Genomic DNA, 271,397 nt, shown 5'->3' with positions numbered 1-271,397 from the left:
TCCATCGTGCAACGGAGTCTCGCGAGTGTCACATGGCGTGGTGGGCAAACGGGAGAAAAATAGACCTCGGTGGAACGCGGTTCGACGAACCCAACCGTCGTCAGCGTCAGAACGCAACTGACGACCGACGCTCGCGGACACGGAACGCGACACGCGACTCGCGCATGCGCACGCGTACGGGGTGCGACGCCGGACACGCAAACGGCTGACGAATCACTGGATAAAGCACGCCGCGCGTACGTATTGCGAATTGCGAATCGCGGTAAGTGTAAGTCACACCTTCGAATAGCCGATGCACCGCCGCGGGGACGGAAAAACGGACCAACTTCGCCTGGAAATCGCGGAAACTTTTGATACGGACGGGATGGAAGGTTCGGTTCGAGTTACTTCAACCCTTGAGTCGATTATTGGACCCTCCACAAGTTTATACTAATATTGTATGATATGTGTAAATATGAATTTGAAAATTAGTATTTTTTTTAATGCTTTGAAGGTAAACATTAAGTAAAATAATTCAATTGAGTTTCAGAGTCCACTTGAAAAGAAAATAATCAAGAATCGCTATCAGATCGTATTCCTTCGTACAAATTCGTATAAATTTTCGATCGTTCGAAATTTTAACGAAAGTCTGTGATTCGTTACTGGTGCAGGTTGAGAACTCTACCGCTAAAACGTACTGTTTTCCTTACACTCCGGCGACGTTCGCCACAAATGAAAGCCATTTAAACTTTCCACGCTTTCGCATAACGCATTTTGAAAGTTTGAATATTACAAAGTTACGCCCGGCGATACACAGCGAACTAATAATGGTATTTCTGGTAACTGAATGCGCTTAAACCGTCATTTTGATCACTGTAACTCTTTGATATTCGTACGGGACTTGAATTGTAAACTATCGAAGTTTCACCGGCTGAATTTAATTAACTACATCAGCGGAGGATCAAGGTTCTGGAAGTTAGCCATTGTCAGGAACCTTGAACGCGTCTATTTATAGCGTTTTAATACCTCACCCTCGATAGCAATTGACGTATCATAAACCTACGACACTCGTAGTTGATAGCCACACCGAATGTGGGACCTCGGTTTCCCCTCTACATTGTGGCTGAACCCGCCACAGTGGACTGGGGTGAACTTTCTTGGAAACTACCCTATAGTCTGAATTAATTTGCTAATCTGCCCGCCACCCGTATTTGACGGTTCTACGCTGTGCAAAATTAAAACGAACTCGGGTAGAACACGGATCAGCCGCTACTTGCACACGTTTCCGGTCCTCGTTTATTATTAGCGTTTGGCTGATCGTTGGCTGATCGAGAAGAAGATTAACGCGTGTTTAGATCCCCGCTTTAGTTTACAGGTTTCACGCGTTGCTATTAGGGATGATGACGAATATCAACATGGTAGGGGAACGAGTAAACTGTAAACTGTAACTCAAGGGCGGATAATACTAAACCTAGATTTACGTTTATGGTACAGCATCAAAGACTGAATGGTGAATTAAAGATATCAATCCTACTCCCATACCACCCTGTTATCATCTTTCCAGCACGATACACAGAGCAAGTCATCTAACTCGTAAACTGCCATCTGAAAAAATATTTAAAACAATTACTATGGTATAGAATATTATAAAATTTTTCAGTTTGTATGTTAGAAATATAAGAGTTCTTATTTCACATATCACTTAAATAATGCAAAACTAGTCATTTTGGTAGCCATAATGCTCTTAAAGCGACTTACAAATTTTTTCCAGTAGTAAGACTCGATATTAGTCGGACATCGTCGATAACTCTTGATTTAAAGCAGTTTGCAAGGTTATTACGATTGTTTTATATAGCAGAAATAGTAAGTAATTATCAGAGAAGGTTGTTTGTCGAAATTATTACACGTTCGCCGACTTAGAACCGCCCTTATCGATATTAAAGCCGCCACGAAATTGAAAGTTCATTTCCAATCGACTCTACGAGACACTCCTATCGAGTATTTGATTCTATGACGAATTCGCGGTAGTTTGAAAATGGTAAAATTTGATTAAAGTTTCATTAGAAGCGAATTTAAGATTTTTCCAGTAGTAAGACTCGATATTAGTCAGACATCGTCGATAACTCTTGATTCAAAGCAGTTTGCAACGTTATTACGATTGTTTTGTACAACAGAAACAGTAAGTAATCATCAGAGAAGGTTGTTTCTCGAAATTATTACACGTTCGCCGACTTAGAACCGCCCTTATCGATATTAAAGCCGCCACGAAATTGAAAGTTCATTTTCCAATCGACTCTACGAGACACTCCTATCGAGTCTTTGATTCTCCGTCGACGATCCGATGGAGAACGCGCGGCAGTTTGAAAATGGTAGAATTTAATTAAAGTCTTTTCTCTTTCTAGCCATTAAATCCTCTGCTCTCCGCCCCTCGCCCCGGTCAGTGTTTCCCTTTTCTACTCCCCTTTCAATTCGCGCGTATCCCTCGCTCTTTCGCGGCACGGCTGCGCGAACACCATGCACAGTTTGCAACTAGGATCCACGATTTGATCTTCGTCGGTTTAACTTTCATGGGGTAGTCGCGTTCTCCGTCCACGAAACGGGACTTTAATTATACCACGGGGTTAATTAATTCCGTCAAATCCTGCGAAACGAGCCTTCGGCGTTCTCTTCACTTTTTCTCCCCTGTCTGCCCGCCGGTGGCCGAGCTTCGAATGCAAAATTTATCCCCCCGATATACACCCCGACCCTCGACGCACCCCGTCGAAACCCAATGTTTGTTGTGTTTTAATCGGTTTTCAAGCGCGTTGTAAAATTTTAGCAAAATTTAGTGGGATTTGTTTTCTTCGAACAACAAGCTAAAAAAATTATTAAATCCCCGTTATAACTGAATTAGTGGCATATTAGAACGTATAGATAACTAGAAATAGGGCAATAATATCGAATAATGAAACTTAGCTGAACCTCGAATAGGTTAAACTTCTATTGAATCAGGAGGATTCGTAAATTGTAGATCACTGTTTAGTAAACTTTCAGTTTCCGTCGAATGTACAAATAAATTTATCGCGTGCAGCAATTTCGGACGTTAAATTGCTTTCGAATTCGGATATCTCCTTATTTATTCGAATTGAACGGAGTACGTGTGCAGCAGAACGGAAGTTTAATTATACGGGTGGAATTAATTAACTCCGTGAAATCTCGCGGAACACATCCGGGGTTGATCGGGATCGGACGGCAACTAATTAATGGTAAATCTACCTTTTTTTCGTCGAATTTTATAGCGCCGTGTGGCACACAATTTAGAAACGAAACAGCGACAGAAAGTTTCTTGGATTTCTAAAATTCTAGAAAAACTTTTACAATTTCTTTCGAGAAAATAACTATTTATTTTAGCTTGTTGCTAAAATTGTGGATATCAGAGTTACATTTCTTAGCAATATCGTCTGATGTATAGACGCGGTGTCGAGAAATTGTTTTACAGGATAATATCTCGGAATAATTCGCGTTTCGTGCCGCGTACCGGATCCGGCCATCTCGTGCGCCTGTAAAATGACATTATACGGCTCGGTTGTCAATTAACCAAGCGGAAAACTTTTATCGATATCCCCTGGCGTTCGCGCGATCGAGCTTTTCGCGACGAGAACGATATTGTTCGAACGAACGCCTGCGAAAGCCACCGTGTCGCGCATGCGCGTAGGCAGTTTGAATCGAGGCGACGCGCGCACACTGGAATCCCGCGAATATGTGCAAAGCCGTTAGAGTGGATGTAGTCAAATCCATTAAATATTTGAACGGAGGAAAGAAACGAGGGAAGGATGATCCCCGAAGGAAGTCTCCCCCGGGCTCTTAGGCACCATACAGTATATGTATACCCGGGTATCTCTATTAATATTTACATTTACATTTCTTCATCGCCGTTCCTCTTATTTCAACTTGATACCGCTGCAGCTTTTAGTACATTGACTTGAGTTATCGCTTCCTGCGCTCGCCGGGGCTCCCTTTTTTGACGTATTCCGGTGGCAAATATTCTTTGTCGGGGGCACACGCTGTCCCAGCTCGTCTAAATCGCGCGGCCAGGACAGAGGTAGCATCTAAATGAAAAAATTATTTAAATAAAGGGTCGTGTAAAATGTCGCGCGCTCGTACGACGCGCTAAAGAAACGTCCGCGAACAGCCTCGGATTAAGATTTCTCTCGTGGTCGTCGAACGAACTATTCGGACTTTTTTTTATGAGAAAAGCGACGACAATAACATTTTAATGTCAACCCTTTGCTCTACAAGAATTCATTTTAATAAAAGCAACTGTATTCGGCTACTCGAATACAATTTTTGCAACGCCATTTTGAGGAATATTAAAATTGTCCATAATTTGTACAGTTCTTCAATCGTGTTGTTAAACAATATACCATATCGTTGTGGTATTAATTATGTACGAATATTAAACAGTTTATTATACAGTTTATTATACAGTTTATTATACGAATATTATACAGAATATTATTCAGTTTATAACGTATTAAAATTCTTCAAAAGTGTCAAAGAAAGAGCGAGAAGGTTTGAAAAATTAATTTATCAGCGTATAATACGGTTCTGAGAAATAGTAAACACGCGATATTTGGAGAAAGATAATTCCTTCGAGTAACTACTCGATTTTATTTGTAGGTACGGTGTCTGGAAGAGCGAGATCGTCGAGGACGGCGTGGAAATGGTAAAACATTATCGTCGAGTGCAATTAATTAACCGTTCGGTAGTACGAAAATGCACGGGAGTGAAAATTTTTAACGTCTGGCGATAAAGACGGGGCCTGGAAGTGAGTGTCGTGCATTAGAAAGCCCGAGAGACGAGGGTTGTTCTCTGTCTCGCGTCTCTGCGGGGAACAGTAACGATCCGACACGTCGGTAATGAAAAGCCCGAATACAATTAGCGGTGAATTTATTTAATTAACGATCACGAGGACACCCGGGCGAAACTGACGCCGGCGGACAGAACGAATGAACAAATATCTATATCGAAGAAGCAGCCAGCGTGGGACTAACGAGGTCCTCGAGACACGGGCCTCCCTCCAATCAGCCAGATCATTAACTCTGATAATTAATAATGATTGGAAATCGATCGCTGGTAACTCGTCCTCGATTGTTTCGGGCTCGTTCGCGAATGATTGTACTTTTAGAAGTTTCCTCAAACGAAATCGGCATTAGAGTGCCATTTTCTCGTTCCTATTCGAAATATTATATCGCAAATCATTGAGAAAATTAATTAACCGTGCCAGAAAAACGAGAGCTTCTCAATTTTTCTAAGGAAATTTTTCTGTAATTATTTACGTTTTCGAATAATTTTAGTCGAGCGATCGAGACAACGCTTTTGTTATTGCATCGTAGCTAGAGTGCCATTTTCTCGATCTTATTCACAATATTATACTGTAAATGATCGAGAAAATAAATTCCCTGCGGCGAAAAAATTAGAGCTTCTCAATTTTTCCAGGGAAAAATTATGGAAGCAAATTCTGCAATTATTTACGTTTTCGAATAACTCGAGCGATCGAGACAACGCTTTTGTTATTGCATAGTAGCGTTTATATCGTAGCTAGAGTGCTATCTAGTTCCTATTCACAATATTATACAAAAAATTAGAGTTTCTCAATTTTTGCGTGAAACAAAATTTTCTATAATTATTTACGTTCGAGCAATTAAGATCACGCTTTTTTTATTGATTCATGTCATTTATATCGTAACGTTTGTATCGCGAAAACAAATTTTCGAATTATATTCGAGGCGGTACGGGCATTCGGAGCATGCAAACGACAAATTGCAAATGGTAATTGCTTCTGAGTAAATAAATAAATAAGCGAGCAATCGGCATCAACATGCCGGGCAAACAGGAAGAATAGAATCGATGGCCGACGCTGAAACACGCGAGCAATTCATTTAAATCATTCAAAGCACTTTCGAACGTTTTCTCCTGAAAACGTGATCTAACGCTGCCGAGCTCGCAAACGGAAAATTCTATTTGAGAATAATTCCGCGCCTCGATTGTCCGTCTGGCGCGTTAAAAGTAATTAAAAGGCACGAAAAAGCGCCTGGTCCGTGTTTCGTACAATTTGGCAACTTTTAAGGATCCTCCCTAATAACATTTAGATTTCTGCGTCGAAGCAAATGTTTCCCCGTCAAAGAAAATTCTTTCTACGTAGTTCTACGTAGCCTTTAACTGCGTACAAATAAAATATTTAACGAAAATTCATTTCGTTATCCCTCCAAGTATCACAGAATATATTCGTGCATTTGAAAAGTACGTTTAATGAAATCTGCTAATGTTGAAACATTGACTTCAAAGTTTTCCTGTTTTTTTCTAAGTATAGAGATTTTTGATAGTTGTATGATAGTGTTTGGAGTTTGAATAAATGGTGGGAGGTGTATAGAGATTTGTTATAGTTGTATGATAGTGTATATAGGAGTATAGAGATTTTTGACAGTTGTATGATAGTGTTTGGAGTTCGAATAAATGGTGGGAGGTGTATAGAGATATTTGATAGTTGTATGATAGTGTATATAAGAGTATAGAGATTTCTGATAGTTGTATGATAGTGTATATAGGAGTATAGAGATTTTTTATAGTTGTATGATAGTGTATATAAGAGTATAGAGATTTCTGATAGTTGTATGATAGTGTATATAGGAGTATAGAGATTTTTTATAGTTGTATGATAGTGTTTGGAGTTTGAATAAATGGTGAGAGGTGTATAGAGATTTTTGATAGTTGTATGATAGTGTATATAGGAGTATAGAGATTATTGATAGTTGTATGATAGTGTTTCGAGTTTGAATAAATAGTGGGAGGTGTATAAAGATTTGTTATAGTTGTATGAAAGTGTATATAGGAGTATAGAGATTTTTGACAGTTGTATGATAGTGTTTGGAGTTTGAATAAATGGTGGGAGGTGTGTAGAGATTTTTGATAGTTGTATGATAGTATATATAGGAGTATAGAGATTTTTGATAGTTGTATGATAGTATATATAGGAGTATAGAGATTTTTGATAGTTGTATGATAGTGTATATAGGAGTATAGAGATTTCTGACAGTTGTATGATAGTGTTTGGAGTTTGAATGAATGGTGGGAGGTGTCAGTGGGGTCAGTGGAGCGATCAGTGGGAGAAAATGAGCTTGAAGGAGAGTTTTGGAGATTTTTTGGCGAGCAGTGAGCCAGACCAGGGACTTCGTACTGTCGTATAAGCGGCTAGTTTTCGACGAGGATACGATGATGTTACCACGGTTCGATAGGGGAGCGTTGTACACTGACGTGTATCGACTCGATCGATATTTGCCGAGACATAACTCGATAGAATATCGAATGAACGCTTCAAGCCCCACAGGATTGCGAGTCTCCCCTTAGTAATGAGTCAACCTCACGGAATTGTCCCGCGAGCGACGACTATTTTTCACGGCAGAACTTATGGTTCCGAATACAGTGCCGTGCAAAACTTTACGGACGCTTAAGTTCCCCGTTACCTTTTCAACGATCGAGCCTCAAATATATTTTCTCTATTTTCAAATATTAAATTGTGGACCACAAAACATTGGACCCACGGAACTCGATTTCAAGGATTTTAAATTCAAAGTTATGGAACTCATAAATATTGTTAAGCTAATATTAACTTCTTTCGAGTTTTACTGATGTTGGTTAACACTTTCTTTATTGATACCTTTCATGTTGACGATTACCTTAAAATACGATTTTTCTTTTAATTAGAATACGTATTCATGCCATTACATCAATAAAATTCAATATAAGTTGTTAAAATGTAATATTTACGTGTTCTGCAATTTTAAATATGGAATTTTCGTCGTTCGAGAATTTTTAAATATTACAATTCTGAAACTAAGTATATTTGTTACAGAAGTACTGTGTTCTTTAAAGTAAGATTGAGCTGTTTGGAACTAGTATCGAAGGTCTCGTTGCAATCAGTATTCGCGGCTCGATTGAAACATTACTATGAATATAAAGTATCCATCACCATATAAATTAAAATTATACATCCAGAACGAAAATTGTTATTAAACGCCGCAATAAAAACTGTTATAAAGGGTGGGACGAGGTTTTTACATGCTCTCGTTCGAATAGAGGGAATTGGAAATATGGAAATCTTACTATAAAGGGAGCAGGAGGGGGCTGCCACTACGACTGGCAAATCGAACGCATTAAAAGTCCATTATCGGTCTCTCCACAGAGAGAACAAGGGTGCTCGGGGAAGGGGAGAAAGAGGCTGACAGAAAGGGGATGCAAAGGAGAATATAACGAGAGAATTAACACTCTTCTGCTTGTTGACCCTTGACTCCCCTTCTCCGACACGACACACGCGAATCCACGCGTCCACGTCAATGTTTACCTAAAATATTATTCCGCAATTGATATCTCCACGTTCGATACTTAAATTCTTCCAAAGAAATTTCGTTAATTCATTAGAAACAAAAGAATTCATTTTAAAAGTAAAATAAAATTTGCAATAGAGAATTTTCACACTTTATTCTTAAAATTCATAATTCTGACGGGCCAGGAAAGCGTCAGTTTTCGTTGGACGATTTTCCAAAGTTGAGAAAACGCGTCAAGGAAGCGAAAGACGAGTGCTCGTATCGATTATTATCGATATTATTCTGCAATTGATATCTCCACGTTCGATACTTAAATTCTTCGAAAGAAATTTCGTTAATTCATTACAAACAAAAGAATTCATTTTAAAAGTAAAATAAAATTTGCAATAGAGAATTTTCACACTTTATTCTTAAAATTCATAATTCTGACGGACGAGGAAAGCGTCAGTTTTCGTTGGACGATTTTCCAAAGTTGAGAAAACGCGTCAAGGAAGCGAAAGACGAGTGCTCGTATCGATTATTATCGATATTATTCTGCAATTGATATCTCCACGTTCGATACTTAAATTCTTCCAAAGAAATTTCGTTAATTCATTAGAAACAAAAGAATTCATTTTAAAAGTAAAATAAAATTTGCAATAGAGAATTTTCACACTTTATTCTTAAAATTCATAATTCTGACGGGCCAGGAAAGCGTCAGTTTTCGTTGGACGATTTTCCAAAGTTGAGAAAACGCGTCAAGGAAGCGAAAGACGAGTGCTCGTATCGATTATTATCGATATTATTCTGCAATTGATATCTCCATGTTCGATACTTAAATTCTTCCAAAGAAATTTCGTTAATTCATTAGAAACAAAAGAATTCATTTTAAAAGTAAAATAAAATTTGCAACAGAGAATTTTCACACTTTATTCTTAAAATTCATAATTCTGACGGACGAGGAAAGCGTCAGTTTTCGTTGGACGATTTTCCAAAGTTGAGAAAACGCGTCAAGGAAGCGAAAGACGAGTGCTCGTATCAATTATTATCGATATTATTCTGCAATTGATATCTCCACGTTCGATACTTAAATTCTTCGAAAGAAATTTCGTTAATTCATTACAAACAAAAGAATTCATTTTAAAAGTAAAATAAAATTTGCAATAGAGAATTTTCACACTTTATTCTTAAAATTCATAATTCTGACGGACGAGGAAAGCGTCAGTTTTCGTTGGACGATTTTCCAAAGTTGAGAAAACGCGTCAAGGAAGCGAAAGACGAGTGCTCGTATCAATTATTATCGATATTATTCTGCAATTGATATCTCCACGTTCGATACTTAAATTCTTCGAAAGAAATTTCGTTAATTCATTACAAACAAAAGAATTCATTTTAAAAGTAAAATAAAATTTGCAATAGAGAATTTTCACACTTTATTCTTAAAATTCATAATTCTGACGGACGAGGAAAGCGTCAGTTTTCGTTGGACGATTTTCCAAAGTTGAGAAAACGCGTCAAGGAAGCGAAAGACGAGTGCTCGTATCGATTATTATCGATATTATTCTGCAATTGATATCTCCACGTTCGATACTTAAATTCTTCCAAAGAAATTTCGTTAATTCATTAGAAACAAAAGAATTCATTTTAAAAGTAAAATAAAATTTGCAACAGAGAATTTTCACACTTTATTCTTAAAATTCATAATTCTGACGGACGAGGAAAGCGTCAGTTTTCGTTGGACGATTTTCCAAAGTTGAGAAAACGCGTCAAGGAAGCGAAGGACGAATGCTCGTATCGATTCTCGCGGGCAAACTATCAAACTTTCGAGGAAAATTTCAATTTTCGAGTTCGCCAAGTTTCCTCGTTAAACGATAAAGTAATCTTTGTATTGTCCCGATGAAAATGACGGTGTCGAAAGTTTGACGGGGAAGGTGTGGCCCGCGAAGGTGCGCGAGATATTGTCCAGCGAAATTTTTCCCTCGCCGAGAGACTTTCTGGCGAGGCATTCGACCCCGGCGGTGCACTTTGAAATATTAAATTCGAACCCTGGCGGTCTCCTGATTATGTATCCGTAACCTCGTCGATGGACTGCGATGTTGGCTTCGTATCAGAAAATTGAAAAGCCGCCTACGTGATTAATCACACCGGAGGACACAGGTTGCCACGGGTCGCGACTTAATAATCGAATTTAACAATCGTGATTAAACGTCGAACGTCATTCTCATCGACGATAAAAATTAGATCCCCCCAAACGCTGTTTCTACTTTGCCCTTTGACATATTCGAGAGAGAAGACGTGCAATTTTCTAAGATATCTTCTTCTAGAATTGCTCGATCGATCGTTCGAAGATTTCAAGGAGCATCCAACTCAATTATTTTGGAATTATCACCGAGCCACTCGAGCTACAAGCAACCATTAACAGACTGAATAATGTTATCGATATCATTTTCCAGTAAACAGCGTCTTACGGAAAAAGAAATTAACTCCATCAAGAGAATACACGGGCAATGGAAAACTGTTTTCCAGGCAATACATTACGGAGCATTATACGAGCTATAATATAACAGTATTTCTCCGAGGATAACGATTCGCATTAAACGAACATCGCTATTAGGGACAAACATGTTTCGTCTCTTTATCGACGTGTTCTCAACGCGTCATTATGCACGGAACTCGAAAGAGACAGGTTAAATATTTAAACGTGTACAGAGCGCTTACAACAAGTAAATAAATCTGTTTGAAAGGCAACCACCGTGTCTAATAAATATGATAATACCACGTGGAACGTAATGGAAGAATTATACGGCCAAGGAACGAGAAAGAATTATATTTTTCGTCCCCCCGGAATGTTTCACGCGAAGAGTAAAAATTGTCAAACGAATAATAACATATTTTAACCGGGTATTTAAGGAATATTAAATTATATTTTCGAAGCTTTCGAAATTCGAGCTCCGAAGACTTTTCACTCGACCTGTACCCCAGAGTGACGCATATTCGTTTTAATACAGAGATCTCCGGGTGCATTAATTAAGGGTCTGCTTTCTCGTAAATTATCGTAGATAACTGTACACGTGATAACTCGCAGTAAGCAGAACAGAGCTAATCCAGAAGCGTGGCGTTAAGTCATGCGGTGGCATTTCCTTTATACCCCTTCCAGATAAAATGCTACAAGTTTCTGTCGCGAGAACACGCGCAGGGCTTTTGACAATATACTCACAGTCCAGATATTATTAATGTTGGAACGCATTTTTATCCGGATAACGCGTGCAAAATAACGAGCAACGCCTGGGTCAGAAAACCTGCTTCAGAAAATATTTAAGAACCAACAACGAAACGAAATATATATATATATATATATATTAGAACCAATATAACTTTATTAACACAACGAAAATATATATATATATATATATACAGACCTAACCCAGACCTAACCCAGACCTAACCCAGACCTAACCAAGACCTAACCCAGACCTAACCCAGACCTAACTCAGACTTATTCCAGACCTAACCCAGACCTAACCCAGACCTAACCCAGACCTAACCCAGACCTAACCAAGACCTAACCCAGACCTAATCCAGACTTATTCCAGACCTAACCCAGACCTAACCCAGACCTAACCCAGACCTAACCAAGACCTAACCCAGACCTAACCAAGACCTAACCCAGACCTAACCCAGACTTATTCCAGACCTAACCCAGACCTAACCCAGACCTAACCCAGACCTAACCCAGACTTATTTCAGACCTAACCCAGACCTAACCCAGACCTAACCCAAACCTAACCCAGACCTAACCCCTGTTATCAGCGATGAATTGGTCTGGGTTAGGTCTGGAATATGTCTGAATTAAGTCTGGGTTAGGTCTGGGTTAGGTCTGGATTAAGTCTGAATTAAGTCTGGGTTAGGTCTGGGTTAGGTCTGGGTTAGGTCTGGGTTAGGTCTGGGTTAGGTCTGGAATAAGTCTGAATTAAGTCTGGGTTAGGTCTGGGTTAGGTCTGGATTAAGTCTGAATTAAGTCTGGGTTAGGTCTGGGTTAGGTCTGGGTTAGGTCTGGGTTAGGTCTGGGTTAGATCCTTTCAGAAAGAGAGGCGAAAAAGTTACGTCACCCTTGTGACGTTTTATAGCGACTGAATTACGGAGAAGAAAATATAAATCTCCAACATGTTCAACACTCACCATTAGTGCATGATGAATGTCAACATTTACCGGTGTAAGTCAGAAATAAGGGTGTTTAGCAAATATTTCGGACATACACTAAGCGACTATGTGAATGTTGACATTCACCGGTGAAAGTCGACATTCTCCAGATTTCGGTGTTTCACTGTAACATATATATATTTATGTGAAGCAACGTCTGTGACAAATGAGTAAATGTGGAACAAATGATTTGTGTGTAAAAGGTAAACAGCTAGATGAGTAATTAGATAAATAAGAAGGGTATGTAAAATAGCTGAGAGAGTCGATAATAACGTTAATGAAAGAAAGAGTGACCATTATTATAACACCCTTATATTTATTAGTATCGAGACTTGATGGAGTGAATGAATATCGGGACACTGGTAAAAGGTAAACAGCTAGATGAGTAATTAGATAAATAAAAAGAAAGAGTGAGCATTATTATAACGCCCTCATATTTATTAGTATCGAGACTCGATCGAGCGAATGAAGATCGAGAGACAGTGAAGATCGCGGCTATAAGAGCGGTAATAAAAATTGGTTGGATCGTCGATTAAGTGGAGCCAGCCGGTAAATTGTAATCGACGCGTTTTCGACGTGTTCGATCGGGGAGTCCCCTAGCGACGAAACAGAAGAAAATCGCCGGTCGAGCCCCAAATTCGTGCAACGCGTGGGTCATGGCAAGCTGTTCGCTCGGTTATAAGGACCAAAGTAGAGCACACGCTTCGATTGGAATGCTGTCTGTTAAAGATAAGGGTAGCCACCCCACCGACCGAAAGGATCCTACAATATGCTAGACACCGCACTGTCACGTACCGGGTGTACGTTTCCCAACAACTGCTTGAAATGTGCTCGTTAAACGCAACGACGGTATCGTTTCTACGAATATACTAATCCGACGCACCTGCGCCGCGCTTTGCCGCTGGCCTGCATCGATATCGTTAACGAAATCGGAAATAAATCGACGAAATTGCAGCTACGCGACTCCCACGAATCCTAGAAAACATTTTTTAGAAATTCAAAAACGCATCTAGTCGTGTAAAAAAATGTCCTCTTTACTTGGAAATACAATGGTTCGATTTTTGTTATTAAATCTGTACGATTCAAAAAATATTTACAACTGTATTAGCCAACGAAACAGAATATACAGAGAACAATATTGATCCTTTTATTTCGTTTCAAAAGCTACAACGTTTTTTATTTGAAATTTTCGGCTCTTGGAATGATATATTGTTTACTTTGTGTATCGAAATAATTCTCACGTTGTATATTGATTTAATAAAAAAGTATTCGTATGTATTTGTTACCGGAACAGTTTTTGTACGGATCAATGATTGTCAAGAGTTTTAGAAAAATAATATAGCATGGAAAACTGCATTGGATGATATTAAAGTATTTCGAAAATAATAATTAATTAAACCAGTTAATTGGAAGTTTCCGTTATTTCCGCGAACACGGTGCATCTTTGGCGACGATAGTTCGGAATATGCGTAACAATGTGCAGAGCAAACATTTAACGAGCCATCAATGCGTGTATTCTATAACTTTGAAGCTATTTACCTTCGTCGGTGTTTGCAGCGGAAGAATATTTGCATTGTTCATTTATCGATAGTGGTATAAACACAAACATGTATACGCGTAGCAAACAATATATCCAACGAACACCGACGATACACTCGTAACGGTGTGTTCTTATTAATGCAACATTGGCACATGTCGCGTGTGCGGAGCAATTAACAAAGCAATTTGCATATTCTCCGGAAAACATGGCGGAGATATTTCAGAGAATATTCCTACCACGGGAATCCGGGGAAACGCGAACCTGTTATAACTATTGCAAACAAGCAAAAGTAAATTCTTGATATACCCAACTGGAACCTCCGCCAATTAAAATTTGACGTTTCGATTTACACCATTGCATTCTGAACGTTTCAAAATTATTTTGAAAATTCTTGATCCGTAGAAACAGAGGCTGAAATGATTTTTTTTAAGTCGAGACGAGGGGTTGAAGGGCTGTAAGGGGGAATAAGGGCTGTTTCGGGGGGGGGGTGAATTCCGCGGTAGTTTTTGTTTCGTAGAAAGGGTGGCTGTCAAGGTTCGGAGGGCTTGTAAATCACCCTGTAGAGACGCGTACGCGTAGAGAGGAGGGCAGGTCGAAGGGCGGAGGCCTTATCACTTCGCGCCACGTTGACTGAACGACGAAATACGATTCCGCACTTTGTTTCCGCGCGCCGCGGCTGATAATTGCACGGAAGCGAGAGGTATTGCGTCGCCTAGATTACGTTCGGTCGGTGCCTTCTTTGAGACCGGGCACGAATAGCCCGCGGGGCTCACAGACGAGGAAATTTGAAGGCGATGAGCACGAATAATCACTTCGCCAAACCACCCCCAAACGAACGGACGCGACGCTTATACAGGCCGCTACGCCATTGGTGATTCGAAACCAACCAAATCACTCACCAATTACAAACTTTACACTTTTCCTGCCTCTTTGCAAATTCAACAACAACTGTCGACCATCACGACTATCTAGTACTCGATTTTTTGATAAGTTTCTCAATTTTTTTCCACGCAGTGTACTTTGGGTCGTTTCGTTGCAAAACTCTTCGTCAAGATCCATTTTTAATTTCAATTATTTCATCGATATTCAAGATTCTATTATTTGTATTGAAGATTGTTTCGAAAAATCCGAGAAAAATATATTTAGAATTCAAGTTCACCATGCAATGAATTTTTAGGTGAAATTCGGTCTTTTTTCAAGTTTGACAACAATATATCGACTATCAGAGCAATCCAGTATTTTCAATTTCAATGATTTCATCGATATTCAAGATTCTATTATTCTTATCAAGAAGATTGTTTTGAAAAATTCGGGAAAAATATATTTAGAATTCAAGTTTATCATACAATGAATTTTTAGTTGAAATCCTATCTCTTTTCGAATATGACAACAATATATCGACTATCAGAGCAATCCAGTATTTTCAATTTCAATGATTTCATCGATATTCAAGATTCTATTATTATTATCAAAGATTGTATGGAAAAATCCAGGAAAAATATATTTAGAATTCAAGTTCACAACTGTCGACCATCACGACTATTCAGTATTCAATTATTCAATAAGTTTGTCAATTTTTTTGCACGCAGTATACTTTGGGTCGTTTCATTGCAAAACTCTTCGTCAAAATCCATTTTTAATTGCAATAATTTCATCGATATTCGAGATTCTATTTATCAAAGATTGTCTTGAAAAATATATTTAGGATTCAAGTTCACCATGCAATGAATTTTTAGTTGAAATTTGGTCTCTTTTCGAATATGACAACAATATATCGACTATCACGGCAATCTAGTATTTTCAATTTCAATGATTTCATCGATATTCAAGATTCTATTATTCTTATCAAGAAGATTGTTTTGAAAAATTCGGGAAAAATATATTTAGAATTCAAGTTCACCATGCAATGAATTTTTAGTTGAAATTCGGTCTCTTTTCAAGTATGACAACAATATATCGACTATCACACAAATCCAATATTTTCAATTTCAATGATTTCATCGCCACACACGATTCTATTAATTCTTATCAAAAACCTTCTTGAAAAAATATATTTATTAGGTGTGTTTCCAAAAATCTAATCCTTCTTAAAAAATTACATATTGCACATTAATCTTCCAAATATTTTGTCCCATCTTGCACGACTAGAAAGAGTTGAGTCTATAAAAAGTCTAAAAAACCCTAAAATACTTTTTTCTATTTTACGAATTTATCGTTACAAACCGATCATGGAGTTAACATTTCAGATAGACGAGTCCCTAAATCATCGATTAAAAATAATTACCGTTGAAATGCACCGTTTCTGTCGATCTAAACATTGATTTACTTCCCAGCAGAGTTTAACCGTGGAATTATTGGTCGAAAGGACGATTAGTAAAAAGGCTACAGCGAGCGTTGGATCCCCTACGTGCCTGAAAACGCTCGAAGAGGATCCCCGAGTGTTTACGTGTCCACGTATGAACGCGAAAGGGTTTTTTTCCTGTGCGCGTTTTAAACTAATCTCGCCGCTCGGATTAACACAAACTTGGAATTGTGTATCGAACGTGTCAAACGTGCCTTGCGCGGTGGCTGCATCGTTACGTTCCCGCGTCGCGCCAAGTATCGTTTCCCCGGACGCTATAGCGTCGAAACTTTCGCCAAGTAACGCTCTCTATGTTCCTACGTTCGCCTACAACCGTTGCCCTCCCCCTCCCGCGACTCGCTATCCGACATTTACATTCTAGAAACATTTCCAGCGTCCCCGAGTCTGGAGAGGCCGACATCTTTCAAACTAAAAGCGACAGTTTTCTTTATTAACGGAGCACGGATCAGCCCCGAAAAGTTTCTGCTTGAATATCGTGTTCGAGAACTCAAAGTAATATTTCAAACGCGCCATTGAATTTCATGGAAAACCGTAATTCTCTTTTCGTTTTACCATCTCTCTTGGAAAACCGTTTATGAAACCCCTTCGATCTTTTACTGCAACTTTTAATATTAGTTTTTTGGTACTTTGATATTTTCAAACTTTATGTGGACTATGTATGGGCATTTCAAAATTTTTGGAACCAAATTCGTATGATTTTTTGGACCCTTTGTATATCATTTCAATTTTCTACAGTTATCGTGGTCATCGAAATTGGTTCTGTGTTAAACAATTACTGGAATCTTTTGTTCCGAGTAAGTACAATTACAGAGTAGTAAGCAATCATGTTCTTCAAATCTGATTGTTTCTGTCGCGTCAACGAGCGTACAGATGGCTTCGATGAGTGGAAAATGGGGGTGCATTATTTAACCCCGAGCCTCGACAAAAGCGATGTAGGATGAATGAACGGAACTGAAACGAAAAGAGTGAAATGACAGTGTGGATAGCCATTGGCTGGTGAAGTCACGCATACGTGACAGCCGCAGTCGAAAACGTTAAGAGACTTTTTATACTGTACAACCACTTTCAAAAGAGTTACATTAATATACATTGATCATAAGTTCTCCAACAATAATGAAGCTCCTTGTACAATATAGAAAACAACGTACAATAAATAATAATAATTGATTTCTTTTCAATAACTGTATATATAATATTAAATAACTTTTTTTTGTACTATAAGGCTATTTCATAAGTAGACTGCGGATACATTAATATACTTTTGGTCATAAGTTCTCCAACAATAGTAAAGCTCCTTGTACAATATAGAAAACAACGTACAATAAATAATAATAATTGATTTCTTTTCAATAACTGTCTATATAATATTAAATAACTTTTTTTTATACCATAAGGCTATTTCATAAGTAAACTGCGAATTTTCATGCAAATTCATATATTTATTAATAGAATTGATAAAATAAGAGCTTTGTAGAGGGTTTCAACTCCTAAATACAATAATTCTTATCTTACTTGAAGTATTTGTTATATTTTTACATATTAAATGCATTCTGTAGTTTTTTGACAATCTAAATTTCCCATAAATGCATAAATATCAGCAGTCTATTCATAAGAATTTCATTGTACTTCATTTCAATATTAAAGTATAAAATAAAATATTTCTATCAGACAGTAATATTACTATATCAACTTTGAAGTATTTGTTATATTTTTGCATATTAAATGCATTCCATAGTTTTTTGACAATCTAAATTTCCCACAAATGCATAAATATCAGCAGTCTATTCATAAGAATTTCATTGTACTTCATTTCAATATTAAAGTATAAAATAAAATATTTCTACCAGATAGTAATATTACTATATCAACTTTGAAGTATTTTGAAACCAAAGACGTATTATTATTATCAAAAGCCTAAAAAATAAATTAAAAAGTGTTATATTCGCATTTAAATCACACATCGCGATAGCAATTCCATCAGCCGAAACGGGACGTTCGAACGAATGATTCAACGAGAGAGAAATGGAACAAGGCGAATACGAATTTATTTAATTCCAGTTTGAAAAGAAAATCGATCCCTCTTCTCGATTTTCTTAAAGGCGCGATTGCGCGCTGAATGAAATTCCAGCCCGTAGTCGAACACCGTTGGCATGCAGTTTGTAAGCTGTCCCGATACAGTATTGTCTCTATAGAAGCGACGCTCTCGGGGCTCAACGCTCGGCTATATCGTGGACGAGAAACGATTCTTGATACTTTGTTGACGCCTACTGGAGGCGGCGAGTATAGAAAAGAACAGCGAGCATATGACAAAGAGGGACTGAGCGGCCGAGCATCGCCGAATTTGCTATCGCTTCCTTCGCTTCGGGTCGGCTGTAACGAAACACAGGCGATGTTTATGCGAGCCTATACGAAATCGGTGTTCTAATTCTGACTTCTACCTCTCTTGGTAGAGGTCGCAGAATGAAATACTGATTCTGTATAGGCTCGCGTAAACATCGCCTGTGTTTCGATACAGCCGACGTGGAGTCACTTGAGCGATGCATGCCTTTGATTTCTTATTGCGTTAGTAAATAGGACCTAAATTGTATATCGTATTTGGTGTCATTTTAATCAGAAAAGTGTCACGAATATGTTGATGAAGTTTGAAAAAAGGAAGAACAAAAATAAAGATGAATTTCGTTGTTGATTTAATATTGTATATGTACTAGTTAAATCGTGTCATAACTTCAGTACATATATGTATGTATCGATCGTTTACTGCAATAGTGATATAACCCGAAAAGATATACATAACTTGCGAATTTAAACTGTTTAACCAACTTATTTTACTCTGAGTTGTCTCACGATTTCGGCAAATAAATGATAGGTCAATTAAATTACAATTCCTTTTTTCAGATGAGGATACACTTTAAAGAAAGGTCAAATGTATATTATAATTTATGAAAAACAATAATAAAAATTATGTTGTACTTGATCTTAGTTAAATCAGAAAACTGTCACAGACATGTTAAAAGTTTCAAAACAAGAAAACGAAAAATAAAAAATTTGTCCGTATCGTATGACAATGTTCGACGACCGACTGTCAAACGCGCCGCTATCTTGGGGAACCGCCCATAGGAAGGCATACTCGCCGATACAGCGAGTGCTTAGTTCTAACGGTACGCAGTGGGGATAAGTAGAGGGGATATGATATTTGCCTATATCGTGGACGAGTTCCGAGCTTATATAGAGAAAATACTGTATTTTCCAGCCCCCCGATAACAGGTACCCACCGTCGTGCTGCATCATGAAGTTGTTTAGAGGGAAAACAAAGCGATTTCACGGTATTAAATTAATAGATCAGTCAGACGAGATGGCTGTTTGCGATTTAAGCCTCGCTACGTGACTCTCGTTAAGACACTCGGCTTATTTTCTTCTCCCGGCGATAACATTCAGCAAACAATCGTATTAAAATCTGTTTGAAATGGTCGCGAATCGATCCTCCCCACGGTTCACGGCGCGACAATTTGATGGCCGATCGATGCGTGTCAACATCATTGCTAACGTTCGCGGAGCAAAGTTTCTTCGTTAATATTTTTCATTGCTCGCGTTCACGGCGATAAAATATTTTATTTAACGTTTAGGTCTTGTCGTTGATCGATCGTACAACCTACGGGCATTAATTCCTCTCACTTCGCACGCGTTAATCTCGTAGCGTCCATAAAGGGAAGAATGTATCTCGTAAAACCGTATTATTGCAAAGGTTCGAACGAGTGATGTAATTTCTGTACGCGTCTACGCGCGCGGGCAGAAAAGTTTGCTCGAATTTCTACGTGTACATCGAATGCGTTTATCTTCCTGGATGTTTGTCCACGCGAGGGGGATCTCTTATTGTCGAGGAAGTCGCGACGGGGCCGGGATACGGGTTAAAAAAATATCGGAAGAAAGAGGGTGAATTTATAGTTTATTAGCTTCGAGCCAACTAGGAAGCACAGACTATTGGGTAAAGTCCATTGAAACTTGCCTGCCCCTAGGGATGATAAAAGAAAAGTAGGGAAAAGAGAGAGAGACGAGGAAGGAGAGACAGGGAGAAGAAATGAAAAGATGAAAGAAATGGCACGGCGGACGGAAAGAGCTAGGAAAGTTCGTACAAAAGCATTCCTCCCGTTTCGGGTCATCTGTGCATAAAGACTGACTATTTCAGAATCTTTTTTTCCTTCGTTAAAGAAATACAATGATTAAAATAATTCGTCTAGAATCGTAGATATTTTCTCCAGCAACTTTAACAACGATTTTTAAAAATTTGAAAGATTGACCTCGAGAAGATAGTGTTTTTATCATCGTACGTGCTCCTTGAAGGTAATTTCCCCCTAAGTAGATCCTTCATACGACCATAAATAACGCGCATATTTAAGTGTCCCTGCTGAATTGCCTCGTTTAATATTTACGGCGCAACTTGGCGTAGGAAACAGAAATTAAAAATACAGTTTCTAATAGACGCGTCCATTAATCAACATTTCCTCCGCCGAACGCGGAGGGATTAATCCCTGAGCCTGGACAAGTTTAATGCGTCGCGACGATCGCGAGCATTCTAATTGCAAAAAACATCGATGAAACAGCGAACCTATTCGACGGAGATTTCGTCCCTGTCGTGGTGTACGAAGGCGAAAATGGCGGTCGGCCAAATTTTATATATTCTGTCCGTTCGTTCGCGGACAGCAATTTGCAGCTCTTTACGACGTCCGCGGGGGTTGAAGCTCGCTATTTCGAAGCAGGTATAGGATTGGCCAAAACGCGTCGACGGACACCCCCGTTCCAACCACCCCCCTCGTGTCGTTGAAATACACGACGGATCACATTCAACCCCGATGGGCTTAGACGACGGGGGGCGCAGGGGGGTGGCTCGGATAGAAGGCTGAGCTTTTACGAGCTCTTGGCTCGCTTAAAATTTGTCTGGATGCCATCCCGAACGTCGGTTTCTCCTTGCCTCGAACCAAGGGCCAAATCAAGAGACAGCAAGTAATAAAACAGTCGATTCTATCCTCCTTTTACTCCCGCCTCTCTTCACGCTCTGTACACTTTACTTTCATCCATTCTCAGAGTCCCTAACTCCCCTTTTATTAAACCGGTGTACTCTGGCCAGAAATTAGGCCAGATTATTTCTCTACCCTCAAAATAAAATTCTAACGCTTTGAATAAATTTTAAAATAAAGATGGAAAATCTCTACGAGGTTAATCAATGCCTTATTAATCGAAACTCTGGCCAGAAATTAGGCCAGATTATTTCTCTGCCCTCAAAATAAAATTCTAACGCTTTGAATAAAGTTTAAATAAAGATGGAGAATCTCTACGAGGTTTATAAACGCCTTATGAATCGAAACTCTGGCCAGAAATTAGGCCAGATTATTTCTCTGCCTTCGAAATAAAATTCTGTTAACACTTTACCGACCGATAGCCTATTAATCGACTGTTTTACCGGCCAACACTTACCGACCGATAGCGTGTTAATCAACTTTTTTACCGACCAACGCTTACCGACCGATAGCCGATTAATCAACCGCTACCGGTCGGTAAAGTGTTAAGAAAAAGGACGAGATTATTTCTCAGGCACTGGATACATGTACATTCATTGCCTGCTGAGAATGTTCCAGTTACAAATAATTGTTTTCTGTCTGGAATGTTTCGTTGCGACGAGCGACCATCGCATTACATATTTTCATGCCCAACGGACCGTTTGTGTACAGCCATAGTTTTTGCTCTCATATAAATTCATATTTTGTTCGTTTGTGTCTAAGTTTGTTATTTTATATCCTGACCTCATCAACAAATTCTAACGCTTTGAATAAATTTTCAAATAAAGATGGAGAATCTCTACGAGGTTAATAAACGCCTTATGGCGAACAACGAACCGCGATAGTATTTCCACGTGTAACCGTGGAAGACAAAGGTACGTCCTTGCTCCGAATCGTGACTCCCCGACCCGAAAACGTTTTGTCATTGCGTCGACTTCTGAAACATTTATCACGGACCTCTTTCTTTCCTCCCTCGGTCCTACGCTCCTGAAACTTCTTCCTCGTTTCGCGTACGTAAAAAAGGGAAAAGAAGAGATCTACTTGAAATCCTTCCACCCGTGGCATCCGTTCTTTCTCTTACCCTTGGAACGAGTACCACGGCCCATTTCTTTCCGTTCCCAGCGACAAGAAGTAAACGAGAAAATGCAACTTGCACGCCCTTGAAATATGATGTCCAAAAACACATAAATCCATCGGTATATCGTTGGATACGCAATTCTTAGCGGCTCTTTCGATACGCCGGAAACCATATTCTAGGAAAACAGATAGGAAGGAAATAACCTCGAGTAATCGTGTCTTCTTGATTCCATTCTTGACCGTTTCAGACGTTAAAATAACTTAAATGTCCGACTGTTATATAATCTACTTGTATTTAACCCCTCAACGCTCATATTTTTCGGGTTAATCGAGAACGATCAGTTTTCTTTATTGAATTTGTTTCCAAGTTGTATAAAAATGCGATTTTTGTTAATTCCAATGTTGTATCAGAGGTGTAATTTGAAGAGAAACAAATATTGCCATCCCTTGAACAATTAGATTAAAGAAATATCGTTTTTCAAAGTAGTCAAACTCGAGCATGAGCGTTAACCCTTTGCACTGCTATGTCGAGTGTGATTCGACATCAATTTTTATCTCAGAAGCTCCTTCATTTTTTCAAGTCCAAACCAAAGAGATATACACTTGAAAATTACAAAATACAACAACAGTGTAAATAAAACAGATATTCCAACAGCTAAATTTCAAATAAAACACTTAAAAGCGTTGAGAGCTGTGCTGGTAACAAAATTTAAATATAATTCGGAGTGCAAAGGGTTAAGGGGTTAAGAAAAGCAGTTTTTCTATTAAACACGAATAAAATTATACGCAAAATAGTCTTCAACAATGACCAATAGTTTCTCAACAAAAAAGAACCACGACATATACGTCCTCGTTCTTGGAAATAATAAAACTCCGCGGTACCAAAATGGCTGCTCCAAGGGTGGTCGCGTAGCAGATTTTCTGCGATCATCGTAACAGGGGCGTGTAAATCATGGATCAATTACCACGAGGGATCGAATCGCGAGAACAACACAGCCGAAAGGAACGGGAAGCGATGAAAACCGACACCGGTATTCGCGCGGGAAAACGACGGTGAAATTGCCGGGTTATAACGTCGCGAGTTACGAGCAAGAGTTACGAGCGCGAGATTTGCGTTAATAACTATCCACGGGCTGGCGCGTTGGCTCCGGTTATCAATAAAATTAGGCGTAATTAACGCATCGATTAAATTATCGTTCGATTAAATTTTCATTGATTTACAGTCGGTTTGCTCGTGCACGCGAGCCACGGCACGAACCGGCCATTGTTCCCGGCGTAAATATCGCGCCGACGCGACAAAACACCGCGGATAATCGACGCGTCGCGACATTATCAAAATCCACGATAATGACTCGCGCGAGTGGGGTAATTCGACGTCGTATCCACGGGCCGATAAAATTAGCATGCAGCCAGGGAGGGAGGGGGGAGGGCTTTTGTACGCGTTCACACCTGCAGTTCGAGAGTAACGGGCCATGAACGAGTAGCACGAATGGAGACGTTCGAAAGCCTACTCGAGATTAGGACAATGCGCCATGGACGACAGAGCTTACAAAAATTCGCCGTTTTTAGAGTCGAATTCTATTTAAAATATCTTTGTTCGAAGCTTTATGCATCCTGAGGTATTGTTTTATTGCTTATAGTATGTTTTCGAATTATAAAACATACATAGGTCTGTACTAAATAATTGCCCAAACCAAGTGCACGTAATTTCATTGTAAATATTAATATATAATTTTGTATTTGATTTTATATACCATAGCGGTTGTGTTAAGAAGAGATAGCTGGAGGGACGAGTGTGTGATTGTCCCAGGAATAGGACAAACGAAAGAAAGTTACGTTATAACAGCGCACAGAGCCGACTAATCGTTCCCGAGGAACGAATTTTCCGTCCCAAGGTGGAGAGCGTCCTCGTTCGTGCAAACGACGCACTGGATGATTCGCTTAAACTTGTTCCGTGAACTACTTAGCACACACGATGGCTATGATCCCTTAATTCAGAGTGAAACGTGCCACAGGCAGCCGACGATGCGAATAATCGGATAGCGGACAGAAAATGTAGCTGATAGCGGCGCAAGCCAAAGAGGAAATAGAGAGGAGGGGTTGTCTCCGGTTTAATAAGACGCATCACCCCGCTGAACGGTTTCGAACTTTGGATCGACTTTGATTAGAGCATCCTGCTAATGACAGGGGATCGACCGGCGTTTAATCTAATATTCAAAACTGTCTGGGGTTAACTCATCAGGAACAGAATATTGGCCCGTCGATCCACGAGGGCGTCGGCAAACCTACGCTTGGTGGTTACATTCGACGATCCTTGATGCGATCCCGTCGTTTCGCCATCTTCAACGGCGCCGAACAGGATATTGGAAACGCTCGGTTCCGTTTACGCGAGAAAATTACGCCTTCAAACAGCTTATAAACGCGTATTAAAAATAGTCAAACTTTACACGCGTGCAGCTCCGAAACTACTCGCACTTTGTCAATAATTTAACGATTGTTAGAAGCGGTGAAGCTTCCTCTTTGAAGTGGTTTTTGGTTTTTGGCGATCCGACTTTCCGTTTCGGAGATATCGTAATTTATATGAAAGGGTAATTTTCTAAATTCCCACTGGTCACGCTCTCTCCGCCTTAGACATGTCGATTAACGCGTATTAAAAATAGTTAAACTTTACACGCGTGCAGCTCCGAAACTACTAGTGTTTTATTAATTATTAAGGCATTGTTAGAAGCGGTAAACCTTCCCCTTTAAAATGGTTTTTGGTTTTTGTCGATCCGACTTTCCGTTTTCGAGATATCGTAATTTATGTGAAAGGGTATTTTTCTTAATTCGACTATCTCTGTCTCCGTCTGACGCGTCGCGTTGGGCCTCTCTCTCGCGCGTGAGTCGAGACAGTCACGTGACGCGGAAGCGTAGTATTTCCAAGAATTTACTACGCACTATCTGCGCGCGCGAGTTCATTCACCTCGCGTCAATGAACGTAAACAAACGCTTCGAACCTCCGTATCTCCGGAACTAGCCACCGCGTCGACTTGAAACTAAAATCGCCATATCTCCGGAACTAATTACGCTATCGACTCGTACAAACGCTCATTTTAAAGGGCATTTCATCCTCTATTCAACGAACGTAACTAATTTTATAATTTATTTTGTCTTCCATGTTTATTTTGAAATTTACTTTGACTCTATATTCCTAAAGAAGTTTCAACAATTCCTATCGACTATAAAACCAGAAACTAAAATCGTCATATCTCCGGAACTAATAAAGCTATCGACATGTACAAACGCTCATTTTAAAGGGCATTTCATCCCCTATCCGATGCACATATCAACTATTATTATTTATCCTGTCTTCTATGTTTATTTTGAAATTTACTTTGACGTTTAACACTTCGACTGCCACGTCATCCATATATGGGTGACAGAACTTTTAACAGTGGAACTAAAACAATTAATTCTCAAGTTGAAATGTTAAAAATAAATTTGAATAGGCTTGATAAATTTTAGTGGGGTCACGAATGTAAGTACTACGAGAAGTTTTATGTAGTTTACAATTGTTTAAAATCAAAGTCTTAGTAATAGACTGGCAGTCAACGTGTTAAGTGAAAATGAATTAAAATTCATATACAGGATGCTTTCAAAATATCATGCCATTTTCTTAGTAAATACTGACTTTCTACGAAACTAGCCAGCAGGCCTCTCATGGTTTATCACTCGCCAAGATTCCAAGGCAGTGTTATTAGTTTCCACGGAGAAAACAGTACCCGGGTACTTTTCGTGGCGGGAACGCAGCTGCGTTTAATTCCAACGGGACGATACCCGCAATTTCCGTTTCCACGGGCTTGGACCTATCCACGTTTCCCGTAAACGTCGCGCGGCCCCCCGGTGGCGATCAGAATTTCCAGTAAATCCCAGCGCGTGCCGCGACAACGTGGCACTGGCGTATGTTTCAAAATAGAGCACGTTCGACTTTAATTTGATGAAAAGCGATAAAGGAGCCCGGGCATTCCGGGGCGTGTCTCACCGAGCGTTATTCCGAAAGCGTTTTCCCGACGCGTCGGGATCTTTGCAATTTTCCCCGAAGCTTTTCAGCCGCAAAAGCTCATCTCGTGTAAGTGCACTCGCGCGGCTTTGATGTTCATCCGTACGGCTGGCGTAGGTGTTCGCCGCAGGACGCGCTGAAAAGGACCGACCGACAGTTAGATTTTACGTTTATCTTTATCGGGTGGGGGGAACGCCGGACGTAGCGGGAGATACGCGGGGAATTGCGGACCACTTGATCGAAGACAAATCAAATTCGCCATCGTCGACCACGGATTTTCTCCGCGGACGTAATTACGGTAATCCTTTGGCGACGGGATCGATTCTCGTTTGGTACGTTCGTCTGCCAGCGTTTCGTTTCGTTTCTCTATTTTCCGTGGTTCGTGAACGCGTTTCGCACGGAAAATGCTCGGAGCAGAGCTTTCGCGGGAGATTTATAAAAAGGTAAACAGCAGAAACAACAGAGGAGATAGAAGATTCTTAGCATAGTGTTACTCTAACTATGTAATAGGATTGAGTTAAAAATAATCATTATTGTAATAATAAATTTGTTTTCGAGAATCCAGATTGATCCTCCACGATCGTGACAATATTTACTCGATTTCAAGTTGCATTTAATTTGTTGTACACCGTCATTTGCTCTCAGTGTCTACGTTGTAATACAATTGTAACCTTTTGTTGGAATAAACTAGAACGTATGTAATTCTGAAAGTTATTAGAGACGAACCCAAACAATTTATGAAAAAAATAATAATAGACGCTTGAGGGATTAAACCAGATATGGGAAAGTGAGTTTCTAACGTCTGTTCAATTTTCTAAATAAAACCTGTCGCCGAATTATTCACGAAACTTGAATTTTACAGTTCTTACGACCCTTTGAAGAAGCTCAGGGGTACGGATACCTGCGATCGTAAAGAGAATCAGTCTCAAAGGCCCCCGCGCGTGGATTCCTCCGCGTTCAGGACGAATGGATGAACACCCTCGGGCCGAGTGACGTGTCCTTTACACATCGACTTCTGGAAACGTAATTTCCCGGGGTCCGTTCGCGTTAATTGGTGTAAGATCCAAGGCGAATCGTACTCAAAGAGCCCCTCAACAGCGACACAAACTACAATTTATGCGCGCCCCAAACGCATTTTTCTATACGAACTTATCCGTAATTTAACCCTGGCCCCGGTTACTTTGATCAGAAAACGCTTCGAGGCCGCCTGGTCGCGAGAAAATTTCGCTAATTGCGATCTCCCTTCAACCCTGAGGGGAAAGCCACCATACGCCATTAATTAGTCGCCCCCTGATTTTTCAGGAAAATTAAAAATTTTCAAATCGTTCCGAAAAAATTATTTTTGCCTGCGGGGGTCGGTTACAATCATTTTTTATGAATAGACATACCCCCAAAATCCTACGCACTTTCGAGAAAAAAATTCGAATAGATAGACAAAGTTTTCGGGGATATTAAAATATTTCGAATGATTCTGAAAAAATTATTTTTAGTTAAGGGGGTCAATTACAATCATTTTTGGTCATTAGACATACACTTGAAATCCTACCCAGTTTCGAGAAAAAAATTCGAATAAGTAGACAAATTTTTCGGCGATATTAAAGTATTTCAAATCGTTCTGAAAAAATTATTTTTAGTTAAGGGAATCGATTACAATCATTTTTGGTGAATAGACATACCCCCAAAATCCTACACACTTTCGAAAAAAAAATTCGAATAGGTAGACAAATTTTTCGAGGATATTAAAATATTTCGAATGATTCTGAAAAAATTATTTTTAGTTAAGGGGGTCAATTACAATTAATTTTGGCTAATAGACTTACCCCCAAAATCCTACGCACTTTCGAGAAAAAAAATTCTAATAGGTAGACAAATTTTTCGGGGATATTAAAATATTTCGAATCGTTCTGAAAAAATTACTTTTGGCTGCGAGGGTCAATTACAATCATTTTTGGCCATTAGACATACACTTGAAATCCTACCCAGTTTTGAGATAAAAATTCTTTACCGAAAATATAATGTCTGCCCAATGAATGAATGATTCCCCTGAAGATTGACGCGTATGTTTAAGAAATTATATCTTCTAAACGAATCGGAGGATTTTAAAATTTCAACCTGCAAACAACGCGTATTTCAGTGAAGAATATTTCGTAATTTTAACAATGTTGGAGAAATTGTTCGACAACTCCATAAACCTCGTCTGTGACACTGTTGTCAAAGTGTTGTACCGATCGAGAGAAGTACACGGAATATCGTCGAGTGTTTAGACCGCGAACGCACTTGTTAGTCAAACCCGCCGAAACAGATTCAAACTAGAGACACTTGCACCGCGGAACATATTTATCGTTTCGACGGAAGTTTCGACGCGAGTCTCGCATCAAACTGATAAAGTTTGGCCGAACGTTTCGGGGCGTGCACGGCCCCGCGCGTTCGAACAATGGCAATATTTCCAACATAATAGATACACGATGAACTTTAATGCAATTTCGTGCCCGCGAAGCATTACCCAGAAGCCATCGTCTCGCGAATCTAATACGACGGTGTTATTCATCCGCCGGCCAACCGGGGGGGACTTTTCCAACTTCTGGCGAATCTCACCCGCCGCGCGTTAGAGTTTTCGAAGGGGCTGCACACAATTCCAGGGTCCGGTTTAAACGACGTCGGTGGCCAGATCGAGGAAAGAGAGTGTGTTCTCCACGAAAATTCAGATTCCCCGGCGATAATGCCTCCCCCCCCCCTCGCCTGGCCAGGGGTCGTTCGACTTAAAAAACCGACCGAGCATGGAATATTTAAATTCCTCTCGGAAATTGTCCTGCCCTCGCATACTGCCGCGCAGAACCCGCTTCGTTACCCCTCGCGATTATTGCGCCTAGGACAGAAAGCACCTCATATGCCCGCATACCGAGCCGTGCTTCCACTCTCACGACGATATTAATATTTCGCGTCGCGATGTTGCGTTAATATAGCTCGCGCGTTGAGCAGAACTCGCGCTGGATGCCCTGGAAAGGATATCGTAGATCGTGGTCTAACGACATTCTCTCTGGAAGGACCAAACGAATATCTAGGCCACTCCATAACTTCTGACATCCTAGAATATTGGATAGTCTTTTCTTATATTTTTTTTTTGATATTAGATCCTATAAACCTGCATTTAAAACGTTTGTTAGTATCGTGGTAACGTGTGATTGAGTGGAGTTTATTTCCTTATTTTCGTGTGTTGGTGCAGAGGGAAAACGACGAGTGCTTGCGAGAAAGACAAGAGCTTGGCCCTCTGGCGGCGAGTACGAGAGGTGTCGCCACAGTACTAGCAAATAAGGTCATCCACATGAAATCCTCGAATTTATTTGATCAAATTGAAGGATTATTCCACCGTAAAACAAGTATTTTTAATTTTGAATAATCTTTCCCCAAAGATCTATATAATAGATTTCCTCAGAAATGTTTTGAAAAGAGATTTCGATCACAGCAACGCTTCGAGGTCTGATTACAATATAATTGCACAATTGTCTCGACTGCAAGAAACGTGTACAATTATTATCGTGTTTATGCGTTTCCGCTCGACCCTCGGGCGTAAATATAAAAAGTCCGCGGCGTAGTTCCTCGCGGCACTCGTATATCTATACGTTCGCAGCTTTTTCGTTCGCGAAAGTTTAACCGAGGCACCGATTCCGCCGTAGTCCCTCCCCCGGCGGTATTCAAATGAATATTGCAGTTAGGCGAAACTGAGTTGGTACATAAAAGTGTGGGATTCTGTTTGCCGGCAGATAAATTATATCCGGCGCCGTGGGGAACTTTTATAAATACTAGGGCGACGAGACCAACCCTGGACCCTTATAATCAGCCAGAGTGTCGAAAGGAATCGCGCTGGGTGTTTTTCAGTCACTGATACAATTCGTTTTTTGACGATATTCGATATAAAAGTATCCTAGTTACTCGAGATTTTTTAATTTATTATTACGTCACATAATTAATTCGAACTTTTTCTGACCCTTTTTTGAAACCCTTATGGACGTCTCAAAGCACCTGTAACGGGAAAATAATCTATTATTATATTATAGTTTAAAGCATTCAAGGTCTATGCACTCTCAGATCTTACAGAACGTTGAACAGTATAATTTTCTCCCGTATCTTAAGAAATAATTTTTAATTCGCAGATTTTTATATTAAAAATATTTGTAAGGAGCTTTGGAAATGGTGTTTTATTCCGAACCCGCGTCCATGTAAATAAAAGCGACGCGCTGGGCGATAAAGTGTCGCGGACATCGGTATAAAATTGTATAAAACATCGACGTTCGTAGCTGCCTACCGCGTATATCTTGTGCAACGACACAACGAATGTCAGTTGTTAACTGTCGGCCATGCGATGAAAACTGTCCAACGGTATTGATGATATACCGGGGTGATTGATGTCGCTACGAGTAGAAACGAATGAGCTGATCCACCAACGAGATTCAACCTTGCAACGCGTAATTATCGTGCTATTTTAAAATTAACTCGGTTCGTACAGAGTTTCGATCGATCCATTTCTATATAATAATACAATCTGCCATGGGAATATAGATCGCGTTGACGGTGGTCTAACAGACGGTGTGACACGATAAATTAACGTCAGTAAAAAAAAATTTGTTTCGAATAATATTTCGACAGGATGTAACGATCTATCTATTTTTGCAAAATTATTTCACGCTGTTCGCGATTAATTTATAACTTCGTCGAACCTCTTTTGGGAATTTCAGCGATACTTTGGCTCCCCGTCGCAATGCCGTGCCAAAAGTTCTGCTCCTCCCAGAAGGATCGACCGATCGAAGATTCGGAATGGTTGGCACTGGCGGTGCAGATATTCTTAACGGCTCATCGTCTCTTAACAAATTTCACGGACTTCTTTAGGTCTGTTCAACGGTTCTTTAATTCGAGATAATTGCATCTCGAAGATTTTTATGTGTTGAAAGATTAGGTTCCGTATGGTTAAATGTTGCGACACGCACGATGATATCCCTTTGCACGGAGCTTTGGACGTCGTGATCGCGACAATGAAGATCCAACGACCTGGATTGTTTTGCAATATGTTCCTGTGTGTACGACATCGAGAACCAGAAGACGTGCTCCATAACATCGTTCACAAAGTAGCATTTATTCTCAATAGTTATAAATTCCAGCATTCGAGTAACAACTTTTAAAAGTTAATTGAAAATTTAATTGTTTATATTTATTGTACCCTCCTGAGAGTATCATCAATGGATTGGTGGGGTTCCCCCGATTAAAACGAGTACAAACATGCCCCTATTCTGGATACATATTTTTTTAACGTGGTCGAAAGATTTTTGGAAAATTCGGAAAACGTGTAATCGAAAGTGGTGCGAATATGGTCGAGTTTGTACTCATTTTCTTTGGGAAGAGCTCACCTATTCATCGATAATAGTCTCGTGAACATATATCAAACTTCTCGATTGATATAGACAATAAATATAAGGAAGAAAGTACATGTTGAATTGCTTCGAATTGTTAGGCTGTAATCCAGTTTCCGTTGAATGGGTATTTTATTTGTTACCTCGTACCTGTTACGAACAGGTAAATGCAATCTTGAAAAGTCGAGAAAAATGCTGCGCGATCGAGACCATCATGCGCGACCTGAAAGACGTTCTTTGCATCTTGGAAGAATTCCCCCCCAGTTCCACGACGGAGAGACTTCAAACGCTATCCTTACTCCTGAAAGAAATAGCGAAAAACCTCGTTTGCTGCGATCAAAGTTACGAAGGTAATATCTACATTACGCAACGATTAAAATGCAACGGAGTCTAGATAACCGAGCGTCGTTGCAACCATCCTCGACATAATATAACAATTAATTTATCTTTCCATTCGTTCAACGTGAATAAAAATTGTCAAAACAACGAACAAGACTACAATTTCGACGAGGCCAGAAATTAAATGAAGGATTGTTTAATAAGAGAGAAATCGCGGGAAATTTGTCGCGTTAAATAATTAGTTGTCATGGAATGTAGGGTAATCCCGCTCGTTCCACTCCGGAAAAGATTTTTCCCTGGCGCTAATGAGATTGCGAGGGTTGCTAACAAAGTGCACACGATGCATGCGAAATCCTCGAGTTTTGTAACGTTTGTACGACGTCGTAGAGCCGCTCCACTGTGCCCAGACGAAGCTGTTACTCTGTCTGGTCAACAAATTTATTCGTACATGGAGCGAAAAGAGATCCGCGACAGGAGTCTGCGTCAGGGTCTGCAGATTCTGCGATCGCGTTATCACCGAAACAACGCGACAATGGGCGAGTAATACTCAAAATATTATAACAAGATAGATTTAAATATTTAAAAATTCAATCTTAAATATTTAAACGGTGTTTTATATTTAATATCGTTGATTACAACACTCTGTTTTAATCTCTCTATAAACTGACGATCTAAAATATCAATTTTATTATGATTTTATCTCAAATAAATATGGATACTTCTGAAGATTAAACACGAGTTTCAGGGTTCCAAAAAATCCTGCACGCGGCTGATTATCGCAACGATTCATTTCCAGGGAGCCTTTTGCTGCAAGGACGCGCAATTGTACAACAATATCTGCGACAAGTGGGCTTTGCAACGATCGATATCGGTTAGTTTCGATGCCCCCCGACTGTCCGTATCGCGGGAAATAAATCCAGAGTCCACTGTCGTTAATAGGGTGCCGGCAAAGACGAGGAGATAAAATCGAAGCGCTCGGAACGCGAACCGTTTGCAGACAACGACGAAGATTACTCGAGTGTGTACACGACGACGGAGAAACGATCGCGAATACGCCCCGTGGATGACAGTTCGCGAAAACTTGACGACTACGGATCGACGATAAAACGTCCAAGTGCGACGCGTCGCGCGGGACCGGAAGTGCCCTCGAGAAGAACAGAGGAGGAGAGTCGAGCGGATAAATTCGACGCAGATTTAACGAAGACGGATCGCAGTGTCGAGGAAAAGATGAAAACTCGAAAGAAGAGTCCTCGCGACGTCGACAGGTAACGAGACCAATGTTTATTTAGTTATTAAATGGGTAAAAATTCATTAGAGTACGAGAGAAAAGAAAAAAGGTGAGGTAGAAAGCCGTGAATAAAGTAGAATTGATATTATACAATCTGCAGTAATACGAGTAACAATTTTTAAAGTTTAAAATTAAGAGTTAAATTTGTTATATATATTGTATCTTCCTAAGAGTGTTATCAATGAATTGGTGAGGTTCTCCCGATTAAAACGAGTACAAACACGACCCTATTCTGGACACATATTTTTTTAACGTGGTCGAAAGATTTTTGGAAATCGTGTGATTGAAAGTGGTTCGAATATGGTCGTGTTTGTACTCATTCTCTTCGGGATGAGCTCGCCAATCCATCGATGATGCTCTTGTAAGCATATATCAAACTTCTGAAATATAGAGAAAAAATCGAAGATAGATAGTTCGTAGTTTTCCTTTGCGAGAGTATCCAATGGCGTTGGATGGACTTTGAGTAACCATGCTCCGTGCAGAGACAGGTTGGAGAGGACACGGGACCCGGACGAAGAAAGAACGATCCGTAAAATGAAGAAAATTAAAAGGGTCGATAGGAAGGACTCTTACCGGAAGCGGCGCGAAATAGACGATGCCTGGAGGACGAACACGAACACGGACACGGAGGAAAGTGATGTTACTCGATCTCGACGAGATAGAAGAGATCCGTCTGCGGGGAAAAAATACGATCGCGAAGCTGAAGAAGGCGAGGACGTCGATTTCTCGCGTCGGAAGATGAGATCCGATCGAAGTCGAGCAAAAGAGGAGCCCAGGCGAGAGAGAAAGCTTTATAGGTGCCGATAGAGATTATCTCCGCGCGTAAAATCTATTTATAAATAGACTGGATGCTCCATGGATCGGTAGGAGCGTTGGTTGTTCGAAAGTTTCAGCGTGGTAACCTTGCAGGGACAGGTTCGCGGGGGGAGAAACGGAGAAACTTGTCGGGAAGATGGACGATACGGGCTACGAGGGTAAAACAAGCCACCGACGAGGCGGAAAGAAGCTGCGAAAGGTAAAGAACGACGAAACGGAAGAAACGGCGGATACAAGCGAGAGCAAAGGGACTCGCGGCCGAAGGAGGAAAAACGCAGATGCGTTTGACAGCGGAAGGAAGGGAGCGTCTTCTTACGGTCCTGATGAAGAAGGAGCTGCTCTTAAGCGTGATGGAAAGCGGAGAGATCGCTCGAGCAGAGAACGCGAAGGAACTGATTCTGACTTAACGAGGAAACGTAAAGGCGGTAGATACACTTTCCGAAACGTTTTTATCCACGGTCGTTATCTGAAAAAGTTAACTGTACCAGAAAATGCGGTATTGTTATCTCCTTGCAAAAAGATACTATTGCACTTGTAAACGATTAGTCAGAAGCTACGACAGAGTCTCGAACGCGTCTAATAATCTGTACAGTAGTCCCTCGCTCGTTGACTGAACTTCTCCTCGCCTTGATAGCGTGAAAACATCCCCCACTAGTATTATTTTTATTTTACGAATTTTTCTTAGACTGTTCTAGTATTTCGATCCTATCAGAAACACTCGTTAAGGAGAAATTAAAAAGTATGAAGCATGAAAGTTTGAAATGACCAAACAACACTCGTTTAAGAAAATTTGAATTTCACCCTGATTTCTTGCTTAGTAAAAGTAATGAGCATAACGTCGAAATGAAGTTTTCCATTGCACGCGAAGGTAAGGCACGCGATAGGAGCGCGAGAGATAAATCAACGATCGGTTCGGAGAGTCGGAGTAAGAAAGAGAGGAGCGTAACTGGTAGGAAGAAGGAACGTAGAGTGGCGGATTCGAATAGAACGGACGACGATTACAGCAAGATAAATGGACCTCCTTATCGCGGAAGAAAACCAAGAGCTATGGGACTTTACGACGTCGAAACCGGTAAGACGAAGTAATTCGAATTTCTGAAATTGGAAAACAATTTCTCTCTTCTGGCGCAGAAATTAGTCGCAGCTAGGAAAATGCTCGAGTTTGGGCGAGGCTTGATCCTAAGAATAAGCTGAATCCGATTTCTGCATCGAATAATGAGGTTCAAACTTGGGCAAATCTCGTCAAACCTTGTCAAATTAGACGAGACAGCAGAGTTTGTTTTAGTTTGTTGCCTCGTCTCGTTTGACAAAGTTTAGACTCGACTCATCCCGCGTTAACCAACGTTCTAAAATATGCGAGGCTGGTATCATAAATCTGTAAGGATGTATTCTCGAAATATTCGGACGAAGCTCAAGAAATTACAAAAGTTATGCAAGTTTAAACGCGGTGGTTTGAGCAGTCCCTCGCTTTGGGACGCGGCTGGCGCAGAGCAAATACCGCGGAAATTGAAGGAAAGCTTGAAAATTTTAAACGCTGTAAACTACCACTCGATGACAAAGTTTCGCTAACGATGCAAAAACTCGTTAACGGACGATTTATTTAAAAAATACGGGTAAAAGAACGCGGAAAATAATGATGAAAAATTGTTTAGCAAATTCACGTGTCGATTTCGCGATTTGATGCAACGAGACCTCGTTTTCGAAACGGCGATATCTAACTCGGCTTCATTATCGAGATTCCTGATTCAATGGAGATTGGCTGAAGTCCGATACCAAATCGTCAATTAATGGGGAACACTTTGGGTCTGCGAACGTTTGGTCATCATTATCGTATCGTATCCAAATAATGCGGTTTACGTATGTACGGTACGTCAAGTCCGCCGTACTCGTGAAATTCCTCCGTTGCAGACCATCGGAGCTCTATCGAGTACCAATTATCAGACCAGCACTTCGTGAAGCAGGGTTGGACCGTGCTACCGATTGCCAAAACCATGACGAAAATCGTCCAGTACCAAGCAAGGCTTGCGAAACCTCATCTGAACTGGTATGTATAGCAACGATTCGTGAATTGTGGCCTAACGGATAACACGGATTGCACGTCGAGTACCGAAACGCATCGTAACTTCGTCGATCTATCAATTATACCTCGATCGTTCTTTAATTTCTGCAAATACAATTTCGAAACGTTCCATTCTATGGGCAAGCATACTCGAGTTTAATATTTCTATAAAAATCGACTTTAAATAGCAAATATTCGTTGCACTAGAAAGTGCATTTATCTGAAAAGTAGTATCTTTAAAATTTCGTCTATTGGGTACGTTGCTGGGTTCGATTAGGGGACCACGTCATCCGTGGAACTCGATCGTGCGAAGTAGCTCGTTAAATGTTATGCGTCAACGAATCGACGACGTAATACTAACACGAGGGTTATCCCAGTAGATGATACACACGCTCCTCGATTCCCCGACCCATCCAACCATTACCAAATAAGTATACAGGGTGTAACGTGATGTATGGAAATCATTTCGAATATGATAAAAAAAGTTCCTGTCAAATTGTGTCAAATTGAACTTTGAATTCATCGATAATTGGTATTCTAAGAATAAAGAAAAACATTTTAATATTCAAAAATCAATTTTGGAGTAACGAATATTTTTTTGCAAATTTCGCAGAATTATTTAACCTTTTTTAACTAACTTCCATGAAACTAGAAGGCAAACAAAAAGATTTCTTAATTCGTATTGTACGAAACTCCGTGAAACTTCGGGATCAGTTGCTAACGAGCTATTAGGTCGAAGCGTGTAGCTAACACGATGATCTCGCGAACAGTGTCCTGTTCGAGTTTGTTTTAACAAACTAACTTCTCTAATTTGTTGAAATCATTAATCTCTCCCGCGACAGGTTCGAGAAGCACAAACTGGATGGAAAAATCTATTACGACGATGGATCTACTGTTTTCCTGAATTTTCGTATCGACGGATCGGGCCAAGTGTTCCATCCAAATGGAAAACTGGCCATCGAGGTCTGCAGACCGGAAAATCGAAAATGTAAGTGACAAATAGCTTAATTACAACTGCATTTATAAATGCTTGGCCAAATAATGCTATTATCCATGTAATTTGGAAAATTCTCAAACTGTCCAAGTCTTTTGTTATTCCGGAACTGAAAATGGCGGATATGCATATACGTTTGAGAGGAATACTGTTGCACGAGTTTTTAGGAAATGTGTCGTAACTCGTTGAAATGGTTTTCAAGACGATATGTGTACTGTGTTCAGCCCAGGGGGCAAGGATTGCGTGGGCGTGGAGAGGAAATCGGAAATTGTCGCGGTGTTCGACACGACGGGCAACGGTGCTGTCTTCGACGAGGACGGCGCGACGAGGTCCGTGACGGAAAAGAATTTCCCAGGAATTTTTAATTACTGTCGAGGGGTCGAGACACCTTCAATTCAAGTTTCCAATTATTTCTACAGGCTGTCCTACAATCAGATTGGAGGAATTTCGAGGGATAATCCTGCAGGACCGTCGCTGACATGGAAGTGGGACGCCGATGAGAAGAAGTCGATAGTCAAGACTGTATACGCGGTGGGTTGGCAATGTTCATATACAGGGTGTCATTCGGTCGAATGCTTGGATCCCTCCTAAGAAAATAATTTTAATTGCAAATGATATTACTTCGTGATTTATTTCAATTTTAGCTCAGCAGTTGGGTAAACATTTTAACGTTCGAAAGTGCAATATGGGTGGATTCCTTATAAAACAAAAATAAATTGAAAATTCTGTAGACTGCAAATGATATTACTTTGTGATTTATTCCAATTTTAGCTCAGCAGTTGGGTTAAAATTTTAACGTTCGAAAGTGCAATATGGGTGGATTCCTTATAAAAGAAAAATAAATTGAAAATGTAGAATAATGATTTTCTGTTTGCAGCTTTATTTTCGAGAAAATTGAGTGACAAACTGCTGAGCTAAAATTGGAATAAATCACGAAGTAATATCATTAGCAGTCTATATAATTTCCAATTTCCAAATTTGGTAATCCAGGAGAAGCCAGCAGCGCATTTGGAACGATTTTTGCATCCACGATTGCGACCAGCGTTAAAAAGGTAAGGATATTGGAGGAGATTGGTGAGATTTACGTGGATCTGAATGATCGATACGCGATGCGTTCAGTTCCGGAAGTGGGAAAGCAACGGCGTCTCCGGCGAGCTCGCGGAATAAGGAGAAGAAGGTCGCGGAACAGGAACACGTTGTCGCGGCGCACGACGAAGAAGAAGAGGTCGCGTCCAGGTACGTCGGGAGAAAAAAGTAGTACAATTGTACTCGAGAGATACTAATTACAACGGGACCCGCTCCAGTCCACGAAACGTTAATAATCGAGTTTTTCAATTAACGACCAACTACCTTCGATGCCAGCTGCGTCACAACATGGCTCGCTAAATGGGTTAAGGAACGCTGCATGCCGGGTAATTTGCCTGAATAAATTAATGCCGCGCTCGAGTTACGATTTCGCGCACGGAAATTGGCGGCAACGTTGAAACACACAGAATTCCAAACCGATAACAACACTTTGGAGTAGAAATATATGAGCTTGAAAAAGCTCCGAAATATTGTAATATTTACATAGGAAATCGTCGAACGTATTTTGCACGTTTCAGAGAAAACTTTCGCGAAGAAACTTGCCATCTGAAGGTGATCTGCATGAAATTAACCGATCATGTCAGTTTGAGGATTCTAAACAGAAGGAATATCAATCTCCAGTTTTTTGCTGTTGGAAAAAGCATTAGGTAAGAAGAGACCAGTTTGATGTTTCTTACGTATTAACGCCGCGATAAAATGATTGCAGAATAGAATTGGGGACGATTTTGAACCTCGACAAGGAAGTGAAATCCTATTTCGTGGACTCGAGTTCCAAACACGCCATGTTAAAGTAAGCTATCGAATCAGAAACAACTTTAAACGAAACATTAATTTTCTGTTCGTTCGCGACAGGTGTAAATTCGATAAACTATCGTCCGCCAAGTTAGAAGCGGACAGCAGTTTGCTGGTTCTGGCCAAGAACTTGCGAGAAGTCAAGAAATCGGCCGTACAACGTAAACTCATGGTCGCCAAGTATAGACCGTATTTGCGCGCGTGGGAACAATCAAAAACTCGATGTCGTCCGTGATTTTTCGATCGACATTTTTGTAACGGACGAACACTTTAATAGTAAAAAATGTTACCTTGTCTTCTTTCTTCGAAAACAGACCTGGAAATGGAAAAATGAAAATTTATTTGGTCTCGATCTGAACTCTGAAGGGACGAAGAATAGGAACGCAGGATTGTATAAATAAAAATGATTATGTAATTAAAATAATTATGAAATAATCAAATCTTGTCTTAATGTATACATTCCTCGTGCCAGTGTAACGATGTATACAATATGAGACACGCTGGTAAGCGTGTCCACATGTGTATGGTCCGATCAAATCTGCAACGTGAAGCGGCGAAACTCGAACATTTAGTTCCCGAAAGTCAGCCAACGAGTTATTATCCCGGCCTCCGGTGACGTCCGTGTGCGTTACAACCGTATGTTTATTAAATTAGACGCACTTTGACCAACGAGCGGTCCTCCCGCGAACTAAACGCGCAAGCTCCGCGCGCACGTTCTGTGTGTCAGTGTGTTTGTGTGCTTACGACACATACTTAAAACATATCCCCCGGGGTCGGGGAATATGTACTCTTGAAAATCATAAATACTAAGCGAAGAGGGGTCCGAGAGGGGGAGGGTGGAAAAATCTAAGAAAGAATGCAAGGCGAGGAACGTGTGTGGGGGTGGAGGGTGGAACGTCTTGGCAATAATTTCGATGAATAAATTAGGGTTAGATCGATCGAATGGGGAAGAGCGTGGAGTTAGAAACGATGCAATAGTTAAGGGATCAATAAATAAGCTCGCTTCGCGAGCGTACGAAGGGTCAGCCACGAGCTCCGTGAACGTCGACGTGTAACGTCCAGCGTCGCGGCGACCTTCCACCACGAAAGGTCGACGACGCGAAACCCATGGCGCGACGAGAACAATGAGGTAAAAAACGATGTTGGAAGAAAGAGGAATACCTTTCGACGTGCACGAATCGTGTATAAATAATCGTGCGTACGCGCGATGATTCGTAAAACGAACGTCGCTTAAACGCGGTTGGTATCGTTCGTCTTTCGTGCAGCGAAGTAAAAAAAACGTTGCTCGTGTCGCCTCTGCGTTCGTTTTAAGAATCATTACCGCATTCGAAGGAACCCGCGCGTCTCGTTGGGCCGTCTGACTACTCTCGACTTATTTACAATGCCCCTCGAGACGGCTCCGGCGATCGTCTGACGAGCCTTGCATCGCAGCACGCCGCGACTTACTCTTATACCGCGCGATTAGGCTAGTTTCGTTTCTACTGCGATCACAACGTGCCACCAAGTCCGGCTCGAAGAACACCGGGGAACGTTCCACCGTCGCCGCGACTCGAATTCCTCGACGTTCGGGGGTAGAGCAGCTTCGTTTCGAAGCTCTTTATTCTCGTAGACTGACGATGAAATACTGTTTTTCTCGACCGATGGAACGCGCCCCGACGTCGTCGTTCTTCGACTCCGTCCTCCTCGTTTCCTGTTCTCTCTCCTGCGGAGCACGTCGTTTCCTAGGGCACATATTTACACGGTACCCGAGCATATTCGGCTCGTTCTTTCATTCGAGCGGAACTTGATCGAACGGAAGAAACACACGCGGGCGTTTGATCTGATCGGTCGGCGAAGAGAGTCGTAGGAGAAAGAGATTTCAATTGGGAACGTAGCAGAACGAAAAGAATGTTCGAATTGAATAACATCCCCGAGCAACGCTCTGCTCCTCGAGATCGCCCGTCCTCGAGAGAGAGGGGTGGTCTCCCGTCGTCCTTCACTGAGTTCCTTTTTTCGTCTTGACGCGATCTCAGTTGGCGACCTTCACGAACTCCGGATTCGGCACGGCGCAGTTCTCCGTTGCGTACGCGGGATGGACGAAGCTGCTCCCGGCCATGCCCACGTTCTTCCGGTCCACGGCGCGCACCCTCACGAACAGGAACGCCGCGACCAGCGAGGCCACGACCACCACCAGTAGAAGCATCACCAGACCGCCGACGAAACCTGGCAAACTCATGCAGATCGTCTCGGGATCGGCGGACGCGCTCGCGTTCTGTATCACCACCGTGGTGTCGTTGCTCGAGTTCGTCGTACCGAGGGCAAAGTTCACGTCGCCCGGCGCCACCACCTGGATCGTCCTCGAGGTGTTCACGTCCGTCATTTCTTGGGCCGCTCGTTTGTACACGTGGGTCGACACCAAGGTGATCGTTCGGTAGATACTCTGCAAATTACACGGTGGAAACCAGCTAAGTATAGATCTGAATTATAGATCAGGGGCTGTGCAATGTAGGGGGCGTGGAGGATTCAATATTCAGTATATTACAAACGAGTGGACGTTCAAATGATAGTTGCAGATCTCTGGTATCTGGTGATATCGCTAGTATTCTATTTTCGATTGCTACCCGGAGAACTTGAAACTATATTTCTTATCAGATCTTTAGGCAAATTCATATTTTTATGAAAATTAAAATTTCCCATGATTGTGTAAACATCTACAGTCTACTCCCTCGAGTGCTTGCGAGAGAGACAAGAGCGTAGCCCTCTGGTGACGATTCTCAACATTAACCCCTTGATGTACGATTCAATTTCAAGTAATTTGTCCAAACGTATACTATTTAATTTTGTTTAAGATCGTAAAAGGAATATAAAAATGACGACGAGTAGCCTCACGACTGTGAAACTTGCCAGAGCTTCTAGCGAGTCTCACTCGTTGGGAGTTAATTTTCTAATAACGAAATATGGTCCGAGTACGAATTTACGAGGTACTTACGGAATCGTCGTCTTCCAGATGTTCGTGATCGTCGGACCTCCGCCTCCTAGCGCCCCTAAGCTCGGCTGGAAAACCTTCTACCGACCTCGGGCGACCTCCGAGGGTGGCCAGGTTGCCCTCGAGCTCCTCGGAACCGGCGGTTCCCTTTCTCTTCACGGTCTGGTAGGCCGCTGCCGGGTGACCAGGAAGAGGGGGTGGAGGTAGGTGAATGTTATCCTGTGGACTTTGTGGCGAGCTGCTGGCCGTCGCGTCACCCGGCGTCGAACTGGGCGAAGAGGATGAGGTTTGCGCCTGCGGCGCTGGCACCACGTCCGCGTTCGGTTCGCTGTTCAAAAACGACGGTCAGGGTGAAATTAAATTTCGAGCTACGCATGCGGGGAAACAACTATCCGACTTTGACTCCAACCTGCTTTCACGAAATGATAACAGAGTGATCCCTTTTGGTGCATGATTTTCAAGATATAAATAATTAAAATGAAGTTTAAATGTACTATTAGGTACATATTCTCTTTCAATGCAAAAATACACCAAAACTTATGATCTGAATTTTCTAATAATTATGTTAGTGTCGCTGGTGATGCTATAAAGTGAGAGTATCAGAGAACCATTAAATAGTACTGTTTTCCACAGTCAAATTTGAAAACAGTCAACGTGTTGATCTGATCTAGAGTGAACGTCACATCCTGTGAATAGATGGATGCTCATAATTATCCTACTCTGATTATTTACATCTCAAAAAGTGGCATGTATCTACAGAGATCACTCTACTATTGTTTTGCAGAAGTAAGATCGAAGTTGGACAATTTGTGTCTTGAATATATTGAATGTCTGTCTAACCTGTAAGCTCCAGCTGGACCACTGGGGTGTCTAGGGTCAGCAAACGCTGGTGGTACGCCGTATTCCGGGACCGGTGGTGCTCCGTATTCCGAGCCAAGGTTCTGGTGCACCGCTGCACCGTACTCTTGAGCCAAACCAGCAGCCGGGGCGCCATACTCCAGACCAGGGTGCCCGCACTTTGGCTCGGGACAGTTGTACCGACAGACCTGTATGACGCACTGGAAGTGAACGTTCATGCTGTCGGGGAACTTGAAGGCCTGGAAGTAGGCGAAGCTGACCACCGAGGCGCTGGGTCCGAAATTCTTTATCTTCTGGAACCTATAAAGAGGAAATGGAATTTAAAAAACGACAAAATCTCAAGAATGATCACTCAAAAATAGAGTATATTGAGGATTTACTTACCTGGACATGATCTTGGGCCTGACGACGCAACCGTATTGATCCACCAGCTGGATAGGAGCCCTCTTGCCATCATGGGCGACGCAGTTCCTCACCAGCATGTCGAACTTGTTCTCGTCGTCCTTGATCGCCAAGACCATCGTCATGGTTTGCCCGATCTTAACGATACCGGACACCTCGCTGGCCCACGGGCCCTTGCCCACCTGGATCTGCATCCAACACTGCAGATTGTCGCCGAGAAAGTTCGCGGTGACGGCGTGCAACATGTCCACTTGGAAGGGCCTGAAGGTCACCGCCTTCTCGTAGAAGTCGTACCAGGTGCAACGGAGCTTCCTCGCCTGGTCCCAGACCTCCTGCACGTACGGGTCGTACTGTACGATTATGGTGTTCTCCACGTAGCTGCCCGACGGCGTCGGGGCCCCGTACGCCGCCACGTTGTGATTGGCCGACGAACTCATACCGCAGGAATTTAAAAAGATCTCGAAGGTCGCGCTCAAGTGACCCGTGCCTGGTTTCAAATGAACGCAGTGGGAATCCGAGTAGAAGCCTTTGCTGAAGATCATCCCGTAAAACGGTCGATCGAACTCGATGTTGACACGCATGTGCGTTTTCTCGCACTGGACCTGAAGATGTTTTATCTGGGGCGTATCCGGGGACGCCAACGGCCAGTTCTCCTCGGCGCCATGCGTCACTGGGGGTCCATACTGTGCCGGGGGCCCGTAAACCGACCTGTGTTCCAAGGGCAGCGCGCTGCTGTCCACCAACGGAGCCTCGCATTTCACTCTCTGCAACAAACGATTCAACGTTTGGTTAGCTTCTTCTCTCTACAGGTATCGTAGTCTTCTCGACTCCTGACAGCTTGTACGCTGAGTTTTCCCTCGGAGTTTCTGGGAAAATTAATTATTGAATCTAGGGTTTTCAGCCAGATCGTCTACAGAAGTATACCATGTTTACTTTTGTATTGTTTTAGTTTGTATGTTTGAAATCTGTAAAGGTGGGGGAGACTGGGCCAGTTAGATCGAGGTTTGTGGTGTTTGGGGGCAATTATAGTGAATTATTAAAGATATATATTCTATACTAGATGTAGTGTCTATTTTGCTGTCCACCAACGGAGCTTCGCATTTCACTCTCTGCAACAAACGATTCAACGTTTGGTTAGCTTCTTCTCTCTACAGGTACTGTAGTCTTCTCGACTGGTGACAGCTTGTACGCTGAGTTTTCCCTCGGAGTTTCTGGGAAAATTAATGATTGAATCTAGGGTTTTCAGCCAGATCGTCTACAGAAGTATACCACGTTTGATTTTTTATTATTTTAGTTTGTACGTTTGAAATCTGTAAAGATGGGGAGACTGGGCTAGTTAGATCGAGGTTTGTGATGTTTGGGAATAATTATAGTGAATTATTAAAGATATATATTCTATACTAGATGTAGTGTCTCTTATTATTACAGTCTGAACCAATCGGTCCGTGAATTCTGTTTTCCTTCTGTATTTTATATAATTATATGAAGATATGTTAATTTTAGCAGAGTGCTTGAAGAGGAGTTGAACTACATTTTTGTTTAATCTTCATAGTTCATACTTGGTTGAGCATTTCGGTCGACTCACGAGGAATTTGCCTGTCGAGTTCTTTGACTCTCAGTCGATACCTAAGCCAAGTTCTACAGCATCTTCGATAACCGTGATATTCTCTAATTTAAGAAAACGAATCCCTCGCCAAAGTGAAAGTTACTATCTTTGATTTCATTGCCAATACGAAAAGGATCATTGCGAGCAATTAGTCTTTCCTTAAACGCGATCGTTATGAGTCTATCTTCGATCAAACGTTTCGTATATTTACGAGTTATATTGATACTGCAGCAGTATAAATATGAACATCTACCTAAATTCCTGACAGAGCTATAATGTAGACGTCTGAATCAATATTGACATAATTATGATGGCTACCCGAACGTTCAAATTGCTACCAAAGTTTAATGACTGAATGTGGCAATCAAACTTAATTGAAAATAATAATTTAATAGATATAGAATCACGCCAGGTCGTTCTTTTTATGATAAAACACAGAAACATCAGTTAAGTATTTTGGTTGTATTATAGAACGTTTATATATTAAAATAAATTTAATTCCGTCTTGTCCTGTTAATCAGCGAATTTAATCAACAATTTAAGCGGCTGTTTATTTAACTTCTTAAAGATATACACAGTAGTAAATTATTACGCGTTTACCGCGATGACCAACAATAATCGATCGTGGTTTAAGCTCAAAATAGCTGCGGTCGCTTATGCGGTATCGGACCGTTGAGAATGACCGAAAATGATTATAGCTGTGGTAATCATTTGCGAAATATTATACTAATTGCAGCATACTTCCGTAATGAAACCTGTTCACATTGTTTCGTAAAACTGAGCTTCGAGTGTGTTGTTGTTCCATGCACACGTATACATGAATGGCCTGAATTCACACGTGACAAGCTAAACAGACTATGACAACTACAAAGCATAGGATGAAAAACTGTAATCCTGCATTATACACAGTTTAAAACAGTTTTACTGCTTTCGTCAAACGAATGGTGCTTACACTTTTCAGAAACAAATACACCCAATTTATTGCAAAGCAGATTTATTCCTTGAAGCTTGTCGAAAGAGACTATTTGCATGTGTTCGATCGAACAGTGAACAAACTATTGATATTTTGTTAGTTGGTTGAGATCACAACATTTCAATTGTAGCTCGGTATACTTTCGTAGAAGGGGAATGATCAAATTATTGGGTTGTAACGCGGAAATATCCGTTTAAAAGCAGTCCATTAAATTCTGTAACAAAGGAACTTCGAACGGTTTAGGTACACGTCAAACTGTCGGGGAATTTGCAAGACAACTCGACGTAAGTGCTATAACAGTTTCCAGACACTTAAGGAAAATTGGCAAAGTCAGAAAGCTTGAAAAGTGGGTTCCCCATGAGCTCAATGAGAATCAGAAGCACCCGGCGATATGAAGCGTGCAGTTCGCCGCTTCGACGCCATTCTATCGAGCCACTCTTGGTGATCGGATACCGACTCAAGGACGTAAAACGAAGATCCTGCAATGATCAATATCCATCTGCTCGCAGATTCAACGTTCAAGAAGCCATCGATTTTCCATCCCAAGAACTCGCCTGTTGTTTTGCAAATTTCCAACTCAAATTCATTCTTGTTTCATGGTTTGATTAAATATTTAATATCTTAACTTCAACGTTAATGATGGTTAAGTGTTTAGTGCTCCGGATCTTCTACCAGGTTTTAATGTGTAATTCCAGCGATCCGCCATTGTTCATCAAGAACTTCGTCGAGCTTGATCGTTGATGTTGGGTCAAAGTCATCTTTCCAACTCGTCTCGCAGATATTGCGCGGGAGTCGAGATCAGGACTCTGTGCAGACTATTTAACGAAGTTTCTCAACTCCCATCTTAACAAACCACTCCTGCGCAGACCTAGCTTCCTGCGCGAGAACGTTGTCGCGCGGATAGTTAAAGAGTCCTTCTGCAAACTGTACTCCCAAACTTCCACGAACGTAATTGTTTAAAATTCCGCGGCGATCCTCGTTATCGAAGATCGTAAATTATATAATAATCGTACAAACATATTGATCTCGTTCCGTTTACGCGACAGATAATTTCGATAAATCGCGGATAATACGTTACAAGATGAGTATTTATTAGACCGTGCGGAACAGCTTAATTTCGACGATTTTAATTGTCCATCGACGCGTCGAAATCAATTTTTCGCCTCCTCTCGATATTCCGAACAAAATGGTGCTGATATTATTCCAAACAAAGGATCAGAAAATTGAGATGAACTCGAAATGAAAATTAGCTGAATTTTATGGTGATTACTTACGATTTGTTCCTTATGAGATCTTCTTTTACACGCGTTTATTCTTAATAATTTATGAATTGAGAATGTCTGACGTTACTACGATCGTTTGTAATTTTTTGGGCCGAGGAATTGTTACGTTAAGTGCGTCGAGACTTACGAAACGACCTAATATTTACGCGACGCGACGAGAAACCGGACGCGCGTGCGACGAGAGGAATTTCTTGAAAGACGACAAAACGACTCTTAACGGAAAATGAACGAACGCGTTCCACGACGAACTTCTCAAGGCCCTGCACGTATGCACAAAGGTAATTCAACCGGCTGTATTTCGAAACCCCTCCCGTAACGATCATAACGGCGAGTCGACCAAAAACACAGTCCCTCTTGCTACCAAAAAAATAAAAAATTCTCGTGACGTCGACATCCATCGGTTAAGAATTCTCTATGGAACTAACTGTAATAATATCTTGAGAAATAATTTAATTTTGTGAGATTGGAAAAAACGTTTCTGATGAATAACACTCGTGTATGATATTGAATATAAAAAATAAGCAATACTATTTTTTATCAAGGAGTAGCAGTGACGAAAGGGGTGGCGGGAATAAATAAAACTCGGAGGGAGGCCGCGTGTAAAAAAAGATTGAGAAACATTGGCGCGTCTCGTTTCCACCTCCCCCGCTGGTCCTTGTTCCTTGTTTTTATATTTTTTATTTTACGGGCGTCTACAAACGGCGTCGGGGCGCCGGCCTTTCTGGAATTACAATGAATGACGACGAGAGCAACGAGTCACCTCCGTTTCGTTTCACGAGCCACGGTACAGAAGCGCGTTGCATTAGGAATTCCGCGAACGTCATTCGCCGTTGCAACCTTTCGCGGAATGCCAATCGAACGCGAGGTTACGGTGCTCGAGATTCCACGGAATTCTGCTGCGGATCGTCGGACCGATTCGACCTTGAACATCGACGCCCCCAATTTTTTCCAATCGCCAATAACTCGTTAAACGTCAAATTACTTTTTTAAAAACATATTATGATAATATTATAATTTTTAAACCGTATAAATCTTCTTCAAGGATGAATGCATAAACAAGATTGCAGATTCAAATATTTTGTAATCCCTTTGCACAGAAAAAAAAAACTATCAATTACTTAATTTTCAATTTTTTAGATAGGAATTCTCTATTAGGAATTTTGACTAATATTTTATTAGAAACATAATAAGTATTTACAAGTACTTGTGTATTCGCTGATTTTCATTCGACAATAAATTGATATGAGTGAAAATTATTGAAGGACGTCGTCTGCGTTAAAATTATCATATAATATTTCTTGACACATTCAATTTCCTGTGTTCGTTAAAATCGAAATGAAATTGCAGCGAACGTTATCGAGTTCCTATTAGATTTAAATTACGAAGACAATGTACGTGGAAACGAAACGTATAAACGAACTGTCTCTAATTTTTATTTCCTTTTGGTCCGAACTATAAGCTCCGGCATATTAATATTTTTCTTTTTTCTTGCGAATGTCCACCGTCCATTATTTCCTCGTTGGTGGGATAGGATGATGGAGTTAACTCATACTTGGCAGTGAACGCGTTAAGCGACAGCCGCAGGTTTCGCGAATGCGAGTCACGAATCGAACACACGTCGGCGTCCATTACACGGAACAGAATTCGTATTAATACAAGCGGGTGACTCGATTAAAAACAACCGGAAACAAGGGTACTGTTACACAACAAACGTCACTCGACAAACTCTTCAAACGCATCGACACACCCTCATTAACTTTGTAAATTATTTCAAGAAGAAATAATTATAATTTTCCAAGTGACCATTCATTTTTCTCGACTAAAATTCTATATGCGTAAAGAAAATCGTAACGTTAAACAGAAATTCAGAAATACCTCGTAATTATTACACACTGTTTTTTACAAACTATTCAGAATATTAAATTACGTGTAACTGGCGATTCAAGATTTAATTTACGATCTGTAAATTAAGTTTCTGTATTGTAAATAAATAAATGTATAGCTTTTAAATAATTCCTTCCTACTCGCTATTAATAATTCATTTCTTATAACGTGGAGAAGCGTAATAACGTTTTCTACCCAGGTAAATAAAGAATGATATTCCTTTTTACTTAGTACAGTATGCATAACCGAAAAGAATCCCGAAAAAGCATCACGTATAGGCGGAAAGTAACTGTACAAATCAGGTTCCTAAAATTACACGAGTTCCAGTTAGAAAAGTTACGAAATTCGAGCGTTTTTCTCCGCCGTGCACTCCCGTGTCATCATCGTCTCGCCATAACGCTCTGTTATATACGCGATAAAACCATCGCGTGGTAACAGGCCACGCGATGTTCGGTTTAAAATCGCAGAACACGTATGTCGGTCTTTCCAGCCAGCATACTCGTCAATTACGTCTCATTAGAGAGACATCACGGGTCGAATTTATTTTTTTATTCTTGTCATTCTAAGGCCTGGCTAGAAATAACAACTAATTGTAAGTATCAGTCTTTAACGAGCCTTTTCCGCCTCAACTTTGCAAGAAACATAACTATATACTGCCTCATGTATATTTCTCTTACGTGTTTTTAATTTTAAATTTATATTTTGTGAATTCAAAATTCATTTTTATCAGCTTCGTAGTGTCTTGAAATAACAAAGAACAACTAGAAATAACAACCAAGTATCAGTCTTTAACGAGCCTTTTCCGCCTCAACTTTGTAACAAACATAACTATATACAGTCCCATTTATATTTCTCTCAGGTATTTTTAATTTTAAATTTATATTTTGTGGATTCAAAATTATTTTTATCAGCTTCGTAGTGTCTTGAAATAACAAAGAACAACTAGAAATAACAACCAAGTATCAGTCTTTAACGAGCCTTTTCCGCCTCAACTTTGTAACACACATAACTATATACAGTCCCATTTATATTTCTCTCAGGTATTTTTAATTTTAAATTTATATTTTGTGGATTCAAAATTCATTTTTATCAGCTTCGTAGTGTCTTGAAATAACAAAGAACAACTAGAAATAACAACCAAGTATCAGTCTTTAACGAGCCTTTTCCGCCTCAACTTTGTAACAAACATAACTATATACAGTCCCATTTATATTTCTCTCAGGTATTTTTAATTTTAAATTTATATTTTGTGGATTCAAAATCATTTTTATCAGCTTCGTAGTGTCTTGAAAACTGATAGGCAGTTTGGGAGGAAAATAATGGCTGTGAATAACGAATGGTTTGGATCTGACGAGAATTGACAGAAGCAACCGATTGAGGATCAACAGGAAATGCACGGTTCGCGCCTGACCGATAGGCAGGTCGACCGTACGAATACCTGTCCGCTTTCTTGTTCTACTTGCACCTGCACCCGATCTGGTCTAAGGACTTTCTGGACAGAAAAGTATCGCGGAACCGGTCGATGCATGAAACGAAATCGTAGAGCGACGCCGGCGATCGACGCGTGAAAAAGAAGAAAAAGAAAAAATGATCCCCAGCCGTGACTGGACGCGCCACGCTTCCACGGATTTCGAAAACCTCGGGGAACAATTTTCCGGGGGGAAAACGCGATTTCGTTCCTCCGTCGCGATCAGCGCGCCGAATTAATTGCCTCGCGCATTCGTTAAACCGCCGGGAAACCGTGACGTTCCAAATTGTTCAACAGTTTTCTGTGCTACGAACGTAAAGAGAAATTTGTTAAATAACAAGATCTTTTTTTTAGATATTATTATACGTATATTTTAAATATTGAGTGTTAAAGTGATTATTAAATGGATGAACTAAAAGTAATCGATAATTGAACGATACGAAATGGAAAATGTATTCCCAGATAAGAGACTGAAATGAATGACGCGTTGGCGGAAATCTCAGAGTAAAGTTTGGCGTGAAATTTCTCGGTAAGTTGCTTTCGATACTCCCCCGCACACCTGACACGTTTTGCCGACGCATAGCGATGGGATCGAACAAACAAGCAAGTTACGTTTTAGAATAATTTCCACGTTCTTCGATTTCTCTAAGTATCATGAGTATTTACAAATTTTTAAGGAACTTACAGATTGAATCATTCACAAACTGATAATTTTTGAATTTTTAGAACTTTCAGCTGTCAATTTTCTGTCATCAAGAATGATGAACATTTCAAGGAGATTTAAAACACAAGAAATTAAAAATCATCTATTTCAGATTAAATCGGGTAAGAAATAAGAGACTGAAATTTTGATCTAATATTAAAAACGAAGTGTAGGAGTACAGCTATCTTTCTTGTTAGATAAAAATGAATTGATTTAACGAATTTTCTTAGTTTTTGGGGTGACGATAATAATGTGAAATTAACTTTTGTCTCTGGTATTGGAATTGACTTGAATTCGCGTGATGTTGAACTCGATCCCATCCCTACCGATGGAAGAAGCCAGGTGCCAGAATCGACAGTGTCCGAAGGAAGCATAGCAGCCATAGAAAGGCTGGGACTGATTTCGTTTTCCATTGTCGTCCAGTGGGAAGTCCATCCGTTCGCATTGGACAGCACACTTTCTCTGATCAACGAGGACAAAGTGTGCACGGTAATTGACGTCGAGCAATCGACCCCTCGAATTTGGCTTCAAGTAGGTATTCTGTCTCAAAGCACCCACTGCTTCATAAAATTTCTAGAAACGCAAAACTTCGAAAATTTCCCTACCATAACAGAGGTTTTTAGACCCATTTTCACTCTCATTACAAACTCGATGTTTCAGTGATTTATTACTATTCGCTCTGGAGACAATAGCTAGGAAAATTATACTATTAACACTTTGACTGCCACGTGACCCATATATGGGTGACAGAACTTTTAACAGTAGAACTGTAACAATGAATTCTCAAATTGAAATGTTAAAGAAAATAAATTTTTAATAGGCTTTGTAAATTTTAATGAGGTTACGAAATCAACTACTACAACTTTTAAGTCGTGTAGTTTATAATTGTCTAAAATGAAAGTTTTGGTCCAACAATTTTAGGATTTTAGACTGGCAGTCAACGTGTTAATTTGACTACAGATAGAACGGAACCAATCCAATTTCACGAATTACTATCTTCTCCGCTCGTCAACATACAACGAGGGAGACTTTCGTGCAATAAACGAGGCACTATTGTACGCACCTCACACGATACTCGCTGGAAGAGTTTCTTTAACAAAGTCGAAACGTATCTCGAGTTTGCTATGTCAGGGAGTACCCGCGCCTTGGTGCATTTAAGTTTCCTAATTTAGTTTTGGAAAACAGAGGAGGCCACCGTGTAGCTCGGAAGTCCATTATCCCGGGCGGCCGATAAAAATGAGAAAAGCTGGAAGTGGTCGGTCGTGAGGAGGAACGGAAAACAGAACGATCCGCACGAGAAATAAAAGGCACGGAATCGAATCCGAGCCGGCGAGTTTCACCCGTTTAGAAAGCAACACGGTTCCCGTCGATTCTGCGGGTCCATGTGCTCCCGACAGACAGTATCGAAAATAAGATAGCAGATTTTACGAAGAGAAACCCCGACATCGTGCTACAACCGTTCTTTCTCCGCGATGGTAAAAATGTAGGTCGGGTCGGTTGGCTGGTACGCCTGAAATTCGTCAGCCATTGTAATTACGGTGTGGATTTACGACGATCCCAAAGAATACGTCTCTCGATACGATCAATTTAAATCTGACTCTTCACGACCGCTATTCTTTATTTGTTTCTATGTTCTTTGACCGTCTGACTGTTAGACTCGAGTTTAACAGAATAGTAAAAGAATTATTCGTTTTTTCCCGCCGAAATCACGATTTCCGGAATAGTAGAAGGGGCTGTTTAATCGTTACAGGAACGTAGGTGCAGAGATGCAGTCGTGAGAATCAGGCTAAGAACCACAGCGGTTACGCGCGTCTTTTGTTAAAGAAAACCAGCGGGGTGGGATTTTAATTAAGGGGGGACACGACTGGTACTGCTATGCGAAAAGACGGTGCATACGGTGCGTAAATGGCTGCCCTATGCTTCCACAAACTGTTGCTCGTGAGTGCCAAACCGGAGATAAACAATATTTTATATAAGTGGCGAATGAAATCGAAGTAGATCAGGCAGGGTGAGATTTCATTCTGCGATTCGTACGCTAGTTTTTGTAGTTGAAACGACAAATGACAAATTGTTAATATAGTCAATTGCCAAATCTTCTATCAGAACTATAAAATCGGAATTATCTTGCACGCTTGGGCGAGCATAGGGACAAAATTTGAATTTTAATTATTCGTCGATGCTAATGCGGACGTGGATTATCGTGTTACAAACTCGATATTGCAATTAAGTTATCTGGAATGGCGCAATCACGAGAATGATCTCGAGTTACGCGATCGAATGGCGGGTTATCGGAACAGGTATAGTGAAAAGCTCGCGGTCGTCCGCAAGATTGCACGTTTCGAGCAGCCGCAGGACGAAGGAGAGTGTTCTTTTCCTATCCGCTGGAATTTATCAATGGCGGTTCGGTAACGATCACGAGAACTATTTCAAATCGTGAGATTTCACTGTCTTTTACTTTTTCCTTCAAACCCATCCAGAATCGAAATAAATATTCTCTAATTCCTTTTTCCGTACTGAAAGATCGAATTCAATGTATCAAATATATTTCACGGTGCATTTACGAGAGTTTCAATTACGTAACTTGCTACAGTTTAATTCGAGTCAAATTTTTAAATTTTAGAACCAAGTAAACCTAAATAATAAATCTTTTCAAATAATAATGATATCATGTCAAGGAAAATTTCCACCAGTTTCAGTGAACGAGGGAATCTAATCGTTGCTTATGATGTATTAGTAGCACATATTCGTAGCTTTGTCAAACGGAACGGCAAAGAGAATTTGTCTATTTGCCATGACAGCAGCACTCATGGCCTCGAATGATAACAGGCGCCGCGAACAGCCTTTTCCGTTCTACACCGGGCTGTTTACATTAATCTTCCGTAACATATTTCAACCTAATCTAATTTCGTCCGCAACGCGTCTCGTCTTGCCAAGTGTCAGAGTTTGAGCGCGTTTCATTGCACAAAATTGCATCGGGGACGCGGAAGAAGCCGGTACAGCTGCAACAGTATTTTGCATTTTCGGATAATGGCGTGCATTTCTCATTGTTATTTACCCTGTCGGTGCCGCGCGAGCGCTTGATATTCGTGAAATTGGAAAAAGGCACGGAAAACTGGTTGAATCATTCTGGGAAATAATTGATATTTAAATGCACCCTTGCAACCCTATCCCCTCCCACCAGTGGGTCGTATTAACGAGTGTGAAAAATTAAATTAATAATATTTACTTTGCAAGTGTATTCAATGTTTGGTAATCTAATTTTAATGTAGCTTGACATTGTCACGTAGAATGTGAAAAAAAGTGTAAAAAAGTAATGTATTATGAGGCAAACGTAATGCATAATGATTGGACGCTCTTTCTTTATTGACACGAACGACAATGTATGCTCATAGCTTGCAAATTAAGAAGCTATTTTAAGCAATCATTGCTCAAATTTAAATTGCTCAAGTTTAAACTATTTTTAAGAATACTTAACTGGTTGTAATAGAGAATTGTAGTAAGCAATTTTGAAATTAATTGTGTAAACTATGTATATAAGTCTTAGACGTATCAATTCTGCAATATTACATTTATACGTGATCTCATTGAGACTGTATACCTCGACCACGACAAATTAAGTAAAAATCAAGTTATTAATACGAAATTACTGGACAATTATTTCCAGATAGAGATGACTGAGATAAAATTGTGTACGCATTAACCCTTTGCACTCCGAATTCTATTCCAATCTTGTTACCAGCTGCTCCCAATGCTTTTAAGTGTTTTATTTGAAATTTACGTTGTATTTTGTAATTTTCAAGTGTATATCTCTTTGATTTGCAGAGGGTTAACAGCCATTTCGTCGAGTCTAAGGATTAATACTGAATTTTGTTCGAAGGGTCCCGTTCGTCGGATATCCAAATCGCGAAACGGAAGTGGAGGACCGTGTGTAGCTCTAAATCGAGTGACACGGCAGTTCGACTGGCCGTGAGACGTAGACACGATCGGAAGCGAGACAAGACGACGGGTCGAGACGATCCGAGACAGAACAAGATGAAAACAGGGCGAGACGTTTCTCAGGAAAGAAAGCTGCCGATGGAAAAGAAGTCGATCCTTGGCTGGAACTCGACTAGAGTCTGACCCGCTATATATCGCATCGCGGCCCGTTCCCTTGACAGAGAAAGAGGGGAACCGGAGAGAGGGGTGGGAGGTAGAGACGCGGCGTACAACGAGCGAAAAAGAAAGAACATCGTCTAGAGAGTATAGTCGAAAGAGGGCAACGCGTCCGGCGCGATGACCTACTATCTTCGCTTCGCCTCCTCGGCCGTGTATAGTTAACGCCGAGTCTGGTGTCGTTTGCAACAACCTCCACGCGATCCTCTCCGCTACCAAACGTAACAGCCATATTTCATTCCGTTTGCTCCCTCCACGACTTGGGAAATTTATCAAAAACACGATCGAAATCAATTATAAAAATCGCGCCGTTCGTCTACGAAGAGATGCTAGTTCGAATAAAAAATCAAATTTCTGAACCTTTCGAATCTTAAGTTTAAATAATTATTTGGAGAAATACAACTATGAGAATAAGTTCAAAATAAAGAAATAAAAACAAAATATTTTAAATTTGACAAAATCTTCTCTACGGAAGACCAAAAACTCAGGTCGAGGTGTTTGAATATTCACGATTATTATTATTATTATTATATATATTATATTATTTTACGTTTAAGTTTGAATACGTCGGATGGCAACTATTTAAATTTGCAATTTCAATATTTGGAGAAATACAACTATGAAAATAAGTTCAAAATAAAGAAATAAAAAAAAAATATTTTAAATTTGACAAAATCTTCTCTATGGAAGACCAAAAACTCAGGGCGAGGTGTTTGAATATTCACGATTATTTTACGAGTTCTGGAAACATTCTCCAATTTTAGTTTATTTTATTTATTTCTGTAACGAAGGATCGAAGTTTTTTTGCGATATAAACATTGAAAAATCATATTGCAACGGATATTTCCGATTTTCCGGGGTAAAAATAATGTAACGCGTAACAAAATTATCGAATCGACGGGATGAATTTTGTTGCGAGGGCTGGCAAATCTCGTCGTTCGTCAAAATATCTGTGTCCATCGGGTAAAAATACGCGGCATTGTCGGGATTTAACGGCGCCGTGGCGAAATTTAATTACTCCGCGCTAAATAACGAAAACATCGCGTTTCATCAGTTTGAATTTATGATTCGTAAAAGTATCGCGCGCGCTACACGGGGAAATTAATTGCATTAATTCCGGCGTCTGTTTACACGAATATTGGAAAAACGCATTGATGCACGCGCTGCGGAATTACCCCCGTCTGCCGGGGTGGAATGCACACGCGGGACGGACGCGTCGTGTATTATCTTGCGTTTAATCTTTTCCAACGCGCAGCGTCGACGTCCCTGCAGACGGAGCTTTCCGTTACCAAAAAGAAACGACGCCAGACCATCGGGAGAACATGTCGACCGACGGGGGGACGGGGGGCCTCGGTCCGATTAAACAATAAAAGCCGGCGAAAAGCACGGCTGCAAATTTTTATTTTTAATACTACGATTCCATCGACTTCCGATCGAATAACCGCGGAAATCTGTTCGTTTGCCGGGGAATAATCCTCTGCTGGAAACGTCGCAGGAAGGTATTAACGAGCGTATTGACAACTCCGGGAGCACCGATCCAGTTGCAGGAAAAATACTTCATTTTCCGAGACGCAACATCTCCGTGCTCGACAGTCGCGGATAATTAACAGAATATTCCGATTCCTCGACGAGACTCTCGACGAGACTTTAATCCCCGGATAACTGATCGAATTTTACCCCTTTATTTGTAATTTCTCATCGAAGTCATTGAATAATTGTTATCTGCAAGTATAGTTTATATCGATTTGTAAATGGTGACCAAAAGTGAGAGCATAGTATATAAAATTATTACTGAAATTATAACTGTCCTTGCTGAGGAATCGTCTAATGTTTCGTGGAATTGGGATCCAGAATATAGGAGCTAAAAAATACAGAATTGACGAACCTTTAAGACTCTATTGTTTGTCCATATCAGATTTTCAATTTTGTTATTATCTATCAATAATGCTTGATACAAACATCAACAACTATAGTTGACAAAAACGACTTTAATGCAGGTGAAGCCTCCATATAGCTAGTCGAGTATGTAATTGCTGTTGTAATCGATGCTTTCGAACAAAGTATCATTATCGATACATTGAAAGATAATATTTGATTGTCTACTGTCCAGAGAATATAGTATCGTCCAGTATTTTATGGATAGGAAGAAATGGAGGAATGTTCTCGTTTCGGAATACATAGTTCGGGGTGATAACCGTTTCATTGAGGCTTTTACCTCGAACCGATCAGTGCCACAACAGACGACAATATGTGGCACAGAAAATGCCCGCGGCTACGGTGATTCCTCTTAAGTATTAACGTCGCGTTGGTATCAACCGACACGTGCGACTCGCGAATAGCGGTTTACCCAATAGGCGTTTAGGCGTCAATGAAACGCGCTCGTTCGTTTTCTTTTGGAACAAAATTTCTTTGGTCAATTCTCACTATATTTGAGACTGTCTATAAATGTCTGAACCTCCTTAGTTTTAACAAAAACACAAATTGTGGACCTCCGTAACCAATATCCGGAATAATGATTTGATAAAGAGAAATTTTTATACGAAAATATTTGCGTGGATAATCTGTCGGGTTTGATCGAGGTATTCGAGGACGAGGATTCGCATAAACTACCGACGATCGTGCACGCAGCGTGACAATGCGAGGGAAAGAACGCGGACAGACGCACCGATAGAGATTCACCTGTTTTACGCAGCGCGGTATAACGGTGACCGTACACGAGCTGTCTGTCACTTCGAATGAGGAGAACAAGCCACTAACCGCGGAGTAGTAATCTCCGTTCGTTCGACGGTAAATTGGTGCTCGTAGATGTAATAATACCGATCGCGGCAACGCACGATTCGATTATTCGCCAGGGCGCAACCTAAGCTCGAAGGAAACTAGGCGATGCTCGTCGCTGATGTGACAAGAATCCTTTTCTACCAGTAAAATTTAATTGGACGGGGCCCATCGAAACTCTAGACCACAAACTCCCGTGGGAAAACTCACGATTCTTCTAATTTTTACCCAACGATTGTCACAAACAACACTACGTACGAAAATACATCGAAAATTCTCATAATTACTAAATGATCGTTGTAACCGGGCATAGGGAGATTCTGTGGACAAAAATGGATCGAAAACGTGGAATACAATTTTTCGATAGTGGACTATGTTTCATAGAAAATTGAGTTTGAAAACTCGTGGGTCACGCGACTTACGCTTGGCGAACGTGTCTGACCATTATCGACTGTTTCTACTTGTAACGGTTCTTATAAACACGGTGTTACGATACTACTTGCATTGGGCTATTTAACTATTTGAGACTAATTAAAACAGACAGTGCCCTACGAGTTTTCTGAATCGATTTTTTCAAAAATGAAGTATGAAAAAATTGTATTCCACATTTTCGATATATACGAAAGTTTCAGACTTACACTGGAGAATAAAGACTCTAATAAACGTGGAATTCGAGGACATTTGTTTCACAGACGCAGCCACTGTAAATTACGGCATGACATGTGCGTGGAACTTCGAAATTGGCATAGGGAAGTAGTATGAATAAGCAGGAGCATTAGTGTTGCTCGAACGCGTAAGCTTCGAACATTTGTAGTGAAACTGTAGTTGTTCGACAAAATAAAAAAACAGAGAAATGACCTTTTTAAAAATGTTGAGCTTTTTAGCTTACGATACATCCAATTATGATTGGCAGCTCGTAGGAAGTGTGTCTTTAACCCTTTGCACTTCGAATTATATTTCAATTTTGTTACCAGCAGCCCCCAACGCTTTTAAGTGTTTTATTTGTTGTTGTATTTCGTAATTGTCAAGTGTACGATATCTCTTTGGTTTGGACTTGAAAAAATGTCGAATCACACTCGACATAGGAGTGCAAAGGGTTAATTCACGTTTCAGATCTTAATAACCGTCGTAACAACGCAGTACTGCGATCGAAGGGATTACTTATTTATGTAATGTATTTGTGCCAGTTCGTTGTTCCCTTGTCGAGCACCATGAAGAGAAGTCGATACGTTTAGCAAACAGTCGTTAAATTGTACTTACAGCCAGTAGCAATGGCAGCAATAAGATTAAAGCCGTCTTCCGTATACTCCGCCACGTCCACTCCATCATGCGTGCGTCCTCTCTGGAAATGAAAAAAAAAACGAAGCTCGCTATCAATGCGACCACACTGGGGATCACGCGATTCGACGAATCGATTTGCTCCAGGCGACGTATTAAGTTTTATGGAAATAATATACCGCGGGAACGAGTAACACCGAACGACTCTGCGCACGTTTCTTGACACACAAGAAAAACGTCACGTTCGAGAAAAGATGTTATTTACTTTCGAACGATTCGCGTTGGCCAGAGAGTTTCTCGATTCGAAATCGAGGAAATTTAATCCCGGGGACCATCGAAGCCCGTAAATTCAACGGAACCAGCGGCCATATGTCGAACGTAACGAGAATTCGTAGCGTTTATCGCCCAGTCGAGCGGTCAAGTAGCGCGCGGCTGGTCGTCGCACAAAGGACGTTGCGCAATGAGCATCCAAAACCGCATTCTGCGATGTCGAACTTCTTAATTAAAAACTCGCTCCGGGAGGACGCGACGCGCCGAAAGAAAAAGTTCGACCAGGCCCCCCCTCCCGTCCCGGCCGGGGAAATTCAATCTCGCGAGATTCAAAGTCTTCGGGCGGAGAGAGAGCTTCGTTTCTCCTGAAATTGGCTACGAAATAAAGTTTAACGGGGATAACGAAAAAAAAGAGAGAGAAAATAGACGAAAAATTAAATTTCGCGCACCGGCGCCGGGAACGGGGGAAAAGCGCCCGGTAAACTCGCAGTTTGAATAAAGTCGGACGTCAAAGCGACGGATTATTAAGGAGAGACTCGTAACGGTGGCGGAGGAAAGCGCGAGGACGCCGAGGGGGGCAACGATTTCCGTCTCGAAGAGGTAAACATCGAGCGGAGGACGAACGAGATCGATGCACCTTTGTCGAGTCCCACGTCGAAGCACTGTCACCTACAAGATCCTCTCCCGTGCGTGTGTGTGTGTTTTCGAAATCTTCGTTTCGTCGTGTCGTTCGGCCCCCGCCTCTGGTGCACTGCGCGGGTCACACGAAATCGCGAATCGCGGCGTCAGTTGGTCATCGTCGGGCCCGGGCGCGAGCGGTGCTTCCTTATTCCCGTGGAAGGAGAAAGGGGGAACTCTCTGGCTGTCTGCCGCGACTCGACGGGGCCCAGAGGTGGCTACCTTGGCCAACGGGGACTGACTGAAGGTGCAAGCCACGCTCGTCTCGGCCACGAGCCACGTCCCAGTGACCTACTCACGATCTCGATCGTTCCTGCTCTACGCTCACTCCTCCCCTTCCTCCTTCCGCCTTATGCGTCAAGTCCCAAACAGGCCCACCGTGCTCGCGCACCGTGCCCCCCACCCGTTTCCTTCGACCGCTCTCTGCCACCGTTTCCATTCCTTCTTTTTCCTATCGTCGCGTCACTCTCTTTCTCTCTCTCTCTCTCTCTCTCTCTCTGTACCGAGCACAGGTGAAAGACACTCCGGAGCTGAGGCGCGAGAGTCATTAAATGGGGAACAGAAAGCAGAGAGAGAAAGAGAGAGAGAGAAGCGTTTATTTCGGTGGTCGTTGTTCTTTCGGAAGGCGCGGTGAATTTTGATGGCTCGTCTCGCCCCCCCGGTGATTACCGCGGTGGATATCGTAAATTGGAGACAATTAGGCGCTCGTGTACTCGCTATTTTTATTCAAGGATCCTCAATTTTATTCGTTTAACGTACTTGTTAAATATTGTTTTTAATGCCAGGTACGATTTGTCCTCAAAGAATCGGGAAAATTGAGATATATCTTTTCAAACGAACTGAAATCTATGGACTCTATTTTAAGCTGGAGACACTACTTTTTTAGTTGAATAGATAATGTAACAAATTGTTGTGTGTGTAATTTACAATGAAAATAGACCAATTTGATGACGTAGTTTGAAAAGAATTAATATACTTATATCTCCTTCAACGTCACCTTTGTCCAAGTTCCTCATTAGAAAAGATTTCCAACTACCCTTGGATTATAATACACCATTACCGGGAAAGGGAGGCTGCATCCCCTATTTTGAAAGACACTTACATAGAGCTTAACGTCGAAACCAATAAGTCTGACAAATCTGTTGAATTTTACCCCCCTGAGTTAATAATAACTTCCAAGTACAATTTAGCTCAAATTACAGAGTTCTAATACCCAATAATAATAATGAATACGTGGCCATTTAAAAATCACGATACTCTGCTATACAGATATTAAAAAATTCAGAAAAATTATGTTTGCTCCGAGAATGGAAACGTTCTCGTATTCTAACGGGCAATAATTTAAAGAAACCCAATAATAATAATAATAATAATGAATACGTGGCCATTTAAATGGCACGATACTCTGCTATCCAGGTATTAAAAAATTCAGAAAAATTATGTTTGCTCTGCTATACAGATATTAAAAAAAATTGAGAAAAATTATGTTTGCTCCGAGAATGGAAACGTTCTCGTATTGGAACGGGCAATAATTTAAAGAAACGGTGTTAGATGGTAACGCGAGGCGTTTCTTTCCGCATCGAGTAACGTCGAACGGAGGAAGTTTCGTCCGTCTGACGGAAAGCTTCGAACTCGGGTGCAGTTATGGTGGGAAATGCGATTTCGCGAGGAAACTCATTTACGGGAGAGGCACGTAGGAAAACAACTGGCCCCGGTGCGTAACAATATCGCCGCGTCAGCTGGGCTCCACGGGCGCAAAACGCGAAGGAGAAACGCCCGGGAAATATATCAGTTGTCTGTCACACGCAGGTGAAACGAACACGGGGATCGTGACTCGAATAATGGCGCCTAAAACCGCTTGCGTCCGTGGTACGGGCTAAGGAGCCAGACAAACGAATCGACGATGGAATCGTTTCGTTCGGCTAGGTTCGATTTCAATAAATCGCGAGGAGCGGAGGAAACCAAAACGAGGGCGTGTGCTACTCTCCTATAAGTCGAATCGTCGACGTTCCTACATTTTTCTCCGGCGACCGGATAAACGCGTTGCCGCGAGTCTGAAGCGTAAAAAAAAAGAAAAGAAGGAAACGAAAATCTCGATCGTTTTCCGGTCGGTTCGTTGAAAAACTGTGAGGAGAAGTAATTTTTAGAGTATTTGGGAGGGAAAAATGATAAGAATGGAGAACAGAAATTGGCGACAAAGCGTTTGGAAATGTAAGAAATGTGTGTAATATGCGATTGTGGACACGGTTCGTTGAATCATTTAGTGGAAGATTGTAATGGGGCAATACTGAGATAAAATTGAATGAAGTTGGGTGGAAAGAATGAGGAAATAACGGAACGGTTGACAACAAGAGTAGCACGTAAAAGAAAAGGAAATGAAAAGTAGGAAGGTAAATAAAACCGAAGACAGATATTTAAGAAAGTAGGATACGCTGTAGGAAGCGAGATAGGATAAGTTGATGTTATTGTACGAGACTGGAGGTGTAAATATAGAGTAAAATATACATATCTGTTCGTTTCGCAGCCGGAAGGCAAAAATTACTAATAAACTACTGGTTGCGTACAGAAACGCTTTATATATGGCTGCATCAAAGCGGAACGAATCTCTTGAAACACCTTGTAACTATATCATCTGAGAACCAAAACAATCATTCGAATAGAATGTACTTGTTTAGGCAATCGAACATAAACATTTGTTTTTTGAAACTGTCCTCATCAAAAGAAAGGCTTTTACAATATTTAAACATATTATCCACGAAGAGGGATAACTAGGATAATTACCATATATTTTTATTCCAATTTGTCAAGGCAATAAAGAAGCAATTTTTAAGGAATAATATGCAAGACGAGTTCTTTTGTTTCCCCGAATAAGAAGGTTCTTTTTACTTTCCAATTAGAATTTGAAGACCAATTAGAAACTCTCGTCGACTAGTGAACACACGACTCTGCTCGAAACAGAGGCAAATAAACCTTATCCCAAACAACATTTAAAGCTATCATTTTTATTCGTCTCGCGGTCGTCGCGGCGAGAAGTGTATGATTAGCATAATTATCGTGCATCTATTAATTACAATATATCGGGGAATGTTAACGCCCAGTCGCACTTATTATAAAACGCTCCACTTTCGTAGATACGGGAGATCGTCGAGGTGATAAATACGGTGCTACGGTCCGCTGCACGCGGAATGCGAGACGCGTTTAATTGAAATCTCCAAGAATCTGGGCCCCGAGACCCTCGAAAGGGACAACGGAAGTGCCCTTCGCGACCTTTGCATAACTAGAAAATAAAGAAATTCAATTATCAGAAGTAAACATCTTATTAAACAAGAGAATTCAGAGAGATTTTGAAATTAAACAAAATTTCCCACAGTTGAATCGTTTCCTATTTTATTATTTGAAAGAATCCCATAATAATGAAATGGTAAAGGAACCACAACAAATTTTAAACGAAGAAGAGCGTATATTTAGTCACAACGACTCGGATCTCGATCCAGAGTAGGTTAGTTAATGCGCGACTTTCACAACACCTGTGGCAAAGCGTCTCCTCGATTTTAGGCAAAGCGATTCCTCCAGCAACCAAGAGAACCATTTGCAAAATGGCCGCGCGTCGAACACGCGGTGCAACTTAACCGTGCAATATTTGGCGAATGATACGCGTGCATTTCAAAATAGTAATATCATACACTCGATCTCTGCTATTTCAATTTTATACAAGAGTCTATCAACGTAGTTCTCTCTTAAATTATTTCAATTACAACCCTTTTGGTAGATCTCTATGTACGCTACCGCGACCTAATTCGACGCTGGTCGTTTTTCCTGTCCCCGTTCGACCGTGGAAGTGGGGCCTGCATATTAGGATACTCCCTCTATATTCGCGAAAGTCGTAAAAACGTCAACGAAGGAGAAACGTTCACTCGCACTTTCGCTTATTATCTACCGTTCGGCGTTATCCCTGCGTGCAACGACTACCATAAGCCACTTCCGGATGGACGGGTTAACGCCATGCGGGCGAGGAATCTGGGCCAGACCGCCGGTTCGCGTTTCTAGTTCTCGGTTCTTATCGGCCGCCGCGTTACGCAAATCCCCGTACGCGATTTCGAGATGCGAAAACGAAAGCTATAGCACGGAGACAAACATGAATTCCAGGTTTAAAATACTCTGATACCACGAGCAAATCAAATTTCGTCATGTCCTTCGACTTTTACAACTTGGTATGGCGGCCATTTTGTCGCTTAAACATATTCAAGAATCCATCAAATTCACGTGGAAAAATTTTATAAATTATATTGGTTTCATCCACATGTTCGTCGAGTCTTTCTGTTATTTTTTTTAATTTATTTAAGGTTAATTTATTATATCCTTCACAAGTTTGAGTCACGTCAATAACAGGGGTTATTAGCGACTATTATTGGCCCGATTTATCCCTTTATGGTAGTTATTTGTTTGGAAAATTAGTCTTCATAGATTGTCCAGAATTTCATTTTTTTTTATGTTATATTGTTACAAATGTTCCCTCGAGCGTTTGTGTTGGATCGTAGCAACTTTGAGTCACGTATTTCAAGTTTCTGCACTTTTGCACTGTTTTTAAACTGCGAGGAATACTCGATCGTAACCCTTTGCATGTAAATGGAGCGTAGAATCAAATTGCAAAACCAATAATAATCGTATTACGCCCCCGCGAGCGCGTCTACAATTTTGTTTCGTAAAAAAAATAGGAGAGTAGCTTCGTCGCGACCATTTCAATTTTAAAACGAACTCGACACACCGTAATAATCATTATAATAGCAACGACTACCGCTTCATCCTCACGGAGTCGCTATTAGACTGATTTATGTTCGGTTGTAAAATAGAAATTGCACGCGTCGAACAGTAATTTCTCAACAGTCGTAAATTAACAATATATTATTCGAGTGGAAAAAATGGTACGTGGAAAAAGTGGCACGGGACAGCGAACGACGTACGATAATTTCGAAATTTCTCGCGAGACGGGAATCGCATTTTCGATGGTATAGCGCGAACTCCGCTAGAATAGACACACAATTTTCTTCGATCGCGTTGAGTCTTCCCGGTTCGATTGCATTTCCCACGTCTTTCTCATCACGTTCTCTTTTTATCCGCTTCGCGAGAGGCGCGGAGTCTTCTTACATTCGCTACAGTTTCTAGAAAGCTCGATACTTGCACGCCTCGTTCGCTGCATTTATATTCTTACGACACGAATACACGTAAATTAACATGATCTCTCTGCTCGTTACGACCGTAATCTCGACTGTACCTGTGCCCGTTATGTTCGAGTTAGAAATTTCATTTCGTCGCCAAAGTAGGCCCCAAAAGCGTTCGTTTTCGGGGGGAAAAGAGACCCCGAACTTTCGAACAAACGTTACAGAATTGATCCATAGAGGAACGCGAAAAAAAGTGATATCGTCGAGGAGGCTCGAGCTAAAATATCAGATGCAGGCCTGGATCCGGTAGAAAGGTGGGCTATTAGGTGAAAGCTGGCCCCGAAAATTAATCTTTCGACGAGGCGCCGCGATAGCTCGTCGAAAATCGTGTACCTAGGGGCCCCCCGGGTTACCCTAGAATTTTGTTCCGGATACCCAAATCATCCTCTCGAAAGGCGACACCTGTTCGCCACGAGGACGGTCCCTGTGTGTATTTTACATTTACATATACGAAATCTTAACCCGTTTCGCGTTTTTACTTAAACGTACTCTACGACGTCAGAAAATACACTTCTGTTCGGGTTCGACTTAATAAGTATCTGCGAATTTGCGTTAAATCGTGGAACCTTTCAACGTCTTCAGAGGCACATACTCACACGCTGTCCTTAGAAAGCTACTTAACACATATGGGTGACACGACTTTTCACCAAGGAGTTAAAAAAATTAATTCTCAAGCTTAAATGTCAACGAAAATAAAGCTAGGTAGGGCCCTTGAATTTTAACGAGTCTGTGAACATAAATTCAATAACAAATGATGGGTATGCTAGTTTCCAGTTGTCTGTAAACAAAATTTAATTTCTCTTGTAATTTGAGGAGTTTAGCCTGGCAGTCAACGTGTTAATTGACCCATTTCAAACTCCACATTTTTCAACGATTTATGTCGAATTTAATTCGAAAAAAGAAATTTTATACAGAGTAAAGGGTTCAGGGTTCAGCAATAAGCTATTTTTAGATCTGACTATGGTTTTTAATGAGTTCTCAAGAAGAGAACATCGTGCCACACAGAAATATTTATTTTCTATTTTGACAATATTGACGTTTACTATCAACAGACAGTGATTATAAAATATTCTCAATTAAATAGAATTTAAGCTTCTCAAAACTGATTTACAGTGACAATTTGATCCAATGTTCCTAGTATCAAAATAACGTAGAAACATAGACTAATAATTTAACTCGTCTAAAAACGTAGTATAACGTTGAGTTAACAATTTTCGCGATTACAAAAACGCGGTAACTCTTGCATTATACTTTTTGCACCACCGTGTGCTCCATTAAAATAGTCCATTTCTCGAAAAACTGTGCGAACCATCCAGGAGCCGACAAAAACTTGTGGAAACGAACCTCTCGAATACAATGAATCGACTTTGTTTTTTGCGCCCATCTTTTCTCCAATTACCGCGCGGCAGTAATTCGCACACCTTTTATCCGACGAAACGATGGAAGAATGCATGCGTGTCGTGAATGTCTCGTTCGCGTCTCACGTCCTAAATACGACGCTTAGACGTCGAGGAAAATGACACCCGATGGGAATCGAGCTCACAAACGATCGTGAAATGGTTCGTAAAAGTTTACATGCAAAACGAAGGCTTCTATTTATTATTCCCCTCTCAAATATCATTTCTGAATAATCCATTAAAAGCTTGAAAAGACTCCACTAATTGGAGTCGTGGCGTACGCCAAGCATACTCCATTTTCTCCCCCAATAAATAGACACAGACGCCCCAAAAAAATTGCTTTCAAAACTTCGAGAAATGCTTTATACACGATCGATGGGTCACTTCGATCAGATGCACAGATTTCCAGTGAAAAATTTGTGAGCTCGTTCGGGGCGCGTCGAGGTGGTGCAACCCCCGTCGAGTTGGTTTAGAATATAATGAATAATTTGGCTAATAAAAATGCACGATAGTCGACGCGAGAGGTTTCGAGAGATGCGTAATCCGAGGCAATGAAGGCTCAGAGACAGGGCGTCGCCCTGGGCGTCGGATCGCTCCGAATACGTCGCAAACAAGAAGGCTCGAGTCCCAGTTTCCCCGTCACGGAAATCAGATATCGTATGGCAACGGTCGCTTCCTTCACGGGCCGTATTTTTCCCGCGTTGTTGTTATTATTATCCGGGAGGACCGGTGGTGCAACCCTTTGTCCCGGCGAACCGTGACAGGTGCAAGCGCGTGACGTAACGAGGTACCGTTATGGCGTCGAGCGAAACCCCATAAGAATGCCGGACGACGCGATGCGGAACAACCAACCGTGGGGGGAACGGAGCCGCGCGAAATTCTGTCCTGTTGTGAAAGTGACACGGAAGGAAAGGACGTCGAGGTGGAAAGAAAGAAAAAAAAGAAAAGAAAAGAACAGAAAAGATGGCTCGAGCATGCTAATGGTCGCGCTGTTCCACTTATCGATGGAAAGTTAATCGCACAATGGCATTTTAGAGGAATACTCGAAAGTGGATTGCTCGGGGAACGACGCGTGCGTTCTTTGAACACGAGTGGATAATTATTTTGTTGGAAAATATGGACGTCGTTTGTGGGAACCTCGATTCTCTTTCGACGTTCAAATTAAAAGTCTCGTTTTCTACCAAAGAATTTCTTAATTTATTCAAATTGTTTAAATTAAAAATAATTTTGTACATTGATGGAGAATTATTTCTAGCAGGTTTTCAGCCCCTCTGGAAATAGTATTTTTAAGCTACGTTTGAGGTGGACCTTCCCACGCCTTGTTTCTTTTCTTTTAGGCGTCTGTTAACCCAGCACACGCGTACGGGAGACGTTGAACGAATAAAATGGCGGTTTTCTGCCAGCACGGGGTAGAAAGCGAGAAATTAAGGCGACGTCGCGCCACGGAAAATTGATCTCACGTGGACGCGGTTGTCCAGGTACTTTCATGAATATTCGTCTCGGTTGTTAAAGGGACGGTAAAATGCAACGAGCGTTGGATCAGCGGCCATTTTTAAAAAAAATCAAGCTCTTCACGACTGAAGTGAAAATTTTAAGTATTTAAAATGATACACTGAAAATTCTCTCCTTTTCTGTTAGACCTATCGATCGCAAGATGAAAGCCCCAAAGTGACGTATCAAGAACAGAATAATTAATAGCTGTTATAGTAAAGTATCCAATCTGTACATTTGGCACTTCCAGTTTGCAAAAATAGAAGTAGGTTTAAACGATAACGAGAGTGACGGAAATAAATAACAAAGAAACGGGTAATTGCTGTGCACAAGAAGCCAGTTACGATCGAACGATTAGACTGCATGCATTTATAAACGACCCATTAAAGTTATATTTATATTACGATCGTCCCAGGAATCGAATCTGAATCCGTTTAGATTATAACGAGGCCGGTGGAAATAAATAATAAACGAGCGAATAATGGCTGAACGCAAGAGTCACGTATCATCGTGAATTCTCGTACGATTTCTTCGGATTAACGAAGACATTTTCTTGAACGGAGACGCGAAGCACAAAGTGAGTTTCGCGTTCTCTGAAAAGTCGACCAGTCTCGATCGCATCTTGAAATCGTGGACGGTTATCGCGTGGCTCATCTTGCATGCAGCTAGATCGAGTACGCTCGTGAGATTCAGAATGAATTCGTCTTCCTCTATCAAACGGAGGCTCTTTCTCTGTTCGTTGTCCGCGGCGAGGATCTTTCTCTCTGCCTACACGCGGCCTTATTCTCGACATAGACCCGGAGAAGGAAGAACGCCTCGAAGAGAGACGTGAGAACGCTGACATACTGACTCGCTACCCCACATACCCTTTTGCCTTTTCAACGCGCATTCAGACGACCGGCAGTGGGGGGGGCAAAGAACGAGGAAACGGAGAATGGAACAGCTTCGTTCCAATCAGTCTCCCAAAATGCCTCGCGCCACCGTCGCAAAAAATCCACGATCCCCTTTCCCGAAAACGAAGACGAAATCTGGACCACGCGTCGCAAGAAATATTCACGGAAGAATCGATCCTTTGCACTAACCAAACGAAACTGTCTTTGTATATAACTGGTCAGTTTTAAATTTACGATCAAAAGTTATGCGTGGGATCTTCCGTTCGAACTGGACGAATCGTCTTGCAGTGAAAGTTTCGTCACTCAAACTGGGTCTCCAAACGAATTTGAGGAAAAAGCGTAGGTATAATTGATCGCTAAATAAAATTTGCATTAATCTTTCGTGAATAAGAATAAAACTTCCCTGATCTCTCACTGGTCCTTATTTTGAGAAAAACAGTCAAATTTTAGATTCGTAATCTGACTTTCGTTTGCTCACGAAATTGTTCACAGATTTTTTTAAATTAAAATTCGTCTCCCGTGAACTTCGTGCGTTATAAATAATAAAACAAAATGAGGCATTCCCACGAGAAACGAGACGATTTCGGAGGCTCGAATCACCGAAACGAAGGCACAAGTAATTGCAGAAGCGTCCATTCCGTAACTTCGGATAAATGAATACCACTGATCACGAACGTTTAGTATCACAAACCTTTATCGTTCCAGTGGGCGGTGAAGGTGGCTGGATATAATCCTATTGGCACACACACTTGGCACTTGCGATTCTCGTTCTCGCAGCTTTTCGTTCCTTGTGATCGAGAGGGGGGTAATAAAAATGAACGAAAGGGAGTCCCGGGTACCGAGAGATCGATTAATAAACGTGACGGGCGTAAAAGACACCGACGTGTTCGCCGAGTGAGTTCGTTGTGAGCCCGCCAGAAACGAAACGCGGCCTATATACTCTCCCCTCTCGGGGTCGTCTGCTTTCACCAAAAACCCTCGTACGGAGACCACGGAGCCAGTCACCTGCCGGAAAAAAATCTAAATTCCGCGGTGCTTCCGGCCCGCGACGTTCGCGGAAAATCGACGTAAACACGCGTGAAGAGCGGTCGGGAAATCTCGAAGGATTACCCGGCCGATCGTCGTCGATCGTTTTCGAGGATACTTTTGCCCGTGGACGCGACTTTCTTTTTTTTCTTAATCATCGAGAGAGCCCACAATCGGCACGTAAACGGAGCGAGGTTGAATCACGACGCTCGTCGAGGAATGACGCGCGATCTCGGTCTACCTACCGCGAATACCGGAAATCTAGCGGGCTCCGGATGCCAGCGAAAGTTCTCCGCGCGTTTTCAGGGTCGCCGAAAAAATTACCGACGACGAAACCAATATTTTTCCATCTTCCTTTACATGCAACATACGTGGAACGATTCTGGTTTATTTATTTTTTTTGGGGAACGAAATAATGGAGGATGTTGCACGATCATTATTGGAACTCGAAACGAAGACGCTTGAATGAAAATATAAGTTTCTGACTTTTGTGTTGCTTGCAAAGAAGTTCCATTATTGGTATTAAAATTGGTGGACTGATAGTTTGATTGTTGATAGTTAAAATTGATTGGCTTGTTTTTGGTGATTTCACCACACATTTCGTGGAGATTTTAGTTCGATGCCTTCACCATTGTAGGCATTTCGTCATATCCGTTTGCCTTTCTTGGAACCAAACGTCACGAACTCTGACTCGCGTATTCTAATTTCACTTTCTCTGGTCGTGCATTTTGCAACTCCTTTAGTTTATTTTTTTTATCCACAGACTGTTCCCACAGTTAGAAAAATAAAGGGATACTTCTATGGCGATATAATTAATAATCAATAGATTGAGCTTAATAATGCAAACAATCGCTAAGAGTGTTTTTAAGCAAATAGAAAGTAGTTTTTGAACATAAGTCGCAAATGAGGCGCATACCTCTCCCTTCCCTTCTGGCTCCTTAGATACCGGATGTGGAGCACGGTCAGTATAACAGCGAAAGTCTTCGACCAGGCACGATCGCATAAACTTTTTAGACTACATCTGCAATCGCACACCTTTTTTGTAACACAGTGATTTACATAAAGAACACTAAGATCGGTATCAAATTTGACGACTAATTAAAAACTAGTCTTGAAAGCGAATGATAAAAAGTAGAAAATTTGGTGAAAACGAAAGCAAAGCTCGTGACGAAACACGCTGTTTCTTACGCCAACGACAACCGCTTTTTACACAATACTATATACTTAAAAATTTTCATGTTTCTCATTTTTCAAACCTACTTTTCTCCATACCAATTTTCTTATCAATATTTAAAATTTTTCCCCCTGAAATAAATTAAAGTTTTAAATTAATAAATCTTCAGATGCTATGAATGCATTTAAGAAGTAGTGTTTATAGTGTAAAATTTAGTAACGCGTAGGTACGTTCCAGCAATTTGTAAATAGAACATGTGTGTATCTCCTATCGAAAAGAAACTTGTCTAACCTAGAAAATGGGCAAAGCTTTCCCGTGTCGCGTTTCAGACAAACGCAAAGTCATCAGTTTCTTACGAATCCAATTACCCCTCATGCCTGAACGTAGAATCCATCTCCTACTGTGAAACAATTCAACGAACAAAGTGTTCAACGATATTAAAATCTATCTAGGAAGAAAACAATTGCGGTTTGTAACTCTGTGGATACAACTAGGATAGCGACTATTCATCAACTTGTTCATAAACACTTTAATACATCGAATAAAGCAAAAATCAGAGGTATAACTCTGAAATCTGTGGAATGAAGTGATTCGAGAGGATTCGAGGTGTCTGTTATGATAGTCAATGCGTGAACGTTTGTAGGAACGTAATGGCGGATCGAAATTTCTCTATAAAATCGGCCATTTCGCGTGCAACGGCCTGATATCGCCAGCGCCGTGATAACGATAGCGGAAGCGTAACCGTAACCGAAAGTAAGCGATAAATTTCGAAATATTGTCTCTGGGCGGTAGCGCGGCGCGTTCCCCGGGGAAATTACAGCGATTCGTGAATCGCAAGGCGAAATCCGATCCGTAATTAACGCGCATTCCGAAACGGTGACCCCGTTAATTTCCCCGGATTCTCTAGCGATCGTACGCCGCGCGCCGTGCTTCCGCGGAGTTCCGATTCCGGAAGAAAGCCAAGCGAACGAATTTCGCGCCCACAGGAACGGTGAAATTGCGCAATTTTTCCACGAGCATTGACGTCAGCGGCCATTCACGAGCGCCTCGCGCAGCTTTCACACGGATCTTGCTTTGTCGTCCGCGTACCTAGATTCACGGCAGTGTTTCGAGTACAGGTACGTTTCGGACGAAAGTCATCCTTTCGTATTCCATCCAAACCTCCTCTTTGTCTCTTTAAACCTCTCCACTTTATGCAGACGATATAAAAAAGTACACAAGAATATAATTTTTCAAAAAGAGGAACAAACGTTACTTGTCGCCACGACTACGATTATTTTATTTTTTATCAAAATCAACAAACTGGTGTTCTTGGTTTTCGTCTTATTTTGGCCATTAGAGAGCTGCGTGTAATTGTACACGTGTACGCAGAAATAGTGGCTTCTATTATCTATGGTCCATATGCTCGACCTCTCGCGTTATCGTTGGTCCCCCAACGACTGCTTTTTTCTCAAACGGAAAACTTTTACTCCCAACGTCGCTTGTTAGGCGACCAGTCGCATCGATGCGGTGCAAAAGTCACGTGTCGAGCTGGCGTATATCGATAGAAAAATATTTGTGTTACGAAGCTCCCAGGCTCTCGTAAATTTGCTTAAATTTGAATTTTTTTACAGTTTAATGTAAAATAAAGTATATTATGTGGACCCTTCGTAGCTAACTAACTTCTAGAAGACGAGGAATAGTTTTCCTGTGGAACGAAAAATGTTCAAGGACCGAGAAGGTAAAGAAAACTTGGCGATTTGGGTTAATAGAATGCGCGGGTAAAGTTAGACCGAGGAGTTTCGAGACACCTGGAAGGAACGCTGGGTATATCAGGCATTTTGAGACGGCTTGAAATTTCCGAGGCGCCGCGTTGCAGCGTACGTGGAAGAATCCGATCCAATCGCGCGTTTGACCGATTTCTCGCTACGAACCACCGAATCGTAGGAATTCGAGGAGCGTTCCGAGCGTCGATTCGCAGTCGATTTCGAGACGGCAGCATCGATCGCTCGTTTCGGGCTTAAGTCGAACGGAAGATTTAGTTCTGGCATACTTTCGACTGCCAAAACCGCGACCGACAGTCCCTACCGCACCCACGGAATTAACATTACAAATGGACGCGATGCAGCTGACGAACCGAACTCGAAAGACAACGTAATACCTCGACCGTGTAATCGTTCGTACGAGGAACGGCCAATTTGCAAGTTAAATAATATTAAGATCGCCAGTTATTTTGGGAAAGCCTCTGAATAATTGTTCATTCTTTATTCTCTAAGAATAAAGAATTATTCTACTTTCTGCAGAACATTTTAACTCTATCGAAATGTTGCGTAAAGTGATTGCAAAATTGAAAAATGTTCGCGAAGGAAGATTGAAAGAAATTGTCCTCGTACCGACGCGTATATCACAATTATTTTAGGTACTTTCTAATGACGAAACAAAATCTAACTTACACGGGCTCGATGGGTTTAATTCTTATTAACCTCTGGTCGTAAAACGACGAGTCTGACTAGTCGTAAATTCTTTATGACAAGTTACACAATGACAAGCTGAAATGTGCAAAATAGTATGTGAATTTCTCTGCGCAAGATTAGAAACGTACAATTTTAAATAAATAGATTTGGGTCGAACGAAAAATAATAAATATCGTTGAAATTTGAAAGGGATCTCGACATCCTTCAATCTTGTTAATCAAAGGTTCTTTTATCGAGCAATAATAATTTCTCTCAAGTAATATACAGGGTGTTCTAGAGGATTCTAGAGGTAAAAAAAAAAAAATTTCAAATCATTCTAAAAAAATTATTTTCCTTTGCGGGGGTCAATTACAATCATTTTTGGTGAATACACATACCCCCGAAATCCTATCCATTTTGTAGACAAAAATTCGAGAAGGTGTGAAAGTTTTCGACGAAAAGAAAAATTTCAAATCGTTCTGAAAAAATTGTTTTCGGTTACAGGGGCCAATTACAATCATTTTTGGTGGATAGACATACACTTGAAATCCTACCCAATTTCGAGAAAAAAATTCGAGAAGGTATGCAATTTTTCGACTAAATTAAAAAATTTCAAATCGTTCTAAAAAAATTATTTTCCTTTGCGGGGGTCCATTACAATCATTTTTTATCATTAGACATACGCTTGAAATCCTACCCAGTTTCGAGAAAAAAATTCGAGAAGGTGTGAAATTTTTCGACAAAAATAAAAAATTTCAAATCGTTCTGGAAAAATTATTTTCGGTTGCAGGGGTCAATTACAATCATTTTTGGTGAACAGACATACCCCCGAAATCCTACGCATTTTCGAGAAAAAAATTCTTTACAGAAAATAAACTGTGTGACCGGAAATGTTTCTATAACTCTTTAACAAAGCCTCAATGAACAAATTAGTATCCTTGATTTTCGTCTTATTTTGGCTTCCAGAATCTCCCATTGAAATTTTTCCCAGGTGTGGCCGAACACCCTGTATATCGAACGATAATTTGCGTTAATTACCGTTCACCGCGTGCAAACAGCCAGGTTCATCAGCGTTGATCGATAAACTTTGAGCTTTCGCTAATCTGTTCGCGCAGCGTTCGAGAGCCGGGATACTTTGCACGAATTACCTCCTACTAACGTGAAAACAGCCTTCACTTTGTGTCGAAGTTAAAAATCAACGGCGGACTTAACGAGAATTTAAAGTGGAAGCGATGACGTTATACAAAAACGGATTAACCCACATAGCGAGTCCATGTATCACCTTCAAGAAACGACGGAGGAAGCGGTGCGCCGACATTGTAATCAATAACGCGAATGTATGTTAACACTGTAAATTAATTTTAGTTTCATCCGTGCTCTCAACCATGTTTATCGAACGATAATCTATTCGTTAACACAATGATTCGGATAATAGAATCATCGATGAACAGAGTTCTACCGTGATTCGATTTTTCCAATTTTGCGGACTCGACGCGTTCCAAATCCCATGATCAGCCGTACCTGGCTGGTATTCCAACGAAAACAGTTAGGAAATGTTTGGGGACGAACCTCGTACGTTAGAATCGAGAGACACCCGATGGGGAAAAGAGCGTCGAAAAACAGGCACAGCGTCCGTGACGCGTTACAGGAGACAACACGCGCGACATCGTTTCGTTCTCGGGGCTCACCTTGAGCCAACTTTCACCCAACGTGTAAAATCCGAGCCTCCTCGCTCGCTGATTAAGATGCACGCTGCAAAGAGACGCGGAGGGGGAACATCAACGGGCTAATTGCGCGTGGCCAGTTTCGCGCCTTGCGATTCCGTCGCGATTCAAACGTGCATAGAAGGAAAAACCAACGGAGGAGACGGTTGCATCGAGGGCACACCTGGATGTGCCCGATTGCTCGTTCCTCCGATTGTGCATGGACAGGCGTCTCCCTCGTCGCGAAGACAATCGCGTTTCGTAGGTGTTCGTTCGTACGAAAACATCGCCTCGATGCCTCGTATCGTTTTAGGTCACCAAATCGTTGGCTCTCCTTTCGAATAATTTAACCCTTTGCGCTCAAACCTCGTCAAACCATTTATTTCATGATGTTTGCGAGTCTTACGAGATACCATTTTATTTGCATTTATTTGTTAGATTAAAATGCATCTTGTTGCTACGGTATAAAGTTCAGTATTAATTTTGTCCATCATGATTGTTTTAATGATGTTGTCATGATGTTTGAGAGTCTTACGAGATACCATTTTATTTACATTTATTTGTTGGATTAAAAATGCATCTCGTTGCTACGGTATAAAGTTCAGTATTAATTTTGTCCATCCAGATCGTTTTAATGATGTTGTCATGATGTTTGAGAGTCTTACGAGATACCATTTTATTCACATTTATTTGTTAGATTAAAATCTCGTTGCTACGGTATTAATTTTGTCCATCCAGATCGTTTTAATATGGCCGCCGTGGGGACGTCGATAAGTGGGGCACAAAAGCGTGTCTAGGCGTCCGTGGTTCGAAAACGCTAAAAAGTGATTCTTCGAATTGCTCGAGCGAAAAGCGTGACCGCATCAGTCACGTTAGTTTCACGTTTTTGGCCGTGCATGTATGCATTCGTCGGGTTCGTCGCCGACTTCGGGCGCGTTGGTAATTATTTCGAGTGGATATAAATCTTCGTTGGTCACCGTGGCCGACGTACGGATCCTGTTAAGACTTATCGCTTCTCCGATACCACGAACGTAGGACTGCACGAAGTATCGCGGCGCGGTGGATTTATTGCGACGACGACCGTAGCTTTTCAGTTTCTTGCGAGTCCAAGTTTAGTTACTCGCTTCCCCGACGATTCGTTTTTAACAATGTTTACTTTATGGGGACTTGGACAGTTCTGCTCGAGCACATATTTACCTGACAGCTACATTTATTATTAATTATTTTAACTTAGAAGCAGACCGCGGATCTTTATGCAAATTCACATTTTTATTAATAGAATTAATGAAATCAGAGCTTTATAGAACTCTGTCTCAAGCCCTAAATATAATAATTCGTATCTTACTTTAAGTATTTCTTATATTTTGTAGTTTTTTAAGGATTAAAATTTCCCATAAATGCATAAACATCCGCAGTCTACTTATAAGCAACGATTCTCCTTCGCTGAATCACTAATTCGAATTAATTAGAACCTCCGATATCAAATTTCATTCCTGCCGATCGAATACCAGATTCATTCATAAACAAACTTTCGCTGGTGCGTTTTGTTTGCGAGTTCATTGTAAATTAGAATCCATTAACGGATGTCTCAACGAACAAAAGCCAGCTAACGAATGTGAAACCCGTAATCGTTAGTCGTGAATAAAATTAACACGAAGGATCGAGACGCAAATTTTTCTTTCGTTTCGACGTCTTTGTTGCACAAACCGGAAGAAAGTGTACGTGTCATACTAGACAAATTACGTCGTTGCACAAGATCGATGGTCGGTCATTGTCTGCTTTCGAACCTAAGCTCGAATCGTGTCGGAGCGCGCGATGCATTACAATTACAAACGGACGAATCCCCGCGAGGCGTAATGTAATGTTTCGCGCGTGGAACTGAAAAATTCGGCTGGATCGATGCAATTGCGCGGGTGTGTCGTTAAAAAACGGAGCTTCGTGCTTTAGAATCCGTCGGGCAATAACAAAATTTCGCAAGGACGAGCACACACGGCGGTCTGGCATGCTCGTCCAAACGAAGTGAAAGTTGTGCCTGGGTTTGTCGCTCGCCTACGCCTTGAATCATTTCGCTGGAAGCAGATCATTCCCAGTAAAAAATTTACTGTATTCACCATACGTTACTACGAACGACACTTCAACTATAGGGTGGCCCGTATAAAAAGTGACCAAACCTCTTTTTGAGCTATTTGTCTGAATTTTATTTGTTGAATTGGACATTTACGCTAATTGAAGTGTGCAACAAAATTAAAGTATACCAATTGCTCTAAATATGATCAGTTCCACTAGGTAACCCAATTGTAGTCACTAATAACCAACAAGGTGCATGTAACCTAAAACATTCAAAAAAAAAAAAACACGGTTAAAGAACATTAAACTATTCGCAAACGTATTAAATTATCATACAATCAAAAATGGAAAAAACAAAGCTCTATGAATCCATTTCTAATAAGTCTAAAAAATTGGAGAGCAGATAACATTGTAAATACCAGCTCTTCGCCGTGTCAAGAAAATATAATTCATTTCAGAAGAATTACAAGCACTCTTATCGACGTATAAAAAGTGTGTTAATCATAGTAAATATTTGTGTTGTCGTTAATGGCTTCTGTAGTCAACGGGGAGTCCGAGGAGTCGACTAAAAACATTCCAATCTACGATAATAAATGCGGACGATAAACTCTAATCCGAAATTAAGCGTTTCACGGGAATCTTTCGTCATGAATCTAACTCGGGTCTAACCCAAATAACTTACGCGTTGGTTGGATAAAAATATTTTCTACTCCGCTCAGCCTTAATCTCTTCATTGATTATTCTCGTCCTCTTTATACCTTAGAAAATATTCCTTTGTTCGCAAAATTCTTTACAGGTATAATTTACAAACTCTACTATTTATTCGCGTCTGTTTGGAGATGTCTATACTCTGGTAATTGGTTCGAAGTCGCGGTAACCAATAGAAGGGAAACGTAGTAAAAAAAAACGACGACAGAAAAAAAGGAAAGCAGAGATAGATGATTTTTAGTGTGTCAGTGTGCCTATATGCTAATCGCGCGGAGAACAGTTTTAATCTGGACGTGTAAACGCCAGCGGCGATCGCGTACTCGAAGATGCTGCGCTTTTAACACTTTTAGCGCGCCCAATAAACGAATTACGAGGAAACTGCATGAATAATTACATTATCGGAATATAAAAGCTGCTTGCGTTACGTGTATTTGCAATCAGAACCGCTTTTAAGTCGCAAAGATCAAAGTCGAATCTTCCTTTCAAAATTTTTTATTATCATTCTCGTTAGGTTTGGTCGTCCATTCTAGTCGGCGTTCTTAGATAAACGAGTGTGCAAATTCATTAACGCGTGAGGGGGAGATAAGATCGCGATCGTTCGTCGGATAAAGCGCTGTTGCGGAAATTAACGATTGTCGTTTGTTGCTTGAAAAGTGGGAAGCTCGTCTAATGGCTCGTGACAAACGGCGAACGCTAATTTGTGTTTCCCTTTCCGAGTGGGGTTTTGTGTATTCACCTGGCCGCCTCTATTGCCTCTTCTAGCTCCGATATCATCGTCGTGACTAGGATATATCGGGTTTGAAACTCTCTCCTTGATTAAGCGGGGCAACGAAAAATTACTGCGACCAATATATCCCGATTTTAATGGATTCGAGGTGTTACTATAATTTTATTTAAGTATTTGGGATCTGTGAAAGGAGAGTAAAGCATCCTAGCAAACCCTGCCTTAACCCTTTGCACTCCTATGTCGAGTGTGATTCGACATCAATTTTTATATCAGGAACTTCTTTGTCGAGTTCCAGTCGACATTTTTTCAAGTCCAAACCAAAGAGATATCGTACACTTGAAAGTTACAAACAACAGTGTAAATAAAAGAGATATTTTAACAGGTAAATTTCAAATAAAACACTTAAAGGCTGCTGGTAACAAAATTTAAATATAATTCGGAGTGCAAAGGGTTAAACTTGGGAATATGGGGTAGTCGATCGAGCGCTTGCGAGAGGAACGGTCCCTCTAGCGGCGAGTACGGGAACCCACAGAGCCTAACTTGGACCTAAAAGTACATTAATGGTAAAAATTCAGCGAAATTCGATAAAATTCGAAGGTTTTCCAATGGTTGACCGATGTTTCGTTTCTTTCGGGGAGTTTGAGTCCCGGAGGTCGTTGAAATTCGCTCTGTTTTCGCCTGGCGAGCATCCGTTGGACGACCACGGTCTCGTTAAGTCGACCGTCCACTCACTTTCACCACCTACACGTGAATTTTCTGTTCCAACGCCCGTTAACGATTCGCGTGACAATGAGTCACCCGTTCGGACCTCCGGGCTCCTTACTTTCTCGCGGCGGTGCAATTTCAAAATTGTCCCCAACGATACGGGACACGCGGGGATCGACTTACTCCCCGTGTTTCACTTTTCTCGGTCACCGTCTTGCATGCCAACGTCGGTTGGTTCCGGTACTCCTAATACGGGGAGAGATTAATATCGATCGAATGGGCCACGGCACTCTCGCTCTTCCTACGCCGCCATTTTTTTCCAAACCTCTTCTATTCTTCGCGCCCCCGCTCGTTCTCGACAACTTTCGATGAATATCGCGGACATTTATGCAAATGCATACTTTGAACAGGTTTATTCGCGTACTTTTCATTCGTGGAGAAACTTTGTGGTAATCTTTGGTCCCGTATGAGTGCGCCATTTTTTAGAAACGGTAACTATCGCGTTATGCGGGAGGCCACTGTACTACGCGTGTTTTCAAATCGATATTCCGGGATGTTGGAGTTTTATTTAACGACAAGTGAATAGTTTTGTATGGAACAATGTATGGAATTAAAACATTCCGTGGAACCAGTTTGCGAGCTTAAATTACATCGAGGCTCTCGCGAAAGTCGCCGGCGGCAGTAATCTTTGCGGCCGTCAAAGTGTTAAGTAAGTGCACAAACGAAATGGGAACCGTGTCATCGAAAACCCGATCGAAAACATTATCGCGCGCTTTCCTTTCACGCCACGGGCCCCCCCGTCTTTGTCCTCTACGAGTGGGCGATCCTTTAATATTTCGACGCGAGGCTACGCCCCTGAACTCACTTTCACCGGCCAACCATACTGTGCATCCGGAATCGTCGAGATTCCAAGCGTAAATAGAATAATGCTAACCGAACGTCTCGACCAACATACCGCGCGTCCATGCAAACCTCTGCAAATGTGCAAAAAATATAAAACGAAACGATTATCAAACTTATTAGGCTCTCTCAAAGTGGATCTTCTACGATAAAAATTCTCGCGTTGTAAGTCTCGGTTTGAATACAATTTTTTAAGAAATTCATTTTTCATTTTTTAAGGATTCAGAAAAGTACTCGTAATCTCCGTTAGACAACAATCCGTTAGAAATCGTTAATACTAATTTTCGAATTTTGTAATATTTTTCGTCAGTCTGTTTAATTTCATTGACAAATTGTCGAGGAATTAGTTACATTTACTTTGTTCAACGTATTGAACATTTGTTTAATAATGTCCGTACGAATATCGACGAATTTTCGAACTATTATTGAAAAGCAACATAACCTCTCTCAAGAGACATGCGCGCGAAATATGGCAAACCTTTGCAAATGTATAAAAAATATCCAACGAAACGGTTATCAAACTTAGTATGTATATTAAAAATTCTCGCGTTGTAAGTCTCGGTTTGAATGCAATTTTTTAAGAAATAAAAATGAAAGATATAGAAAAAGTCTCGAGTGTTTTTAAAATTAATTTAATAACGACGATCGTCGATTATTAGGCACGCGCGTTATCCCGTTTCTTCGTCGGCATCCGCTTTTAAATAACGAATATAAGAATGCCACGCTCGCCGAGTTTTGCGTTAACGTTTAATTATTTATTCGCTGTAACGCACTTAAGGAGGTAGACCGGACACTTGGTAATTATTCATCGACCGTTCGAAACGTTTCTCTGGCGTTAAAGGATTTCTTAACTATCGAGTTCCCGACAATTTTTCACTTTTTTCGCTGGTGCTCTTTTTTCCCAACATCATCGATCTTGGTATCGTCCATTTACGAGATTGAATTTGAAACGCGGAATTGGACGCGATCGACGATATTTCGTACTCGAAAAATCGATTTTGAAAAAATGAGATTGAACAATTTGTTACCTGAAAAGAACTATTCAATTGAAAATGCTCTGAAATAGTGAACGTATTAGCGAATAATATTAAATATTTCCTGAATAAAAGAACAAGAAATATGATTCTTCTTATAACTAGTTGAATAAAAATAATACAGTTTGAAAGTAAATCTTTCTAAATCTAAATCTTTCTAACTAAAAGACCCCTTTGTTTCTCTTAATTGTCAGTAATTCTCCGTTCTTCGTTCCAAGAACCACACGATAGAAGCCATCGTCTGCAAATAGCGTGATAGCAAATGTATGTTTCACATTCCTTGGTAAATTTTCTAATCGTTGCTTTCTCGCAGACTTTTTATAAATACCGACGCAACTATTGCTTTCTTAACCCATCGACGGACACGTCGTACACATTTATGTACGACATCGAAATTTTAATTAGCGCGAAGAATCGGGTTCAACTGTTAGAAATTCGTGGCTGAGACTCGAAGAGATTATACAAAATCCTGGATAGTGCCATAAGGATTGTTTGTATAATTGGTTTGACAGCCGTCGAGTTAATATTTTATGCAAAAGCTCGTGGTACAGGGTGAAAATAAAAAATATTCAGAAACCACAACGCTAAGCTGATTGCGAGTAAAAGGATTAAGAAAGTACAAAGCTCGTTTACCTAATTGCTTCAACTGTAAGTTGATACTTTTGTGTTGTAGTGTTCTAAGCCTTCTAATTGAATATTTTCTTTTAAATTTTAATCTTTCGTTACGTTACTCGAATCCTAACATTTATTATAAAATAGAATTTATCTTCTTTAAAACTATCCAAGTTAACTTTCTCATGATACCCATCTATTACGCTAACGGAGCTCTTAAACCTGTTACTATTTAAATTTAGTTTGAAATTCAAGATCAACCTCGATGTCAGTCCAATTTAATTAAAATTCCAAATCAATAATATCAGCGTAGGTTACATATTTCATACATAAATTTTAAAGATTGGACCATCGATAACTGGATAGAAACTGAAAGCTATAATAAAATCGATGACCCAAAGATCTTACCCTCTCGTTGTCGAGGAATTCCGCCATTTCTTGATCCATGGACCCTCGAATCCTGTTCAATGCGTCACATCGGGTCAGGATTCTGAATGCCTGTGGAAAACAATTGACTCGATTAATTTTGAAGAACGTTGCTACGAAAAGGGGTTCGTGAAGTTTATGAAAAGTGGGGTTTATGCATAAAAAATAAGATTAAGAACGACTGGGGCGTGTATTATTGGACCACCCTATATCCTCTATCGGAATTTCTCGGTTCTTGTGGTTGTAAAACAACCATGATTTCACCGACGTCCGGCTGAGTGGTCGTATTGGCCAACAATAGACAGCGATGCGCTTTTCTCCGCGTGGAATTCGAGCTGCGTCGTCGCCGCCTCTCGAAGAGAATCGCATCCACTCCTCGGCTGCTTTCGCGTGCCGCATCCGGAGTCGATCAACGGGCTTGCAAGATACGTAAACAGGATACAATCACCGACTCACGCGGCGTGAACTCATCATCGGTCATTAGACCCGTTTTGCAGATTAACCGTCGGAGGCTCCGAGCGTTGGACGTTATTTTACGGGAAAAAATTCATGCACGATTAGGGAAACATCTTACTCGAGCAGTACAAAAGGGTACAAAAGCTGGACAAGACTAATAAGTTCCAATCGAAAACTCGAAATTTTTGTGATTTTTATGAGTCCAAACCAATGGATGTAAATAACAATTTAACGTAAATTTTAATTTCACAAATATTAATAAACTTACTACCTACCCTGACTTATTTAGAAATTCTTGTGATTTTTGTGATTCGAACGGATGTAAATAACAATTTACTATGAATTTTAATTTCACAAATATTAATAAACCTACTACCTATACTAATTTATTTAGAAATTTTTGTGATTTTTGTGATTTTTATGATTCGAACGGATGAAAATAACAATTTGCGACAAATTTTAAATTTTAATTTCATGAATATTAATAAACCTACTACCTACCCTAACTTATTTAGAAATTTTTGTGATTTTTGTGATTTTTATGATTCGAACGGATGTAAATAATAATTTACCATCAATTTTAATTTCACAAATATTAATAAACCTACTACCAATCCTAACTTATTTAGAAATTTTTGTGATTTTTGTGATTTTTATGATTAACGGATGTAAATAACAATTTACCATAAAATTAAAATTTTAATTTCAGAAATAGTAATAAACCTACTACCTACCCTAACTTATTTAGAAATTTTTGTGATTTTTGTGATTTTTATGATTCGAACGGATATAAATAACAATTTACCATAAATATGAATTTCACAAATATTAATAAACCTACTACCTACTACCTACTCTAATTTATTTAGAAATTTTTGTAATTTTTGTGATTTTCATGATTCGAACGGATATAAATAACAATTTACCATAAAATTAAAATTTTAATTTCACAAATATTAATAAACCTACTACCTATCCTAACTTATTTAGAAATTTTTGTGATTTTTGTGATTTTTATGATTCGAACGGATATAAATAACAATTTACCATAAATATGAATTTCACAAATATTAATAAACCTACTACCTACTACCTACCCTAACTTATTTAGAAATTTTTGTGATGTTTGTGATGTTTATGATTCAAACGGATATAAATAACAATTTACCATAAAATTAAAATTTTAATTTCACAAATATTAATAAACCTACTACCTATCCTAACTAATTTAGAAATTTTTGTGATTTTTGTGATTTTTATGATTCGAACAGATATAAATAACAATTTACCATAAATCTGAATTTCACAAATATTAACAAACCTACTACCTACTACCTACCCTAACTTATTTAGAAATTTTTGTGATGTTTGTGATTTTTATGATTCAAACGGATATAAACAACAATTTACCATAAAATTAAAATTTTAATTTCACAAATATTAATAAACCTACTACCATACCCTAACTTATTTAGAAATTTTTGTGATTTTTATGATTCGAGCAAATGTAAATAACAATTTACCAGAAAATTTTAATTTTAATTTCACAAATATTAATAAACCTACTACCTATACTAACTTATTTATTTCCAAGAATGAATCGATCAAAAAGCTTCAAAGATCGAAGAGAAAAATTTGTCGAATATTGGAATCTAAAAATGTGTAGAGTATTTGATAAGATTTAAATCGTATTTCTGGCTGCAAGATCGACGATCCTGTATAATCGGAGGCGTTGTTGGCTCCGTTTCTTTACCCGGTCGGAGAATACCGTGAGCCCATTCACCGGTGGCTAATTGCAAGAACATTGTGATGAAACGGTAGCTCGGCGATGGTAGTGACTTGCTAAAATTTAATCTACTGCGGCCAGCGAGGAAGACGCTCTGATTCCTCGGGTAATCAGAACATGGCGATCGGCGTGTTCTCGTCCCGAGATACGAAAATGAATCTCGAATGGACGGTCGAGAACGAGACATCGAGGGACGAAAAACTACGGAAACACGAAAACGCGTATCGCGAGCGAAATTAATCGGCGAATAATGGCAGATCGCATCGAGCATGGGAGAAAGTCGAACGAGCACGTTGAAACAAAGATGAAAGTAGATTTCGTCGAAAAAAAAAAAAATTTACAATCTCCGTTATAGACTTTCAACGACGCTCAGTATTTATTCCGACGTTTCGCGGGTAAATAGTTTAAATAACATGCGTGTGAGAATTTGTCTGGCGCCTGGGAGTGTTTAGACAAGAATTACTGCGAGGGACAATCTTCGTCGATCTACTGTTAGCAAAGAAATCGATCTCTACGTACGAAAAATCAACAGATATAAATAAACTTCTCGTACGTCGGTGTCGTGGAATATTTTAAAACGTAAATATTGCGTCCGGTGCACGGTTCGTATACAGAGTTTATGGATCGTGGCCCATACTCGGATGCGGTGGATACTCGGCCAACGGAACGTCCCAAATAATACTTTTAGTTGCGCATCCTACATGCACGAGGATTCAGAAAACTACTCGTAATCTCGTCGTTTCAGAAGTAAAGTGCCCGAAACTACGTTAGCAAAGTAGCCGGCGAACGAAATTCTAGCAACAACCCGTTAGAAATCGTTGATACTTCTAATTTTCGAATTTTGTAATATTTTTCGTCAGTCTGTTTAATTTCATTGATAAATTATCGAGGAATTAATTACATTTGCTTTATTCAACGTACTGAACATTTGTTTAATAATGTCGACACGAATATCGACGAAATTTCGAACTATTATTGAGACTCGCTTAAGAGATTTGCGCGAAATATGGCCGAGTTTTTAATTCCGCTTAATTATAACCAGTACAGTTCCTGCACGAGTCATAAATTATAGGAAAAAGAAATGTAGCAATGTTATAGCCTCCTAGCACTGCATTTTATCTTTATCATCTTTTTATAAGCGGAATAAATCCTAGCCTTACGCGTACCACGTTCGTGTTGCGATGGAGAAAAAGGAAATAATTCTTACAATACCAGGGTGCGCAGTAATGATAAGGCAAACCCATAAAACCGTTGTTTTCGCGATTGAAATACAAGCTGTAACGGCACCGACATTGTGAACGCCGAGAGAAGATGAAAGTGCCATTTTTGTAGTTTTCAGTTGGTAACGCCAGTTGGTACCGCGATCGCTAACGTTTCCTTTGAAAAACATACATTCATTTTGATGGTACCATTTGGCCACAATCGGAAAGGTAAAACGTGAATTAAACACGAAAATAAGAACTTACGAATCGTGTAAATAACGTATACGAAACGACTGCTAAACCATTTGCTTTTCAAGTAATTTGACCGAGTAATTACTGAAAAGAAGTTGACTGTTTCCTAAGAAGTTTCGAGTCACAAACACAGTTAAAAATATATACCGAATGACACATGCACTGTTGCCAGAAACCAGAAACCAGAAACATAACCCCAAATTAAGGAAACAGAGGCGTGCCTACAAATCGCGATACAAATAAATTCATTCGTACGGATCGTATATTCATAACGGTTAGAAGGCTCGTAAATCGTTCGACATATCGAAAAGAATAACTTTCACATATTCACGCACGAATGCATATCGGCTCGGCTTATCCTGCGATAAAGTTGCATCTCCGATATCGCCGAAAAAATATTCGTTCGAAACTAGAATCGGTTCAGAGGCACCCTTAGGCGACAGCGACTAGTGGTGCCCTCTTTCGTAAATAGATATATTTATTTTGTATTTATTTGCTCGCTGAAGCTCGATTATATACATCGAATCTATGAATTACATACAATTATATATATTTCTCGTGGGAACTTTCACTTCGAGTAAAATTAGCATCCAAAATCTCGAGTATTCAGTATACAGTAATATACAATTACATGCAATTTTGTTCCCACAAGGAAAAATCCTATCCCAATATACTTTGGCTAAATATATTCTAACATTCTTTCGAACATATTCCTTTATTCTATGGTGTACCTTTCTGAAAGTTTGAAAGCTGGAATCTACTTTATGGTAAAGTCAGCCACGTTTCGAGGTATTCGGACAACCATGGCAAATAATTCGTGTAACGCAAATTATCGGATTTGACGGCGGGGAACAAGGGATGCGGTTGCCGTAATTAAGGATTATAAGTGGCCATTACTTACACGCGAGCTAGCAACGCGATCATCCGAATTACCGCGAGGAACGATGATGAACGGGCCATGAAATGATTACGCGCGACGACACCTCGGTCGACGCAACGACAGAGGTTATGTACGGGTACATGGCGAGTAAGTACACGTCCGAGCAGTGGCGCACGAGTGTGGGAAGAAGAAGAAGAAGAACCGTGGCGCATGTAGCCGAGATCGAATCGAGAGAGGTCTCCTGAGCCGCGGGACTCGTGAACGCACGAACGACGCCACGAGGAGAAAGTTTCGAAGGCAGGAAGTGAAGTAGGCCACGACTTTGACCGCTCGCAAGGTCCACGTCCCTCCCAAGGCACGCCACTTTGAGGTGTTTTCCACTGTGTACAGCCCGATTCGACACCGTCTCGGCCGATACGGTCCGTCTCGTGGGAAGGAAAAATCAAACACACCGAGAACACCATCTATGTTTATGTGTACCACTGTTATCGATCGATTTATTTTTTAACCCTCCGCCGCTAACGTGTTTTTACAGGTTATCTTCGCCAGCATCGACGTCGGGCCACTACACTTTCGAAAATAGGACTCTGCTTTCAAAAGTATGATTTACTCGACTCTATCGCGAGACGTCGATGAAATACTTTTGTTTTTAACAGAGAAACGGTTCTTATTTTACGTTTTTCATCGATTCTAGGAAGTGAGTCGGGGCTCTCACGAAACCAACAAAATTTAGATTTTCGTTCAGGTGTCTAATCACACCGTAAATGATTGCAAAGACGATTTGGTTAAAGGAACTTGTTACGGCCGACAGAATTAGATAATTTATGAAAATATTGAAATTCTTGAGGAGGAGATTCTTATCGCGGATGACCAAGATTTTAAAATACGAACAATTTGTATACGATCTGCCAAATAATTTAAATATCAAAATAAAATGATGGAACTTATAGAGTGTTTTCTTCGAATTAACAAAAATATTTAAGTATCCTCTCGTGAATTATGTTCTAAGATAGATGAAAACCGCTAGGTTAAAAACTATGGATCTATCGAACATAAAGTCACGTTTTTAATCGGATATTAAATTAGAATGGGTTAAGAATATTATTTGCGAATGAAACGGACGACTAACGGCGCCGGGAAGTGCAGAATGCAATAATAGTGGATCGAATCCAGTATCCCTGACCACGGTGAAAAGGTGACTAAGTGCTGCTGGTTTAAACGGTCGTACGGCTGTCGGGGAACCATTACTTTCGTCAAAAACCCGTAAAATGCGGTTGAAGCGAGCAAAAAGTTTCAAAAATTGCACACCTGCGAACTGGAACGGAGCTCTCTGTATTGTTCGATTCGAGTACCAAGTATTTGGGTCGCGCTAAAAAAAAATTTGACCGCCGATCCGTAGAAGAATAATATCATCACTGTACTGCATTTTAGTTATGATATAATGTTACAACAAAATTATTCCTATCTTACATAATTACATTTCGACGATCTTTAAATTCAAACGTACAAATGTATACTAAAAAACATTTTTCAAAGGTTCTATAACTTTGAAAAAGAGCCTGTAATTCTAATTTACCGTAATTAAGAACAATAACAACGCCACGATGGCGGCTACGTGATTTCGTTCGCGCGACAGAAAGCGAAATGCGAAATGGCGAACAGAAAAGGGCGTAGCGACGACTGGAATTTATAATAAAGTCCGAGGAGTTACGTCACCGCACTCTCTACAGTTGCGTGGTACGAAAATGCGTCCCTATTGTGCCTAGAACGGATAAAACGCGTCGGGATGAATCCCCCCCCACCACGAGATGCTGTAAAATACCATTTCCTGACATCGCTGATCCGGCTCCACGTGGCCACTTCACTGGGTCAAGGTTGCTTTTCGACCTGGAAAACAGCCGCTAGGAAGTAGGCGCCATTCCCATCCACTCCGTTCAACATTAAACACGTCTGTTAATTAAACCGGACAGATCTTTAAGCAACCAACTAGGTACGCTCGACAACCTTTAAAAACATCCTGGGCAAAAGTTATCATCTGTACACGTTCTATATTCCTGTACCTTTAAATTGTCAGCGCTCCTGACCTTTGAACTCACGCACAGTTATCTCTATCAGTTCCTGGAATACTCGCAACGAGCTCTCTCGCTAGCTTGCACTCACTGTTTGTTGCTCTCATTCATCGTATACACTGTCAGCCAAAAGTTTTCAATCGTCGATTAAGACAAATGCAACAAGGTGAATTCATTTTCTTTATAAAAGATCTTTCTATTCTATTCTATTCATACTACAATCAATGGCGGATGTTATAAAAGCTTGACCAAAAGGACTATTATCTGAATTCGAATGGCTTCAACAATCTTTAAAACATCGATACCAATGATTGCAAACTTCTATTCTATTTGTGCTGCAATCAATTGCGGATGTAAGGACGAACTCATAAAAGCTTGACCAAAAAGATTATTATTTGAACTTGAATGGCTTCAACAATCTTTAAAACATCGATACCAATGATTGCAAATTTCTATTCTATTTGTGCTGCAATCAATGGCGGATGTAAAGAGGAACTTATAAAAGCTTGACCAAAAAGATTATTATTTAAATTCGAATGGCTTCAACAACCTTTAAAACATCGATACCAATGATTGCAAATTTCTATTCTATTCGTGCTGCAATCAATGGTGGATGTAAGGAGGAACTCATAAAAGCTTGACCAAAAGGACTATTATCTGAATTTGAATGGCTTCAACAATCTGTAAACCATCGATACCAATAATTACAAATTTCTATTCTACTTGTACTCCAATCAATGGCGGATGTAAAGCGGAACTCATAAAAGCTTGACCAAAAGGACTATTATTTAAATTCGAATGGCTTCAACAATCTTTAAAACATCGATACCAATGATTGCAATAAATTTTGTATTATGCTTTGAACTTTTTGTTTTATTTTGGCATCAGTCCACATCCTATTCCATTCGTCTTTTAAGTTCCGTTGCATCTGGGTTATGAGGTCTCGTTTATTAGTATTCTCGCTAAATCGAAACCGATGCTTCAACATCAATTTTAAATACATAACCGTCGATGAAAGACGCTTTTGGGAATATTTCGCGCCAGACAAGTGGGACCGTTTATTACGATTTTTCTGATCGATGAGCTCTCGAAAGACCCTCTTCTTTTTATCTACGTAAAATTCTTATCGTTCGTATTGGCTGCAAGATCGAACGGTCAAGTTCGTCGCGACCCCCGCGCGTGCCTAGGCTACTTTATCGCGACACATTGTGTAACGCGAAACGTTGCTCCGCGACTTGGCAACGGTAACTAGAAACGGAAGTAGTTTGCACGTACGAAGATGGACCTATTAATAGACCCAGTTATAATTGCCTCGCTTTATTTGGCGCCTGTTATTCCTCCGAATAATTATAGCCGAACGAGAAATCGAACCTACGAAACGAATTCGTTTTAAGCTAAACGGACGTTCACCTTATCGAATTGGATTATCGATAAAAATTATATCGGATCCAGCAACATCGATAATAAAGACCAGCTACGCGACTGACTCTTTACATCGTACCGTAGTAATGGAATTCTTCGTACATTCGTGATTTGAGAAACGTGCGCCGTGGCGCGTGATATTCTTTGCATGTCATATTAGTACGACAGGGTTGCATGCAATATGTTGCGTCTACGGTATGACATTACACGCGACACATGCTTCTTCGGTGATATTACCGCGCGTAGGAATATTACTATGCACCCGTACAACGGGCACAGGCTACGACGCGTATTTTTGGTCCGCCTCGAACCATTTAACCAAGATGGCGGCCACGCTGGAAACAAACAGGACCGTTTCACGATCTTGCCACCAAATAATTCACGCCTCGCGTCGTCGAGTTTTATATCGATCGAAGAATAAAAAATACCATATGTGAGCCGTTTATTTTGAAAGTGGCGTAAGTCCAGTTTCCAAAAATATCGAGTTGGCTACCTTAATAGTTACATTTTTACGTGATCTTTTGCAACTTGTTACTAATATATTTAAAATCGTTAAGATTTTGTAACACGAAAATTTGCTGGATAATGAAGCGATGAAAAAGTTTATTTTTCAAAGACATATTATTTCTTAAATAATGTTAATTACGCTGATTAGGATGATAAATTCGACACCCTTGGAAACCCAAAAACATTATTCTACTATTTTTAAATGTAATCCAACACAAACCCTTCGATATCTCGATTATGAACATAAATGGACTCACGCCGCTTTCAAAACAAACGGCTCACGTGTGTCTGTGTACGCGTGAAACCGATACACGGACAGATTCGACGTCGACGCTCGTTACTGTCGGCGAAAAATGTCACCGCCGAATTTCCAGCGGGTATTCGAATGGGACGGCTTTTTATTCGCTAGAAAGTCTTTCGTGCCCGCTGTCGTCTTCAACGGAAATGGAGTGAACCGTACGTGTCCGGAGGCGTGCGCCAGAAAAACACGGAGATCGTCGGTGTACGTCGGGGAGGAAAAAAAAGAAACTGATAGAACGTATCAAAGTGGCGTAAAGATCAAGAAAGAAAGCAACCGGTCTCCTTCGGAGCCGATACGTCGATCCGCCATACTTTTACGCGCGGTCGGTTACCGAAAATCGTCGACGAGGATTCCTTATTAACTGTTAATTTCCAAGCCGCGCGACCACGGGAGAAAGAAAGGAAAAGAAGACACCGGCTGCAATAAAACGAGCGAAAGAGGACTCGTTGTCTCCCGCTGGTAGCATATGTGTGTCGATACGTTACGCGCTCGCGTGCTCGAACACACACGCGTAAACGCACACATCGATATCGTTATTTGCTGATCGACGATTTGGTTCAATCAATCTCTGCCCCCTGCGCAATCGTTCTCTTCTATTTAACAGACCGTAAGGCGAAACGCGACGATACTTAGCTTATTAGATGTCGAATCAATGTTTATCAAGATTGACGTCTTTATTTTCTATACGTTTTATTCAATTTATTAACCCTCTTTGACTGAACTCTTTCTCTCGCTATACCTCGAGCCAGTTGAGATTTTAAAGAACATCGATAACCTTGGGGAAAACGTGCCCCTTCGAATCGAACATTTTCTTCCTATCTGTTCGACGCGATTGGAGACACGGAAGACGCTCAAGTTAAGTGGGATAGCCTGAATTTTCCATACCCAAGGTCACTCCGAAGGTTACGTAATCACACATGATTGTATTCGTCTTGACCTCGGCTATTGCGACTCCAAGATAAAAATATGTAATTCCGTTTACAGAGATTTCGACGACCTCGAGAAAATTTGTTTAATATAATATTTGTCACTTTTAAAGAACGATGTTTCCTGGTGTGATTCGATCAACTTTAAACGGAACGAATTTAGCACTAACACATGGAGTGAATTTACGTATTGTAGAAACAAACATTCGAACGAAATTGCTCGTAAAAATAATCGATCGAAGTTGAGCAATTTTAAATAAAAATATTAACGCTCGATCGACTGTTCGATTTGATGGAACTTGCTCTTTGACGTGTAACGTCGCTTCAAACGTTCGCTAAAAAGGAATAAAAACAAACGAGACGTCAACTTTCTAACGAAAAAGCAGGGCATAACTCTCAGCATTTACTACTACTGTACAGGACGATCCAAGACGCGTGGTACTTGGAAAAATAGTAATTATTTTCAAAAAATCGAGTGCTAAAGATGGAAAAGTCTTTGTTCCAAATTTCTATGAATTATTATTAAGTTTAGAACTTTTAAAGCTTCTGGACCGACAACAAATTGTCTTGTTTTCCCAAGTTACGAATTGGATCCTTGTCAATTTATATATTCATAGAAGCTAGTATAAAAAAAATTTATAATATCGAGATATTTCTGTATCGCTGACCATGGGTGCAGAATGGAGGACCCCCATAAACGCTCGTGGACCGACACCAAATTGTCTTGTTTTCCCAAGTTACGAATTCTATCCTCGTCAATTTATATATTGATAGAAGCTAGTATAAAAAAAATTTATAATATCGAGATATTTCTGTATCGCTGGCCATGGGTGCAGAATGGAGGACCCCCATAAACGCTCGTGGACCGACACCAAATTGTCTTGTTTTCCCAAGTTACGAATTCTATCCTCGTCAATTTATATATTGATAGAAGCTAGTATAAAAAAAATTTATAATATCGAGATATTTCTGTATCGCTGACCATGGGTCCAGAATGAAGGACCCCCATAAACGCTCGTGATCGAAGAGAGGCGCGACGCTAACTCGAACAAAACGACCGAAAACGTTTATTTGATTACGTCCCAGCGCCGCGTCCTCCTTTCCACGACGAGGTATAGTTGGCAACGCTAGTTAACGCACACGCACCTGCACCGGCGATCGGCTATAGTGAGTGATAATCGTAGAGTAGGTCACCGGAACAGCGCCTCTAGCAATCTGCGTTCTTCGGCTCCCTCGACTCCCCCCGTGTGTATGGCTGCCCGTGCCAAACACACATCCAAACTTCACCGAGCGCGTTCGTGTTCGTGTTCGTCTTCGTGTTCGTGTTCGTGTTCGCTCGTTCGTGAGCACGGATAAAGGTACGCCGACCGCGTGTGACAAGAAACGAGTCGAAGACCCGGTAACGTCGTCTGACCGAAACAGCCCGTCGTCTTCGACTCGCTTCATTCGATCATCCTGCAAATCCTCCAATAATCGCCCTTTTTATTATACTCCAGCAACACGGTGGCCACTTTGCCAACAATTTGCTTTTGGGGTTTGCATACTCCTTACCACAGTACTATAACGATATAAGAATAATAGAGTTAATGAAATGGGAGCTTCACAGAGGGTCATTTCAACCCCTAAATATAGTAATTCGTATCTTCGAGTGTTTCTTAAATTTTTGTAACCTTTTGAAAATGAACATTTTCGCCATCTAATTCTTTCTTATACATAGAACTATTCTTAAAAATAACGAACTGAATTCTCCAGATTGTTAAATGACTAAGTAAAATGGCCGATACCCGGACTTATTAGGCAACCAAATAATTCGATTCCGATCAAGGATCTCCGCGATCTAGATACAAGGTTGTTCGACATTCGTATCTTGGATTATTTCTTGAATTTTTGTAGCCTTTCGAAAATGAAAATTTTGCCATAAATACACAAACATCCGCAATCTAATTCTTTCTAGACTATTATACATAGAACTATTCTTAAAAGTGTCGAACTCACATCTCTAGATCGTTAAATGACTAAGTAAAATGGCCGATACCCGGACTTATTAGGCAACCTAATAATTCGATTCCGATCAAGGATCTCCGCGATCTAGATACAAGGTTGTTCGGCATTCGTATCTTCAAGTATCTCTTAAATTTTTGTAGCTTTTTGAAAATGAAAATTTTGCCATAAATACACAAACATCCGCAATCTAATTCTATCTAGACTATTATACATAGAACTATTCTTAAAAGTGTCGAACTCACATCTCTAGAACGTTAAATGACTAAGTAAAATGGCCGATACCCGGACTTATTAGGCAACCTAATAATTCGATTCCGATCAAGGATCTCCGCGATCTAGATACAAGGTTGTTCGGCATTCGTCTCGCTTTGTCGGAAAAAAACGTTCAACACGCCCGAAGAGAATTCCGTGATAAACGGGAGGGAAAAACCTCTTGGTCTCTACGTTCAATAAGGAAAGTTGACCGGGAGAAAAAAATTTGACCGAGCGCCGACCAGATTCTCCATCATCGTTCGACGCCGACGATCGATAAAAATTTTCCATCGTCGCGCGAAGAAAGTATCGGTGGCACTTACGTTTCAATAATCACTGTCATAGTTTCATCCAACGCATATACCAACGCAACGAAATTTATTTCTTCCTCTCTAAAGTGTTAGAAATCATGACACAAGCAATTTGTAACGAAGCGTGATAGATCCTCGTTCCTAGTTACTCGTAATTTTATAATTTTATATTACCGAAATTGTCAGAAATGAAAAAATTTAGCGAAGCCAAATATTGAAGCTTGTCTTAGTATTCATTCCTTTTTCAAAAATTGTAATTTACATATTTAGTGTTAACGGACATTGTTACTCTATTCACTTGTATTATTATTATATTCTCTTGTATTATTTCTGTATTCTATATTATTGTACCCATTTATGTTATTTCTGTAAAGCGAAATAAATCCAGAAGGGTTTCAATTGCTTAAAAAAAAATAAATAAATCGCGAAATAAAACAAAGGTGAAAAGCATCGACAACGAACTCGAAAGTACCTTTTTAATCAAACGCAGGTACTCCGGTTACCTCCCCAAATACATTCGTAAAATATCTCTATGCTCGCTGTGTGCAGCACGCTATTAATCAACGTTCGATGCAGAATGATTATCGTGTCTCATCCGTGTAATTTAAAACAGTATGAATAATGTTACTTTAGTTTTGACTAATTTATAAGTTCATTTTGCCTTTTATGCATGTTCGATTGCTCCATCGATCGTTTCGTTAATTGTGGCCGGGGAGGAGTGTGGAACCACGCGGTCGAGACGTAATCTTATCATCTGCTCGATGGGAATAACCATTCGATACGATCGGTGTTCGTTGATTGTGTCTAAACGATTATTAACACGAACGATACGCAAAAGTGGAATTTTTTAATTGAGCCGCGCGAAGAATTTGATGAATCTGGGCACGCGCGCCAAGCGTTTCACATTAAATATAATTGCGGTATTTTTTAGCGAAACAATCCGCACGGTCGACGAATATATTATAATGCCGCATCCTCGAACACTTATTACCTACTTTCTAGTATCATTAAGAATGAAAATAAATTACGCCGCGCTATGGTTAAACGCAAAGTGCCCACAATTCATCCCGAAAGTTGGTTAAATATTATTTCAGTTAGACGTAAACAAAATGGCCCAGTGTTTGGACGGATCTGAACGCAGATAGGATAATTCCATCGACTGGAAACCATCGCGACGAGTTGGACTAACGAGGACAAAACTGGACGAGTCCAATTTCCCCCCGGACGCGTTGGAGTGAATCTAAGAGCCAGAGTGGTCGGTAACTCTCCACAATAGGTCGTGAAAAAAACGTAAGAACCGATCGAGGATGATAATCGGCCGGAAGGGTGGAGTCCAGGTGAGAGGTGTGCAGAAGAGCATAGAAAGTCTGAATCATGAGATTGCATTCCATAAAGAATGGAAAGTCGGCGCGTATTCCTTTTCTTTTTTCTCCCTTTGCGAGACGGAATGTGTGAACGTGAAGCGGAGTCGCCGTGAAACACCGCGACGATTCCCGATCGAGCGGGTTATTTTTCGCTAGAGACGTCGCTCGAGACCGCGTACAACCCGATCGGAAACATTACGAAGAGTACGACGACCGACGGTTGGGCTAGATTAAGGCAACGAGGTCACGTGCCACTGGTTGCAATGCTGCGTGGTTACGTATGAGCCATTCCGCGTCAAATTCTCCAACCATCCAGACTACCGATCAACGATTCTCGATAGCCCCCCCAAAGTATCGCAATTCATAAAACAATACCCGGTTAAGTTCGTTCCACGATTGAAATTTTTCATTCTAACTGTTATCTGGAAATTGTTATCTGGATCAGTATTTTGCCCAAAAGTGAATTTTATAATTAAATTAGAACTTGTAAACGATTGGCTGGATTCGAGAAAGATCTCTATTATCTTCAATTGTCTCGTTATTAAGAAAGTGAATGAACAGTTTGCCGTTGAACGGTTCGGCTAACAGCTTTATCGGTAAAGTCATCTCATGGATCTGATAAGGCTAGAAAGGATCCCTGTTATTAATGGCCGGTAAGATGCACTTTCTAATTCTAATTTACGAAGAAAAAGTTTTCTATACCGTTCGTTGATTGTTTAATTTTATTCGGAGCGTCGTATAAATATTCAATTGTTCAATTTTTAATTGGCAAGATGATATCAGGCTAACCCGTTTCTTTGAAGCATTGAAACTCTATCACTAAAGACCACTTCGAATCGTTGAAAGCAATAAGTCAAACAATTGTTTCGCATAAAATACAAATTGCAATCAGCCGGAATTACGATAATCGATTGCAATTATAAGTAGCGTCAAAAGTAACCACACAGTTGTGTCCGCCATTTTTATAAACAGCGGCTTGGAATTCATCTTTTCCTTTCCAAATATCTTAAACTTTCATCGAATGACGAAGTGCGGGCATTCGTAAGCGCTAAATAGTTCATAAACGTGTCTCGAGATATATCGATAGAAACAGACAAATTGAAAACAGACTCCGATCGTATCAGAAATGAGAAAGTAAGATGGATGCGCGGTGGCTACTGCGCAGAATGTCTAGTGCCAAGCGCAACACGCGGAAGAACGTGAGAACGACCGTCAGAAGGACGCGGTCGATCATTAATCATGATATCGACACGGCTGTTTACGATCGTAACTATTTTACCAAAGGCTCGAATATCGAACCGAGACAGCTGGTATTCGTGTGCGTGCAAACTCGAGTTTCCAGCGATTAGAATCAGCCACGAAATACGGTGTTTAACATCGAAGAATATCGTCGATTTACGCGAGCATGTCCGACAAGTGGCTGGAACGCGTTGTTAACATGGTCCCTCCTGAGTGAAATGCACGCGACTCGGAGCAATTCGAGGTTGCCTCCTCGGATCCGAGCACTAATTAACCCATTTTCGAACAGATCCCCGATTCAGATTAACTCCCGAGACATAAATCGCGATTGTTCCAACGACGACGCTGAAGATACAAATCACGGGTGTGCGACAACCTCTTTTCTAATCTTGCGACATCGCTGTTTAGGAAACGGCGTACTGTAACATTGAACATGACACGGTTCTACGATATAATTTTACTTCGTAACCTTATTGTTATTTTTACTTATTCCGTAATATTTTTCTAATATTGGAATGCGAGGAGAACAGTAACGACCTTGCAATTACTGCGACACTGTGTAGACATATGTCAGCAATATTTACATTTGGTCTATTTATGCAAGTTGTGTTTACTATCTGGAGTTAGCAAAGGTAGCACAGGATACTTGTAGCACTTGTAGAAAAACGCCCTCTATTAAAAATGAATAAAAGCAAACTTTCCATTTTGAATAAAATTTACCAGAACATTATTCACAAAATAACTAATTTTTTCTACTCGCGGTTACTATGGCAAACGAGTTTGAATATCCGCCTTTTTAATCGGTCACGTAATATTGAATTATCTTGTAACGGGAAGGAACAGGAATTTTTTTTCATTGTGCAATCACGCAACGTGTTTCCCGCGAACCTAAATATTTATAAAGTCACCGTAACCGGTATTCATCGACACCACGATGCAAAATCAATAAAAAAACACAGTCAAACGTTTGTGCATAATTTCCCGACTGTTGACGCAGTTGCTTCACAACGATTCAGTGGAATTCTAACCTCCATCGAGGAAGACACGTTTGTTAATATACCACACGGCGCATACCAATCGTTCTAACAATAAGTTACAGTATAACTCACTCACTTTCTTCGTGTTTTCTTTATTCTATTGGTCTTATTACCTTCTTGCTATGCTGGGGTAGCGAAAAATAATTTTCAACGCTGTCAGGCATCTGTTAGGGCAGATTCAAATGAGAATTAGAGTGTTACATAAATAATATGATTGGTTACGTGCGTGTTACATAACCTATATGATAAACTAGACGCGCGGTAACGAACATGTTAAGCATGAACGGAATCGTAACATTTAAAAATTCTGATAACATTTCATAAAAATATCGATTTAATCTTTCCAACAAGTATACATAAACTAAATATTAGATGTTCTTCGATGGTCCCAATATCTATAAAAACGTAAACTGCGTTGTTACATCTTTCTAACCTACATAAATATGGTCAAAAATTGTAACGATCGTGTACATTTCTTATTATTATTCTTATTAATTATTTGATACATTCGCCGCTAGATTGTCCTTACATTTATTAATGATAATTAACATAATATTCTGGACGTAAACTTAACATTTGACGACGAACACAACACTACGAATGATTGCTTTCTTTGGACACTGTGCGTCTATTTTGGTCGTTCAGGTATCACTACTTTCCCCACTTACAACAGTTCGCTATCTATTATTCGACAACGACACCGCATGACCGAGCGGCATGATTGAAACGCGATCGTATGCGATCCCTTCAGTCCCTCACGACGAGGCGATGCGAAGACAAACAGTGATAGTCCGACGTACGAAACACGCGCCCGCGCATTTGTCGTTCCGCCAAGACGAGGTGATATTGCTCGAACGCTCGAACTTGGACGATTGCGAACAGAACGCGCTCAGATTATAAATAGCTAGTGGCAAAGAACAAGGGGATGCTCCTAGTAAGATAAGGAAACCGATAAACGGATACCTGATCGCAGTGTTATTGTCAGAGAGCTCGAAAGTCGTCACCGTTCGTTTACGTTCGCGGAATACTACCGAAAAACAACACGGTAACCGAGGTCGAACGCGAACGACTCATAACAGAAATCTGAACAGCCGATGGGAAAGAGATAACCCTGAATCGCGAACACGCGACAGAGAATTTTATAACGGAGAATTAACGACGATCGCTCGATACGAGTTAAAGAATTATTAACGATCAACGGCGGAGAGGACTGCTGGTGTAACGATTCGAATATACCGCCGCGCGAGGCGCCAATCGCCGAGCACCGTGATCGTAGGTGCTTACCCGCCAATCGTCCGTGATGCTGCACACGAGGACCGTCGCTGTCGCTGCAGCATCGCCTCTCGTCGTTGAAAATGTCTTACCATCGTGGCTGGTACGCGTTTCGGCCAGCCGTGTTGTGTCGACGCGATCCGCGAGCGACCGTTCCATCCACCGGGGCCAGATAACCCGCGAAGTCATGCTCAATAATTACCAGAAGGTGCTCGAAAAGTACAAGTGTGAGTATTAACACTGGCTGCGTCCATCTTACCGTGCGGTCTCCCTCTTACCCACGCCAATTGGTTCGCGTACCGTCTCGGTCGCGCATGCGCGTCGCTCGCCGTCGCTTCGATATTTCGAATCGATGCCGACCGACTCGGGACCTTGATATCGAATAGATCGCGTGCCCGCGCGGGAATTGTAATTGATATGTCAATGAATTCCCCCCCTTCCGGGAAGCGTTCGATTTACGCTCGATCTTAAAGGCAAAACGCGTTTTACACGCACGAACGTGCAGTATTTTCTCGCCACTCGAATTCCCACGATTTTGGCGAGTACCCAAAATCATCGTCGCAACACGTATCTATTAGAAGCCTGTTAGTACAAGTCATTGTCATGATTTATGTCGAAGAATACTGAGGTTAAGGAATACGAAATCTTGGAGTCTCGTGATCCCATGAATAACGGGATTCTCAAAATTTCGAATAACCTAAAAGAAACTAGGTTCTAAATCTCGATAGTTTTGTTACCCAAGCAAAGTATGTGCCTCGATAAGATGTTTAATAATTCAAGTAAAGCTCGTATAAAACATTTTCTATTCGAATTTATATCTAGAGTTGTAATTAGTAACAGAACGCGTTAGAGGGTCGGGAAGGACGGAATGGGCAGAAAAATCCGAACCGGTGAAAAGCATTTCGTATCAGGTATCTGTTTGAACAAAACGTGAACGCGGATTTATCATGAATCGAAGCCGGAGTAATAATGCTACGCGTTATCCTGTACTCGTATGGTTACAGAGTCCTGATACGGAGCCGCGTGTGTAGTCACGTGCATATGGATCGTATTCTGCAGCCCGCGTCCATCTTGATACGCGATATCTGAGGTTACGCGAAACATTAAACTGAGAGCAACGCCGGGCTGTTTTTAAATTATGCCGCGCCTGATGCATAAAATGATAAGAAAAGTAGAAACATTAACGACCGTGCAAATAATCATAATGGCAAGCTTTCGAAGCGTACAACGCTGATTATTATTGGTATTGGGTCTGTTAAAAAATTTATGCTATTTAAACGAGAATGTGAAACTCTAAAAATCGAATATTTCCCCATAGACTTACAGTTTTAAGTTTTGAAAATAACATAGGTCTGTCATGAAGGGGACTATCGAGCATGTTGTTTTGCAATTAAGAAATGATAATTTTTTTTTTCTTTTTTTTTTTGGTGTTGGGTAGCCTGTGGATGCAAACAAAGAAGTCTTTACTGCACTATAGCTTGCGGACTTTGCGGTGAACAGGAATGGTCAAATTGTCCACCCTGTGATTTTATAGACGCGGGAGATAAAATTGAAGATATACCAAAAGGTACAGAAGATACTTTGGACAGTTAATATTTAATATTTATATTGTACTTTTAAAGTAAAAGATTTGGATCTGTCAATATTTTGTATCGATCTTTATTTAAATAAAAGACATTTCTTCGAATGCCATTTTATCTCGCAATGTAAATGAATTGAATATCTACCATTTCCGTGTTTAAAGAAAGATGTGATATGAGGACTCAACGAAAACAGATTGACAAAAATATTTTGTCGCTTGAATCGTTATCTGCGATTCACTATGATACGCTATTTGCACCGTGCAATCGACACTGTCAATGCCAAATATTTGTTAATCCGAAACCGTGCTATGATTCTCATTGTTATTCGATAGCTCTGCTTGTTTACATTCCTTTATCGCATCCGAACATCAGGGAATAACCATCACGGTTTATTCGAATATCGAAACATTTTCAAAACAATTAATATAAGCTATGTATAGGTTTCTAGTTGTACAGCTGCCCACCACTTGTTCGAGCTGAAGAAACATCAACGATCTACCATTTGTGTAACATTTTTTTTCAATAAATTATTACGTAAAAGTATTTCTCGTTACTTTTTCCCGGGTCCATCCGAAGTTTCGTCTTTCGATAAATAATTTCATCGATAAACAAAAATTCCATCAGAAATCTAACAGACAAATAAAAGTCTCCCATTATTTAATAATCATATGTGTACTTGAGTCTGAACTACGTGGTTTGTTTCAGCCAAGAAGCTTCCACAAGACGTGGACACGAAAGGGGTGTTCGCCTGCAACGAGCTCGACTTGAAGGAAGTCCAGGTCTACGGATTCGATTACGATTACACGCTGGCCTGCTACAAGCAGTCCATGGACCATCTGCTTTACAATCTCGGACGCGATATGCTCATCCAGAAGTACAAGGTACCGCCTACTGTTCGTTATATGCGTCGACCGTGTAGAAAATTTGAACGAAATCGGTGACACTTGTTACGCAAAGTACCCTTGCGAAACAGAGAATCCTTACGCCTCTGTCGTCGACGAACGTCTGATGGAAAGTTTCGCGCCGACGAGACTAATTCGAACGAACGAACGAAACTTCCCCCTAACTCGTTTCTGCGCGCGGGTACGGGCCCCCCGTCGGTCGGCGTTTTCTCGAAAATCAAGCGACAATTACGCCCGGGACGAGAATTTCAATTGAAACTTGACGCGAAACCCGTTTAATCGGCTGTACAGTACCCCGAGGGAATCGCCAGCCTCAAGTACAAGGAGGATTTCGCCGTTCGTGGCCTCCATTACGACATCGAAAAGGGTCTGCTGCTGAAACTCGACAGCTTCTTGCAAATTCAATTTGGCACCGTTTACCGCGGTTTGCATCCGGTAGCCGACGACGAGGTCCTCAGGCTCTATAAAAACAGAATAATACCGATCGCCTACGTGGAGGCGCCTCATAAACACTCTCACGTAAGCACTCCGCAGGAAATCCTATTAAACCGATGCTATTAAGTCCGCACTTTCGGTAAGATCGTCTTTCACTGTGGCATTTTTTTTTGAATTAAAAATACACATGTACACGATTTAAAAAATATTTGAAATCGTTGAAGATACATTTGTGTCGGTGTAGAACCCCTTTACGAAAACTATACTCGGGTCAACGAGACCACACGAACGAATATTCACATACGTCCATTGACTCGTCTCTTTGGCCCGAGTATAGACACAATATTAATTCGAGATAATTCTTATCTCTTATTATGTTACGTCTCTACTTCGTAAATACGAAAACACGAAATCTGCGGTTAGTTTCCGGGCAGTTTAATAGTAATTAACCGAGAGCAGTATATCGTATACCGTATTTAGCGAGAATATGATGTGCAACCATGCGTGGAAAAGTTTGCTCGTCTGTGCAACGGCGTTAAAAGAAAATTGAAAAGCGAATAGGTTCGCTGTGTAGAACGGTCGATGATGCGTTCTCTGTTTTTGCCTCTTTGAAAAGTTTTCAAAGAGGTAACGCAGAAATGCAAATTAATAGGAACGTTTGTGATGTAACCGACTGCATGATTGTTTTGGTCTTTTTTTCAAGGTTACTTTGCATGTACACGCTAAGGCCGAAACTATTTGTCGAATCTTTCTGTATTCGAACGTAAGGAACGTTGCAGCATCTCGGATAAATCAGCAAATATTATTCTCCACTGATCCGAGGATATTTTATTTACGTTCGAATACTCAAATGTTCGAACGTTGTTCAAATAGTTCCGGTCCTGGTACACATACATATCCTTAGTTTTGCATTTCCAAACAGAAACTGGAAAAACTGGCAACAAATTAAACGTCTTCTGTTTGTTTGCATGCGTCGACACGTATGTTTTTCGTGATGGATTTTTTCAACCTAAAATATAGAAAGTGAGTACCTTCGTTTAGTATACTCGAACGCTTTAGGGTCTGTGGATAATATAAAATTTCGTTTCAGGAGGCGCTACACCGAACGAAAATGGTTCAGCTGGCCGATTTATTTTCGGTACCGGAAATGAGCCTTCTGTGCAACGTCACGGAATACTTTCTTCGAAACCATATCGACTATCACCCCGAAATACTCTTTAGAGATGTAAAGGTAAAAGCTTGTTATCAAAAATTCAATTATTTATTAAAATCGAAATAAATACGTCTGTTTTCCCTGTAGAACTCGGTACAAAGTTGCCACCCTATAATGCACGGAATGGTGGTGCAAAACGTATCGGAGTATCTGGAGCAGAATAAGGATCTAAAGCAATTCTTCGACCGGCTTAAGAACGCAGACAAGAAAATGTTTTTGGTGACCAACAGCCCTTTCCACTTTGTGTACGTGTCGAAAACGTCGCGAAAACATAACATTATTCGATCGATGAAATTTATTATTATTTTACAGCGACATCGGAATGAAATTTTTAGTCGGTAATAATTGGAAGGATTACTTCGACGTGGTAATAGTGCAAGCGAGGAAACCGAAATTTTTCACCGAAGAATCGAGGCCCCTGAGAATCTACGACGAAGTCAACAAAACTCAATTGTGGGATCGAGTGACGAAACTCGAGAAAGGCGCTATATACCTCGAAGTAAGATTTTATATTCTACGTATTCTTATCTTTTATGAATAATAATCATTGCAAACGCAGGGCACGGTTAAACAATTGCAAGACATGACCGGTTGGCAAGGGCATCAAGTATTATATTTCGGCGATCATCCCTACAGTGATTTAGCAGATGTTACTTTGGAACATGGTTGGCGAACTGGAGCAATCATTAAAGAATTAACGGTAAGTATACATCGCAGTTCAAATAAGAACGCTTCAAACAGTACATTTTTCGATATTCAACTTCGATTTCTAATTTTGTCTGATTTATTATCAGTAAACTACATATATATTCATTCTAAAATGTTTTACAACAGACGAAAAAATTAATTCGATACTCAAGTAGTCAAATAGTAGAAACTGCTAATTATAGAAAAAGTACAGACTTTATTTGATTCATTCAATAAGGAGAGGAATTTCAGAAACAAAGCACCTTCTATACCTCGACACCTTTGACCTTTAAAAAGTTGTCATGCTCCGCGCTGAGTTCGATTAAATTCAATTGGCCATTCAGGGCTACATCCCTGACTAAAAATAACTGCATTAAATAACCAATAAGGGGCATGTATACTATACATACAGAGGATATCTTTACGATATCAATGCATAAATTATTTGTTCGATACAGCACGAAATAGCGACACTGAACAACCCAAAATTCAAAGAGAACGCTAACTGGTTGCAAATGCTAACGGGATTGATAGAGGAGCACCAAGATTACGAAGGGCCAGACGTGCAAGGAGTACTGAATGAGTGGATCAGTGAAAGAGACCAGTTAAGGAACGAGATAAAACGTGTATTTAATCAGCAATTCGGCTCCGTGTTCAGAACATATCATAACCCCACGTATTTCTCAAGGAGACTGTTTAGGTTCGCCGATATTTACATGAGCACGATCACAAACCTATTGGAATATTCAACGAGTCACACGTTCTATCCAAGAAGAGGTGTAATGCCGCACGAGTATACAAGTTATTTTGTGTAATGTACAGATTCTATGTTTAGACCTGAAATTAGATGTATTACCGATTTTTTTTGAGGACCTGCCAGAAAGCTTATAGAGCTACCAATCAAAAATATGCCGGATAAAAAAATAGAATATATATATATATACTATATACAATTTTTGAAAGTTAGATATTTAAAACGCATTTTCGTTTTATGTAAATAAAAGAGAATGTCAGACTGCTTAAATCGATAACGGAATATAGCGAGCAAGTGATCACCGATTTATTAGATCGTTCAAATGTGTTTTATGCGATGCATAATTGTTTAGAGAAAATAATATACTCAAAAGTACCATTGTGCGTATCTTGTCGACATAATTTAATTCATTCTATCATAGTTGAACATTAATCAAGTAATCGATTACGCGATGCGATTTAACATTTCGATCGTATTTAGTATATATGTGATTAATCATCAGCCGTTTGCGGTCATGGTTGATTACGTTAATGGTTATTTTTAATCGTCGATAGTTTGATCAAATTTTGCCAAACATGGTATCTATTATTGTATATACAAACATTTCGCCAAAAAGTATAATAAATTTTAGTATAGAGGTCTTGACGATACCATAAACTATCGGGATAACGTTTATAGCGACCTCGTGCCGAAATTAATAAGGCAGTTAATAAAATAATGGAAATTTAGTTCTTATTGGACGCTTGAAGCAGTTGGTATTTTACATATTTTATTACTCGTGATGAAGAGATATATGTATTGTTAATCGGGTACAAAATTTGTCAATGTAAGTGTTAAAAATGACGGAAATCTATTATCGAAGCGTGTATGTATATACCATAGATTAGATATCGCATAGTGAATGTATAAAACTTATTCTATGATATCCTTATAGTACAATTTAGACTAAATAGGATACAAAAGTTTAAGTTAATAGGGTTGTTCCTAATAACTGTGATTATATTTCTATCGAGCATACTTTTTGATTTTAGGATGCGCGTTACGACACAAAACAAAGTATGTATGTACATTGAATGAAGTTAATACGAATCCAACATGCGCGTCAAAAATTCTATGTAATCTTTTTTTTTCTTATCGCAACAGCGCAATTTGTTTTACATTCTTTTGCAGTCTTTTGCGAATACAAATACAATGCTTACGTTAATGTGTTCGAAATGTACATAAGTAATCGTAATAACCGATAAAAAATAAATCTATACAACATTATTACGATGTACGGAATATATTCCTACTTACGCTAACCTCAAATTATTTTTCCTTTATCAAAAACTCCCCAAATAAATATTTGAATTAAGCTACGTTACCTAACGATTTATCCGATTTATTTTATATCAACGATCTCAATATTTCTTCAAAGCATTTTCCTGGGATAAATGAAAGTTAGCAAATATCAATAGGGTTACCAAGTACTGAAAACGTACGAAAAATAAGAAAAATACAAAAATTTATTTCTTTAAAATACCTACAACTGGAAATAAAATCGTAAACTATAGCACAATGAAATATGAAATAAATTAATTCCGAAAATGAATATCGAGCCTTAGAATAGTATATTTGTGTATCAAATAATTTTATATTTCTGTCTCCTAGCACAAATAAATTATAAATGTCCATGGCATTAATTAATTATAATTAATACAATGTCTGTAATCAATTCGTAACATCCTTCGTTATAATTTCATCACTCTAAATGATTACAGAAATAAATTTAAATTAACAAATACTGGAACAGAATTGCTATTTGGAAGAAAGCTTAAATATCTCTACAGCGATGTACGTTAAGAAATTCCTAAAGTATGACGAGTGTTGAAGAGCATTATGTACAACACGTTTCGTGTATTTCATATAAAAAATGCCCGCAGATTTTCTATACAAATGATACGAGTGTGTTTGTATGAATTATTCAAATATATTTAAACAAATATCAGAGATACAATATTTACATAAAATTCTCTCGCATTCATGCAAGCACAACACGCGCACAAACACTGTCCTACGCAATTTTTATGAATATCAAATACAGCCACTGCACAGTATACTACGCTATCCACACTTAAACAAGTGCCCTTCGATGACTGTATTACCGAAAATGACTTTCATAGTATTTATTTGACACAATCACCGCACAGTTTCAAAGCTAAACTCAAAAAAATGATCCACAGCCTGACATAACACTTACACGGTAGTGTCGCCACCGTACGTTCTATGGCTTTATCATTATGTTTCGACTTATGTTTCATCTAAGTCATTCATTATGAAAGTGATGTAATCATGTAAGTCGATTTGTGATCACGGAAAACATATTTTTGTTCGATCGATGTGTATACTCTTTAAATCCTTGATGAATTCATTTACCAACGACCATCAAAAACATGCTGGTCGATTAGTGCTTATCGATACTTTTCAGTCAATTGAAATGCAAAATTTTTTTATCTCCTTTTACGAAACAAAGATAAATGAACCTATGTTCCCCATATCGATGGTACGATATTTACGCGTAAAACATGTTCATGCCACTGAGAACTAATTCCATGTTTAATCTGTATTAACTACATCGATTCGTAATGGTTGCTCGGTAAAGCCAATTACATGGAATTATTATAATTTACTATAACAGTAGTACTAAATTATGCGTACAAGTTATTTACATATTAACTTTCAATAGCTATGTTAACAAATTACTGACTCAGGAATAACAGCAGGACCATTACAATTAGCAACGATTCTGGCAAACTTAGTCTTTACTGTAGTTACGGTATTTTATGCATTTTGGCTAATTATTGGTCAGCTATTTAACTTACTGAGTGATTGACATTTTCCGCATACAGTCTTCCGATTTGATGCAGATGCAAAACGTCTGACTACCGACGAGGTAGATTAGCGAAATTAAATTTCAGCTAAGGTAGCAAAAGTTATGTCGCATATAAAATGACAATATGATAAATTTAGAAACTTTTACTTGGGCTAGTATCGTGAGATTAAAAAGATGACTAATTAAAATGGAACTTAAATTGGAAGGGAGAACCATGGAAGTGATGGAATTCTTGGAAGGGATTGAAACCTTGTTGATGTTTCCCTGATTCTGGATCTAAAGGATCTTCTCCTTGATCGAATTTCGCTCTTTTCTCATCGTCAGTCAATACCTCTTTGGCAGCCGCAATATCGATAAACCTTTTTTCCGCCCGTTTCTTTTCCTCCCCCTCCTGAAAGTTGTCAGGGTGCCATTTTTGTGCAGCCTTTCTATACGCTTTAATAATATCCCGTTTCGATGCTGTTCTCGATACCCCCAAAATTTTGTAATAATCTCGCGACTCAGAAAGCTTTTGGCGTTGTTGAGCTTTATGAAGCCCTTGTTTTGCTCTCTGTAGACTCGGGTCAATTTCTAAAGCTTCCTTAAAATCTCTTATCGCTGTTTGAAAGAAAATTATTATATTACTAAATTGAGCCGTTCTTCCAAATCGGTACCCGCGGCCGAATCGACATGAAATTTGAAGAGGTTGGAGGGAAGGGTGAATAGATACCAAATATAAAATTTTAGCTTCACTAATTCGAGATACTAGGCGTCGAAGTAATAAAAGAAAATCGCGGAGAGTGAGGCGGAGGACGATCGTCTTTTGACCACGATCGGTTACTGTTTACTAACTGGCGAGAAGACTGGCCACGTTTCTTCTGTTAAATTATGGAACTGTTCGTGAAATGTGGACTAAACTAAATACTGTGTATGATATGAAATCGGATGAAAATCTTATGGTGGTACAAACGCAGTTGTTCGTGAAGGTGTTGAAGGTGTTGAGGTAAATGTTTGTTCATTCATCTAACGTGCCACGAAACTTTGTGAAGTCATACATACTGATGTATGTGGGCTGATGCAACAAGAGTCTTAACAACAAGATAATAGAATTACAGTTGAAACGACGCGATCCATGATTTATTCGAAACCAGACTTGCCATTATTTTTGTGGGCAGAAGCTATGAATTTCTATGAATTTTATTCCTACACATACGTAGGCTGGATTAGGATAGTATATTGCAAACTAACATTTTCCCATCAACAAAATAAAAAGTATGCATGAAAGGAGCGAACTGGTTTTTCGTGGGATACTTTATAGATTAGCTTCCTAGTAGAATTAAAGACCGAGAATCTGATCAACAATGACGCGAGAGCTACCACATGATAAGGAGATTTGTGTGCGTAATATCTTGAAAACGGCCGCAGGTGCAATTCAGAAGAATATCCCTAAATATAACAGTAATAAAAAGTTTATTTATCATATTAATGTAACTTACCATCGTCGAACATCTCAGCAGCAAGATAGGCTTCTGCACTGTCGCAATACACGCCAGGTTCTTTTCGCATTTTCAGCGCTTCTTGGCAATTATTAATTGCTTGGCTCGATTCCGAGTTACCAGTATAGCACTTACAAAGAAGTTGATGAGCGGTAAAACGTACATTAACCACGTTTGGTTCGAGCTTAAGTACAGATTGGGCAGAAGCTATACAATTATCGTAATTTCTTTCTTCTTCGGATGTTTCTGCATTTGTTAATAGCTTCGCTACCTCTTTCACTTTCTTATAAAACGAAAAACACTTTGAGTGTTCTGGATCCAGTTTCAGACATTCTCGAATTTCCCTAAACATTTACAATATTAATACTATATTCGACAATATGAGACACCATGCAAAGGTGTAATGACAATTATTACTCACTTCAATGATTCGGATACTTGTCCGAGCCGATAATGCAGCGTAGCTAATTTCAAAAAACCTTGCGTGTTATCGGACTGTAATTTAGTTGTAGACCGCACATCAGAAATGGCACTGATGTAATCTCCAAGAGCTTCGTGACATTCTGCTCTACGCTCTCTAAGTTCAACAGCCCATGGACATACTTCGATAACTTTAGAAATTTTATGCACAACGGCTGCGTAATCACCATTTTTCATTAAACTGTCTGCATCCTCGAGATCTTCTCGCGCAGCTTCCATTTTATATACAGCATTTAAAGCATCCGCATTGTGTGGCTGCACCGCCAACTATAATAAATGGACACAGAACAGTTTTAATATATTAAAATTATATAATCATAAATATTTATATTTCCATGGAATACAGAGGTATACCTACCACATCCCAAAAATCTGCTTTCGCTTTATCGAATTGTGCTTGTTTAAGTAACACATTACCTCGCTGCAATCTTGCGGATGTAAAATCTGGCTTCAATTCCAAAACTTTATCAAGATCAAGAAGTGCAAATTTAGCTTTACCTAATGCTAGGTACACAGTGCCTCTCTTATAGTATGTTAAATAATTATTTGGATCTCCCTCTGCAACAATAATACGTATCAAAATTCTAAACAAAGAAACTAATAAATACAGGAAAACTTCGTTTCTTGTTATCTCAAAAAGGAATGGTTACTTTTCCCAGTATATACTATTTTTAATGTATAAAAAAGCAATGAACATTTCGTTAAACTATTGTTCTAAATGGGAACAAAATTCAACAACAGTTCGTATTTCTTATAAGTCTGACACGGAAACGAATTAACGAAAGAAACATATTAAAGTAAATGATTACGAACGAAACTTACCGACAGCTGCATGGTAATGTGACAATGCATCTTGCAATTGACCCTTTGCTAAAAATTCTCTACCTAATTCTAAATGCCTGTCAATTTCTAATTGAGTAACACTCCCAACCACTGTAACACGAGCTTATTAAGTATTACACCGTAAAATAGTTATAATAAAGATACAACAGATTAAGATTATTTACCGTCTAAAGAAAGGTCCAATAACACAAGTAGTAAACCACAATGGTACATGACTGAATAGAAAATTGAGCCACGGTGATGCAGATATTTCTATAAATAAGAAAACAGATTCGCTGGCTTTACAAGCCTCTATTTAACTACCAGATAATACAAAACTGTTCAGCCACAGCGCCATTGCGATCGTGGTCTTACACGATTGGTCCAAGTTGATTCAACAGAAATGGGCCTCCCACCATTGGCACCTTACTATCTGACACAAACTTTTGGATATCTTTACCGTAATATACCTACTTGTATTTTACATTTGTTCAACATTGGATGCCCAGTCGACGGTGAATGTATATTTACTGTGTAAATTTTTTGTATACGTGTCATATGCCATGATAAACTAGCAGTCTTTTATTCAAAGGTTGAATGAAACACGTCACATACTGCAAAACATATTGTTACGAGTTACATCAATACAAATCAGCCAAGAGATTCATTACCCGTGTGAAATTTCATTTACCACCTAGTATTTACTCTTTCAATAGAAAGTAACGAAAAGAAAATTCGATAATGATATTTTATACAGAATCGAAGCTTTACTCGTAAAGGTTATTAAACGAATATGAAATTGTAAAAAGGATCCCGCGTAAGAAGGTTTGTTGAAAATTTATTTGCTTTTAAACATATTTCACGCCTTTTGATATGTATAAAATAATGAAAATACATACTTTGTGAAATTGTAAGTTTGCTGTTAAAAGTATTGACGATGCCTCGTGCTCGTACTTATTGGAAAACAGATTTGTAAATTATCTGTACGTATATAAATACCGATATGTGCGCTTTCATTGATTACGTCAAGTATTTGGTACAAAGTAATAATACTATTCTATGTTGGAGAAAAACATTGCATAATTTTTCATCTATTACCGGTGTCGTCAATGCGGAATCACGATAAGTGAAATGTATATTTTACGAAACTCTACGGATTAATAAATATTTCATGCAAAAGATTATGCAATTTTTGCAAAGATGATAACTACGGTCAATATATCGATGAATTGATTCTTCGCTGATTTTAATAAAGTTGAAATATGTAATTTATATGTTTGAAAAAAACTGTTGCTATTATTACGTTTAATTTTGCCTGCGTACGAGTCTTGCTGTTTATAGAAACACATCAAAGTAAACGGTAAATATGAACTTAAAGATCAAACCTAATCGATGAAGGTTAACAAAGTAGTTTTTATCGCTGACGCAAATGCATACGTGTACGAAAACTTTAATTATATGCAAAGGTAAAAGTGTTTTAAATGACGGCCTTTATAACATATTTAAAAATCATTGAAATTGGCGAGGAACCAGCTCTTCGTCAAGTTTGCGATTAACTACATTTCGATTCGACTACACAAAATATTTCGATATCAAAGCTTGTTCAATGTATAGTAAAACATTTCTGAATTTCGATGTGCGGGATAAAGAAGGCAAGTACATGTGAAAAGATTCTACATCGCATAATCTTTTTCCCTCGTTTATTAGATGGTTCATTTTATAGAATTCTCCTGTCATTTTGCATAATACTATAAATAAACGAATGAATCACCAAATGAATAAACATTTAAATAATATGCGTGATCCATTGTCTCTTATGAGGTATTTGTAACAATATTGACACTCTACATCATTCTTCACGGAACACACGTGTTGTTTTTATCTAAGCACAAGATGCACATGCTTTCCGCAATGCGACCGACACTTATTGCTAATGAACGACAAAAGTGTATACATGTTAATGCATATATATCATACACTTCGTAAGGTTAAGTTGACATTCCTCGTTAAATTTCAGACACTTTATTTTTATTAATTCATTCAATAGCCGTACGACGTACAGTTGTTAGCAGATTTTTCCTACTTCCCGTATTTTTCTCGGTTCACCTAATATAGCGTGTAAATGTGCAATTACTAATAAGAGACCGACAGAATGGTACGTTCACCGTTCCGATTCTTTATTCTTCCTTCATTTTTTTTTCTTCTTTTTTTTTCTCTTTTTGCCGCTTGCTCACCATATTTCAGTGAAACAGACATATAGCAGTATCATTAATGTTACATGCGAATGATACGATGAGCATCATTGGCTGTGGAAAAATGTAACACAGCCATTGAGACTCGCTGTCGGAAGCGCGACAATATATTGCTTTACTTCCTTTACAAATTTCTTTTTTTTTTACGCGCGTCTTGCTTGCCATCTTGATTCAACAAGCGACGCGCCTCGATTAAATAACATTCGTAAAAGTTAGAAGACATTTTTTTTTTTTCTTTTGCCATCCCACCTTGTGTTGCCTACGAATTTTGTTTCAATCTACGCGTGTGCTCTTTCTTTCTCTCTTTCTCTCTCTCTCTCTCTCTCGCTCTCTTTCTCTCGTGTCGACCTTTTTCCTTTCACTCGCAATATCTTACGCACACGATTACTCAACGCTTCACTCCCATTAAGATTTTTTTTTTCCATTTTCTTTTTTTTTTTCTTGAGTATTAGTTGTCCTTTTTAAACTTTTCACCGTGAACGGAAACCAGCTTGATGTAGACACACACAATAAGCGCACACAAATGTTTCTTCTTTCCTTCAGAAAGAGCAAACGAACGAACGCAATCCTCGAACGTAAGTGTCCGTTCAAATTTTTGAAAATGCGTAATGTGTATGAAACAAAGATAAAAAGTAAACTATTACCTATAGCACGCGACGACAACAATTGTATTCGGCGACACTTTCACGCGCTCCAATTTTCCCGACACTGTTTCCACGTGTTACGCGTACCGGATATGGCTTACAATATGTTCTCTACCTTGTGTGTATTGTGTGCTTTCGTAAATTGCGCATTCTTTTTCGTAGTAATGATTGCAGTCACAGTCAAACGCCATTTTTTGTTATTTTTTTTCTTTTTGCTTTTTTTTTTCTCATTTTTACACAATATGTAATACGATTTTTATTCGTAGCCCCTCTCCCGTTTTTTTTTCTCTCTCGCACTACAATTGATCTTTGTTTTATCGTTCCACTCTGCGTAGATCGGTAAATGTTTTCTAAGGCTGCTCGTCCGACATACTTTAGAGGACCAAACATAAACGTTTAAAGGTACTCGTACAGACAAGTATACGACTGTCCTTCTGAGCGAAGTAACAGGGAAAAAAAAAAAAAATAAATACTTAACACGTTAATAAATAGTCTCGTTTAATATACCATTCTCCTATTTCCTCTAAAGATGCTAATACGTTCTAAATCATAATGCCGTACTTGAATTTATACGTGTACCGGTTACGAAACGGTGGACATCTGACTATCGCACAAATATATTTTATCAATTACTTTTTTTTCTTCTCTTTTTATATGAAATATACGATAGCGGAATCGTTTGAATTCGGTCGGTAATATTTCGACTACCAAAACGATTCGTTCGTAATACGGGAAACGAAAAAAATACATGGAATTAATGATACCGTGACTGCTCGACGATCAACACTGTTACGTATAAAAATATCGTTACAACTAGGAGAGAAACAAGTATAAAAATATTTTTGCGTATAGCTGTCGTTACTTGCATGATCTCTGTCCACCATGTTACTCGTAAATGAACATATTTACTTCCAACTGCACAAGACTAATAACTTACATCGACGCGTCATATGTATTCGTTGCCTTGGCGGTCAATTGGACAGTAGAATCCAGAATCTCTTCAATTTCAAACACACAATCGTCAGTTTTTTTGAGAATCCGTGAATGATCAATTTTGCGAACAAAGAAGAAAATATATATATATTAAAATATTCCGGATAATAGTGTCCAAAAGTCACCTATACTCTTTCTTTCTTCTACAGCGATGTAAAATAACATAACGCAGTACAGCATAGCTGTTATACAAAAGCTCGCGCATACAGTGTCATCTACGAAATCGATGTAGACATCAAAAGGAGAAAAGAAAAATGAATAGTAATAGTAATATAGTAGTAAATAAGAGTAATAGCAATAGTGATACTAATATAGTAGTAGTATTACGGCAAGATCTACTATCTTCTTGGCAGACTAAGCGTCCAACTGAATAATTTATTGCCGTAAATGTTGTACTCTATAAACGGAAAAGTGATCGATTATCACTTTCTCATTGTGGGTTTCTTGTAATGTTCTTGGCAGGGCCTCCGAGTTGACAAACGAACTCGACAATTAAAATCATATTAGAATTTGAAAACCACTCGCACCATGGTCGGAAGCCAACAATATTTACTCGTAACACTATTTGAAAGTTCTAGTTGAAATAATTATCCCCCGGTTAGGGAGGCATTCACACCTTGGTCCACGGTCACACGGCATACGATTCACGCACGCGATTGCACTATAAATCTATTAATATAACAGGTATAAGTATGACATGTCTAAAAATCCTGTCAGTTGTCACGCAAATCGAATTTGTACTTTTCCTCACATAGATTAGGTAAGAATCCGACGTTTGCACAAAAGATATCGACATTCTATAAAGCCCTACCAACATCATCAACCAGTAATGACGCGTTTCGCCGTTATCGTCTATCATTTAATGCGCGTTACATTTTCTTCTTTTTTTTCTCTTTTTTTTTAAGTAGAAACAATGTCCCAAAAACAGCGTTTTCAGGACTGTAAGAGCTAGCGTTCAGCCCTCCCCGATCGGACAACAGCCACGTAAGTTCTTGATGTATTTACTTTAACGACTTAATATTTCCCACTCTCGGCTCAAATAACTGAGCTTTATGCTTTCCTGACATTCAATACCGTTTAATGAATACATTTAGCATTTGTATTTCGTTTAAATTGTTCATTTATCAATTCGCATGGAAATTGAATGTCACAAGATCGTTCGATATCACAGTCGTTTCTCAATTATTTTAATGTTTATGTATTTACGAATATTACTTAGTATGTATATATATGTATGTATGTATATATATATATATATATATATAGCGTACTGATAAATACAGTTATAAAATATGAGTGCGCCTTTTTGCCTTCTTGTCCCGAAGGGCTTTGCTTCTTTGTATATTTTTCATCATTTCTTCTTTTTTTCGTAAAGTTGAGCCAACTAACAGTGTATGTATTTTTTTACTCGTTTATTTTTTCCCTTTCGAAGTACCCCCCCTCACCCCCCTCTGTAACTGCAACCGTATTATTTTTTTTTTCTTTCTTTTTTTAACCCGTGTTTTTCTTTTTTAATTTCTTATAATGTTAGCTTTCGTTCTAGAGCACTCGCATCCAGTACTGCGATTTAAGATTCTTATAACGCACCATACCATTTTTACAGGACAACGTCTTCGTTACGTTTAGAAATTCTAATTAGAATACATTAAAAATTCAGGTACAACAAATATACCCCAATAGATTCGCTGAAACGTTTCAGCCTATTCTAGACACAGTGACCAATGTTTTAAATAAAAAATAAACTCCTCGAATTAAATTAAAGACAAGCAATAAGTTTACAGCGTCTGACGTTTAAACATACTTATTGTAAACGGAAACGAGACGGGAAATACGAAACGGGATTTCTAAAAGTAGCCTAAGACGCAGCCTGTGTGTCCTTTTCGTAGTATCAATGTTGTCGACTATTGAAAATTTTCAATCGCGATTTAGTCGATTACACCATATAATATTGCCGGCGCAACGTCGTCTGTGTCTGGGGACGGCAAAACAACAAAGTACCATTCGTCGCTGGACTATAGTAAATTTAAAACAGGAATCGTCACAAAATCTATGGCGATGGCGATATGGCGTATCCTAGGCGCCTAGTTACATATATGCATTACATCAAAGAAATGAAAAAGAAACAAACAAAACAAAAAAGAAGGAGAAATGGCGCCATTAGTTTAAACCAAACTACACAAGTTACTGGCCATTCAGGCAATAGTCATAAAGCACTTGTGCATTTAAAGCTATGTGGATTACTTGAATCTAGACGCCACAATTCTCGAAGATACGCCCATCACATCCTCCAAAAATTTAAATAATGAAGCCACAACGAGCCCCATAGTTTTCGACAGGAGTTCTAAAAAATTTCACTAAGTTTCTCCACCTACTATGTGTTGTATCGTAACGTCCTATCTAGACATTTACGATTTGATTCATTAGTGATTATACTACTTGTGTTCCTCAACACGCACGGCAACGAAACTTTGGATGGATCTCGTATGTATCTGTATATAGTACCAGACAAAATCCTGATGATTCTTAGAGTGCTTTGAAAAAAACGAGATCATTATCTTCCACGTTATTCCGATTCGTTTCCGTAGATATCGATGCTGGAATCGCACTCAAGATTTACCAACGTTTCGTCACACGCGAATAAAGGTATTTGTGGAATTGAATAAACACAATTTTCTTTTTTCGTTTGAAAAATTGTAGTGCTCAGGCAGTCAGCGAACGTGATGTGTTTATACGTGATACTGTCTGTCCTTTGTTGTGTATATGTAATACGCGCGCAGATACGTGCGTGTTGTATCCGATGTGTATGTCGTACGTGTCTTTCTTACATATATTTGAATTTACGTGTACAGTAGTAATAATGGTAAAAGTGGAAATTGAGATGATGGTGATTTACTTCTGCCATGTCTCCCACCAATCGGGGCCAATATTGCTGCCGTTGTTAGCAGAACTATTATACGATGAATTACTATAATTACCTCCGTAATTTCCGTAATTTCCTATAGAAATAAAAGCGATCCATATAATATGTAAGCTTTTACTTTGTTATCGGCGCTAAAGAATTTTAATTAAATTTAAAATAAACGAATGATTTAGTTAGTTACCAACTAACCTCCGTAACTGCCTGATCTGTTGGAGGGACCACTGTTACGTGTAGGTCCGGAACTAGGTTGCTGACGATAATCTCTTGCACCAAATCCGCTACTAAATCGGCCTTTAGTACTACCACCACCACCACCACCACCACCAGTACGTCGAGATCCACTTCCAGAATATCTTACTGAATCACCGAACATTTCGTCCAACCATGTTGGAAGTTCTTGGTTAGCCTCGATAAGCAGAGACACCAAATCGCGCACCAAATTATGATTTTTGTGATTGAAAAATGACGTTGCAAGACCTGTTCGGGGATAAAATTACAATTTCACATTTGTAAATTAGAATGAAAATGAAAAAAAAAAAAAGGAGAAAAAAAACGAAACTAACCTAAATTGCCCATGCGACCAGTACGACCGATCCGGTGGACATACTCTTCTACATCGCCTGGTAAATCGAAGTTTATCACATGTTTAACATGCGGAATATCAAGTCCACGAGCAGCAACGGCAGTTGCAACAAGTATTGGCGCTTTACCAGCACGGAAACGGCGTAAAGCATCTTCTCGTTCGCGCTGAGTACGATCACCATGAATGCTGGTAACCGGATATCCCATTTGATGCAAATATTCTTCTAACATATCGGCGCCCTTCTTCGTTTCCACAAATACCAAAGTCAATGACTCGGCTGCTAAAGTTTCGGCATAATATATTTTTCATAATACAGCTATTATTGCTAGTGTGTACAAAAATAAGTACACTATAAATTTTTTTAACTTACAAGCGTCTGAGAAAACGCTAGCTTGAAGAAGATCAAGCAAATAAGAACGCTTGTCGTGTTCTTCCACCCATACGATTTTCTGAGTAATATTTTCAGATGTAGAACCGACACGGCCCACGGCTAAAAAGATATAGTTACTAAGGAAATCCCTTGCCAATATCTGTATCTCTTTCGGGAACGTAGCTGAAAACATAAGTGTCTGCCTTTCCCCGGTTGGAGGCATTCTATCCTCTTGGACTATGCGTCTGATCTGTGGTTCGAAACCCATATCCAACATACGATCTGCTTCATCCAATACTAAATATCTGAAACATTACATTAAACATTTCGTTGAGAATGAAATAATTCGAGTTAATTATAGAACTCAATTCCGTGATAAATATAAAATCATCCACGTACCGGCAATTGTGTAAACCAATTTTGCCGCGACTCAGCATATCTACAAGGCGACCAGGTGTTGCTACAAGAAGATGGCAGCCACGATCTAATTCTCGCATTTGGTCTGAAATATTCGAACCACCATAAACAACAGCAGGACGCATACGCGATCTATACGCAAATTTCCTTGCTTCGTCATATATCTGAGTGGCGAGCTCTCTTGTGGGTGCTAGTACCAGACCCAGCGGATATTGTTTACGCTTGCCAGAGGAATTGACGTGTGGTGGTGGTGGAATTGGCCCACTTTCATAAATCTGATTTAATATTGGCACTAAAAAGGCCGCTGTTTTACCAGACCCAGTTTGGGCACAGGCCATAACATCGCGACGACCAATAATAATTGGTATCGCGTATTTTTGTACTGGTGTAGGCTTATCATAACCAGCCAAAGTGATGCTGTTCTTTATTATCTCTGTCAGCTTAACCTCGTCGAACTAGAAAATAAACAAGGTGTAAATGCGCATCACGCCACTAAAATAACTATTTTCATAATAATGTTACGGAACTTACAGATGAAATGTGTGTTGGTATGTTGTCTCCGGTAGCCTCAACCGGGATATCCTCATATTTACTAAAGTTAATACCAGTATTCCCAGTACCGAACAGCTCCACCTCCAGTCGCTCGTCTCTTCCAGTAGGAATTGTCCAATCATTCTCGGAGTTTCTTCTACCCCCCTCTCTATCGTTGTTCCATCCTCTGTTGCCGCCACTGCTGCCGCCCATTCTATGATCGTTTCTGTTCTCTTGCCAGCTGCCTGTGGCTCTAGGGTCTTTCCAACTGGAGCTAACCGGGCGATCGCGTTCTCGCTCACGTTCGGAATTCGAGTATCTATAGTCTCTTCCATTTTCTTGATTGGCACTACGTCTATTGCGTCCACCAAAATTTCCAAAGTTTCCAAAATCGACGTCGCGGGAATTACGTGGCTCTCTGAATCCTGAACCACCTCTATCCCCATCACGATCCCGTTCCCTTTCCCTTTCATGCACGCGATCACCTCCTCTCTCTCTTTCGGGAAATGATCTTGAGTTGGAAGAAGAATGTTGATCTCTGCCAGAAGGCGCGTTACCTACGAGTAATGAGTATAATTTTTTAATATCTTTTTCATCATCCTCTGCGTTTCTGGACAATAAAAATAGCATCGCCACGAGGTACCACTGACTCACAAAATTTTTCAGTAGCAAGAACCTCTATATTAAAAAATATTTAACTTTAAATTCAGATTAATCGAAACAATTCTTTTGTCTTATACGTGTATGTAAACAAAATTTAATCCAAATTTTTATAATTTAATTTTCCACTTCAATTTCAAGAATGAATACGTAACAATTCTTATGAAATAGCAAGTATTAAAAATGTTACACATTTTGATACTTACTTCCAGATTTATTTCGTAGGTGTGGTGGTACGTAGCGGTCCCTGCTTGGTTGGCGGGAGCCCGACAAGTCCAGACCAGCTAACTGAAATGCAAGACGTCTAATTTTAAAAATCATCATTATTTGTAATTAGTATCATTAACATGCTAGCCAATCTGGACCACTAATTGATCTGCTAAGGATATAATATACAAATACCACGTTAAAAATTCAATCGAACGATTTTAAAATATTATAATTATACGTACTGTTTATAAATACAAAATTATGCTAGTTAAATAAAAAAAAAAAATTCGAATATAGAATAAACTCTGAAATTTTGTTGTTACGATTAAACGGGCGATAAAAAAAAGAAAACTAAAAGGTATAGATATTACGTGTAATGCATCTAATCATGAGAATTTGAACATGGTAAAAAAGCAACGCGAGAGTGCGTCATGGCACAAGGCATGCTGTTCTCAGAATTGGTTGCGGCCATTACAAAGCTGTACGTCACAAACGAATCGACGACGATTCGAGTCTAGAAAATTTTTTATGTTGGAAAAAAACGCGGGATTGAATAGTTTGGAAAAATATAGGTTATGAAATTATGCGTACGGATGTAAGGTACAGGGACAGAAATTCAATGATATGGCAGAACAATGAAATAGTCAAACAGAAGGAAGAAAAGAGAGATGGTGGTTCGAAACAACGGTTGTCAGTAATACAAGACACTAAATCTTTTCCATATATTACCTGCTGCTCTAGACCTGATCCATTCTGGTTGGCTGCATTACTCATATTACTCCGCCTCGGTGCGTATTTTTCGTGGCTCTGCCGCAGAAGCTCTCTAGCTGTTTCTCGCCTAGGCAATCACCAAGCAAAAAATTTCAATTGTTCGTTCCTATTCTCTCTCCTTCCGTTCCCTGCTGATCTACGAACGAAACTTGTCGATTAAGTCGAGTAATTATAATTACAGTTTCTGCCTGTCTCTACTTCGATGCAAAGGAAATTCGAAGACTGGCTACTATGAAAGGCCTCTGGCCACACTTGACGTCGACGCAACAAAAATGGCCGAGCGCCGAAATACTGCTAGCAAGATGGCTGACAACTTATTTCCGGCGGATATTGTGAAACTGAAGGAGCACACTCTGCTGGATAATTTTCTAGGCGTTTATCGTTCCTATTATTCCCGTGTATTAAATTTCAAAATAAAGATTTATATCTGACCATGATATTGAAATGGAATCATGAACTCGGTTGTTACTCTCTTAATTTACTCTTCACGAGTACATATTCGAGATATCGATAATACACAAATTTCAAAGCGAATTATACAGCTACTAAATTCAGATTTTACCTAATACAAAATAACATTTTTAAAAACTAACTTCATTGTCTGGTAATTTTTTAGGTGGGATACAAATAATTTCATGCACAGAATAGTAATTTTTTTAGCATTTTTATTGTTTAAGTCTGAAAGTGAATCAATGTTTAATCTAATCGTCCTTCTTGGTATCTGTCTTTCCTCCTCTGATTCTTCCTGTACGACGTGCAGCAATAAGACCAATCTTACGACCAGCGCTAGTTCCACGTTTAACTGTCGATGCTTTACCAATGTGTTGATGGTTACCACCACCATGAGGATGTTCAACTGGATTCATAGCAACACCACGTACCTGTAAATATCAAAAGCGTTTCAAACACGGAAAACCAATGATACTAGTACCTGATAATTGTTAAATTTGCTCAGTAAAAAATTTTCAACAAATTATTCAGGTTTCAAATGTCAAAACATCATTGAGAAACATTTTGTTCGGTAAAACATTAAATATTCCATGTATTATTGAATATTGTACCTTAGGCCAGCAATTCCTCTTTGCCTTATATTTGTGATAAGCACGACCAGCTTTAAGAATCGGCTTATCGATACGTCCACCGCCAGCAACAATGCCAACCATTGCCCTGTTGTTCGATGGAATTACTTTTTTCGCACCAGATGGTAATTTTACTCTAGTTTTCTTTGTGTCAGGATTGTGAGCAATAACTGTAGCATAATTTCCTGATGCTCTGGCTAACCGGCCTCTATCGCCAGTTTTTTCTTCCAAGTTACAAACAATGGTACCTTCTGGCATTTGACCGACGGGCATTACATTTCCGATTTGAAGATTTGCTGTAACATACAGTTGATTTTTGAACGTTTCTGTTATTACAAGAAGCTCAACGTATGTTTCGCGCGATAAATTTTAAAGCTTGCAAAATTCATTTACCTTTTTTCCCACAGTAAAGGAACTGTCCAGTGTACATGCCTTCAGGTGCAATAAATAATTCTTTACGTGTTTTGAATTTGTAGGGGTCACGGAAATGCACAACAGCTAGAGGTGCTCCACGACCAGGGTCATGAATAACATCCTATAAAACAAAATAAATAACCATTTAAACAAATTATACGAAACAAATATTATTTTATGAAACGCATGAAGAATTTCAGAAAGAGCCTCTAGTGTTTACTCTTCAGTTGCTGTCAGAAGTAGGTGTACTAGAATTCATCACGGTTATATTTTGCGCTAAATTTACAGATAAAGGTTTTAATAAAAAAGATTATACAAACCTTAACAACACCCTTAATGTATCCATGCCTCTCAGAGAAATCCAGGGAACGAAGTTTAGGTGCTCCTTTCCTTCTTTTCGTATGTGATCTGAAGACAGACCCAGCGCCTTTACGCTGAGCACGAATAACTCGACCCATGGTTTAATACCTACACAAAGTTCACGTAAAATGTTTAATTATTTGATGATTATAACACTAAAAGTAATACAAAACGTGACACCATGTTAGTTGCACAATATAACCTTCAAATAAAATGATCAAAATGTAATACAATTTCCTCTTAATAAATTAAAATATTTATTAAAACGTTTAAAGAATGGATTAAACTTATCTAATCATCGTTTCTTTACAACGGATGCATCGTAATTTTACAAATTTTAGACGATTTTAAAAGGAAGAAAATCATATGCCACATACCAAGAGAACTCGATATCAAACAGAGACAGACGCAGCCGGAAGTTGGTCAATCGTGGAAAATTTAAGTTGGTTATACTGCGTACCCGCCAAAGTATTTGATTTAAAGCTACACACTTACATATTATAATCTAAAATATTTAACGTTAACTTTTAACGGTTAATAATTACTAATTTTTTTAAACAATTCACAGAAATATTTATATCTTGTTATATACGCATTGCTTTCATTTGTATATATTATGTACTATGCGTCGTATCGATAATTAATCGCCCCGAGTAATCGATTGACCGCGTAGTGTTGCATGGGTATTCGAAATGTACAGACGTATTTGAGTGAATTTGATTATATTATTTTTTACATTTTAAAAAGATAAAAAAGAATTGTTTGTTGGGTGATAATCCAGCTGCACAACCTCCAGTGGATGATTCAGTTGTTCATACAACAAACTATGTTCAACAAGTACGTAATTATGGTATAAGAGATCCAAATGAAGGATGTAACGTTTTTTCCTGACATTCGATTTGAACAGCCACCATATCAATATCGATTCCAAGTAAGCTATCTTTTTATGTATTACTTTAAATTCTCGCGTATTGAAACAATTTAGGTAATCGTGCAGTCTTAGTTATTAGTTAAATTAAATTATAAGAAATTATTGATGTTCAACTTGCAAATATTTTAAATACTGTGAAATTGGTTTGTGAACAGGCCTTACAGAACAACTACAGTCAATTCATGCAATCTTTTTAAAAGTATTTCAGAAATTGTTGATCATAGAGCTAAAACAGTTATAGATAATATTAAAAATCCTATTAGAAAATTAGACAAACCCCCAGGAAGTTTCTTACCAAATTCTACTACTCTAATGAACAAACCAAAAAATATTAGTGTCAAAGAATCTTTTATACTTCGCCCTTCGAACAAACTTTTTGGATAATAATTATAAAAAGTTGACAAGTCATTTATTTTGCGTTTAAAGTATACAAAATGAATTTAATTGCCAATTTTCGGTACATCTTGAAATAATTGCAGAATTTCTTCCACTTCTTCTGTTCTCTCTATTGGCAAATGCTCCTGATCAGTTTTAGGCGAACGACCATCGTTTTCCGGATTATGGTAAATTTCTTCCGACGTGTCCATGTTTTTGGTCTGATTGTCTTCATTTTCTTGAACAACATTCGGCAATAACGTTGATTGCGTTTCACTGTTTGTAATTTTTAATGTAGTATTTATATCTGGTGTCGATCTAGATTCATTCGACACTGTATCTTTATCTTGTACCGTGATTGTTACTTCTTTTTCTGTATTACTTAATTTATCTCCTACAGTTTCGTTTCTTTCGTGCGACGTAACTTCACTATTTTGTTCAGTACTCTGCATGCTAAAGATGTTTGTAATAGATTCAACAGAGTTATCCAAAACAGGATTTATTACTTTCATTTTTTTATTTAACGACGGAGCTGTATCCTCGTCTTCAGTATTTTCATCAAGTTCATTTCCTAATGTCTTAGCGCGTTCTATATCTTCGCTATCAATAACAAATTCCTTTTGTATTGATCTGAAAAATATTTAATTTATAATCTCCAATAAATTGGAACAAGATTTGTGATATTGATATTTTTATAGATCTATGTTTTTGTAACTTACTCCACTTGAGATATTTGTATAGATGGTGCCTGGGGATGCAGAATTTTTTCAAGTTCTGCTAATGCTATTTTAGCCTCTTGACTAATACATACATTACTATCGATCAAAGCCATTTCAAATATTTCTAGTGAATATTGTGTGGGCAAAGGCACCAAAGAATGTGGATTCATTTGAAAAGCTCTCAGAACTCTTAATAACAACAATCGGCATTCAGGTGTCTCTTTATAAAATTTCTGGTCAACAGAGCTCAAATAACAGTCATATAGAAGAGGTATTATAATATTTTGTACCGTCTGAAAATAAATATCATTACTGTATCAAATATTGAATTTAATAATTATATATAAATGCCTTACTCTGAAGAATGTTTGCTTTAAAAGAGTTCCACCGTTCAAAAATATGTTTTGCAATGTAATAAGGCTCTCTTTGCACGTATCTACATCTAGATAATTTTCTTTGCTAGAGCCTATTTCATTGTTTAAATATGTACCCTTTTCATATTGACTATCTCGAAGACGCTTTAACGCTCTTTTCGATAAATTATTGGTTTTCTGAATCTGTAACAAAAATGATAAAATATACTTACATTAGTGGTAGTTAAAATCGTATTTCGTTCAAGTAAAATAAGAACTTACAGTTAATAAAACACGATCTCTTTCTGGGACTATATCTCTTAGTATAGAAGGAAGGTATTCGTTCGCTACTGTTTCTATGCCTGATAGTAAATTAGTATTTACAAGCCAAGATGTAAGACATTTGTAAACAGATATTCTTACATTTCTGAATGGTTTAATACCACTAATAGTTATATGATTTTCGGAAACAATTTCTGTCCATTGTAACGTTTGAAGGAACAATTGTAATATTGTTGACCCGAATGGTATTAACTGCTCCTTAAATCTAAATATTTCAAGGCAATGAATTTAATTTTTAATAGTTTTTTACTGTTCGAATTTTATTCTGTTCTTACCCATCTATTAATCCATTCAAAACATTGAACAAAGCAATATGCAATTTCGGCAAGATAAGATATAACATCTGTTCTCTGATAGAATTTCGATTCTTCAAGTTTGAAGGCTGTATCGCCAATCCTCTGCATAAGACTTTCAAAATCTCATGAGGTAATACTGAGTTTTTGTTGCCAAATCCACTATAAAATAGAATTCGTACATATAATGGTACTTCTTCAATTACTATGCATATTTGGATAATATCCGCTTACCGCAGCATGCAAGATAAATAAGAACATAAATTCAAAAATCTTTGTTGTTGTTTAAAATAGAACTGAATAATATTCTCTTCCGATATATTTGGTAATTCTAGTTTATCCCAAATGTTTATATTTTCTAATTCTATCAAACTAGAAAATAACTCATCCATTATAGTATGTAAACTGTTACAAATAAGCGCATGATGATACAACCAGTTAGTGTAAGTGGGTTTTGAAACTGGTGGTTTGAAAGAGCGCTCTGTTGCCTTAGCTAGAAGCGCGTAACACTTTGCGCTAGCATGAACTAAATTCTCTTGGGTGGAATCAATTTGCAATAATATTGTTTTTCTAATGGATGTCTGAAAGCGTTCGCAAACTTCAGGATACTGATGCAATAACACAGCGATCAAATAATACACCGGACCAAATATTCTCTCCGTATCTAAATTTCCAAACGCGTTAACAAGTTGTTTTACATTCTGCATAGATACTTGTTTCTGTATTTCAGGAATGTCTTTGGTTCGTATAATTAAATGCCCAAGAATTTTACAGGAAATACTTAGTTCTTGCGGAACGCTATGAATGCTTTCTAATACTTGTGTAGCTTTTGACATCCATAATATACAATATTTTGAAAGTATATCTTTCGAACATTGCGACAAAATTTTGTCCAAAAGTAACAGACCGTTGCATCGCGTCTGTGATCGATTTAAATAATTATTTATAGTCGATATAATGACATTTTGTGCTTCATCAACCTGAAACCAGAAATTATGTTTGCAAGATACGGTATTAAAATAGTAAACGATGTATGGCTCTAAAATGTATGGTTAATTTGAGAAATTTCTTTTTACCTCTTCTATGTTAAATGGTATATCTCCGTTGGAGCATATTAAATCTTGCAAAAGTTTATCATATTCTTTCGAGCTATGATCGTGAAAATTAATTAATTCCATTATTGTTGCCATTGTTTTGGTTCTGTAATGCTACACGTGCTTTTGATAATATTTCTGAGGTTAGGTATGCAATTGTACGAGTGTCGGACGAGAAAATGCATCGGTGAACGGAGGAAAATTGTTAAATGTATTTTTTTTTATGCGGTGTAAATTTTTGTTTAAAGTACTATAATTGAAATGTAACTTTAAACAAATATTATCCTTCGAGTATAAAGGAAAATATTTCGTAGATACTTTATCCTACTATGGTATTCAGTGGAATACTGTTCAAAAATTTGAAACGCTATCTGCTTAAAAATACTATTTTATATGAACAATATAGAGTCAGCGACGATCGATATCACTGTCTATATCTATCTATGCACCTTTTTAAATATCTTTCAATGTAGCTTTATATCTGTGGCATAGATTTTGAATAAATTCTATACAGATCTGCATAAACCGCGGGCTTAGAGGTAGTTAAAGCATAGTAAACGTCGTGAATCTTTTACGCAACGCGATTGGCCTCAATCGCAAAAGGAATTATTATGTAATTTTGCGGTGCACTCAGTGGTGACGGTTTAGATATTTCTTCTCATTCCATGGATGCATACGATCACGCAAATGATCATTCCCATTGACATTCTTTACTGTATCGATCGTAATGATAGTCTCTTTCACGCTGCAATATAACAAACACTGTACGCAAGGGATGATTTATACATTTTTCGTTTTTTTCCAGCATTATAATTCCCTACATTTATCCAAACAGAAATTTAAAAGGAAGCACGAAGAAATTGAAAATTAAAGCAGGAATTGAAAGTAATGGAAGAGGGAAGGAAAAAATGTACAAAGTTGAATAGAATAAACAGGTATATTGTGTTACATTATTTTTTAATAGAACGCTTTTTACATCGAATAATAATCTGTATTTATTATTGTTGTGCTCCAATAATTAAAGCAGGAATTGAAAGTAATGGAAGAGGGAAGGAAAAAATGTACAAAGTTGAATAGAATAAACAGGTATATTGTGTTACATTATTTTTGAATAGAACGCTTTTTACATCGAATAATAATCTGTATTTATTATTGTTGTGCTCCAATAATTAAAGCAGGAATTGAAAGTAATGGAAGAGGGAAGGAAAAAATGTACAAAGTTGAATAGAATAAACAGGTATATTGTGTTACATTATTTTTGAATAGAACGCTTTTTCCATCGTATAATAATCTGTATTTATTATTGTTGTGCTCCAGCGCCTGTAGGCGCCGCTAGAAATCAAAGGGTTAAATCTCTGGTTCGCGGAAGTGTATGCTGACAGATGCGCGCTGCCGCGAGCGTTCGTTTGTCTCCTACAACATGTAGTCTACGAAGAAGATTAGAAGCGCGAACGTAGCGGTAGACTAAAACGCGATTTCAAGGGCATGGTTAAACGACGAATCGAAAAACGCAGTGTGGAACGAGCTTGTTTCGTTTCGAACGCCTGCGTAAACATGCTAGAAAAAGCGTTAAGTGTTTGCAAATAAACGCAAGAACTGTTTGGACACGGCAAGCGGCTAGACGTTCGCGTGTAAAACGAAAATGGAGTCAGGGGTATTCGCGATAACAGCGGTAAGAAAAAAAAAGGTGTACGAAAGAAAACAAGGATATTTCAATTACACTCGCGCGCGTATAGAAAGGCTCATGCACAGGCGCGAAACAGTGTTGAGCCCTAACGCCTACCGGCCATCTCCTTCCTGACCAGGACAGAGTAGTCTTCCCCCTCTACCCCGCTCGGTTGTCCCACCCTCTTCGCGTCAGGCACCCTGCGTCCTTCCCCTTGGTTTCAGGACCACGGTTCTACTCGTTCCTCCACGGATCAGTTCCCCTACCTACCGGTGTCCAGTTATGTTGTCGTGGCGAACATTGCTGGGGCGACAATTCGTTTGGACTTTTGTGTCGCGAGCGATCTCGTAGCATCGTTTATTTATTAACAACGATACGGACCGCGTCTCACGGCCGATCGTGCCCGAGCTACCGTTAAAACCGGAGCGAACCGATTCGCGACACTCGCCGATTTTTCGTTCTCGTTGTCAAGACCATTTACATTCCAGACCCACGCGTGGTCTCCAGCACGAAAGATCTGGGTGCTTGGTGAACACGTCCGCGGGAAAACGTTAAGGGCCCAACGTCGTGGATTGGGACCGCGGACCGGTAACCTGTGAATCGATCGACCAGGACGTATTCAGCGAATCGAGCTGGCATGGAGCGCGAATCGTTCGTGGAAAATGGACATTAGAGAGGTATGTAAGTGCAGAGAATAGCGGAACGGGATCTATGCTCACTGCCATATTGAAAACGGCCGTTTTACGAAGGCGGCCGACACGGGACGGTCAGGGAATAAACTTTTTCGTGGCGCGATTCGTTTTCTGCCGTTAGTGGCTTCTTTGCTTCCTTTACGGTCCGTGAGAGAGTGGACCCACCTTCTGACAGGTGGAATGCGGGGCCCAACATAGCCGTGGGGCCTGACAATCGCGATTGCAGCGACGCGAAGCGACTCGTTCGGGTACAGTGCCGGAACATACAGCGACGGACAAAAGTATTCGCTCTGCCAACAGTTTGTCATTAAATATGGCAAAACCGATGAACATTCTTACTCTATTTTCATTTTTTGCGTTCTTCCATTTTTAAACTTCGATATCTTTTTGGCATTGTTCCAATCTGGATTCAATCGGTACAATTTGATCGCGCGAATTACACGTTGGTAACTCTGTTTTTTAAAATAGGCACTAGCGTATGCGTTTCCAGTGCCATGTTCTGAGCCCCGTCATAATTATTTCGAACGTCGTGTTTGACAGCGAACACAATGCGCTCTGACACCATTTTTTTTTTCTTTTTTTTTTCGATAGATCGACAGACGAATGTCCTTCGTCGCGAGCCAAATACTTTGGAACTTGAGACTTCGTTCTAGTCGGCAGGTGTCCAATTTTTATGACTTTTTTGCGATCGTTTAACCAACTTTGTAATTTATTTCTATCGTTTCTGTTATTTCGCCACGGAATACGGATAGATCGTTCGAAAATTCCCTCGAGCGACCAGTTTCCCTATTAGATCGGGTAATGGTGGTTTAACAGAGTGATGAAACATACGATACACACGTATTCATAAGTTATCCGAGATTAGGCGCGTCGAACGCGCCAACTTGTTACTTGCCCAACGAAGGTGTTATTTATTTACTCCGGCTCGTTAATGATATTCGTATGGTATCGGAAGATTCTTGCGGCGATTATGGCAAATATGACCCTAATAGAGTAACATCCCAGTGGGTAGTTTTACGAGTTCTCGCGTGTTAGTGTACACGACAGTCCGTAATGCTAAATAATATCTAAATGCGCCATAACGTGCACCCGTTCTAACGTTCGAGTAATCTACACTTAAGTGTGAATTATCTTATCCACGGCGATTACTGCATGGTCAATAAAGAAAGCGAACGATTTTCCAAGTACACCGGGCGGTGGTTTCGAGGTCTCCGGAAGCTGTCGTTCGTTTTAAACGTTCCATTAAGCCGTTTGGTCCGTTTAATTAATCATCTCACTCGTAGCCTCCGCGGATCCTCGTCGCTATTAATTTGACTTTCACTCGATCGCACTACTTTCACCGAACCTCCGGGAACGGAAGACAATTTCGAAACGAAATATCACCAACGATAATCTTGGTTCTGCCTTTGTTTCGCGAAGCAACAGGGAAATGTTTCTATGTAGGCGTCGAAGCCATAGAAGTGTAGGGGGATAAAGGAGAAAAAGTATTCGCCCATCTTATTCTTTTTCCATCGTCGTTATACGAAATGACTCACCGAGGACTGCCAACGCGAACGAAATTACATTGATTTTGAGAAAAATCTGTGATCGTAAGTTACAGAATAACCTTTGTCCCGTTTTAGATCAATCTCTGTCTATAGAATAGCTCTCGATCTCGATCAGTGAACGATGACAATTCGAAGTAGGCTAATGACTATGGAAATCAGAGTACAGCCGTTTAAACATGACAAAGTTAGCAGAGGCCCGAAGGTCTGAACGTCTTGTTCATCGTATCGTGATAATGACAGACAAGCGACAAATTAGGAGTTAAAAACGATACGTAGGTCAGTATCTACTTAACCTATTTCGTCGATCGAGTAAAATGTATTTCTTACGACCGCACACGAGAATATCACGTTCCATTACGAGCGGCGATAATCTGTTTCCATCGCGGCGATCATAAAGCATATTTAAGTCCTGTTGTATGCGCAACGCGTTACTCGGTGTTTTAACCATTTAGAATACCTTAAGGTCGTTTGCATAAAGCAAGAATTTACAATGGGTTGCAGCCTCTGTAGTGTCCTTCGCGAAAAGATGAGGCAAGGCCGGGCGTAATGTAAATCTACGGATCGACTAGATAAAGAATTAACGCGGCCAGATAAAAAGTTACCTAATTTGTCAACGAAGACATTCGAAACAGTGAATTACCTCGAATCCCCGTGGAGTGCTATTTTTTAATAAAACAGAATGATTTAGACTGTTTTTGTCTCGAGATCAAAATTGCTACGTTATTTTCGAGCTATTCGAGACTCGAAACTTAATTGGAACTTAAGTGTGTCTCGTACGTCCGTGATTATTGGACCAAAACGAGGCGTTTAGCCGGAAAACTTATTTGTAGCGAATCCGATCGGACCATTTGGATCATTTCTCGTTTTGTTTCGCGTCGTCGTAGCTGCCACCGGGAACATAGATCCCGCGAAGTAGCACTTCGCGATAACGACCCACGCCTTGAGGCCCCGCGTATCTTGCCTTCCTTTATCGAGCATCGTTTTATCGTTCATAGCCATCTATTCTCATATCCAGTTCATAACGAGCGGCAATGCCAGTAATAACAGTTGGACGGAGATTTTCTCTGCCGGGAAACCGTCGACTTCTTACATTTATCTTCTCGTACTCGGATTTCCCCGAAATTCGCTGGAATCAAAGCGTCAAGGGATTTTGTCAAACAAAAGTCAGCCAATTTCTATCAAAGGGAACAAAACTTCGATTGTTTCGCGATTCATGAACGATGTCCTCGAACTTTTCGATCAGACCTTGTAGTTGACTGTTAGAGTATGTTCTCTGATCAATATCTGCGTAAAGATCATGTTCCTAGGCTTTGTGCCCAGGCTTATTGCCTTGTATGTCATCGTCGCGCATCACGCAATGCCAGTTCATATTCTGGTACGTATAATATGATACAATAGTGGGAGCCAAAGAAAAAATGTAGCACTAGTGTTATTTATCGTTTCCTTTCGAATTGAAAATAACATTAAGAGCAACCAAAATGACTTCATTGAATGCCACGTTGAACCAAATAGCAATTTAAAAAATATTTGTTGACATTAAAGGTCAATGAAGATTGACAAGTAACACTGTCACACTATTATGAATTTTCATGGCAACAAATGTCACGACATCGAGTGTCACGTGGAAGCGAATCTTCAGTTTTTTAAATAAGTGACACGACGTTCAATGTCAAGGTAGTAACGACTTTCTGTCATGACTTCAAAGTTACGACTTTACGTCACGTGAAAACGACCTTTGCGAATTTAATTTTAGCTTAATTAATTTTGATGCAAACTGAAGTTTTGCATTAACCAGGCCACTTTAAGGACGCTTCTTGCGGATCGATGGAATTATTTAAACGATGGGGGATGGAAATTGTCCTGGACGATCACAGATCATCCTCGTAACGTATCGATTTATTATCGATAGGTAGATCCCGCATCGATCATACATGCTCGTAAGGAATCATACGTTATCTTAGAAGCTGCACAGTTAGATCGTTTATGTGTTCCCTGATGAGTCTTTTATCGTAAATGCTATCTTCCACCATCCTTACCATTCATATCCTCCGGTTGGTGGAGAGGAACGACCGATAGCGTTCAAGAGTATTAATATAAATAAACAATAAACTTTTCTTTAATCAATTAATGATTACGTTCCAGTCAATTCGAGCAACGAGCCTCAGAATATGACTTTAAAACCGACGGTCAGTCGTTTATTTATATTGAACTTTCGATTTTGCTCTTTAGAAAATTAAAAATTATAATTCACCGAATAAAAACCATGTTTGCGTCGTTAATATTTAGTCGGGCTTGGACCACGCTTAGTCTACGAAGCGGTATTGAAACTTTTAGTTTGTTCCTTCTGCTTAAAGAATAAAAAAAGTCACACGAATTGTGTCACATCCGACAGGTGGTCGAAGAGCAACCTGGACGTTAAAAAACATGACACACATGCATTACACGCTATGTCACTCAAACCATATTTAACAGTGATATGGAAAATTATATTAATAACTATATTAGATGTACGCATCGTCTCTACAAGAAACACGTGTTATCGTGACTCGTGTATCATTTTATTTGTTTTAATTATTGGTAATAAACCATTAGAAACTTAGATTATTCGTGATATGCTGCTGAAAAATTTACTTTCTCGAATTTTTTTTTTTTTAAAGAAATAAATTAAAACGGATCAAAGTATCACGGATGTTAAGAAGCACGTTAATTGCTGCAAATGTCAATCCATTTGATGAAACAGGAATATTTATTTGTACATTATCCTATATATTAATTGTTTTTCGTGAGCAAGAAACTAGGTTCACCAATTGTGGATGTAGAGGACAGAAGATACGAAGGAATCGTATCTTGTTCGTCGGGCATTTTGAAACTCGACCGCCACTAGGAAGTACTATATTCCCAGTGCACGTAAAAACTCGAAGACAATCGCTTCCTGCTTCGCGATGTGACATTGCGGTCGATCCGGTAATCTTAGATAATTTTCGAAAGATACACGTTTATCTCGAGTACGTACTTTGGATTTTTAGATATGCATGGAGTATCGTTCATTTTTTAACAGTATTCTTTCAATTGTTCCGTACAGGTAGCTTGGAGAACTGACCTCGGTCGAAGGAGAGCGCATCGTCGGTGAATTAGTTTGTCCGATACCGAGCCACGTGCTGTCCGTTTCACGTGTCGCGACTGGTTATCGTACAGAATCTATTATGATCGATGACACTTTGTAACCGCGAACGTGTTTATGGAACCTCGTAAGCTGTTGCCACCGAGTCGACTCCGGAACCATTTACATTCCGTTGCAATTCAATGTTGTTAAATTACCAAACGATTTTAAAAAATACACGATTCAGGTAAAATAGAAAACAGTGGCAAAAACAGAGTCGAGACTTCCCGTGGAATTCTTTTGCATTCGATGTACCACGATCCAACCGCCATTGCGTGAATCACGTTCGTTAAAGTCTGCAAACCTGTTGGCCAGCTTCTTTTTTCTTTAAAGTTGCATAAATTTCGATCTACCACTGTATTTATCAAGCGTTGTCAGTGCACGAAACACCGGCAGTGCAACGATCGTGAACTTTAAGGAGAAGTCATGACTCACAGTCGTCCACGAGACCTTTCAATTTGGTTAATCGTCCCATGGGGTCAACTCGATTACGCGAGGTTACTCGTCTGACCGAGAATTTCTCGTGTTACTTTCCTTCGACCCCGTCTGTCCTTTCTGGTTCAAAAGTTGCTTTCCGTTTCTAATCAGGAAGAACGACGAGTCGGAACCAATCCTCTAGTTTTAAAAATAGTAAAATGATATTTGCACAAGGATTAGCTTGACTCTATGGCGCTCTAAACGTGTTATTTTGCTAACTGGTTGATCCAGTCCTGTTAATATAAAAGAGATACATTGTAACGGTAGCTCAAGTTCAAAAAGAACAAAGGTAGCGCAGTTGTCATTATCATCGGTTGCATGTATCTGGATAACACGCATAAACTCTCGATCGCCACGCAAGCAACCTGTTGGTAATTATGTATTTTCATGCCACCTGTTATTTGCGTATGTCGTAATGTTATTGGTATCGTCAAATCTCTTGTTTGCACGCGGTGTTTATAGGACGTTTGCGAGAGGAGCGTCGTCTAATCGGGCTAGATATCAATTATCGTATTTTGGTCGGGGCGTAAAAAACGCGAAACTGGTTCCTCGGGGCAATTTCACGTTAATTGCGACCATAAATTAGGCGACTCTCGATCGAATACAACACTGGCTCCAATAGAGAGTAATTTATTGGAAAATTAAAATTAATAGTTTATAGATTTTCACAGCCTAAAAATCTAATTTTAAAGCACGCTAACGGTCTCTTCAGCTTCTGTTTTGAGTTTTTAATTATTAATTTTTTTAAAATTCGACCCATGTCGAATCGGTGTTTTGCAAACAAGTGAAAATTGTCCTTTCTATTTTACGATTCAGCTCGTGGCCCCTTAACGTTTCTACGTGCAACGCGGCGTATCCTCGCGCGATATTCTGCACGCGGCGCTGTTTCGCGATTTCGTGGTTTTGCAATAATACGTGTGCTAACGGGACGAGCAGCGGGTGAACGCGCTCCTTACGCTCGGCGAGCATTAACGACAATCAGTCGGCAGCGATCAAACGTTACTCGATGAAAGATACATGAGAAAAATCACGGTTGACCGAATCTGTGAAAAAGAAATAAGAAGAAGAACAAGGGAGTTAGAATTGCGTAAAACTTTCGTTCCAACGGCGACGTTCGTGCACCTGCGTGCTTAATTAAATAGGACGATCCTCCTTAGGCGATAAACGCTAATAAACGTCTTCGAAATTGAACGAACTTCCGATGGAAGCGATGAACCGCGCGCTTTCTCCAAATTATAAATGACGGACGGCGAAAGTTGTTATCCTTTATGTCGTCGTGTAAAATTCTGTCGTGAATGACGTAACTGTTCACCGGGGGGCTTTCTTTCGTGGAATTCATTTCTTTATTTGCATACTTTGTACAGAAGCATACTTGAAACGAAGACGTAATGCACTGTCTGCCATAACTAGAAAAAACACTCTAAAATTTTCAGTTTTTATTGGAAACAAATTGAGAAGAAAAGCAACGAGTTTTTAGGTATAAATAAAATGTAAACAGATGAGCAAATAAAGTTCAATGACATTCATTTTGAAGTAGTGTTAATCGTTATGAAGGAATTTTCTTAAGTATACGTCTGTCTCAGTAAATATTAATAAAATGTCAATAAACCAATCTACAAAGCAAGAATTACGTAGACTCTGATATGGTAGGAAAAATTCATAAAAATTGCCCATTTTACAAATATCCCCTTAAAGTGGTCATTTGTACAAGACGTGTGAATTAAATTTAGCGTGTCTTTCTGCCCACTGTGGACACAATAGTTTAATTAGCGTACCCGCGATAACCAAATTCGATTGTATTCGAATTCTCACATATTCCAAGTAAATTCAAATATCCATACAATATTTAAATAGTAAATTGTTCGAACTCTAGTCCTAGTTCAGACGTTCTTGCAATTTCGAAAAGCATAGAGAACTTTCAAGTGTTCCGTTTTACTGTCACGGAGCGTGTCGAATCGCAGGCTGATACGTTACCTGCATTCAAACGCGTCGGCCACATTCCTACACAAATTCTGCTATTTCCTCGATGTGTCTACCGTGTACACTTCAAATTGAAAAAAACAAAATAAATAAAAGTACGAAGACGCAAGTACTTGTAAATTTAACAAAACCTGAACTTATTACTAAAGAAACATTTAGAAACTTTTTACATTATTTCAAAGAGAAGTTCAACGTTTATATTAATCTTTGGAGTGCACGGGGGTTACGTATGGATATGGTTTGAACGCGAGTCAAGCCGCGAACGAAGAGCGCATCTCATTCATCGGTCCCCGAAAAAAATGCGCTCGTATCGGTTCCACTCGTGTTGTTCCTGGTCGCGCAAACGCACACGAGCGAAACGCGCGCGATTCAACCAGGTGTACGGCGCGCGTATACGTGCAAGGTGGTCGGTCGTCGGCCAATAGCGTGGCGAGTAGTTAGGCGCCGTCCGTGGTCAGACGGTGACGTCGCTCGCGAGCGACACAGTTGCGTCAGTCGGTGTTCGACCGTTGCGCGTGTAGGAAACGCCGGTGAAGCCTTCCCTTATCGCGCGAACCGTACCTCCCGAAATCGACGAAAAAGTTTTGTGTTGCAAAGGTGGTGAGAGCCAATAGCCAGAATTCGCGCTACAACAGGTAGGCGATCGTTTACTTTACTATCGAATTACGGGAAAGGTGAATTTCTTTTACCTGTTACGCGGTGCAGGAGCACGCTCCGGAATTTAAATTCGGTACTGCGATTCATCTGCGAGACACTTGTTGATGTAGACGGTTTTCCGTAAACATTTTGCGCGTTATTGCTTCGTTTTTTATATTTATATATCTCGTGAAAGTTCAGACATTTTTGTAATTTTTTGAAGGCAATCGTATTCGTTCAATTTAACATAAGTACGTTATTCTATTCGTAAAGTTGTGTACTTCTTATTTGTAATTTGGAATAATACGAACGAAGCGCGTTATTTCGGAGTAACGAAGTGTAAATATTGAGTAAATGTTTGTCCATTGGGTGACTAATCCGATTGTTTACGAAATGTGTATCGAGGGACGAGGATATGCTGGAACTAGGGTAAAGGAATTCACGTTCGAGCGATAAGGAACAATTGATACGAGAGGACACTCGCGTAAATGGTCGAATTACATGGAGTACAATATGTTATTCGCCAATTGACATTCGTTTAGACAAACGTTATAAGAATAGAGCAGATGATAGCGCAAATGTCACGTATCAACGCGTGTTACTGTTATCGATCCAATAATAGATCCATGGCGAAAATTTGACAGATATCACGTTTTCGTTGTTACACTCTCTCTGTCCAATATTAAAAAATATTTATTTGTTCAACGATGGGATAGTGTATTCTTTCACATCTTTGTCACATTATTTTATAAAAAATATTCTTCCTGGATCAGGATTTCGTCAAGATTTATCATTCTTTTTTTACACGTTGGACTTTGTTATTCTTCTTGTCACTCTTTCAATCACTTGGGAAGTATAATTCGTGTAATTTATGTTTCTTTGTTCGATTCCCAGCAACCATCGTATTTTCATGTTTCGCGAAAAAATAGTTTAGAATTATTTGCGGCATACTGTAATCAGATTTTCTTGAATTAATTTGGATAATCGTGCCCGCGATTGTCGAGGAAAAAATCGTACCACTGTCGAGCAAATATTTTCCTTTCGTATCTATATTCAACTGATTAGCGTTATTAGATTTTGTCAGCCAGCTATCGCGCGAGCTCCGATTTTCTGGCTGGGTAAGTTTAAAAAAGATTTAGCGTAATGCTTGATAATACCATTCAAACACATGAGAATATTACTTTCGATGCAATTGATTATTGCATAATGTTGGATATAATTATTCTTTTCAAAATGATTTCTTCTCACGAAATTAAGTTCTTACACGATTTAGATTGAGAATATTTTTCAAGAAATTATTCACATTATTCCGAGTTGTTTTCTACGTTGCAAAAAAATATTTGAATGATTTTCTTTTCTACAAATAGTCTACGAGCATCAAAGATTCTCTGTTTGATCAGTTGTAGATCTTGCGATTAATAAATCAGATGTTCGCACACTGTTTCTAGAAAAAGATCTATTTGTACGTCGTCGGTACAAATTAGGAGAAAAAAAGCGCATAAATTGCAAGTTTAACGTAACTATAGTTCGAAGGTAGGCAATTACAAAACAAGATAATACGATGCTAGAAATAATATATCGAACAACATTAAAACCAGCGAATAACCATAAACGAGGGCAGTTTTTGTCGAACGGTGCGTCGTTAAATTATTAGCATCCTCATCCATGAAATAAACAATTTTACGAGTTTTTCATGGGGATGTAAACATTCGTATTTCGAATTTATGAATTTAACCTTTTCTGCCCGCGGTGCTGCGATCCTAAATTATAGCAGGCATTACGGTGAACAATTTTAAGCAGACATGGGAACTATTAGAACGAATGCCAAGAAACCGTATCAGCCAGCTCATCTGACCTTCTCTCGCCACAAATTCTTCAGGAATTGCAGAAACGCGTAGGCAATCTATGCAATGCAATTAGAAATCAACCGGAAGCGTTGAATACTATGAAGTAACGCAATAACTTAAACGATTGCATCCGAGAAACAAAAGGTTCGAACATTCGCGTTACATTTCACATTTTTCCCTCGTTTGGCAATTTTTTTAAAACGAAACACGTAGAATAGTTGAATATATATCCAACAGAATTTTACAGCTGCCCTTTAGCTGAACTGAAAAGTTAACCGGTCGGTGGTTCGTGATTCGTGATTCTCGTTGCTTCAACACCTTTCGATTAACATTGTCACGTGTACATCTGGTTCTGGGGAGGGCGAGAAATATCTGCGTTAGCAGGTGGGGTCTTTGATTACCCTAGTTTAATGCTGGTGATGGGCACGGAATCGTTTCTCGTTACACAACGTTCAAGTACAACGCGTGATGTATTCGCAAAAACTTTGCCAATATCATCGAAATAGTAATAGAAATGTTACATTACGAACTGTAAAAATGCCTAATTTAATTCGCGTTGCCCGAATATTTGTCGAGCATTCCCGTAGGAAACGATTCGAACAGATCCCAGCGTACGCGCTGATTGAAATACGTATTCGTAGATTCGAATTTCACGGCTGACCGGCGAGAGGCGAACGAAAGCGATCGCGCGTGCAACGTTCGAATTAAGGAAGGAATCAGCCGTGTCAGATTGCAATTAATAATCCCGGGGAAAGACGAACGATCGTTGGGAACCGCGCTCACGCGGAGATAGTCGGTATGGGAATGGATACGGGAGCGACGATTATTAAGCGTTTGATGCGTTAGATATGACTGAAATAGAATCTGATGGTGGTTTCGAGGCGCGTTCTTCCCGTCTAAACGCGTAATTTCACGACTAATCCGCGCATCGTCCAGAACTGTGTTTCGTATCGGTGATACAGGGAATGGTAACCGTACGATTTGCTATAATAAGACGCGCAACGATGACTGTTTTTCTCTAAAAAGTCCAAAGTGGGATTCGCCGGTCGCGGTTCGATCGCGACGTTGTTGGATGTTGTGCCGTTAGAACCGACGTTTCTACAGAAATACATTTCACGATATACGCGTACGTCGGTTAATAACGAGCCCTAAACGCGAAGATGGATCATCTAATTGTAACGGAGGAACGATCGTCGCATAATTTGTTACGCTGCGCAGCCTGGCGGAATCGGTACGCAGAGAATACTGCGAAAATATTCCAGGATAATTTCGCGCATACCGCGAGCTCCATGCAGATGATTCCTGCCTTACGTCACTGGCCGTGATGTAATTAACCGCGGAAGTTAACAAGCGACGGCGATCATCGAGCTGGAGCGTCGGGGAGCACCGTGGATCGAAAACTTCGCTCGGGGACTAGGGCCGCCATTTTTCAAAATATTTCACTGCCACCTTCGAACCAACCTGGAGAATTCGACTATTGGAATACTTAGAATGTTGCTCTATTATTTTTCGAGTGGAAGATTTAGGAAAAAACAAGGTCAACTTACTTACACAAGTGTGATTAAATTACAGTATATTTTATATGGTTATAGTCGATTCTAGATAGTACGCGATACGTCGAGGAAGAAGATTTAATTTCTGCAGTCGCTTTATTAATTTTGATCGTTGTTCCTCGAATAGGGGACATTGCCATAATATATGGTCAATGTCTTGAAGTTCATAGTCACGCTGACATCGTGGATCGCTTGTTAAGCCTATTCAAGCGAGCAGACAAAGTATTAGTGCCCCCGTATCTATTACTCTTCGTTACCATTTTCACATTGTAGGTTTTCGTTACTCTATCACACACATTTTCGAATTTAATAAAATCCCAATTTTGACCGATGTTGAACAGAATCGAATATCAAGCGTTAGAATTGATCGTTCGAGTTAGCCCGGGTTTCTATCGATCACTTAAACCGTACGTAACGGAAGCCTATTAGATAGGATATTGGCAGATTGTCTGCCTCGTAGGATCTCGTTCTAAAATCCGTGTAATAATAGGATTTTCTTAATTCGAACAGAGATAATGTACTTGTCTTTGTTTGACACTCGTGTGTGGCTCAAGCTTTCTAACACCGTGTAGGCTTCGCAAGAGAAAATTGTGTATTGGTTGGGTAACACGACCAATAATTCTTCTTCAGGTGTTATTACGGCACAGCCAGCTTTCCCTTGTATTTATGGATCCGTCTGCGAAAAGAGCTACACACATATGTAGTCCAACCAATGACTCATAGTTTCCAAAACGATCGTTTCTGGATTCGTGCAGCCCCTCGAGAAAAACTTTCTTTTCAATTTGACAATTTCTTCCATATTTATATTTTCACGAGCTTACGGCTATGCACAAACTGTGCGAAACGTGGAACTATTTATACGTAACCAGCTTTAATATTCACTTTCGTTTTTTATATTCGAGTCCATGTTCTTCAAGAGTTCTTCACGTTGGGCACCGCTGCTCCGTGAGAACCGAAATTTATCAACGAGCACACATCGTGTACAAATATTAACACCCGCAGATTACACGAGAACGTCTCGCGGAATTATCTGTCCTATAAATAGCGAATCCAGGAAAGAAGCGTAATGAAAACATAGAGATGGCTTTTTATGTATGACGGAAGAAGTAAAACAAACGTGACATCGAGATAACGTTTCCATGATTTCTCTAATAATATCAGATACGGGTGTAACGACTGCAAGGAATCCCCGAAGACATAAACACGCTTGAATTTAAAACTGGTGCACAGTATGACTCTTTTGTCGTTCAAACAAACTAATCATTCTTCCATGAATGAATATCAGAGGAAAATATTAAAAAAAGAATTGGATTCTTTCTATAAATTCATTGGAAATGTCTTCTGACAGGACTGAGAGGAGACACTTTTGATTTTTAAGTTCACGAAACGGTGTTTCGGCCATCTTGGGATTTCCGATGGCCGCGGAGAAAACGGGCGACGGTTTTTCCGTGGCACACTTCCTGGATGGAAAAATGCTAGTCGGTCGACGGCGGGTTCGATCTTCCGGTCGTGTACGACGGGCTGGACAAGTTGCAACGGGGAAACCGTTACGTCGGCGAGACGGAGTAAAATGCAGAGGAAACCGCGAAAAAGCTATGCGCCGTGGCTCGCTGGCAGCCGGCGCAACGCTCGTAAAGTCAAGTTTACGGTAGACTGACAACGAGATAAGGACTTTGCACAACAGTTATGCCCGCTATTTCTCGCGTCCCACGAAAGGGTAGGGAAAAAGATCGTCGACTCTCTACGGAGGTCTCCTTCGATACCGATCGATGACCGTCTCAGGAAAAATAATCGACTTCCGTTGACCCATTTCGCCCTTAACCCGAAATCAGAGACAAAATTAATAATTTACAAGAAAAAAAAGAAATCTGTTGATTTTATAGACACTTGAAAAAATGGAGGTTCTGACAAAGTCACAAGCTTGATAATTTTGTAAAGAGTTTGTTCGCCATTTCTTTTAATTGTTCGATCATGTTAGAGCTGTCGTCGTAGAATTCAGGGCACCTCCGTAAAACGTGATTCATTTCTTGTTCACGAAGAGCCATTTCGTCCTTAACCCGAAATCAATGAGACAAAATTAATAATCTAAAAGAAAAAAAAAGAAATCTATTGATTTTATAGACACTTGAAAAAATGGAGGTTCTGACAAAGTCACAAGCTTGATAATTTTGTAAAGAGTTTGTTCGCCATTTCTTTTAATTGTTCGATCATGTTAGAGCTGTCGTGATAGAATTCAGGGCACCTCTGTAAAACGTGATTCATTTCTTGTTCACGAAGAGCCATTTCGTCCTTAACCCGAAATCAAAGAGACAAAATTAATAATCTAAAAGAAAGAAAAAGAAATCTGTTGATTTTATAGACACTTGAAAAAATGGAGGTTGTGACAAAGTCACAAGCTTGATAATTTTGTAAAGAGTTTGTTCGCCATTTCTTTTAATTGTTCGATCATGTTAGAGCTGTCGTGATAGAATTCAGGGCACCTCCTTAAAACGTGATTCATCTCTTGTTCACGAAGAGTCTTCCATTTTCACTCTAGCGATAAATTATCGATTGGACGTAACTCTGTTAACTGGAACCACCGGGTTTGATTTAGTACGAAACCGGGGATATTTCGAATGTTAACAATTTTGGAAGTATAATGTTCCTTGGGTTAATCCTCCGGTTCAGTGGTTTTTAACCATTTTTCTTACCCCTCCCCGACAGGCTGGTGGAACTCATGGGCCCTTTCTCGGAATAACGTTCTTAAATCAATGTTTTTCAACCAGCGTTGGAATTCCTGACTCGCTTGCACACGATGCACCAAACAGGATTAAAGCTTCCGTAGATCGTTTTGTGTGAAGAGGATAGGGTTTTTGCGAGGAACGTCAGAATCTTCGGCGATCTCCTGAATTAAATCTTCGATTCTAGGAAATTTCTCCGAGATCGAGTTTATTCTTAAATAAATTTTTAGATACTTTTGTGCTTCAACCTGTAGCCTTCTCGTCCATATCCAAGCAGAACAAAACGGTGAAAAAAATCGTACGTCAATTTTTAGAGAGGTCCATCTATAGAGGAAGCTTTAATCTTCGAGTTTACTGGTGCAAAAAATTGTAAAAATTTGAATTTGAAGGATTGTTTTAAAGCAAGAGTATCTTCACTTTCTCACTCACGTACCAGTGTAAAAGGATCTTCGAGAAAATACAACATGGGAATGTGAAAGTTCCACCTTTAAAATGACCTCAGATTTCTTTTTACGAAATTACAATAATCCAAACATTGACAAGGCTTCGTTTAAATGTCCTGACAGCGAATGTTCGATTTGAAATGAACATTATTTGGCTTTCTATGAATTACGTAAGTTACATCAAAATTAAAGTTCGAAAAGAAATGTTTAATTGGATAGGCACAGAATCCTAACGAAAGTTGTAACGCAACTATTTGGTGTCTGGCTCAAAAATTGATGAAATTGCCTTTTATTCGATCTCTGCAATATTCAAGGAAACGATGGGTATCGTAATTGGACAACAATGTAGAGTAATTTGCCAATTTCCATAATAAGAAACAACTACTGATAGCGGAGTAGTTCATTTTTAAAAATACTTGTACGACCCATAAAATGGAAACAACGATTGATCAGAATGTTTCTGAGAAATAGGAAACCCTAGTTTAGGAATAAGGAATTAAATATTCAGTTGAATTTTGAAACACTCTTGGACGTTTCTAGTAAATGGAAAAGTACTATAGTCGTAAACTCGCAACGCGTAATGAAAAAAAAAAAATGGTTCACTGTCAATGCGCCCTATATAACGTGGCTAGTGAAATGTTCATATACCGTTAACCAAGCGTGTAATGTACGTAAGCACGAAATGCAACTTTCCGATCCAGCATGATTCTTCGTACACGAGTATCTTCCGATGCGTGTACGCTTTTTCTGAAAACGAGGCTCCATAGAGAAAGTGTACGGTTTTGTAGACTAGAATTTACGTTCGTGCTTTTAGCCTATATTTTAATATTTTTTTTTCCATTGAAAATTGAACATTGACAGCGTCTAAAAAATTCGATAGCTTAAATATTCAACCAACATTCTAATAGAATTTAAATTCGAGATTATATCGCGATAGCGTTCGAGTGTTCGAGCGCAGAAAAATTCGAAAAGCGGTTCTAGTTCGAAGAATATATTTCAAGATGGCCGACCGGAATAGCACGGAGCACGCAACGGAAACAATCATGTACTTTCACGTGGGACGTAAAGGCACATTATCCAATTATTAAAATTTAAAGCAACAGTTTTAGTAGCGCGTGCGGCCTCGTGATTAGCTACTGAATGGAAGGCATCGGGGAACGATGATTAACATCTAATACCGTGTTCGAATCGACGTGGAGACGCTCAATTAAGATTTCCGTCGCGTAGGAGTAAATGGCTCGGGAGTAATTGCATTAATCGTTCCCGTATAATGCATAGTAATCTATTTTACCGAAGGGAGCCAGAGAGAGAAAGGGGAGGGGAGTGAAGAGACAGAAAAAAATGGTTCTTCTTCATCGCCGAGCCCTCAGACTTTTTAATTTTCTGAAACGAGCACGAGAGAAAGAGAGAGAGAGAACTTCGTCAAGGATAGATTCAATTATCGACCGTTTAATCCCCACGATTCGGTCCTTTTGTTTTTCGTGTCCCCCCCTCCTCTGGACGTCGGTATGAATTCGGCAGAGACGCGAGAAAAACTCGTCTAGACCCATTAGCGATTAATTGTGGTCTCATCGTGCCTAACGTCAAGACTTGACGAATCGTTAAACGTCTCAGCAGCGATTCTTTAATCACCACGTTACGAAAATGGCGACATTGTCAGCCAGAGTTTCTTATATTTTATAAATTTTTAATTTTCTATATTCGTCGTTGCAATTTATTTTTTTAATGCATCAAAGCTCAGTTCCTCGGGTTTTGTGACTCGAACTATTAACTGTTTTAGCTATTTTATAACCTAGCACCAATGTGGAGGGAATATTTCCACATTAACAGAGTTTCTTTTATTTCAACTGTATAACAACGTTTCCTTAAGGCCGAGACGCTGAATTGCCGCGATTTCCGACCGTTTTCCACGTCGGCTTTCTCTTCTATCGAGGTTTTTCACGCCAAGCTTTTCCGCGAGCGACTCACGTCCCAAAGAAAGAAAGCATTAACGCGTTCGTTGTACCGTTGGGCGTGCATTGGTTTCAGTAGAACGTCGATTATTGGAAACAGTTGGACAAAACGTTTCCGATAATCGATCTCCAGAAACAACGATGGTTTTTGGAGCACAATAGGTTGGTAATATTGCAATTTAGGCGGGGAACAGGGCTCGCGCAAGGGACGCCATTTTGGTAGCGCGTTTCTCTTATATTTTCGTGTTGTTTCACGACGAGTCGGAATTTCTGACAGAATTTTGTACGAATAACAGAGAATAAATGTAAAAATCAGGTCTCGGTGTAATGTGATTTACGAATAACCACAAAGGAGATTCCCAGTGTCACGCATGATCGAAGATATCGAAAGTCGCGCTGCAATTTTTCGCGGCAAAGAATGCGGGAAATAAGAACACTCGTAAACGCGGCCTAGGTCGTAAAAATGGTCGTGAACCGGGAAATAAAATGCGTCGTGAAACATGGTATAACTTAGGAGGCGCGTGAAATGTGTCGGATTGTCGCGAAATTGCCACTGACTTCGCGGTTCTGGCATTGTGAACGCGGCATAATGGCGATCCTCCGTGTATTATCGTTCCAACACGGCCGTTATGTTACACACGTGTACAGGATACAAAAGGAGCGCGTGGATTCGCACAAAAAATACAGGGTGTCCTCGTTAATTCCTTAGTCTCGATCCATTTAGGCTAATTTAGTCAGAACTTTGATCAAAACTTTGTACAGGATTTTATGGAAGTTTCTTGACTCGAAACTAATTCAGGATTATTATAGAATTGTTTATTCATGAAACTTGAACTTTAGTCAATTTTTTGGTGAATATTAATTTCAAAGAAGAAAGTTTTATTTACCTGTTGCTTGTTATTTTTTAATAAGTTGTTAATCGTCAGGGTTATATAGAATTGTTTATTCATGAAACTTGAACTTTGGTAAATTTTTTGGTGAATATTAATTTCAAAGAAGAAAGTTTTATTTACCTGTTGCTTGTTATTTTTTAATAAGTTGTTAATCGTCAGGATTTTATAGAATTGTTTATTCATGAAACTTGAACTTTGGTAAATTTTTTGGTGAATATTAATTTTAAAGAAGATAGTTTTATTTACCTGTTGTTTGTTATTTTTTAAAAAGTTGTTAATCGTTAGAGATATACCATTGAAAAGTTACTATTTTTCTTGATTTTTTTGTTACATTTGATACGTTGATAGTGATATCACAATGGAAAGGTAAAGAACGTCGATCATCCTTGGTATGCCTAGGGTTAAGGAGACCAGTAAATTACGGTATACCCTGTATATCGGGTCTATCGTTACGCCTAATGAATATTTTAACGTTAAACCGGTACAGCGTAACTTCGTTGGCTATCGAACCGGCGTATTTAGCTACTGTTTATTAAATCGAAACCCGATTTCCCGTTGACCTATCAGCCAAGAGAGAGAGGGCATTTTTTTTTTAGAAACGATAAGCTAGCAATTACAGCATGTGGCAAAATCACAGATCTATATTTTGCATACATTTCTGAGCATGAAATTAACAAAATTCGTTTCTCGAAAACACGATCGTGTGCCCATTATGTGTATTTTTATTTCTAAACATAAAAATGTCGACGTCATTCACCGCCATTTAACACAATACCGTTATCTACGCTTGAAATTGCAACAAAACGAAGCAACAAGGACGGATCACCGACGTACTCGTTCGTCGACATTTTTTTTTTTATCGTATCTTTCGATCCCCGATCGCACACACGTTTGCTCCACTTTTCGCGGGTACGTGGCACGACGATTCAAGTAATACCTGTTCTCTGCCAAAGGGAACACTGAAATCGCCAGGCGGTATCCTACCGTTTCGGTTTTTTTATATTTCTTGCAGGGTGAAAAACACTGGTGGAGGAAAATCCACGGACGCCGCGAGACATAATTTGCGCAGCCGCGGCGACGATCGTCCTTTAATCTAATGCCTCTGCGATCGATTAATGGCCGTGAAAACGATCGTGTCTGGTAGCTCGTATACGCACCGATCCGCCGGTGCATTATGCATTAACGACACGAACGCACGGAAGAGAGATACAGCACCGCGGGACGCGGTATTACGCATTTTTCTACGATTACACGATGAAGCCGTTTTCCAGCCGACCTCGTACGCGTTAATTTATTCCGATATAGGCCCTCGTCGGTGATAACGATTTCCATCCACCTTTCGTCTCGATGCAAATTGAAATCGCCAACCGTTGCTGGGACTTTAAAAAATCTCGAAAGCCATGAGCCTCGAGATTTTTGGAAACGGATAGATTTAACATAATTCACCAAAAAATAAAATAAAAACAGGTAACGTTTGCAGGATCGTTTGCCTCCGTTGAAAGTCGGGACCAGCGTGGCGCCAAATTCGAACTGTTGAACAGTGGTTGTTGACCCGACACGAGGTAAGCCACCGTGTTCACGTACGGAAGTAGCATGAAAGGACAAACTGCAGGGTGTATCTATCGCGTGTATCGTAAGTCTTCCACGCGTGGTTTTTTCTCTCCTCCCCGGATGGAAGGTCGTGTATCACTGGATCATGATTCAACGATGACTAACAGGCAGTAAGGTAGGGATCGTTATGCGAAGATGCTGCCGCTGTTAGCTGGCGCTGCGTATCGCGTATAGTTAGTTGGGTCGTTAGGCTGGCCGATTAGACGTTAGTTAGTCCCGCCCTTAACGATACACGTACCGTTCCCGTCTGGTATCGCGCGCGTGTGTGTCGGTGGCATCCCACTGGATGGAAATCGAAAGCATCCTCGGGGAAATTAAAATCGGGATTCTTATCGGTTCCCGTGGTCGCCATGCCGGCCAGAGGAAAATACTCTCACGGCTTCCAAGGGATGTTAATCCTGAATTTCCATCCGGTTAACCGCGATTTGCCCCGTGGTAGAACACCATTATCGTCCGCTTCTTCCCTCTAAGCCTTGTTTATTCAGTTTTATTCCCTTCTTTTTCTTTTGTTTACCTCGCGAAACGCGAATTAACTCGGAGAAAATCGACCGTCGGAATTTCGCCTCGCCGCGGCGATTTCGTAACGATCGAAATATAAAATTCCCCGACGGATTTCGATTGGCTCAGCCAGCGGAACGAGCGAAAAAATGTCCCGGTAATTTATGGAAAGACTACTTACCTTCTGTTTCCAATTTAGTTTTTCGTCATTGATCGGTCGGGAAATCTATTTTTTTCTTTTTTAAGTATTTTTATTATCGAAAGTTTTGTGTCTGGCCCTTGGATTCTGACGCAAGTCGAGGAATTAATTAAAAATCGCACGATCAAAAATGATTTTACATTCGCGGCGAGCCAAACGATGCTTATCTCAAAGTCAAAAATGGCCTAAATTTGTAAATAATTGTAGTTGCAAGGAAAATAGATTTTGAAACCTGGAAACATAAAGCGTCTGTATGAAATTTAGAATTTTCTAATTGGGCTCCGCGAAGCGTGACATGATTTATATGGAACATTTGTCTCGATCGGCTGACCACATTACTTTTTATCCGTTCGAATAAAAACGCACGTTTTTCTTTTTCATTTAATTGATAATTAACTCTGATAAATTGCTAATATAAATGCGACGATTTCAAAAATTTATTTCCGTTAGCTCGTTAAAGTCGAACTTGTATTCGTCGAAATCATCGCTAACAAAGTCGATAACAAGTGCATTCTATGGAGTTTTAGAAGCGTGAGATACCAAAGTATTAATTTTCATCGTTGAATTGTAATGCAACGATTAAACTCACTCGAAATGTTTACGAAGTGTCGAGTATTCATTGAAATGATGTGTCAAGCATGCCTGGATGTACTACTTATTATCATAATTGTTAATCAGAATTGACGATTAAAGAAACAGTTAACTTTGATTTCTTTAAATACTGTTAGAAAAAGATTCCAATGGGAGTTGTTCGAACGGAACTCTTCAAAGAAGCTCCATAACTGTTCCGACCCCCGAATTTGATACTCGAATCGAATACCTCGATCGATGAGGATGGCATTGAGTCCGAAAGTGGCGAGAAATCCTTGAATGTCGGCGACTTCCGGCCGTCTTCCGTACTTTCTAAACAACCGTCGCTTCACAGACGTCATTTTTACGGATAATCGGGCAACGTACCAGGGATCTTTTGCATTCCTAACGTTGCGTTCTTCTAACAGGTGCATTGTTTCTTTGTTCGAAGACTCGTTTCGAACGTTGTAAAAACGATTCACGCGATGATCGTCGTTTTATAAGAAATTTCGTAGTCACGTTAGACTTTCTAACGTTGTCTACCTTTTACAGTGCCAGCGAAAACGTTCAACAATCGTGACTGATATTTAAATCAGAACGGAATCCAGATCGACCTTCGAGAAACGCAAATTTGCATTTACAAATATGGTAGACGCAAAATTCAATTAATAATCCTTTAGTGGTCTTATAGGAATATAATTTGTTTAACAAAACCAAATTCTTTTTGTTGCAGTTACGACATATCCTTCAAATAGGACCCTGGCACCAAGAAGTATCAATCGTGCAGCACACAGCGTGAAACACCAAACAACAGTAAGTTTCTATATATATTTGCTTCATTTTTGAAACTCTCGTACAGTGTTTCGAGCAATCTCATAAATTTTTAATCGATTCTACGGCGACAAAGTCTGCTCGCGTCGTGCGATTTCAACCTTTCAGATTTCACGAGCCGACTTTCGTTTGGCATGAATGAAAACGCATTGAATACAGAGTGCATCGAGTTTATGCGACGAAACTTCTAATGATACTTTCCTGTCAGGTGTGAAAACGCTAAATGCGCGAAAGAAAGGGGCGGTCTTTCCTGCAGGTGGTAACAGCCAACCGGAAAAAGGTTACGAGAGTTTAGTCACGACGTTTACATCCCGCTCGTTTTCTAATACGTCTCGTGTGTCTTTGCATTATACATTGATCGTAGAAAGACAAAGGGAGAGGGTGGTTTTCAAACTGAGTTGGACAGGAATTAAATAAAATTTCATCTGGATAATAGAAGTTACAGAAAAATCATAAACACGCAGATTTCAAATTCAATATTAATAACGTTACAGTTTCGTTCCTTTGTGCTCGTTGAAAGGCTAAATTCGATCGATATTTGAAAGAAAGATAGTGAAAGATAATCGTTCGCACGGCCCATATAAATCTCGAGCAATGAAATTTCCAGCCGCGGCGTTTCGAAGTGAAATTTCTGTGTCATCTCAATTTAATCCTCAAGGCATTTGATTCTGCGGATCAAAGTTCTGCGAGAGGCCGACCTCTCCTTCGCAATAGCGGTGTAAATTTAACCAATCTCACTGTCGAGTGGCAACGCGACAGGGTCCTTTGAACGAACGTATTAACATCAATAAAATCCGATACGAGCCGCGCGTTAAGTGACGTCGATGCACAGTGGAAGCTCGTAGGAACGCCACCCGAAGAATGTCGCACGGATTGGCACACAATTGTACGACAATGAACCGAGTAAACGTTTTACTTGCGTGACACACTTGACGTTTCCTATCTCGCTCCTTTCGTTACGGAACATTGATCGTGGCACCCACCTGTTCCTGCTATCCTGTCGCGAGTTTAAGGCCACGAACAGAAGGAGGGGATAAACTAACTCTTCCTTCTTTTCCTTCGACCAGTAGACGCTACATTCAAAGGACTATTCTACTCTGGAACTCAATTTTCTGCTGGTTCTTTGGAACTTTTGAAATTGGAAATTCTGCACTCGTATTTAGATCTATCCACAATTTTTCCCGTACAAAAATATTCAATATTCTATAAAAATGTTCTTTAAAAAAAAATCAAAGAGCTTGTTATAAAGTGGTGCAAGTATTAGTGAATCTTTGATTCGATCGTTGGACAAAAGAGTAGACTTTCTCGCGGTCGATCTGTCTCCGTCGTAGTAAAAATCGACGAACAGGAGTCCGTGCAAGGACGTTGACCCTGTGCGTTGATCTTTTCATAACCTCGCCTGTGATACGAAAACTGCAACGATAGAAAGTTCGCAGAAAATGATCTTTTTTTGATTTGTTTAAATTCTTCGAGTAAACCGACCGCTGCAGAAATTTATTTATATTAATTTATATTAAACTTAAATTAAACGAAACAACGAAACGTTCGAGGGCGCTCGACGGGAACAGAAACGCGACGGGGATTTATTGTTCGCTTTTCTAGACGGACCATGATCTTGCACCTTGATCGCTTTATAACCGCACAAAGATACAGTGTGTCTCGATTGTAACTGGAGCGAATGCTGTAGAAAGTGGTCTTGAATTTTTATCGTCCTGTCCGTCGATCGACTTCTTCACAAGCCGCGTGCTGTGCGCGATTTTTTGAATCGAGGACATCCGATCACTGCTATTTCATACCGAAACCGAAGTAGCGTTCGAATTTCTGTTAAATATTCTTACCCTTTATTTATATTGATCCAAAGCTATCCAGATGAAGATTACTCTCGGGACTGGAAAGTACATATAAAATTCTATCGACCATCCACGCAACAGGGGAAAGTCAGTTTAATTCCCAATCAATTAACTCTCTTTCACAATAGACGTTATTTGTGTGTTTCGCGGCACTTGTTACATAAACTTCCGTGCATCGAACATCCTAATTACTCGATCGGAGAAGAAAGTGAACTCCAGACATGCTATTAAAGAGTCATTATAATTAAGACTAGAAAAAAACTGGGGAATCTTTGAAATTTTATAACATGAAAATTACTCGAGATTACATAGGCTTGGGCGACTCTAATCTACTGTGGATTAAAAAGATTGAATATTTCTCAATCTACTCAAATTTATAGGCGCTTGTTCGACTGGGCTCGTTCTTAAATCGGTTGTTCGAGGTTTGACCACGTTTGGGTGACTCTGACCCTTATGGATCGCAACAAAGGATTAAAAAGATTGAATATTTCATCAATCCACTCAAAATAGGCGCTTGTTCGACTGGACTCGTTCTTAACACTAGAAAGACTGAAACTTAGTATATACCTATATTGCCCAAAAGCAGTCAAAATGACTGCATTGTGAAAGACTAACTAATGTGTAAAGAAATTTGTTTAAAATTAATTTTTAATATTAGGTTATACTACTATGAATTTAGGGCGCAAAAGAAATAAAATAAACAACTTGTTAGAACAAGTATCACTGCATAAAGATTCGACTAACAAGTACTACTTTAGCTTATTGAGAAACTGCAATTTATCAATAGGTCTGGGTTAGGTCTGGGTTAGGTCTGGGTTAGGTCTGGATTAGGTCTGGGTTAGGTCTGGATTAGGTCTGGGTTTGGTCTGGGTTAGGTTTGGGTTAGGTCTGGGTTAGGTCTGGGTTAGGTCTGGGTTAGGTACACTAAAAAAAGGACTAAAAAGATTGAATATTTCATCAATCCACACAAATTTATAGGCTCTTCTTTGCCTGAACTCGTTCTTAAATCGGTTGTTCGAGGTTTGACTATGTTTGAGGGACCCCTGTCTCGGGATGTCGAGGATCGCGGCTCGTCCAACCGCGGAATGTTCTCGTCGGGGCCCCGATGTTTGTCGTCCCACGTCCCAGAAGGGCCCGCTGTACGCGCGGAACGTAATGGCACATATTTAAATGACTGCGGTTACTCGTAGGTGGCCGTAAGAGATTGCACCTAGGATCCAGCAGGAGATTCGCGATAGTACGATACCTTCGTCGTGAGAACGTCCCGGCACGAATCGCGGGTTTCCTTCCTTCCTTCCTTCCTTGAGAAGATCCAAGAAATTTCTGCCTCGGTCCCGCGTCGCGACGTCGGCTCCATTCGCGGCGTTTAATTGATCGCGTCGGGGTCAGAGTTTATTTCGTAACGCCATCGTCGATCCGACCTACGATGCACCTTCCCACTAAATTATATTTTTCAACGCGAACAATACTTTTGAACGCCTTAAAAAACTTCCACTCGTATTACTATCCTTTCTCCTGATTTATTTATTTTGCTTTTATCTTATCAACGCGACGAAGATTTACATATCTCCGCACCTACCTACGTAACTTGCCTCTCAAACCGGATATTCCGTACAATGCGAGCCTCGCAGCGAGTAATTTGAAAATATTGCACGACGCGCGAATTGTAAAATTGAAGTTCACGATGACAAATTTCGACGGGTGAGTGTCGCGTACCTTTTTACCGTGTTCCGGACAAGCCTTTATGTCTGCTCCACATGAAAGCGCCGGGCGAAAGTTTCGCGGAGTCAACGGCCTCCGCAGCGAGCGCGACGCTCGTTACACGAGTGTATTTACTTGTGATTTTTTTATTACGTCCGCCTGTATATCGTCGACGTACTATTCCTTTCCTGCACGCTTCCTTATTTGTATTTTCTTTTGTGACGAGAGGCGTTCGGGAACGTTTCGAAACGCAAGTAAAAAAAGAATTCCCTTTCTTTTCGAGCGCGCTTCGGGGAATTTTTATTTTCGTCGGTCCTCTTCGGGTTCGCTGTGCATCCTAATGTGTTCGTCGACTCTTAGATCTTTTGTTTAAGGGCAGAGTCTTTTCCTTCGTAGGAAAAATCTCGATCAAATACCGATATTACCAATCTCGCCGCGTAGTTCGCGAATTAATTCAGATTCGCTAAATCATATGAGCACGAAACTTGAGCTCCGATTTCGCGTTTTCCGTGAAACAAGCAGACGCGTACTCGTAAAATCCAGGTGACCTCGAACGTGCCTCGGATTGGCAATGTCGACATTGCGAGAAACATGTCAAAAGGAAACTACGCTGGCAAAATGTCGGTATCTGGGACTAAGTTTGCATTCTTGGGCATATTTATGCAAAGGATTGGAACTCGAGTTGCCCCGTTTCATCGACCGAATGCAAGAGGAACACGGTACAAACGTGAATATTTAGAACTACGATATTTCATCGTCTCCTTAGAATCGATCAGCGTTGCTTAAAACCAAAAACTTTCCTTGCAAACTAAGTCATGTTATTGGCATTCGATAACATTGTGTCGTAGAATAAAAATTGTTAAAAGTTTTAATTCGAAGTTGGGGGCCTTTCCATCTTCACAAAAACGTAATAATTGTTAATAAACTAATTGAATTTCTAATTTTATTAACGATAGTATCTCGTCCGCGGTTTCTTTTTAACTTGCGTAACTCAATTATTTCGTTGCTTTTTATCCACCGATCAGAAGTTTTCACCAAGAAATTGCCTCATATAATCACGTGGACAAACTTTACATACTAATTTAGTAAGAAAATGCCTCTTCCAATACGGAATAATTTTCTTTTAATATGATAAATTATTTCATTAGCAAAAATCGAAAATGTTGCCGATCGAACGAAACGTTCGTTTTCTCGCGATAAATTATTTACTCGCGATACGTTTCCTGGCACCATTTTCTCTAATAGGATACGGTAACGTGTTCGCTGTTTCACCTAATCATTCCGCTGGCCGGTCACGTGATTTGTTTATTTCTCACGTAGGCTTTTTGCCAGCGCTTTTTTGTCAAGATCGGGTAGAAAATGGCCGCGTAACATGCTCGCTGGAAACACGGAGGAACGTCGAAACTACATTCCTAGCAGAGATCGGTTAACCAATCTCGTTAACAGTGAAAGGATTAAATCGAGTTAATGGTTGGGTGCTAGGGTAAAAAAAAAATTATTACGATCAGCGCGAACTTTCTCCGTGCGACTCGCTTCGTGATATAAAAATTTCCCGTACATATCCCTGCAATGCTCGCGACTATATCAAATTATCACAGATAAAATGGACGAATTTTAAAGTTAAATTTAAATTTTCAGTTAAAGAATGTATACAATTATAATTGAATTGAAATATCGTCGTCTTGCTTTGTAGTCCGCCATTTTGTGCTAAAATAATTGAAATAATTGCCTTGAATTTTAAAGTTATATTTAAATTTTCAGTTAAAGAATGTATACAATTATAATCGACTTGAAATATCGTTGTCTTGCTTTGTAGTCCGCCATTTTGTGCTAAAATAATTGAAATAATTGCCTTGAATTTTAAAGTTATATTTAAATTTTCAGTTAAAGAATGTATACAATTATAATCGACTTGAAATATCGTTGTCTTGCTTTGTAGTCCGCCATTTTGTGCTAAAATAATTGAAATAATTGCCTTAGAAATAATTGCCTTGAATTTTAAAGTTTAAATTTTCAGTTAAAGAATATATACAATTATAATCGAATTGAAATATCGTTGTCTTGCTTTGTAATCCGCCATTTTGTGCTAAAATAATTGAAATAATTGCCTTATCGTTCATCGATAGCTTTAATGTTTTCGATTACCAAATTATTAAAAGTTTTTACGGGATTGATATTCGCTAGAATTTGTTTACCTGGCTTCGAAGTCCAATTATTCGACACGTGGATACATTATGCTAATTCAGAGGTTCTGTTTGAAACATCGCCGTAGATAAGAAAACGCGTTAGCGTTCTGTTAGAATTGAAGCTGTCACGTGTGGCTATCTAACGAATATGAAAATTGAATTATATAAACACTGTCTATATTCGCGCGATCGTTTCGAGACATAAAATGAAATTAACGTCGATAATAAATTATCGTTTACTAATGGTAGAAATCGAAAAACAGTTACATTAATCAAATTCAACGTAAATAGCCAGCAAATAATGTTTATGAGCTCTGTAAGTGTGGGAATAAATGTGGAACGAAATTGTCTGATCGCTGCACGTCGTTAACTAAAATCAGTAATAAAAAGGTAGAAAGGTTATCTGAATTTTGCCCGTCGAGTGATATTAACGGGGAAACCAGGCAATATCGGTGGCAGAATTATAACAATTTTCAGACTACACGAGACATAATAGAGTTCTGCAATTAACCGAGCGCCGTGCAAAGAAACACAAAGCATTTCCCAGGCTGCTTCCGCGGAGCGTTTAACACTTTTTCTCGCGCCAGGGCAAAAACTTTCCTCGGACTTTGATTAGTCTGGCCACACTCCGGCGATGTCTCACGATATGGCCAGGTATAGTGGGTGGTACAAATATAGCGATCTGCTCCAGGCACGCTCCAAAGATTCCACCACCCTGAAAAACTCTGCTCGCAATTAACGAATCTGGATAAGGTTCGTTTTTACATTCTCGTCAGCGAATCCTATTCTTCCATCTCAACAATGGATGGAGCAAATTTTCATAAAAACATCTGCACTAGTACATTAATTTGCCAGCAAAGCCGACAAAAATATTTTTAGAACCATTGAAAAGATCATTAAAAAGTTATCCGCGCTAGCACTCGCTATAGCTGACTTTCCTTCGCTGTTTTTCACTCTCATCTTCTACGTATAGAAAGTTCACCGAGCTAGAGACGCGTATTCACGCCATCTTTACGAACAGTTCTTAAAAAATCTAAAAAGATCGGTGTTTTGTAACTTCATTTCTAAATATAGTCCGTTTAAGTTACGTACATAGTGACGTGTAGTGTAGTATGAATATAGATGTCTGATCATAGAAGTTGTGGCGGTGAAGTGACACGTTGCGCGGCTTGTAAATCGAAAGTTCAGCGATATTATAATCAGGAATCGATCGCTGAACTTCTGATTTACAAGCCACGCGATACGTCATTTCACCGTGGTTCTACGACCAGACACGTATGTACATTTAATTAATTATATCTTTAAACCCAGCAAGTGAAAACCATCGATATTTCACACATATCGTTCTGCGCAAAATCAAGTACTAACAACTGAAAATCACAAGTCAAATTAAAAGGGTAATTTTTTCTCAACTCGTGTCAGTTAATTTCATTTTAATGATATCTAAATAGCGTGATACAGACTGTAAATCAAATCAAATGGGGATTTTGATTTCTTTTCTCGCTCCGATTCGATATTTTCGAGTTCACGTGCACCTTTGGGGGGCATTGATGATGAAAGTAACGGGTACGTTCGTTCCACCCGCTATACATGGAAGTGCAACGGCACGAACGCGCTCGAGTCGGTCCTATTCTCTCTTTTCCGCGCGAAAGCGGGTCTCACCTAGTGGAACGGTAGAAAAAACGAACGTGAAAAGCCGCGGACGGGAGGGGGAAAAAAAAAAAGTCGCGGGGTTTTCGCCGCGGTAATTATCGCGTCGGCTGGAAAAGAGAAGGAAACGCCCGGGAAGAAAGGAAAGATGAGACGAAGGGAAATGGAGCGCGGCCCTGCCAGTACCTCCCACGATTGTATGGTAAAGCGGCGGTTGCGAGATCTCTGGTTGAAAATTCACGGGTTGCGTAATCGGCTGAAAAGTTCACCGGGTGCTTTCGTCATTTCGGATCCCGTACGAAGATGAGAAACGAGATCTATATGGGGGAAGGGGAGGCGGAAGACAAAAGTGCGGAACATAAACCATTTTCCGGGGCTGAGAAGCGGCTGGATAGAATCGAGGGTAACGCGTGACGGTATTATCTGTTATTATACCACGCGTGTACACCACTGCGTGGAAATTATGTAAACGACACCGATTTTAGAGAAATCCCATCGTAGGAATTAAATTAGAAATCTTCCGAGTGTCCACTCGTTTTCTGTTCTCAAATAATTTTATCCGTTTATTGCACGATCGATGTGATTTATAGAGGTTGCGTCACGTTACCAAACTCTTCCATTTGGAAGAGAAATTATTAGCACGAATCTTCGCCAGCCACTCGTCCTGTGGTATACGTATGAAGTAACCAAGGACGAGATCCTACTCCAAATCGTTCTTGCCTTGACAAACGTTGTCCCTGAAAATTTTATTCCTCGCCTCGACATTCATTCTCCTTAGAAAATATTCTGCTACTTAAAAACTAGTTTGCGTGGCGAAATAGGCCATCTCGAAAATATAAATCCCACACGATTACAACAGACCGCCGATCGTGACAGGACACGCCATGTTTGTTCGCGCAAAAGCTGCATTTTTCTCGTTGTATTATTTAGGTGCATTTTTTCTGATTAAACAACCGAGGAAACATGGATAATCGATTGTATCATTATCCGATGACAGCATGCTCCGACGTCAGCAGATCGGGACATTGATTAATTAGTATGCATCAAATAATAACGAGTGATCGGATAGCTGCACAGTAGCATACGTTGTTTTGTTCGAAGAAACTTTTTATTTGTTAGAATTTAGTGGGTTGTTTTATTTTGAAAAAATTTTAAACTTGTTACTTATTAAGAGTATAAGTATTCACCAAATATTTATGAAACGCCGGAATAATTCGAGTACAGAAACCTTCGACGCGTAGTTTCCGCGTCGCATGTGACTCATTTTAAAAACATAGAAACGGACACGAATGTGTCCAGCATTTTGACGAGACCTTTGGGAAGAATTCATAAACTACAGCTTAGAAGGACAAGCACGCATGTTCTATCGATAGCTAGGGATAGGTTACGCTCACGAAACCGGACGGTCCACCTACTATTAAATATTAATCTTACGTCGAAGGTCGATTAACAATATTTAGAAATTCAAATCGCCGCGGGAAATCGATTCAAAGACATGCGTCCATAGATATTTGTAACCATACGTACGAACTGTAATTAACGACATTATTTCATAAAACGCTGTAATAACGTGCAATTACCCGATAGATTGTTATTTATTTATTCATACAGTCCCGCGTATTTTTTTTCAAAGTCAAGGTTACTTGTCACTTGGTAAATCCATTTATTCAATTCAAATGCTCGAGGCATACGCGTATGGTATATCTCCTCGAAGAGACATACATAGGTTGCTTTGCATATAGGGTGTTCGGAGCAAAGGCTCGAGACGAATAAATGTCCAGTATACAGGGTGCCCTACGCCACTAGAGTCAAGACAATGCCACAAAGCAAAGGTAAACAATATCGAATGATGCACAAATTACAACATCCTGTGCGTGCAATATGTGTGACAAGTTTGAGTCTACTGTTGTCTGATTATACATTTAAAAAAGCTAAATGCGTAAAAAGTAATTTATGCTGTCTTTTTTACTTTGCGTAAAAAGTAATCTATATTAATGATAGGTCTTGCGTCTTTGACTGAACGCGTGAAAATAGATGCTTTTTATACTCCTATTATAAATTCAAACGCTTAGAAACTTTATTGACTACTCACGTGGGAATGTATCGCGTGTTTCCAGACTTTGTCATTCCTCGCTAGCTTCTAATGTAATTGCCTCCATTATTAGTTGTACAGATAATATAATACGTCGTCGACTCAACGAGCAAAAAGCTAGTCGGATTATTAGAAATGCTGATTTTATTATGAATTTATTTCTATGAATACCATTTTTTGTATCAAGCAATATACGCTTCAAATTCAAAACTCCTGTCAGTGACAAATGTGCCAGCACAAAAGATCCTTTATTCCCTTTGTCAGCAATTTTTTACGAGTTATGTTTACGAACGCGGTGTATATTACGAATCTAAAATGTTCCGTTGTTCTTTCGAGCTTCTTCCATGTTATCGGTTATTCTGTTAATACTCCTGCATTATACGTCGGTACCCACTGAACGTCTTGCGTAATTGATAAATGCCAACCCACGGCTGTCCATGTTCTATTTTTATTCCATTGTAATAGCTTCACCTGTCGTCTATTTGCGCGACATTGACACGAGCGGCTACGAATTATACCGTGTCTAACGGTACACCCGTGCTTATGGTGCTTAATTACGATTTCTGCGGCTCAGAAACGCACACACAACAATCAGCCACCCGGTACCATTATTTAACTCGTGATACTTCCTTGTGAACAAAGGACAACGAGAAATTAAAATGCATATTGTCTCGTCGGTACATCTGCAGCCTAATGACTTTTTACGATTTTTCTAATCAAATGTTCGCTGGACTTTGTTTTGTCCAAATATCCTGAATCTCGTGCCACACAGACGAGAGTCTGCGCGAGTTTTTAATAACGTACAGGAAACAAGCGTTACAGCTCGTTGTAAATCCCAGCGGTTTCATAGAAACAATTATCTACGATTGATTAGAACGATAGTTTTTCTATGATAACGATTTTGTCGCTGTTACGAGCACACGTGAGCGCAGTACGTTGACGTATTTCACGTGTTTCTCTTCCTGAAAGGAAAAGATAACGAGCACGTTTTTAAACAGGAAAGATTACGCGAAATATAATTGTAAATACAAAAACCAGTTGTTATCGAAATATTAGTGGTTCGTGTATACTGACAGAGATGTTTAATCGTGCTTGCAGGACATGCAAATAAATTGAATATGTAATTGTAAGATTTCGGAGCTCGATTATCCACCCGATTTGAAGGAATATTGTTGTACGACTCGTTTTTATTTCTAACGAAATTTCGCTGTTTCGAAGATTTTAATCAAGAATTTTAAGAGAATTCGGGTTCTTTTAGCGCGACAGCTCCACGAGTCTTGGGCAACGTTTCGTACCGATCCGACCGCAAGGTTTCCGTTCGAAACCGTAATTTCCGGTAAGATAAGTTAACCGGGCAAGAACCTAGACGATTTCTACGGTTCAGTCCGTGCCGAAGTGCAAGAGAAGAGCCTTGGGCTCGAAATTCAGTAAGCCGTGTACCAACTTTTCCGCTTATCTTCGTCCATCCTTGTAATCGTTTCCGTTTGCACGCCTCGCAAGTCCAGGGAACCTCGCCGAGATGTTGAAAACGTTTTTCGAATCGTTTGTAATATTAAAACGAGATTCGAGGCGATTACGCCGGTACATTTATCTAGGAATATTAATCTAAAGTATAGTATACTCGTGAACATTTACGCTGTTAGCAGTTAATGTCCTGGAATTTCGAAATGTGGCAGAGATGACACGAAAGATCGGCACGGAGCAGAGAGTAGCGAAGTAAGAAGGATCGAGGATCTTGCAAAGGAGGCAGCCAAGAGCAGGCTCGTGCTAGATTCACTTTGTTTGGCTGATGTATGTGACGTCGACTCGATAGACGACGGTATGCGACGTATTGATTTCTAGAAAAAGATTTACGTCGCAATTGAAAGCATTTCTGTTTACCGTTGCTGTTTGAGCGTCCATTGCTCGTGAATAGGCACGGTTAGTTGACCTTGGCATCCTGAATGCAACTCCGTCTAGGGGGAAAACATAATCTTGTACCAACCTACTCTGCAACGATGGGCGAAATTGATAATAATAATTAGCTTTTATTGTACCAAAGTTGTAAACATTAAGGAATATCTCGAGAACGCAGCTTTCATCTCCTGACAATCGACCCAGAGGAATTTCTTGGCCATCAAATGATTAGACCTCTGAATCATTTAATTTAAAAAAGAAAAAATGAAGTCACCAAATATCTACACCTACGGTGGAACATTTTGTTGCATTTTTTAACGCGTTTCGCGATATATTTTTAAGTAATGCCTGTTATCGTGAAACGTGCATGAATATTACGCCTTCTTCGTATCACATTTGTCACGTATTTATCGCTAATGTTCCTCGTACCTGTGTGACGGGTCACCGTGACCGCTGGTTCGACGCAGAATGTGAAAAGATATTCAAAAAACTATACTGTAGAATTTATCTTGTTGCATGTTTACGTATCTTATTGATAGTCGACGAGTTTGCGCGTAAAACACCGCTTTACGAGCGTTAGGTAATTATTTCTTGAATTTAATCGAGTAAAAATTAATTTTTTTACACAGTTTATAGAAAGAAAATTTGGTATTAGCACTCTTACAAAATTATGTTTCATGTTATCGTGTAAATGATACTAGTTCTCGTTATATAAAGTAACCCTGAAAACATAAACGCCACTTAGGTGAAACTGCGCTTTTGAGAATGTGAGATAAAATGTGTTCACTATTAACGCAATTATCGAAACATGTTTTATCTGAAAAGCAATTTGCTTCGTTCGACGTAAAAAAAAAGCAGCGTTGAACGTTATAAACCATGGACAGGAAACGTATATACCAACAACATATGTTTTTTCCATTTTTTGAAATCAGAGGATTCAGGCTACTATGATTAACGAATTTTTTTCTCAGTTACGGATACGAAGAAAATTTAATAACGAAGCCGTTTAGTCAGAAACCTGTGTCGTATGTAAAATATTTTTTTACATTCTATATAAATGATAAGTTTCGTAATGATAAATGTGTTCTACATAATTGCACTCGTGTAAAAACGAACGCCTGTGATTAGATTTCCACGTGCTCATTAGTTCATTGTATTAGGCATGCCATTTTTTTATTCGATTCTACAGTGTTCGAATATCTCGAAAATAAACTTTGAACGCTCGCTGCGTACATCGGAACCAATTTATAATTTATTTTCCGCCAAGAATCTAATTTGCAATGTTACAACCGTGAATCTTGACTCGTCAACAAAACAGGAAAAATTTACAACCAGCATTCATGAAAATAAAATCGAAAAATTATAATAAATATAAATTTGAGAATGATTCGTTGCTGATAAGTAAACGGAAGCTTCGCAGAGGGCTGTGTCAACCCCTAAATATAATACTTCGTATCTTACTTTAAGTATTTCTTATATTTTTGCATATTAAATGCGTTCTGTAGTTTTTTCAGGATTAAAATTTCCCATAAATGCATAAACATCCGCAGTCTACTGATAAGTAATAGAAGCTTGCAAATTAATGGCGCGTGTGCTAATTTTAAGAGCAGGCGAATTCTTGTTTGATGCATTTGTATATAGATGTACGTTGCATTCGAGAAAGGAACTTATATTACAAAAAGATAGCTTCCATTAGGGTATTCAGCGTTTTCCTTTGTCAATTGTTTGCATCTTCGCGTAGAAAGGGCCACGCTTTTGTCCCAGATTTTACAATCATCCCGTATGTAGGCAAACCCACGCGCAATGCTGGAGTTTCTTTGCACCAGTACTATGTTTAAGGGGGTCCAAATTTTAAAAATAGCACAACCAACTTCGAGGTGCTCTGTGATCGCGAGAAGCTTCACCTCCCGCGTCGATTTGCATCCAAGAGACTATTCGAACTTCTTATAAACATTCTGCATCCGTTTCACGGGGATAATTTTTAAAAAATTTATGAAATTTATGAAAATTCTAGTCGACACTTCGTGGTATTACCACTGTTACAGCTTTATTGTGCAGTACTAACCAGAACGTACTAGAATTCAAAGTATAAAGAGACAATCGAAGAACATTACGAGCCATTTTCAATTCAGTCTACAGAAGGAGGCGCGCTTCCGCGTAAAACTGCGCGTCTGTCCTTAGAAATGCATCTCGATGCACAGTTCCGTATCGTTATTCCTTATTATCGCGAAGAAACAAATAGCATTAGTCGCGTCATCCTTGTCAATTGTCGCGTCGACGTCAAACCGCGTAACGACGCCTCTCGCGAGCGAGACCCGTCTCGACGACGATTATCTTCCGGTTAATTAACGCGCGGTCGTTGCGATTAAATTCGTGTCTAATTCCTGGATGGTTGTTTCTGTTCCAGGAACCGGCGGAATCGTCGCTTCTCGCCGGCGAAAGGAGAGACGTGAGGAGGTCCCCCGGAAGATATAACCCGGGTTTTTACGAGAACCGTCGACCTTCCTTACCGTACGTGAGAATAACGACGAGAGGTCGGCCTTGAGGTGTGTGGAGGTGCGCGCTGAGTGGTCGTCGTGCAGCAGACTCGGCATCGGGAGAGATTTATTCGAGTTTCACAACCTCTCTCGATCAGCAGCACCGGTCGTGACCTCGATAGAGCTCATCCACCTGGTCGGGATAACTTGTGCTCGGGACAACCGAAAGGTCGGGCTCCTTGGTCGCGAGGCGTAATCCACGCGCGATCCACGTCGTCGTCGTCCACGGGACCAGCTACCGGAAGTCGCACGATGTAGCCCGGCTTCCATGAATTTTCGTCGACCGTTTGGACGAGAAGGAAGCCCTTGAACGAGCGACAGGTGACGACGGACGACGCTTCGGGGGGTATTCGTTTCGAGACAGACTGTGCAAGCATGAAGACGATGGGAGACGTGGTCGCGGATCCCGTCGACGAGCAGAACGGTACCTCCGGCTCGGGGCAGAACGCGACACCCGGCAAGGAATTCGGACAACGGACCCTGAGGTCCTTGAAGAGAGGTCTCGGCAGGCTGTGGAGGAGGCACAGGGGTAATGCCTCCATCACCGAGTACGACCCTTGCTATAAGGTCGCTTATCTTGGGAACGTTCTCACTGGATGGGCCAAGGGTACGTGAATCGGTTTATCTGATTTTCTTTGTCTTTACGCGGCGCGGAGAGCCTGGCCATTAAGTACCGACGGCGCTTTCGTTGCCAGGCACGTTGATTAGCTTCTTGCTCACCAACTATTCTCGATTCCTAATTGACGACCTTCGCTTTTCAACGCGATTCCCGATTTAAACTGTCTTTTACGGTCGCGACTTAAAAATCTGCCCCCAAAGTATCGGTGCACATCAATCTTTTTCGAGCGGCGACTCCCTTTTGTGACGATCAAATAGTCTGCAAACCTTCCTCACAATTTAATAGGATAAAGAGAACATATTAAATTTAAATAGTACCTAATAATAAAAAAGGAATTATTGGAAAAAAGTTTAGTCTTAAGACAATTCGATATTAAAGAATCTTCTAACGTATCGAGGAGCATTTATTTTATTTAAAAAGTTGTCACAAAGTACTGCTTCCTGGAACTGCTTGCAATAGCGTATTAATTGTATCACACTAGCTCTCGGTATCCCTTACTTCCGTCCTCGATACGTAGGGGGTTTGCAGATGATCTCGTCCAACTTTAGGCGTATATTGTGCTAATTGTAGCAATAAAAATGTCACGTCCTGACAGTCTTTGTTGGCAAGTCTTTCAAAGTCTCTCATTAAGGGACATGTTTAAACGAAGAAGTTCGTCGACACCGACGATGACCATAAAAATAACAATAACGATAGTAATCTACAAGCCCACGACGTGAAATTTGTATCCTTGCCGGAGAAGGCCGTTTAAAACGTTTTGTTTAACACGGGAGTTCAGGAGTCTGTAACTTGGCGAATAGTTTGAAGCATATGTTTATATAATATTTTGTTCTTGTTGTTACTAGTAGAATTTATATTCGTCATTGTATGTACATACGTATCTGTAACGGTCTCGATTATAATTCCGGTCTTCTTGAGTAAATTATATATATATAATAATGATTGCACAGGTATTAAACGAGGAATACAAAATCGGTCCTCATCGTCCATTTTGTTCAAATATTAAATTTAAATTATAATCGTATCGTAGTATTTGAAACGAAAGAATGTATGATTATGCTCGATTTTGTATTCCTCCTTTAATCTGTATACGGTTATATTCTTTGCCGAGGAGAACTGAAATTACGTTTGCAGAGACTGTTATAATAAAGAATATGAATTTTTGGTGTTACTTTAGTAAAAAGTTACGTAATTCTTGACTCTCGTGTATGCTAATGCAACACAGTTTTGGCTCCACAAGTTTGCCATCGATGGCTAGTCGAGGAATGTCTAATCGAACGAAAGTGATGTTTTCCCCTGTAACGTTATCATCGAACGATGTTATAATGCAGTCCAGTGCAGAGAAATTTGATGGGAATTTTAAAAAAACCGGTTTTGTCAATGATCGGAGAACGCATACGTTCCGAACTCCACGTGCATCTCAACATCTTTAATTATTACGTAGCACGGAGAGAAGTCTTTGCCACGGCGCGGCTGGGTAATTAAGTTTTACTGACAAACAGCAATTAAAGACAACACGACGTAAACATGCGTTCGTGAGTATTTCGAATCGCCGGGCCCGAGACACGTGAATGATCAGCCGGAAGTACGCAATACTTCTTGCAGTTAGACGACGAGCAAGGTTAAGCTCTAACTAGCGTAATCGCTCGTTCGATCCATCGGTGGTTAACAGACGTCTTAAAAAGAGTCCCCGATGCCTCTAACTGAACCGATGCGTCGTCCTTCTATCGCAAATTCATGCGTTTGAAGAATCTCTAACGTTATTCGCTAATCGTGAATAAAATGTGCCCAACTCTGTACGAAATATTAATAATCAGAGATTCGAAGCTTTCGAATAAAACATTCGAATACTAAATAGTTCGTGCAGCCCCCAGTACCTATTAGAAGCCATTGTGTTTTCTTCTCGCGCGCCATATTTGAAAACTCGATGGTTCAAACGTATGAAATCTGGCGAGTGGACGTTTGTTTCTTCGGGTCGTGAAATTTCGTCGAAAAATCAATCGAACGTCAGTCCGAAATCCACGCTGACCAATATTGCGAGAGGTTAAAAAGAAAGAAGTGTATATACTGGTCGGTGCAACGACCGGACATAGGCGTATACGGAGGGGGCTCCTACTTTCTCTGCATACCTCTGCCTCGGACTGGGTCGGCCTTAATCATCGGGAACGCCATTATTACGATACGATTATTTGCAACCGTCTATTTCCCCGGGATTAATTAATTCCTGTCGCCGGTGACCAGACTGTTTACGGTTTTCCACGCGGGAAGCACGTCTTTCGCAAATAAATCGTCGCGCGCGCTTTGCTTTCTGCGAGTTCGACCGTTATCCGCGCATGCGCGGACCGTTGAATGAAAATATAGTGGACCAGTGGTTTTCAAACTTATTGAAACACTCCCTCCTTTAAAAAGGAATAATTCTGTGTTTAAAATACACAGAATATTTTGTAAATTTTGTTCTGTTCCATATCTCTCTCATTATTATTAAAGATCGTTCGAAGGTTAACATTACGTACGTACAATACGTAAAATATCGATGACCATGCTGTTTTAGATATTGTAACATGAATGTAACTACATTTTCCAGTGATATAACACAGCAACATGATCGTAAAATGAACAGTTGTCACGGGTCAGTGTCAACGATTAGTTCAGTTCCTGTGTTACAAGGCAATTTATTCCCAAACAGATTAAAATCATACACGAACAATATATCTCTATAATTATCCAGTTTTGATGGTCATTAGATTAATGAAAGTATTAATTTAAAGAAACGAGCTGATTTGGAGTGTACAAAAGGCTTCCTTCGTGTATTTATTTCAAAAAAGCTAGTAAATTTGGCCTAGTTGAAACACGAGTTCGAGAATAGTGTATCTGAAACGGATGAAGGTCAAGTGTATTCACTGTACTCGTTCGAGAATGACGCGTGACAAGAATGAATTTATCGAACTGCATCCAGTCGCGCGTTTCTGATGTACGTACACCATCGAAAGAATTCATATAAACTGACCGGACTATACATACATATTTAGGCTGATCCCATCGAAAAGGAACGAATTTGAGGTTTGGTCCTTGGTGAAATTCTTATTAACGGTTTTCAGTTTTGTTTCCAACTCGTTGGCCTTCGCGCCACTTTTAAGAAAGAATGCAAATAGATAGCAATCTCGTGTCATCCTGTTCTACAATCTCTTTCATTGTTAACTTCTGACTTTTGAAGAATGTTTCACTTTCTTACATAAAGTTAATTGTAATGTCCACTCGTCCTTACAGTTGAGACCATAAAAATCAAATTACCAAATTAAAATTTATTAAAATTTTCCATCTTGTTTATCAATCGAGGGTTTTCCAATTTGTAATCGTATTGACTCGTATCTCGACACACGATTAATGTTTCATTGGATAATATAGTCGATTTAGTTTAATGAATTGTTCCGTAATCGATGCGATACCGTATCAATAATTGGCATCGTTTTTAATCAGGAGCTCAGCATTATCTTCTTTCGCATTAGCAGGGGGTACTCATTATTTTTTTTCGTGCTAAAAATAGATAGATCGATGTGTATGATATTAAGCATGTAACAACTACAAATGGATACCATAATTCTTCCATTAGCCTGAATCAACCAGTTAGTGAGTCAGCCACTATCTCTAATAAATATAACCGAAACCCATTAATTTATACTTGGTTTTGTCTTATTGTCCCCAACACGACCAGTTCTAGCCACATAATGACGCATCGTTAAAATACAACGACATGGAGCACCGTAGGAAAAAGATGTAGAAAGTAATCTATGAATTAACATACAAAGAAACGAGATCGATCAAGTATAATCTTTTGCAATATTCTATTTGAGAAAATAGAAAGTCTCCATTAAGAAGAATACTTTAATATCCTGTTTACGTTTACATTTTCCTTGCGTTTTCCATACCTTTCTAACACTTATCAGTCAATTGTTAACTTTCGTTAAGATTCTGTTTTTCCTCGTTTATTAATTTCACAAGTTTATATTTACGTAAAAGGTAGCACAACACCTGGAGTCATTATGCAAAACCAGCGTAAAAATTTACAGCGTCCTCTCTTTTTGCGCGCACGAGTTTTATTTTAATTCCTAGTCTTAAGTGCTCACTTTTTACTCGACCTTATACATATGTACGATAACCTGTTTATAATATGAGTTGCTCATCTGCTTTGAGATCTAGGTTTTACAAAATTCACTTTGCTATATTCATTACCGTGGAATGCCCCCTGTTCAGCCACGCTGCCCGTTTACGGTGGAATAGTTTTTATCAGAATCTCTATGGAAGATTTAATTTCAGAAGCAAAAATAATTTTAAACGCGTACTTTATGCACCTCGAAACTTCGCTCAATTTTCCGAGTTACGCGGTGCGTTTGTTCCAGAGCAATGGCATCGTTTTTCGAGTACAAAACTACTATTAATTACTGAAATCAGATTTAAGTATTTTATGCTTCGATAGACATTTGCAGGAATCATGTTCGTATATAAAGAAGATACAGTCTATGAGACGATATCCCATAGACTTATGTCTTTGGTTCTCGAATCTTATGGGCACGTTCTAAGATTCTATTGGCCGCATTGTCAGTTGATAAATAAACGTTATCCGTCGCGCGTTTAATTTTAGACTCCCTGGAGTGCCCAAGGATAAGGCGCAAAAATGTCGTCGATCTATTATACAAGCAAATGACGGTACTCTTTTGCGTTTAAAATAAGACAGTCGCGCGCATCGGCGCATCTGGAGGCCACGCCTGCTTTCGATTACAATCTTCGATTATAACTCTGGCGTTGATTGCCGGTATAGTAACAGTTTGTAGCCCGATAATTTCACGTCGTTAATATTAATTCTATTAAAGGGAAAACTAATCGACGTTGCCGCCAATTTATCTCGATCGTGCTGCGCCCTGGCATCGATACGCACCAAAAAAAAAATCATCCTGAATTCTGCGACTTTACGAGTACAAATGACGGGGTTTGCTCGAGGAAATTCGTCGTAACTTCTGAGCGAACGTACAGTCGGTCATACTGAAAATCGTCCGTCAAACATTACTATATACAATAAACAAAACTATAAAAACCGATCAGAAAATACGGAATCGCGAAAGACGATAAGAACTTATTGTCAGAATTCGTTAACTATGTTTAATCGTCGTCGACAATTTACGACCCCCTCGTTCGCGAGCACGGAATGACGACACCCCCGGCAAGCTGCGATTCTAATCGCACGAGAACAAAAGAGACGTATCGCACGTATAAAGCTAACAGGTGTCATAATTAAACGTAGATCGAACTGGAAGATTGCAGGTTGCTTCCTCCTTGTATCGTCGACTTTCTGTTTCGCGGTTTTCTGTAGCTCTTCAATCTCTTTGCGAACGATCAAGTGCAAATACTCCACAGTTTTCTCTTTTATATCAAAACTCAAGTCTGCAAATTCGTGTCCTGATAAATACTTTGTAGTATAAATTTACTTCGTACAATCAAAATCTGTTCAATTATACGATATCCACGCGCTAATGATGCTTCGATCGTTTTATCTTTGCGAGCCCCATTTTTTATGTGTATTATTACGGAATAAACTAGGTGTTTACGCAGTTGGGTCACGCAAAGAACGTTTTACATTTCTGCATGAAATATATGCTAAATATGCACGGCATTATATACCTTTATCGTACCATATTTTTGAAAACTAAATAACTCGTTTCTGTCCAGCCGTGTGTTTATCAATAGCAGTGTTTTGAAAAGTACAATTATTTCCAAATTCCAAATTTGTTAAATGGCCAAAATAGTAAGAAACTCGAAGTCTGTATAGGTGTATTGCATGGTTAAGTAAACGATCCATGGATCGACTCGGTTACGAAATGACAGGCATTTAATTGAATCGTCGCAACGCTTGAGACGTAAGACAACTCAACGCCATTTGTTTGCTCACCTCTCGACGCGCTTGCATTGCTGAAGTGGCTGTCCAACGGTTTAATCGCAAGGAACACAATTTCTAAGCATATGCTAACATTGTCGATGACTTTATTCCAGTCGATTCGATATATTCGCGTGAAATGTTCGAAGCTACGAGGACTGAGTTTCTGATAAAAGTCGTAGCGACGAAGCACCCGACTAACGGGTTCTTCCAAACGCACTCGTACACGCGAAAGTATTCGAACGGAACATTCATTAGTTACTTGAATTAAATAATAGACAATTTTAATAAGAACACATTTTAATAAGAAAATTAAATTTAAATTAAATTCGTGTTTTTTCTTATTGTATACATTTTCTATTTTCATTTAAGTGGGTCGAAGGTAATTCCAGTTGAAGACGAAACGTTCGAATTAGATTAAAGCTTAATTTTCTCTCGCTCGCGTTAAGGCTGAATAAAGGAGTCCGCGTCTATGAAAGTTTAAATTTCGTTTCGGAGCATTTGCACTCGAGAAGAACGATTAAGGAACTTTCTTTTTCCGCGAGAGTGTGCGTAAATTTTCTCGGGAGTGCACGAAGGTGATTCATAATAATTATCGTTGGCGAAGAACTGGGGCAATAAAATTCCAAGACGTCGTTTTATTTCGCGCCCTTCTGTCGCTTAAATATACTTTGACTCTGCTTAAAATCGCGCGCAGACGGATTAAAACGATCGTCGGGCATCTCGATAAAAATATAAATTAAAACGCGACGATAAGAATATTCGTGGTAGGAAGCGAAATAATAAATATAAATAACTTTTATCTGGCATCGAAATCGTATGCTACCACCACGTGAAAATCATTGATCGATCACGATTCGAAGATTATTCAATCGTTGTTGTGGATTACCGTTTTCTGAAGTGGGAGGCCCCGAAAAAGATTAAAGTAAACAAATGTAGATAACCGATACGTCTATTAATACAACGATCATCGGGTTTAACAACTGTAAACTGTAACTTCGAAGAGGCAATTCAGACGTATCGCTTTATCTTATTTAATAAATACTCCAATTAGTTTTATGGACTTAACTGTGTTTCGTCAAATGTTTTTAATCGATCACGATATACGCGATAATTTTAAATGCAGGACAGTCCCAAACAATTCTTGATCGTTCTTTAAAAGATCGTTGAATACGTCACTTTAGTACGTTATCGTTTTAATCCGCTCGACCGATACGTTATTTAATACTCGAGATTACGGTTGATCAGACGCCAAAGAGGCTTTCGAGAATTTATCGGCAACATCCGACGTCGAAGATACCGCGAAACACTAATTTTCCATTAAAGATGCCGTGTACGCTGGAAAACACGCGCCGAAAATAGGCTCGCGAGACGAGAAACGACGAACGTGGATACGTACGATGATTTCGCGATTCGTCGACAGTTTATCGGTGCAATATTTTTCACCTTAGCTGGAAAAGCGACAGGCTTGGTCAGCGTCCAAACGAACGAGGCAGATTTTCAACGGAAGAAAAACAACAGAAAAAACAAGCTCGCAGAATTGATTATTGTCTTTGGGATGTTACGATTTTCTGGAACTGTCGTGTCGGAATAACGGTTCGCGGGGCAATCGCGAAGTCGCGGACGCGAAATTGATGGTGATATTTCTGAAACGGCAGAATATTGTATGATTCGAGTCGTTTATTACGGATCAGACTACAGTTGGTCGCAAAAGTACTCGTATCTCTTGTAAGTTTCCATGAAAATCATCGTCTAGATCATTTGAGAGACACCTTTTACGCGAGACATGTTATTATATAATATATAGAAATATTACATCGTAACGTTTGTCTTTTCTAGACAGTTGAAACACGAGTAACGGTATAAACGAAGTTTACAGCCATTTGATGGAAAAGTCTGCCACGAACGGCAAAGAAAAATAAGAAACGTGGACTTTTGTGACTCACTGTACGCAAGTTTGCCGGGAAACGGGAAAAGAGAAATAAAATACCGATCACGTGTGCGTGTTTAACGTCGTATAAAATTACACAGCCGTAAGCTCCGATCGTTTCTCGGACCGTTAAACAAATGTACGCCAAAAGCACTTTTCGAAACGATCGACGTGACCTTATCCGCGTCTGGGTTTTGGCAAGAGCGTTTCGATGAAACCAATTATAAAAAGAAACGACGCTCGGCCATCGATTTCAATTTCGCGCACTTTTCGCAAAACGTCGAATTAAAATTCGTGCAAGGTCCGCGTGAAAATATATTATATAAGGGTGACAGTTTTAAAAGTGAAAATATATTGGGTGATTCGGTCACGTTCCTGGGGACACTCGTTACATCGTAATATTAAATTGATATTTGGTCCAAATAAAGGGCTAGAAACAGTTCTCTGCTTTTATACGCTTCTAAAAATATTAATGACATAGAAACCTTCCCGACACGTTTTGGAGAACAAATGGAGTATCCTGTCTAAAGTTCAGTTTATACAAAGACAATGCTTCCGAGAACTGGGTAAGAATAAAATTATCACTTTCCTGTCAGAAACTGTCATCGTTTATGACATTAATTTACGCGACTACGTGTTTCCTGAAATGGATATATAGTATAAATTAATACCTACACAAGTGTTCCGCAGCTAATGGAGATTATTTTAGGAGGTGATTCTACAGGCCAGAATTAGACGAAATTGCGTTCCCGCGACCTACAAGGAAGATACCGTGACGAATAAAAATTTCGAGGAAATTTACTTTATGGAGAACACGTAAATTGTAATCAACAGATTTCTTTATAAATTGAATATAAACTTTATTTTTTTAAACCCCACGCATTGTAATCGCGATCACTGGAATATTCCTATTATATTCGTCGAAATGTTCCGATATTCGAATACAGAAATGGTCGGACGAGCTGTTCCCCCCAGCCCTATCTGCGTACGCATCGTCTGCGTCGTTCGATCATCCAAGTTTGTCCGGTTCTCTTCGATTCAGCCCGGCATCGATTCGTCCGTGGCAACAATGGGTCCAAGCGAACGCAAACTTTTCATTTCCATCGACGATACGAGGAATGGGAATACCCGGAGCAGCCAGCCGGTGGCTCCCATTTTCTGGAAACCCCGATGAACTCTCGAGGCCAGCTACGGTTCACAATGGCCGACAGAGCTAACGGAAGAAAATTTAACGGGGCCCGAGCATCGCGTTTAATTAGACAACACCGAAAGAAGCGTTACGTTCCTCCCAAGATTTCTTTTCGTTTCGATTTGCAACCCTGTCGGATAGCTGGGACGATACGGTTCCTTTTTCACCGATTTTCACGATTCAGTCGTTTCGCGGCGTTCGCACGATTCCGTATCTACGCCGAAAACGCGACTCCCACGCGTGCATACAGTCCGGGACAAAACTATCGCAGATATTTTGCGAGATCTTGTTTCAGGTTGTTGAAACAGGTGTCGTCGCTCGAGTATTTGTGTATTCTATCATTGCTCGAATATTGCCACGCGATGGCTTCTCGGTCGCGTTACAATGCCCGAGAGAGCTAACGGAAGAAAAATTAACGGGCTGCTGGCATTACCTTTAATTGGATAATACCGAACCGTAGTGTTACGGCCTAGCGGTCGTTCTCTTGCTATACACTCGTCCTGGAACCGATGGCTCTCTCGACGCCGCTTCCTGTTCCGCGTCGTTCCAGATCGACCGTTTTTCCGCCCGCGATTCGTGCACATGGACGCGTGTCGTTCGATCGTGAAGATCATTGTCGGCGACGACGATCGCTTTCTCCGAACGTGCACGGAATCTCGCGACTCTCCAGCGAAATTAATAGTTTCTACGAGATAGAAAACATTCCCCCCCGAGTTGCAATAATCCTTTACTCTCGATTCGAGACAGCTCTTACGAAACTGTGTTGCAAATTAACTGGCCAAACAGTGGAATGCTTGTTAGTTCACCGAAGAGTGGTAAAAGCGACAGTTCAGAATCAAAATAACGAGAACTTGTGGATATTCTAGCCTGTGACTCTTCTAATTTAAAGATCATTTAGTTTTGAAGATGTTCGAGAGGGTCGACCTAAATGGAACGACCTGTAGACGTCGTAAATGTAAATAAAACTGAAGTCATGTGCAAATAGGATTACAGGCTCTAAAGTTTAGATGAAAAAAAATAGTGACTTGTAAAAGTCATCTAACGGGACTGAAAACCGCGCGAAAAGGAAGACACGCGTTAGAAACTGCACGCTCTATCGGCCATGCCTCATCATCGCTGTTGTAAAGTGTCCTTATAATCCTAGAAATAAACCTTTCCGAATATTTAATACGAAATATCTTTTGAATTATTAATCCAAGGTGCGTAAAATTATATCACAGACGAAGTATACGAATAGATCTTACACCTTATGGGGTTTCGTAGCCTAATCTGACTGCCATATCGACTACCGAATACCTACAAAACATGTCCGTAGAACGTTAATCAAATTTTTAAGAAAAATCGACTAGGGATAGATGTCCAAATTTTTCGACGAAAAAAAAATTTTCAAATCGTACTGAAAAAATTATTTGCAGCTGCAGGGGTCAATTACAAACATTTTTGGTGAATAGACATACCCCCAAATTGCTACGCGTTTTCGAGAAAAAAATTCAAGAAGGTGGACAAATTTTTCGGCGAAATTGAAATTTTCGAATCGTTCTGGAAAAATTATTCTCGATAGCAGAGGTCAATTACAAGCATTTTTGGTGAATAGACATACCCCCAAATTGCTACGCGTTTTCGAGAAAAAAATTCAAGAAGGTGGACAAATTTTTCGGCGAAATTGAAAAATTTCAAATCGTTCTGGAAAAATTATTCGTAGCTGCAGGGGTCAATTACAAGTATTTTTGATGAATAGACATACCCCCAAATTGCTACGCGTTTTCGAGAAAAAAATTCAAGAAGGTGGACAAATTTTTCGGCGAAATTGAAATTTTCGAATCGTTCTGGAAAAATTATTTTCGATAGCAGAGGTCAATTACAAGCATTTTTGGTGAATAGACATACCCCCAAATTGCTACGCGTTTTCGAGAAAAAAATTCAAGAAGGTGGACAAATTTTTCGGCGAAATTGAAATTTTCGAATCGTTCTGGAAAAATTATTTTCGGCAGCAGAGGTCAATTACAGTCATTTTTGGTGAATAGATATACCCCTGAATTCTTACGCACTTTCGAGAAAAAAATTCATTACTGAAAATCTTACTGATAATCTGTGGCGTGAAATGTTTCCCTGAAATTTCATGCATATGTTTAACAAATCATAACTCCTGAACGTATTAAATATATTTAGAAATTCTAATCAGTTTAACTCTCGTTTAAAAATGTCGGATTGCTCGTGGTTCATGGAACGTGGATCGCGAGATCGAGAATGATCGGGAAGCTTTGCGCTGATTCAATCTAACGAGAAAAATTTCCAGTAGAGAACAACGTTCGTTTCTACCTGGTTACGCGTAAACAAGCGGATATTATCAGTAGTGCGAAAGGAATGAGCCGCCAATGGAAGGCGCGCGAAAAACAGCGACAAAGAAAACACGCAAGAAATTTACGTTGAATCTTCCTCGTCCCGCTGATCCGATCGCGAGAACAGGCCAACTAATGGCACATCTAGTCTTGGGACTTACGATTCCTCGCACGGTTCACTTTTATCCGATGCATTCGCTTAAAGCTTGCGAGATACTTTCCATCCGCTGCGATTTCTGGATCACTCGCATCGCGTGCCCGCCGCGAATTGTTTTCCAGATCCGTTACATGCGAACAGGGATGGGCAAAATCCATCCAAGTCATTAAAAAGAACAAATATGAAGGTTTTCGTTTAGTATTATATCGTGTTAAATATGTTTCCTTGTTGCGGAAGAATTTCTGTCTGTCTGTCGCTCTCGTTGGAAAATCCTGCGCATATTATTGATCGATGAATATATTCGACGATCCTTTAAATACTCCGAGCAGCGTGGTTTATTTTCAGAGCTGCCCCTCTTACCTTAAATCGTTGCATGACTTTGTCCATAGTCGAAATATCAACCTCGACACGAACGTAGCTTGATTAATATTAATCACGATGTTGTTGCTATCGTTGCCATGGCTCAGCCGTGCTTGGCTGTGATCGAATCCATAAAATTCAGATTACGAAACGTTCGCGATGCAGTTTTCGTAGCGGAAGAATATTTTATCAAGTATTCTAAGATGTTTATTGTTATTGTTATTCGAGTACCAGAACGTCGATACAGATTTGAAACACATTTCTAATGTCAACTATACGAGAAAGAATTGACGTTTGACATAGAAAAAATGTATGAATAATGCCAATAGTGTTTTTCAGTCGGAAGTCGATATTGACAAGTTTTATCGACAACAAACAAACCGGCGAACCGTGGTCGCTGTGTTTTTTACGAAATGAAGGCGTGGATGCTATTACGTTTTAATCGTCGTTGGTAGTAGAAATTCAACGTATATGTATTAGAACGACAAATTTTTAATTGACGGTGACAGAGGAATTAATGCTAACGAAAAAAAACCATCAATTTCTTGAGTTGCGTAACCTATACTTTATATCGAATAAAAATTTATTCGAGCATAAATTATAATGGTTGTTGTATTCGTCAGATGGACGACGAAGCGCCCTTTAAAACGTATTTTGTTTCAAGTCGATAGCGTGGTTAATTCAGGAGATATAAGACTTGAAAATATTTCGTTGCACTCAATTAATAAGCACGCCCTCTCGTAAATGCGTACGCATTCGTAGTAATAGTAAATTCGGGTAAACACTGTGCGCGGCTGACCACTGCGCAGGTCACGTGATTCGGGTAGGTCAGCACGATGCACGCGCGAGAAAGAGGTTAGACGCGTTAGACGGAGACAGAGACAGTCGAATTAAAAAAATTACCTCTCCACATAAATTGTGATATCTCCGAAACGGGAAGTCGGATCGTCAAAAACCAAAAACCATCTCAAAGAGGAAGCTTTAGCGATTCTAACAATCGCTTAATTATTGATAAAGGACGAGTAGTTTCGGAGCTGCACGCGTGTAAAGTTTTAGTATTTTTAATACGCGTTAATCGACATTTCTACGGCGGAGAGAGCGTAAACAGTGGAATTTAGAAAATTACCCTTTCATATAAATTACGATATCTCCGAAACGGGAAGTCGGATTGCTAAAAACCAAAAACCATCTCAAAGAGGAAGCTTCACTGCTTCTAACAATCGTTCAATTATGGACAAAGCACGAGTAGTTTCGGAGCTGCACGCGTGTAAAGTTGTATTGTTTTTAATACCTGTTATTAAACTGTTTATTAAAATAGTACAACCGGTGATTGAATTATTAGAGTTTTCGACGTTACCGACAATGATGATTTCATGAAATTTCGTTTGCTTCGATAGTCTCTTAGTGTGTATTTAATAAGACTAACAGGATTTCAATTAAGCCTGTTAAACGAGGGGTAGAAATTTGGATGTACTGTCAACGAGAGCTAATCGGTTTTGCGGATGTGGACTTGGACACAGAACACAGTGTGCTCGCGTGCGTTTCGTTGTACAAATTTAGAATGGCTTCCTAAGTACACCTGCTTCCTCGTGCACCCTGAACGACTTCCCTCCCTCGCGATTCGCTGCTCCTCTTTCTTGCTCCTCCATTACTTTCAAACTCTACTTAAATAACTGTACCAGCGTTTCCTGTATCTCTTAATTGGTAACACGATCCGAGGCACAACGGGGAACAGCAAATCGAACTGTATCGAAGGTCAAGATATGCCTGTCCCTCGATTTAGTTCTATCGGTGTGTTCCACTCGCGTGCAGAAACCACGCGGAATACTTGGCCAAATGTGTGTGTAGCAATGATTCTTAACTGTTTTAATCTCGTGGCCCAGATTGAAAGAATTTAACATTTCTTTACATCATCACTAATGATTATTGCAATATAATGATAGAAATAAGTTTATATGTAAACTGAGTTTTTAAACTAGTATATCAACTATAAATTTTTCCACTCGATGTGTCATCAGTAATGTCACATAGGTAAATAGGTTTTTTAAACCATTAAAATTGCAAAAAAAAAACTGTGCTACAATATCAACGAGGCGTTACTATTTAATGCAGAACGTCGTTTTAATTGATTAATTAACTCCAGTTAACGTTTCAGCTACAATTTTCTTACAACCAAGATCACTCATCATTAATCATTTTGTACTGGTTTTCTTCGTGAATATAGTCTTTTTTACATACATAGGATTTATGGTATAGCCAGTTTCTTTTGCGTATGTTCGATTCCCATCGGCTATTGTTCTAAACAATCTTAAGATCGATCTTCACATTTATCGAGAGACTACTGTATTCTCGTGTAAAGATGAGCGTGCAGTGAACGTGAACCATGTGTTTGAAAATTCGATTTTTTTAAAAAGTACCCGTTTCTGATCCTCTTTTCTTGGGGATGATTTCTCCTCCCCCGAGTTCAGGTTGCATCGAACCTGAAAAATAACGTTTGTCCGCGAATTACACGCGAGTATAGATCACGTCTTGGCTTTAACCCTGAAGGGAACCACTTTGTTTCCAGCTCTGTAATACAAGTAATAGGTATTATGTACCATGCAATTGTACTGCGTGTAATTGTACGCGGAAACGACCGGTGAAACTCGCGTACCCGTAGCTTTTGTCCCGATTACTGTTGCCTGCTGATGGCACTCTTAATAATAGTACTGTTGCACCATTGAATAGTAATACAGCGCTATAACAGTAACGTGATTATTACGTTTGAACGCGTAACAGAGTGTCTACATTGTAAACCACGGGACATAGAGACATTAACCTCGGTAAAATCCAATTATACTAATAAGAGCGTGAATAAGAAGGATAACAAGCGAATTACGATACGATGGTGTAACTCTTTCTCCATCGGTTTAAATAAACCCTGCACAAGTCTCGGATCACGGTACATATGAGTGTCGTTTCCTCTTTCTATCATAGTCGTTCAGACTATGACCGATAAATGGCAAAAATTGTTCGCGATTCTAATTAGAAAATAAGAAACATCATTTTCGATCGATCAACATTTATTTGCACGCTTAAATGGCTACGCCAAGCGACCAATTGGCTGTCACGACACGTTCAAGGTTTTATTTGAGAAGGTTCATCGCACCAAAACTTGTTTAAATTGGTGTCGAATAAAACAGTAAAGATTTTAACACGTTACTATTATACAGAGGGAAAAATTTTAATGGGGGATTCTGGAGGTCAAAATAAGACGAAAATGAAGAATACCAATTTGTTGATGGAAGCTTCGTTAAAAAGTTATTAACAATTAAATTGAAGTACTTCAAATCGTTCTGGAAAAATTATTTTCGGTTGCGGGGGGCAATTACAATCATTTTTGGTGAATAGTCATACCCCCGAAATCCTACCCAATTTCTAGAAAAAAATTCGAGAAGGTGTGAAATTTTTCGACGGCAAAAAAAAGTTTCAAATCGTTTTGGAAAAATTATTTTCGGTTGCAGGGGTCAGTTACAATCATTTTTGGTCATTACACATACCCCCGGAATTCTACGCAGTTTCGAGAAAAAAAATCGAAAAGATGTGAAATTTTTCGACGGCAAAAAAAAATTTCAAATCGTTTTGGAAAAATTATTTTCGGTCGCAGGGGTCAATTACAATCATTTTTGGTGAACAGGCATACCCCCAAATTCTCGCGCGTTTTCGAGAAAAAAATTCAGTACAGGCGGAGATTTTGACGTTAATAACTTTGTAACGAAGCCTCCATCAACAAATTGGTATTCTTGACTTTCGTCTTATTTTGGCCTCCAGAATAACCAGGGGTGGCCGAACACCCTGTATATTCATGGAGGAAATGATATTTTGGCAGAGTTCGATTCCTATAGAAATTCCAGATTTTTATCCCACTTTACCACGAGGAATCGTTCCATCGTGGTTGTAGTACCAGTAATGGAACGTCTTGTGTATTCCTTAATAGTTAAAATCCCCTGATTAATTGTTTCTTTAAAACGAAGTAACGGAACGTATTGTGCATCGTTGAACAGTTAAAATTCCCCAACTGTTGCGACGAAACCATCGAACGCAAACAGAAACGATCCCCGTTTCCGCCATGTTTTACAAGAATCGCTGATTAAAATCGCCAGGTGAGGGCTGCGTGGAGAAACCGGTGTCGACCTTATGGCGCAATTACGTTACCAGCAACAGGCCGGACGTGTCGATGAGGCTGACGGTCACGAACGGTGGTTTGACCGCCACGACGAAGGATCACGGCCTGACGGAGTACTGGGCCCACAGGGTTACCTATTGTACAGCACCTGCTTCCCACCCGCGCCTCTTCGTCTGGGTCTACAGACACGAAGGACGGAGACTGAGGCCCGAGCTCAGGTGTCACGCCGCCCTATGCAGCAAGGAGTCCACCGCCAGGAGGCTGGCCTCGACCTTGAACGCCAGGCTACAACAAGCGCTCCTGGAATTCCGACGGGACAAGGTCTCCAGGCAAAATGCTAGGTAAGCAGATCGATTCGGTCAACGAACCAATTTTTATCTCCATTACAACATTTACAACCTCGAATCGTTCGATCGAAGGGTCCAAGGTGAGCTTACGTCGAGCAACTATTGCTTGGATCGACCAGATATCCAGAAGTTGCTATTTTCAGCTTCAAAAGTTGAAAAAAATCGTGCAAACTCTTGGACCACAGTCGACAGTAATACTGCAGAGAGCATTGATAAATTAATTTCAATTTGGAAGAAGTAGGTTTATAAAATATTACGATCAAAAGGTTACCACGCATTTTATAATTTTAATTTTATAATTCGACATTATTATTTTATAATATCCACTGATACAGTGCACGCGGATAAAGTTGAGTGAGATATTTCAGGAAGAGGCCTGTGCACGATATAACACCATAAGTACACGTTTATTCGTTGCTCGAAACATTCACTTATCTACGAGCGATCGTCAATAAATACGCTAACGTCGATTGAAATTTATTGGCAATAAATCTGCACGTAACGGCTCGCGAAGCAAGCTCCGGAGAATCTTATGAACTCTGCTTGGTGTCGAAGGAAACGTTCATTCCGTCGCGTGCATTACCATAAGAAAAATGGGGACAGTAGCGTCTCGTCCATCGATTCGACTACATGGAAATCTCCTTTTTGTGTCTCGGTAAACACGGAGACGTCCGTAAGATCACGGCCTCCTCGGGGAAAAAGAAGGATTTGGGTCGCGCCCGTGGATCACGACTTACGCGATCCAGTCACGATTCAGGTCGGATCGATCCTCGAACGACGCGTGTTTGACACAATGTTCCTAGGGAAATCATGATAGGCCAAACGAGATATACTTTGTAAATCGCTAGAAATGTTTATCATTGATAAAAAAAATTAATTAATACAAGATTGATACGATTTATTCAGAGGCTTTGTTCACGTCGAAAGTAATGTAAGAAAATGTGTGTTTCTCGAGTTATCGTAAATGTTGATGCAATGAAAGCTAAAGTACAAATCTAAGAGTTCCATAAGAAGTATAATTTAACACATTTTTTTGATGGATTATTGTTATCGATGGGTTTTTCTGATGTTTTTACAATAAAATCGGATAGACATGCGTTGCAAGAATGAATTCCTATGAAAATTCCTCCGTTTAAAAAATACGCAGTGTAACGCGGTATAAATGTAAATTTTGTAACGTACCCTTGGACAAAGAAAAGTGCTTCGAACGATATCACACTTTGAAACATTTAAAAATTTTTGATTTTCTCAGTTTTTCATTTCTGGCAAGTTATTTTTATTTTTTCAAAGGGAACAAAGAAATTGATTTTTAAAGAGAAGCTAAAAGTTTTATTTTAAAAACCTAATGTTTAAAAACTACAGCTATTTTACGCAGAAGAAATTTTGGCGGCAAAGTGTCCGCGCAAGATGTGTTAATAGAAAGCATTTTGTAAAGTTAGACTTTTGATGAATTAGTTTCTTCGTTTGTTGCTTGCAGACTGTCCCTAGCAAGCGCCCTGTACGAGAACCCTTCGTTACCGAGACGAAAGCTGCTGCTGAGCACCGGTGGTCACAACTATCGACCGCCACTCGAGAGATCGAAGAGCGCTCCAAAGCTCTCGGCGATCGAGGAGGACATCGTCGCCGAGGAGATCGAGCAGCAGAGGATCCTCGAGGAACTGAGATCTCTGGAGAACGTGGCCAGAAGCTGGCACGATCAAGACAGCTGGAGACTCGCCAGACTGCTCGACGCCTTGAATCGCGAGTCGTCCGACGAAAACGGAAGCATCTCCAGCGGATGTGAAACCGCCAGCACGGCGACCAGCGAGGAGAGAGCTCCTGGACCGGAAGACAATCACGCTGCAGGTGAATACTCCCTATTTACTCTTCTGACGGTCGCGAAACACTCGCCACCAGAGGGCTACGCCCTTGTCTCTCTCGCAAGCGCCTGTAAACTATAGAAAATTAATTAAATTGGTCCTCCTTGGCTACTGACAGTGTACAATATACAGGGTGCGGCCGAATAACATGTACAAGCGGACACGAGGTGGGTTCCTTATGAAAAAATAAGAACAAAATATGGAATAAAATTTTTTCATTCAAAGCTTAGTTTTCGAGAAAATCGAGTTTGAAAATCCTATTCGTACGTGTGCTGTTACGGCTAATAGTATTAGATAATATTCTTCTAATAGTTATTTGCCTAAGCAGTCAGTTTTCGTTGATCTATCTAACGATGATATATAATAAAAAATTTTATTCCATATTTTGTTCTTATTTTTTCATAAGGAACCACCTCGTGTCCGCTTGTACATGTTGTTCGACTGCACCCTGTATAAAATAGAGTTTAATTTTGAGTATACTAACGGTAGGGTACGACGTATGTGCTTGATAGGTGAGACGGAGCAACGAACCAGCAGAAGAGTGATGTTCTCCGACGAGGTGAGAAGAGGTCCAGGACCGCGACGGAACTCCGAGGGTTCGCCAAATTTTATGACCTGCGCGGGAAGTCCTCGTTTTCACCGTCGCGAGGTGGAGATCGGCCGCAAGAGGTTCACGTCCAGGAACGAGGAGGACGAGTCGATGGAGGAGGAGGACGAGGAGATCGAGGATCCTGCCTCCCACGTGTTCGATTTCGAGGACGTGGAGGACTTCGACGACGTGGTGGACTACAGGCCGCGGGGCGAGATATTGCGCAGGATCGACGATCAGCAGGACAGAGCGAGACGAGTGATGGAGACGTATCCCGGCAGGATGAGCCACGAGTTGTTGCAGAACGACGAGTCGCCGTTCTTGACCCTGGACTCGCTCGACGAGGAGGTGGACAGCGACGAGAGCGGTTATGTGGAGGCGCCGCCCAAGTCTCTGCTGGGACAGGACGATCGCAAGAACGAGGACGAAACCAGCGCGGAGGAGAGTCAGACAGCGAAACACGAGGATTCCAAAGAGTCGAACGACGAGAAGAGGGAGGAGGAAGTAGAGACGAAGGACACCTCGATCGTCGACGACAACCAGAGGATCAAGGAGAAGGAGAGGCAGAGGGCTGATTTCATCAAGTGTCCCATCTCAGAGACGATCAAGAAGCTGGCGAACGCGTCGCTGAAGAGCTCCAAGTCCTTGGAAATGACCACCAACAACTGTCTGAAGGCGTTGAACAACCTGAAGACCTCCAAGTCCTTCGACGGGCCGAAAACCGTGGAGATGGACGCGGAGTCGCCTAGTCTTCATCAGAGGAAACAGCTGCTAGCTCAACACGGCGTCGTCGTTTGAACAATTTTCTCGGCGCGCGTACGAAAAGCCCGATGATTCTCTAAACGATCTACGCCCATTACGATTTCTGATGTCCCAAGCATCGAAACGGGCATGGTAGACTCGGTCCTGTCGGCGATTAAAATGATTCCGAACGCGACAGGGGAACGAATAAATGATAATTGACGCTGTTCGATAGATATACATACATACGATGTTCAGTTCACGCGTTCAAAGCGTTTAGTAAAAGATGATTCCCGAATATTTAAGAAATCGATTTTTAATAATTAATCTTAGGTCTCGTGTTAACGATCGCGACTGACAGTCTGGTCTGATGAAATTAATCGTTTACTTCGTGCGAAATATGGGTACCACTTATCAACTCGTGTGTGTCTTTGTGACGAAAGCAGAGAGAGAGAGAGAGAGAGAGTCGAATGAATTTTGAGCGCGGTTTGGGTTTAGAAATATCGCGAAACGATCGCGTATTCGCATTACAATTAGGTACGACGAGAGCAAAGATTTTTGTAAATACATTTAGCAAGCGTTAAGGATAGTAGGAATAACAAATTTCGTTACCGAAATTCGGCGTCGTGTGTTTCTTTCGTAACGTTATCCAGCGATTGGTCTGCAACTCCGTAGAACGCCATTGGTGAACGAAAACATACTCCAACGCGGACAACAATCCGTTCGAACTGATTACAGAAATGTTTAACCGTAATTGGAACCAACGAAACGCGATCCCTGAAGCAAGAACGTGCCATACGTGTGCTACAGAGCAAGACGCTTTTATTCGTACGTTTCTTTTTGTTTTTTTTTTACGGTTTCATCTGTTCTGTTATGCGTGGAAGATTTGTAGACGAAACGCTTCGTTGTTATGGGGGAAAAGTAATACGCACGATAATAAATAATTTGAACCACACTTCGATTAACCGGTGTCTTTGTTGGAATGGTGTACGATCATGGATACCATAATTGTGACGATCGCTGTACGAGAATGGCTCGAAGAACAATAAAAAGGATACCCGAATGACGGGAACAGTTCTTTCGTCTAGTTTCATGATCCACGAGGACGAGTATTGTGATCGTCGGCGGTTGGTCAATAATTACAGATCGCGTGCAAAACCAGAAAACCTGAGTTGCAGTTCTCTAGGGTGGTGTACGCGTCTCCTGCGGATCCAGGTCAATCAATAGAACAGGAACATCTCAACGGCCAACAACCCCGTGCCATCTTCCAAAGGGCGAAACGATCGCCTCGCTTTTCCAAGGAAATTTCGCCTGAGGAGCGTACCGTTGGGTAAAGTTCGACATAATGTTTCGAAGAACGACCAATTGGAATGTAATATACATTAATTTCGAAAATTTTCTTAATAAATTGTATCGTACATAACATTGAGAAATTTTTTTTATAGACTAAAAAGGAATTCTTTTGACTGCATCGTAAAATAATATTCACGTGTGTAGATCGGTTGATATTAAATATTAAAACATTTTAATAGTAGCCACTGCGCAGACCCACGTCAGGAAATTATAAAATAATTTTGCAAATTGATTAGGGAAAGGAATGTGCATCGTAAAAGTATGCGACACGCGTTCCTTCCTGGAAGTCCGACGGGACAATGAGAAGTGTCGGAGCTACGCATGCCTTATGTATGGTGACGGAGGAGTGGGGGCAGCAGCGTCGGTCGTCTGGTCAATCAACCGACAAATCATTTCGCGGAAAATTAATATTCACGCAAACTGATGAGTCCTTTTATTATCCATATGACACATATTGCTAAGAATTCTTTAGACTATTGCGTTGTAACGTTGAACAATGCTAAGTTTTATTTGTAATTGTTTAGTCCTCGCCATTGTCGAGCAGAGACGTGATGATAAAAAACCTATTTTGTTCCTTGATACAAATGAATCAGAATAGTAACCATTTAATAAATTTGAGTGTTTATTAATTCATTTATTACGGTTCATTGTTCATTTATTAATATGGTTTATTCGTATTAAAGAAGGATCATTTGAATTATTAGTAAAAGTTTCTGTTCGGCATGGCTGAGCTCGTTTGAGACGATTCCACATGACGTTAAACGTAATATACATTAACTTGAGATTATTTATATCGGTCTATTTAATAAACTTAGTCTAAAATTAATTTATATAATTTAAAATTCCCGCCATTTTTTCTATGTCATGGCCCTCTAGGATAGAACGTCCAAGTTTGTCGTGAAATGTAATAGTTCATGACCTTCGACGTAGATGACGCCTTAAGTATAACGCCTTAAATTGAAGATTGTCAAGCTACTGTTGGTTAAGAAGATTTCATGTATATTTCATCTGTTTCTATTCGATATTTGTTATTTTAAAAGCAAAGAATTCATACATTCTGTTACAAGCTCTCAATGAACAAACATGTATACTTATATTGTTAATAAAATATTTAATTAACATATTTATTTAATTTGGTTTAATTGGTCCCATCAATACTCGTTATCCCGACCGCGGACAATTAATTGGGCACTACTCTACCTAATTCACTAAAACTAATTCTAATTTATTTATTAATACAACAATAGGGTACTCGGTAATTTAGATCACTTATAAATGCTTCGCAATTAACGCCGAAGGTCCAAAATTATCTAGAAACAGTCGTATTCCTGTCTCTACGTTTCTTTGAGTAAATACACGGTTTCACAACACATCTTGAGACTACATGTACTTCAGTCTAATTAATAAACAGTGTCTAAAGCTTATTATTATTATAATAACTACAGTAGTGTCTATATAAAGTGACTGCATTCTTGCCCACTTAACTGTCCGTTTAGTTTATCCTACAAGTTAAAGGAAGCGTGACCCATCGGTGGTACATGATTTGCACAGCCATCTACGGCAAAACGCCCAAGTTTGTCGTGGAATAGTTCGTTATTTTCAACAATAGATGGCGCTCATTTTCGACCTCAAACCCTCTGGTGTTAAAACGCCCAAGTTTGTCGTGGAATAGTTCGTATCGTCCACGCTAGATGGATTTCTCGACAAGCTTGGGCTTTTTATCACCAGAGGGCCAGAGGTCGGAAATGAGCGCCATCTATCGTTGAAAATAACGAACTATTTGACGACAAACTTAGGCATTTAGAATTGTTTCTTGATATAATAAACGAATTCAGATTTAAAGTTAGACAGGTGTTTGGTTAGGCATTATGTTAGTAAGTTATTTTTATTTGAACACAAGTTCTTGATAACTCGATCTTTATGGAAACACTACTAAAGGGGGTATCAAAGTATTTGGGCATCAGCAGCTCTGCATACGACACTTCGTAAGATGAAAGAGTGAGGAGACGCAACGTTAAAGTTGGTAGTGTGATCTATGGAAGAAGTATTGCGGTTGACTCTTGCTATCAGCCATTCCTGGACCATCGAATGACCCATTGAAATCATCGCGATGCCGAAGATTAACACCTTCTTACAAGGATCCCCTTACAATTTGACGTACGATCATTTAGGGTTATACTTATCTATATTAAATCCACGCTTATTCTAACACTATTAAGCATCATTCGAACATCGTAAAGAGCATCAAGAAATTCATCGAAGCAGTACAACTCCAAAATACCAGAGTCGTTCAATAAGTCCTTAGAAAAGGATAGAAAAACAAATTACTTTAGCTAGATTCTTTTTTATTTTTCAACACAATCTCCTTTTAACTCTATACACCTTTCCAATCGTTTCTCCATCTTTTCTAAGCCATCTAAATAGTAAGATTTCTGAAGGTTCTCAAAGTATCTAAAGTATCTGTTTGGACGATAACCTCGTTCGACGTGAATCACTGGAAGCCAACTCCAGTGAATACAGTGATTAATTCTTGTTGCAAGATGAAGTTTCTCGCTTCGATCGACAATAGAAATAAAACCATGTGGTGTACATAACCGAGACTTTGACAACTGTCTAGTGAGTCAAGATACTTACTAAAAACAAACCATTTTCGATGATACGAGTATCAGGTCTTAGATTTTCTAAAAACTTATTGAACAACCCCCATAGTATAATAGAAACCGTAGATTGGGGTTTAAAGTCATATTTAATTTGACATTTAAAGGTTTTGGCCAGGTTCGATACCGATCCAGAGTAACGGAACAGGCGCGAGCAGTGGAAGGCAAGTGTTCACCTGTGGTTTCCCTCGGACCATCAGCGCCCGGCCGTTCGAGCGTTCCAGCTCTTCGCAGCTGCGCAGGTGTATCGCCCGGCACCTTCTCATTAACATCTTGCCCAAAAAGCCAGTCACGCCAGCACTAGGATCTGGTACGGTCGAGTCATCCTATCGATTTCATTCCGCTAACACGGTCGGAGGCATCGACGGAGTTGTTCGTAATCAGAGATCACTGTGGCATCGTAGTGTCGGGCAACGGGGGCTGATCGTTGATCAAGAAGATGCAATGGGCGAGGGCAAAAGCGACCGTTCTGGCAAAAGGTAAAACGCCGCGGCCTTTGACACACTCGAATCCGTTCGGCGGGAAACGGACTGCTGCAGGCTATCGAACCCCCTCAGGTTTAACGAACGGCTAAGGAGACTCGTCCAAATCTATTTATAGAATCTTGCGCTCTTCGGGGTTGTCCACCAGACATCGAATTTATTCGCAAAATCAAACAATCTTATCAAAAAGTGGACGCTTACAAAGTCTTATTTAACACTAGATTTATGAAAACCTTCAATTTGACGGACGTCTGATTCCGTATTTAAAATTACGTAAATATTATTTTTTAACAACTCGTGTTGAATTTGATTGATGCAATGGCATGAATACACATTTTAATTAAAAGAAAAATCGTATAAATATACGTGCAATCAATGCCCGTAAATCTAGTGTTAACAAAAAAATCTATTATCCGCATTGTAATCGTTTCGAAAGATTTTCTTTATTCATAGACAAACATTGAACGATTGTCCAACACTTTAATACCTTTATTTCTATTTGTGTAATTTTTAAATTGTGTCGAATCTCACTCGTCCCTGGTTGTCCTAGATCCACGGAAAATTGAAATGAAGACGATTAGGAGATCAAACGCAAGAATTCATAGACTCTGAGTATGGAAACGTTTTTAAGGTATTCGTGCACGGCCACACGTAAATACAGGATCGGTGGATTGCAACTTTCGCGGAGATTGTACCCCCCCGTCACGGAAGCATTTTGCGACGCTTTCTGAAATCGAAGATCCATAGATGGAACGCGATCGGCACAGATATCGTGGACAGTATTACGAAGGCAATCTGACTAATACCGTCGTGACTGCAACGAATTTATCGCTTCGAACCTGTGCCTTTTTAAGGGTAACGAGCGTCCAGGGTAAATGGAAATTGACAACCCTCGTGTACAAAGTCGAATCCAGGTTTAATTTCCTGCCCCGGCTAAGAGCGCCCTTTCGCGATTTATATCGTTCGTCGTTCGAGCGTTAAATGCTTTTGTAAGATATTAAGAACCCTCTTAAGGCGTTGTCGTAATACTAATCATTAATTTAGATACTTGACCCGGGAATACAGTGTACAACGTAAGCTTCTATCGTGGTTTAACGCTAGAACTACCAATTATAGTGTGTTTATTTGTAAAGAAACAATTTTTAATCGTCCAGAGGCGAACTAGGGGCGAGTTTTAGAGCACGTGACCTCCTTATTATAGTGTGTTTATTTGTACCAAAGAAATTGAAACGATAAATACGCAAAGAAACGTATAATGCAATTGGAAATGAGTGTAATATATATAATATATAATGCAATAAGGGGGTGAAATGTGCCCTTGAACCAAATGTGACATACGATGGATCCATCGATAGAGCATCAAGAAAAAACGTTCCGTGCCAAATTTTAACCCTCTATCTTGTTTGGAAGGGTAGTTATTGAGAAAATTCGGATCAACGAATTTCTGCCTATTTCCCCTATTTAATCGAGTACAAAAATTATGAAAAAAATCTGGTGCATTGCGGTTATCGAGATACGTGTTTGAGAATTTTTTCCGATTTTTCGATTCCAAATCCTAGGTGTGAAAAATTGAAAACGCAAAAAAAACACAGAAAAATACGGATTTCGTATCGAAGCTTTCGAGACACTAGATTTCTATAATTACCGTAAATGCGTATTGTCATTGGTTATCTCCCTGAATTTTTTCAGATTTTTTGGTAGGGCGCGCCGTAGTAGCAAAAATCAAGAACCGATTTTTTCGACGTTTTACGCGTGAAAAAGCATCTTATACTTTGAATTTTTGTATTCTCTTTAATAGATAACTATATTGTATGGTTTTAAACATTTCTATGTTGTTAAAAATTCAGTCGACTAAATTTTTTACTAGTTTTATTAGAAATTACGAATGGGTCATTTTAACTGGTGTGTAAGCTTCTATCATGGTTTAATCAGTATTACCAGAACTACCGACAATTATAGTGTGTTTTTGTTTGTACCAAAGAAATTGAAACGATAGATACGCTAAGAGATATATAATGCAATTGGAAATAAGTGTTTATAGTATATTCTCTTGTACAAAATTTAGACGACTGAATTTTTGAAAATTTATCGTAATTTTTTATAAGTTTGGGTCGTTTTGAGTGGTTTGGTAGTTCCACTGTTAATCCGTTTATCTTATCGATGGTGAAACATTGTCGCAATGGTCATAAGAAACAATTTTTAATCGTTCTGAAGCGAACTAGGGGTGAGTTTTAGAGCACGTGCCCTCCTTATTATAGTGTGTTCATTTGTACCAAAGAAATTGAAACGATAGATACACAAAGAAATATATAATACAATGGAAATAAGTATTTATAGTATATTCTCTTATAGAAAACTACAATAAATTTTTAAAAATTCAGTCGATTAAATTTTGTACAAGTTTGGATCATTTCGACCGGTTTGGTAGTTCCAGTGTAAATCCGTTTATCTTATCGAGGGTGAAACATTGTCGCGACGGTCGTAAGAAGCAAATTTTAATCGTCCATAGGCGAGCTAGGGGTGGGTTTTAGAGCACGTGGCCTCCTTATTTCTACGAGGTGTATTCGCGTGCACACGTCGCCGGTGAAATGCATACAGATCGAATCGTGCGAACCGGCGAAATTACTGACCGAAAGCCGCGTGTAACGCGGAGCGACGCCCCGCGGACATTTATTTGTCGGGCGCGTTCGGAGATCCGTACGTAGACACGATGGACGAAAATTAGGGTCACCGGGTCGAGTCGAATCCCGACATCCTGCTGCCCCCTTCGCGGGACGACAATTCGGCGCACGAAAGGAACTCGAACAAGAACGGGGTTCTCGTGACTCGTGTTCCTCGTTGGGAGGGGGGCGTCTAAACGAGTTTGAAAAGGGAAACGCGTCCCTCGATCGCGATACCACGCGGATGGAAAACGACAAATTGTCACTCTCGTTCGATGATTAGTCGCGGCAAAACCGTGGACGATAGCGTTAGATTCGAATTTATTATCTTGAGGGCCCATTCTACCTTGTAGGCTCGAAAAATACATGGTTCTTTGTGATTTTTTTGGGGGGGGCTATTAAAGAGCGATTAATTCCAGGTTTTGTAGAGACATTTATTATGTATTTAGCTATATTTACGAATTTTTGCAACGCATAATATCTATTGATTACGCTGTTTTTGTTAATCAACGAGCAACAGTTTTTACAAACGGCGCCCGACTGCGTCGATAGTATTTTGCAAACGAGTTATTCGAAATCCAAAAACCAACGATATTCTTAATGTAGACGAGTGTGATTATAGCATGAACTAGGATCCTTTCAAAAAAACTAAAAATGGCCACATTGGTAGCTATTTTACGAAAAAATACTGAATATTTTCATATATTCGGTTGCTTTTTTGTTAATAAAAGAAAAGGTATTGCATGTATCGCAATTATCCTTGTTCGTGCTATAGGGAGACCAGTTCTAAAGATACTGTATAAATTTCATGTTCATATCTTGAATAGTTTATCGCATACGCAGTGTCAAAGAATGTAGTTTCGAGAAAAACAGCTTTAAAGTTTCATAAAGGTACATTTCAGCAGGCTATAACTCCGTTAGTTTTCAGAATTTCAATTTAATATTTGGTAGATATATTTTCGAGACTACATACTAGAAGACAAAGCAAAAAAAAATCGATTTTTTCAATCTCACGAGGTAGAAAGGCCTCTTAATAGACTCTTAGACGCCAGGATTTGAGGAGTTGGTCTTCAAACTGGTCGTTTAAAAAACGCTAAATTCTCAAATATTAATGTTCATTGGACAAAATACTGTAAGCTTGTAACACGTACGTCTAAGCTTGTTTTTCTATTGTTAATCTACTGTGTGGAAGCCCATCAAAATCGATGACTAGGCAGCAGTGTCCTACCCTTAAGAGTTGCGTCAACCTGATAACAAGATAGGTGAAATTTCATCGTTCTTATCTTTTCAACCCGCTCCCGTTTATATGTATACATAGGGAAAGATAGAATACTTCCGACCTAGGGGTATTTACGACCAACTCCCTTCATTACATTATTATTATTAGAATTATAAGAACATATAGCTTAAACGTGTTCGTTTAAAGAATCGGGTCGATTGAACTACGAACACGATCGAAAATCGCATCAATAATGGACACAATGCTCCGAATCGAGGACCAATTTGTAAGAACTGTGGTAATTGCGTGCCAATCACGAAGAAACGTCGGTCAATTACACTCAATTACCTGTTTTGTAGGTCAGGCTGAGATATCGATTGTAAAACGGACAAATCCATTTCTCTTATCATTGGTTCAATAGTAGGCTATACAGGGTGTTCGACCACGCCTAGGAAAAATTTTAATGCGAGATTCCAGAGGCCAAAATAAGACGGAGATCCTTACCGAAAATCTAATTAGATGCCTAAATTTTTCAACGAAAAAGAAAACTTCAAATCGTTCTGGAAAAATTATTTTCGATTGCGAGGGTCAATTACAATCATTTTTGGTGGACAGTCATAACCCCGAAATCCTACCCACTTTCTAGAAACAAATTCGAAAAGATGTGAAATTTTTCGACAAAATTAAAGAATTTCAAATCATTCTAAAAAAATTATTTTCCTTTGCGGGGGTCCATTACAATCATTTTTAATCATTAGACATACACTTGAAATCCTACCCAGTTTCGAGAAAAAAATTCGAGAAGGTATGCAATTTTTCGACAAAAATAAAAAATTTCAAATCGTTCTAAAAAAATTATTTTCCTTTGTGGGGGTCCATTACAATCATTTTTAATCATTAGACATACACTTGAAATCCTACCCAGTTTCGAGAAATAAATTCGAGAAGGATTGCAATTTTTCGACAAAAATAAAAAATTTCAAATCGTTCTGGAAAAATTATTTTCGATTAGGGGGGTCAATTGCAATCATTTTTTGTTAATAGACATACCACCGAATTCCTACGCGTTTTCGAGAAAAAAATTCCTTATCGAAAATATACTCTATGACCGGAAATGTTTCTATAACTTTTCAAGGAAGCCTCGATCAACAAATTAGTATCCTTGATTTTCGTCTCATTTTGGCCTCCAGAATCTCCCATTAAAATTTTTACTGTATACATACTAAGATAAATGAGGAAAGAGTGAACAAAGTTAGACATCCGTGATTGAATATTACGGAAACAAGTGACGGATGCGCGTCGGTAGTAGCATACTTAAAGAAAGCACAGGACGATGAATTCTTAATATCTGCAGGCTATAAATTATAGTAACGTGTAACTGAAGAAGAAAAGAACCTAAGTTTCTGATTAATTGGCAGACAGTTACGAAACAGAAAAAGATAATCGTCACAGAAATTACAGGGTTAAGGGAAAATAAAATCTGTCTCCTCGAAATTAATTAAACCCATCGTTTTTATCATTGATCTATTTAAAGAATTGTCTACATTTACTTTGTACGCTCAATTAGTTGAAATATGTATTTTATAATTTAACATTATATGTATAGAATATCTATCAAACTTGACATATGACTCAACATTCTATTCTTGTAGGATCAAGGTTGATATAACATCATTGTCTCGAGAGAACTATGTACAAGAGGTGATCCAAATGTCACATTATAATGAACGTCTTTAATGCAACATCGCCGTGACACAAATCATTAATTAATATAGACAGAATTGTTCCTCGAGCAGGGTGCCTACAACAATCTTAATCGATCAAGGATATTCGTGGAGTATTATAATACGTTTTATTCTATTTCAGACGAGCATAGTTTCTATTCTTTTTGCATTTCCGCGTCGAGACCGTTGCGATGCGATGTCTAAACTATTAATTAATTTAGACAGAATTGTTCCTCGAGCAGGGTGCCTACAACAATCTTAATCGATCAAGGATATTCGTGGAGTATTATAATACGTTTTATTCTATTTCAGACGAGCATAGTTTCTATTCTTTTTGCATTTCCGCGTCGAGAACGTTGCGATGCGATGTCTAAACTATTAATTAATTTAGACAGAATTGTTCCTCGAGCAGGGTGCCTACAACAATCTTAATCGATCAAGGATATTCGTGGAGTATTATAATACGTTTTATTCTATTTCAGACGAGCATAGTTTCTATTCTTTTTGCATTTCCGCGTCGAGAACGTTGCGATGCGATGCCTAAACGTTTCCGTGTCCCCGAGCCATTAGTCCCTAACGAAATTTCTTTTCCAGACTCCTCTTTGTAGATCGATGCGTCGCGTCTGCGAGTCTCGTTGCAAAGGCATGTAGCTTCGTACCACCCTCTTCCTGTTCCTCGTTCTGCCGGAGGGCAGAGGCGCGTCGCGACGCTTCGCCACCACCTCCGCCAACCTCCATCCTCCTCCGGCAGATTCAGTTTCCCCGCCGTGAGATCCTCAGTTCGTTCTGGCCATCCACCCGAGTCGGTGCTCCATTTTTGTTTTTTTTTTTTTGTGAAATTGCATCGTTACTAAAAAAAAAATAAAAAAATGAGAACGTGATCTCTGATACGTATTTCACATCTCTACATTGTTGGGTGTTCTAAATTCTGAATTTGTACGAATTAGATTTCGGTTAACGTTTGTGGTACCGTACACAGAACTCGCTGTGTGTCAACAAAGAGTTCAAACGAGGAGAGAAAATTCTTAAATTTTGGCAGAAATACGTCTCCTCGATTTTATTGTGCAGTGGTCGGGCTAGTAACCCCGATTTCATGAATGAGACTCTTTAATACATAGAAGCGAGTTCTTTAAAGTAGGTGGAGGTTGAACGACCAATTGGTCAAAAACCCGATAGCATCGCTCGGGCAGGGTAAACACGCTCTAGAACGTAATTTAGCAATGCGATAACATTGGCCAGTATTTCATTAGCCTAAAAGATAAAGTACGATCGATACTTCTTACAGAGTGAACCCTGATGAAAGCTACTTTTCTCCGATTGATCGCTGCGTTTGTCGGATGAGACGTGTCATTTAAGGGAAATTTTCCCAAAAGACTACAGAATCCACTTAATATCCAAAAACATAAAAAATATTTAAAGTACGATACGAATTATTATATTTAGGGGTTGAGATAACCCTCTACGAAGCTCTCGTTTCATTAATTCTATTAATGAAAATATGAATTTGCATAAAGATCCGCAGACTAACAGTTTAAACTTTGTTCTTTTTTTATGATTGGGATGTACGGTTCCATGGAACAACGTTAACGAAATTGTGTAGAATATTAAAAACCATTTTAATTTATACGCAGGCAAAGGTCCTCCTCCAAAGGTGCCAACAAATCGTCCTCGGACACTGAGCTAGCGCAGGGTAAGGGCAAAGGGCGGAGACTAAAATCCAAGGAAAAATGGCCCCTCCTGGATGGACTGACCGTCGACGAGCTGGCTCGTTATCGAAGAAGGCGTGTTCAGGGCCAACCGAAGGACAATCTTGGACTTCTTACTGATCTGGAGGACCAGGTTCACGTCACCGAGTACTGCGAAACTTTTGGCGCAAACAGCGAAGATTCGCTCAAGGTTGGCGGTTCTTTTTTAATATCTACAAGGTTTAATGTCTACATACTTTGATGATTCGTAAACGAAATAGAATACATACGTTTTTCAAATTAAATAAAAATATATATTTTTTCTCTTGTCCACCATTTTGGGTGGTAGGAAAATATCTGGCTGGAAGGAGAGAAACCAGTCGAAGATATTCAACCGAAGTATTCGATAGAAAATGCACAGTATTCGGATCGGGAGGAGCTCAAGGAACAGGAAGCGAAACTTGTCGATTCTCAAGCTGAAAATAACGATCCTACGACTCCTCTGGTACACGTCGACGATGAGAAAACGATGGAGACTGAAACTGCAAGCTCCAAGGTCGCTGCAAATGTAAATCCTTCTAAACGACCGTCTCTTATTGGAAGGTACAGTTTCGATAAGAGTAATCACTTTGCAAGCAATTCTATTTGTAAACGTCGATCGATTCACGACTTAAAATTTTAATTTAACTACGTTCTGCAACATTGTTTTCATCTGAACGATTTGGTAAAGACCGTCTCTTATTGGAAGATACAGTTTAAATAAGAGTAATCACTTTGCAAGCAATTCTATTTGTAAACGTCGATCGATTCACGACTTAAAATTTTAATTTAACTACGTTCTGCAACATTGTTTTCATCTGAACGATTTGGTAAAGACCGTCTCTTATTGGAAGATACAGTTTAAATAAGAGTAATCACTTTGCAAGCAATTCTATTTGTAAACGTCGATCGATTCACGACTTAAAATTTTAATTTAACTACGTTCTGCAACATTGTTTTCATCTGAACGATTTGGTAAAGACCGTCTCTTATTGGAAGATACAGTTTAAATAAGAGTAATCACTTTGCAAGCAATTCTATTTGTAAACGTCGATCGATTCACGACTTAAAATTTTAATTTAACTACGTTCTGCAACATTGTTTTCATCCGAACGATTTGGTAAAAGGGTGACTTCAAAACGGGACGGAGACCTTTATACGAACACGGAAACGTACTCGTCGTACGTGGCTTACGAGGGTCAGCACAGACCCGAGCTAGCTCGCAGGCCCACATCTTTGAAAATGGAAGGCGATCTGAGCACGACGACCGAGAAATGCGAGAAATTCATTCAATGGCTGAACGTCAGTCGTCCCGAGCTGATGCGCGTCCCGACGCATTTAAAGATGGAAGGTGAATTCGAGACGCTGACGGAGAACCATGAAAAGTACGTGCCGTTCGTGGGCGTGCGAAGACCGGGATTGCTAAGGCAGAACACGAATTTGAAGCTGGAAGGAGAATCGAACTTTGTGCCGGAGTATACCGACGTGTTCAGAAAGCACAATTGCAGAGGTAACATTTGAAACGAATCTTTCAGCCATAATTTCGCTAGAATAAGAAGAATAGCATGCGATACTTGATTTTAGCAATGAGAAATAGCACGTTTCGCTCGTAGTTACGAGAAAACATCGCATCGAGTAAGTTGCCCAAGTATTTCTAAGTAAAACTAACGAAATAAATAAAATTGAATACGTTCTTTTTTCTTTTTTTGAATAAAACTTTGAAAAACAGTATATTGTTTTATTATTCTGTGTTACAGTACGCTCGCAACCAGTAAAACCCGAGTCTCATCTGAAGACTGGACGAGACATCTTCCAGAATACAGAGAGCACTGTTAGCTTCGGTAATCCTCGTTCCAAAGAGGCGCAATTAATGTCTGTGTTGAACAATAACGTCGAAGAAGAACGGAGAAAGCGAAAGGAGACGAAAACGAAAGAGGAAGAAATGAAAATGTTGGTCTCGAAGTTGGAGGATTTGAAGGGTCCGCCGCTTGAAATCCCTGAATACAAAGACGCGTACAAGGCAGGTTTACGTTCCCTCGGATCTTCTAAATACCGTGGAATTTTTGCAATAATTTAATAAAGATTTCTCTGTTTGTAGGATTTTCCAAGGGAGCGTCCGAAAATTGTGAAACCGGAGGACGAAATCGGACGAGCCGACGGCTCTAAGGTACCCTCGTCGCCTGCAACGAAATTCTCAACGAAAATCGATCAAGACCCGGAATACAAATCGAAATATTTGGATTATCAAAGAGATCATCCCGTGTACCGAAAACCGTCGTTGACTATGAGATCGACGTTAATTCCTACGGAACATGGCGCGAGTTTCGGTAAACAAGAATCCAAACGATATAATTACGAGCTTACCAGCGAAATGAGATCTCAGTACGTTCCTTATGGCCGCGTGCCGAACGTCGAACCCTTAAGAATACCATCGAACTTGCGTTTAGAGGGGAACCTGGACCTTCAACCGGAATATAGAACAGCTTATTGCACGAAACGGGAAAATCAATTATACACCGTACCGAAAATGCATCGTAGACGAGATCGTAGTTTAAGTGCTTCCAGACGAAAAGATAATTATTGGATAAATAATAATGTAGAGCAATTTGACTGCACGAACGTTACTCAGGATCAAGACGCGTTTCAAGTGTTGCATACGGAAGTTCAAGAGGACAATACACATATACGTGGAAAACCACCATCTGGTAGTCGAAGGTGCGTGTAAGAGAATTTTAATTGTTACGAATTCTTGACAGCAGTAATTGACTTTTGTAACATTAGTTTATTCGATACATAAATACAAAGAAATACATACATATGGTACAAACAACGCAACGCGTGTGCCATCCTGTATCGTCTAATATGAATTAGATTATAACCGACTAATTGTAAGCTGTTTTTTTTCAATTTTCTTATGTCTTAAATTTTAAAAATGTCATTCGTTGATAACTGAGTGCCCACATTATTTGTGTACAAAGAAATCGACATAAATGTAATAACAATAATTAATAATAATAATACAGAGGTTCGAGGGCTTCGCTAATTCAAGTTCAAAGACCAATGCAGTCAGATGTGCCAGAATATAACAGATTAAAAGATGAATCGACTAATCCTACTTATCGACTTCACGTCTTGAACGTTGATGATGAACCTCAAGGTTTCCGGCGCAGACGATCGCCATCACTTCAGTCTTCCGGAAGGATACGCAATCCTTCGCCCGATCGTGAACTTCAAAGCGATGCTAGACCATACTCTCCTAGTTTTGGCAAAGGCACTAATCAACACGCCAACGGTCAATCGTTTGTTGTTTTGGATAACGAAATTTTTGACTCGAACAAAAACGAGAGACGTAGAAGGCGAGCAGATAGAAATTACAATGTTGATGGCACCCTTGCTCTTTCCAAAGGAAGAACTAGAACTACAACCAATTGGATGCCACCGTGGTACGATAGTACAAACACTATTTAAAGTGTTTGCCTTATATAAAAGGCTTCTTGGTTTGTAATATTGTCCCAAAGCAATAAAGTTTTTGTGTAAACTGAAATGTATAAAGTATGTATTAATCATTATCTCTTCCAGACAAACACATGTATCTAATACATATCACTTTTTAGTATATAATATTCTATTGAACAATAAAGAATAGCAAATTGGTTCATATTCAAATTCATACCTTGAAATTTCCGTAATCTCATTTAACTGAAAAAGTACTGAAGTATTTAAATTTTCGGTGTACCGAAAAAGAGAGCATGCGTCAGTTTGTCTTTCTCAATTCACCGAAACTGTACGAGCTCACGTAGTTCGGGAGCAAGAGAAGGAAAAGCACACACTCGCCTTCTCTTTCTATTTCCCGAAGTTGCACGAAGTGACGAGCTCGCGTAACATGGCTCGTGTGGTAGTATATGTCGGTATTCCCCACCGCTCCGTTGGAGGCTAAAGAAGTTCGTCGTCGCTACTGTTGGCGTCGATGCACTCAATTATGCCAAATCTGGCCACACTGATAGAAATTACAATTTACAGTCGGTGACTGAAGTGACGTGCGTGCACTGGAAAAGTATATTAACTTTTAAAACAAGTTTTTTTTGGAGATCTTTGAAATTTATAGTAGAAAATTAATAATATAAAAATGTCAGACCCGGAATTAGAAGCAATACGACAGCAACGATTAGCTCAGTTGCAGGCGCAATACAAGGTATATTAATAAGCATTCTTTTTCTCTTCAGCACTACTATATGTATATCACATTATTTCTAAAAATGATAAATAGATTGCTTAATAAGAATATGTAAAATAATATATAAAATTAATTACAATATAAAAATTGAAAACTTGTTACTAATTTCATCATTTTTAAGTTGTGTTGAAGTCAAACTATTTTTAAATATAATACGCAAGCACTGCTTTTTAAATAATTATTAATTTACTTATTTCTGCTGTTATTGCATTTAATATGGAAACTCTTAGCCTAACAATGCCGAGAATAAACAAGCAATGGAAGAAAAAATGCAAGAAATGGAAGACATGAGAAATTCAATCCTTACTCAAGTATTAGACCAATCAGCCAGAGCAAGACGTAAGAATATTGTTGTATTTGAAGTTTATATTAATGTAATTGTCTAAAATATATTTTTTCTTTAGTCAATACATTATGCTTTGCAAAGCCTGAGAAAGGAAAAATGATAGAAGGTATGATATTAAGTATGGCACAACGGGGTCAATTATCTAATAAACTTGGAGAAAGGGGACTAATTAGTTTAATTGAAAGTGTAAATCAACAGACACAACACAAAACTGTTGTCAAGGTTAGATAAAATATATGTTATATTTATCAATACCTTGCTAGTCACAGAAAAATTAATAAGTAACAACTTTAGTTTAACAGGCGAAGAGCAGCATTAGATTCCGATGATGATGATAATGATTTATTGCAATTATAAATGTTACATGGCTTGTTAAGCGGTAACATCACATTGTTTTATGTTCAAACAAGAAATGAAGTTACAATATATAAATATACACTTAATTAGTTGTATGTTCTTATTTTTTATGGTATATTGAAATAAAATAAAGAAATAAACGGAAAAAGAAATCTCATTTAATTAAATCTAAAATTATTGAAAGATACTTAAAGTATTATTATTTTCTTTATTAAATATAAGTAAATACACATTTAAAATGCATAATAGTTTGCCATCTCCGAAAAAAAAGAATTTTCATGCTTTAAAGCGAACACCCAAAGTTTACATACTGATTCATGTAAACCTTTGATATATTTTTTCACTACATCTATACAATAAAACGTACATCACTGTCTAAGTACAGTTACAAAATCATATTCAATATTCACATTCTTTCGCAAATCTCATGTATATGTCATACTTGAATTACATAAAGTTATAATGCAAAACAAATTCTTCCGTATGATTTAAAAAAGCTCGTTTAATCGTATGATTTGTATTGTCTGGTAAACGTTTCATTTAGCTAAGATTTATTTTAACCCTTATCCAGTGGTACCTGGATCTTTTTTAATCCAAATTTATGAAAGTCTGGCTTCACTGCTCTACGCGTGATACTTATGCTTTGTACCCGCTTAAAAATTTTCCATCCTAATATTCTTTGACTACTAAGATTTATTCTACCAGTATTTAGTATAAAACACAAAAAAATCAATTCACAATCATCGAAATACAAAGAAGAAAATAAAACGTAAAATACGATAATAAACCTGGAATAATACATCACCTATTAGAAATATAGTACGCACACATATATACATATAATGGATATTTAATATTTTTTGTGTTTTGTAAAGGAACAGAATAACTATTATTTATTCGTACTTTGTAAATCTATTTTCTTTTTCCTTTGTATTAATATTATTTGATATATTATTTTTTTAATAGTTTCTCACATTTGTATGCATATTAGTGTTAATTAAAAAAATCCAGGAATCAAGAAATTCAGTACCTAACGCAGTAAGCTTATTTTGAAATATACATGAAACAATACATTATAGGTAAAAAATTCAAGTCCCATAGCCTGTGCAGTAGCCAGTATTAATCACCTTTTAAGGGTTATTCATTATTCTATCTAATTCATACAACTTTTGAATTATATTCGCTATGAAAGTGGCTGTTGGAATGTTTCACACAAGTTTTCTATACTTGTGTGAACAAAATGTTGACAACTGAAATGTTTCTTAACCCTTTGCGGACAGCGTTTAAATCAGAGGTGACGAACTTCTCTGGCAATAACTACAAGAGACCCAATACCAGCTATTCTCCCACCATCATTTGATCAGGTTTCTAACTAGATAACAGCGTGCCTTCGCAGCGAAAGCTTCGTCTGTTACGTCCGTAAAAGGTTACATCAGTAAATTTTATTTAAATATAATTAAAAATTGTACAATGTAAAGTAATAGTATATATACCTTCGTATCATTAAAAGTCTCACAAAGATCGTAGAAATAATAATGATCTAAATTGTTTTTTATTTAATCTTTCTTCATATGATTCACTCCTGATTGTTCTGCAAAATTAGACATTACAAAAATGTAAAATATAAATACATATATAAGTTTTAAAGAAAGCACATAAATTTACCTTCTTCTTCGTCATCTGCATCTAAAATATCTGGGCAACAAATGCCATAACATATCAATGACAAAAATCCAGCTGGTAAACCAAATAAGACCATTGTCAAGATAGGATTACCTATCCACATTGCAGTAAGAGTTGTTTTCAATTCAAACCATGATCTGTAAACATGCACAAGCCAACTGTTTCCACCATATCGCTGTAAATTTACACTTTTTTATTAAGTTCCATTCTATTTCACGGAATAATTTATATTCATAAAACAAGAATAGCTTTTTTATCTACCGGAGCGCTTTCGTTGCGAATTTGTTCTAGAAAAAACTCTACAACATGAGGAGTTAGTTTTTCTGCTTCATCCTCGGGAATGTGATGATGATTTGTAGTAGTATTAATAACAATTAAACTTGGCAATGGTAGGACCATCATTGCTATACTATTGACTAGATCAGGACTAGCTATCCAACCAAACTGAAAATGGCTGATTAAAAAAATAATGATTATAATTAAATCCTAATTGAAGCAAGTAATATAAAAATTATTACAACATAACTTACTCGTGATACTTTTCTCGTTTGCTTTTAATTATAGATTCTATCATATCTTTGAACTGTGCCATATGTGGTGGTACTTCCTCTAACTGATTTTCTTCTACTACTGCCAAAACCAGATTTTTATTTGTTAAAAAAAGTTGATTTATATTCCCTCTTGTTACTTTTGGAAATGTAGGGAAACGTTCTGCATTTATCCACTTATACAATGTTTCGTTTAACTTTTCTATGTCATTTGTAGTATGACCTATATCACAAAGTATATGTTAACATTAATTGTTATATACGTACAGATACAATAATGTTTTGCTGTTTCATTAATTTTACCAGTAAAATTATAATGCGAGTTTTCTTTATAAACAAACAATGCCGGAACATTTCCCTCAGGAGCATGTTTATTAACAATGTTTGGATGCGATTGATAGAAAAATGCATGCGGTTGGAACGCATCTGCAGTCTTGTGATAGAATTCCTGAATATAATAATTTTGTGAGTCGTAGCTTTTGTTAATATATTATATGTCAAATTAAATATCAATAGTACCCATAATGGACCAGATTTCTCTCCAACATACAAAAAATATAAACCACGTTCTTCTTTAATTGTCTCAAAACTTTGTGTTTTTGTTATTTCTTGGACAGGTGGACCGCTCACTCTTAATGCAAATTTCACTATTTCATCTCGTGTCCTGTCCCCATGGTACGTAAATTCTTGCTCACCTTTTAAACTATAAATAAATAATACTAATAATAAAATAAATAATAATAATAATAAATTTCATTTTTATCCTTACAATAAAATGGTTGGAAATCCTTTAACTTTAAAAGCATGTGCTATACTTGTAAATTGAGTACAATCAACACGTCCCACTCGTATTGATGTTGCGTGTAAATGTTGTGCTACATGAGCCCAGATTGGTTCCAATCGTTTACAATGTGCACACCATGGTGCATACATCTAAAACAGAACGATATTATACGTTAGTGTACAATATTGTTGCATATATGTTAATAATTTATATTTATACCATTATTAGCCATTGTCCATTTTTACGAATGTCCAAGAACCTATAACAAAGTATGTATTAAAACATTGAGATTTATGTGAGTGCTGTAACATAATTTCAATCAATTTTTACCTGTCGCTTAATTCGAGTACACGCGATGCTGTTACATGTGTGAAAATTCCTGAAAACACTAAACTATATTACAATAACATAAGATAAAAATTAATAACTTGCATATTGTATAACTACATATAACTACATATTGTTCGTATTAAAATGTATTTATAATAAGTATGCCTTCAAAAATATTTTTCAATAATAAAAGCGGACTGGTGAGGACAAGTTTAATAACTAAAATCAAATTAAAAGCATGCTAGACACTGGTCAATTATCGATCGATACCATTCGAGGTTATGAATTATTATACCGAGTAACAAGCGTATATTTCTAAAGTTAACGTTAACATAATGTTGTATCTTACAATCAAAATAAACATATTTACCATAAATGATTGCGATGAGCACCAATTTTGTTAATGTTACCATCGCAGCAAACAAGTAGGAAAACCCTCTTCCGTTTAATGCAAAATATTATGCACAAATAATTTACTTCCACATATTTATAATAGTTTACACTTTTAGCAGTTAAATTACAACGCACACGATAATTTCCAATATATCTCTAACATGTTTTCGTTTTACAACGCCACATAGTCTTCATGCCGGCTTCCTCTAAAACAGTATGACCAGATTTGTCATAATTATGTCCATCGACGGCGACACTAGTAACGACGAATTTCCTTAGCGTTTAACGGAGTGGTGGGGAAAGCCGACATATATTCTACCGCACGAACCACATGTTATGCTTGGTCAGCACTTCACGCACTTTGGAAAATCGATAAAGAAGGTGAATGGGAGCCTTTCCTTCATGGGCTCGAACAGCTGAAGTCCGTCCTCGGGTCAATGACATACAATTTCGTATCTCGACTGCCAGGTATTAGAAATACACGTTTTAAAACCCCCTAATCATGTTTTAACTATTGAAAAAAAAGAAATTATTACTATTATTCCTATGAATGAACATATGTATGTTTACATATGTATATTATTAATACAATTGAGTATAAACAGCTCGTTAAATTTATACTAAAAAGAATATGATTTTATTCGTGTTGAAAGAGTGGTCCTTGAAAGATCTCTTCAAACTGGAATTTGACTCTTCTCGCTTGACCATCTTCGATCTTGATTGAATGTAAATCTTGAATGAAATTCTTCGTCCCTCTTCTCGTTCCGTCTTGCTTGACGGTTGAGGGATGTCTCCCGCGGACGCGCCAGGGGGCTCGGTTTTTATGCAACTTCGAGACGACTGCTGATTGGCTCGGAGGCTGCTGTTGATAGATATGACCAATAATTCAAAATAAAATTAAAGAATTATTATTTGAAATAATGGAATACTTAGCAAATAAATCGTCTGAAAGTAGTTTTCATAGTCTTATTTGATAAACTATTTTCAAACGATTTATTTCGGAAATTTAAACAAATTCCTTACCGAAAATATAATGTATAAATTTCATGCGTATGTTTATAACATCATAGCTTTCGAACGGATTGGAGGATTTTAATGTTTAAAAATGCAAACAACGCGTATTTTGACGAAGAATATGTAAAAATTCTAAGAATATTCGAAAAGTTGTCCCTGAACCCCGTAAAATGAGGAAAACCTCATAAAAGTGTATTTTATCATATCAAGATAGAAAGGCTAAAAATGATATATTTACAATAATTAAAGCGAATGTTAATTCAGTATGTATACGCATAAAACTGTGGTGACAGTCTAGATTAGATCGTATGTTTTTTATTCGGATTTAGAAAGTCCCAAACCGTCGGTCTTTTTCGCTCTCACAGGTGTTCCACTGTTACTTGGAGACACGAATGCAATGCACCAATGTATGGCAGTACGTAGAGAGGGGATTTAAAAAATGCATTAACAGCAAATTTAAAGCAATTCGTAGTTCGTGCATAATTTCCACTCGAATTAGTGAAGCAACGGGTCCGAGAATACCTTCAGATATATTTTTTTACTAACCAGCTTACTCGTTTCTTATCTTATATTACAATTAAATAATTGTAGCGAAATTCAGTTCCATTAAACGTGTAAACTGCAATGGGAGTATTAAACATCATCGCTACAACACAATTGGTAAGTAGAACATCAATATGAATTGTTTCTTTTTTTATAAATATCTTAACTTTATTTATACATTATACAAAAAATATTTGCATGGTGTTAAAGGTTTTTCTTCTATTTTTTTTCATACAATTAAAATTTTATGGGTTTGCTAATTCCAACATATCATCAGTTTCCGTATTGGACTCAACATCGTCGAAATTCTGAAATTAATATCGCAAAGTACTCGTTTCGTAACGCAATCGTACGTTGCATTTTATATTATAAATTTGAAATCACTCACGCAAGCTCAATCGACAATTGTACTATCGGGGAACCCGTTAAGCAACATTAAAAGGAACATATAAAACGAATATATGATGTTAAAAACGAGCATAATAAAAAGAATATACAGATTGCATAGAATTAGAAAGGGACAGAAAATTATGGTGACAGCAATGGCAGCTAATCTTGACAATATGCCGCCCATTCTTCGCTCTCGTTTGCGAGATTCACTTTTTAATTTATTATGTAACGAAATTAGTTATGAACCATCGATTCTCCTAACTTCTGATATTTCTTCTACTCTTGATGAAACATCGAGTTTTTGTAAAAGTCGAAACTTCAAAATATTGCAAATTCACATTTCGATACCATAGAAATTATTATTCTTGTTATATTACGTCCACGTGTGATAGTTTTATTGTTCGTAATGAAAGTGATCGCGAATTCGAACCAGGACATTTAAAAAATGGTGTCGAATTTAGCACAAACTTTTGTAGAAAAGAAATCTGATCTTTTTTTTTAACGATTGAGTTTTACGCATGCGTTTACGTACATTAATTTTTTTAACGTTAACATTATTTTATCAAAAATGTCCATACCTCTTCTTCGTCTGTTTGACTAAATGTGACAGTTATTGGATGGATACCAGTTATTTTAAATATGAGCACGAAATAAAGCGTTAACGCTGCATTTACTAAACTCATTATGTAGATGATGTAAAAATATGTTAAATATAAAAATGGGAGTATAATTATATTAATAAGAATTTTAGCTATTCCTCCAAAAAAATGCCCCATCTCTGAAACGGAAGTCAATGGTATAAAATTTTTGTTTGTTTTATAACTTTTCTATAGACATAATGAAAAATATTTTTCTTCCATTGTAAGACACAAATGTCTCGTAGGTATTTATAATTGATCATCCAATATAATATATTGGTAGAAAGATATAACTTCTGTGGAACAAAGCATTTATTAGAATTTTTATAGATCTGCCTGTTAGAATGTTACAAAACATAGCGTAGCTCGATATTATTAAAAATATTTAAGAAACAGTAAAGTAAAATATGTTTTATAACAGTTCTTTTCAAGTATAAAGTACGATATTGTGTATAAATAATATATTTATATACTACAATTATTATTTCTACCTATTTAACAAAATTACGTCAGACTGGATTTTTTTCGTCTAGGCATCGGAACAGGAATTTCATTTTCGATGGTAAATGTCGCATTGCTATGTACTGAACTTCCACTTTCGTAATCTTTTATAAAGTTTGTATCGTTTTCTGTATCGCTCTGAATCAAATTTTCGTTTCTCAGTAATTTCATCGAATCTTCATCGCTGTTGCTCTTCTCCACAATATAAGTTTCAGCACTTCCAGATGAATTCGAGGTACCATTATTGTTGAAAGAACTTTTCCCGCGGTAATTTGTTTGCTTCGAATTATTTTCTTTCGCCGGACGAATAAAATTGGTTTCGATATTTTCCGGCTTTCTAATTCCTACGATTTCATCGTAAATTTTGGACTTTCGATAATTAGCTGCACTGTCGGAAAAAGTCTTCGCCACGTCATCGTGCATATCGTTGCTCCTTTTCTCCTTTGCGCTCTTCGATCTCATTTTCGTATGGAAGTCACTTGCTTTCGTATTTCGTAGCATTTTCAATTCCTCGACTTCGCGTTCGACGCTGTTCCCTGTACTCGAATCGAAATACGAATTTGAACGATCATCGGTGCTACAATACTCTAACGATTTCTTTCTTCCTATCTTTGTTTTACCCTTCTCCGTATTCTCGTTCCGATTCGTTAAAACTCTACTCTTGCTTGTTTCATGAGGATAGTTCCTGCCAGACTCTACATCGCCCGAGGATCTCGACGTGTTCGATAGTATTCGATCGATCTTCTCGATGATGTTGTACAATCGGTTTGCACTTTGGCTCTTCAACGCTCGTTCGGTTTCGTTTAATCGCAGTAGCCTTAGTTTCGCATCGGTGTGCTTATCATTGTTCTCTGTCAGGACGCCGCTAGGAGATTCGACAAAATGAAACTTGCGATTTCGACTACGTTGCGAGCTTCTCTCTTTTAAAATTTCTTCCGGTGTTCGTATACTACTGTTCGATCGCGATCTCTCCCTAGGTGTTACCGAAGCGTTAAAAAATCTCGCTGAAACGTCGTTGTTCAATTTATTTCTAATATCTTCCGTCATTTTTAATCCGACGTCTTCGCCGGTTGCGTCTTTGTTGAATTTCAGAACTCTTACTGGCGCCGATCTGCCGAAAGTCGAGAAGGCCAGCACATGATCGTACGGATGATAATCCACGCAGGTCACAGCACGAAAACTCCGGTCGAGTGTGTATCTCGCGAGAAGATTGCCACTCTCCAAATTCCACACGTTCAAAGTGGAGTCCTCGCCTCCGCAAAGTATTAGGCCGCCACACGGGGAGATGCAGGCTGTACATTGTATCCTAAAACGAGCATTCGTATGATTGGTTAGGCCTAACAAGTTCTATAATAGTAAAGTAGTGATCAAGTCGAGTTTCAAATTATGAGCACAAAATACCGTTGATTGTTTAGCTCGTTGTATTTTTGCAATACTACGCCAGTTGCAAGGTCCAGCATTCTCAATCCATTATTCCTCGAGTGCACAAGGAGCCTAGACTCTAAAGGGTGCAAAACGATCGTGTTGATTATTACGCCATCAATTTCTCTGACCCTTATCTTTCGTGATATATGCCATTCCCTTTTGGACGGCACACTACGATTTCTCTTGACCGTCCATAGAATTATCGTGCCAATGCTATCCGCAGTTAATAAATTACTATTCGTTTGAAAGCACATTGAATTTATGAAGCCTTCGTGGCCTTCTAATTCTTGACTGAGATCACGGTTCTTCGACTTCTTGTTTCGCGTCCAAATGCGCGCTATCCGATCGTAACATCCAGTCGCTACGATCGAAGAGTTCTCAGGGCCAAATTTGCTACAATACACGTACGATGGATGCGGCATCATCTGTTACAAATATAATGGAATTTAATTTCAATTACTGTTAACAGAAACTAAAGTAACAATTACAGAATCGAAATGGCAAATACGCGGATGCACAGCCTTACTTCCACATGCTGTATGATCTGATTCCGGACGTCCCAAATACGTGCAGTCTGATCGGATGAAACAGAAAGCAAATACTTATCGTTGTTGGACCAATGAAGCGAATAAACAAATGTCTTGTGTCCCGAAAATCGGACGTAAACCTTCTTCGCGATAACCTAAAACCAAGGAAGTAATAATCATATTTTCTAAGCATAGTCTTTAATACTTCAATAGAGATATACTATTCAATTTTTTTATTTATAATTTACCTCGTAAACAACGATAGGGTAGTCGTGTTCCTCGGAATGACTGCAAGCCAAATATTTGCCATCATTACTGAAAGCAACGAAGAAGCATCCGTTTTCACTAACGTCCGTCTCGAAAATACTTTCGTTCGGTACTTTGCATGACTGCGCAGCCAATCGCGTCCACTTCGGCAAGTCTATGGAATCTGAAGTATGGGTCGAAGCCTTTTGTGATTCGCTACGTACATCGGATAGATCGTGTAATGATAATTGCTGATAGAAAACAGGTTCTAACTTAGGCGGTTCGATGGACGTCATGGTAACAAATAAACTGCTAGGATACTTTTCTCTGAAGCCTGACTTCCACCACGTGTACGCCTAATAAATTAATAAAGGGCTAAAAATTCCAAATACAAAGTAAATCTAGTAAATGGAACGAGCTGTATCTTATTTGTTGTCACAGGCGAAAAAACAAAATATATTTTTGATTTTTAAATGCAGATAAAAGCATGTAAAGTATAAAAATGTCTGCTGATAACAAAAATAGTAGAGGCGTATACATTATGCGATTCAACTTGTATAATATGCTTGTTTCCTTAATCTGAAAGGTCGTTTGAAAGGACTAGAGAGTTTTTGAAATAATGAATGAAAATAAAACTGTAATCGCTTACTTCGCACGTACAAAATCCTTCAAGTTTTCTCACGTTTTTCCGTGGTTTGTACAATTGTAATCTGACCATTTTGTTGACGTGAAAGACATTATTCCTTCCCACGGGTCGCAGAAAAGCCCATGCAATCTTATGCCAACAACCTTCGGCACCTGTGTAACACCAATGTAATTATTTTGAAGGCATTTAAAAAAGACCTGTGTAATAGTTAAATATATTAAAATCCCATAAGCAGTATTCCCCCTACTCTGCATTACATGCTGATACTTGCCGAATTTGTCATAGTTGAAACTGGCCTCGGCGAAACTCAACAGATCGACGATCTCGAAAAGGATTACGATTTGCTCGCCATCGGTGTTCAACAGCGTCTCGAAATTGTGTTCGAACACTAATTCTTCTTCCCATACAGGCACTATGGATCTGTTTTCTTTAAAGTCAAATTTCCCTGTTATTACTGGTTGCAAATAGGCTCTCTTGCTAGATTCGCTTTTCAAATACTCTCCAGTTTCCGTTTTCACGATATGAACTTTTACCATCGGGTGTCTCGTTATATAGTCGATCTCTAACGTGTTCACTCTGTGAACAATCACGAGAATATACTTCGTGTCCTTTTTTTTCTTTTTCTTCTTCTTCGAGTCCGCCTCGGTGTTAAGGCACGAGCTACGCACGGAAGAATCGGAAACATTCTTACGATGGCTTTTCTTTTTGTCCCTTCCGCTTTGCGACCGATACCGATATTCCGTATGCGTTGATTTCCTTCTTTTTACTACAGAACTTTTCGATTTGTCCTCGTCGATCGATTCTCTCGAACGATTCTCGTTCAGGTCATCATCCTCGGTCGTAGACGTGGTATGTCGACTGGAAGGAATTTCATCATCGACGGAATGCTTTTTACGAGTTCGTTTTATTTTCTTAATCGACTGACGACGATCATCTTTTATCAACACTTCCTCGGAGGAACGATGATCCGACTGCACGGTAACATTTTCTAAACTATGCAAAGTATTCGAATCGTCCGAATACCTTTTGTCGTTTCCGTTAGAATGCCTATTCTTGTTTTTAGGAGGCGTGTCGTCGATACTTTCAACATCCAGCACCGTATTTCTGTTTCGACTTTCGAAGTGTTTGACAGTTAAATCTTTCGATACGTCCAAATTTTCTATCGTGATAGCCGTCTCTTTAGGAATGTTCCTTTCGACTAGCGAGAGATCCGATTTTCTCGATGCGTTAACGACTTCTTTCATTACGATTCTCGCGTTCTCGTGATCAGTCTCAATTCGGAGAATCTCTTCGTTGTCCGAAACGAACGCTGCATTGTCGAAGCCGGAGAGTGACTTTTGTTTTGATTCATCCAAATCTTGAACCGATGGAAATACATTCTCCGTCGACGATGTCGTCCAAGAGTTGCCTTTTCCATCTGGTAATCGAAACACGGAAGTATCTTTCGACCAACGTTTCCGGGACGACTTTTTTGGTACTTCCGGTTCACTTTCCCGCGCGCCCCATTGTCTTCTGCTATGGAATTTTTCTTCGACAAAAAATTGATCAGCATGTTTCTTAGTCGATTTACTTTTTCTTGTTCCGAATCTTTTCTCATCTAGTTTGTCCATTGAGGATTCCTGAAATTCCTCTATTAAATCTATCGACTCCACGACCTCTATATCATCGTCTTCTTCTTTAAGACCTCGATACTTGACCGGATTAATATACGATCGTTCGTCTTTTTTCTCATGAAAAGTATTTGTTCTCGAAAATATTTTAAAGCTTTCAGGCTCCTTTAAACCTATAGCCTTTGCCTTTTCATCTGCCGTTTCATTTTTCTCGATGCTTTCAGCATGACATTTTTCCGCTTTATATTCTCGATGAATATCAACGAAAACATTCACTGATTTCGTTTCAAATTCCTCCAAATTCGTTGAATTTTTATTACCAAATTTCTTCATTTTATTTCTATCAAATACCTCGAAAGACTTTTGCATGCCTTCTTTGGCGGTCGTTTTATTAACAGAAATAGAATTTTCGGACGAATTATCGCTATCGCTATTTTTTAATTGAGATTTGTTAGTATTAATCATGAACGACTGCGAGTTCGTTTCATCGTTATATCGTTTCTTCTTTTTCTTCTTTGTTAGTGCATTTCGCAATTCTAATTCCATTTTATCGTTATCCGATATAGAAACTCAATTAGAACTTTGTAATGATATTTGTACAAAATTTCATCGCCACATAATTATAAATTAATTCCTTTTTAACAAGTACGCTATGCTAGTACTTATTTTCATTAACGAAAAAAGTATTTAAAATAGGTTACTGTAAATAGTTTACATGCTATTATATTTTATGTAATGCGTGCAGCTTATGTACAGCTTGAAAACGAAATTTCAAATTTTCTTACTTTATAAGAAAATTCTTAATTTATTACTTTATTTTCGTTACTCGTAAAGTTTCATATAATACTGAAGCAAATAATAATGCAACGGCATGAACTATTCTTGCATTTTTCTTTTTTTTATCTCTTATACAAATACATTCAATATCATTCCGATTCCCACGGTTCCCTGATTATTGTGTAGAGTTTCTTTAAGGTTATGTCACTGTTCACCTAGCATTCTCAACATTTCTTTGGTTGATATGTGAATTGATACGATTGGTTCATTATACCAAACTGTATCATTTAAAATTTTTACTTTTTACTCCTATTTTTTTCAAAATACTCTCGTAGAATTCTCCTTCATATCTTTCACACTTTTTGTAATTTTCAACTTTTCACTGTTTTATAAGAATGATTCTGTCAAAACACGAACGTTTTTTACAATCGATACATTTTTGAAAACAGATATAACTCAAATTTGGGACGAGTAGATACTTTGTTGACACCAATGGCGGGTGTTAAGATTTATTAAAAGCATGTATACATGTATATCAATACGTACGAAACTTCAGCCTATGCTGCTATGATGCAGGTAGACACAAATCGATAAATAAAGCATAATTTTTAACTCGAAGCTCAATATTATACTATGCTTGATTACACTCGTTAGTCTTACATATTTAATTATAGAAATTCGTACGTAATATTGCTATACAAAAGATTTCAAAAAGTACAACAATCCATCCCAAAATCATTTTATTAAAAATATGATTAATAAAATAAAATTAGATATTTCTAAAATAATATTGTAGGAAAAAGATAAATTGAATAACCAGCTGAATAAGGTTTTATTAATGATTTTAGTAAATGCATATATTTAAAAACCATTTTGTGAATTGGTCATTCCATTTACTAGGTGTTTGTTGTTCATTTCCTCGTTATCTATTGCTGCTTGTTTTGCTATTTCCTAATAAAATGCAGTAAAATACAGTAAATCTTATAATTAAAATAACAAACACCAATTCTAATGTTGTATAAAATTATACACACTGTTGTAATAGCATTTTCATAATCTTGTTCACAATTCATCAACATTGCATCATCAGTACCAAGATTGAGACACTTTGAATCTGGTTTCTCATCAATCTTCGTATTTCCTGTTGAGCTTTCAATCTCAAAGTTAATATTTCGAAGAGATTTCATTTTTAATCTCATCTCTCTATTTTTAGCCTCTATTACTTTTTCTCTGCGTGTTTCTCTATCAAGAAGCTGTTAATTACAATAATTTAATTATAATAAAGTTATGTTAATGCTTAATAATTACAATAAAATTAGCAATAATTTACCGCTGTAAGTAGAAGCTTATCATTTTTTTGATTAGTTGTCAATGCTTCTGAAAATTCAAGTAAAAATGTTGTTCCATTTTTATTTGCAACAGCAGCCAATTGGCCCTGTTCATGGGGTCGTATACACGTTAAAATTTCATCGCAAACCTAGTATTTGTTATTTTAAAAATATAAATATTATATGTAAATTGTAATATCTAAATGAACATACTTTTATACTAAAGATTGGAGAATCTTGTTGAATCAACAAGTCCCATACATCTAAAGTTCCATCCATTTTAATTAAGAAAAATACAGAGAAGCGTGTCATGCTCCATGCTCCACCAATTAAGAAGTCCCTATGACCGCTGAAATATAATTCAAATGAAATTTTGGTCAATTATAATATTTATATATCTCGAAATGTAAAGTGTATCTACGGTGTCCAAGCAATGCAAGATTCTTTACAATCTTCAGACCATATTCTCGTTGTCCAATCGCCAATGGTTAAAAAATTCTTAACAAATGTTGGATTCCTTTCTAGACTTATCACAGGTCCATATTGTGCCTTAAATCTAGTCGCAATTTTTTCACCTGGAGTTTTACCTTTACGATTTCCCGATATTACCATGCCTAGTCACAAAAATAGATTTATAAAAATAGAAATAGAAATATATGAATATCAAATGTTTGTTTACCATTTTCAAGACCACACATGAAACGTGTACCCATAGATGGTTCAAACTGCAATGCTGAAATTCCAGTTGCTTTCTCAACATTTTGATCATCAGGATTACATAAATCTATCACTAATGTTTCCGTAGGTGTATGTAATTTCCTAATATCCCACCACATTATCTGCAGTTTATATCTTTTTTTCATTATTTCTATAACATATTTTTGGCATATTTTGCTATACCTGTCCATCTTTTGAAGCACTGAAAAATTCTGTACCAGTTTTAGAATTTATCCACAAGACTTTATTGCATAAATCTCTGTGACTAAATTCTACTGAACTTGTTTCAACTGGTTCTGACCCTTTCCTAATGTCCCAACAAGATACTTGACCAGTCATTAATCCACTGACTAATATATTACTGTCCTTAGAATTATACTCCAATGTCAAAATCGGACAGAATGGTTTTAATGTCAAACATGGAGTATTTGGACTTTCTATAAATGCAGGATATATGTTTATTCAACTTTCTTTCTTATATATTATGAGTGACTCTAATTTAACGTACCTATGTTCCAAATATATGAAACAGGATTATCATTTACTCCTTTTTTGAAGTCTGTATTGCAATAACTAGCTGCAAAGTAATTTCCTTGGTCTGGCGACCAGGAAAGGTGTGTTATTTGTCTCTTTATTGACGAAACATCACGATAGACATTCACTGTACGTGAATAAGCTTTTTGTGTTAATGAAATTGGTTCCATGTAACTGAAGTACTGTTCATAAATATTACAAGTATTGTTTTGTAATATACAATGTTCTATTGGCTAAAAATAATTGTAAATATTAGTAAATGTATTAATACATTGATTTATAACAAAATATTTCTCTTGTAGACAAATAATATAAAAGAAAATATATGTACAGGCAATAATTGAAGCATTGTATGAATATACAGTTCGTCCTTTTCTATTTTACGTTTATATCTAACTATTTGTTCTGTGTCTTTCACGTTCAAGTCCTTTGGCCAGCCACCTTCAGAATGACACATACTACTATCTTTGAACGTTGCAGTATTTGTGTTTACCTAATGATATAACAATATGTAATAATTAATGTAATTATACAAAATACTAGCATGGCTTTATACCTCATGAGCAGAATATGTTTTGCCACATTGAGTTCCATGTGTGGCAGGATCTACATGAATATAATTATTCGTATACCCTATGTGCGGTTTGATATCAACTTCTATTTTTTGGAAATCTGAAAGACTGCATTGTTTTCCAAATTGTATCCGTTTTTTTGTGTAAGCGTATTGTAAATTCATACTTTTTATATACATAGATTAAAATACTGTTTTCAAATATAGGATAATAATCACTATTGTTACTCACAAATTAATACGTTATTTAGCTACTGATATCAAAGCAATTCTTAGTAATATTAGCATTCAGTTGTGTGTGATTGCTTAGATATCTGTGCTTCCCGGTTTCTATAGTAACTAGTAACATAAATGTATAAATTGTTTGCATTAATGTAAAATTCTTTATTTAATAAGGATTTTCAACATTTTTATACATCTGTTCGTACTAAAATTGGAACTTTTGGATTTAGACCCTGGTGAAGAATACAAATCATTTTATATATTTTTACATACTCTGGTTTTGTAAAATCAAAACCCATTACCATACTGGGAAGTAAATCTTCTGAAAGGATTTTGATTAAATCTTTAAAATACTGTATTTGTTGTAATTGTTGAATCATTTCAAAGAACAATAATAATTGTTTCTTGTTTCTGTAACATATACACTGTACCCTTGACATTCCTAAAAATAAAACAAAGTAGAATAGCATACTACTTATATGTATAATGAAGTCGGTGAATTAATGGTACCTTCGAAGTTGTTGGTATAGACAAAATTCCAAATTCCATTTGACATCCATTCCGACATATCAAAGTTATTATGAAATAATATTTCTTGTATATTTGATTTCCAAATATGTAGATTAATACTTTTTTTTGCATCATACATTTTCCACATACAATTCAATTCGGTGTACACTTTTTTAATATTAACCAAATTAGATATTGTTATTTCTTCGACGAATAGATTTTTAAATAAAGATATAAATTTAGTTAATAATGATGCTTCTTCATGAGTCTTTTCTATTAACTTGTCTTGTACAATTTTATCCTACAATACATACATATGTGTTTGTGTGTACATATAAATATAGGGTGTTTCAGAAATAGATGTAAATATTGTAGAAATTGAATCTACACGCTAAAATAACCAGAATTAGAAATTTTAGCGCGTAGATACATAGGTACATATATATATATATATCTTTTTCTATTTCATTACTATTCTATGAATCGCTTACCATTTTATTAAATTCTATTAAAAATATATTGACCATTTTTTGTCGTTTTCCATTATCAATCGATTTTTCTGAAAATTCATTGTTTAAATATGTATGATATGTTTTCAATGATTTAATAATTTCTCCAGGAATATTAAATGCATTTAAACTGTCTACAACATCCATAGTAATAAAACTTTGTTCATATTTAACATGTGATGCTACATTTCCATGCAATGGACACATTGCACTGTCCGCATTAGAAAGTGTATAATTATTTGATTCGGATGACACTTTATGTATTAGATTTTTTAATTCATTAGTGGATGTTGATGTAGATTTATTGTCAATTTCCATACCCTTCACCTATACATAAAACAATTACGTGAAATAACTAAATTATGATAAAAACTTATACTCCATAAAATTATATTACCTTTTTTATGGAACTACTAAGTTTCGAATTATTTTCCAATTTATGATTGGTATTTTTAAGTTTCTTAATTTCCTTTATGTTTTTAATGTTACGTTTATTTCTTACAAGAAAATTTGTATTTCGCGTTGATTCTTTTGTATTCGTTATAGATTGTTTATTATCATTCTTTGTTTTTTCGTTATTTTTAATTGTATTCTTTTTTTCGATGGAACGCAATTTATTGTTGCTCACGCGTAAATTTTGTAGTCTTTTTATTTCTTCATCGTCTAATTTGATTATAATCATGAATTCGATTGAATAATACATATATTATTTTTAATAAATATTTACCAATTGCACGAGGATCATAAATTTCAGATACAGTAGGCTGCTTGAAAAGTTTCTCTTCTTTTGTTACTTTCAGAGATATCTTTTCTCGTAACTGCTGTGTCTGTAGTAATGCTCTACTAATTCCTGCAGCAATTTCTTCAACGCCATTTTCAGACTTTCAAGCAAGAAAACATAAATTAAACAGTTTATTATAAAAAAATATATAAAAAGATTATTAGTTGTCTTACTTTAGAACAAATACAAGCATTGTTACTGATATCCTGTTTAGTAATAATTTCCTTATGCCACGGTTTTAAACAGAATATTGCTTCATTACAATTTGACTGTAACACATTCTTTACTTCTTCTGTAAATATCAATGTCTGGTGTAAAAATTTATTTAGCGCTGAGAAATTGATTATTCGTTCCGTTCTTATGATTAAATCTTGCTGTTTCTGGTAAAAAAAAAGAAGATGTATAAAAAAAAAAACAGTAATTAATAATCTAATACATAACATACAGAGAACGAATACAAAGAATTAATCATGTGTCACTCAAAGTGTTAACTGTGCTCCTTATTATATGTATCATACAATTACAATATCTTCGATAATTTTCTTTGATACATGTGTCAACTTTTGTCAATATAATCATTACCAAACAAAGCTAATGTTATTTAGGGTTATTGTTTCATGGAAATTAAATAAATATGAATCTATAGAATAATATATATGAAAATATATATTAGAATGATACATAATACAGGCTTAAGAATATTTTATTTTCCATCTCTATCACTGATAATTCCATACCTAAAATTTTCATTTATAAAATTTTTATTCAGTCTAACTTAAGGAAACACTAAAATTGTGTCTAACTTAAATGTTCACAAAACGATCATATAGATCATTTTAAATGCTGTAATGGAAATGTATTTATGAATCATAAATTTTAGTAAAATGACATTTCAGAATGTCTACTTTTACCATTAAAAGGACAACAACTTCTAGTATATGTGTGTTGTGTGTTACACGCGCGCAAGTGTGTATATATGAAATAAAAAAAACAAAATTTTCTTATAAAAATAAAATGCGATTCATAATTATGCGGGAGTCTTAGCTTAATAATTCTTCACAAATTATATCTTTATACATCAATATCACGAGTAAAAGTATTGTATGTATACACTGCAGTTTTTAAAGGGTGCAAAGTTTCAGTAAAAAGACGTACGAGCTTTACGATTAGCGTGATTGCTCCGCTCCTAAATTATGTTTTTTATATATAAATAATTTTCACATCTCGTATTCATATTAAATGTATTTTAAATCTAACATATATAAAATAAACTTTTCTTCCAATTATATGCAATATATCACTTTGGATAGTTATACAAAGCATATATCATAAACAAATTATGTAAATCGTTTTATATGTACTTTACAGAGATAACTTGTTGGTTAAGCAGTCTGATTGTAATATAATAGCGCTACTTCAATTCACAAGCATTGTTATTATCAGACAATCACAACTACGTATCAAGATAGAGTTAGATAGAGCCATAGTGAGCGACATTGGCGTACACGTAGACTCAAAGTATTAATTATGAATAAAACAAAAAAATTCTCTGACATTTCATAATAGGATTTCGATAAATTCTACGCAATAATAATTGTCAAGAACAAATACTTACAGTTCGTATGTGCCTAGCCAACAAATAATCTCTGCACAGTATAGGACAAGTTATCTGAGACTTGAATTACAAATTGTATTTGGTGATACATTTCCATCCACGAATCTTTTTCACTATCACCAATATGATATTTATAACTCCAATCTTAAGTAACTCGCCTTGTATAAATATATGAACAACCCCTGTATAAAACTGCAAGTAAACCCTTAATTGTTAATTGTACACTTTTAAAAACTGATTTATAAACGTAAGTCTGAAAGTAACAAAATGAAGATGAATGATTTAAAAGTCTTCTATAAATTAGTATCTGTTAAGTAGATTTACGAAGTTTATCAACTGCAAATAGAAGTGGGAAATTATTTGATTTACTCCTTAATGATCATAGTTTATAATTCATCTTTTCTTGGCACATCATCGTCTTCATCTTCCTCTTGAGTCTGTAATAATATAAATTTAGATTTGTCAATTGAAACAAGATAATTGTTATAGATTAAAATCCATTGGCATTAACGATCGAAAAAGAATAAAATATCAATAGGTTAAAATATGAATGTATACAAACTTCTTTTGCAGCTTCACCATAAGCACCATTAGTATCAATAAATTTGGAAAGTCCTTCAAGTGTTCTTTCACCATTGTATTGAACAGCCTAAATATTTATTTTATAAATATTATTAACGTTCGAACAGTGATTAGAAACTCGGTTGATATTAAATCTGAGACACTTACTTCGTTAGTTTCTTTTTTATAAAGCATAATTGTAGGAAAATTCTGAATTGTCAAATCTTCTAATTCATTTGCAACAGCATCCATTTTTGCTATGACTATATCTTCTTTGTCTTTGTATTTCTCTCCAAGCTGGAAGTATATGAAATTATATTTAAAAATTTGGACTAAAAGCTTTTGCAACTTTTAATAACATAAAATAATTATAAAACATACTGCTTCATAAATAGGAACCAGATTTTGGCAGTGTTCACACCACGGAGCATAAAAATCGATTACAACGTTCTTCTCTTTGTCATGTGCAACTTCATGGAAGTTAGAACTAACAAGAACTTTCACAGGGTATTTATCCCAATCCTCAGGCAAATCTTGTAAAAACAAATGGGTTTTCAATTTGCCTTCAACGTATGCTGTTATGAATTCCAAAATATTTTCACTGGTTATTTCTGGCTTTTCCGGTTTATACTTTGGCATTTTCTGTTCAAACTTTATGATACGCATAACAGGTACTTCCTCTTTCTTTATACCAAAGAATTCTAAGATACGTTCATGATCAAACTCATCAACATTAATTGTAACAAATATGACCTGTAAATATATACATATATACATTGTAATATTGTATTAATATCTTTCATGAAGATTAGTATACTAATATTTAATATATTATTTATATGCATGATTCATCATGCGTATACATACCTCTCCACGGAATTTCTTTGCTGGTTCCTTCAATTTTTCTACATACTCATCATAATGACCAGCTTCTTTACTAAGGAACAAGAGAAAATGGCTTTTAATATTGCCACTGAAGATCTTCTGTGCACTATCTTGATTGAAATCAACGACTAAAGGCAGTGAATGCACAAAGATGAAGTTTTGTAATTTCATAAAATCAAATTCATCGTTAAATTCATTTTCGCCCTCATCGAACTAAGACAAATATTAATTCAGTAAAGTATAATATATTAGTAATATATATATATATATAAAAAACATAGAATTAACTATTAATCATATACCTTTTTGAATAGAATAACTTTTCTATCTTCTGCTTTATTTTCATTGAATATTTCTTCGCTACTACTTATACCAAATACATGATCGTCGTTAGCATTTCCAACTTCCAAAAATACTTTTGCTGGTTCTGAGTTTACATCCTAATATGATGGTAAAATAAACATATACCTTACTCGTATTAAAACAATTCGTGAACTATGGTTTTAAGCAAAATATATAAAATATAATGCACCTTAAAGAATCCTATAATTACAACATCGTACGATTCGATGAATGCTACAGTTTCCTTAACCGTTGTTAAAGTTTTAACAGCTGAACCTGACTTTTTCGTTACCCACATTACAATATTATCTGCTTGACGATTACCAGTGTAATCGATAACAGAACCTTTACGATAGAATTTAAGAGTCGGATATCCTTCGAGTTGATGTTCTTCAGCTAATTCTGTTTCCACGGTAGCATCAACTTTAGCTAATTTTACAGAGGAACCAGCTTCTTGTAACTTCTTTGCTGCTTTGGCATATTCAGGAGCCAGAGCCTTACAATGCCCGCACCATGGGGCATCTAAATATTGATGGAAATAAAAAGATTTCAATCATAATCAGTCTATCGCTGGAAAATTTAATATTAATTTAATAGATACGGACTATGTAAAATACAAGTTATTAGACATTTACGATGATATCAAGGTTTCTCAAAATATTAAATGAAATCTTGAAATTATTATATTTCAATCAAACTGTAAAAATAGGAAACTGATACAGGTATTACTTCTTTTTACAAAATTAATTTGTAAATTTTTAAATTTAAATAATTTATTATTAAGATAAATCCTATTTGCAACATTTTAATTTGAAATTATTAATCATGAAATAGAAATAATGTCAACAAGTGGTGTTAATCTTAGAAACCGGCATCCAAATGGTGACGTGTAAAACCTGAGCATCTGGATCAACTTCAGTCAGACTTTTGGGTGTATTGTACAGAAATAACAAATGAAATTATGAATATACAAGTACAATTTAAAGAATCTGTTACGACAAATATGATCTGTTACTTACAGAATTCGACAAGCAGATATTCATTTTGTTCAATAGCCTCCTTAAAATTATCTTTCGTAAGCACTAAAACCGCATCTTCGGTCTCGATTTTTGCAAGAGCAGCAGCGAAGGAAAAAATCACTAAAAAGGCTAACGCTAAGAGCTTCATTTTTCGAACGAAGATGAGTTTATTGCCTGCTGATTTATGCCACGATACCTAAGAAAGTCTGATTGAATCGGAAAACAGTAAACCTGCCGTTTTAGTATCGAGATCAAAGGCACTCAACGCGACTCGTTGAGGAACACGAACAAAGTGATGAAGGACAATGATGTAGAGAACTATACAGTTGGTAGATCGTGGTTAATGCGTGGCATCACATTCATCGTGGGAGCTGCTAATTGGTCAATGCATATTCAAGATTGTTCAAGATTCTGGTAGGATGTTAATATGATGTTACTGTAATAAGGTTCTAGATATCATGTTTTTTAATGATTATACAATTTTCTTATTTCCTGTACTTTACATTATTTCAAATACCATTTATTATTACGAGTACCAATCAATAATCTAATGGTTAAATATTGGCGGTTCTTTTTATTATAAAATGATTTTTTTTTTATCAAAGAATAATATATAGAAATATAAAAATGTTCGTTATCTAATAATATATATATACACATGTAAAGAATTGGATATTAAGTATATAATATCTAATTTACTTTTAATTAAACTACGTAGATCATTTATCTCAAATTTAATTAAATTCCTAATTCTCTAATACTTAAATGTTTAAATATATTTTAACACATGTAACATAAACATTTTGTATAATATCTCAGATTTGTTTGTTTGTATGTATATAATCAATTTCAAATAATTGAAATAGTATTAGATAGTTTAAATATTTCAATGGGAAACACAATGACTTAAAATTGAAATTAATATTTTTTGTTATAAGTATCTGATGGATTTATATATATGTTTTCGATGAAACATCGAAACGCAAACGAACATTTCAAATAAAGTTTGTAATAATATTTTTGATATGTATTGTGTAACGTAGTAATAGTTTGTTATCTCTTAAAATTGAATTTTAAAACTTGAAATAAAATGTAATTTTGAAATTTGTCGATGATGCGAATATTGTAATGTGCAATAGTATATTACATAAGTTCAGTTAAAATATAGACTCTTCAAATGAATGAATAACTCGAAGTTTCGTCACGCGTAGATACTAGTAAGTAGATAGTACACTGGTTTATATTTCAGTAATTTTTCGATCTCAATTAAGTATGTTTTATAAACAGTAATTTTATTTAGTGATACTTTTATGTTTTACGCACGCAAACATGTGTCATTTGTGTGATCGATAAATTATATATATTTTTTATAATCAATAAAGCTCGACCACCAATTATTAATGAGAATAATGTCATTGTCATATACTTCGAATTAGGTGTCAAAGTAGTAGTCGTTTAATTTAATTTTTTACTTCAACAAAATCATTATTATTGAATACTATTTTTGTTTTACTTAGAAGTGAGCGATAGAAAGTACATTTCGCGTAATGTAATAATAAAAAGAATATTGGAAATATAAAAAATTTGTATAGAATAGTGAAGTTTCATTACCAGAATGTCATTATATACAGTAACATCAGAAATATTCACAGAAAATCAGAATTCTTCTGTAGTATTTAAAAATGGCAGTAAGTTTACTTCTTAATTTAAGTATTTTTTTGTATAATACTGTAATATATCTATTAATCAATATATTTGTTTATTTGATTTTGTTGCACTTTTCAGATGCAATATCCAGTTTTGTTTTCAAGTGTCCGTCCTACATGATTAAACCAAAATCTACCAACAGTAATATTATACAAGACAACGACGATGATTTAGATATAGACAGACAAGAAGAAGGAAGATTATTAATAGGTATAATTGAATTTCTAATTAATTATATAATGTCTGAAATCATTTTTGAATATATAAAACCATGTATTAATGTATATTTTTAGAACATCGTGTATCTACACAGCTGCAGCACGTTGGACTGCAAGTATGGCGAGGTGCCTTGTTACTAGCCGATTACATTTTGTCTAATCCTGATTTATTTCAAAATAAAGTAGTTTTAGAATTAGGTGCAGGAGTTGGTTTAACTAGCATAGTAGTAAGTTTCTTGGCCAAGGAAGTAATATGTACAGGTAATAAGTCACTTTTAACATTATGAAAATTATGTACCATTTGTCTATATTAAATATTAACAGATTTTCTGTTCTTTAGATGTTGATATAGGAGAAATATTAAAAATAATACGTAGAAATTTTATCAGAAATACTGTTTACATTAAATCCAAAATTTATATTAAAGAATTGAATTTTTTAAATTTAAATTGGCCTACGTTTTATACGAAAAGAATTGATGAAGCAACTGTTATTTTAGCAGCTGATGGTAAATTGTAATCTTACATAAAAAGTATAAAACTGATGTACAAGTTATTAATAATGTTGTATGTTCACAGTAATTTACGATGAAAACATAACAGGAGGGTTTGTTCAAACATTAGAAAAACTGTTAAATTCAAAAATTCAAAAAGTTGTCTATATTGCTTTAGAAAAGAGATATGTATTTACCACAGCCAATATGGATACTACTGCACCAATGTACGAAGATTTTTTAAAATGCATTGAAACACGAAATTTCAACTGGCATATTGAATATGTTAAAATAGACTTTCCACAATATTTCAAATACGATAGAGTGAAACACATGATACTCTTGAAAATAGAAAATAAATTAAATGAAGAACAATTATAGTGTATAATAATTACTAAGAAACAGAACATACATTGGAATCAAGAAATATTTTGAAGGATTGTTAAATAAACAAATTAATATTTATCATGAGATTGGAAGATATTCACAAGAATTTGAAAATGATTGATGATATAACAGGGGAAAGTAATATGCGAGAACTTATTTCCTTACAAGCATGGAAATATATGTGTAATAAATCTAAACTTTGTTAAAAAGTTATCTATTTAACAATGGGAATGATTCTGTATCTGTTTATTATTATTTAAATTAACTACTTGTGTGTATATATGTACATATGTAAATAATGCAATCAATGAAACTAGATACTGAATATTTTACTAATAAAAGTATTTTCATCTACAGTATTAATTTTTATGTAGTAAAATTCCGTTGTTATATGTAATTGCGCCTAGAAATTTATAAAAAAAAGACAATTTGAACAATTTCAAATAAAAATATTTATGATTTATGTCCATGTGTTTATTGTATTTTTTTTATTTTCTTTTTTATTTACAACCTAGCATAAGTATAGTAATATTAATGGACAGTAATTAAAGTCGTTCGAAGAGAACAAAGATTCCTCATAAATGGGTACTTGTTAAGGGCTACATGAGATTAAATAATTTCATCTAATTGAACTATAACAGGGGGGGAAAAAACATCGCGTACTTTCATATGGGAATGTACAAGTTTCTTCGAACGACCATCGGCAGTAGAGATGTGTATATTACACGCAGAAAAATTCATTGTGATACAGTAAATTTTATCCCCAAGTTTATCTGAGAGAACGACAATCAGTGCGAAATTATTTTACTAAATAAAAACCATATAGACGTTTAATACATAGAAATCAATGTGTCTATACAACTTAACGATAGTCACTCTCATATTCAGATTCCCTGGTTTGTAAAGGCACTTCTTTCTACTTATTCCTTACTTTGGAGTAAAACTTACAGCCTCAATTTATTAAATTGAATTTACAAGAAATATTTGAAGTAATCGTACCAAGGTCCCATCATTCAAGAGATTGTGTGATAGTTTTTTTTTTTAATTTTGTATCAACCTCAGATATTAATAAATTTATCCGATTTATTTAATTGATAATGTAAATAAACATTACAAAGAAGGTTTTAACATGTAAAAGAATAATCTATCACCGCTAATTATGAACGTACTAGATTCATCCAGTGCCCTTGGATCACTCCGCAAACAGTAATTACATATAAATTTAATATATTATTTTTCATTTAATGTTTCTTGTTTTGTTTCGGTTTTGTTATTAAAATATTATATTTTACAAATAGTGAAAATTATAATTATAGTATATGAGGCAATACGATTTCTGTACATTACTAAGCAAATAAAAACCTTCAGAAAATGAAAAACAAAATGTCATTGACTAGACCAAAAGAGAATGGGTATGTTATACATTTACGAAATGACTTTCGACTATGTATATTCAGAATTACTTCCTTTTCAATATTCGATCATTTGTTAATTTTAATTAAAATCATGAGTCATTCAAATTCATTTTTACATTAAAACTTTTGAATTCATAAAAAATTGATTTAGTGGCTAGAGCAATGATTAAAGTATTAGCTATAATGTCAATCATTCTAATCGCAATTATATTCTTTGCAACAAATACTGTACAAAAACGTACAATTAGCATAGTAACGCATATATGACGGTTACTAATAACTATTTTCATTTTGGAGTGGTTTTTTTAGTGTGTGTTACCGTTGTTCGGTATTGTATCCAAAACCAACTTTCTTCTATGGTATTCAGTACTTGCACTTTCACTTGCCATTGATTTTCGACGCAAAGGCGTTGTACTTTCAGAAACATGAACTATCGAGTTTGTACTTTTACGCCGCGTAGGTATATCACTGATTTGTCTTTGTCCTATTTCATTTTGATTAGACACTCCATTAGACATCGAGACCATTGTTGAGGTTTTACTGCTAATAGTATTTGTTACACAAACTGTAGAAGCAGTTTTATTTGTACTGCTTTGTATAGATGTAAATGTCCCAGAATTTTTATTAATAGAGCTTTGAATCGCATTACTATGATTTACAGTCTTGTTCGATGATGTTGTTATCATGCTGGCATGTTTACTAACATTATTGTGGATAGACACCGTTGTTTTTACACTTTGTGAATTCGGCGAACCAAGCGGCAAAGAAGTTTTTCGTCTTGCGTTGGAACTTGTCCCATCGATATTAAAGTTTACTTTAGTACCTGTACTAATTTGCTTATTAGTATCCGAAGACGCGTGACAACCTGAATTAATCCATTTCTCGACTTGAGCTTCGTGAGATTTTTGTAAAACTTTTCGAATATCACTGTCCTCCCCTCCTTCTTTCATAATCTCTTGTAATTTTTGAATTGTTTGATATAAAATTACTGGACTGATCAGACCAAAGTCGAACAAACTGCACATATGCAAAACAAAATTACGATATAAATTTTTCATGAGCAATTCCTTTCCTTTAGTCTCTAGAAACATCTGACAAGCCAGCGGTATTTGACAGTCTCCTACATAGCCATATTTCATGACATGTAGATTCCACATTTTCATTAATTCCTTTTCTCCTTCGTTCACATCTGTGAAATCGTCAATCATCATCATCGTTTTTGTTTGCAACCACTTTGGATCGTTCTCGCCCTCGGAATCTATATCCATTTCTTTTGGATATATGGGTAAACACGTGACAGTATGGTGATACAACCTACAAGAATTTTCATTAAATATACTGCATTGTATAACAACGGATGGCATTTGCATTTCATAACTGAACATTGTACCTATTGTGTCCTGTAATGTAAGGTCTTTGGCTTTCGAACTCATTTTCATCAAGTTCCAGAAACTCGGAGAGGCTTGGTTTAGTCCTTTTTGGCCGGCATACCAAAATATTTGTCACACTTGTGCGCCTTGTTGGGCCTGTCCTTGAGAAAGCTACGCTAGAAGGTTGTGAAATCAATTCATGGGGACTACCTGCGTATGAACCATCATAGCATTCGTTTATTGCTACATCTATACGAGCACCTTGTGGAATCGGCTATTGAAATAAATGTTATTTATATTATGATATTCGAATGTTACAAAAATATGATATTTGAAACAAGTACTTACCACATACGTGAATGTAAATCGCGAATGACATAATTTCAAGTGCTTTAAAAGAGAATAAAGTTTGCCGCAGTCTAAAGAGCACCAAGGACAATGTAAATCCTCGCAGGCTTCCGTTTGTTGACGACTATTATTATTATATAGAAATTGATAAACTATTTGCTGTGTACCCATTGAGGTGTCTGTCTTTTCGTTAGCTGTTGTCATTCTTGAAGAATTAAGTGGACTAGCTGTTGGCAGTGTACTATTATGATTACTATTATGATTATTATTATTATTGTTATTGTTGTTGTTGTTATTATGATGATTATTATTATTGGTACTACTATTATTGTTATTTGTGGAAGAACGTTCTAGACCAGCTGAAATTATCAAACGAAATATTAATTTTATGCTCTTTATGTTATTAAATTTATACGAAACGTAGAAAGCTTACTGTTTCCAGATCGATTTTCTTTGTTATCGCCGCTTGGTACTGGATGTATCGGAGCTGGTCTATCTACCAAACCATTACTCGGTTCAGTTGTCCAATTAAGTCTAAATTTTAATGTCGGTCCTTTGCTGAATACTTCAAAAGGACCGCATTCTTTGATGTCAGGTACAGACTCCCAAGAGCTGTGTTTCTTTGGGCTAGATCGAACATTGGTTTGTACTTCCTGTAAACCTAATTCATAATCTCCGTCTGTTAATAAACATCGATTATGTTTATCGTACACTATGAGTTCAGAACCATACAATTTTACTTCTTCCCCTCCAGTTTTAATTGAACCAGTGGAGGATTTACGACGCTTCTGAGCTGGTTCTGAAAACAAAACAAATTAATGTTATTATCGTACAATTTAAAAATTATTTTTTAACAAAAGTCATTTACCAACCATCTAAATCACAGTTATGTATAAGGCAGCCAGTATTGGATGTACAATAAACTCTAAGTAAAAGCATGTAAGTCTTTGCTACGTGGCCATTGTTTAAGCTGAAGGACTCGTTAGGTATGGATATAGTAGGTGCTTTTGGCGGAGGTTGATTTTCACAGGGATTAATTGGAACTTCGCTCGTACCAACAGAAACCTGTAACAGAAACAATTAAATATTTATATACACTCAGGAATTAATTTGATCTATTTTATTTCTGATTAATCAAAAAAGGAATTCAGAAAATTATACTTACCTGCATAATTGGCGAACTCACATCCTTTCGTTTCTTATGACAAATTTTCAATAATAATGTTTCTACTTTTACAGGATCCTGTGGTGCTTCAGCTGTAATATCATTACCATGATTATTTAAAAAAATTACATTGATTAAATTAATTCTTAACTATATAAATTAATATAAAACTTATTTCTTTTATGTAAATTTACCTTTTTTATCATAAAAACCTAGAAAAGTAAGAGTCATATATCCACGGACACCTGGATTCTCCGCTTGATTATTTTTTGACATTAACTTTTCCAATATCATGTCAATTTTAAATCCCCGTCGAGATTTATGGCTTCTAGACATACGTTGCTTCATGTAAGTTAAATTTCTATATAGAAATATTGGCTAAAAAGAATATGGTATATTTTTACATAATTGAGTATGTATTCATTAATATACACGTGCAAAAATATAACGGGCGCGAAACATAATAAAACAAATATGGTTTTTGTAACTAAAATATAAAATAAATTTTTATACCTACCGTTTTTATGTATCAAAGACAAATATAAAAAGTTTTAAAACATACTTTTACGATCTTTGTTATGATTCATTATATTACACAAACGTACACAAACACACTACTGTAGCTCATAACATGTTTTCTATGACAACACAAGAAAAGTTCACTTGATTGTTGACAGAAAGATGTATATCAAATACATATCCATTCACCATATTTATATGTACTTATTGTTTTACTTTTATCTATTATGCATTTTTTATTTTCTATTATTATTGAATATTAAAATATTCAGTTAACACTTTGAGGACAAAACTGAACTATAAATAATTAATAATTTAAATAAAACTCAGGTCAGAAATTAGTTTGTTTTTTACTCACTGAAATTTGGTTTCTTGTACGTAGAAATCGATAAATTTGGGTTGGTTCTGAAAAATGATAGAAACACATTATGAGACAAAAATTAAAAAAAATAAAATTTTTGAATACTAACTTTGAAAATATAGGTACCAAAATTACATTATATAAGAGTGGAAATATAGTTTAATAAAATTTCCCTAGATGGCACAAAGGTTGATGTCATTCTCAAAAGTGAAAGAATGCATGAAGAAGCTTAAAAGGGAGAGTTTGAGATAGCCAAAAACGATCTTTTCCACGGTTTAAAAGAGAAATGATGATTTGGTTATTCTCGTTTTTTTTATGAGACACCTGCAAGCTTTTGTTACGCATAAAAGCAGGATAAACCTCTCTGATCTCTTTTTTATTTAACACAATATGAACAAAATATTTTTAGGCTACAGTTGGATAACAAAAAATTGAATATAACTTGTGATTCAAATTTTAATAACAAATTTATGAATAGCATAAAAACTTGACACTAGAAACCATGCAAAATTTTATCATAAAAATATCATTAATGAAACGAAAATTTAGCAATATCAACATAGGTGTGTGTATCAAGATAACATTTTAAACATTACAAAGTATGTCATACTTTTATATCACTTTTTGTAGTATGAGACTATTAGTTTAAAAATGTTTTATATCTCAACAAAAATTTGTAAGCATAGTTGCAAATAAATTTAAACTACTTTTTAATTAAAAACAACTAAAATTAATATGAATTTTTCAAACAGATAGTACATTTGGTCCTGGCAAAAGAATGACAGGTGTCCCATGCGGATTAAAGCAAAGGAGGGAACGAAAAGGAACCGACGCGCGCTTCGGCGCTCGGTACGTTTTCAACAAATGGGGTTATGTACGATCACTTTCAACATTTACAGCAAACAACCACGAAAGAAGGAGATCGTTGACTACTCAGACTTTGAGATCCTAAATGTTAATAATTTTCAGGTCACGGCAGTATATATAAAAGAGAAACGATAATTGTAGGTTCTTACTTTCGAAGGCCTGTAGGAATAGCTCATGATCTGCTTGTATTTGATCCATCCGAGGACCCTTCTGGCCATCTAATTCTTTCTCCCGCTTTTTCGGCGGCATTTTCGCGCGATTCGTTGTCGAATATTCCACGGAAACTCACTTTCGTCACGTGAAAATACAATGACAACACCCGCCCCGCGCGAAATCTGCGGCGCTTAGCCTGTAACTAAAGCGCACTCTTATATCGTTATTGGTAACTAAAACGGACTAATTTTTCATTATCGGGATATATCGGCGGCAAATGTAAATAATATATTTGCCGTTGCATATACACATAAATATATTATTTAGTCACTGCTTAAATTTCATTCAGACTAGTTAATACTACATGTAATCGAAAATATATTAAGTAATTGCCGTAAAGAATTTTTATTGAATGATAGTATATTTTTATAAATGCAACGCATTATTAACTTCTCTAAAAGAAAAAGAATTGTCGCATGCATTATAAAAAAAATGCATATATTTAAAATAAATAATTATTAAATTTAGAAATGTTGCATACATTTTAGATTAATTTAAGAGAAGTGCATATATGTTTCTGCATTCTTTCAGCATTTTCGATAGTTGTACTTTGTTACAAAACAACAAAATACTCACAAACTAAACAAGAAATACATTTTTTATATAAACAAATAGACCGTCATCTGGTCAGACTCTCATTGGTCCATCATTTCGACACGCCAGGGATGTACATATGTAGGTCGAACATATGGTAGATCGAGAAATGGAAAGACGCGTCAAATAATTGTAAAATTGATGATAAAACTATCGTTAAAAGATTGTTTAAAAGTTAAAGTCCTTAAAAGGAACTAAAAATAATGACTATTTATATATGCGTATAAACAATACTTGTAAAAGTTTTGTTGTTTCTATTCAAGATACAATCATCTGATAATTATGTTTTTACCACTGATCTCTATACTTACGCATATAGAGATCTGTGGCAACAGTACACAACAGCAACAGGTGAAATAGATCAGGGTATTTAAAGTAACTACATCAATATTATCATTTATTACGTAAAACTGATGTCCTACGTAATTATTTCAACATTTCTTCTTGCTTTATCTTCTTCGTTATGCTTTTTATTAATTTTTAAAGAAACAAAACAGAGGTCCATACAACACCCGTTTTCGTTCAAACAAAGCACTTCACTGACACCGTTTTTGACGTGCATGCGCGAAAAAACCGGCCTGTTTGCAACGACAACACAAACCTGGCCCGTGTGCAGAAACGACGCGTTAATGAGCTACACGTTTTCGATAACATATTTACGTTTATGTAGAAATATTGAAAAGAAACAGTAAATTGAAAAAAATTAAATTATTACATACATTAATGCAAATGAACTGCATCTTATGATTTTTTATTATAGTATGAAATAAAACAATCTTAACATTCAATGCAATTTAAATTATAACCTTTGTCTAATTTAGTTTGCGATAAGATGCACCGTAACATACTTCGCACACTAAATATCCAATTTGTACAAAAACGATTTTTCAAGAGGGATCAAGTAAGAGTTAGATTTGCACCTAGTCCAACTGGTATGTAACATTATTATTAATCTGTATAATTTCATATAAAATAATATAAACACAAAAATATGTATAGTGTTTTATTTTTTTTATTTTATTGCTGTAACATATATATATTAAATATTAATTTCTTTTAAAGCGAACAGCATTATTCATACATAATATAAAATATTACAGGTTTAATGCACTTAGGAGGTTTACGAACTGCATTATATAATTATTTATTTGCTCGTGCGAATAACGGTACATTTATCTTACGAATTGAAGATACCGATCAGACCAGATGTGTACCTGAAGCAATAGAAAAAATACAGAATGATTTATTATGGTCTGGAATTATATCCGACGAAGATCCAATAAGAGGTGGGCCCAGTGGGCCGTATATACAATCAAAAAGACTTGAGATATATAAGTATGATAAACTCTCCTTATTTAAATTTACATAATCCTGGAATTTTTAAGTACAAAGATCTTTTCTTATTAAGACAATAAATTTCTAGATTTAAAATTAATATCATAATGCATTAAAGAGAGTCTGAATTTAAATTTATATTAAATTACAGAGAACAAGTACTTAAACTTTTAAGTAATCAATCTGCGTATTACTGTTTCTGCACAGAAAGCAGAATGCAGTTATTGCGAAGAGAAGCTTTGAAGTGTAGACATGTCCCTAAATATGATAACAGATGTCGGCATTTAAGTAAAGATGAAGTGAAAGAGAAGCTGGATAAAAATCATCCGTATTGCATTAGATTTAAGGTAACATGAAAGTAGTATCAAACGGTATTATCTTGATTAATTAAATTCTAGAGAGATTTTTTTATCTTATAGTTATCTTCTGTACCAGAACATGTAGATGATATCATATATGGCAAAATAGTTCACGATATTGCGCAAACTGAAGGAGATCCAGTTATCATTAAAGCAGATGGTTATCCAACCTATCATTTTGCAAATGTTGTTGACGATCATTTAATGGAAATATCCCACGTTTTACGAGGAATTGAATGGCAGATATCTACACCTAAGCACATAATGATGTATAAGTACGGGCATTTAAAGTTGCTATTAATAGTATTAAACATAGAACAATAATAATATGGGGGTCATTCAATGTGGAATAATGTTTTAAATTTTGCTCGAATATATTATATATATTTATAATATATTTCGATAAATTATAACTGTTGAATTAACAATCAAATAAGAATGAACTTTCGGACGCTTTCGAATGTAAGTATATAAACAGAAGTAATTTACATTATTACAGAGCATTTAATTGGACACCACCTGTATATGGGCATTTACCTTTAATATTAAATTCCAATGGTACAAAATTATCAAAGAGGCAAAATGATGTACAAATTGAGTCACTCAGAAAAGACGGCATTTTTCCATTAGCAGTTTTAAATTATATTATACATGCTGGTGGTGGATTTGATAACAAAGGAGGGGCTGAATATATTCAAAGTTACGAAGAATTGATCAAACAAGTAAATGTTCTTCAATTTTAAGGTTTTATTGTAATAAACCAACGATTTAAATTAATTATATTACATTGTTTTAACATATTGTACTTATATTGTTTTAGTTTGATGTTTCGAAAATAAAAGTGAATTCTAATAAACTTTTACCTGAAAAATTATTACAATTTAATAAATTGGAAATATCCAAACTGATAGCAAATGACAAAAATAAGAAATTTTTAGTTGAAAGAATTAGAAGACTAGTCATAGAGGCATTTCCAGACAGGTATGTATTTTTTTTTTTAATATATTTATAGAAACGTTTGTTACTTAAAGTTTTCATGATATTCTAACTATTGCTTTAGGAAAAATAATGCAGGTTTACAATTGGATGAACATCATATAATGACAGTACTAAAATGGGGACAAGATAGAATATATAAATTAAGCGATCTAGTGACTCCAAATTTTGCATTTTTATGGGTTATACCGTCTTCACCAGTAAACGTTACAGAATCGGGATGTTTAGGTATGATTGACATTTATAAAATGCTTTCGTATACATAATTAAAATCATTGTTTTCCACTATAGATGTGCTTAAAATAATAAATATGAAATTAAGCGAAACTGACAGTCAAAATTATAATAAGACGTCAATTAATAGTTACCTTAAAGAATTAGCTAACGAACATAAGATTCCAATTGCGACGCTAATGACTCTATTACGTGGTATTCTTAGCGGTTTAAAGGTAAATATGAAATTTCAGAGTTGCACTTTAGAGATTTAACATCATTTTATATAATATATATTGTTATATTTTAGGAAGGTCCACCTGTAGGTGAGATGATGGAGATTTTAGGGAAAGATACTACATTATTAAGAATAAACCGTTTTATTTCTTAAGGCTAATCCTGTGATCAAATACATTTGTAAGTTTATAATTTATATTAAATTTTTAAATTAAGTATATTAAGCATATATTTAATATATTTAATAAATAAAATAAATTCGATATATGTAATTTTAACTACACAATAACGTATAAAGTTTAGACATCTAGTCACTTTTTTAATTATATATAAAGTATTTATCTTGTATAAATTGATAATAAATTATTGAGCCGATTACTTTTATATATAATAATCATATACAGGGTAACAAATTGTATTTTCAAAACTATTAAATTTAAGAATGTTTTTTATTCTTAATATTGCGTGTGTGTATATTGAATACAATGTATATACTTTTATATGTATAAATTGTTTAGGATATCTCAAAAGTGCACTATTGTATTTCAGGGGTGAATCTACACACTAAAATAAATAAAAACATGTAATATGTAAATATGTCTTACATATTTTCATTTTCAACTTATGGATTATTAAAGAAAATGTTTCTACTACCCGTCTCGTGTTTTTTTCAGAAACCTATAAACGAGCAAATCAAGTAGAACACTCCGTTTGAATACGTATGATTTATAAATGAACTTAAAAATATATCATTGGATAAGAATAAAAATAAAAAGGTCCAAGTAGAAATTGAATAAATCGTTCCGAAAACAATTTGCTGCTTGTTCGAATAAAATTTTGAGACTTTTCAATTAAAACCTTTAATCACATGCTTAAAATCATAATTTAAAACTACATATAACGAGTATGTTGACATTTAAATGCAGTATTCACTCAAAATATGAATATAGAGTACACAAGTTTCACTACGTTTGTGAAGTAAATTTGTATGTAAGTTATATAAATATAATAACTATTACTACATTGTTAACACCACGTTAAATTGTTGTAAATAGTAACAATATAATATAGTATATCATTATACAGAGTGTCGTCATTTATCACAGCTTAAGTACTTTATAAACTTAAAATAAGAGTGATATTCAAATATAATAATTAATTTGAACCCATTTTTCTGCTATTATTTCTTATACAGTTTTCATAACATTCTTCATCTATTTTCTGTCTATTCTTTAATTTTTTAACTTTAACTCAAATATACTTTAACATTTCATATTATGGAAAAACATAATGTGTTATCTTTTAGTTCGGACAATGATATCAGAAATAGAATCAGATTAAGTATAGCGAAATAGTTAGCAAAAAATATACTGTTTGTCTGCACGAAGCTGGTCAACGAGTATTTACATCTCCACTATGGTTTACATACATGTTTATGCTATTGGAAAATTGTAAACTAAAGTGTGGATGTAAACACTCGTCAGCCTTCTTCTGGCGGCCAGATAGTATTTATTTCTGCATTTATAGTTTACCATTATTTCATATTTTCATATCAATTCTATTATAACTTACAAATATTTATTATGTATATATAATATGTATTAATATAGTTTATTAAAATATTCCACAATAGTCGAGTGTTGAACATAGAGATTACAATATTTAATTTGTTGTATTAATATTTTTCATTTTTTAAATATTTCATTTAGTAAAGAATGTTTTTCATAATACTACACTAAATTATTTAATTATTACATATTAAGTAAGTAAGGAACAGCAAAGCTCCTTAAAAAAAGGAACGAAAATGGAGTTTATTTAGTGTGATAGTATTTTTTTCCATAATTTAAACAGTTGTGATTTTAGAATTAAAATTATTTATTTTTTTAGAATAGGATTATATTACGACTCGCTTGATTTAAATATTTTCTTCATTCATACATTTTTGAATATTTAAAGTTTAATAATAATAAGAGTAATGTTATGTAATGTAGTTATTATTTAATATTAACGCCATTATTTCCATATGCACACCCTGCATACATCTTTAATACCTTGTTTTTGTTTATAAAAACAAAATATGATGGATACTGTATCAGAAATTTGATATACAAAACTTGTATGTTGTGTATAAACACCCTGTATGCTTTGTAAAATTCATTTTTAGTTTATCATTCATGGATATATTAGTAACTTATTTGATTTGATTTTATATTTAACATTAATTAACAAAAAATTAAATTTAGAGAAATTACATTAGTAATATACCTTACAAAACAATGGAGTAAGAGACTCTACTTCTCAAAAGTTACTGTTTGAGATTACAAGAAGTTCTAACACCTTCTAAAAGGTATAACACTGATATGTATCTCTCTACAAGTAGAACACTTATAAAATATTATTGATTATGTGAAAAGTAAATTAATTTGAAAGAGACTATTATCAATAATTTCTTTTTTCTACCAATTTCAAATTCCTAAAGTATTCTGTGATATTGGATGTTACTTGTTTAAAGATTTTGTGTCATTGTCTCATTTTCCTTAAATGCAATTATAAAAACTTGAAATTCTCAAGTATCTAATGAGTCTCAAAATGTTGCTGAACTTCTTACTCATTCACTGTTTATCTAGTTTAACTACCAGTCTTAAAGGAATACCTATATGTACATATACATTTGAAGTTTTACTACGAATTACAAATATAAGAGAGAGCTTACTTTAAGAGAAAAGTTAAAAATTAGGAAACTTTCTATAGAACTAACTACAGGAATGAACGAAAAATTTGATCAATGTAACAAAATTATTAAAATAATTAATGGAGAATTTAAATTCTTGGTCCTTTATATTCCACTCAAAAGACACAGATTTAAATTACTAATCAGCAAAGTATATACTGTAATATTTTCGTCTATTATATTTATAACGGAATACGATTTATAATACACCGCGAGTAAAAATTAATCACCCTTGAAACTTGATCAATTAAAAATTTATTTGTTAAAAATACATTGAATCAAGTTCAAAAATATATATTATATATATATATGTAATGAATGTCTCTTTAAAAATCATAATTTACATATAGTTGAATATAATGTGCATAGCATGCAACAGTATTATTTTCAAGACACTCATTAAGAACTCAATTATAATGTGTATGGATATGACTAATTACTAAATTCTTCATGCATCAAACTATGATTCTATTAGAGACATTTATTAAAATGTTTAATATATTATTGAATACTTTGATGATTGTTATACATTTTAATAAAATGTGTATCATGCATTATGTACTTTTCCATGAACTTAATAAATGTTGTTACAATATGTTCCGAGTTATTAATAATTTACCAAATACTTCATATGTTAATATTAAATAACTAACACTGTAGACTGTATTTAATATAATCATTTTGTTTTTATTTTATTATAATATTCATATTTATCATGATAATATAAGAAATATGAACAGAGAAGAAATATGACAACTACCTCAATCTACATAAGAATAGTATCAATCTATTATGAAACTTTTTGTATTTCTATATTTGTTATCTTCGAATATTAATTAAAAATAAATTATATTTAATACTTTCTATAAATAGGTGATACAGTGTTTAGTATTGAATAATAATATAAAAGAATAGAAGTTAAGTAATACTGATAAGAAGATTTGATAAATAGGAACAAAAATTTATATCTTTAAATAAGAACATTTTGTAATTCAAATGCGTATAAGTTTAAAACATAATATATATATACACACACATATATATTGTTTATAAAAAAATGTTTTATACCGCAAAACAATGGAAGGATCTCATACTATTTTGAATTTTTCTTCAGTATAATAAACTTGACAATTGATGTCTTTTAAAAAATATTTTTTTTTACTTTTATGTACTTTAAAAATATTTGTTATCGCTTAAAACATGCATCATAATGGTCATATGGTTTATTCTTCCTGAACATTCTCAAAGATATGAGATGTACAAATATGAAATTACAACTGAATATTTAACATTATGTAATACTGTTACAATATTATTACTTGAATACAACATATAATTTTTGGTATAGTCTTAAATAAATATCACATGCAAATTATTTTTATGATTCACTGTTGCTTACAATATTAAATGTACAATGTGGAATGCAGAATACAATTTTGAAGATAGTATATTATAATATAATGCCTGTTAAGTAAGTACTATCCACATATTCAAGATTAGAAAATCTAAGATAGGCACTTTTGTCCTTGTGGGTTTATATTGGAATGCAAATCTGTATATATCAAAGAATCGATTAACTTTTTTGTGGTATGATTGAGCATCCAGTAACATTTAAAAAGACAAGGTATAACAAATGAAGCACTACATCAAATTGTATAGTTATGAACAGTTTCAAGATTACATTATCGACATTTTATCCTAAAGTTTATATTACAAACAAAGAAAAATTTATGACATCGAGACAGTTTAACTGTTCTCTTTTTACTCTTTAGATTACCACATTGAAACATACAATATTTTTTTTTCTTTCCTTTTGCTAGAAAGTGCACCAGAGTTACTTAAAGAATTTTGTCTTTCATTTAGACCAATAGTATATTAACATATTGATTCATTTTATGTATTGCTCATTAAAAATTTGCTACTTATAAAAGAAATCTGTAACGTGGAACAATTAATATGTACAATTTTATGTTTTAATTTAGAACTTAAAGATACATGCTATGATCTAAGGCTACACAAAATTATAAGTTATTGTATAATGTGCGCAACTATTTTAAGTTATTGATCTCTTTCTTAATAATATTGTTAAATGCTTAGCATCCTATTTACTACTACTGTACATAGATATCCATTTTAAGTCATCCATTTTAAGTCACTATGCCTCTACGAAATCTTTAAAACGTATTTACTCAACACGGTGCGCTTTCTAGGTCAAAATTCGATTTCACACAAACTACCTCTTCTAGTTACTAAAGGCTACAACCATTCTCTCCCCACCAAACATGTGTAAGATATAAAACCCTTAGAAATCAGTTTACAGGATTTCTGTTCCTCGCTAACGTCTAGACGTAACGTCTTTTCGTCGAGTTGTCGCTTGTAACTGAGGGTTGTACATAGAACGTACCGAAATGCATCGTATTTATTAAATTATAATGGGACTTTCACGTTTCTCACCCCGGAATACAATAATACCTTAGTTATTTGGCAATAACTAAAATTCAACATTTTTACGTTATTCTTCAAGTATAAACAAATATAAAAACCGATTAGCCTCTGCAATGTTCTTAACATTAAATATACAATAATAGTTAAAAGTATTTCAATGCTATGTGATTGTATAAAATAACAATAAAAAATATAAATTACATAAAAACACCTGATTTACGTTTTACGTATATTAGATGTTCATAAACTTCCACAAGAACATTCTAACATCTGTGAATTTTTTGTTTTTAAATTTGAATTATATCTACTATTAATTCAATAAATCAATATTTTATGATTATAATTATTACTGTACTAGTAATAATCATAATGTAAAAAAAATATATAAATGTTTATTAGGGTGGCTTCTATTTTTCATGATATTCTAATGTAATTTTTCTAATATAATAGTACAATCGGATTTTAGCTAATATTTTATACAAATTATATTTGTATACATTGGTATCCCATGGAGCGAGGTACCAAACAAATTTCGACCACGACCACCCTAATATTTATTTATACATATCACTTGATATCTAAGTATAGTAGGAAACAAAATTGTAAAAAACAAATAAATTTATAGAGTACGATTAAACGATCAAAAATGAGATCAATGACAAGACGTACACAGTGAATAAATACCATGGTCAAGATAGCAAAATTGGCCCATTACATTAACTTCAATCACTTTTTAATCATGTTAAGTACAACCTCCACTTTTGCTATGCCAACTTGCCCCTTTGTTTGAGAAACAGATATATGTATGTTGATTTTGAACTTTCTATCTCTCAAACGTAACAAGTGAAGCAAACCTGGAATAACAAAATGGTACGGTGAGGATAGTTTCTTAGTAACTATGAGATGTTAATTGATTAAAGTATAGCCGACAGCAGGACACTTTTTTCAAAATGGATAATATAATATAAAATAACATAGCAAGATACTGTAATATCATAATATACATTAAATTTGTAAAGAGACATATACATACATACAACAGGCATCCATACATGTGCTAGAACGCTCGAGTATGTTGTACATACACCCATATACAATTGTATATGTATACATACAACAGATACACGTATATATATACAACTACTCAGCATAATATGCTAGTACACAACAGTAGCAGATACGCAACAACACTACATACACGCATGCGAAAGAGACCTGGGTATCGGTGTATTGTACCTGCCTCGGACTGCAAAGCAATCAAATCCTGAATAAAAAAAATCTCCTACTTAATATAACCTTGACTTCTACTACTGTACTTTAAAGTGTGATTGAGAGGAGGGGGCATACAGCCAAAAGCAGGTACTTTTATAGCGAGGCGCTGAACCTCATAGGCAGTACTGATAGAAAATCTTTGAAAGATAACGATTGTTTTTCTTGCATGGAAGGTATAATGCGAAGGTTTAAAGTTTACAGGAATTATTAATTTAAACCAGGTACTAAACTACCAAAGTATTTGAAAACATCGTGCTAAGCTGTAATATAGAATATGTCCTAAGTTAATCAGGGTAAGTCGAATACCAGAACTGTCCAAGATATATTGTATAATTATAAGATGCTATAAATTTAAATTATCAACTGTTTTTGTTCAGATGTCTTTACACTTATATAACAAAGTATTTTGCATTTGTTTTTAATTTTTAATTATACCCATACACTTCTTATGCAACAAATGGATTTATTTCATTAGTTTGTGTATAAAAGTATCAAGTAATATAATCTAATGTTATCAGTACCCATATTCGACTTCAACCTGTCTTTTCAGGTCATGTTCGATATTACAAGGTAGTTCTAGACTTTCAAGTAACCGATTATCTCGTGAATTATTGGCATTAACTAGTATTAAACTGTATTGGCCATTCAAAATCACTTTCTCAACTGTGAATCGCGTCAGATATTATTCCTACTTTTTCGTTAAATCAGCTTGTCCCGCTGATGGAAGACAAGAAGAGTGTATCTGTCGGTTTGTATGAAGAGACAAGAGATCAAACAGCGAGTAGCCAAATAGAATAATAAATACAACTCTTCAGACCATTGAGCAGCCAATCGATTCTAATTGTTCCTGATAACTACGCCTATTCAGAGCAGCCTTGGCCTACTTCACATTGCCTAAATGTGTTACCTAATTGTATTTGTCTTATTCCTATCCATGTCATCTGTCCTTTCCATGTGCTCTCAGTGCGAACAACCCGAACAGCTCATTTTGTGCTATTGCTTTCTTTCCTTATCCAAGTCGCGCTTATACTCTTTCTTCTGAATCTCTCCTCAAGAGGCAGCAGAGTCTGAAGCAGAAAATCTCAAGGGCTTATATCAATTTGAAGAAATTGGGAATCACTAAAATGACAAAGGCCGTTCTTTAAACCGGCAGGCTGTCAAACTATTTTTGCAATAGAAGAAGAAGAATATCTTGAACAAAGAGCTTTGTTCGGCAAAGAGTTTGAGAAATTTAAACAGCAAGAGGTCACTATGTCAAACTAACTACCGGCAACAGACGTTGAGACCATGTTGCACAAAATTTTGCCGCAAATCGATCTTCCTATCTTTTCTGGCACGTGTATCGATTGGGGTTGATTTAAAGAGCTATTCGATACTCTTGTACTTCGAGATAAAGTATTGTCTAAAATCGAACAATTACAATACCTCTTGACACACCTTACCGGTGAAGTGTACCTCACTGATCCAGGTAAATTTACCTACAGGTGATTTTATCGTTACTACTCTCTCTGTCTGATGCCATGACTCCCAGAACCCCAGATATTTAACTTACTTTCTCTCGATTTGTCTCTGATACCTTCTCCCCTGTCATGTAGGCTGCATTTCCAGAATGGGACTATAGTCACTGAAAAGTTCATGATCTGGAAGATAGACACTGAGGAATTAGAAAACGAAGAGTTAATATAATAGAACGAAAAGATCAGGACTAGCTGCTACGTTAACTTTATGGAAGCTCAGAAAAAAGCTACAATGTTAACTACTTGAAGATTGACTACATCTGTTGGCTATTTCAAATTTCGTCATTTAATGAAGGGGATGGATCTAGGCGACATTGAGCCTTTTCACTCTGAGGAGCTCTCTTTTTTTATTGCTCTGGGTTGAAAACATTGAATAGAACTTCCAGTGTTATTTGGATCAAGAAGATCACACTCAAGTATTATTTAGATGGCACCTTGGTCGAATTTCCTGATCCTCTATTGAGGTAGAGGACAGAGGATCCCAAAGTTCATAATAGGCACCAGAGACTGCTTGTCCCTGGGAGAGGGAGAAGCAGTTACCCCTTCACAGAGATATATTGCCATCCAGGATTTTCAAGGAGGAGGAACACTGATTTGTATATCACTACTCCTTGAGAGAATTTGCAGTTTGTCCTCAGTATCGGAAAAAGCTTTCTTATAGAGCTCCTGGGGTCCCTATACCAGAATTAATCTAATGCTAAACAATCTGTAGTAGTAACAATAATAGTAGTAATCTTGCTTCTATTAGTTTCAGAAACTTTGCTAGAAAAGATTATAGTAAACCGAGTTAATTTAAATCTTACTCAATAAACATGCTATTTAAGATAATCTTGTATCTGTGATGTTCAATTTAACCGCGAGTTATATCGAAGAACCTCTGTTTCGCGAGGGGGTACTTTTCAGCAAGTACAACATGGAAATTACGATACATTTTTAGAAATTTGCTTCCTCTTTTTTTTTCTCATTAAATTTGTACGTGATACTTTTATTGCCATTGGCGATTTATTTATACACGTGTTTATTATTATTATTATTATTATTATTATTATTATTATTATTATTGTTATTATTATTATCGACTCTGTCGGTACGTTTTATACAATTGTTACATAAGATCGTATTAATTAAGTCTCACTATTTTTTTAATTACTTAATGTTGAAAACATGTCTTTGAGTACTTTTCAATTTTTCTTGGAAGATAAATATGATTAAACATTTTAATTAACGAGCATAAAAAAGTTGTAGGACATTTACATATACACAGTGTGCCATTTATAAGTACGTATAAGATTTTTCTTGAAAGTGCATATGTGCTTATGTATGTGTATGTGTACATATATTTTATATAATATAGTTAATATAAAGACAAGAATAATTAATCTATAGAATACGATATATGGATTATTAACATACAGTGTGTCCCACTCGAACAAGGTTGAGTTGTAAAGATTTTGAGATAGAATAAGAAACATAGCATAATGCAAAGTTAAACAGTTTTAGATGTTTTTAAGTTCATGAAATAGTACCCTATCTTTCTACATGAACTTAAATTTTACCACAATAAGTTGGACATAACATAAAAGAAACGGAATTGTCTTTTAAATCTCATTTACGTTTTCACTCGTAAAGAAATTATTGACATCATATTACGTCTTTGAAATTCATGCAACTGTTCTAAGTAACGCTTCTTACTATTACTTAAGATAGTGAAGATCTGTTTCTATTGGGACACCCTGTATATGATTCAGTAATTTCAAGGTTGAGTAACACAAAAAATTCTTTTTTACAAGAAGACGTAAAATATTAATTTACTTGTAAAAACTTCTTGTTAAATTTTTAATATATGAAGTTTACACTTACGAACACCCTGTAATAAATATAGTTGTTTTCTGTACCATGGATATGATATCCATTTTCTAAAACTGTATCATGCTTGTATACACATACATATACATATCTATGTTTTGCAAAAGAAATTAAAGTCAAAGTAAAATAATGTAAATTGCAAATAGAGTACACTTGTATAAATAATATAATCAACATTAATTATTTAATATCTAGATTAGTTTGTAATACTGCTATGATTCAACTTAATATAATATTTTGAAATTTTTGGTGGAATATTTATCAAATATAAAAAAATGGCAAACAATGGTATAATACCTTTAAAATCGATAGATGATTTACATTAACATATAGTTTCTGAAGTCTTCAATTTTTTGTACAGTGCATAAAGCACAAAAGCAACTTAAATTATAATTTAATAAGACTTTTATGATGTCCAAATCTTATTTGTTTGATAAATGCATCATCGATAATTATGTTCGCTATGTCTAATAATATTTTGAGATGTGAATTTCGTTCAAATATACTTTACTAAGCACGAGTTTATCATGCTTGTAATTTAAAAAAAAACAAATGTTTTATACTAATTTACTTATAATTATTTGATTTCCGACATAGAGTAATTCAATAGTTTGGCACAAGTATCATCAGTTTGTGATGTACAACAGTGGAGAAAATTATTTTCCTATAACGCTGCTGTGTCACGCTGAGTACCCTTTTTTATCGGAATATCTATGTTGCGACTTTTTATCATTGCAAAAAAGTTTTAATTGCAATGTAAGGATTTAACTCTTTGTCTATTTCATAAGTGATTTGTATATAGTTAATTACTACTTTTGATACCAGCAATTTGTAGATTCAACAGTATTAACATAAATTTGTAGATAGCTATTAACTGTTATAGCACACTACTTATTTTTAAAATTTGAAATGCTTAAGTAAGGGTCGTATACCTAATTATTCAGATCATTGATAGCTTGTAGGATTCGTTTAACGTGTCCTACTTTAGTAATACCAAGTTCCTTAAGATCTCTACGGGCTAGTGTTAACAATTCCCTACCTCGTATGTCGTGAGAAACAAATTTGTCTGTGTATTCACCCAATTGTAGATTCTCTAACCAGGAACATACTTCTTGAACACCCCATGTAGTAACTTGATCCCTAGCTGGATGTCCACCAGAATTACCTCCCGAACGCCGGAATTTTAACCAGAATAAACCTTTGTGGCGATTCTTCTTGTCCCCCTATTTCAATAGAAATTTTCAATAAATTTTACTTAAGAAAAACATTCAAAGTATATTACCTGGTCATCCGATGGCAAGCTTTGTAAATATACTAATCCCGTGCCACCTTCATCGAATGTACACTTTTTCAATTCTTGTTCCATATTGGCTAAAGAGAATGATAACTTACTTTCTAAATCTTCTCGCAATCTCTGCATCACATAATTCTGATTATTAATTGGTAATTAAATGTCAAAAATGAATTAATAAAATACGAAGTACTCACTAAATTATGTGCTTTATCTCTAAGTAATTCACACGAGTCTTCGTACAATTGTCTTGCGCTTGAAACTAATTCAGTTACAACTGGTCTCAAATTGTTCTGTTTAATTAGAAACAAAGATTATTGTTACTGTGAGAGAAAAATATATTATCGATACTTAATAAACATTAAAAATGTCTTCACAATAAATAAAAACAACAACTACTAACGCCTTGTAATATTTTTCCATTTGGATGTACTTGTTCAAGTGCCTGGGCTGTCCTAGCAGCAACCTGATATAAATCTGGCTCTAAACTTGGATGTGATATAATGAGTAGTTTCACCCATTTAACCAGAGTTGTAACTACTTCAATAAATCCCAGCAAAATATACATTTCTTCGTCGTTTAAGTGCGATGGTTTACTCTGTGCGTATAAGTGAGGCTTTGGTTGCGATTGTAATGGTGCATTGCTTAAAGTGGATGTTGATTGCGATATTGCATTGAGGGTATTGCGCTGTTTTTCTTCCCACGTTTTTAAAGATGTCTCAAGAGCCTAAAAAGTACAAATCATAACGCAGTTATTACTTGAGAGTTAGACACTCTATCGTTAGAACTCTATCGATTGATAGAATGATGATAGAATGATAGACTCATGAAACTACTGGGAGGAAAGTCCCACGTCAACCTGTGACGAGGGTACCCTGCTTTCGATTCAACAAAGCACTATTTCTTATTTACGAAATTTGCCGAATGCAGAAAACTCGAGGACTTCCTCTCGAGAAAACAAAAGAACATAAAAACCCGAGCTGACTGAATGGAACAAGTTGCTTGGTATCAGTTATAACACTACTGCGACAAAAATGTGTAACCATGTTTCTACAACACGTTGATAACCTGAAAATCTTTGAAATGGTCATTCCAGCCAAAAATTGTTTGCTAATCGTAATATTTATCCCTTTGAATCAAATAATCTCCTTTTTTTGACATTCTTTTACTTACCCTATTTCTGTACAGCATTTGCATACGATTTTTGTGTATAATACGTATAATACCAGGCGGTTGGATCCAAGCTTCACCATCGACTTGTATAGGTACTCCTTCATCGCCCAAAATATTAATTTGAACTGTTTGACACTGTGCAATTCTATGATGCTGCAAATTAATAAGTCGCGATGCAGCCATTTGAACAGAACCAAATACAGCTACAACTTCCAATATACGGTCGTCGAACGACGGCGCTAAAAATAAGTCTCCTTCTTTGGTACCTCCCCAAAAGTTCGTGCCGCCCATAAAACTACAAAAAACATAATTCCATTCAGTTGTAAAATTTATAAAAATACCTACTTTATTTCTGCATATATACCTTGGAATGTTCAATACAACAATCCCTTGTAAAGAAGGTAATGGTATCCGCTGACCGTCACATTCTAATTGTACCCTTTGTTCAAGATTTTTGTATGTTTTTTGTAACCACTGTTTGGACCCCAATACACCATACCACATATAATTTTTTGCCCGTGATCGGCATTTCTCAGGATGTTCTTCTCTCTTATGATGAAAATCAAGACTGATTTTTGCATCAATACCAATTCCAAAATAATTGTTCATAACGCAACGTTCAAAATAACCTTCCCTGAAAGATTGAACAAAATATTTTCAATTATCAATGCACTTTAAATTTCATTATTTATTTATATTTTACAAACGGTGTATTTATTAAGTTAAACTCACATTAAAGTTTCATCAGGATCCATTAATGGTGATACTGCTGCACAAAGTGCATCTGCATTTGCAAGTAATGCTTGACTAATGAGACCTGTTCCTCCACTGACATCTAAAAACATAAAATAATAATAAATTGAAGACGTTTGATTATACTACATTAAAAAATTATATTATATAAAAAGTAAAATATTTACTTACTTGGCCACATAGACAATTGAACCAATGGATTGATAATTGGAAGTTTTTTAGCATCTTCGGTTTTGTCAACGGATTTTACTCTTTCATGGCGTAAACTTACATTAGAACCGCCAAATCTTGCAGCTGTAGCAGCTAAAGAGACTACTTCTGATGCTTTTAATAAACTTCCACTGCTAATTCGACGAGTTGCTTGAGGAGAAAAACCAGACTCTGGCAGCTCTACACTTACTATTCATTTATAAAATTGATTAATGACATAAATATTCGATAAGAAAAAAACAATTGTTCAAAATCATAGTGTGCAAAATATTGCTGTAGTTTTATGTATTTTAACGTATGAAAGTTGACTTACGTTTTTCCATACTTTCACCATTATATCGTTTTAAGTAAGGGCTCATTTTATATCCCATGTCTGAATCGTGTTGACTTTCAATAGACATTGATGGACTAGGAGGATTAATTATAACACTTATTGTAGGTGGAAAATTATTAGGTTTTTCGTTTGTTGGTGTATTATCTGAAGAAACAGTGAAACAACATACAGGACTCAATAAATCAGATGTTTTGCCATCTGGAGATTCTTTAGATTTGACAACCTCGGTATTATTTTGCCCAAATAATCCTAATTTATACTTGATTTTATTATTCTGTATAAAATTAATAAAACATTTCAATTGCATTCGGTAAGTGCAGTTTATATTAGACTAATTAGATTAGTTATATCGAATGTACCTCTTTCTCCATAACTATGGAATTTTTTGCTTCTTTCTTAAATGATCGCCTAGCAATATCATTACCTTCTACAAATTGAGCTAAACTGCAATATTTTTGTGGTTTCTCAATCTGCTCAGATTCTAAACACTCTCTTACAGAGTCATATTTTTCTCCGATCATCGTACTAATTAAATCTTGCCCAAGAGAGCTTAAATCGTCGATTAAACTTTCCGAATTTTGTACTTCGCTAGTAAACATGTCTGAATTATCAGGGGAATCAATATGTCCAATTTCAGAACTGTCGGATCTTTTTGTAGAATCAAATATATCACTACCTATACGAGCTGAAATAAATAGAACAAATTATCTACAAAATACATAAAATGTAAATTATTTGTATATTTCGTGGGTAATAATTATCTGATCAGAATGTGTTAAATAATGTATGATGACATTATCGACCGCAATTATATAAAATATTTCTTTATACACTCACCAATTTCACTTTCACTATTTCGTATAACGTAACTCTTAAAATCCAAAGTATCAGAAATCATACTATCTGTACTAACAATACTATTACTACAGCTACCTCTAGATGTATCCGCTTTATTTTTATTTTCATATTTTTGTTCATGTTCTGGGGATAAATGTCTAGATTGAATTGAATCTGAATCAGGAGAAATAATAGTATCTTGCATAGTAGCATCGTCCGAAGGCGAACTTGTATCAAAGTTAGTTCTCGTAACGCTTATTTGAAACTCTGAAGAAGCTTCTATGTTATTATATTCAGATATATGTTGATCATTACATGCATGAATTTCTGTTTCTTGTTGATTAAATATAGTCATGGACTGAGTTGTAATTACTTGAAAATTAAACGAGCTGAAACAAAATCAGTACATTTATACTTTTTATATTTTCTACAATACACATATTACAATATTGTCTGTATATACACATACATATAATCATATATCTGTATAACCATCGTGCAAACGTTACTACTCAGAATAAAACATTATGTAAAAATAATGCGTAAAATATACACTGATATATTCAAAAAACTCTCATCTATTTTTAAAGTAAAACCAAACTAATACATAATAAGTACTTCATTTTTACCAATAGTCATGCATTATTATAAAAACCTAATTTTTCAAAAACCAAGAATGATAAAGCAATTCTGGCTCTAAAGCCTGCAAATATTAATGGATGCCAAATGATGTAATTTATACACAATATAAAAATTAATATTCTTACCCTTGTGGCGAATTTTCACTATTTCGTCTTGTGTCAGCAAAACCATCAGGAGCAGGTAATGTTAATAATTCCTCAGGTTGAGAATCTCTTCTAAGATCAGGCATTGGACTTAAAGATGCCAGATTAGGAGTAGGACTAGCAGTACATATAGAATCTTCTGTACTTTTCAGGGATTCTATAAATGGTCCTACAGATAAATTTTCAACGTGGTCCACTTTTAAACCAGGAATATCCATTTGTTGCTTTTTGCCTAAAATATATATTTTGTCAATAAAGATGTATTTGAGAAAAAATAAAACCTTGAAAAATAATAGAATTTAACTTACTCGATACAGAATTTAATACTGTAATATCATCATCCAGTGAAATAGTCGTATTTGATGTTTTAGAAATATGTTTTGTATCTGCATTAATCTGATCATCCATAACCAATTGTGAATATTCCACAAGTTGTCTTATAATTTTTTTTAAGCTGTTTGCTCTAGAATTCAGAAAAAATGTAAAAGAAATATTTAATATTCATGTTTTATCAATGTTTAATTTATCCTTATATGAAAAATTATACAATATACCTTGACATTACAATTTCCTTTTCCATAAGATGTCTTTTTCTTTGAACCCTTTTTAAATTTGTTATATCCTTTTCTGGCTTCTCTAATACCCCTTTCTCGCAACTTCCAGGTGAGATAGAAACTTCAGCATTTAATGTAATATCTGCATTTTCTACATGTTCAGGTAAGTAACATTCTTCTCTACATAAAGTTTGTAACAACAAATCAAGTTTTTCCTGAAGTATTTTACACTTTTCCTCCACTTGTTGGTCCTCGGAATTAATATTTTCCACTATATGAGTTGCAAAATCTTTGACTGTGTCACACAAAGTTCTACCAACAAACAAATCTTGTTAATACCATTTACGTGCCTAAATCTATTATATGTATATTACTTTAATATACGAACTAATATTTTAACATAACATTATGGTTACAATTATAATCTTGTAAATAAAAAATTACCGTTATTTTTGTTATTATATTTTCTATGAAATACTTACTTAATGCTAGATAAAACTACATTGTCTTGATCTGACTGTAAAATGTTTGTTATGTGAGTAATAACATTGTTCTCATATTGATGGACAATATTGGACTTTAAAGTTGTTTCAGATCGACTTAAAGTAGTTTTATGACACGGCAAAGATATGCTACGTTCAAAAGTCATAATGCTCCATCGATCGAGCATTTTTGTCCCTGCTTTTTCATATTTTTCTAACAACTGGGGTAAATGAGTATCATCGTCGCAAGAAGACCCCCAACCCAATACACGTGCCAGATCATTTCCTGTTCCCAAAGGTAGAACTCCAACTTGGCACTGCTTCTATTTTAAATTTTGAAGCAATAAATAATCTTGTTAGAAAGTTTGAAAATAAATGCACGAGGAAACAACTAGCAATTATGAAAGTGTACAAACATAAAGTCTGTAAACTCAATTATGTTGGACCATAGATGTCGTTAAAAAATAGTACAAAGCTATATAAATTTTAAGGTATAAGTTATATTGTGAAATGTATAAATATTTACTATTATGCAGCATACGTTGCAAATAAGCCAAGCAATTTTTAAATACCAAGAAAAAAGATTTGTTCTGCACAATAAAAACACTAAAGACAAATATATATCTAATTATAAAATATCTTATATCAATTCTTTTTGCTCAATAACACATTAAATATGATATTAAGTACTCTCTGATAAAAGAATGGTAGACAGAGCGCTCGTACCGAAAGGGTTAATCATGGAATAGAATTCAATTCATTATAATAAGTAAATGATTGTAATTTTCTCAGATTCTATGTTCTAGAATATTCATGTTAGCAATTATTTAATATAAATTAATTTATCAACTATATTAAACATAAAATAAACAGTTAATATAATAAATATGATTTTTAAAATTACATGGAAAACATTCATTACTATATAAAAGTGCAAATAATACAAGTAGTATAATATTTAACTAATAACTAATTATATTTAAGAATTTTTAAGGAATTCATGCGTAATTTACACTTACCATCTACAAATAAAGTTAATGAAGCTTCACGCATACAAAGAATCCTAATGCACAAACACCAGTATCATCTGAAATAAAATTATAAGAAACACGCCATGCTGTTTAATATATTAAAGCTTTCCATGATCATTTTCTTAACTCTTTTGTGAAATTTATGAATTCCCAGACATACTTTTGTGTTTATTAAAGTAAACTTAAAAATATTTATTCCATTCATTGTAAATTCATTTTTCACAGAAGGGCTAAAAAAAATTAATTTCATACAAGTTTTCTGGTACGTATTATGGCAAAATATTATAACATTCTAACTAATAATAACAAAGTACGGGCATGCGAATAATAAAAAAATAATTCCGATTTAATTTTATTTTCATCCTGACTATGTTTTTTCAGCTACACAATTATGTGGTTTACAGATGTGTTTATAACTGTATTTAATATTCGTGCATATATGTATATGTGCATATAAATAAAATTTGTATACAGCACAAATCTGTATCGGCATTGCAGATTCTATACAACATAATCATATTTAAGATAAATTTATGTACGTATAAATGTTGAAATTCATGCAATTAGCTAATATTTACAAAATAAAATATTATTCAAATTCTCTACTTTTACTTACATGCATCCCTAAACGATCAATTTCGGAAAGAACCCAACCAACAGATCCATCGCCGCTGCACACCAAAATTCGAAATGGATCAAAGTGACGAAACAACCGTAACCTGTTTACAATAAATTAGTAATAAGTTTTAGTCGGACGATTAAAACTTGAAGAAATAATTTGTATAATAAATCTTACCCTGGCCCTGGTCCTCCTTTTATTAGATCAAATACTTGTGCTGGATTTAATAATTGTTTAAATCTTCTAAGAAATTTAACACCTTGATTGTCACCAGATTTACTATTTACAAATACTAAAAGTGGACTGCACCCAGTAGGTCTAATAGCTTCCCATGCTTCGTCGCTACCTATTGCATATTAATAAATATTATTTCAAATTAATTTAACGTTATAAGTTTATAACAAATATTACCTATACTATGCAATGCTGTAGGAGGAACTACGCTCAATTTAGCTGGTCCTAATGGACATTTAACACCTATGGCAGGTCTACACGCTGTGTGTACTGTAGCTCTACACCATAAACATCTCCAGTCTTGAAGTCTACACAAGTGAAGAGAACGAATAAAAATATTGAATACCAACAACATCATATGCTTTTATACCTGAGTACAGAACCGCAAGTTTTGTCGCACACTAAACATTTTGAGGATACCGGTAAGTTGCCTTCCATCCACTGATGTGGCATGGTAATGTTCTACGTAAAACATATAAATTGATTAATTAAAGATTACCACTCTAGTTTCAGATAAACAAATTAATTTCAGGAATTGTATTCGTTACGACATAATAAAGAAAATTTATCACTGTTTTAAAAGAAAGTTTTAATAGAATTTTTACACATACCCCATCTTGGTCCTCAATAATCTCTTTGCCAATAGATGCTAATGTAGTCCATTTGCAATTATTTATTGCTTTTATGCTACATCGTTTGTGGACCTTATATTTACATATTTCACAACTCAAACCATGTGAAGTAACACCTATGATATATAAATTATAATATTATATAAAGTAAATCATACATTAATGACATTCAAATAAAAATGTAACAAGTTGCTAAAATTATAATCGAATTAAGAAACACAATTAATACCATAATTACGTAGAACATCTTATTTTCTACTTTATTTTAGCAATTTATTATTGTATAATTTATGAATTTTTATTTGAATATCTGTTAAATATTATGTAATTTATTTTTTATATTTATTAATATATTAATCCATTGTACTAAAGTCTATATTAACATAATATAATTTATGCTTTAAAATTTAATACCCATTTTTCTTATAAAACGTTGTTAAGTTAATTTTCATTGAATTACTTTAACAAACTAAAAATTTAAAGATATCAAAATATTTATATATATATATGTACCATAAAGAGCATCTCTACAAACATTGCAGTATGTTGGTCTTGCATGACTTGTTGCATACCATTGGTGATTACCACTAAGCATTTCTGCTATACCAGAATCTGTTTGAGGATGATTCTCTGCTACTGTTCTCAACGCGTTCAACCAATCTTCCATTTCTCGTCTGCTTTCACCACAGAGAACCAGTGATCGAAATGGAGTTATCACCTAAAAATAAATATATTATTTGATGTTTCAACATTAATATTTGGTCTTTAATATAATTTTTGTAATTTAATTTCAATGTAATGATCTCTTGTTACATATAAAATACCATATTATAACTTTGCATTTACACTGTACTATTTATGCACAAATACCAATAAATTATTTAAAAAAATGAGAGAAATAATAACACTTATTCAACGCATTACATACTAATAAGCACATTTTTTCTAATAAATTAAAAATTATTATAATTACAAAAAGATATAAGTTACTTTTATGATTCCTCATTGCATTTAATCAGTAAATCATGATACACTGTTTGGTAATAACTGCACCGCATGCAATGAATATTACTCGTAGGCACAACAGTTCTATTAAAAATAAACTATCACATAATTCCGAGAAAAATAACCTTGTGTATATATTCATGTCGCAAAACAAAACATTACCTTGAATCGAGAACGGGTTCTCTGTTGCTTTGGTGACATTTGAATTGCAATTTCAGACACATTTGTATTCTTGTAGTTTGTACATATACCAAATAATTGTAGATGTTATATTTGAACAGCAGATATCGACTTTTGTGTATACGAAAGGTATCATAGCAAAATGCACTGAGCATCGGAATAACCGAAGAGTAGTTGTGTGCGCGATGCTCTTTTCCTCTTCTTTAAGCCATTGCTATGTCCTATTTTCCATGGCGCATGTCATGTCACCTCGTTTATAAATAAGCGTCCGAATGAAAATGACATGCATTGTTGTAAGATTTTCTTTTCCGAGTGGCTCTTTTGCCGATGCATATTTATTTTTCCCGACAAAAGCTGATACGTAAGTAAATGCAAAGGACACAAACAGGAATGTAATGTATTCAATGCTTAGGGGACTTCCATTCAAAGGAGGGTTGAATAGAACCAACATATGTGTATATTTTGCTTTCAGATATTGATTATGTAATTAATCTAAAAGTTCAATGAATAGAGCATTTAGTAATTAATAAATATAGTTAACAAAATAAAAAATATAATTTATTAATACTTAAGGAAAATTGGCATTGAACTTATTATATTTATTTGTTACTTTCTACAATATTATAGATTTCGATGATAAAGCAGTAATGTAAATTATAGCGGAATAGATATACAAATTTTACATGTATTAAACAAACACGTAAAAAAATCCAAAAATATTAATTTGGACAAAATTAATAAAAATGAAATATAAAATAAAATTACTGTATAATTATGATTATTTTTCTTAAGTAAAAATATACGTATACATATAGGTGAACAATTTAAGTCCTCTAGTTATAAATAAAAAATACAAGAACAATATAAAATAAATGAATATGTTATGCAGGGACATAAATGTCTTTTCTTTTGTATGATGTGTATATGTTTCCCTTCTTTTTATTTTAAATTAATATTAAATATAGTGTAGAGTAGTAGATCATATTTAGCAAAATTTTATTTTTTATAGTACATACGTACACAATAATATTATACTTTAAAAGTTTAGTACTAAAGATATCTAAAAATGAAGAAATCAGTAAAATCATGTACATTTCTTAAAGTCTTCTATTTTACAATATGAGACTTTGTTTCCCAAGATACATATATTCACAATCAACTGTTAGAATCCGACTTCCGGCGCGCGTTATTTAAATATAAAATCACTACTGTTAAAATACTTTAAAAAATAATAAACATGTTTATACCTTAATAATTTAATAAAATACGTATATTTAAAAAAGATATATTTTAAATTTCTTATTGTATACGTATTTCCTTTAAATTGCACCTAATCCTTGTACTTCGGGTGTTCGAATATCGACACCTCAAAATACGATTAAAAATAAGTATTTATACCGATTTAGAGAAATACTAAGATTCTAATACACTTCTTCCCTAAAAATGGAAAATAACAGTTTTGTACCCAACTCTTCTCAAGTAGTGTGGCTAGTTTTTCTCCCGAGTATACATATATCTGTGATTTTCATTTTATGATCACATTAAACTTGCATATTAAGAATTACATATCCTTTGTGTTTCAAAAGGGCTTCTGCATCTTCATCACCTACAATCGTTTACAATTAGTAAAATTTATGATATGTCATTAAGAATATAATATTTGTTAAAATTTTATGTGATAAATAACGTTGAAAACCTACGTCATCTTATAATCTAAAATTACTTTTTCTGAGTCTTATGATATATACCATAAAGATAAATATATAATCGCCTTATTCTTCGATCTATTTCATCTTCTCTATCCTTCATCACTTCGTAAATGTTCATATTAATGATCAGACAAATTTTTACATTTCATCTGAGATTTGCTAGATGTCACCAATCAAGGTGGCACATGACAGAGAATCTCAAATTTTATTTATTATAACGCTGAAATACATGTACTTAATTAAACTATTTAAAGTTCATGAAAAATGAATTTAATACTTACTTATTAACTCTCAACTGGTTTTGTAACAATAGAACACTACGTTTATTCTAATTCCTTTATTCTAGCCTCCAGTTCTTTTATACGTTGAGATCGAGAACGGCATAAAGTTTTCATCAACGCTTTTTCCTTTTCCAATTTTTCTATTTTTACGTGATCCTGCATAAATATTACGATTAAAATCAGTCGTATTATAAATTCAATTATAATTAATATTTTAATTTACCTCAACAATACCGCTGTTAATGCTGCAAAAACGTATCGTATTCTTGGTAATTGTTTGGCACGCTTGGTCTTTTCTGTTAACACGCCATCGTCTACAGACATCGCATTCCCACATATTAACATCATTTAGAGTCCTTTGAAGCTTCCGAATTTCAGAGTTTAACTCTACATTCTAGGCATAAAAGAATTATATATTTATCATTTATGTACGTTCAATATTTCATTAATTTTTTACTGTTTTATACATACTTTAGTACGAAGAGCAAGCAAGTGTTCTTCCAATTCCTTGCACTTTCTTTGATACGGAAAGCTTTCACTTTGAATCTGAATTTTCAACGTTGCAATTTTCCCATTTTTTAACACCAGTTGTAATTCTAATTCGTGAATTTTTTTCATCAGTTGTTGACACTTCTCCTCATATTCACTAAGACTTTTATTAGAGGTAACAGTTTCGAATTGTCTTTTTGTACTTTCTATCTGTTTCTTGTAATCATTTAATCTTGCCTCCAATTCCAAATTTTCTTTTTTTAATGTACAAATAATATTTTTACTTTTTCTTAATTCGATGTCTTTCGTCTGTTTCACATTTATTTGTAATCTCATTTCGAACGCATCAATCTGACCTCGAAGTTTCTGGTTTACTTCGTTGAGATCTTTTATTTTTTCGTTTAACTCATTCACATGCGTATTTTCCGCTAAATAGGAATATATTTTATCCTCTAGTTTTGAAATTTCGTCGTCTCGGTCTCGAATTATTGCTGCGTATTCATCCAACTCCTTGTCCAGGTCTTTGTTCTCCTCTGTTAGTTCCTGTACCCGATTCACATGCTGTTTCAGTTCATCATCTTTCTGGTTTAACATTAATTTCATACTTTCTAATTCCAATGCAATTTTATTTCTTTCTAACAGAAACACATTGTGCTTTTCTTCATCCGTTGATAAATTTGAAATACTGCACTTGGACGCGTGCAAAGGCAACATCTTAATCTCAGTATTCTCTTGCAACAAGAGTTCATACTTATTCTTTAAATCCATCAACTCTTTTAACGTCTGATTTTTAATATCCTGAAGTTCTCCTGCACCATTACTTGCTTTTATCAAATCGTTTTGCAGTTGTTTATTTGTATTCTTCAACTCTGCTAATTCTGCTTCCATAATTTTGCTAGTGCTGTTCCTGACTTTCCTCTCCAGTTTCACATTTGCTTGTACAAGTTCCTCGTATTTCTCTTTCAACTGGTTCAACTCTTCTGTTAAAACTGTGTTGTTACTATTCAATTTATTTAACTGTTTAATCAATCCAGTATTTTTTATTACTTCAGAGTTCAATTTGTCTTTGATCAGTTTTACTTGCGTTTCTCCATTTTCCTGTAATACCTTTGTTTCTTGTTTATATTGTTCTATAGTAAATTTTTGCTCTTTGATTTGTTCTGTTAATATCTCGCATTTCGACGTGATAGATTCAAACTGTATTTTGTATTCCGATAACACGTCACACTTAGTTTTTAAAATTACTGTGATTTCTTCGATATACGAAGTTTTTTGCTCCAATTGCTGATTTACTTCATCGTGAATTTTTCTAAGTTGTTCAAGTTCTGCATTGACGTTCCCTATATTTTCAGCGTTCTTCTTTATCTCCATGGAATTTGATTCTATAATATTCTTTAATTGTTTTTCATTCTCTTCAAGTCCTTTGATGATATTATTTAACTCTGAATTCTTTGTTTTATAGGATTCTACGGTATAAAAGAGATCGTTTATTTTCTTTTCGTACATTACTTTCTCAAATTCTATCTTCGATTCTAATTCTATTTCTTTGTTTTTAATCGCTTCCTGTGCATCTTTTTCATTTTTCCGAGCAATTAGAATTGCTTCTTGCTGAATATCAACCTTATGTTGTTTCTCAAATTCAATTTGCAAGTTGTTAAAATCTGTTTCGAGCGATTTCAAGTTTTCTTTGAGAACCTCATTTTCGTGAGTACTCATCGTTAGAAGATGCTCCAATTGAAGAATTTTATTTTGATATTCCTTATGACCACATTCTCGGTCCGTTAGTTCTGTTTGGAGTTTCTCAATTTCCGCTTCTAATTCTTTAGCCCATATTGTAACACGTTTCTCTGTATCTGCACTTTGTTTCTTTTCATCTACCAGCTTCCGCTTATCTTTTTCAAACGTTTCTTGCATAGTTTGAATCATCTCTTCCTCTTTCAACACAAGCGTCTGCAATAAAATTATAAAGATCTCCTCTACAGATTTCTTTGAAAGATCCTCGCTAGTTTGATTACATTTGAGCGATTTTAATTCTTTCATCATACATTTTCTAATATCGTTCAATGATTCCGCGAGTTTTTCGGATATCATTGTATCACAGTTTCCATGAACATTTCGCAATTTAGTAAGTTCTTGCGTTAAATTCAGATTTTCATCAACATATTTATTCAGAGTATCATTAAGAGTTTGAACATTGCTTTCAAATTCTTTAATACGACATTCATGCTGTTGAGACTGTAATTCATATTTATTTTTGTATTCGATTTCTAAGTTACTCTTAGAATCAATTAGCTCTGTTTCAACAGCTTGTAATTTCTGTGTGAGAATACATTTTGCTTCTTCACTTCCTTCCAACAACTTCTCTACAGAAAAAACTTTTTCTTGAAACTCTTTGCACAAACATTCTTGCTTTGTTAAATTCGTTTGAAGGTTGTCTACACATACTTCCAATTCCTTGATCCTTATTGTTTGTTGGTTTATTTCCTCTCTGCATTTATTTATAGCAGACTCATTTTTATTATTCCTACTTAAATCTAATTCATTTTTCAAAGAGGATATATGCTCATTTAATTGATCGATTAAAGTATTTTTATTTTGTTCCTTCGATTTCAATTCTTCTAATTCTACTTCTAAAAATAACTTTTGACCTTCAAATTCTTTTTCCTTTGTTAAAAATTGTTGCGTCTCGCTGCTTACTTTAGATAATTCCTTCTCAAGAATTTGTATCTTCTCTACTGAGGTACTCTCATTCTCGGATACTTTCTGTTGTAACTCCTCATTAGTAGCTCTTAATGTGTCTATTTCATTTAAAAGATTTGCTTTTTCATTTTCAAATCGACTTAGTGTAATAGTGAAATTCGCACTACTCTTCTTTAGTTCGTGTATGCTGTCTTTTAGTCGGTCAATATGATTCTGAATTTGCTCTATTCTGTGTTCACTTTGCTTTGGTGCGTCTGCAATTTTTACTTTTTCAACCTGGATCTCTTCTAGCTTGTTACACTTATCTTTATACAAAACTGTTAATTTATCATAGTCGACATTCAATGTTTGCAATTCATCGTTCAAATTCTGAATATTCTTCTCGATAAAGCTTATATTCGCTTCGTCCATATGACTAACATTTGCAGTAACATCACATTCGCTTAAGTTTAATTCTCGGCTAATTTCATTCTTCTGCATCAAGGAGGTATCTACGCACGAATGATTGAACTTACTTTGTAAATCTTCAAGTTTGTGATTTAAAACTTTCACTTCTAACTTAAGAGCTCTGCGACTCTCGCTCAAATTCCTCAAGTGCGTACATTGACTGCATGAAGTTAATTTCAAGTCGCTAAGCTTTTTATTTAAGCGCGTCAGGTAATTGATTTTTTCTTGTAACGTTATAACTTTACTTGTCAAGATTTCACGATTCTCTTCCTTTAAAATATCTTGCTCGATAAGACTTTCATTTTCTGTACTGTCATTGAATATTGTAGATGGACACAATATACTATTGTATGACTTTTCATTGCGACAGTGATCAAGACACTCCATTGCCTGTAACAAGTTGTTGGAAAATTTTGTATTTTCTTCCGATAGTATTGTCATCCTCATTTTCAGTTCTGTTATTTCTGCCTTTAAAATATTATTCTGTGATCTTAAACGATCTACATCTTCCTCGATAGAGTTTTCATTCATTGCCTGAAACTGTTCTATTTTGCTTTCAAGTATATCACATTGTTCCCTTAACGAATCTATTTCTTCTGTTTTGTCTATTAAATTAGTAGAAAGTTCAACATTCTCCAATTGTAAACATTTATTCTCTTGCGCGAGAACAGTTACTTCATCTTTGTAAATGCATTCATGATTGTACAAAAGCGACTTGCTTTCCATAATGCCTTCAAGTTCATTATTCTTCTCAGCGAGAGAAGATGCTAATTCAATATTCTCGTTTGTTAATTTGTCGATTTTATTTCGATATGTCGCAAGGAGTTGTTCCTCGCTATATGTTTCCGGTACTCTGAAATGCGTGGTCTCTAGTTTATCGGTTAAAGTTGCCAAATTGTCCTGTAGATTAATTTTCTCAATTGTAACATCATTTATACGAGCATAAAGTTCATCAATTGTTTTCTGAAGATCAAGTTCCGTCTGTTTTGCATTCTCTTGTTCTGTGGTTAATTTGGTAGCCATGCCCATATTCTCAGTTGTTAGTAAGCATATAGTGCTTTGTAAATTCTCTATGTCCTGTTTGAAGTCCTGAATGCTGCTTTTAATTTCATCTAGCTCTAGATTCTTGAACTGAAGACTTTTTGCCAATTGGCTTTCTTCAAATTCCATACTTTCAAGAAAGTTTGAACACGATGAAACTGATTGATTTTGCATTTGATGTTTCAGATCTTGATCCTCGGTTGCAATATTTATAACATTCTGTACATCATTTATATCATTTTTTAGTTCTAACTCCGTCGTCTTTTTATTCAGTTCGCAGCGTAATTCGTTATTAATATCCTCCAGTTCTTTCTTCTCCGAATTGATATCCCTAACTTCTTTTTCTAATTTAGAAATTAGTCCTGTTGCTTCTTGATTTGCACTTTGTTCCGATATTATTTTTGATTCTAATTCAGATATTTTCTGATTTAATTCTGCATTAGTACGATCGAATTCGTTTTTATCATGGGTCATATTTTCAATTTCCCTGTGTAATTCAGAAATCTTTTCAATTGCTTTTTGGTGAGCAGTTCGCTCCGATATAACTGTTGATTCCATTTCAGCAACTTTCATATTCAATTCAGCGTTAAGATGTTGAAATTCTTGATTCTGCTTAGTAACGTCACTAATTGTTTCCTCTAATTTGGAAACCTTTTTCGACATTTCTTCATTTGCAATTTGTTCCGATAGAATTTTCGATTCTAAATCGGCATTCTTTTGATCTAACATGGCCCGTAAATCAACATTAATACGTTCAAATTCGTTTCTCTCTAAAACAATTTCTTCAACACGTTTTTCTAACTTCAGATTTTTTTCAACTATCTCTTGTTTTTCGGCTTGCTCCGAAATAATTTTCGATTCTAATTCTGTCGTTATACAATGTAATGTAGCTTGTAACTCAGCAATAATCTGTTCATATGTGTTTTTCTCAGATGTAACATGTTCACTTTGTTTCTCTAATTCCGTTATTTCTGTCATTTCTTGAGCATTTGCTACTTTAGAATCGATCTTCAATTTTTCCAATTCTGATGGCTCTTTTTCATGTGGACAACAATGATTTTCTTGCAATATTAATTGCTTTTCTAGAGCTGTAAATTGACGAAGTTCTATATACTCCTTTGTTAAATCATTGATACATTTTCGTAAAACGTGTTTTGGCGTGGAAGGAGATTCCTGGTAACTCATTGTTTGAGTTGCTGTGTTACATTTATTTGGTGTTACATAAAGAATACTTTTTTCTGGAGAAATGCTGTCCTTAGAATCAGCAGCGAACACATCATCCCTAAATGTAACACAACGTCTACGTTTTGTGACATACGGTTCTTCGTCACTGTCAGTAGCATTGTCCCTACTTTCACGATCTCTTTCACTCTCGAATAATTGTAATTCAAAATCGGTGAAAGCTGTTTGAAACGTTTGATTCATTATATCAGCAGATTGAAAGTTCTTTTCATGTGGCATCTCGTAAGACACTTCGTCTACAGTCGATAAACTAGATGTAGCCTTGAAAACAGGTAAATGTTGACTGAACAATTCTGGGCCACCCCATGTTTGCCTTCGTTTAGATTTAAATTTAAATGACATTCGATTTGTACTATCGCCAGAAACGATTCGAGTCTTTAACAACTGTATTCTTTCTTCCAACAACTGGTTAATACGATCTTTTTCCTGTAACTTAGATTCCATTTCTTCAACTTCTGCTGCTCGATCGTTAGTTTTTATTTTCTCTAATTCTGCTTGAAGTTTTGATAATTGCTTCGCGTATCGTTTTAAGAGCGCTGCGTCGGACATTACTTCATTAATTTGTGGTTTATTCTTCACACTCTTAGCGCGACATGCAAACGACAAAGTACATTGAGTTTCTTCCAATGCAGCGGGAGTTACAGCACATATTACAGCTGTCATAGCATTACCACCTAGCGAACTCTGTAGTAGCCTTGTTAATTTACTGTCGCGAAAATTAACATGCTTCTGGCCATCCTGGAATTCGCTTAGTTGCATGATTACCAATCCCAATGTGGATAATGACATATTAATGTGGCGACCTTCTTTAAATCTTTCTCCAGTCGCTCCAGTTTGACCTGCTCTTTCAGAACCAGCAAGATCCACTAGATTTAACTGTGATACTTGTATAGCACCATCCGAATCTCCTTCAACTTTTCTGCTTTCGATCGTCTAAGTAGAAAACGTACAAGTGTTCGATCAATGTATTTAATACTTTCGCCGTTCGATGGAAACTTACGATTCTAAATATAGTGTGACTTCTACTACTACGCTCGTTCATATTAGTCTCTCCAATTCTTCTATTTTTATCTCCTTTCTTCATTAAAGATAGGACATTTTCTGGACAATTTGTGATTTCTTCTTTACAGTGAACGATTACTTGCCCGTTGCCATCATCTTTCAACTTCAAGTCTATATTGCTTTTGTTTAATAAATCATTGACTCTTTCGTTGTAAAGCTCCAAGTATGATACTCTAGAAATGAAAGGTAATCACTACCTATTTACGATAAGTTAATCAATTTTAAACTTACTTTATTTGTTACAATACGTAACAAGTATATACTTGTACCTTAACAAAAATTCCCTTCCAGCAGCATTTGAAATTGCATTGAACATATAGTCGATCGCAAGTGGTATGATTCCAAGTTCTTGCGACGTACCAAGCATGCTGTATGTCTTACCAGAGCTTGTCTGACCATAAGCAAATACTGTTCCATTGATACCATTTACTGCAGCGTCCACAATAGGCTTCACAACAGTATTGAAAACATCTGAATTAGATGCATCAATGTCAAAAATGTGATCTGTAATATGATACCGAAACACGATATATCAGTATGAGGAGGATTAAATTTATAAACGATGGATACGTACCAAAGCAAAATTTTCCATCACCGCGCTTTTTCATCTCCGGATCCGTGGAAGCAATAGTGTTTTCTTGAACCACCCATTGTATCGTTAGATTGTCATCCTTTTCGCGTTTGATCAAAGGCCTGACCCTAATTGCAACCTTAATACTATCTGACATTTTTACTTAACGATGCTTCGTTCGAATCAACAAATAATTACACGCGTGACGCATTTGGCTGTCCAGTATCGAAAACACCGTTTGAAAAAGAAACACCTTCGGTTTCGGTTTATATTTGAATTTCTCGTAACGCGATTGGCTCTTTCAACCATGAATTTATTCTTAGCAAGGTATACAAAACTGCGGACGTTCGGCAAATGATTATCTACACAACTTATCTAGAGTGTTTCAACGTCATAGGCCGCAAACTTCGTTCATGAGTGTGATTGGCGCGATTCGATAAATGTGTTCAGCTTATCTTTCGAATAATTTCACTTTGTTCCATCGAAATCAGTTGCGAGCGATAATTCTTGACTAGAGAACATTTACTTTGGCCATCAAGAAAAGATAGACTGTAAATAAAAACACGCGACTCAAAACAAAGGCTGATCGATCGATGAGTTCGTTGTATTTCTGGACACGAATTTATTGTATATTTAACACATAGCAAGTCGATCGATATATCTTTATTTAATATTTTTGTATATTAATTAATTTACTACGGAATTGCAAGTATTGCACATACTTAAAAAAAGAAAATAATTGTATAACTTCTGTTAAACATGTACAGTCACCCAAAAAAGTATCTATACGCTACAATACGTATAGTTTAAGCCAGTGGTTCTTAACTTCTGGTCTGTGGACCTGAAGGGGTACTGTTATTGTTACCGTCAATACACTCAATTATGTTAAATTCTAGCCATACTGGTTATAATCACAGCACGAGCAGCATTATGGCATTCCGCGGAATACAGGTTAGAACCAGCGGTTTAAACTATACATATTACGGTGTATGAATACTTTTTTAGGTGACTGTACGAGGTACGCTGAACGAAAGTTCGATTTTGCACTCGAGACATTGCAGAACTCTTTTTAACAATTATTTTTCTTGTCCAATACAATGTTCCATATCTTGTCAGTTTGTTACTTTTAGATCTTAATCATTTAAATTAATTGAGCAATCAAAATTTACTTTGAAAATTAATTTAAAATAATGACAAAACGCTCAGTTTATGTCGGCTTTTATTACATCATATTACACTGTACAATCATATAAATGATATTATTACAAACACTATAGCTGGTTCCATTAAATTATTTTGATATTTGCTTACCCAATTAATACATAAATTCCTCCATTCCATTTTAAATACGAAAATGATTTGAAATTTTAATAGAATCTCCTATAAATATTCGTTTTTTATAATAAGAATAATAACCCTGCACATAGACAATCAATATAAGGATAATTTTATATTAATTGATTTTTAACACCTACTGATACAAAAGACGTCTCGTTTATTTCAATAATTTCTCTGTTTAAGTAAGTCTTAGGCTTAAATGTACATTATGTTATTTTTAAAAAACCTAACGATGTAAGCAATATTTACCTTACCGCTAATGATGTTATACATCTTAAACTTCATGTTCATACTTGAAGCTTTAAATGTGGTGAATGAAAAAACAAAATGAATTCAAAATGTTGAAAATCTGTAATTCTTAACTTAAGCCACATAAAAAATGTACAATGAGTGTATGACTTTATTGTAACATGTTTTAAATTAGATAACTCTTCTGACTTCGAAGAAACGTTTTAGGTAGAAAATTTGTCCTACTGTCATACAAACCAATACCATAGCTTCAAAGAAAGCCCAAGTAACTATAAGAAAATTGGTATTTTCATTGATTGCTCTATGGTTTCGATCACGGACCTAAGAATAAAAAATCAATTAAAATAAAGTTTTGAATCACTGTATCAGTATGTGTACTTTGCATTAAAAAACTTGTCCATACAAATACAACAGATAGCATTAGATACCCATTGTTCATAAGTGGTGGTATGGACAAATATACAAACATCAAAATTATGAATTACCTGCATATATTCTTGTTCATTTTTCACTCCCCACAGACTTGTACTTAATTCTTTAATCATATCATCTATTTTGGTATGGTTAGTATCGTCTGCATTCTTTCCGTCAGAAGATTGTTCCAATGGTTTAGAATTTTCGCCAATGTCCATATTGAACATTACAACTTTTGGTGTCATACTGCTTTTTTGATTACCAAAGCAATATGTATAAACACCAGAACGATACGCAGCGAATGTATATTTACCACTGCTTTCTTGATCACCCTGATAGATTATTTTTTTATCGGGTCCAATTATTTTTACATCTATGTCTAAAAATCCACCCTCTGCTATTTCAAACGTGAGACCTATACGAGATATTTTAAAAATTAAAAAATATTTTAAACATAACAACCTAATTGTTTTAAGCAACTGATGTATGTTGTAACATGTTCCAAGCACTTCCAATAATGCGATTAAAATCTATTTTGAAGAAGCAAGAAATATTCTTAATTCTTTTTAGATTTTATAATTTTCTTCAGTTATTAAAAAAGGCCATTTTGTTAACTCCTAAGTAGAAAATTGTGCAAAGTTTACTAGTCCTTGACCGGAACATAAAATCTGCCGCTATCTCATAAAAATTTGCTATTTTTATTATGTAGATTGATATATTCTACATCTAATAATATTTTTCCACAATATATTAACAGCGTATCAATACCAATTTTGAAAGTAATAACAAAGATAACCAATATAATTTAATACTATATTTTTTGGATACTGAGATATTGATAAAATCAAAATTTACGCTAATACATTAAAATAATTTTGTAGTAAAAAAAAATTTCAAATTTTATAATCAAAAGTTGTTGAAAGAAATATGCAGTAAGAACAAACTAACCCATTTTTGTGCCCGATTCCACTCTGTCGAAGAAACATTCCTCGGCGTGTGCATCTACAGTGATGAAATAACAATTTGCACTTGTGCTCAAAACAATTAGGAATAAACACAAAATAAGCCACCTCATTTTATCAAATTACACCTGTGAACCAATTAAAAACGACATATGCTGTTTCTTTTCCTGCCACTTCACAGCGGCATGTTGCTACCACAGCGCCACGTATGCATATTGCCATAGAATCAGTGGTACATATAGATGAGATACATCCATAGATGATTTATGCTACAAGAGAAGAAAGTTACTAGCATTATTATTTTATAGAAATTCACTAGATGTGTTACAGATAGATTAGTTGTGACAGGATCAGAGACTCTGACATTTTAAGATACTTCATTGTACTGTGGCAACTACATACCTGCTGCAGTAAAAACTTTCGTGTTCAATTTCACTAGAGGAAATTTAGAAATCAAAGAAAACTAGTGTCTCCAGAAAGGATGCTAGAACGCTAGAAGCGCGCCTTCTACAATTTAAGGGATGTTAATTCACCCCAATAGTTGAAAGAACAAAGGAGTTCAGTTCTGTTGACATGGACTCTATTTAGAAGCACTCTTTACAACTTTATCAACTTCCTTGTTGCGCTGTGACTATCGGTCGGCAAATATTCAGAGCCATCTATCGCCTGGACGCTCGAACTAACTTCTGGAGAAGTTAACTCCTGGAAGTATGTAGCCAGTTGTTGCTCTTTGTCATAAAAAGGGATTCAAAAGAGTATTAAGAACGAGGAGCTAATTTGTTAATCATTTCTCTCTTTGAGAAGGAAATAAATTTCAGTGTTCTGCTGATCCAAGGAAGTATATTATATTATACCTACGCTAATAGTCCGTGAAAATGTTCCATGTTTTATCCCACGAAAAAAGTAGAACGTACAAGTGGTTAATATGAAAAGTATCCGTTACAAACGTTAGTCGTGAATGCATTGTTCCCACAAGAGAAAAACTCAAATGTACCACTTTGATTTTAACTATCTTTTGTTGGTTGGTGGAATATAGTATATTTCTAATAATACGTGTGAAATATTAGACCTAGTAATGTACTTTGAATATAAATGTAAGTCGTAAGGTTAATTCTTGTCAGTATATTAATCACGGGGGGAAAAATTATAATAGAAATGTGGTGTACGCTATAAATATGCAAAAATTTATTTAGTTCGCTCTACTTTCTCAATGATTAATTACGATTTTCACGGGATACCAGCGTTTCGCAGAACACTGTTCGAGTAAACGCTGGTCCAGCGGAAAGAGGCATTCATTTACACAATACATCATAATCTAATAATAAATTATAAATACATGCTTGCATATTACAACTATAGATACAAAGGATGACATGCGGTATGGAAGTATCGTTCGTTGCAGCGAGTTTAACGTAAAGTCACGTTCCTGCCATCTAAAACGCGATCGTTTTCAAATCTGCGCAAAACGCAATGGCGGATGCAAAGTTGGGGGCTACAGAAGCTCGAGGCCTTCGTTCGCTGACAAATGTTGACAAATTGGTGAAACATTTCCATTTCTATCTCTACTTATTATTTCCCTAGGTGAGATTTTCGAATTTTCTTTTTATTTCGTTTAATCCTTCCTGCCCCCCATCTTTGAGTTCTTTCAGATCCGCCGCTGCATAAACGTGGCTTGATACTCCAGCTCCGTTTATCTGTTTATCACTTTCCCGTACGGCACTGTCACAGAAACGGTTCGCATGCGAATTTGCGTGTCCCTTAGCCTAAGGCTGATCCGCGAACCGTCGATAATGTCGTTGTACGCTGAATCAACGGCTGTTCTAATAATATTAATAACGATTTCCGGGTAGAGATTCAACGATAAATAATTGCTCGTCGATTCAACGTACAAGACGCGGGCAGATGATGCTCGTCGATGTTCGAGAACGTTGAATTCTGATCGAGAACTTTAGGTTAAGGGGATAGACATGGGTAATGCAGCGCGGCGCTGTATACCGACGAAATTTGCTCCGAAATACGGGTTTACGAAATAAGGGATTTTGAATTGATTTTTTAAAGAGGAATCTGAGGTCAGTATTGGAATCGCACAACTCTTTTAGTAACCTAAAAAGACCTCGATTCTATGGCTGTATTTTGTCAATTTTTTTCTCGACTTTCGATGTTGATATTAATAAATGTGAACACAATCTCGTTCGATACTGACCAGCGCGCGCTGCATTGGACCTTCCTCTTTCGAACGAGACCTCATCCGACCCAAAAGCTGCTCATACAAGGGCAAAATCACATATTTCGTAAACCCATATTTCGGGGCAAATTTTGCCGGTATACAGCGCGCTGCATTA

General features: G+C 37.4%; 19 protein-coding genes and 1 long non-coding RNA gene across 36 annotated transcripts; 8 read left to right on the top strand and 12 right to left on the bottom strand.

Annotated features, from left to right (window-relative positions):
- The first annotated feature begins 35,482 nt into the window (after window positions 1-35,482).
- On the top strand, window positions 35,483-39,601 carry LOC122400375. Its single transcript, XM_043401816.1, has 10 exons — window positions 35,483-35,507; window positions 36,344-36,479; window positions 37,337-37,482; window positions 37,691-37,817; window positions 37,908-38,019; window positions 38,479-38,540; window positions 38,608-38,724; window positions 39,093-39,221; window positions 39,281-39,364; window positions 39,427-39,601. The coding sequence occupies exons 1-10, from the start codon at window positions 35,483-35,485 to the stop codon at window positions 39,599-39,601; spliced, it is 1,113 nt and encodes a 370-aa protein (XP_043257751.1).
- Window positions 39,602-39,837: 236 nt separating this feature from the next.
- LOC122399466 lies at window positions 39,838-100,672 on the bottom strand. 5 transcript variants are annotated; one of them, XM_043400168.1, is made up of 8 exons: window positions 100,548-100,672; window positions 99,297-99,347; window positions 83,158-83,247; window positions 59,696-59,777; window positions 43,574-44,355; window positions 43,172-43,489; window positions 42,335-42,659; window positions 39,838-41,785 (listed from the first exon to the last, which is right to left on the bottom strand). In XM_043400168.1, the coding sequence occupies exons 4-8, from the start codon at window positions 59,762-59,764 to the stop codon at window positions 41,375-41,377; spliced, it is 1,905 nt and encodes a 634-aa protein (XP_043256103.1). In that variant the 5' UTR covers window positions 59,765-59,777; window positions 83,158-83,247; window positions 99,297-99,347; window positions 100,548-100,672; the 3' UTR covers window positions 39,838-41,374. The 5 variants fall into 5 exon arrangements, with proteins under 5 accessions (XP_043256103.1, XP_043256110.1, XP_043256119.1 ...); XM_043400175.1 differs by having other exon boundaries at window positions 100,468-100,580; XM_043400184.1 differs by lacking the exons at window positions 99,297-99,347; window positions 100,548-100,672 and adding an exon at window positions 87,207-87,361.
- On the top strand, window positions 99,530-107,477 carry LOC122399500 (5'-nucleotidase domain-containing protein 3). Of its 3 annotated transcripts, XM_043400212.1 has the most exons (10): window positions 99,531-100,682; window positions 101,894-102,022; window positions 102,744-102,919; window positions 103,232-103,459; window positions 104,396-104,398; window positions 104,466-104,606; window positions 104,676-104,833; window positions 104,901-105,087; window positions 105,148-105,288; window positions 105,734-107,477. In XM_043400212.1, the coding sequence occupies exons 1-10, from the start codon at window positions 100,484-100,486 to the stop codon at window positions 106,088-106,090; spliced, it is 1,719 nt and encodes a 572-aa protein (XP_043256147.1). In that variant the 5' UTR covers window positions 99,531-100,483; the 3' UTR covers window positions 106,091-107,477. The 3 variants fall into 3 exon arrangements, with proteins under 3 accessions (XP_043256156.1, XP_043256147.1, XP_043256165.1); XM_043400221.1 differs by lacking the exon at window positions 104,396-104,398 and having other exon boundaries at window positions 99,530-100,682; XM_043400230.1 differs by lacking the exon at window positions 101,894-102,022 and having other exon boundaries at window positions 99,535-100,682.
- Window positions 107,478-107,655: 178 nt separating this feature from the next.
- On the bottom strand, window positions 107,656-113,138 carry LOC122404205 (dnaJ homolog subfamily C member 3). Its single transcript, XM_043408139.1, has 8 exons — window positions 112,578-113,138; window positions 112,153-112,292; window positions 111,864-111,951; window positions 111,679-111,789; window positions 111,215-111,414; window positions 110,798-111,123; window positions 110,377-110,720; window positions 107,656-109,498 (listed from the first exon to the last, which is right to left on the bottom strand). The coding sequence occupies exons 2-8, from the start codon at window positions 112,234-112,236 to the stop codon at window positions 109,080-109,082; spliced, it is 1,572 nt and encodes a 523-aa protein (XP_043264074.1). The 5' UTR covers window positions 112,237-112,292; window positions 112,578-113,138; the 3' UTR covers window positions 107,656-109,079.
- A 1,233-nt stretch (window positions 113,139-114,371) lies between these two features.
- Window positions 114,372-122,334, bottom strand: LOC122404185 (ATP-dependent RNA helicase bel). 3 transcript variants are annotated; one of them, XM_043408117.1, is made up of 9 exons: window positions 122,209-122,334; window positions 121,988-122,096; window positions 121,255-121,336; window positions 120,389-120,945; window positions 119,840-120,312; window positions 119,441-119,745; window positions 119,051-119,350; window positions 118,677-118,964; window positions 114,372-118,563 (listed from the first exon to the last, which is right to left on the bottom strand). In XM_043408117.1, exons 2-9 carry the CDS (start codon window positions 122,030-122,032, stop codon window positions 118,457-118,459), a joined length of 2,157 nt encoding a protein of 718 aa, XP_043264052.1. In that variant the 5' UTR covers window positions 122,033-122,096; window positions 122,209-122,334; the 3' UTR covers window positions 114,372-118,456. The 3 variants fall into 3 exon arrangements, with proteins under 3 accessions (XP_043264052.1, XP_043264057.1, XP_043264064.1); XM_043408122.1 differs by having other exon boundaries at window positions 119,051-119,347; window positions 121,988-122,309; XM_043408129.1 differs by lacking the exons at window positions 114,372-118,563; window positions 118,677-118,964 and having other exon boundaries at window positions 119,046-119,350; window positions 121,988-122,309.
- A 343-nt stretch (window positions 122,335-122,677) lies between these two features.
- On the bottom strand, window positions 122,678-123,980 carry LOC122398282 (60S ribosomal protein L8). Its single transcript, XM_043398000.1, has 4 exons — window positions 123,843-123,980; window positions 123,502-123,643; window positions 123,091-123,404; window positions 122,678-122,910 (listed from the first exon to the last, which is right to left on the bottom strand). The coding sequence occupies exons 1-4, from the start codon at window positions 123,978-123,980 to the stop codon at window positions 122,731-122,733; spliced, it is 774 nt and encodes a 257-aa protein (XP_043253935.1). The 3' UTR covers window positions 122,678-122,730.
- A 1,273-nt stretch (window positions 123,981-125,253) lies between these two features.
- On the bottom strand, window positions 125,254-128,085 carry LOC122400369 (proline-, glutamic acid- and leucine-rich protein 1-like). The gene is made up of 7 exons (XM_043401804.1): window positions 127,972-128,085; window positions 127,130-127,875; window positions 126,878-127,057; window positions 126,543-126,807; window positions 126,264-126,464; window positions 125,908-126,200; window positions 125,254-125,818 (listed from the first exon to the last, which is right to left on the bottom strand). The coding sequence occupies exons 1-7, from the start codon at window positions 128,083-128,085 to the stop codon at window positions 125,254-125,256; spliced, it is 2,364 nt and encodes a 787-aa protein (XP_043257739.1).
- A 1,845-nt stretch (window positions 128,086-129,930) lies between these two features.
- On the top strand, window positions 129,931-186,469 carry LOC122403937. 3 transcript variants are annotated; one of them, XM_043407768.1, is made up of 7 exons: window positions 137,968-138,146; window positions 150,986-151,081; window positions 151,167-151,246; window positions 165,047-165,783; window positions 181,839-182,202; window positions 183,686-184,053; window positions 184,580-186,469. In XM_043407768.1, the coding sequence occupies exons 4-7, from the start codon at window positions 165,552-165,554 to the stop codon at window positions 185,452-185,454; spliced, it is 1,839 nt and encodes a 612-aa protein (XP_043263703.1). In that variant the 5' UTR covers window positions 137,968-138,146; window positions 150,986-151,081; window positions 151,167-151,246; window positions 165,047-165,551; the 3' UTR covers window positions 185,455-186,469. The 3 variants fall into 3 exon arrangements, with proteins under 3 accessions (XP_043263694.1, XP_043263703.1, XP_043263687.1); XM_043407759.1 differs by lacking the exons at window positions 137,968-138,146; window positions 150,986-151,081 and adding an exon at window positions 129,931-130,332; XM_043407752.1 differs by lacking the exon at window positions 150,986-151,081.
- Window positions 186,470-189,851: 3,382 nt separating this feature from the next.
- On the top strand, window positions 189,852-200,684 carry LOC122401040. The gene is made up of 7 exons (XM_043402938.1): window positions 189,852-189,886; window positions 197,124-197,388; window positions 197,527-197,780; window positions 198,344-198,726; window positions 198,974-199,236; window positions 199,315-199,931; window positions 200,240-200,684. Exons 1-7 carry the CDS (start codon window positions 189,852-189,854, stop codon window positions 200,682-200,684), a joined length of 2,262 nt encoding a protein of 753 aa, XP_043258873.1.
- A 475-nt stretch (window positions 200,685-201,159) lies between these two features.
- On the top strand, window positions 201,160-202,293 carry LOC122403495 (programmed cell death protein 5). The gene is made up of 4 exons (XM_043407040.1): window positions 201,160-201,408; window positions 201,681-201,789; window positions 201,855-202,018; window positions 202,091-202,293. Exons 1-4 carry the CDS (start codon window positions 201,343-201,345, stop codon window positions 202,151-202,153), a joined length of 402 nt encoding a protein of 133 aa, XP_043262975.1. The 5' UTR covers window positions 201,160-201,342; the 3' UTR covers window positions 202,154-202,293.
- A 123-nt stretch (window positions 202,294-202,416) lies between these two features.
- LOC122403462 (protein disulfide-isomerase TMX3) lies at window positions 202,417-206,291 on the bottom strand. 3 transcript variants are annotated; one of them, XM_043406993.1, is made up of 12 exons: window positions 206,220-206,291; window positions 205,869-206,097; window positions 205,499-205,556; window positions 205,388-205,427; window positions 205,154-205,317; window positions 204,904-205,087; window positions 204,688-204,832; window positions 204,367-204,607; window positions 204,098-204,290; window positions 203,819-204,011; window positions 203,647-203,744; window positions 202,417-203,561 (listed from the first exon to the last, which is right to left on the bottom strand). In XM_043406993.1, exons 2-11 carry the CDS (start codon window positions 205,909-205,911, stop codon window positions 203,710-203,712), a joined length of 1,296 nt encoding a protein of 431 aa, XP_043262928.1. In that variant the 5' UTR covers window positions 205,912-206,097; window positions 206,220-206,291; the 3' UTR covers window positions 202,417-203,561; window positions 203,647-203,709. The 3 variants fall into 3 exon arrangements, with proteins under 3 accessions (XP_043262928.1, XP_043262945.1, XP_043262936.1); XM_043407010.1 differs by having other exon boundaries at window positions 205,499-205,547; XM_043407001.1 differs by having other exon boundaries at window positions 202,417-203,744.
- A 2,689-nt stretch (window positions 206,292-208,980) lies between these two features.
- LOC122400320 lies at window positions 208,981-214,195 on the bottom strand. The gene is made up of 6 exons (XM_043401717.1): window positions 212,093-214,195; window positions 211,825-211,973; window positions 211,178-211,531; window positions 210,929-211,084; window positions 210,379-210,827; window positions 208,981-210,283 (listed from the first exon to the last, which is right to left on the bottom strand). The coding sequence occupies exons 1-6, from the start codon at window positions 213,975-213,977 to the stop codon at window positions 208,981-208,983; spliced, it is 4,296 nt and encodes a 1,431-aa protein (XP_043257652.1). The 5' UTR covers window positions 213,978-214,195.
- An 841-nt stretch (window positions 214,196-215,036) lies between these two features.
- On the bottom strand, window positions 215,037-217,773 carry LOC122403427 (dynein axonemal intermediate chain 2). The gene is made up of 10 exons (XM_043406951.1): window positions 217,344-217,773; window positions 217,119-217,280; window positions 216,762-217,020; window positions 216,437-216,690; window positions 216,216-216,375; window positions 215,958-216,150; window positions 215,750-215,885; window positions 215,539-215,685; window positions 215,243-215,461; window positions 215,037-215,159 (listed from the first exon to the last, which is right to left on the bottom strand). The coding sequence occupies exons 1-10, from the start codon at window positions 217,536-217,538 to the stop codon at window positions 215,070-215,072; spliced, it is 1,815 nt and encodes a 604-aa protein (XP_043262886.1). The 5' UTR covers window positions 217,539-217,773; the 3' UTR covers window positions 215,037-215,069.
- Window positions 217,774-219,632: 1,859 nt separating this feature from the next.
- LOC122403447 (protein disulfide-isomerase) lies at window positions 219,633-224,107 on the bottom strand. Of its 3 annotated transcripts, XR_006259620.1 has the most exons (9): window positions 223,803-224,107; window positions 222,974-223,305; window positions 222,744-222,881; window positions 222,424-222,654; window positions 221,938-222,309; window positions 221,725-221,853; window positions 221,558-221,644; window positions 220,996-221,432; window positions 219,633-219,760 (listed from the first exon to the last, which is right to left on the bottom strand). XR_006259620.1 is itself a non-coding variant. In XM_043406977.1 (8 exons), the coding sequence occupies exons 1-8, from the start codon at window positions 223,948-223,950 to the stop codon at window positions 221,382-221,384; spliced, it is 1,488 nt and encodes a 495-aa protein (XP_043262912.1). In that variant the 5' UTR covers window positions 223,951-224,107; the 3' UTR covers window positions 220,074-221,381. The 3 variants fall into 3 exon arrangements, 2 of the variants coding, with proteins under 2 accessions (XP_043262912.1, XP_043262918.1); XM_043406977.1 differs by lacking the exon at window positions 219,633-219,760 and having other exon boundaries at window positions 220,074-221,432; XM_043406983.1 differs by lacking the exon at window positions 219,633-219,760 and having other exon boundaries at window positions 220,074-221,423.
- A 1,218-nt stretch (window positions 224,108-225,325) lies between these two features.
- On the top strand, window positions 225,326-226,752 carry LOC122403481 (methyltransferase-like protein 22). Its single transcript, XM_043407023.1, has 5 exons — window positions 225,326-225,490; window positions 225,588-225,719; window positions 225,803-225,988; window positions 226,068-226,235; window positions 226,306-226,752. Exons 1-5 carry the CDS (start codon window positions 225,418-225,420, stop codon window positions 226,599-226,601), a joined length of 855 nt encoding a protein of 284 aa, XP_043262958.1. The 5' UTR covers window positions 225,326-225,417; the 3' UTR covers window positions 226,602-226,752.
- Window positions 226,753-227,930: 1,178 nt separating this feature from the next.
- LOC122403421 (polycomb protein suz12-B) lies at window positions 227,931-233,022 on the bottom strand. Its single transcript, XM_043406939.1, has 9 exons — window positions 232,802-233,022; window positions 231,783-231,829; window positions 231,100-231,283; window positions 230,906-230,997; window positions 230,613-230,805; window positions 230,174-230,539; window positions 229,741-230,099; window positions 229,413-229,666; window positions 227,931-229,336 (listed from the first exon to the last, which is right to left on the bottom strand). Exons 1-9 carry the CDS (start codon window positions 232,899-232,901, stop codon window positions 228,328-228,330), a joined length of 2,604 nt encoding a protein of 867 aa, XP_043262874.1. The 5' UTR covers window positions 232,902-233,022; the 3' UTR covers window positions 227,931-228,327.
- On the top strand, window positions 232,073-232,886 carry LOC122403488. Its single transcript, XR_006259626.1, has 3 exons — window positions 232,073-232,384; window positions 232,538-232,659; window positions 232,755-232,886. It is a non-coding gene; the product is annotated as an uncharacterized LOC122403488 (long non-coding RNA).
- LOC122403434 (probable glutamate--tRNA ligase, mitochondrial) lies at window positions 232,951-237,293 on the top strand. Of its 3 annotated transcripts, XM_043406969.1 has the most exons (11): window positions 232,951-233,034; window positions 234,281-234,391; window positions 234,560-234,794; window positions 234,946-235,141; window positions 235,214-235,428; window positions 235,653-235,875; window positions 235,974-236,134; window positions 236,214-236,377; window positions 236,441-236,598; window positions 236,673-236,779; window positions 237,149-237,293. In XM_043406969.1, exons 2-10 carry the CDS (start codon window positions 234,292-234,294, stop codon window positions 236,751-236,753), a joined length of 1,533 nt encoding a protein of 510 aa, XP_043262904.1. In that variant the 5' UTR covers window positions 232,951-233,034; window positions 234,281-234,291; the 3' UTR covers window positions 236,754-236,779; window positions 237,149-237,293. The 3 variants fall into 3 exon arrangements, with proteins under 3 accessions (XP_043262904.1, XP_043262896.1, XP_043262909.1); XM_043406961.1 differs by lacking the exon at window positions 232,951-233,034 and having other exon boundaries at window positions 234,079-234,391; XM_043406974.1 differs by lacking the exons at window positions 232,951-233,034; window positions 234,281-234,391 and having other exon boundaries at window positions 234,576-234,745.
- Window positions 237,294-243,096: 5,803 nt separating this feature from the next.
- LOC122400301 (centromere-associated protein E-like) lies at window positions 243,097-266,249 on the bottom strand. The gene is made up of 28 exons (XM_043401693.1): window positions 266,096-266,249; window positions 265,791-266,025; window positions 265,460-265,694; window positions 264,009-265,392; window positions 259,012-263,651; window positions 258,764-258,934; window positions 258,589-258,696; window positions 255,879-256,083; window positions 255,345-255,481; window positions 255,104-255,195; window positions 254,911-255,041; window positions 254,677-254,845; window positions 254,497-254,599; window positions 252,850-253,172; window positions 252,368-252,679; window positions 252,122-252,276; window positions 251,796-252,045; window positions 251,029-251,417; window positions 250,551-250,876; window positions 250,171-250,465; window positions 249,819-250,046; window positions 249,627-249,729; window positions 249,259-249,528; window positions 248,895-249,189; window positions 248,125-248,448; window positions 247,919-248,014; window positions 247,713-247,859; window positions 243,097-247,653 (listed from the first exon to the last, which is right to left on the bottom strand). The coding sequence occupies exons 1-28, from the start codon at window positions 266,247-266,249 to the stop codon at window positions 247,363-247,365; spliced, it is 11,568 nt and encodes a 3,855-aa protein (XP_043257628.1). The 3' UTR covers window positions 243,097-247,362.
- Window positions 266,250-267,355: 1,106 nt separating this feature from the next.
- Window positions 267,356-269,267, bottom strand: LOC122400029 (transmembrane emp24 domain-containing protein-like). The gene is made up of 3 exons (XM_043401226.1): window positions 269,042-269,267; window positions 268,165-268,508; window positions 267,356-268,000 (listed from the first exon to the last, which is right to left on the bottom strand). The coding sequence occupies exons 1-3, from the start codon at window positions 269,166-269,168 to the stop codon at window positions 267,851-267,853; spliced, it is 621 nt and encodes a 206-aa protein (XP_043257161.1). The 5' UTR covers window positions 269,169-269,267; the 3' UTR covers window positions 267,356-267,850.
- Window positions 269,268-271,397: the final 2,130 nt, after the last annotated feature.

This window comes from Colletes gigas, unplaced genomic scaffold (assembly GCF_013123115.1).
Source record: "Colletes gigas isolate AHSC1104 unplaced genomic scaffold, ASM1312311v1 Colletes_gigas_Sc00002, whole genome shotgun sequence".
NCBI classification, from domain to species: Eukaryota; Metazoa; Arthropoda; class Insecta; order Hymenoptera; family Colletidae; genus Colletes; species Colletes gigas.
Note: the sequence above shows the minus strand (reverse complement) of the source record. Positions and strands in the feature narration are given on the sequence as shown.

Coding starts and splice junctions, on each gene's coding strand:
- LOC122400375 (XM_043401816.1), top strand. CDS start 35,483: ATGGGACTTTACGACGTCGAAACCG. Junction 38,020..38,478: donor TAGTCAAGACTGTATACGCG/GTGGGTTGGCAA, acceptor TTGGTAATCCAG/GAGAAGCCAGCAGCGCATTT. Junction 39,222..39,280: donor GCTGTTGGAAAAAGCATTAG/GTAAGAAGAGAC, acceptor AAATGATTGCAG/AATAGAATTGGGGACGATTT.
- LOC122399466 (XM_043400168.1), bottom strand. CDS start 59,764: ATGATGGAGTGGACGTGGCGGAGTATACGGAAGACGGCTTTAATCTTA. Junction 43,490..43,573: donor AGGCCCAAGATCATGTCCAG/GTAAGTAAATCC, acceptor TCCTCTTTATAG/GTTCCAGAAGATAAAGAATT. Junction 41,786..42,334: donor ATCTGGAAGACGACGATTCC/GTAAGTACCTCG, acceptor TGTAATTTGCAG/AGTATCTACCGAACGATCAC.
- LOC122399500 (XM_043400212.1), top strand. CDS start 100,484: ATGCTGCACACGAGGACCGTCGCTGTCGCTGCAGCATCGCCTCTCGTC. Junction 102,920..103,231: donor TGCTCATCCAGAAGTACAAG/GTACCGCCTACT, acceptor TCGGCTGTACAG/TACCCCGAGGGAATCGCCAG. Junction 104,607..104,675: donor TACTCTTTAGAGATGTAAAG/GTAAAAGCTTGT, acceptor TTTTCCCTGTAG/AACTCGGTACAAAGTTGCCA.
- LOC122404205 (XM_043408139.1), bottom strand. CDS start 112,236: ATGACACGTATACAAAAAATTTACACAGTAAATATACATTCACCGTCG. Junction 111,124..111,214: donor AAGCAGATTTTTGGGATGTG/GTAGGTATACCT, acceptor CATTTATTATAG/TTGGCGGTGCAGCCACACAA. Junction 110,721..110,797: donor CAAGTATCCGAATCATTGAA/GTGAGTAATAAT, acceptor GTAAATGTTTAG/GGAAATTCGAGAATGTCTGA.
- LOC122404185 (XM_043408117.1), bottom strand. CDS start 122,032: ATGAGTAATGCAGCCAACCAGAATGGATCAGGTCTAGAGCAGCAG. Junction 120,946..121,254: donor CCTACGAAATAAATCTGGAA/GTAAGTATCAAA, acceptor CATTACTCGTAG/GTAACGCGCCTTCTGGCAGA. Junction 119,746..119,839: donor ATTGGTTTACACAATTGCCG/GTACGTGGATGA, acceptor GTAATGTTTCAG/ATATTTAGTATTGGATGAAG.
- LOC122398282 (XM_043398000.1), bottom strand. CDS start 123,980: ATGGGTCGAGTTATTCGTGCTCAGCGTAAAGGCGCTGGGTCTGTCTTC. Junction 123,644..123,842: donor ACATTAAGGGTGTTGTTAAG/GTTTGTATAATC, acceptor TTTGTTTTATAG/GATGTTATTCATGACCCTGG. Junction 123,405..123,501: donor CCTTTACTGTGGGAAAAAAG/GTAAATGAATTT, acceptor TGTATGTTACAG/CAAATCTTCAAATCGGAAAT.
- LOC122400369 (XM_043401804.1), bottom strand. CDS start 128,085: ATGGCAACAATAATGGAATTAATTAATTTTCACGATCATAGCTCGAAA. Junction 127,058..127,129: donor TATTTATCTTGCATGCTGCG/GTAAGCGGATAT, acceptor TCTATTTTATAG/TGGATTTGGCAACAAAAACT. Junction 125,819..125,907: donor ATACAAATATCTCAAGTGGA/GTAAGTTACAAA, acceptor AATATTTTTCAG/ATCAATACAAAAGGAATTTG.
- LOC122403937 (XM_043407759.1), top strand. CDS start 165,552: ATGAAGACGATGGGAGACGTGGTCGCGGATCCCGTCGACGAGCAGAAC. Junction 165,784..181,838: donor TCTCACTGGATGGGCCAAGG/GTACGTGAATCG, acceptor TAAAATCGCCAG/GTGAGGGCTGCGTGGAGAAA. Junction 184,054..184,579: donor GGAAGACAATCACGCTGCAG/GTGAATACTCCC, acceptor TGTGCTTGATAG/GTGAGACGGAGCAACGAACC.
- LOC122401040 (XM_043402938.1), top strand. CDS start 189,852: ATGGGCGAGGGCAAAAGCGACCGTTCTGGCAAAAG. Junction 197,781..198,343: donor CGACCGTCTCTTATTGGAAG/GTACAGTTTCGA, acceptor ATTTGGTAAAAG/GGTGACTTCAAAACGGGACG. Junction 199,237..199,314: donor AATACAAAGACGCGTACAAG/GCAGGTTTACGT, acceptor CTCTGTTTGTAG/GATTTTCCAAGGGAGCGTCC.
- LOC122403495 (XM_043407040.1), top strand. CDS start 201,343: ATGTCAGACCCGGAATTAGAAGCAATACGACAGCAACGATTAGCTCAG. Junction 201,409..201,680: donor AGTTGCAGGCGCAATACAAG/GTATATTAATAA, acceptor GGAAACTCTTAG/CCTAACAATGCCGAGAATAA. Junction 202,019..202,090: donor AACACAAAACTGTTGTCAAG/GTTAGATAAAAT, acceptor TAACAACTTTAG/TTTAACAGGCGAAGAGCAGC.
- LOC122403462 (XM_043407001.1), bottom strand. CDS start 205,911: ATGGTAACATTAACAAAATTGGTGCTCATCGCAATCATTTATG. Junction 205,318..205,387: donor ATGGACAATGGCTAATAATG/GTATAAATATAA, acceptor GTTCTGTTTTAG/ATGTATGCACCATGGTGTGC. Junction 204,012..204,097: donor TTCGCAACGAAAGCGCTCCG/GTAGATAAAAAA, acceptor GTAAATTTACAG/CGATATGGTGGAAACAGTTG.
- LOC122400320 (XM_043401717.1), bottom strand. CDS start 213,977: ATGGAATTAGAATTGCGAAATGCACTAACAAAGAAGAAAAAGAAGAAA. Junction 211,974..212,092: donor TTTCAACTATGACAAATTCG/GCAAGTATCAGC, acceptor GGTGTTACACAG/GTGCCGAAGGTTGTTGGCAT. Junction 211,085..211,177: donor ACCCTATCGTTGTTTACGAG/GTAAATTATAAA, acceptor CCTTGGTTTTAG/GTTATCGCGAAGAAGGTTTA.
- LOC122403427 (XM_043406951.1), bottom strand. CDS start 217,538: ATGTATATAAAAAGTATGAATTTACAATACGCTTACACAAAAAAACGG. Junction 216,376..216,436: donor GTGCTTCAAAAGATGGACAG/GTATAGCAAAAT, acceptor TATAAACTGCAG/ATAATGTGGTGGGATATTAG. Junction 215,462..215,538: donor ATAAGCTTCTACTTACAGCG/GTAAATTATTGC, acceptor TGTAATTAACAG/CTTCTTGATAGAGAAACACG.
- LOC122403447 (XM_043406977.1), bottom strand. CDS start 223,950: ATGAAGCTCTTAGCGTTAGCCTTTTTAGTGATTTTTTCCTTCGCTGCT. Junction 221,854..221,937: donor TGGTTCCTATTTATGAAGCA/GTATGTTTTATA, acceptor ATATACTTCCAG/CTTGGAGAGAAATACAAAGA. Junction 221,433..221,557: donor ATGGTGAAGCTGCAAAAGAA/GTTTGTATACAT, acceptor ATATTATTACAG/ACTCAAGAGGAAGATGAAGA.
- LOC122403481 (XM_043407023.1), top strand. CDS start 225,418: ATGTCATTATATACAGTAACATCAGAAATATTCACAGAAAATCAGAAT. Junction 225,491..225,587: donor TGTAGTATTTAAAAATGGCA/GTAAGTTTACTT, acceptor TGCACTTTTCAG/ATGCAATATCCAGTTTTGTT. Junction 226,236..226,305: donor TGTTATTTTAGCAGCTGATG/GTAAATTGTAAT, acceptor GTATGTTCACAG/TAATTTACGATGAAAACATA.
- LOC122403421 (XM_043406939.1), bottom strand. CDS start 232,901: ATGCCGCCGAAAAAGCGGGAGAAAGAATTAGATGGCCAGAAGGGTCCT. Junction 231,830..232,801: donor ATTCCTACAGGCCTTCGAAA/GTAAGAACCTAC, acceptor ATCATTTTTCAG/AACCAACCCAAATTTATCGA. Junction 231,284..231,782: donor GTACAAGAAACCAAATTTCA/GTGAGTAAAAAA, acceptor TATTCTTTTTAG/CCAATATTTCTATATAGAAA.
- LOC122403434 (XM_043406969.1), top strand. CDS start 234,292: ATGCACCGTAACATACTTCGCACACTAAATATCCAATTTGTACAAAAA. Junction 234,795..234,945: donor AAAAGACTTGAGATATATAA/GTATGATAAACT, acceptor ATTAAATTACAG/AGAACAAGTACTTAAACTTT. Junction 236,135..236,213: donor ATAGAGGCATTTCCAGACAG/GTATGTATTTTT, acceptor CTATTGCTTTAG/GAAAAATAATGCAGGTTTAC.
- LOC122400301 (XM_043401693.1), bottom strand. CDS start 266,249: ATGTCAGATAGTATTAAGGTTGCAATTAGGGTCAGGCCTTTGATCAAA. Junction 249,529..249,626: donor GATCCTGATGAAACTTTAAT/GTGAGTTTAACT, acceptor TCAATCTTTCAG/GGAAGGTTATTTTGAACGTT. Junction 248,449..248,894: donor AAATGCTGTACAGAAATAGG/GTAAGTAAAAGA, acceptor TGTACTTTTTAG/GCTCTTGAGACATCTTTAAA.
- LOC122400029 (XM_043401226.1), bottom strand. CDS start 269,168: ATGAGGTGGCTTATTTTGTGTTTATTCCTAATTGTTTTGAGCACAAGT. Junction 268,509..269,041: donor GGAATCGGGCACAAAAATGG/GTTAGTTTGTTC, acceptor TATCTCGTATAG/GTCTCACGTTTGAAATAGCA. Junction 268,001..268,164: donor ATGAACAAGAATATATGCAG/GTAATTCATAAT, acceptor TTTTATTCTTAG/GTCCGTGATCGAAACCATAG.